Source organism: Neomonachus schauinslandi, chromosome 11 (genome assembly GCF_002201575.2).
Source record: "Neomonachus schauinslandi chromosome 11, ASM220157v2, whole genome shotgun sequence".
Taxonomy (NCBI): domain Eukaryota; kingdom Metazoa; phylum Chordata; class Mammalia; order Carnivora; family Phocidae; genus Neomonachus; species Neomonachus schauinslandi.
The window spans coordinates 102,347,361-102,616,269 of record NC_058413.1 but is presented as its reverse complement, the minus strand read 5'-3'; the positions used below and the strand labels follow the sequence as shown (position 1 = coordinate 102,616,269).

General features: G+C 40.9%; 3 protein-coding genes and 1 non-coding gene across 11 annotated transcripts in view; 2 read left to right on the top strand and 2 right to left on the bottom strand.

The window, feature by feature from the left end:
* Window positions 1-25,430: 25,430 nt before the first annotated feature.
* SIK2 (salt inducible kinase 2) lies at window positions 25,431-150,102 on the top strand. Of its 4 annotated transcripts, XR_006540927.1 has the most exons (16): window positions 25,431-25,706; window positions 44,672-44,788; window positions 47,684-47,747; window positions 109,957-110,118; window positions 123,902-124,026; window positions 124,476-124,599; window positions 125,952-126,172; window positions 127,619-127,771; window positions 134,320-134,484; window positions 142,868-143,096; window positions 143,579-143,863; window positions 144,009-144,172; window positions 144,884-144,994; window positions 145,685-145,776; window positions 148,502-148,638; window positions 149,723-150,102. XR_006540927.1 is itself a non-coding variant. In XM_021696264.2 (15 exons), exons 1-15 carry the CDS (start codon window positions 25,572-25,574, stop codon window positions 147,060-147,062), a joined length of 2,745 nt encoding a protein of 914 aa, XP_021551939.1. In that variant the 5' UTR covers window positions 25,431-25,571; the 3' UTR covers window positions 147,063-150,102. The 4 variants fall into 4 exon arrangements, 3 of the variants coding, with proteins under 3 accessions (XP_021551939.1, XP_044775192.1, XP_044775191.1); XM_021696264.2 differs by having other exon boundaries at window positions 146,465-150,102; XM_044919257.1 differs by lacking the exon at window positions 149,723-150,102 and having other exon boundaries at window positions 148,502-149,253.
* PPP2R1B (protein phosphatase 2 scaffold subunit Abeta) lies at window positions 149,655-181,965 on the bottom strand. 4 transcript variants are annotated; one of them, XM_021696266.2, is made up of 18 exons: window positions 181,835-181,965; window positions 180,921-181,011; window positions 179,999-180,099; window positions 176,480-176,712; window positions 176,009-176,156; window positions 171,824-171,979; window positions 171,502-171,616; window positions 171,037-171,107; window positions 170,552-170,686; window positions 169,873-170,046; window positions 167,122-167,182; window positions 163,181-163,335; window positions 162,447-162,589; window positions 161,977-162,068; window positions 157,600-157,721; window positions 150,502-150,575; window positions 150,015-150,018; window positions 149,655-149,820 (listed from the first exon to the last, which is right to left on the bottom strand). In XM_021696266.2, exons 1-18 carry the CDS (start codon window positions 181,946-181,948, stop codon window positions 149,728-149,730), a joined length of 2,082 nt encoding a protein of 693 aa, XP_021551941.1. In that variant the 5' UTR covers window positions 181,949-181,965; the 3' UTR covers window positions 149,655-149,727. The 4 variants fall into 4 exon arrangements, with proteins under 4 accessions (XP_021551941.1, XP_044775193.1, XP_044775194.1 ...); XM_044919258.1 differs by lacking the exons at window positions 150,015-150,018; window positions 150,502-150,575; XM_021696265.2 differs by lacking the exons at window positions 149,655-149,820; window positions 150,015-150,018; window positions 150,502-150,575; window positions 157,600-157,721 and adding an exon at window positions 159,030-161,579.
* Window positions 181,966-189,135: 7,170 nt separating this feature from the next.
* Window positions 189,136-189,241, top strand: LOC123326277. Its single transcript, XR_006540982.1, has one exon. It is a non-coding gene; the product is annotated as a U6 spliceosomal RNA (small nuclear RNA).
* A 6,924-nt stretch (window positions 189,242-196,165) lies between these two features.
* The window catches only part of ALG9 (ALG9 alpha-1,2-mannosyltransferase), an 86,143-nt gene continuing 13,399 nt past the window's right edge, over window positions 196,166-268,909 (bottom strand). The window contains exons 5-16 of one of the 2 annotated variants that reach the window (XM_021696248.1): window positions 266,133-266,221; window positions 264,135-264,270; window positions 259,993-260,080; window positions 259,710-259,815; window positions 251,909-252,031; window positions 248,527-248,681; window positions 246,050-246,179; window positions 245,063-245,210; window positions 243,537-243,666; window positions 216,924-217,054; window positions 197,281-197,399; window positions 196,166-196,996 (exon numbers count right to left, since the gene is read on the bottom strand). In XM_021696248.1, coding sequence (XP_021551923.1) covers window positions 196,959-196,996; window positions 197,281-197,399; window positions 216,924-217,054; window positions 243,537-243,666; window positions 245,063-245,210; window positions 246,050-246,179; window positions 248,527-248,681; window positions 251,909-252,031; window positions 259,710-259,815; window positions 259,993-260,080; window positions 264,135-264,270; window positions 266,133-266,221 — 1,393 coding nt within the window. In that variant the 3' untranslated portion in view covers window positions 196,166-196,958. Of the gene's footprint in view, window positions 196,997-197,162; window positions 197,400-216,923; window positions 217,055-243,536; window positions 243,667-245,062; window positions 245,211-246,049; window positions 246,180-248,526; window positions 248,682-251,908; window positions 252,032-259,709; window positions 259,816-259,992; window positions 260,081-264,134; window positions 264,271-266,132; window positions 266,222-268,909 lie in introns of those variants that run through there. The other variant, XM_044919869.1, reaches the window with a different exon arrangement.

Below are 268,909 nucleotides of genomic sequence, written 5' to 3'. Positions count from 1 at the left end.
AAAAAAAAAACAGAAAAAGAAAAGATCTTTTGTCTTTTTCTCATTTCCCCTTCTCTTCCCTTTTTATTCCCTTCTCCACATTTTATGTATATGTGTCATATTTCACATCTTTTTATTCCTGTTTTTCTTATGTCTAATTATGGTTGTTTCTTTTCCAATTAAAGAAATCCCTTTGACATTTCTTGTAAGGCTGGTTTAGTAGTGATAAACTCCTTTATTTTTTATTTGTCTGGGACACTCTTATCTTTCCTTCAAATTGGAATGATAACCTTGCTAAGTAGAGTATTCTTGGGTTGTAGGTGTTTTCTTTTCAGCACTTAGAATATATCATGATGCTCCTTTCTGGCTTGTAAAGTTTCTGCTGACAAATCAGCTGATAGCCTTATAGGTTTTCCCTTGTAGGTAACTTTTTGTTTCTCTCTTGCTGCTTTTAAGACTCTCTTTATCTTTAATCTTTGACATTTTTATTCTATGCCATGGGTGTGGACCTCCTTGGGCTTATCTTGTTGGGAACTCTCTGTGCTTCTTGGACTTGGATGTCTATTTCCCTCCCTAGGTTAGGGAAGTTTTCAGTTACTTATTTCTTCAAATGAGTTTCTACACCTTTCTTCTTCTCAGACCCCTATGATGCAAATGTTTGCTTGCTTGGTGCTGTCCAAGAGATCTCTTAATCTCTCCTCATTTTTAAAAACCTTGCTGTTCAGCCATGTGCTTTCCATTACCATTACCCTCTTTTCCAGATCACTGATACATTCTTCTGCATCTGCTAGTCTAGTGTTGATTCCCTCTGCTAGTTTTTAGTTCAGTTACTGTATTCTTCAACTCTGATTCTTTTTAATATTTTCTATTTCTTTATTGAAGCTTTCATTGGGTTCTCCTCTCTTTTCTCCAGCCCAGTGAATCTCTTTAGGATCATTACTTGAAATTTTTTATCAGGTATATTACTTATCTCTGTTTCACTTCTTTCTCTGACATTTTTCTTGTTCTTTCTTCTGGAGCATATTCCTCTGTCTCCCCATCTTGCTTGACTTTGTTTCTATGGATTAGGCAAACTGGTTACTTCTTCAAAACTTGAAAGAGTGGTCTTGTGTATTATGTCCCCTATGCACACTGTTTGTGCTTGGTAGCCCAGTACACTTTTCATCTAATTGTACTGGGGCAACAAGATTGTTTCTACTGTAAATTAAAGTGCATTTTCAGCTATCATAGATTTATATCTCCCATCCCCCAAATTGTGATATACTATAGAGTACCAGAGTAAACCTCCCAACAGAGGAAGAGGGATTTCACTGAGACACAGGAGGACACCTGCTGACCGTGAGAATCATAAGGTCTTCATCCCCTCAAGAGGCTCACACAGAGGCCACATGACCCCCTAGAGGGCGCAGGATTGCGAGGCCCCAGATGTGGTTTTGAGTCACTTGATCACTTGCTTGTAAAGGTGTTAGTTCTTATTATCAGAGGCAGCCTCCGGCTGGTTGGAAAGTTGGATTTCATAACCTGTACCTTCCTTCTTCCTCTCAGTTCATGAATTTCAGCCATTTCCCTTTGACCCTAAAGAAGCCACAAAAGAAAAGGGGCCAGAGAAGCTTGGTGGTAATTTGTCTTCTTCCTACAAGCTCTAAAAGCTGATTTTATGAGCCTGAGATCAGTAGGTAGGATGAAGGCTGAGGAACTTCACCTAAACCTACGCCACGGCATTCTCACCCTTTCACGCCCGGCCCTACACGACAAGACAAGGAACAAGAGTCTTAAATAAAGAGTTGGCATAGGCAGCCCTGCACATGATCCTGTTGGGCAGATCACTCTGCTCAAACCCCCTCTTCCCTAGACCCAGAAGACTCCACCACATTGGGTAGGCTGGAAAGCTACCGGCAGTTTGGGGGATCTGGAGCTGCCTTTTTCATGTGGATGATAAAGAGAACATAGGAGGGACTATTACCTGCAAGAGTGGTCCCCAAATGCCCAATAGCCAGGTCCTCGCCACAGCTTGCCTCCAGGGTAGACCCCACTCTCGGGTTGGATTAGAATTTAAAAGAAATCACAGATGTGGGGACCTTGTTCCATTGCTGATATGAACAAAACAACCAGAAAAGACACCTTGAGACAATTGGAAAAATTTTAACATGGATTGGACATTAGATAAAATTAAAGATTTACTTGTGTTTTATTAGAAGTGAAAATGGCCAGTGTGTAACATCTAGCACTACTTAAAGAGATGGGGCCCTCAAGTTTCATCAATCTAGGGGTGCCTGGGTAGCTCAGTTGGTTAAACGTCTGACTCTTGATTTTGGCTGAGGTCATGATCTCAGGGTTGTGAGGTCAAGCCCTGCATCAGGCTCCATGCTAGGCATGGACCCTGCTTAAGATTCTCTCTCTCCCTCTCCCCTTCTCCCCCTACCAACCCCCAACATACACTCAAGCTCGCTCTCTCTCTCTCAAAAAAAAAAAAAAAAATTTGTCAATCTATTCCTAATGGTAGTTCCATCCATTCTGCACAGATGCATGCATCCGCAATCATAGACTAGAACCACAGAATCATGTAACATAACCTCCAGTTCTGATGCCAGGATTACAAAGCAATCTTAATAAGCATAAATAAGCTTCTCACACAGATCTGTTGATGGGAAGAGAAATATTTAGGTCATGGGCATTCTGGTCTGCATGATATTTCCTTAAGATTATCAAGATACTAGTCTGGTTTATGTGTAAGACCACCATGATTTGATTCCTGTGGCTCTATCTCCAGACTGATTCCAGTCCACTCTGACACCTGAAGGATCAGGTTTCTAGATCTGCAAATAAACGACACCAGTTTTTTTCTATCCCAACACTTTTCTTTTTATTAGTTTAAGGGTAGAATTTAGTGATTCGTCAGTTGCATATAACACCCAGTGCTTATTACATCAAGTCATCCCAACACTTCTTCGTGTATTCATTGTTCCACACCTTCTATCCCACTCTACTTTTTCTGGCTAGCTCAAATTTGTCCTTTATAACTACAGTTTGCAGATTATTCTCTCCACAAAGCCTTCTCTAACCTCTGTATTTATCAGCACCTTGTTCAATGCCTGGCCCATCATTTGTCTTCATTATTAGGCTGAAAGTACCTTGAGATCACAATATTTATCAGAATCATTTTTACATCTTTCCAAAGTGCCAAGAACAACGACTTGGACACAGATCAATAAATACTCGTTTAATACATTAATGACAAAATGTAGCAAGTGTATTCTTTCTTTCTGTATTTCAAGGGAAAATATAATAAATAATCATGGTACCAAAGCCAAACAAATCCAAAGGAACCTCCAGGAAACTAAAACGTGCTAATGTGCCAAGAGGTTTTACAAAGTAAGTCCATATGGGATTTTTAAAAACAACACAAGTGTTGTAGGACTTTATTGTGAATTAGATCTGCCAATATCAGTGTTGAAGAAGCCAATCCTGAAGCCAAATACCAGCTTTTGTTTCCCAAACACTGATTAAAACAAATAGTTTTCAGTTGCCATAGCTTTTGGATCAACAGATCTTCCTTGACTTACGATGGGATTACATCCCGATAAGTTTATCATAAATGGAAAATATTGTGAGTGGAAAATGCATTTAATACACCTAATCTACCGAACGTCCTAGCTTAGCCTAGCCTACCTTAGATGTGCTCAGAACATATACATCCGCCTCCAGTTGAGCAGAGTCATCTAACACAAAGCCAGTTATATAATAAAATGTTGATTGTCTCATGTAATTGAATACCGAAACTGACAAAGAGAATGGTTGTATGGATGCAGAGTGGTTGTCAGTATATCTATTATTTACCTCATGATTGTGTGGCTGATTGGGAGCTACACAGCAACACGAAAGAGGATTGTACAACATAGGGGGCCTGGGAAAAGATCGCAAATTCAAAATTGAAAGTACACCTCACTTTTGCATCATTGTAAAGTCGAAAAATTACAAGTTGAGCCATCATCATAAGTCAAAGACCATATATATTTTTTACATGCACACTGAATATAGCAAGTAATATGGAAATTCTGGCTTCCTTCATTATCTGAAATTAAGGAACCTAACATCACTAGTGAGGCCAGAAAACCCACAGCTTCACAACCACAGAAGATAACTTTTCCTTGGTTCTATGTAGCCAACTCCAGTACCATCCTTGTGGTGGTTTATCATCTCCAATAGCCAATGCTTTAAAACGGAACACAGCCTCAAAGTAGCCTTCAAGTATGGACACTAGTTAAAACAAGATTAAACCCTGTATTGTTACATGAAAGCACCAATAGTATTTTTGACACTGTATGTAGCCCCGATATAACCTAATTTTTTCTTACGGAAATTTAAGAGTATGTACAAAATTTAGACGAGTGAAAAAAGGACCTGAAGTACCTTTCACCCAGCTTCAACAGTGACCAATTGTGAAAGGAGAACTCAGACACAAAACCATTAAGAATGTTTACTTTAACTATTTTGCAAGGGAGCTCCTACTTCAGGACAATTGAGTTCTCCAAAGAACACAACAAGAAGCCTTTAGAAAAAAAGTGAGAACCTGCCAAGATTACAGTTTGCTCCTCAAATGATTATCCTATTGCAGGGGTGGTTATTTACAACAAATAATTATCCAGTCCAAAATATCAGTAGTACTGAGATTGAGAAATTGTGTTTTAGGGCCATGCCCAGATAATGACTCAGCTGAGAGCCAACAGCTGCTGGTGTCCTCAGCGTGGGGGCGTGGAATGAGGACATTCTCCTGAAAGGAGGATCTGGGTGGCATACACAGTATCCACTCTGTGCCTTGATTACTTTTAAAGAAAACTAATACTTAGAGACCTTAGTCTGGGTGTTAGGAGTGCTCACTGCTCCTCGTTTGGTCTCTTTTCTAGGCCTTTTCAGGGGGCAGAGCTAGGAAATACTTTTTAAATCTACATTTATATGATACTTCCAGTTCAAAATCCCAAACTATGGTATAACCCTTACATTTTGAGAAGCTTGGAAACCCATTGATCCTAACAGAGTTCGTGAAAGCTATCTGATTAGGCCTTTTTTGAATCTCATTAAGTTTACACTTTGGGTCGGGGGGTTACAAAAATGAAGGAGAACTTTGCAGGTAGGTGTTCAAAAATAATCCAGAACATTAGAATGAGAAGGAACTTTAGAGATTATCTGGTGACCAAAACACTCATTTGCAAATGAACAAGGGGCCTAGCAAAGTTGATTGAACTTGATCCAAATTTCATAACTACTTAGTGCCCTAGGCAGAACGAGGACCAAGCCGCCTATCCCCTAACATTGTTTGTTTTCTGACCCGCCTCCCTACCATCACCACTCTCTCTCACTGAGAAAATAGAGCAGGGGGGAACAGAAAGAAGGATGGCACTCACTTGGGAGTTCGCAGTGCCTCAGTGGAACTGTGAACTCGGAGTGCAGATCTGCATGAGGAAAGCACTGCTTACCCTCCTAAAACATTTGTTTCATTTTTTTTTCCAAAGCACAATGGTTGTGCTGTGCCTTCCATGTTCTCTCCTTCACTTTGGCCAATGGCCAAGCAGTGACACACTAGGTTGGCCAAGGTTGGGCCATCTCAGCAAAACTAAAGAGTTCAATTAGCCAACCTGCTCAGGAAGAGAATTAATGATTGAGTCTCATTAGTACCACATACAAAAATAACCAAGCTGGCTACACTGGATAATGCTTCACTCCTCTTCAAATGAAGGATTTTTAAAGGGTTCTATCAATCCCTTCCTACACCTACTAAGCCAGTCCAAGTCAGATGTTTATTATTTCTCTTGGTGGTTCTTAAACTTTTCCAGAGAAGTCCTGGGAGAGAAGAGTGCCAGCTATATACACACACACACAGAGGCACTCGTGTGTAAATGCACAGCCCTGGGAAAGTGACCCAACACACTCTTTAGGAAATAACACTTCTCTAAAGTCTTGTTTATCTTAAATATTTGTTTAAATCTCATACCTACTCTGTTTTTCATATATAAATAAAAGCTTAAAAGAGAAAACTTGTATTCCAGAAGATACAGTGTGTTTAACAAAGACTTTGAGAAGTCTACCTCCCCCACCCCCACCTTCCCCTCCCCCCACCCCAATCATGGCACATCTTCTATCCCCGTTTAAGAAGCTCTAGTTGAGAAACTGCTTATACAATAGATTTTTCTGCTCTGGAGTAGAATTCCTACTTTTAAAGGTAGTTTAATATTTTTAAAATTTGCATTTTATCTACTCAACCAATATTTATAGACTACTGTATTTGCTTTTATTTTAACAAAATCATGAAGCTGTGATAATGAAGATATTCATATAATTTTATTTTATCAGCAATAAAGACCTAGGTGTATTCAAACTGTATAAAATGTTACTATATTTTCATCAAAAATGCAAACTAAAGTAAATGTAAAACTTAAAAATGTTTTTTCATATATTGTCAGACAACTCACGTCTCTTCTAAAATGTTCACAAAGCATCTATTGAAATTAAAAGGAAAGCTAATATAGATAGCAGATAATACAATGTCAACACTTTAAACTTTTTCAATTTAATTTTTGAAAAGTTAATGTTAAATGGCTCATAAAAATAAGACAATTCCTCATTCAAAGTGTATTGTCCTTGTGGTTGCCAATGCAAAGAATTAGTGAATTGGTATCATGTTTCATAAATGTCATAGTTAGACCTTCATACACACAATTTAAGAGGGATATGAATTATTTAACATTGCAAAACATTGCTCAGCCCCCAAGTGCAACAGTTGTGAAACCACCCTAAATTTGTGAGCACGAAAGAAGTAAAACTATGCTCAGCACTCTCGGAGAACAATAATTGGATGTGGAAAAGTCTCTTCATTCTTGTTCAAGGAGATTTAAAGACTTGATTAACTTGCCTTTCCTCTTAACTAAACACTTCCATCATGCAAATGTCTGCCTAAACAGTAGTTGTTAGCCAAGTGGATATGTAGGCTTCTGGCCACGCTATGTCAATGCAGAATGCTCCTTCGTAGCTTGTGAATGTGCGGTCAGTCAGAAATGCCCAGTGTATGGATGCATCATGGAGTAGAAAGAGTGCATGGACATGTCCCCCTCTACTCTGCTCTGGAGAGAACGCATAGTGAGAAGAGGACCTAAAGACAAAAAGTTTATTTACAAAGTGCTTTCCCATACGTTACCTACCTATTCAGTGAAGTTAGCATGTAGAACAGTTAGGATTATTACTACTTTACAAATGAGGAAACTGAGGCACAAACTACATTGAAGTAACTCTCCAATGATTACCTAGCTACAGTTTGGTGGGGCGATACCAGAACCCAGGACTCCTGGCTCCCTACCCACAGAACCTTGCTGCCTCATGACCAGCTTCTTGACTCTCAGAGTCGCTTCTATATTTATGGCAGGATTTTGTGATAAGATACTACATGAGTTGAAAAGAATAAAAGAACCATGTGTTTTGCCCTCTTAAGTGTCTAAGGATTTGGAGGTTCAGGGGTGGAGAGAAAGGAAGTCTTTTTAATAGATGTTTTCTGAACTTGACTGCTGAACTTCAGCATCTTGGAAACAACATACCTAAAATGTTTCTGATCAAACAGAGATTATGGGCACAACAGTAAAATCACTGTATTTAGTCTCCTGGGGTGTAGGCAGCCTCTTCTTTCATCCTTTTGATTTGGATTTCCTTGGGCTACTGGATGGGATATTTTCTGTTGTTACGTGGCAATTTAAGACGGGTACCTAAGTAGCATAATTGTTATTTACCGCGTGGTATGCACTATTTGGAAGTTGGAGGCTGAGCCTGACAGAAAATTAAATGTGATTTCTGCCCTCAGAGGTCTTCATTTTACTCTGACGAATAGATTTGCCATGTAAACACAGGAAAGAGGGGAGAACACCAACTTCAGGGGGAAATGGGGTAGAGATACACCCAACAAGACAGACCACTAAGAGAGGAACTAATAAATTTGATGATGAGTTGAAGAAAGCTAATAGATTCTTTTAGCCATAAAGCAAAGGCCGCAGAGGCTGCCTCTCAAGCTGACCCCCACACCTCTGATATTCTTCCCCCAAAGTATCTTTACAGGTTATGTGACAGCTGCTCACAAAGAGGTTTTTGGTGACATTCTGTCTCCTTCACACACACACACACACACACACACACACACAATGTACTCTCTCTTTCTCACTGTCAACTCTGCCCTCAAAAGCAAAAAAAAAAAAAAAAAAATCCCAGGGCACTAGAAAAATTATCAAATCTTTTGATAACTATCAAATTTAGTCTTGGATGGATGTCTACTTAGGAAGGTATTTACAACAAAATATGACTGACCAGTAGAGGGGGCATGAGCTTCACATTTGGTGTCCCTTAAAGAAATAAGAAACCAGAAAGAAGAATGAGGTCACAAAGAAGAGTAAATTAGGATAGAGCAAATTCACAGCCACCAAAAACGTTTTGTGAACATTCCTTATCTTTGCGTTCTTGCGTGGGCATATGACAATGTGCATACCAGAGGAATGAACCCAACAGTGCATGACCTTTCTTACTTGAGCTCTTCTGCATTCAAATTCGTATTACTCGATGATATGATAGGTGACTTCATTTTAACGCAGTTTTTCCATTATGACACAGATGTGCACATTCCTCAGCTTGCCGTGGCACCCTTGGTGTGGCAAAATACTTCAGAGTTAGGTGACCTTTTACCCTCACATATCTAGAGATTGTTATCCTCAGCAGAACAACTGCTCTTGGTTGATTCCGTAGTGAGTAAACTGGTTTCAGTGACAGGGAGCCTTATCCCGTCAGTGACTCAGGGCTAGGAGTCTTCAAAATCTGGATTCCACCCTATGCTCACCTGGTGGCCTGGAGCAAATGATGTTAGCTCGCTAAGATTTGGTTCATTTGTAAAAAGAAGATTATAATAGAAATCAAAACTAGGATTGTTGTGGGATTAATTATAACATAATAAACCAAAACATGGGGGTGGAGGAGTTGGTATTATCCTTGCCTTTCCACTCAACTGCATGGATTTGGATTATCTTTGATTCATGACACACTGATTATTGGCCTAAGCATGGCCCTCTTTTGTTTATATGTGCTATGTACTTATTTGTGTGTTTATTATTAATATAAGTACTTGTGAACCAGCCACCCAATATAAGAATTAGAACATTAACAATCCTTCACACCCACCTTTGGGCTTCTCCCCAATCTATTCTTCTACTGCCCCTTGAATCTTGCAATTATTATTATAACTTACTTTTGAAATTACAGCTCTATCACACATTTGTATTCCTAAAGATTTTTCCATTTTCTTTTGTTTTTTAACATGATTAAAAGGGTGTTAAATTCTATAAAATCTTTGGGAACTTCCTTTTTTTAAAAAAATTGCATTGCTCAGATTATTCATATTTTTGTTTATAGCAATTTATTTGGATATATAATATGCCATTTATTTATCCATTTCCTATCAATAAATATTTGGGTTGTTTCAAGTATTTGTCTTACTAAATGTTCCCAGTGCTGCTGGGGATGTTTTTAACATCACTTATGATACATAGAGTTTTTCTTGGGTGTATACTTAGAAGTAGAATTGCTAAGTTACAGCATATGGAACGGTTCAATGTTTAGATAATGACAAACTTCCCAAAGTGGTCATAGCCATTTACACTCTTGTGAGTTTATATAAGACACCCTGTCAGTTCACATTTGCTGTAATAATTGGCATTGTCATACTCCCTAATTTGCCTCGTACTGAATGAGTGAGTCTAAATTGGTATCTCATTGTGGTTTTAATTTGCCTTCCCCAATCAATAAAGTTGACCATCTCATAATGATTTCATTGACCATATGTGTTGTCGCCTCTGAAATTCCTGTTTATATTTCTTGGCCATTTTCTGTTGGCTTGTCGTTTCCTTATTTTTTTTTTTAAGATTTTATTTATTTATTTATTTATTTGACAGAGAGAGAGAGAGACAGCTAGAGAGGGAACACAAGCAGGGCGAGTGGGAGAGGGAGAAGCAGGCTTCCCGCCGAGCAGGGAGCCCGATGCGGGGCTCGATCCCAGGACCCTGGGATCATGACCTGAGCCGAAGGCAGACGCTTAACGACTGAGCCACCCAGGCGCCCCTTGTCGTTTCCTTATTGAAGAAACCTTTAAAAATTCTTCCTATTGATCTTTTGTTGGCCAATTAGGTTGCAAAAAGTTTCTTCCAATTGGTACCTTCTCTTTTTGTAAGAGTCTTTTGATGTTCAGATCTTAATTTTAATATAGTCAGATTTATTGATCTTCTACAGTTAAAGGCTTTTTTCTTTTTTTAAATTTAAAGTCAATTAACCTATAATATATTATTGGTTTCTGAGGTAGAGGTCAGTGATTCATCAGTCTTAAATAATACCCAGGGCTCATTACATCATGTTCAGTTAAAGGCTTTTTTGCGTGTCTTTAATAAATGCTTCTCTACTCCAAAGCTAAGAAGATATTTACCTGTATTTTCTAATAAATTTGTAAAATTTTACTTTTAATATTCAAGTCCTTAATTTATCTGGACTTCATTTTTCACATAAGATATGAGGTAGGGATCAATATCCGTGTTATATAGATGATCATTTTTATACAAATCCATTTATTGGGTAGTCACTCTATTCCCTATTGATTTGCATGCTACATCTATCATATAATAAAGTTCCATAAATGTATGGCTCTGTTTCTGAGCTTTTCATCTGCCCAAAGGTTTATTTTTCTACTTTTGAACAAATACCATACTATGTTTATACTGTAGCTTCAAATTAAATCCTGTTATCTAGTAAAGCAAATCTTTCCTCCCTACTCTTGTTCTTTAGAAATGTCTGGACTTCTTGGCCCTTGACTCTTCCACATAAATTTTAGAATAAGCAACCAAGTTCCATTAAAATCCTATTGAAATTTTTGTTGGGATTGTAGTAAGCCTATAAACCAATATGAGAATTGAAATATTTACAATCTTAAAGTTTTTTCCATTAACGAAATAAGAAATACCCTAGGATTTCACTTCATTTATTTAGAACTTCTTTCTTTAGGGAATCTCAATAGTTTTACATTTTCTTCATGGAAGTCCTACACATGTTTTTAAAAACTTTTATCTGACCTTTTAAAATATGTCATAAATGGTGTCTTTTGTTACATTTTATGGTTATTTTGGCATACAGGAATTAACTGACTGCTAAATTCTCCTTATTTCTACCTGCCCCAGGAGTCCTAGATTTTCTCTGAAGCAATCGTGCCATCAGCAAATAATGACTATTCTATTTCCTCCTTTCCAATTCTTACGCCTCTACCTTCTTTTTCTTGCCTTACTACACCAGCTAAAACTGTTGATACGGGGTCAAACAGAAGTGATGATACAGGGCACCCTGGTCTCATTCCTGATTTTAAATTGAATGCTGCTATTGTTCACCATTAAGTATAATGTTTGCCATAATGTAATTATCTTTCATCAGGTTAAGCAAATTCTTGACTTGCTAAGAATTTTTATCATGAATTTATACTCAATTTCTATGAAATATTTCTCCATATCTTTTATTTTTTTTAAAGATTTATTTATTCATTTGAGAGAAAGAGGAAGATCATGAGCTGGGAGAGGGGCAGAGAGAGGGAGAAGCAGACCCCCCACTGAGCAGGGAGCCCGATGCAGGACTTGATCCCAGGACCCTGGAATCATGACCTGAGCCGAAGGCAGATGCTTAACTGACTGAGCCACTCAGGTGCCCCTCTCTGTATCTTTTTAAATGATTGTGTTATTTTTGTCCTTGAAGCTCTTAATGTTATGAATTACATGTACATATACTTATCTATTTGCATACTTCAGAAAACTGTACATGACATATCTTACTTTGTATACTCTGTTGGGACTTAGTTTGCAAATATTTATTTAGGATTTCTACATTGAGTCCCAAGCAAATAATCTGTAATTTTCCCCTCTTATACTCTCCTTGTCTTGTTTGGGGATCGAGATTACATGGTCTCACGTGATGTAATGAGCACTGGGTGTTATATGCAACTGATGAATTACTGAACTCTATATCTGAAACTAATGATGTACTATATGTTGGCTAATAGAATTTAAAAAAAAAAAAGATTACACGGCCTCATAAATGAGTTAGGGAATATCCCTCTTTTTCTATTCTCTGTTACACTTTGTAATAATTTTTAGTATGTTTTGTGAAAGTTTAGTAGAATTTGCCTACAAAACCAATGGTCTTGGGAACCCGGGTGGCTCAGTCGGATAAGCAGCTGCCTTTGGCTCAGGTCATGATCTCAGGGTCCTGGGATCAAGTCCCACTTTGGGAGCCTGCTTCTCTCTCTGCCTGCCGCTCCCCCTGCTTGTGAGCTCTCTCTCTCTCTCTCCCCCTCTCTCTCTGTCAAATAAATAAATAAAATCTTACCAAAAAACCCACTGGTCTCAATGTTTTATTTGTGAGATGATTTTTAAATTGCCTTAATGTCTTTAATAGTTGTAGCACTCTTAAGGACTTCTATTTCTTCTTAATTCAATTGGTAAATTACAGTTTTCTAGAAATCTGTCCATCTATTTCAAATGTGTTTATGTAGTGTGGAGATATTATGAACAACAAAATGGACAACTTTGCCCTCAATTTCATTTATGTTTCAGACTCTTAAAGTTTTAAAGTTGTGATTAAAAGGTGGCAAAGGAATACTAGTTTTTGAGTTACTTTTTTTCTTTGATCACTCTTGCCATGGGCTTGTCTTATTTTACTAGTTTTTTCAAAAAACCAACTTTTGGTTCTATTGATCTTCTGTATTGTATTTTTGTTTTCTATTTCATTAATTCTGGCTATTGTTCTCTCATCTCCTATCTACTTCCTTTAAATTTATTGTTTTACTTATTTTATCTTTAAAGTGTTTAGCTTAAAGACACCACGTCTTGATATTGTGTAGAATTTAAGTCTAGGTTATTATAAACAAACTTTCTTGTTCTCTTTTCTGTCTTTGCTAATTTTTGAAAGACAGCACCAAATTGTATTCAGGTATTTGATTATCTTCATACACCTCTAGCTGCATCTCTTAAATTTGCTTTCGTACTTGAGCACTTTTACCCATAATGTTTTCAATACGGGTCTTTGTGTAACAAAACTTTTGAGGTTTTATATGCCTGAAAATATTTTTATTATGCCAAAACATTTAAATGACAATTTGACTGGATATAAATTTAGGCTCAAAGCTCTTTTATTTTTTTTCAGTACTTAAAAAATATTGCCATTGTTGGGACACCTGGGTGGCTCAGTCAATCGTGGGGTCCTGGGATCAAGCCCCATGTCAGGCTTTTTTTCCCCATCATTTCCTAGTTTCATAATTTTCCTCTACAGTTCCTCCAAGATTGATCTTGGGGTCAGCATCCATCCCATAGTAATTTCTGTCTTGGCTATCAGGCTGCCTGCTCAGCAGGGAGTCTGCTTCTCCCTCTGCCCTCCCCCACCCCAAATAAATAAAATCTTTAAAAAAAATAAAAAATAAAAATATTACCATTGTCTTCTTGTCACTCTTGTAAAGTCTGAGATCCTGATGATTCTTATTCTTTTATAGTTGATCTGCTCTCTCTCTCTCTAGAAACTTTTAGAATTTTATCTTTGCCTGTAAAAACTTTTATTTTATTATAATATTCCTAAGGTTAGTTTCTCCTTATCACTCTTGTTTGGTACTGCATAAATATGAGGTCCTGCAACTTTAATTCTGGGAAATTTGTTTTCATTTCTTCAAATATTTCTTCTCCACTTTTATTTTTCTCTCCTTGAAAGAGGACTTCAGCTACCGCCATTTTGACCTCAAACTTTCTAATTCAGTAAGTTCTTCTTTCCAGCTTATCTCTTGACTTAGGCAAAACACCCTGCAGGCAGAGCACCCCCTGATGGAAACTGGAACTGCTCCCTCAAGCAACAAGGACTGCCCCGAGCCAGCAGGACCCTGCCCATGGCTGACCCCAAGACAATGATCCACTTGACTTTTGCTGCCCACCTGTATACACCCACCAACTTTTGTCCCACGTTTTCCTTAGGTAAACCTAGAAGTATTTTCAGCACTTCAGAAACCGTCTTTGAGACGTCAGTCCGCTGTCTTCCTGGTGTTGGCCTCACTGAAATAAATTCCTTTCTTATTTCACCACCTTTGGATTTTTGTCAGTGGAGAATGACCAAACCTGGTCTGTTTGGGACCCCTAGAGCCAGGTACTCTTGTACCCCTGCATCCTACAACACTCCTCTTATCTGTAAGTTGAAGTTTGCATTGCAATTCAGTCTTCTTTATCTCTTGACTTTTGTTTTATATATTCTTTTTCTTCTTCCCTGCTTCCTCCTAGAAGAGCTCCTTAATCTGATCTTCCAGCTCACTAATTTGTTTTTCAGCCATGTCTATTCTATCTCAACTGTAATTTCTGCTATTACATATTTTTCATGCCTGGTATTTCCTCTTGACTTCAATGATTTTCTTACCAATTATTTATTGTGTTTATTTTATATTTGTTAAACATTGGATTTGATGTATTTGCTTCTAGTGGCATCTTTAATGCAGGCTGTTGTTTTCTTTTGAAATTGTGCTCCTAATGTGTCATTACTTTGGCCTGTGAGCATATATTTCTCTGATGGTATCAGCTATTCTGCCTGAGCATTTGGTGTGGGAAAAGACCAAAGGGCAAATCCCAGTCTGTGTCAACATCCAGTGAGATTAAGGAGGGGAGAAGAGATGGCCCTAAGGTGGAGAGCTCCAAACACCAGAGTACCATAATTAATTGCTCTGACTGGCCATCAGGCAACTCTTGAGGTCAGGGTCCTACCTTCAGGCCCACTCCACCCTCACCCCTCAAGGAGAAGCAGTCTTAAGAGGAGGTACTCTTAGGAGCGCCTGGGTGGCTCAGTCGGTTAAGCCGCTGCCTTCGGCTCAGCTCATGATCCCAGGGTCCTGGGATTGAGCCCTGCATCGGGCTCCTTTCTCAGCAGAGAGCCTCCTTCTCCCTCTCCCTCTGCCTGCCTCTCTGCCTACTTGTTCTCTCTCTCTCTCTGTCAAATAAATGAATAAAATCTTTAAAAAAAAAAAAAAGAGGAGGTACTCTTAGATTATAATTCACCAGCCCTAGGGGCTAGAGGGAGTTGTGGTAGATTGTTCAGTAAATGCTCAAGGACAGTCAACCCCCACCACTTTTCCACACTCTGGCTTCTGGTTCCGAGGCCACTTACACCAGCAGTCTGAGCCTCTGCTGCTAATTCCACAGAAGTGTTTCAGGATTTCTTTTCCTTTAGTGCCCGAGGCTCTTGGTCACGCTGCTTCCAAGAATGAAGAGGTAGACCAGGCAAAGTTTATTGGGCAGCAATAGCAAAGTTTACTGGGCAATAGTACAAAGCACCCGAAGAGGGAGGGGACCCGAGGGTTGCCATTGGAGTTTCTAAGTCTAGGGCATTTTATGAGATTGTTGGAGAGCTATTTTAATTTGATTATCCTCCATGCGCCTGTCACCCAATCAGGTTTTTGTCTACACACTAATCTACCTATCAGGTAGTTGTTCACGTGGGAAAGGGTGGAGGGCTCCTTTCAGGATGGATTTAAAATAACAGGCTGGGGTCTTTTTCCTTTTAAAGGTAGTTTCCTCTTAGGACAGAGACCCCTTGCCCCTGCCTGCCTTTCTTCAGACTATCCTCCGTTAGAAGGGTCCTGCCCCAGGCTTCAGTTGTACATACAGATACACACATACTAGTGCACACACATGCAAGTGCATACACACACACACACACACACACACCATGCTTCCCTGTGCCTGGGGACTTTTTCTGGTTTTTTTTCCCCCATCATTTCCTAGTTTCATGATGATTTTCCTCTACAGTTCCTCCAAGATTGATCTTGGGGTCAGCATCCATCCCATAGTAATTTCTATCTTGGCTAATTTGGAGCTTTACATAGGTTTGTACTAGACAAATTATGAAACAAGTATCCTTTGGGACGTTAGCTGCACTAGGACCGCCCAAGATTCAAAATCCCTGTTACAATGCTTACTTACCTGAACTTCTCATCCCCATGATCAGACAAAGGTCTCTGTGCTATTCCTTGCCTTCTTCACATTCCATTAATTGTTGCTTCCCTATGCAAATACCTAATTAACCCAATCATGAAGTTAATGGAAAAAATTTCAAATAGCCGAGAGGAAGGCCTAGAGACTTTCTCTTCAGGTGAGCAAAGTGCATTTTAATAGTGGTTTTCAGAATGCTTTTGCATTTGCTTTGTTTAATCCAAAGGAATAAGGCTTTACCCAGAAGGGAAGTAGCAGGCTGCTGGAAGAGACATTATAGGCAAATGTGATTTTTTTTTTTTTTAGCTTTCAAACTTCACTGTGTAGAATCACACAGCCATATAATAATTCCGATTAATGCTTATAAGCTAACAATTGTTGTAAGTCCATTTGTATCATTTCAAGTCTAATGGGTCAAAATCTACTTCATGATTTAGGATACATAGGATTTCATGTAATACAGTCCTAACATACACAGTCAGCCTATCTCTCTAATTTCCTTTGTAACTCTTCAGTTGTGACACTTTCAGCTTCTTCCCACCTCAAGATACAAATCTTTTCACTTTCATTGGTAAAGCTCTCCCTACATCTCATCCCCTGGCTAACTCCTACTGATTTTTCAGATCTTACCTTAAATGCCACTTCCTTAGGGAAACTTCTTGACCCCTACACTCCCAGACTAGACCAGGACCTCATGGTATGCAATCCCATAGCAGGCAGTACTTTTCTTTTGGAGCATTTACTGTAATTGCAATTAACCAGTGAAATCGGTGGGGAAGAGGGAAATTGGTATAACATACTGGGAAACAGGAAAGAAAGCATTTGTGTTCATTTTTTTTTTTTGAGCAAATAAATATCAGAGGCTTATTATGTTCCAGGTATTGTGGTAAGTAACTGGGAATACAGTGGGGAAAGAGGCAGACCATTCCTCTTCGCTTTAATCTCTCATTCTTGAGGATCTTCCCTGGATCTTATCATCACCTAAAATAATATCTAACTCAAATATGCTAGCAGAGACATGACTCCTCAAGATCTTTCATGCCTTCACTCTTATTTATGCTCCACAAACTCTTGAGTCCTCCAGGGACACCTGGGTGACTCAATTGGTTAAGTGCCTGCCTTCAGCTTAGGTCATGATCCCAGGGTCCTGGGATTGAGTCCTACATTGGGCTACTTGGGCTACTTGCTCAGCAGGGAGCCTGCTTCTCCCTCTGCCTGCAGCTCCCCCTGCTTGTGCGCTCGCTGGCTCTCTCTCGCTCGCTCTCTCTCTCTCTCTGGCAAATAAATTTAAAAAAATCTTTAAAATACAAGCAAACAAACAAACTCTTGAGCCCTTCACTTTCCCATCAGTCTCGCACCCCTTCTTATCCTCCTGTATTCTCTCCAGACTGCATGGTACTTGTAATCAGTAATTTTCTTGCCTAATCCTCAACTCCCTTGCCCCTTTGACATCCAGCAATCTCCAGCCCTGTATCAATCTGACATCCAGGCTACCAAACATTGTCGGAAAAGTCCCATAACCATGTGGATTGGTATTCCTACCAATTCATGGTTTTCCCACCTCACTTTCGACCTTCTTGGAGCTTCCTATTGCTATGTGTCCTCCCTCATTCTTAGCAGGTTTTTCACACCTCCACAACTCATCTCAAGCTTTCATTCCTCTACTCTCACACTCTGTGGATGATCTGCTTCCTACTTCACAGAGGAAACGGATGCCAAGGGCAAAGTTCCTGCACTGCAAACTACCCACTTACCTGCAGACAAAGGGCCCTTGCTTCCTTCCCCACCCACACCTGAGTAAAAGAGGCCTCCTACCTCCTCACTGAAGAGTCCCTTGTGTTCTGGATTTCTTTGCCCTTTATCGATGATCTCTCATCACCTTTACTTCAATCTCTCTCTCTTCTGACTCTTTCCAAAAATTCTCAAGTCTCTACCAATTAAAAAACAAAAACAAAAAGCAACTTCTCTTGATTTTATGTCCTCATCTACTTTCATTCCTTCACATACAAGTTTTTTTTAAAAGAAATGGTCTATTCACTTTTCTTCACCACTTCCCACTCAAGCTTGGCTTCTGCCCTCAGCACTGAAATCCTGTGCAAAAATCATCAGTTATTTCTTCATGACTCAATTCGATTAATTCTTTCCATCTTTATCTTGCTTGACATCTTTTTAGTGATTGAAAGTATCACCTCAGGACGCCTGGGTGGCTCAGTCGATTAAGCGGCTGCCTTCGGCCCAGGTCATGATCCCAGGGTCCTGGGATCGAGTCCCACATCGGGCTCCTTGCTCAGCAGGGAGTCTGCTTCTCCCTCTCTCTCCCTCTGCTTGTGCTCTCTCTGTCAAATAAATAAAATCTTTAAAAAAAAAAGTATCACCTCCTTTTTGAAATTCTTCTCCTTTAAGCTCTTTTTTCTCTAGATTCTAAAGGTATTTTTCCACTTTCTATCCATTCTCATTTTATTTCTCTGGCCTCTCCTTGTCAGGGAGGGGATGCTTCTCTTTTTTTTCCCGCTCCTGTGAGTGCTGAACAAATAAGATTCTGTCTTTTCCTTCATTCTTTTATTTGGAAGGCATGGGCTTGGGGGAAGGGATAGATTTTTTTTTTTTTTTGGCTTGTTTTTGTATTTCATCTTTAGACTAGTGATCTAAGCAAATAAATCTATTCCTCAGTCTTGGAAACTTAAAATATATGCAAATTTAAAAATTTTTGTGGTTAACATAAGAAACATAAGAAACTTAAGTTCAACAAACACTTAAACAATCCAAAGAGATCTGATAAAACTAGGTCATTAACGTGGAAGAAGAAGAGAGAGCCCTTCATGACCTGGTCTCCTGTCTTTCCATTTTGTCCATGGACACTCTCATCACTAAGGCTCAAAGTTCACAATTGATGGCAGTTATCTGAGCACATCATGCCTCTTCATACCTTCAGGACCATTGCTCATGATATTTCTTCTTCAGATGCTCATCTAAACTTTTCCCACCTGGCCAAGTCTTACTAACCTTTACAACTCTGCTCAAGTTTCATCTCTTGGAAGCCTTTCCAGCAAAACTGAAACTGAGCTAAACGCCTCTCCTTTGAGCTCTCCGTGCAAACCTCTTCTCTTGGTTTTCACCACGTTAATGGTGTTTATGGGTCTACTCTCCTCACAATAATCTTCTGAAGTAGCCCTGCTTTTAGCACTATTTAACAGATGACACACTGAGGCAGAGAAAGGTTAAGCAACTTTCCTAAGGTCAACGGCTAGTAAGTAGTAGAGCCACAATTCGCACTCAAGCACTCAGATTTTAGAGCTCCCACTCTAAAGCATAAAATTCCCAAGGGCAGGGACTGTGCCTTATTCATGTTTGCATCCCCAGTGTCTACTACGGTGCCTAGCACATGAATGCAATAAATGTCAAAGTAAACTGCATTTGTGGAATCCCTTGCCTTCAAAGAAGTTCACACCCTAGTGGGGTTAGAGAAGAATAGTAAAATACTCCAATAATAGAAAAGAATGAAATAAATGGAAAGTAACTGAGAATTGAGTAGCTTATACTTTGAAACATTGGTATTAGAATGTTGAGGACCCTCTTTAGAATCTTATCCCAGCAGCACAGACATAGAATTTTCCTGGGGGCATCTGGGTGGCTCAGGCAGTTGAGTGTCCGACTATTGATTTGGGCTCAGGTCATGATCTCAGGGTCGTGGGACCCAGCCTTGCATCAGGTTCTGCACTCAGCGGGCAGTCTGCTTGAGATTCTCTCCCCCCTCCCCGCCCCAACCCTGCTCGCACTCTCTCTTTCTTTCGGTCTCTAAAATAAATATAAATCTTAAAAAAAAAAAAAAGAAAAAAGAATCTTCCTGGAATTCATGGTTGTATGAAAAACCAAATCCAATGGATGTTGACCAATAAATTGTTGGAAGTCAAACTGGAAGATGTCAAGTGACAAGCCCTAAAACTCTGGCCCAGGTTTTGCCCTGTTTACCAGTTTACCATACCAGTCATGAACCTACTGTGATCCACACATTTGTACTAGGAATGGTGATACAAAGACTAATTACCACAATAAAGATATAAAAGGCATGCTGGTAGAACCGGCCAATGGCTCCTCGAACAAAGATTAGGTAATATGATAGATGGCAGAGTGAAGCATCAAAATGATTCTATTATCTGAAACAATGGGCAAAATGAATAAGATGACATTTTAACTATCAGAATTTCCATTTGTATTTTTAAAAAACCAATAGCCCAGGGAAATGTTAAGAATAATTGTTATTTTAAAAGACCCAGAGGTTTTAGTTGGCCTTGATCTTAACTCTGGGCTGTAGCTCCTAAAAAGAAAACTAGCACAATCTTTGGCTGAATTAGTATGAGTAGAGTGTCTGGATCAAAGGAGAGATGGGCCAGTATTCCACACTGCTTAGACTACCCCTGGGCTACTGTGGTTCAGTTTGGGGAAAAATATTTGAAGAGATATTGACAAGCCAGAGTCCAGAGAGGCACAAGAAGAAAAGGTAGAGAGCTAGAAACATAATTACCTAGATAGTGAATTTGGGAATGTTTTGCCTGGACAATAGAAAAAAAACATGATAATAGTTGTGTGTCTGTAATGTCTTACAGCAGAGAAAAGAACTAAAACGGGACAGAAGTCAGAAAGAAGCAGCTTTGAAGCCAATATGGGGTGTATTTTCTACTGAAATGAACTGTTTCACATAGATTACATGTGAGACGTGTAATGAAGCATGAAGCATGAAGCAGGAAACCACGGCTTGATGCCATCTGTCAAGTGTCTAGAGATTTCTGTATCAGATGGGAAGATGGACTCCTATGATACTCTCTGAGATCCCTTTCAAATCAGGATCCTAAGCAAATCTGTCATCTGGGAGGAGATACAAAAATCTTTGAAATTAATTTCAAAGTTTAGAGAGAATCACATGTTCTTCACATAGAGGAGATCCATTGTAGCTAAAACTGAACTTGAAAAATTGAAACCTAAGACCTGGCTACACATCCTTTAAAAGAGCCAAAGAAAGTTTTGCTTAAATAATCAATCCTCTAGCTTTATTTCCATAGTAGTTTCTTAAACATAGTGGTACCCACGTGTTCATTAACCTGACAGATTGATGCATATTTCAGGAATACCTGTGTTTTATACCCATGAGAAGCTCTTGTAATTGGCATAGGTCAGTGATTTGGATTTTCTCATGTACTTTCTATCTTGTGTAATATAAAAAGCAAAGTATTCATTGTAGCTTTGTAACCTCTTTTTTCTAAGCAAAGTCATCCAATAAAGATTCCACCAGTTTTCAGTTTTGAACTAAATCTAAATTCAGTCTGAGCCTACTGGTATGTTGACTTTTATTCAGTCCTAAAAGGATAAAACAGTAAAAATGCAGATGTTGTTCACGGTCAAGGAAACATGGTACATATCTTGTTTTTCAGGTTCATGGGCTATCAGCTTCAGCAAAATATGTATAGCACTGTGATCCATGAAGGTTTTCTCCCTTCTCATTTCAAATCACTCTTTAATTAACTCTTTGCTAACTCCTCTCCTCATTCCACATTTTTATTCTAAGTTCAGTATGTCATAGAATTAATTCTTATCTCAGCTTCTCACCATCTCTTTTAATTCTTTATATACATACACGCTTTTGGCTTTTGACATGTTATCTTAACACTTTTTAATCACCTCAATGGCAAATACAGTGGACTCAACAGCATTAGCTGGGCATATTGCATTTTAAAGGTCAAGCAAATAGGAAATCTGGTATCCAGAGTACTCGACCTCATTGATACTAAAACTAGAGATGAAGAAGATGAGAATTGTATGAAGCTTCTCTGATCTTCTCTTTCTCCCTTTTATATTATTTTTCCTGATGTGTGGTGGTGGTTATGGTATGTGTGTTTATGTGTCTAGGGGAAAAAAAAGAGGAAAGAAGAGGGGAAAGTGGGAGAGAGAAGGAGGGGAGGAAAATGAGAGTTGGATAATAATTGCTATAATGTATATGGTTATCATTTAATTGGAACAAAAGCACATAAGAGACACACAGGGTTAAAATTGCAGAGGGAAAAGTTGATCTCTTGGACTGAGGGAATCGAGCTGCATCAGAGTGTCCAAGCTTGCAATATTTAGTCCGCATACATTTCTCCAGCTTCTAGTTACAGCTCCTGGTAATTTTCAGTGGTGCACCTGCTGCATTTCCAAGGGGGCAAGATTTGTTTTTGGCACAACTCCTCCTACTTCTCCCCTATCTCGGCTTCTCTTTCTCTGACCTCCAGACACTCAGCATCCTCACACTGATCTCTGTTTACCAAAAACCTGTTGGTACTCCCTACCATCTCTTTCTCCTCTTTCCAGCCCCAAATGAAGTCTTAATCCCAGACTGTGCAAGGAGGTAGTTGGCCTGGTTATCTGATTAAAAAATCAGATAGAAAAGAGTCTTAATTTCTGTTCAAAAGGTGTACTCTAAAGAGGAGTTGTTGGCTTCAGTTGGGTCTCTATTTGCATTTTCTGGTTCTTGAGTAAGCAGCCTTTCATCAAATTCCCAAATTTCCACCCCCAGAGCACTTAAAACACATTAACCTAACTGGCAAAATGTATATGGGAACTCTTTTTGAGTTAGGGTATATATGTGGGCTTCCGGCTAGTTAGAAAAACCCTCATACTACTCTCATCAATCCAGAAATCTCACTGGTCTCACCCTCCTCACTTTTGCAGACAACATAATTCACAGTAGAATAAGGTATTGCTTGGGGAAAGTGCAGGATAGAAGCACAGTGAGCAGGTGGAGAGCCCAAGAACAAGCTAATCTTACACAAAAAGTATTAAATTAATAAAACGTATACATATACACATTAATTTTCATTAAAAAAATTAAAACAGGTTGCAAGAACAATGAAATATCTACCATATACCCTTTATCTAGTTTTATCAGTTAAACATTTTGCCACATTATCTATCTTTTCTAAGCCATTTGAGAGTAAATTACATATATCAAAAACTTTCATCCTTAAATACTTCAGTCTGTATCTCTTAATACGGCTGTGCTTTTTCAAAACCACAGTTATGAAATTCAAGAGGCTTAACATGTAAATAAAAATAAAATATTCATCTAATATACAATCCATATTCAAATTTCAACAATTGTCCTGAAAACATTCCTTTATAGCACTTTTCTCCCAATCCAGGATTACATGTTGCATTTAGTGACATGTCTCTTTAATTCCTTAAATCCACAACAGGTTTTCAGCCTTTTCTTTATCATTCATGACACTGACCTTTTTTAAAAAGAGTATGGGCTGGTGGATGAGTAGGGTATTTCTCAGTTTGCATTTTTCTGATTGTTTCTTTGTGATTAGATTCAGAATACGGATTTTTTTTTTAAGATTTTATTTATTTATTTGAGAGAGAGAATGAGAGAGAGCACATGAGAGGGGGGAGGGTCAGAGGGAGAAGCAGACTCCCCGCCGAGCAGGGAGCCCAATGCGGGACTCGATCCAGGGACTCCAGGATCATGACCTGAGCCGAAGGCAGTCGCTTAACCAGCTGAGCCACCCAGGCGCCCCAGAATACGGATTTTTTGACTGGGATACTATGTAAGAGATACCGTATCCTTCTCAGTATCTCACGTCAGAAGATACATCATATCATTTTATCCCATAACTGGTGACATTAACTTTGATCATTTGGTTAGGGTGGTGTCTGTCAGATTTCTCCACTGTAAAGGGGCCATTTTTACCACTCTGTAATGAATAAGAAATCTGAGGATACTGTGAGAGTATGTAAACATCCTGTCTCAGTGATTTTAACATCTATTTTGATTTTAAGATCTATTGATAGATAATTCCCTATCTACATCAATTATTACCATAATGGTTGCAAAATGGTGATTTCTTAGCTTCGCCATTTCCTCCAGTGTCTTTTTTTTTTTTTAAAGATTATATTTATTTATTTGACAGAGAGACACAGCGAGAGGGGACACAAGCAGGGGGAGTGGGAGAGGGAGAAGCAGGCTTCCCGCGGAGCAGGGACCCCGATGTGGGGCTCGATCCCAGGACCCTGAGATCATGACCTGAGCCGAAGGCAGACGCTTAACGACTGAGCCACCCAGGCGCCCCTCCTCCAGTGTCTTAGTTGTCAAGAAGAGTTATTTCTCCTCTCCGGCCTTTGTATTTATTTATTTAATATTTTAAGAATAAATATGCACTTGCGTATTCTTTTTTGAAGTTCATTGTGTTATAATCCATCTTAGTCATTATTCACTGGTGATGCTCAAAGTGTCCCAGTTTTGGTAAACGGAGGTAGCTTCAAGCTGGTTCCCGTTTCCTGTTGACTCGTTCTCCATCACTCTGAAAATCTTGCTTTCTGGCACAAGATCTTCATGGGCATTTTATACTTTCCCTCTTTCTCCCTTTGAATCATCCATTTCTCCAGAGTCTGGTTCCTTTCAGTAGAGATTGGCATTTAGAAAGCAAGACGTGGAGGCATGTAATATATTTCAAAATATAAAAATAACGCTGTTCCTGTTTCCTTGGGCCACTACATGGAAGACTGGTGTGTGTGGATTTGCAATCCTAACTCTACCCTCACCTGCATGACTCTGGCAATTCCCTTCATTCCTTGGGGTTTGATTCATCATCTGAAAAGAAATTAGATAAGGTAAGTATTTCTTAACCTCTTTCAGGGTCACCAACACGTTTGCGAATCTGATAAAAGCTACAGTCCCATCTCTCCAGAGACAATCTCAAAGAAGGAAAAATTCGCATACATTTTAGGGGGGGTTGAGGCTTTGAAGCCCATGTGGGGCTCCAAATCCCTGGATTAAGTGATCTCTAGTGTCTCTTCAAGCGCTGACATTCTGTGAGTCTGCAAGCGACCGTGCTACTGTCAGAATGATTCCTCAGAGACATCAAAATGCGGAGGGATTTATATAGAAACAGATGAGAAAGGGATGCGAAGAAAGGAGCCTGCGAGCAATGCGTTGCTCAACCACAGCTCTTTGCAGGTGCCAAATTTGCCGGCGCACTGCAGTCTCAGGTGAGAGGTTTTGGCGGGAAGGCCCCCAGGTAGGCGGAGAACGCTGTTGCGGGGCAAGGAGACGGCAGAGCCGGTCCAGGTCGCTGCACCCCTCCGTTCCGCCCACCAGGGCTCGCTCTTGCCCTTCGGCTGGGGGGCCGAGGCACTGGGCGGGCCAGGAGGTGACCCCGCCCCTATCCGCCGCAAGGCGGCGGAGAACCAGGGGCGCCTGAGTCCGGAAAGAACGCGCCGTCCAGGCCCCGCCCGTCTTCCCTCGCTCCCTCCCTCCCTCCCTCCCTACCGCCGACGTCGGCGGTGCTCCGGTCGCCATGGTGACCAATCGAGGCCCGGTCCCGCCCCCGCCTCCCTGCCCCGGCCCCCTGACGTCGGCGCACGTCAGCGGCGGCGCGCGCCTGGCTGGGCCCAGCCGAGCGGGAGGGACCGAGCGAGCGGAGCGGCGTCGCCGGAGCCAAGCCGCGCCGCCGGCCCGCCAGCCCGCGCTCCAGTCCGCCGTGTCTAGCAGCGGGGCCCAGCATGGTCATGGCGGATGGCCCGAAGCACTTGCAGCGCGGGCCGGTCCGGGTGGGGTTCTACGACATCGAGGGCACGCTGGGCAAGGGTAACTTCGCTGTGGTGAAGCTGGGGCGGCACCGGATCACCAAGACGGAGGTGCGGCCCGGGGCTCGGCGGGAGCGTCCGAGGCGAGGGGTCCGGGAGAGAGGAGCTGTTGGCCGGGAGGGGCGGCTGCGACCGGGTTGGGGGGGTTGCTGAGTCTAGCGGAGAGGCTGGGTCTCTGGCTGAGGCGAGGGGCCTGGGACTGTGAGGACCCGGGAGGTGCAGGGGGGTCGGTGAGCGCCGAAGGGCTCGGGGCCCGGTCACCTCGACCCGAGTGTCGTCCAGCTGGAAACCCGACCGGCCCGAGCTTTGCCTTCTCTACGCCACCCCCGGTGGCCGCACGGAATTTCTCCCAGAGCCTCCCACCCGGGCCGTGACCTGATCTGTGGCCTCCGCTCCAGAGCCCAAGTTCCGCGTCTTCCCTGCTCTGAGCTGGGGGTGGGGTGGGAGGGGAAGTCTGGGTGCTCCCGGGCTGCGCGAGGAGGGACGTCGCCAGCCCCGGGGAAGGGGCCGCCTGCGCTCGGACTCCAGGGACAGGGCATCGCGCGGCCCCCGGGACCGCGGCGCCCCTCCCTGGCTCCGCGGGGAAGGGGCCCCCGTGGCCGGGAATGCCCGGACGGCCATTGTCCATCTTCTCTCCCCCCTTTTGCCAGACAGCGTCTCTGATTTGGTGTCAGGCTAGCTTGATCTCGTGCCTGAGGCATTTCCATCTAATACTCCAGACAATAGAACTGGTTAAAATGGTCATCTCTGCGCTTGCACAGTTGGGGGCTCGGTCTCGCTTCGCCCAGGTTGTCCCTTGACCAGGTGTGCGTTCTGGTGGCGAGTGCGCGTTCCTTAAGCCACCGCTAATTCTGCCTCTCTACTCCGAAAGCCCTCAACTGCTTCCTGGCCGTGAATCCAGCCAGCATCCCCCACTCCACTGCACATTCTGATGCACCGTACATATTTTCTCCCAAGTCTCTCTTCTTACCTAACCCGCCCCCCTTCCTTTCACTGCCTCAAGCTGCTCTCCTCAGGGTCTCTATTTTAAGACGTGCAAATTAAATACTTCAGAAAAACAGTAGAAACAAAACCATTCTTTAGAATAAACCCTTGTGTTTTTGACGTACTCTACCCTGCCTGATTGTAGTTGTTCTGGAGTTTCGTCCTTTTTCAGGTTTTTCTTTCCCTCAGTTTTCATCCTACTCAGTTGATTTCCCCCTTATTAGTGCGAATGTGCTAGAGTTTGAATATGCAGTAACGTAGGAATGGATTTTCAGAATGGCTGTGTGAGGTGAAGGACATTTGAAAACTTGAGTGATTTTTGTTGCTGCTGTTCTTGGAAGTTTTGCTTAATGTGAAGGAATCCATTTCCACAAAGTAGGGGCATATGTCATTGTGTCATCTTTACTTTTTGTCCTCCCCTACTAAAGGTGAGGCATTCCAAATCTGACTTATTTTATAGCATCAGGACCAAGGTCACAAATTTTCTCTCACAAATTTACCATTGTTAGCAATTATACTAAGTTTGTAATGATAAATAATGTGACTATAGTGAGATTACTTAATCTTGATCCCAGCATTTCTAAAAATGAAGAAATTGATTCCATTCCTCTAAAGAACCATGGACTACTGCCATGCTATTTCCCCATAAACTACATAGAAGAAGGCATTTTTAATGTGTATTTTTATATGAGTCCTTGCTTAATGACTGTAAAAATCAAACAAATTATGCATTAAAGAAAGCTTCTTGCAGAACTTCTGAACGTTTTTACGTGGTTGAATTTCAAACCCATTAGTTCATAATTTTTTTTCTCATCAGCTTTTATCATTATTGGCCATAAGGTTTAATTAATTCAGCTGTTACTTATTAGGCCAAATTTAGATACTAGGGTATCTATTTAAGAACTGTTTAAGTGAGCTGGTAATGAGCGACACTTTCTCTTGAAGTTGACAGTTCAAACCGTGTCCCTTTTAAACTGATATATCTGGTAGAGCTAGGGGGCACTGTGGAGTAGTACCGTGGTTTAGCCATCAGATACTGAGATCAATGCATTTGTAATTGAAGACACAGGTCGGATCATGAAAATACCACTCAGATCCTAGTATACATGTGTAAAATGATTTAATTGAAAAGCTAAATTTCTAGTCCGTAGAACCCATCTCCCTTTGCCTTTCCAAAGAAGGTGTCTTTAACATATAAAAAGAAATAATGTGAATTTAAGATGGGTGAGTATCCCTGGTAATTTGGTGTGAGTGGAAATTTTAAAGTTGAGAGGAATGAGGGAAATAGGGTAATTAATGAAGAGAAAAGTTCTTGTAGATCTGAAGTTTTGCAAAGTTGCTCTGTGAATTTTTGTGGTAATTTGCATTAAGAATTGTTTAGCAACAGCACCTATAAAATTTTCTTAAAGTATACTATTAATAAGGATTTTTAAAGCAGTGTTTATTATCTTCATTCATTGGGTAAATATTTCTGTCTTCAATAAATACAACTATCTCAAATACTGTAAATAAGATGGCTGGTGGAAACCTTAAAGTTTTATTTAACATTATTTTAGGTTCTCATTGCTGAACGTACTACAGTATTACAGTGAGAACAATTAAACTGGTATAAAGAGCAGTATCAGCTAAATATCATGATTATACTTCTTAGAGAAATTTCTTCAATATGGTTTAACGTCAATGTAAGTTTGTGTTTTAGAACTTAAGAGGTCTTTTTTCCCAAGTTTGAACCCAAGGTAAATTTTAGGGCTTAGTTGAAACATCTCTGTGGTAAACAATTGGACCCTGTTAATTTTACTTGGCTCTTCTCTGTCCCTTGTTCTGAATCACTGAAGAATGATGTATTTTCTACAGAGATGGGAGATCCAAGACTGTTTGCCTTTTAGGAAAAGAAAAATCAGTACACAAAGAGATCTTCATTTTGGTCTAATCTATCAAATAGCTTAACATTGTTTAAGAAGTATAATTACATCATCATCTGAAGCTGTATTCTCATGTTAGATCTCTATGTAAATTTTGCACACAAAAGGGAAGGCAGGTGGTGGTAGAATCCAGCTTCCTAATATAATACTTCAGAAAAGCTTCGTAGTGTTGGTTTGTGGTTTATGAATTAGAGTAGCTAATTTTATAAAATTAGCACAATGGGAAAAGAATAATAGCATTTAGACTGTTAAACTATTTTAGGCAATAGTGGTTGCTAGTTTGCTATGCTCTGAGTGTCCTTGAGTAGTGTTTTATTTTATCAAATCTGTGCTAGCAAAGAATTTTTCTTTCTAATTGTATGGCTAATTTTTTTGTTGGTTTTTGTCTGTTGAATAAAATTCCAAAGAAGTCATTTGTACCCTTAAGTTGTTTTTGTTTTCTATTAAAGAGTCTTACTATAGAAAATATAAAGAAGAATATAGTGCACAAAAAGTACATGTGCTATTCCTCCACCAATGGGAGTAAATCATTCTCATGGCATATTTCCCTCTAGTCTTTTTTTATTATTATTTATTTTCCATAGATGAGATCACATGCTGTATACACTTACATAAATTACATCCTCTTTTCCACTTATTGTATAGCATATTTTGCTTATTATATATAAGTTTATAAAACGTTTTTAATAGCTGCATAGTGTTCTACCTTGTAGATGAATTCTATCTTATTGAACAATTTTATTATTGAACATTTCCAGTTTTCACTTATAGTAAATAATTTGCAGTGAATAATATTTGTGTATGTAACTCTTTGCGTTTTTTTCCAGGGGAGGGGCAGGAAGAGGGAGTGGGATTTGGAGGTAAATTCCTGGAAAGGAAGTTATTAAGTGAGAAGATACTATTGTCACATTAAGGAATAATATATATTATCAAATTGATCATGTTTATATTGAAAAATTTTGAAGTATAGATAAATGAAAAAAATTACCCATAATATCACCACCCCAGGATAACCATTAGTTATTTTCAGATCTTTTCTGTGACAGATAATTGTATTTTCCTCAATACCATACCTCATATAGTGCTTAAAGAGCATATAAATGTGTGGTCCATAGAATCTTAAAGCTGTTTCACAGAGGTTCTGAAAATTACTTTATTAAAAGGGCATGTTGGTGTTGGGCTACTTCGTTATCCTTAAGAGAACCTGGAATGCAAAATTGATAGCAAGGACATTCTGAAGACTGCTTTTGTTCACTGAAAAGCTTTCTGTGTGCATTTTGGGGTTTTTAGGTTTAGGCATAATTCTTTACTACCTTAATGTAGGTATTTTTTAAAACTTTCCAAATAGTTAAAGTATCAAAATTGCATATTTAGAACGAGGATACAAAAAGAATATCATATTCTGATTAGTGTTTCTTGAAGAGAACTTACTTTTTTTTTTTTTAAGATTTTATTTATTCATTTGACAGAGAGAGACACAGCGAGAGAGGGAACACAAGCAGGGGGAGTGGGAGAGGGAGAAGCAGGCCTCCCGCTGAGCAGGGAGCCTGATGTGGGGCTCGATCCCAGAACCCTGGGATCATGACCCGAGCTGAAGGCAGACGCTTAACGACTGAGCCACCCAGGCGCCCCGAGAACTTATTTCTTTAATACATTTGAATTTTATATTTTGCTTTCAAGCTTTAGGACTCCTCTCAGTAGTCTTGTATTCATCTTGTGCTCTGAAATAGTCCATATTTCAAGAAGCAGCTGTACTATGTACAACAGAAGGACTGGTTATCAGATAACTTAATCACTATCATTTGTATCTGGGCCTATGTATGGTCTTTATAGTGTGTTGAAATGAAACTATATTTGTCATGGAATATATGTGCTATATTAGAAACTGTTCTCTAGTTTCTTGGCACCCCAGACAAATAATATTTGACAAATTATTCTGCTAAATATTGCTCAAAGTGATCTGTTCTTTTTGAGTGGTTGGGGACAAACATCCAAAATAAAAGTTGTGTAAATTTTTATATTCTGTAGAAATTTTTAACTTTAACAGAGTTTAATGCGTTCTGATTTTGATTCCACTGGGAAATTCTCTCTCAGTATCTGGCAATTAAGAAAACATTTATTTGGAAATAACTGAAACTGGCCTCCATTCCTGGATTCATATGATGACATTTGACTTATGGGCCACTGCTGATGGTAGAGTCAGTTTCCTTGGAGCCAAATGGATTCCAGAAATTCACTAAGATACCATTCTTTCCTATTTAGTGTACCTAGCACCTCTTCTGTCTTCTACCTCCATATTTTTTGAAAAAAGTTTTTAATGTATTTATATGCCTTTATTCAGAACATTTATGGAGATTGCTTTCCCACCCTTCAAGGAAAAATAGCGAGAAATCCCTCTATCCAGTTTGAGATTATTAGAAGAATGAAAGACAGTTACATTCGGGGATTTCATCAGAAGCTCCTCATTTAGAAAACATTTTAAAAATACTTTAAATAGTTAAAGTGATAAATCTTGGATGAATTAGACTGAAAAATGCTAAAATTTGTTTTAAGTTTTTCTCTAAGATAAACATAGTATTTGTTTTTTTCCCAATTACAAAAGTATGCATGTTCATTGTAGATATTGTTGAAAAAGTCAAGAAAATAAACGTTCTTAATGCCACCATTCAGACCAAGAGATCACCACTATTAATATTTGATTCATATCCTCTTCATTATTCACATATATTTTATATGTTAGTAATGAAAATTGATGTCATCTATGTTTTTTTATTTAATGTGTTAACATTTCCCCAAGGTAAAGTTTAAAGCATCGTTAAATAGCGTTCTTACATATGATTGTATTTTATTTCATCAATTTCCTATTACTGAACATTTAGACTGTTTCTCTCTTTGCTGTTTCTCTAAGGTCATGTTTCAGAGGGCATTCCTATATATATATATATAGATATATAGATATATCTTTGTGCGCTTAACTGATTATTCCCTCAGGGTAATCCCATGGCAGTGAAATTCTTGGGTCAAGAAATATGTCCTTACATCTACATCTTATGGCATGAGATGCCAAATTATCCTCTAGAAAAGTCACACCTGTTAATTTTCACCAGGAAGAAAGCATTTGCCAGGACTATTATTTTTTAAATCTTTCCCAGTTGATAGAGAATAATATTTTTTTATTTTAATTAACATTTCTGATTTAACATTTTTCCTTTGAGTGCCTGGTTTTATAAGATGGACTATTTGTTATTTCTTTTGTGAATTGTTTTTTGTCCTTTGGACCATTTTTTGTTTTTTGGGGGTTTTTTTTGTTTGTTTTAAGATTTTATTTATTTGAGAGAGAGGGAGCACGATCCAGGGGAGGGCCAGAGAAGCAGACTCCCCACCGAGCAGGGAGCCTAATGCAGGACTCGATCCCAGGACTCTGGGATCATGACCTGAGCCGAAAGCAACCACTTAACAGACTGAGCCACCCAGGCACCCTTGGCCCATTTTTAAAATTGAGTTGTCATTTTTGATGATTTGTTTAAATAATTTTTAAGTTGGAGAATATTTTTTAATCGTTTCTTTTATAGTCTTAATCCTTGGTTCAATTTCTGTGGATCTAAAAATGTAATGGCATTTACCTTTTCTCCAGTCTGTTTTCCTTATTCACCATTGGAAAAGAGAAATTAAATCTTCATGAGGATTTATTGCATTATATAAATTCCTACCTTTTTAAAAGTCAGTTTTAGGGTGCCTGGGTGGCTCAGTCAATTAAGTGTCCACCTCTTGACTTTAGCTCAGGTCATGATCTCAGGGTCCTGAGTTCCATCTTGAGTTGGTCTCTATGCTCAGCAGGGAGTGGGCTGAAGATTCTCTTTCCCTCCCCCTCTGCTTCTCCTCTCCCTCGCTTGTGCTCTCTTTGTCTCTCTCTCACTCAGGTAAATAAATAAAATCTTTTTAAAAAATAAAAAATAAAAGTCAATTTTAATCTGGAAAAAAATTGTTTATTTATACTTAAAAGATAACTAGAGAACTCCATGTTTTACTTTTGACTTTTACTGCTTTCAGAAACCCTTTCTTTGTAGGACCACTCAGTCACATTGACTTGTTGGTCAAATGTTCTGATTCCACCCATGATTTGATGTATGAGCTTGTAAAGTACATTTAATGTTTAATCTTGAAGATCTAATTGTATGGTAAGAATAATGCTCTTTGGTACTTCAGAGTGGTAAATAGCGCTGAAGCAGATATTACCTGAGACAGCAAGCATATGTTAATCCCTTCTGATTTGTTACTAGAAGTACTGCTCTTGTGTAACTTCCTTATAAAGTCCCCCAAGCTACTTTTATAGTGTGGTTTCTTTAAGTGCATGAGATGAATATTTCTTTAATGAGAAGTGAAAAGCAATTTTTGTTAAAGACAGGATAACATTACCATTAAATTGCATTTTGAAAAGTGAAAAAAAAATCTTTCATCCATCAGCTTAACACTATTTCATTTCTGCTCATACATTTAATCCCTTGTCTTCTGTACAGATTTGTATTTATATGTTCTTTTGTATGTATTATTTTTTACTTTGTTGGAAACATTTCTCTGTATGTAGTCTTCATTAATATACATTTTAGCAAATAATATAGCCATTTTATAGAGAATTTAGAAAATGAAAATGACTAAAATTTCACAGATGGAAAAGTTAGCATATTTGATAAATATAATAACTTCATTTCATTTTTTGTTTTTCCTATTAGAAAAGTAATCCATGTTCACTGAAGAAAAATTGCACAGAAAAGTATAAAGCAGAAAAATAGTCCACAATTTTTTTCACCCACTAATAACATTTTTGTCATAGTTATATCTAGTTTTTCCTCGTCTTTTTCTATACATACCTTGTGTTGAGACTGCGCTCAAATACTGATTTTTTAATTTAATATTATAGTCTAAGCAATCCTTTATATTAAGAAAAACTATTTAATAGCTGTATAACCATAACATAAGCTTACTGTAATTCACATAATTATTTCCCACTTACTGTTTCTATTTTTATATTACAAATAATATTCACTGAATATATTTACAAATAAGTCTTTACCATCGTTTCAGGTTATTTCCTTCAAATAATTTCTCAGAAGTGGAATCCTTAGGCTAAATGGGATGGGTGATTTTTTTCTTTATTGAAGTATAATTAACATACAGTGTTCTATTACTTTAAGGTGTACGACATATTATTCAACAATTGCTATACACTACTATACATTACTCAGTGCTCATCACAATAAGTGTACTCTATTTAATTTTTTTGAGTATAGTTGATACACAATTCTACATTATTTTCAAGTGTACAACTTAGTGAATTGGCAAGTTTATACATTATGCTACATTTACCATAAGTATAGCCATCATCTGCCTGTTATATTGTCCCATTATGTTGCTATTACTGTATCATTGACTGTATTTGTTATACTGTGCCTTTTATTCCTGTGACTTATTCCATAGCTGGAAGCCTGTATCTCCCTCTCCCTTCACCCATTTTGCCCAATGCCCCACCTTCTTCTTCTCTGGCAACCATCAATTTGTTCTCTGTATTTACAGGTCTGATTCTGCTTTTTGTTGTTTATTCATTTGTTTTTATGTATTTTTTTCAGATTCCACTTATGAATGGAGTCATATATTTGTCTTTCTCAGTTTGACTTATTTCCCTTAGCATAGTATCATCCTCTAGGTCCAACCAAGTCTGAAATGGCATGATCTCATCCTTTTTTATGGCTGCATAATATTCCAGCGTGTGTGTGTCTGTGTGTGTGTGTGTCTGTGTACTGATGGACATTTAGGTTGCTTCCATATTTTGGCTATTGTAAATAATGCTGTAATAAACATATGGCTGCATATATGTTTTTTTCAAATTAGTGTTTTTATTTTCTTTGGGTAAATACCCATTAGTGAAATTAATGGATCATATAGTATTTCTATTTTTAATTTTTGAGGAACCTCTGTACTGTTTTCCACAGTGGCCTTGCCAATTTATATTCCCACCAACAGTGCATGAAGGTCTCTTTCTCTCCAGATCCTCACCAACACTTGTTATTTGTCTTTTTGATTTTACCTCTTCCAGCTAGTGTAAGGTGATAACTCATTGTGATTTTGATTTGCATTTCCCTAATGTTGAGTGATGTTGAGCATCTTTTCATGTGTCTGTTGGCCATCTGGATGTCATCTTTGGAAGAATGTCTATTCAAGTCCTCTGCCCATTTTTTAATTGTTTTTTTTGTTGTTGTTGAGTTGTAGGAGTTTTTTAAATATATTTTGGATTTTACCCCCTTAACAGATACATCATGTGCAAATATCTTCTCCCATTCAGTAGTTGTCTATTTGGTTTTACTGTTGATTTCCTTTGCTGTGCAAAAGTTTTTATTTGGTTTAGTACTAATAGTTTATTTTTGCTTTTGTTTCCCTTGCCAAAGGAGAACTATCTAGAAAAATGTTGCTATGGCCAATTTCAGAGAAATTACTGCCTGTGCCCTCTTCTGGTTTTTTATGGTTTCAGGTCTCACATTTAGGTCTTTCATCCATTTTGAGGGGTTTTTTGGGGGGTGTGTATGGTGTTAGAAAGTGATCCAGTTTCAGTCTTTTGCACGTAGCTGTCCAGTTTTCCCAGCATTTGTTGAAAAGACTGTCTTTTCACCATTGTATATTCTTGCCTCCTTTGTTGTAGAGTAGTTGACCTTAAGCATGGGTTTATTTCTAGGCTCTCTGTTAAGTTCTGTTGATCTGTGTGTCTGTTTTTGTGCCAGTACCATACTGTTTTGATTACTACAGCTTTTGTAGTATATCTTGAAATTGGGGTTGTGATACCTCCAATTCTGTTTTTCTTTTTCAAGATTGCTTTGACTATTGTGTAAGATTGATGAATCACTGACCTGTACCCCTGAAACAAAGAATACATTATATGTTAATAAAAATTGAAAAAAAAAGAGTGCTTTGACTTTTTGGGGTCTTATATGGTTCTATACAAATTATAGTCTTTTTTGTTTTAGTTCTGTGAAAAATATTACTGGTATTTTGATAGGGATAGCACTAAATCTGTAGATTGCTTTGGGTAGTGTAGTGTAGACATTTTAACAACATTGATTCTTCAATCTGTGAGCATGGAATATCTTTCCATTTGTTTATATTGTCTTCAGTTTTTCATGGGTGTTTTATAGTTTTGGGAGTACAGGTCTTTCACCTCCATGGTTAAGTTTATTCCTAGGTAGCTTATTCTTTTTGATACAGTTGCAAGTGGGATTGTTTTCCTAATTTCTGCTTCTATTTCATTATTAGTGTATAGAAATGCATTAGATTTCTGCATATTAATTTCATATCCTATGACTTTACTGAACTTTACTGAATTTTTTTAGTGAAGTCTTTAAAGTTTTCTGTATAATGTATGTCATGTACAAATAGTAAAGTTTTACTTCTTACCAATTTGGATGCCTTTTATTTTGTGTCTGATTGCTGTGGCTAGGACTTCCAGTACTGTGTTGAATAAAAGTGGTGAGAGTGGACATGCTTGTCCTGTTCCTGATCTTAGAAGAAGAGCTCCTGGTTTTTCATCATTGGGTATGATGTTAGCTGTGGGTTTGTCATATATGGCCTTTAATATGTTGAAGTAGTTCTCTCTAAACCTGTTTTGTTGCGAGTTTTTATCATGAATGGATGTTATACTTTGCCAGATGCTTTTTCTGCATCTATTGAGATGATGATATGGTTTTTACCCATTCTCTTGTTAATGTAATGTATCATGTTGATTGATGAATATTGAACCACCTTTGCATCCCTAGAATAAATCCCAGTTAATTATGGTGAATAATTTTTTAATGTATTGTTTAATTTGATTTGCTCATATTTCATTGAATATTTTTACATCTGTGTTCAGCAGAGATACTGGCCTGTAGTTTTTGTAGGCTGTTTTTTCGTTTGTTTTGTTTTGTTTTGTTTTGTAGTGTCTTTATCTGGTATTGGTATCAGGGTAATGCTGCCTCTTAGAATGAATTTGGAAGTTTTCCTTCCTATTCTATTTTTTTGGAATAGTTTGAGAAATAATAGGTATTAACTCTTTACATGTTTGGTAGAATTTACCTGTGAAGCCATCTGGTCCTGGACTTTTGTTTGTTGGGAGTCTTGTTTTTTGTTTTTTGTTTTTTTTACTGATTGAATTTCATTGCTAGTAATCAGTCTATTAAACATTCTCTTTCTTCTTGATTCAGTTTTGGAAGGTTATATGTTTCTAGGAATTTATCCATTTCTTCTAGATTATCTAATTTGTTGGCAAAAAACTTTTTATAATAATCTCTTATAATTCTTTGTATTTCTCTGGTGATGGTTGTTATTTCTCCTCCTTCAATTCTGGTTTTATTTATTTGAGCTGTCTCTCTCACCGTTTTTTTTCTTAAGTCTGGCTAAGGGTTTATCAGTTTTGTTGATCTTTTCAAAGAACCAGCTCCTGGTTTCATTTATCCTTTCTATTGTTTTTATAGTCCTTGTTTCATTTATTTATGCTCTAATCTTTATTATTATTATTATTACTTTGGCTTTGGGCTTTGTGTCTTTTCTAGCTCCTTTAGGTATAAGGTTAGGTTGTTTGAGATTTTTCTTGCCTCTTGAGGTAGGCCTGTATTGCTATAATCTTCCCTCTTAGGACAGCTTTTCCTGCGTCTGAAAGATTTCAGACCATTGTGTTTTCATTTTCATTTGTCTCCATGTATTTTTTGATTTCCTCTTTGATGTGTTGTTGGACCCATTTATTGTTATCAGTAGCAATTTATTTAGCCTCCATGTATTTGTGTTCTTTCCAGATTTTTTCTTGTGTGTGATTTCTAGTTTCATACCAATGTGGTTGGAAAAGATGCATGATATGATTTCAGTCTTTTTTAATTTGTTGAGACTTATTTTGTGGCTCAACATGTGATCTATTCTGGAGAATGTTCCATGTGAAATTGAAAAAAAAAATGTGTATTCCACTGTTTTTAGATGACATGTTCTGAATGTATCTGTTAGATCCATCTGGTCCAATGTGTCATTTAAAGCCGCTGTTTCCTTGTTGAATTTCTGTTTGGATAATCTATCCATTGATGTGTGTCTTAAAGTCTCTTACTATTATTGTGTTACTATTGATTTCTTTATGTCTGTTAATAATTGCTTTATGTATTTGGCTGCTGCCATATTTGATGCATAAATATTTACTATTGTATCTTATTGTTGGATTGTTCCCTTTATGATTATGTAGTGTCCTTCTTTGTCTGTTAATCTGTATTGTAAAGTCTGTTTTGTCCAATGTAAGTATTGCTACCCCAGCTTTCTTTTTGCTTCTCTTTGCATGTTAAATGTTTTTTCCATCCCTTCACTTTCAATCTGAATGTGTTTTTAGGTCCGAAGGGAGTCTCTGGTAAGCAGCATATAGATGGGTCTTGCTTTTTTATCCTTTCAGTCACCCTGTGCCTTTTGATTGGGGTAATAGTCTGTTTACATTTAAAGTAAATGTAATATGTGGCACATAATAATAAATATTATTTATGTGGCACATAAATAATATGTGCCACTTCGGGGCTAGTCTGTAAAAACCTCTTGTGAGGGCTCCTCTAAGTTTCCTTCTCCTGTCAGGCTGGAAAAGTAGTAAAACGTCCTTAAACCTCATTAATACCTCCCATTAATACATTTAAAGTAATTATCAATAGGTAGGTACTTATTGCCCTTTGTTACTTGTTTTACAGTTGTTTTTCTTAGTTCTCTGTTCCTTTCTTCTTGCCTTGCTTTCTTCCCTGTGGTTTCTTTAGTATTATGCTTGGATTCCTTTCTCATTATATTTTATGTATCTGTTATAGGTTTTTGATTTATGGTTACCATCAGATTCATATATAACATCTTATGCATATAGCAGTCTATATTAAGTTGATGGTTGCTTAACTTTGAACCCATTCTAAAAGCACTAAATTTTTACTCTCTACCCACCCCACACACATTTTATGTATGTGATGGCCTACTTTACATCCTTCTATTTTGTGAATCCCTTGACTGATTTTTCTGCCAGTCTTTGGGTTGTTTTCAGAGTTAGTTGCACTGATGTGGCTGTTATCATGGTGTATACATGGGACAAGGTAAGCTCAGGATACTTCTACTCTACCATCTTCCCAGAACTCCCTCAGGATGGATGACTATTTTTTAGCCTAATTTTTTTTTGAGATTTTTATTTTTAAATAATTTCTACACCCAATGTGGGGCTCAAACTCACAATCCCGAGATCAAGAGTCACATGCTTTACCGACCTGAGTCAACCGGGGCCCCGGGATGGATGATTTTTAAGGTTCTTGATAAAAATTGCCAAAATACCTTTCACAAAAATTATAACCTATTTTATAGTCATACCAGCAATATATAAAAGTGGCCATCTTGTTGAACCTTAGCCCACAAGGGTGTTTATCTTTTACTCTTTGTAAATATAAGAGGAAAGGGTATTTCTTGATAAATCTACATAATATTATATTAGATATTTTATTATTTTTAATTCACTTTTTCCTATTTCTGAGGGTGAATATTCACTGTTGCTACTTTTACACGAGATTTAGTTTGGTAGCAGTCATTCTAGTTTATGTTTGGCCTCCAAAGTTGTATAGGAAACCTTCCTTTTATCCCCTAGCTGAAGGAATATAAATTTTTCTGTCTCTACATAAACTAACTAAAGGTTTTGTTTTTTTTTTTAAAGATACTGCATGCATATGTAGGAATTGGAGAGTTGAATAATTCAGACGAATAACAGAGAGAAAGGAATCCTTCAATTTTCAGAGTCCCTTGCTTGACTTTGTTGTGACCATGCAGATCTTGTCCTTAGTACTGTGTTCATAACTAAGGAGAAAAGGGATGCAGAGAGTAAACTCCCAGAAATCTAAGTTCATAGTTACCTTTAAAATGTTGGAACACAAACCTTTTGTATGTTGGAACTCTCATACACATCAGGAAAATCCCCCAGTGCAGATTTTTCTCGCTGATAAAATTTGTTTTCCAAAATGTGTTCTCTTTGTTCTCACAGATCTATTAACTTCCTTGAAGGTAGGAATCAGATCTTGTTCATTTTTGTATCCTGAGCATAATTCCGGGCACACAACAGGTGCTCAGCAAGGCTCTTTGAAAAAGTAGGAAGATTGAACTTGGAGTTTGAAGGCCTGCGGTTTTTCCCATTAATTCACTTGAGCTGTAGGACCTTTTGTAGATTATGTAACATCTTTGGAACCTCAGTTTCATCAACTCATGGATGCTCTGCTTGTTCCATTTACTTCACAAAGTTGAGAAATAAATGAGATAAAATATGTTAAAGTATCTTGGGAAATTAAAAAGTACTGTGCAGTTGTGAAAGTCATCATCATCATTATATTTCTGGGATGTACTTCGTAATGAGTCCCATTGTTAAGAAATTACCTGGAAGAATATGCCAGAGACTGCTAGCCGAACACCAAAAATCCATTGTTTCCTCTTCTTCCTGGACCTATCACTGGACTGTCTCTGGGCTTCTCTTGCATTTAGATATGGTTATGTGACTGAGTTTTAACTAATGGAGTGAACAGAAATAATATGTGCCACTTCGGGGCTAGTCTGTAAAAACCTCTTGTGAGGGCTCCTCTAAGTTTCCTTCTCCTGTCAGGCTGGAAAAGTAGTAAAACGTCCTTAAACCTCATATGCCTGCATGGAGGCATCTTCACCCATCCCATTCTGCTACATGAGCAAAAAATAAACTTCTGTTTTATTTGAATCACTATACATTTTGTGGTCTGCTTGTTCATAGCAGTTAGACAAGCCCTATTTTTTTTCTAAGCTTTAACAATTTATTTTTTATTCTTTTTTTATTATTTTCAGAAGTAGAATTTAGTGATTCATTAGTTGCATAGAACACCCAGTGCTTCTTACATCAAGAGCCCTCCCTCCTTAATGCCATCACCACTTATCCCTTCCCCCCACCCATCTCCCCTCCAGCAACCCTGTTTCCTAGAGTTCAGTGTCTCTTACAGTTTGCCTCTCTCAGTTTTCATCTTATTTTTCCTTCCCTTCCCCTATGCTTATCTGTTTTATTTCTTAAATTCCACATATCAGTGAAATCATATGGTATTTGTCTTTCTCTGACTGACTTATTTCACTTAACCTAATACCTTCTAGTTCTATCCATATTGTTGGAAATGGCAAGATTTCATTCTTTTTGATGGCTGAGTAATATTCCTGTGTGTGTGTGTGTGTGTGTGTGTGTGTGTGTGTGTGTGTGTGTACCCCCACCGCATCTTTAGCCATTCATCTGTTGATGGACATCTGGGCTCTTTTCTTAGTTTGGCTGTTGTGGACATTGCTGCTATAAACATTGGGGTATAGCTGCCCCTTCAAATCACTATGTTTGTATCCTTTGGATAAATACCTAGTAGTGCAAATGCTGGGTCATAAGGTAGCTCTATTTGTAACTTTTTGAGGAACCTCCGTACGGTTTTCCAGAGTGGCTGCACCAGTGTAAGAGGGTTCCCCTTTCTCTACATCCTTGCCAACAACATCTGTTGTTTCCTGAGTTGTTAATTTTAGCCATTTTGACAGGTGTGAGGTGGTATCTCATGATGGTTTTGATTTGTATTTCCCTGATGCCAAGTGATGTTGAGCATTTTTTCATGTGTCTCTTGGCCTATTTATATGTCTTTGGAGAAATGGCTGTTCGTGTCTTCTGCCCATTTCTTGCCTGGATTTTTTGTTCTTTAGGTGTTGAGTTTGATAGATTACAGATTTTGGACTAACCCTTTATCTGATAAGACATTTGCAAATATCTTCTCCCATTCCGTAGGTTGCCTGTTAGTTTTGTTGATGGTTTCCTTGCTGTGCAAAAGCTTTTTATCTTGATGAAGTCCCAATAGTTCATTTTTTGCTTTTGTTTCCCTTGCCTTTGGAGACATGTCTAGCAAGAAATTGCCGCGGCCGAGGTCAAAAAGGTTGCTGCCTGTGTTCTTCTCTAGGATTTCATGGATTCCTGTCTCACATTTAGGTCTTTCATCCATTTTGAATTTATTTTTGTGTGTGGTGTAAGAAAGTGGTCCAGTTTCATTCTCCTGCATGTACTGTCCAGTTTTCCCAGCACCATTTCTTGAAAAGACTGTTTTTTCCATTGGATATTCTTTCCTGCTTTGTCGAAGATTAGTTGATCAGAGAATTGAGGGTCCATTTCTGGGCTCTCTATTCTGTTCCATTGGTCTATGTGTCTGTTTGTGCCAGTACCATACTGTCTTGATGATGACAGCTTTGTAATACAGTTTGAAGTCCGAAATTGTGATGCTTCTAGCTTTGGTTTTCTTTTTCAACGTTACTTTGGCTATTCGGGGTCTTTTCTCATTCCATACAAATTTTAGGATTGTTTGCTCCAGCTCTGTGAAAAATGTTAATGGTATTTTGATGAACATGGATGCAAAAATTCTCACCAAGATACTAGCTAATAGGATCCAACAGTACACTAAAAGGATTATTCACGACCAAGTGGGATTTATTCCTGGGCTGCAAGGGTGGTTCCACATCTGCAAATCAGGCAATGTGATACATCCACATTAATAAAAGCCCTAACTATTAAAAGGAGCATGCTAACACATGCTCTGCTTTTTATTTAGTGCTTTACTTTTTCATAATCCTTACAAGCCTTACAAGCAAGGGATAACAGGGTAAAGATATAAGTAGGTACACATGTGGTTCATATATTTATAAGATAAAACTGAAGAGAATTCGATTTTGTCATTTGAGAATTTTTTGGTTGAGAAAAGTTGAATAATGAGATTTATGAGTTACTAAGGTTTATTTAGATAATTTATGTATTTTTCAGTTTTTCATTGTTTGAGGCCAGGGTTTTAAAAAAGAGTATGAGGTATCTCTTGGTAATACCTTGCTTTAATTGGAATTTAGTGTCTAAAGTTTTTCTTTAACATTATAGTGTTAAAGATATGATAATCAAGATATTCTTTTTATTAACAGGTTCTGACCCATTTCATTATAAAAGGGTTTTTTTTGGTGAGGGGGATATCTAGACATGCTCCAGCAATTGGAGGGCAAGATATTTTCTTCAAAATAAGCATGTCTGTGAAACTCCATATTACCTTCCTAAGGAATATTGGGGAAATTAAAGTATACACTTATCCTTTTATCTGGTAGCTTTTACCTAAAGTAACTAATAAACTATATCATAAAATTGAGGAGGAGGGGGTTGCTTTAAATCTGTTTAAATTTAGGGATGCCTGGGTGGCTCAGTTGGTTAAGCAGCTGCCTTTGGCTCAGGTCATGATCCCAGGATCCTGGGTTTGAGTCCCACATCGGGCTCCCTGCTCAGCAGGGAGCCTACTTCTCCCTCTGCCTGCCACTCCTCCTGCTTGTGCTCTCTCTCTCTCTCTCTGACAAATAAATAAAATCTTTTTAAAAAATGTATTTAAATTTAAATAAATATTGGGGTGGTCCAATAATGTCCTTAATATCAAGTACAATATTGATTAGTGTCCTTATCTAGCAAAGTTTAGCACCCTTTACTTTCTAGGATATTTTGATTATGGAAATAATACACCACCAAACATAATGAAAATATCACAAAACCTATGCACTTTACTGTCTAGAGAAGGAACTACCCCCCTTTCTTCTTAGGTAGTAAATTTAATTTTATGCATTATATTTAGTAATCTGATTTCCCCTGGGAACTTGAGTTCTTCTCTGGGTTACAATTAATTCAAATCAGGAAATAAGCTGTGGATAACAAATTAGAAATAGATATTGGTAAGAAATAAACCTTATAGTAGAGCTTTAAGAGGTAACAGCAAAGGACAAAGCAGCCATAGGAAAGAAGAAAAAACTATATAAACAGGAGCCTGAAGAAATTAAGTGAATTGACAAGCTGAGTCCTATATCCTTGGATACCTTTTAGAAGTATTGAACTATTATATATAGCACATACAATAATTGGTAATAATTATCTTGAAACAACATAAAACTGAGTTATGTTCAGAATACTTTTTGGTAGACTGTGAAGTACATTTTAGAGTTTCTTCAGAACTTGTTATAATCAAGTTTGAGTGGTTCCCAGTGATCTGAAAATTTTAGTTAAATCAGAAAGACTTATTTCCTAACCAAATAGCTACAGTTTCTAAAAAAATAAGTTCTTTTTTGATTGCATAGAAAAAGCTACATGATTCTTAACTACCTAGTTATTCACCTTCAAATGCAGTTCCTTCAAATTGTTAACCTTGGAGTGGTTTGGGTTCCTATCTAGTTATGATAGGAAGAGGCCACATTCTTAAAAATCAGATTCTTTTAAGGAGGTCAAAAGCTAGTGTAGTTACTAACAGATGAGTTTTTGCACTTTGATTTTTAAAATAAAGTTTAGGGGCACCTGGGTGACTCAGTCGATTAAGCGTCTCCCTTTGGCTCAGGTCATGATCCCAGGGTTCTGGGATTGAGCCCCACGTTGGGCTCCCTGCTCAGCGGGGATCGTGCTTCTCCCTCTCCCTTTGCCCCTCCTCCCATTTGTGTGTGCGTGCTCGCTCTCAATAAATAAGTAAATTAAAACTTTTAAAAAATAAAGTTTAATCCAGCTGGTATCTTTCATATAAATAGATTTTAACACTTTATATTTAGCCTCCCTACCTCCCCCAGAAAGCTATATGTATATTCTTTGGAATCTATCACTTGCTTTTCTAGAAAAGCTGTATTTCAGTACAGCAGAACCTGCCTTCTACTTGGCTGATCATTTATTTACAGGTACTTTGCAACAGGCTGATAACTGGTTGAAGCTGATGAGCTTTTATTTCTTCAGTTTATAAGTGGAGTAAAACATTACAGTTATATTAAAAGAGAAATAATGTTTTATTAAAGTAACTCTGCAGGGTTCTTCTTAGCACAATGAAGATAACTCCTAAACAAAATCACCACAGTGCGTCACGTGGTAGATGTTTAAGAAATAACTTGTTGAATGAATGAGCATTGAATTTCAAGTATTTTTGTTGTCCTAGGAACTTACAGGCAAAGTATCAGGTGCCCTATATTCAAAAGATTCTTAACTGGAAAATGTTAACCATCATATACTAATTGTATTTATTTGTGTCCGGAACACAGGTGGCGATAAAAATAATAGATAAATCTCAGCTGGATGCAGTGAACCTTGAGAAAATCTACCGAGAAGTACAAATAATGAAAATGTTAGACCACCCTCACATCATCAAACTTTATCAGGTAGGATGTAACCTTATTCCTCTCCATGCTTCTCACATCCTGTTTTCTCTTTTGTATCATCTTTCTCTTTTATGTTTTTTTAGTCCATAAAAAAAGGAATAATTATATGGGTTTTATTAAACTGAGTACCCATTTTCTATATTTAAGTAAAAATTAGGAAATAAAAAACTAGTAGCTTAATTTTAAGTTATCTCTCACACTGTAAGTTATTTAATTAAAAAGTTTGTAGTTGTGTATTTATGATACTCAACCCTGTTGACTTTCAGTGGTGGCACCATAAATGAGGATATGGCAGTTTTGCTTAATTAAAAAAATACACTGTTAATGTTTTATGAAATACAAAGGTTAAAATAGTATATTACTTAGTGGCATACTTGGTAATACTTAGAGCCAAACCTTATATTTTGTTTGGGTTATTTTGTCAGATAAAGGAGTCATTTTTTAAAAAAATTAACTTTACTGAGATATAATTTTTATAAAATAAATTGTACCCATTTCAAGTGTAAACTATATTTTTTAAAAGGAAGATATTCTCTGGGGTGCCTGGGTAGCTCAGTCGGTTAAGTGTCTGACTCTTGGTTTCAGCTCAGGTCTTGATCTTCGGGGTTGTGGGATCCAGCTCCGTGGCCAGCTCAGTGCAGAGTCTGCTTGGGATTCTCTCGCCCTCTCCCTTTACCCCTCCCCCCACCCACACATGCGCGCTCTCTCTCTCTCTAAAATAAATAAATAAACCTTAAAAAAAAAGATCTCTCATCTTAAGGAGTGAGATGGTCTTATTCTGTGGGTCTCTAAGATATGTGCTACATTTAAATGTGTTTAAAATAACTATCAGTTATTTTAACAGTTCCAAAGGATAGCAATTGCTGTCCTTTGGCATACACTTTTGTATTTTTTGTATAGTTTTTTTTTTGTATAGTTCAAAAAAAAAAAGATCTCTGATTTTTAAAGAGTAATTCATATTGAGGAATGATAATGTAATATGAAACTTTTTTAACACTTCTATTCATTAATATGTAGAATTTTTATATTAGAAAACTATTTTTTTAGAGGGGAGGAGGGTGAGAGAGAGAGAGAAGGTGGGGGGAGAGGGAGAGAGAGAATCTTAAGCAGGCTCCATGCCCAGCACCAATCATGACCTGAGCCAAAATCAAGAGTCCAGCACTGAGCCACCCAAGCACCCCTATTGGAAAACTATTTTTAAACTAAAATGTTACAGTATGCTAGCCTATGACTTTAATCTCCATAGTGTGATGCGTACACCCAGTGGTATGCTGGACTCGGCCTGTACTGGCTTGTAAGAACTGATTGTTAAATTTTCAGATGTTTTGCAAACCACCTAATAACATGTTAGTAGCTCAAAATCAGCTATGGTGGGAGTATTTACACCATCGAAAGCTGTTTACAAGTTAGGGCCTTTTTTTTTTTTCCCCACAGAGAGCTATTACTAGCACACTGCTATGTGCACTCACATGGGTTAGCACAAGTGTCTCTTGGGCATAATAAGAAAATATTAGAACTTCTATGCTTATTTTTTATATCTACTTGTGTGCATTCTATAAAGTATATAATGTGTTTATACAGTGACATGAGTATGTAATTTGTGCTGCTTCTATTCACATAAACATATGCATGTTTGTGTATATATACATGTACATGAATGTGTAATACACATTTGGCTAAACCACTTGTTATTGATAGAGATTTGCAATTAAAAAGGTGTGGAGACCATTGGAGACCATTAGTATTACCGTCAGAGTGAGAGACCACGGTGTGCCACTCAAAACAGTTCTAAAACTGCAGAAGGCTTCTTTGGTGATATTTGTATCAGAGTATTTCTCCTTTTAAGCTTTTTTTTCTTTTCCCTAAAGAGGATACTTATAAGAAACTATCCACATCCTTAGAAGTCTGATGAACCATAAGCCAAACTAAGATTAAAACTACCAGGATTCACAGAATTCCATCTTTATTTGAGCTAAATAAGCAGTTAAATTGACTTACTATTTATCTTATTTAGACTCCAGTTGTACGTAGTTCTTAGTTTTCTGGCCTGATTGGGAATAGTCCTAAACCGACATGTTAGGGCAAAATCAATTTCCAGCCTTTTAGTAGATAATGGTTGAATTTTCATTGTTATCATGTGCCAGTACATAAAAGGATGGTGTTACAGAGAATCTAAAATTCACTCATTTTGTACTTATAAATTCATTTTCTTTTGGTTCAGTATAGGTTGAAATATCCCATTTGTGACACTGACGTGCTTCCTTTCCGAACCTAGAAAAACAAATAAAAATGTATAGCAGTGGAGTTATGAAGAAGCTTTTGAATAGTGATTTCAAAATAACAGTAGTTTGTAACAGTATCACAGTACAGTAGGAGGAATATCCTGTTGTGCCAGATGATCCAGGCTACAGGCCTGATAAACCGAGCTTTATTTTATTTATCTCTATTATTCTTAATCAAAGTCTACCTATAGCACAGGGCTAGAAAAGTCCGTGAGAAGGTGGTAAAAAGTTGATCTTCAAAATTCCTGTTACCTGTATTCGTATTTTCTTAACTTGAATGTACATAACAATCACATTTTTGTTAAAATAGAAATTCTATGTCAGTAGGTCCGGGGTGGGGCCTGAGATTCTGCATTTCTAACATTTGCCCGCGCAGTGCTGCCGCTGCTGCCGGTCCATGGACCACGCTTGGAAAAGTGAGCATCTAGATTTCTCACAAATCATTAGCAGAAGGATATTGTCATTCTTGTAAACTTAGCCACCTTCTGAATTATTCATAAATTTGATACTTTTATTAGTAGCTTTATTTAGTAACTCCATAGAATGTTGAGTTTCAGTAGAATAGAATTGCAATCCTTTCCTGTCAGACTAATATGGAATTTTTTATCAATAGGTAATGGAGACCAAAAATATGTTATACCTTGTGACAGAATATGCCAAAAATGGAGAAATTTTTGGTAAGTATTTCACTATTCTTTAAATTTGTTTTTAATTTGAAAATGTCACTAATCTTCATGAATGGAGTATTTCCTATTGACTTTCCTGCTTGTTTAAGAGTTGGCAACTTGAACTAGAACTTTTTAAGCATGAGAATATAATAAAATATTCAGTGAAACAAAGATAAGGAATATAATTTATTCTCTTGTATTCATGATGTTTATGTATTAAAGCTATTGCTTAATTCCCTCATCTGTGTGAGACAGATGGGAGAATTACAGACAGGAAAAAACTTGCAGTCATATTGCAAGGGGGATTTTCTTTCCTTTTATCTTCATTTTTTACCTTTCCTTCCAGGGGAAACATCAGTCGACAAATACTTACTGAGTTCCCAGGCATTGCTGTAGGTTTAGAGGATGTAATGATGACCTGAATAACCTGTTCCCTGCTGCCGTTGTGGCTCATACAGTTTAGTAAGCTACTGACCGTAGCTGTGCGACCCCGGGCAAGTCCCTGCAGCCCTCTGGGACCTAGTTCCTTTATCTCTAATAAGGAAAGATTTTGATTAATTGGTTTCTGTGATCCATTCTAACCCTTAAAAATATTACAAATATTTTGTTCTAGTTTTCATCTCTTTTATTTTTATTCTTGTAGAGCCAGAACACTAGGTAGTCTAACACTTTTGGTTTTTAACCTGCACATTTAAATCCCGAATGGTTTTAAAACAGCCTTAGTGAGGAATTATCCATATACAGTAAAGTGCACATATTTAATGTGTACAACGTAATACATTTTCACACACACACACGCAGACACACATGAAACCATTACCACAGTCAAGATATCCATAATTTCCAGAAGTTCCTTTGTGCCCCTTTTTATCTCTCTTGCCCCACCTCAGGACCGAGCAACTACTGATCTGTTTTCTGTCACTGTAGATGAGTTTGTGTCTTGTGGAGTTTTATATAAATATGGTCATACAGTATATAATTATTTAATGATTTATCCATTTTGTTGTATCAACATACCATCTTTTTTCACTAAGTAGTTTTATTGTAAATAGCTTTCTATTATATGAGTATACCCCAGTTTATCCATTCATGTGTTAATAGATAATTGGGATGGTTTCGGTTTTTGGCTATTACACATGAATTGCTCTGAACACTCACGTACAGGTCTTTAACTTACAGTCTACCTTCAAGTAATTGTTCACCACTTCACATATAGCATGAGTCTTAAAATAATATACCATTATTTTGCCCCTCCTGGCCTTTATGTTCTTGTCATACATTTTACTTATGCCTATTTAATAAAATACAAAATACAGTGTTGTTACTTTTGTTTAAAAAGTCAAAGAGAGTTCGAAATTTTTTTAAATCTTACATATTTATTAGTGGAATATCATTGCCGCATCCCTGTATGTAGATGCACATTGGATTTTCTTTGGCATTTCTTGTAAATCAGGTCTGTTGGTGATGAAATCTTTCAGCTTTTGTGTGTCTCAAATCTTTGTTTTTGAGAGATATTTGTACTGGGTATATAATTCTAATGTGGGTTTTTTTCTTTCAGTACTTTAAAGATGTTGCTCCACTGTATTCCCATTTGCATTATTTCTGACAAGAAACCTGCTGTCATCTTTTTCTTTATTCCTCTGTATGTAATTTGGCTCAATTCTGTGGCTGCTTTTATAGTTTTCTGTTTATTACTGGTTTCAACAACTTGGTTATGATATGCCTTTCTGTGGTTTTCTTCATGATTCTGTTCTTACTGGATCTGTGAATGTACAGCTTCCATCAAATCCAGAAAATTCTCAGCCATTATTTTCTTGACCAATTTTTCTGGCCCACCCCTCTCTCCTCTTCTTTAGAGACTCCAATTACACATATATTAGGCTGTTTGAAATTGTTCTACAGCTCACTGATATTTTTTTCCATTTTAAAAAATTCCTTTGTCTCCCTGTATTTCATTTTGGATAGTTGCTATTTGTAGGTCTTCAAGTCCTAGCATCTTCTGCAATGTCCAGTTTGCCATTAATCTCATCCAGTGTACTTCTCAGTCTCAGACATTGCAGATTTCTGCTCTGTAAACTTGATTAAGGCTTTTTTTTTTTCTTTTCTAGATCTACTATGTCTTTAGTTAGGTTTTTAAACATCTGGAATACAGTTTTAATAACTTGTAATGTCCACATGTCCTCATACTGGTATAGCACTGTCAGTGCTGAATCAGTTTTGAACTGTTCATGTTTCTACCCAGTTTTGGTCAGATTTTCCTGCTTCTTTTTTTTTTTTTAAAGATTTTATTTATTTATTTATTTATTTATTTATTTTTTAAAGATTTTATTTTTTTTTTTGACAGAGAGAGACATAGCGAGAGCAGGAACACAAGCAGGGGGAGTGGGAGAGGGAGAAGCAGGCTTCCCGCCGAGCAGGGAGCCCGATGTGGGACTCGATCCCAGGGCCCTGGGATCATGACCTGAGCCGAAGGCAGACGCTTAACGACTGAGCCACCCAGGCGCCCCAGATTTTATTTATTTGAGAGAGAGAGAACAAGAGAGAGCACATGAGAAGGGGGAGGGTCAGACGGAGAAGCAGACTCCCTGCCGAGCAGGGAGCCCGATGCGGGACTCGATCCAGGGACTCCAGGATCATGACCTGAGCCGAAGGCAGTCGCTCAACCAACTGAGCCACCCAGGCGTCCCTTCCTGCTTCTTTATATGCCTGCTAATCTTTGAGTGGATGTCAGACATTGTTAGTTTTACCTTAGTGGTTGCCACATATTTTTGTATTCCTGTACCTCCTCTTCAGCTTTGATCTGGGACATAGTTAAGTTACTTGGAAACAGTGTATATCATTTAAGTCTTCTTTTTATGATTGGAGCAGTGCTCAGTCTAGGTATCATTATTTCCCACTTTAGAGTACTCTACCCAATGCCCCCATGAAATTGGGGCTTTTTTATTTAGCCTGGTCAGTAGGAATAGGCAGTGATCCTGGTACCAGGCACTGTTTATTCTAATCCTTGTAGATGGTTCTTTTTCTGGCCTCGGATAGTTTTCTCACATACACGTGCCAGTCAGTACTCCCCTGGATGCTCAGGGGGGACCCTCACAGATCAAAGCTTTGCGCTGTGTGTACCTCTCTCTTCTTTGCTTGTTCTCCCTAGACTCTCAGCTCTGATTCCTCAACTCAGGGACTCTGCTGGGCTCTGCCTATGTCTCCCTTCCATATCCTGTGGCCTACACCCTTCTCTCAAGGTATTAGTTGAGGGTATTCATGGGTCTCACCTCATTTATTTCCTGCCTCTCAGGGATCACTCTTCTTTTTTGCCTGATGTTCAGTGTGCTATAAACCAATGTCTCATATATTTTTGTCTTTTATTTATTGTGGGGATGGTTTTGGGAGGGTAAACGCAGTCCCTGTTACTCTATCTTGGTTGAAAGCAGAAGTCTCCAATCCTATCAAAATTATCTTTAATTTTGGGGTGCCTGGTGGCTTAGTCGGTTGGGCATCTGCCTTCAGCTCAGGTCATGGTCCCAGGGTCCTGGGATCGAGCTCCGCATCAGGCTCTCTGCATGGCGGGGAGCCTGCTTCTCCCTCTCCCTCTGCCTGCCACTCTGCCTACTTGTGCTCTCTCTGTGTGTCAAATAAATAAATAAAATATTTTTTAAAAATTATCTTTAATTTTAGCTGTTTTAAAAGAAAGATTTGGGGATGTCTGGGTGGCTTAGTTGGTTAAGCATCTGCCTTCAGCTCAGGTCATGATTCCAGGGTTCTGGGATCAAGTTCCACATCAGGCTCCTTGCTCAGTGCGAAACCTGCTTCTCCCTCTGCCTGTCCCTCCCCCCACTTGTGTGTGCGTGCTCGCTCTCTCTCTCTGACAAATAAATAAACAAAAATCTTTTTAAAATTTTAAAAAAATATGTATACTTCTGTAGTTTGGAGAAATGTATTATTTAAAGTTGAATTCTAAATAAATAGTTCTGATTTAATCATTTCTAATTGTCTCTCTGGAAAGATACCTTGCCTTTTTTTACCTTTTTTTTCTTCTTTATGCCACTGCTTATTGAGCTTATTTCAATTCTTAAGATACTTGTTTAGAAGCTTCTTTTTTTTTTTTTTTAAGATTTTATTTATTTGACAGAGAGAGACACAGCGAGAGAGGGAACACAAGCAGGGGGAGTGGGAGAGGGGGAAGCAGGCTTCCCGCCGAGCAGGGAGCCCGATGCGGGGCTCGATCCCAGGACCCTGGGATCATGACCTGAGCCGAAGGCAGACACTTAACGACTGAGCCACCCAGGCGCCCCTGTTTAGAAGCTTCTTAACTGATGCTGCAGTGGAATAGTATGGGCTGAAGCCAAGCAAATCTGGCCTACCATGCTGGCTGTACCATATTACTTGTTGCATTGCTTGGGGCAAGTTTCTTCCTTTCCTTTTCTTCTCTTTCTTTTCCTTTCTCCTTTTTTCTGTCGTCTGTTCTTTTCCTTTTTCTCTCTTTCCTGTTCTTTCTTACATTTGCTTGTTCATTCAATTTAGTCAGGTTTTCAAGAAATCTTTATTGAAAACGAATGTGTTACATACTGTTCCATATGATAGGAATTGCACAATGAAGAAAACAGACAAAAATCCCTGTTATGAATCTTACATTTTGGTGTGGGCAGAGAGACCATAAAGAAATTAAGTGAATTATATAGTATATTAGATGGTATTATAGAATTATATAGTATATTAGATTATATTAGTTAAGTGTTACGGAAATAGAACAAGAAAGGGAGGGGTTGGGGAGTAGGTAAGTTGATTGCAACGTTAAATAGAGCAGTCAGGGAAGGCTGCGCTGACATTTGAGCAGAGTGGAAAACACAGATAGATATGGGAGAAGGAGGGTCATCCAGGGAGAGGGAAAACTAAATGCAAGGGTCCTGAGGCAGCAGTGTGCTTGGTATATTCAAGGAATAGCAGGGAGGCCAGTATGGCTGGAGAGAGGCAAGCAAGAGGGAAGAGCAAGAGTGAGCAGGGAAGAATAGTAGATGACGTCAGAAAGGCAAATGGCAAGCAGGAGTGGGGCAGATTTGGGGACTTTGTAGGCCATTGTAAGGACTTTGGCTCTTACCTGGAATAAAATAAAGGAACCGTTTAGAGGGGTTTGAGCAAAGAAGTGATCGCATCTAATTTGACGTTTTAAAAGCACCACTCTGGCTGCTGTGTTGAGACTAGATTGTAGTGAGCGAGGTGGAAACAGAGACTAGGTAGGAGACTGTTCCAGTAGTCCTAGTGAGAGATGATGATGGCTCAGCAGGGTAGTAGCAATGCACATAGTGCTACGTGGTCAGACTCACAATATGTTGTCAAAGAAGAACCAGTAGAGGGTGCCTGGGTGGCTCAGTTGTTAAGCATCTGACTCTTGATTTCTGCTCAGGTCTTGATCTCAGGGTCATGAGATCAAGCCCTGCATAGGGCTCCATGCTGGGCGTAGAGCCTGCTTAAGATTCTCTTTCTTCCTCTGCCCACCCAACCCCCCACTCCCCCACCCCGCTCACATTCACTCTCTCAAAAAAAGAAAAAGAAGAATCAGTAGGATTTCTTGATAGATGGAGACCATCTTCGGAGTAAGTATGATTGGGGAAAAGACCAATGTCCTATCCCTAAGGCACTCAGACATTAAAAGCTTGAGAAAATAGGAGGAGCCAGCAAAGGAGACAAGAGAATGCAGTGTCCTGGTAACCAAGTGAGCAAAGTGTTCTCAGGAGGGTGGTGTGAATGAACATCTATGTCAAATGGATAGACCAAGAAAGATGAAGAATGACAGTTGACCATTGTATTTGGCAGTTGGTAAGAGCAGTGTTGGTGGAGTGAGTGGGTCAAAAGCTACATAGAAGAGTTTTAACAGCAAATAAGAGAAGAAAAATGGAGAGGCAGAATAGACCACCCTTATAAGGATTTCTGCTGCAAAAAGGGAGACTAGAAATAGAGAAGTTAGTTGAGAAGAGCAGTGCCGTCAAGAGCTTAAGTCTTTACCCAATGGAATATTTTTAAAGCTTGAAGCTATAGTTTCATGAGTAATCTAGAAATGGCTATTACTTGTGAGATGTAATTTCTGTGAAAATGGAATATTCTAAATTTTCTTTCTTGCCAAGATTTTTGATGTTAAAGGTTTGGATCACATTGTTTTATAGAAATTGAAATATAATTTTGGGATTTTTAAATGTATGTAGTTTATTTTTAACATAAAATATCTAGGGTGAATATGGAAGTTAAGACAGAATAAACTGTAGATTCAGGTAGGTACAAGCAAAGAACAGTCTGGTAGCCAGCCCGTTTCTGACATGAAGCCCAGGAGGAAGTAAAACAGAAGTGAAAAAATGCAGTCCATGGAACATTAATCAAGTAGGGAGAAGTATGTATAAGATTTTAAGTGAATCTGAGCCAAAAATGTTTTAAGTCAATTGGAGGGTTAGATGAAAAAGAACCACATAAACAGCATTGAACTATGTATTAAGAACTGTACATTAAAATTTACCTTTTATGTTTATAACCTTGGAATTACTCTTTATTACACTTTACAAGTATTCCTTTAGTGCCTACTTTGTGTCCGAGAGGGTTGTGTTCCTTTTTTTTTTTTAAAACCTTAGTTTCATATTTAGTTGGCCAGCAAAGCATACCCTGTGTTCTTGAAAAAGTGACTTGAAATTAAATCCTTCTGTTTCCACAGTCATCACCCTGATCTAGGTTTTCATCACTTCATGTCTCAATTATGAAGACTGCATGTTTTACCACTCCCTATTTCTTTTCCAAGCAAGTACATTTCTGATATAATTCCCATTTAATCTTCTCCAGATATTATTTTTTATTATATTACTACCGTGTTCAGTAATCTTTACCTCCCATTGCTTTTTGGATAAAATCCAAACTCTTCCATTTGAAAATATGGTAGCTCCACTAAGTAAATGGATGTGCCCAACTATTCCTTCCATAAGTCTATGGATTATTCTTAGGTATGGACAACCAAACTGCACATTATGCTATCCACTTAGTAATCAAGCTTTCTTCTTTCTTTTTTCTTTTCTTTTTTTTTTTTTTCCTGTCTCTCTTGGTCTGTATTTTTCTTTTCCAAGTTTTTATTTTTAAAAAAGTTAAAAATATACCAATGTAGGAAGTCAAATAATTCTGCAAGGTTTGTTAGAAACAAGAGCAGTTTCCCATGCTCCTCCCCACCCGCATTTCCCTTCCTCAGAGGCAACCACTTTCACTTCTCTTAGCTGATTAGATTTACCTCCTTTTCCCTAAGTAAAATGTTTATATTGCTGCTGCTGGCTTTTTCATTTTAGGCATAATCTTTTGAATACTTCTTGATTCTTTCCCTAGTCCTACATGTAAGAAGTATATCTTTTTTTTTTTTTTTTTTTTTAATTTATTTGAGAGCAAGAGAGTGAGAGCATGAGCCAGCAGGCGGGAGCCCCGGTAGAGAAGCAGAGGGAGAGGGAGAAGTAGACTCCCTGCCGCAGGGAGCCCGATAATGGGGCTCCACGTGGGGTTCAATCCCCAGACTCCAGAATTATGACCTGAGCTAAAGGCAGACGCTGAGCCACCCAGGTGCCCCTTTAAGAGATGTGTGTTAAGACAGGTATATAAAGACCAGTTGTGAGAGACCTTGAGTGTTTGGATGAAGGGTTTGGATTATTTCTTGGAATGGGCATCTGAGAACCAGAAGGTGGTGATGTGTTTAAGGACTTTTTTAGGAAGATAAATCTAGCAGGGATGTGGTAGTTTGAATTAGAGGAGAAGGAAAGAGGCCATTTAATAGACTGTTTTAATTGTCTAGAGGTAGGAGGCTAAATGCCTAGATTAAGATGTTATTTGTTGGAGTCATGAGAAAAGATTTTAAGTAAAAGTCATTTCTAATTCTAAAAATAACAAGTAATATTCATTGAGCATTCCCTTTTTATTGTGTACTATTTAAAGTACTTTATATGATTTATTTGTTTAAACCTCACAAAAGCCTTAGAAGTTAGGCACTGAAAGATTCAGTAAATACCTATTACCCAAAGTCACACAGCCAATAAGTGGCAGAGTCTGAATTTGAACCTTGCAATCCCAGAGCCCGTTTGTTAATAATTTACTCTACCACTTCTCAAGAGTTCTTACTGTCAAGAGGAAAATGTCGAGAGTTAGGATTTAAAGCAAACATGATGAAAGAGTATTTGTGATGTGGTTGACAGCAATAGAGAGTTCTGGTTCCCAACTAGAAAAATACAAATTAGATTTTAAATGTGGTGTTGGAGATAACAGCAGAACATTTAGTTTGATACGACCTGTTGGCAGTTGAAGATATGAAAGCAGAGACCACTCAAAAGAGAACTTAAATTCATTAATAAAAAAAGCACCACCCAGTTTAACAATGGGCAAAATACTGGAACCAGACACTTCACTAAAGGAGATATATAAATGGCCAAATAAACGCATGAAAAGTATTCATCGGTGTTAGTCAACAGAGAAATACAAACTAAAAACTACAACAGGTAACATTACATATCAACTAGAATGGTTAAAATTTAAAAGGCTGATGATACTAAATGCTAATGAGGATATGAGCTAGTGTTCTTACACATTGCTGGTGGGAGTGTAACATGGTGTAGCCATTTCAGAGAACTATTTCTCAGCTTCTTACCAAGTTAAATGTACATCCACCTATTACCCAGCAATTCAGTGCCTAGGTATTTACCTAAGGAAAGTGGAAACAAATATCCGTAAAACCACTTGTATAGGAAACAGCTTCATCACAGGCAGGAACAACCCAAATGTCCATCAACAGGAGAACGTATCCAAAACGAACTGTGGTATAGCAATAGAAGGGAAGACAACACAGCAGGAGAAAGGAATGAACTACTTACACATGAACGTGAACAAATCTTGCACACATTATGCCCAGTGAAAGAAGCTAGACACAAAAGAGAATATACCATATAGATATATTTACATGAAGTTCTAGAAGAGGCAGTGCAAATACATGGTAATAGAAATTGGGAAGTGGTTGTCTCTTTTCACTCTTTCTGGGGTGGGGGAGAATTGACTGGTTGCAAGAGAGAACTATCTTGGGTGATGGGAAATGTTTAGTATTATTATTTTGAGTGGTGGTTATAGAGAGTATACAATTATCAGATCTCATCTAAGTAACCACCTAAGAATTTGCATTTTATTATATGAAAATTAAACCTCAATAAATCCTTTTCTGTAAAAAAAAATTAGTAAAAGTATAGAGTTGAGAATTACCTGCGTAGAAGTGATGAGTAAAGCTGTAATTAATAATGAAATCTCAGAGAGAAGAAGGCTAAGAAGTGAGTTTATGCCTTCTTTAGAAGTGGAGAAGTGCAACTGGTGGAGTAGAATCTTGGGAAGTCAGGACAGTTTCTGTCCTGATTAGACAAAGGGGAGACAGCTTGGAGTGAGGGGGATGTGTATTTGGTCACCAACAGATCACCACTGACTTTGAAGAGAATACTTTTCAACAAACTGGGAGATAAAGCCAGATTTCAAGAACTTTAAATAGACACATGGATAGTGAGGACAGGAAGAATGGTATTATAAAAGTATTTTTGAGGTTTTCAAGGTGGAAGGAAGGAGAGAAGGAAAGAATTGAGGGATAATTAGGGTCTATAGAATTCAGTATTGTCAAGGTTTTGTTTTTGGTGGTGGTCTTGGTGTTTAAGGAAGCTGGAAAAGAAAAGAATATAGGCAGCAAACGAGATGGTTGGTGAAACAGGTCCCAGAGTAGACGAAATACTGGGGATCAAAAGCACAGAGGGAATGGTTAGCTTAGAAGAGAGGAATTCCTCCTTCTCTGAGAAGGTAGTGCGTAGGTGCAGTCCCAGTGAGAATTAGAGCTGGTGCTGAGGACGTGGCTGAGGATATAGCTTTGGGGTAAAATAGAAGCAAGATGAGTTTGTTACTAGAGATTTAATTCATTATGTAATGTAGCAGATGAGACATCAGGGAAAGAGCAGTACGTTAGGTACTGCAGTGCGGGGAAAGGTTTAGAGCAGCTGGTGGTGCTCCTGTGATAGTCAAGGGATGAATAAAAGCATCAGTAATTAGCAGTGAGGGAGTTCACAGTAGACTCACAGTCATCCGTGCTTTCCATCCCAGGAGGAGAAAAAGTAGGACAATAAGAATGACCCAGGTTGGGGACTGGAACAATAGAAGGTCAAATGCATGTAGGATTTGCTGTGGCCAGAGAGGTCAGAGTTGAAATCGCTGACCAGGAGATCCAAGTTCAGGAGGGAGATAAGGGAAGCAACAAAGGGGTCTCATGATCTGAGAAAATAAGACAGCGGAGCAACTGAAGGTTATGAAGAGGGTGAAGTTCTTTCGGGAAAAAAAACGTTCATAGACAAAAACCAAACTTCTAACCTTGAGCCAGTACATAACTTCCCAGCAGCTTGCCACTTTCCCGTTCTCTTCTGCTCCTGGCACTGGTTGCCCTGACTGTGCCCTGCTAATTCAGGAAAGGCCTTAGGTCTTTGCACTCTCCTCATCTGCTGCTTCTTTGCACAGAGAGAGGTTTCCTGTGCCATCTGGTTTTCTTGCTCCATCTGACAAGGTTTACACCCAAAGAGTGATTTAGGTCGTATGCTGGGAATGCATCTACAGTGCATGATTCATGCATTATGAGGTTTTGGTGTTTATGCCCTTTATTTTTGTTTGGTTAATTGCACCTCATTTTATAAACAGTTGAAATAGCTTTAAAGAATACTAGAAAAACAGTAATTCTAAAATATAAATAAGAATAAAGAACTGAATCAGAAAATGTGTGCAAGAGTAGAAAATACTCATGGGAGGTGGGAGGACACAGCAGGCAATAGGGCCTAAGAACTTCAGATTTGGCTCTAAGCATTCTAGCTCTCAGGGTGAAAAAGAGATACAGTCATTTACAGAATTTTGCCTAAGAGAAAGAAAGATATCTATTCCTCAAAGCAAAACTTTTCTTGGTAATAAATTTTTCCTTTGGGGTTTCTTATAAGAGATACGATGTAAGCCATCTTTTTAAAACAAAAATTCTGTTGAAACTGTTAAAACTTTACAGGGGCTTCCATTGTTTTTGGAATAAAATCCAGGATTCTTATCAAGGCCAACAAGCATGATTACACTCCACATACCCTGTCTTTAAAAACAATAAAGATGATCATTTCTTGAACACTTACCTGTGCTAGACATTGTGCTAAGTCCTATACACGTACTGTAGTCATTTTGTCCTTTCAAAAACCTTACAAGATAGGGACTTACTAATATCTCCATTTTACAGTAGAGGAAACGGAGTTTAGCAGTTTTCCCAAGTCACAGAGCAAGCAAATGACACAAGCGAAGCCCCAAGCCGTATCTGACTTGAGAGCCTGAGCTTTTAACAGCTCCACTGTACTTAAGTGTCTTTGAGCTTAAGCTTCTTCTGTCCTCGTGACTTTGCACATTACTCTTTCTTCTGCCTGAGGGATTCTCTGCCCTCCCTTTATCCCCTTAAGCATGTCAATTAATTGAATTGAATTGAATTATGATAGTAGATACCAGTAAATTTAATGTTGTCATTAAAACTCAAAAACCAGGCAAAGCAGGTAATGGTTTTGTCCGCTTAGGTGGATATAACTATTCTTTTTTATCTTTCATGAAAATTGGAAGCATTTGAGCCCCTGTCTTCAGTACTTTGGACTTCTTACCAAATCTCATAACATAAAACTCATAACTAGGCTGATTTCCACATTGGTTCTCAAAATAGAAATGTGTAAATTTCCAGATCTGTGCTCATGTTGATCTAGAGCCTTAGAAAGCCCTTTGTTCTTTACATATTCAAATCTTGCTTTTTACAAGGGCCTAGCTAAAGTTCCATTTCTTCAGTCTTTCTCAATTTTGTCTACATTGGTTTTCTTTTGAGACCATTATAGTTCTTTTTCCTATACAACTCACTTTAGACTTTACATGCTGCTGTAAAATATTATTAAAAATCATTATTATTTAAAGTCTTCATGTGTATCTTTTTATCTCTTTTAGTTTATAAGCTGCTGAGGATTTAGCACCAAATAGGGCATTTTATAAAATACCTGTTGAATGAATGTTGAATGTAATAGTCTAGTTTGGCCTTTTTTACCTTGTTCACTCAGGGAAGCCAACCCAAGAACACCGCCAGGTTAAGCAGAGGTGCTTCTTTGTTCAGTTTTTGAAAGGAGTTTTCTGTTGGTTTACTCTTCAGGAGATAAACATGAATGAGGAAATACTAACTGAATCAAGGGAGAAAATTGGCTTCCTCTAGTGTACTGAGCAGTTTTTGAGTACTTACTGATAGTTACCACCCTGCAGTTACATTCTTTCTTACAACTCCCACACCTCCCTAAAATAACTTTTTCTAAGAATAATGGTAAATAAGTGCATATACATTTAATCTGAGTCATTTTTGTTATCCAATTCGTATGTAGCAGTTGGTGCTCATCTCTGACGGATACTGTTTTCTTGACCTGATAGCATGGCCTATGTAATGGTAATTGAATTTGCCAAAAAAGAGCCTTGGGTTATTTATTAAAAGATTTTTTACTCTAAAAATTTTCCTTTGGAATCAATAGGTGTGATTAATGAAGGTTATTCAAGATTCCTACATTCTTTAGAACTATTTCTCATATTTGTCTGTGTGGTCACATGCAGTAAATGGTGCAAAAATCCTAGGGTGGTCACCTCGTCAGACAATTTGGGCACTGTTCAAACAATTAAACCGGTAGTCAGCAGATTCCGGCCTGGTAATTAAATTACCCAGGGCCTTTGTTTTCAGATTTCTGCTCCTTGATATGCTTGCTGTGTCTTTCCAGGCCAAGCATGTGCCTGAGGTTTATTGATTCATTTCCTGTCTTTCCCTTTCAGTGGTAACCTATTAGAATGCTGGCTGGGGTGATAGAAAAGGGGCTTTGTTTTAGGCAGAATACCTTTAGACACTTGGCTGCTCAGAGAACCTGAGGGACAATTTTTGTGGCCTTTGGTTACTATCTTAACAGCATGAAGGCCATGTTAGAAAAGTCATTCATTTGCCTTTCTTTGGGAGTTTAAATAAGCTTTGGAGGTTTTACTCACTTTATAACACCAGTATGACTCTTAAGTTTTAGTTATTAGCCTGCGTTCCAGTGGCAGTGCTGCTTAACTCTGCCATCACTTCTGCCATTTCTTCTGTCGTGGCTTTATTTTGGATAATTTCTCATAACTTCTCACTTAAATTACTTCAGCAGCCTCACGTCTCTTTGTCTCAAGATTTGTCTTTCTCTTAACCCATCTTCCCATGTTGCCATCAGAATGATCTCTCTAAAATGCAGATCTGATCCTTGTAGTTTTCTGCTTAAAATATTTCTGTGGCTCCCCAGTGCCTTCAGCATAAATTCAAAAGTGAGTACAGAATTGGTACAGTGTTGCGGCCCCACCTACCTTTCCAGGCAGATCCCCATCCTCTGTTTTAGGAGCTTCACTAGGTGAACATAATCTACCGTGCGGATATACAGGTGAATGTTGCTTTCACATATGTGAGGATGGTAGATGTCAACGTAGAAAGAGATTACGTTGGTGTATTCTTCAGAAGGGGTATGCAAATATTGAATCATGCAGGTAAAATGATACTGTTCTTGGGTATAAAATTTAGGATCTGTCCTTTTGAATATTTGTTAGACACATGTAATGTAGTTACCTTTAAAGAGGTCAGATCTAATTGATTATTTGTAAATCTTTCTAGCTGACTTTTAAGGGAAACTGGTAACTACTACATGAAAGAGCCAGTGTGATTCATGATTCAAAAAGTTGTCCTTGCTCTCCCCCTCATCTCTGTTTAAATTGGGTCAGACTTTTAATGTCTGTTTGCTAGTCCTAGATGTAATTTTTAGTATAAACATCCTGGAGCGAGCCATATAGCATTTCTGAACCTCATTGTCTTTTGAAAATGAGGGAGTTTGTATAAGTGTATTAAGTACCATGTGCTGGATACTGTGAACAGTGCCGGGGATTTACAAGAAAAAAAGGAGTGACTCGGCCACTGCACTGGAAGAGTTCACAGCAGATTGTCCAGGTCTACAAAGCCAATGTCTGTAAATCTCAGGAAACAAAGTTTAGTTTCTGAACATTTGATGAATGAAATGGATTTGTCAGAGATGATTAAATAAATTGTTTTTAGACTTCTTATGTTTGGAAATATAAGCATAACTGGCCTTAATTGAATAGACAAGTTTCTGAAAAGCAGTCCAGTTTTCCTCTTAACTTCTATTTTAATTTCAGCTATCTCCTGCTGATTACTGGCAGCCTGCCTTTAGTTATGGTTCAAAGCTGCCATTCTGTGCTGTGAGCAGCGAGCTTCTCCCATGTCTGGCAGCTGCAGCTAGGCTACAGAGATGGGAGAGAGAGAAGCATCAGCTATTCTGATCTTGGCCATAACCATACCCAGCTGAATTCTATTAATGTGAGGCTTTTGGCAGTCTGTGTTTTCTGTTTCTTTCAGGATGAATTTCTATTAAGTAAATCATTCTATTAAGGAATTTCAATAAGACGGAATTAATTCAGAGAAAGCTACTTCTTTGTTTGTGAAAGGGGAGAACCAGAGGTAGATTTTATCTGCTAATTAAGGTGGTAAGAGAGATTTCCTACTTGGAATAAAATGGGAAAACCATAGTCCACATAGGGAATGGCTTTTTCTTTCCCTTTTGGGGAATACTCCTTCTGCTTTTAGAAAGAGGTCTCTGAGTGAGACCTCTGAGACCTTGTATTTCTGAAAATGCCTGCATTTTATCCTCATACACAAATAGCCTCAATGTGATTGCTCCATCGTCTACTTCTGTAAAAAAAAAAAAGTTTATTTCTATCAAAGCAATACATTGTTTATTGAGGGTCATTTGTATAGCAGACAGTTTAAGGTGCTCAGACCACGTCAGTAAACATACAGTCCCTGCCCTCTTGGAGTTTATATTTAGTGAGAGTATTTCAGGTTGGGGAGATTAAAACAAAAGGTACTGTCAGTGTTTTAGAGAAGGTGAGGAAGATAGGAAAGCCAGGATGGGGGTGAAGAGGAGTTCTTTTTTAAAGGATGGTTAAAGAAAGCCTCTTTGATACATATTTGAGCAGAAACCTGAAAAAAGGGATGTATTGGAGTAAATTTTTCAAGACCTATGTCTTGAGATCTAGCATATCTACCATAATACTCAATAGTTTGTCTTGGAATAGAATTTTAGGTTGGAGATAATCATGACATTGTTCCATTGTCTTGTAGTTCCCAGGATTGCTTTGAAAAAGCTTAAAGTGATCTGAATCCTGATTCTTTGTTGTGAATTACTGTTTTCTGTCTGTGAGCTTGTAAGATCTTCTCTTTGTCTCCAGTGTTCTGAAGTTTCACAGTGATGTTTCTTGGTATGGGTCTGTTTTGCTTCATGATGCTGGGCTATTATTGGTGGGCCCTTTCAATCTAGAAACTCATATCCTTTGGTTCCAGGAAATTGCCTTGAATTACTTAGCTGATGGTTTCCTTCCCTAATTTTCTCTGTCATCTTTTTCATGAATGCCTGTTATTCAGATACTGACTCTCCTGGGCCAGCCCTCTAATTTATTTTCTTTATCTTTCTTTCCTTCTTCCTTTCTTTCTTTCATCCTTCCTTCCTTCCTTTCTTCCTTCCTTCCTTCCTTCCTTCCTTCTTTCCCTCTTCTTTTCCATGTCTTTATTTTTTTGCTCTGTTTTCTGGGAGATTTCATAAACTTTTTATTCCAACTGTTCTTTTGCTGTCATATTTTTAATATCTAGGAGTTTATTTTGTCCCCTCATTGTTCCTTTTAAAATAACACCCATTTTTTATTTGATGATTCTACAATGTCTTAGCTCCCTGAGAACAACAATAATTTCATTATATTTTCTTTATATTATCTCTCTCTTTTTTAAAGATTTTATTTATTAGAGAGAGAGAGAGAGAGCATGAGTGGAGGGGAGGGGCAGAGGGAGAGGGAGAAGCAGACTCTCCACTGAGCAGGGAGCCCCAACATGGGGCTCGATCCCAGGACCCTGCGATCAGGACCTGAATCAAAGACAGACGCCCAACTGACTGAGCCACCCAGGGGCCCTATATAGTCTTCTTTTTTTCCCTCCAAGTTGATTTTTTTTTTTTTTCTGTTCGTATGTATGTTTTGATGTATATGTTTTATGTTAGTTTCTTTAGATGTTTACCAGACATATTTGGTTGTGAATTCCTAGTTAACAGTGAGGAACGAAGAGACTGACAGGAAACTAAGCCAATGGGTGGGATTTGTCAGCTGAGTTTTACTGTAGGAGTGGTCTGATTGTGTTCTTTTATTGGAGAGTCCCAATTTTTCTATCTTTATTCTTGAATTGTTAGAGTTCCAAGAGAATATTCTAGCAGTCTTCTACCCAGAAGTTAAAGGCCTGAGTGCCGTAGTTTTGGCCTCGGATGTAAGGAAGACTGAGGATGTCCATATCCAGTATGCATATATTTACTTAATCCCTCCGTTTCTAGAGAGAGAAACAAACAGTTCTGTAGAAAGAGACTAAGCCTCCTCAAGAGACTAAGCCTCTAGATTTCTACTGGAGTAGAAGTCAGGGCACTCATCCAGTTACATAGAAGGAGAGGTGAGATACGAAGATTGAATTGCTTCTTAAACTGGGGCACCGGGGTGGCTCGGTCAGTTAAGCATCCGACTCTTGGTTTCAGCTCAGGTCGTGATCTTGCAGTCATGGAATTGAGCCTAGAGTTGGGCTCTGCACGCAATGCAGAGTATGCTTCAGATTCTCTCTCCCTCTCCCTCCAACTCACGCTCTATCTCTCTCTCTCAAATAAATAAAATCTTAAAAAAAAAAAAGCACCTTCAACTGATCACCCTTATTTTACCTTCACTAACACCAACTTTCAGTTGTACCATCAGTTCCAAAGTCCTTGGTGGGTTCTGGGTAAACCATACTGATTCAAAGTGTTTTCCATTGCTGAGGCTTCAGGTTTCTCAAGTTGGTTGAGGTTTGTATTTCAACAGTTAGATTTTTTTTTTTTTTTTTTTTGGTTTCCAAGTTCTCTAATTGAATTTGTTCTTTTTCCCATTTCCTGTTTTTCTTAGATGTGCTGTATTCCCTTATTTTTGGGAAGATATTAAACATATATATTTATCTCTAGATACTTTTTTGTCATCACTATATTTTCCTTTAAATATTTGAATATCAGTATAATAACTTTTATGTTATTGTCTGGTAATTCCATCATTTCTGAATCTGTTTCTATTGTCTGTTTTTCTCCTGGTTTATAGGTTACATTTTCCTGCTTCTTGGTATGTCTAATACTTTTTTTTTTTATTGGATGCTGGACATTGTGAACTTTAGACTGTCATGTCTGGATCTGTTTTCCTTTCAAGAGTGTTGAGCTTTGGTAGACAGTTACTTACAGTTGTTTGATCCTTTCAAGTTTTGTTAAGTTTGGCATGAGACTATAACATTTACGCTAGAGATAGGTTAGCCTCACTGCTAAGGTATGATCCTTCTAAGATCTCTACCGAATGCTTTGAATGATCAGTGAGAACTCTCCACTTTGGCTGGTGGAAATTTGAATAATTCTCAGCCCATTCTGAGCTCTGGAAGCCATTCAGCTACAGCAGCCCAGTCATTCTTTGCCCAGCCTTGTAGGATTGTATCCTGTGCACATGTCTTAGTATGTACAAAAGACTTGACTCCCCACACAGATCTGTAAGCTTTTTTTCCTGCATAGTTCCCTTCTCTCCAGAACTTTGCCACGCATCTTCCAGAAATCTCAGTCTTCTAATTCCAGTTCCTTCTCCTCTACTCAGCAATTCAGCTGTACTCTGCATGGGATCTCTGTCCCTGCTGTAAAGTCCAGAATGTGTCTCCAGACAGAAGGCCAGATCATAGGCCTCGCCTCATTAGTTTCCCCTCACTCAAGATCACAGTCCTGTGTTGCCTATTGTGCAGTGCTGAACTATTTTGGCCAGTTTTCTAGTTGTTTTAAATGAAGGGTACATCTGGTTCCTGTTACTACATTATGGCTAGAAGCGGAAGTCAACATACTTATTTTAAAATCCTATTCTGATTGTATTTTAACTCTTTCTTTGTGTATGTTCTTCATTTGTTGAGCCTGTGTTCTATCGTAAATGAGATTTACATTCCTCGAGAGTTTGCTCATTCTGTGATTGGATAAGCATTTTTATAATTGAAATTCCTTGTTAGACTTTCTCCTGCCTCTGTTAATGCATCCTACTTGGGAAGAGGACTAAGACCTGCCATTGGAGTTTTCACTTGATTTTCAGTGAAAATAAAGGAGCAAGTAGAAAATATTTCTGAGCTAGATATCCTGGGGGCTGATCTGGGGATGAATGCTTCCCTTTTTTCTAGATGTCACCAGCCAGCCAGGACACTGCCCTGTCTCTTTAAGATCTTGTACACATTACTCCCTCCTGGGGTCATATACCCTCTGTCATTGCCCAGAGGTGTTGTGCAGGGGATGAACGTGGGCTGATTTGACTTGGCTGTACCCACGGTAGTATTCCATCTAATAACACTGTTGATTTTCCCTTGGCCCTTTTCTGTTCCTGAATTCGACCTTTGGGCATGGAACACTGGTAGCTCTGTTGCCCTTCTTTGTGTTTCTGTTACCCCTTAAGATCCATGTTGATCTCAGCCTGTGATTTTCCTCTTTAATTTGATTTAGTCTGTTGTACATCACAGAATTAGTCCCAGTGTCTAGCTCTTCAATTCCTTTTGTCTTGTGTGACCGCTAATTAACTTTCTGTCTTTTCCAGGATTTGATGTAGGAAGGGAAAACCAGCCAGTTCTCAGTCTGCCATCTTGAAATAGGCAGAATAATCTCTTTGACCCTGTCTATGTTCAACCATTTTATAATAGGTTTGCTTTTCAAATATCAGGGTTTTTTTTTTTTTAATAAATATCTAGCCTTACCATTGGCAAACAGTAGATTGTATATTGCTTCTTTATCCCATTGTGGGCCATTTATTTGGCTCTTCAAGAAATAATTATTGGGTTTCTTCTCTAGGTATTTGAGGGTGAGGGTGTACTCCCTAAAGGGAGAATTAAAGATACAACTATGGTATAATATGGTATTTGGTAAGTGCTATTAGAAAGTACAAGAAAAGTTCTGTAGAAAGTCAGAAAACAATAGGCAATCATTAACGAGCAGAGATAATATTTGCAGAGTGTAGAGTTACAAACTTACTGCAGTATAGCATCTGGTAAAGGTCACCAGTGATCTAATGGCCAGATCTACTTCTTTTTAGTCCTCATTCTTTGTCTTCACTGCAGCAACTTGACACTTAGAAAGCACTCTTTTTTTCTTGGAAATTTCCTCCTGTGATACATTTCTCTTCCTGCTTTTAAGACTTGTATATCTCTCTCATTTTCCTGTCCCCTAAGAGAAAGAGTTCTGTGCATTTGCCCACGGTGAGCACCTATAATCCAAAAGCTTTACTGCCTTTAGGAAGATGATTCTCAAATCTTTGACCTGAGCCTTTACATTAGCCTGAACTCCAGATTCTTACTTTCTGCCTTGATATCTGGAAAATAAATTACAAAGCTGAGCTCATTACCTTCTTCTCCTCTAAATAAGCTCTTCTTGTGTCCAGAGTTCTGTCACCAGTTGACCATGCTTATTGCCACTGAATATCTTCAACTTCTCCTTCTTCATGTTTGCCTAGTCTTACAGATTTTTTCTTGGAAATATTTCTCATTTCTGGTCTTCATATCTTCTTTAGTTCCTCATCAGTTCACTTGGGCCTCATGATTAGCATTCCAAGTGCTCTCTTGCCTCCGGTATTTCCCTTATCAATCTATCCTGTGCACAGTTGCCAATTTAATCTAAAACTAATTCATTCACATTTTCATGTTTTGTCTGCTGTAAAGTACCATTATCAGCTTATGTATGTTTCTCCTTCTCTACTCTGATTTTCTCGAGAGCAGGATCTATATCTCATTCATTTTCTCTATCCTCATTACCCATTAGAGTGTCTGGCACATAATAGGCACTCGGTAGTTGAGTGACTAAGACTTGCTTTGTTTTTAAGATATATTATATTTTAAAATGTAGAGTAGTCAGGCAGTCATTACAAATGTGTGAGTGGATTTTATTTTTCAGTAACAACTTTTTGATAGTGGACTAATAATTTTTGAATACTGATTTTATTGATTGACCAAAAGTAAACAAGTACCTTGTGAACCCCCCCAAAAAACCCTATCAGCATTATAGTAAGGCATATATCTAAGACATATATGTCAGCTACAGTGTCAAACAGATATAGAAAATACTATTTTCCCAAAAGGAACTGAGAAAAAAGGAAACATTTTTCCTAACATATTGGCCACATGGCATGTTTCTCATTTTCTAAATGACTGCTGTCAGCATTTGACTTGCTGAGAGCAGTATTATTATCATTGATTTCAGAAAATTCAAATTTGTTTGGAATGAGAAAAGCTCTGCTACACATTCACCTCTTAGTTTATTTCCAAACTTCTATCCTAAGTGTACAATATGTCTGAAGAAGGGGACAGTGAAAAGACTCAGAAACTGTCACAAGAAGATTTTGCTTTTCTACGTAGCATGAGGAATTTGACTTACGTATCTAACACTGCTTTATTGACTAACACACTTAAAAACTTTCTGAACCTCTAGTTTAATTAGAGTACAGATAGCATGGTTATAGAAAATTAGAAATTCATAAAGCTTGTTTTCATTTTTTGTTCCTATCTAGTCATTCATTTACATGGTTTTCCTTTTTTTAAATTGAAGTGTAATTTATGTACAAAAGTGCACAATCTTAAGTTTATAGCTTGATGAACTTGATGAAATTTCTGCATATGTGTCCTCTTAGGTAGCTATCTCCTAAGAATAGACAGAGAACATTTCCATCACTCTAGAAAGTTTCCTTGTAGTCAGAATCCCCACAAGAGTTACCATTAGTCTTACCTCTGTCACCAGAGATTAGTTTTGCCTGTTTTTGAATTTCAGATAAATAGAATAATATTCTTTTGTGTCCACTTTTTTTACTCAACCTTATGTCTGTGAGATTCGTCCATGTTACTGTATGTATCAGTAGTTCCTTTTCTTTCATTGATATTATATATTTTTAAGTTTACCTTTTATGTTTGACAAAAGTAATGTATTTATTGAAGAAATTTTGGAAAATATGTAAAAGGTAGGGGTGAAGGTGGGGAGAAGGGAGAAAAAGACCCTTTGGTGCCCCAAGACAAATATCTCTAAGTTTTGATTTGTTTCTTTCCACTTTTATTCTTTGTATATATACATAGTTTTCTGTGGTTGGACTCATGATCATACCTAAGTAATTATATACCCATTTTTAATTACATAATATATTTTTGGAGTCACTGAGCAATTCATCCTTCTGCTTAGCCCTGCTGAAATTACTAATGGGCTGGAATTTTCATTTATTCATTTAGTAGTTCAACAAATACTTGTTCAGCCCCTGTTGTATGTCAAGCACTGTTCCAGTCACTGTTGTACATGCTAGGACTAGAGCCGGGGATAAGACAGGCAAAATCCCTGCTCTAATGGAGGTGATAGTCTACAGTGTGGGAAGATGCACGTTAAAAAAGTAAAAGTAAACAAGGAATATTCAGGTAGCAATAAGTGCTATAAAGGGAATGCATGGATATGGAGCTAAAGGAATTCTCATATACTGTTGGTAGTATGTAAAATATTAAATAAATTCAAAAATAAGTATACCCTGTGACCTAGAAATTTCACTCTATTTCATGTACAGTACACTAGGATGCACCTAAAAGAATGTTCACAGCAGTATTTTTTTAACTTTTTTTCTTTTTAAGATTTTACTTATTCATTTGAGAGAGAGAAAGAGAGAGAGCACGCAAAAGCAGGGGGAGTGGGAGAAGCAGACTCCCTGCTGAGTTGGGAGCCTGACGTGGGGCTCGATCCCAGAACCTAGAGAACAAGACCTGAGCCAAAGGCAGATGCTTGACCATGTGAGCCACCCAGGCGCTCCAGCAGTATTATTTTTAATAGTCCCAAACTAGAAACAGCAAAATGTCCACCAACAGTAGAATGGATAAATACATTGTGATATATTCATACAATAGAATACTATTCAGTAATAAAAAAACAATGTACTACACTCTATGAATGACTCTTAAAAATGTGTTACTGAGGGAAAGAAAACACAAAGAAGAACACATTCTATTTCAATAAAACCCCCAAATATATAAAAACTAAGCTATATTGTTTGGGGATACATACTTAGTACAATTACGCTCTAAAAAAAAAAGAAAAAGAAGAAGTGATTACCCTAACAGGATAGAGTTATCTTTAAGAAGAGGGAGGAAGTTGTGATTTTTCAGGGGAAAGCGGGAGAGGTGCATCTGGGATGCTGGAAATATTCTAATGTTATTTCTTGATCTTAGTGGTGATTATATGGGTGATTATAATAAACTGCATGTTTATGTTTTAGGGACTTCTGCATTTGTGTTTTATATTTCAAACAAAGCAGTGGGATGATAGCATAAGTATAGTTTGTGTGTGTGTGTTATTTGACAGCTTTACTGAGGTACAGTTGACATACTGTAAGCTTCCTCATATTCCTTTGTAGTCCTTCCCTTTCACCTGTCCCTCCTCATCCCCTCACCCCCAGGCAACCACTGATTCACCATCACTATAGATTAGCCTCTAGAATTCTAGAATTATGTATAAATGGAATTATATATATATATAGTATGTACTTTCATTTTTGTCTGGTTGCTTTCAGTCAGCATAATTATTTTGAGATTCATCTGTAGTGTTGCATATATCAGTAATTCATTCCTTTTAATGCTGAGTTGTATTCCCTTGTTTGGATATACCGCAGTTTGTTTACCTGTTCACCTGTTGATGGATGTTTGGTTTGTTTCCAATTTCTGGCTGTTACAATTAAAATTGCCATAAACAGTAATGTACAAATCTGTGTATAGATATATACTTACTTTTCTCTTGGTTGAATACTTAGGAACGAAATGGCTGGATCATATGATAGGTGTATATTTAACTTTCTAAGAAATACCCTTTTGTACCCACTCCACCACCCCCTCCCCCTTAGCTCAAGAAAATATTTTAGGCCAATAAATATATTTCTGTAAAATTATTTTAAGTCACTATGTAGTAATCCATCAATTAAACTAATGTGTTTAACCAGTTCTTTGCAGATGAGCATTTAGATCTTTTCTATCATTATAAATAACATTACCATGAATGTCCTTAAAACTAAATCTTTGAACATGTTTTTAATTCTTTAAGATAAATGACTAGAAGTGAAATTTCTTGGCCAAACATTCAAGCTTTTGTTACAGATTGCCTTCTAGACATATGATAACTTAAATCTTCATCAGTCAGATTTTTTCACTTGATAACTAAATTTATGTCAGATACAATTAGTCAAAAACTATATGTTAGATAGTCAAAATATTCCTTTTGTGTAATGAAGCATTTTTATTCTACTTTCTTTGGGATTATAGGTGAAAATAAGTCTAGAGTCATAAAAAGTGTTTTTTTCTATTTGTATCATATAGTAAATGAAATTTCTCTTTCTGAATCAAATGTAGCTATGAAAGAATTGTCCTTAGAATTAGAGAATCAGTAAAGTTGAGATAAATTAAGAGATGAGAAAAATAAATTGCAAAATACTATGTATGGTATGATTGCATTTAGGTTTTCAAGTAATTACTATTCAATAGCTCTTACTAGTTAAAGCAGTTTATATATATAATACATGGTTTATATTGATATGACATCTTTATATGACAAATACACAAACAGTGTTTATATTTCATTATAGATGCATATTTTCATAGAGAGGGAAAAGTTTAGAAAATCTAAATTGAGCTGTCCAGTTGTGTCTGAGGGGTGGGATTATAAGGGGGCTTTCGTTTGTACTTTGTGTGTTTCTGTGTTTGAAGTTTTTTCACAGTAAGTATGCACAGCTTTTACTATTGGAGAAAATAAGTATATTTTCATTTGGAAAAATATGAGATAGCTCTGCAGTTTGAGTTCAGAAGACATTTTAGAGTGTAGATCTTTTGGAGAAAGCCCAACTAGACGGGAGGCTGTGACAAGTATATCCTATTGCTGGAATATATGTGTTGTTTACCAATTATAATCTTCCTGTCAGTGTTTGTGTTCTTGAATTGGTAGTCAGCACAATGAATACTTTTTACTCTTCCCTAAATTGTCAGGCTACACATATTGTGTAATTGATATGTTATGTAGCTTGTCAGTTCCAGGGTTCTAGGCCTATTATATTTCAGCATACTGCAGCTGGTTAGGGTAGCGTCACATAGTTGCATTCTTTTTTGTGCGCATTTGTCTCTCCATCTGTGAGTACAGCATTTTGTTGATCCTTGCACATACTCCATTATCTGTCTATACTGACTTTGAATCTGCTAATCATATACCATGCACTTTAGCTGGTGACCACTGTGGTCTAAAATAATATATTGTCATTGCAAGTACGTAGCGAATTATTTTTTCCCAGATCAGTTAACATCTACCAAGATAACCACAGGTAACCGAGTGGATGTATTTGAATACTCGCAGTTTATAGTATTATAGTGGAAAATACACTTGGGGCACCTGGGTGGCTCAGTTGGTTGGGCGACTGCCTTGGGCTCAGGTCGTGATCCTAGAGTCCCGGGATCGAGTCCCGCGTCGGGCTTCCTGCTCAGCGGGGAGTCTGCTTCTGCCTCTGACCCTCTCTCCTCTTGTGTTCTCTCTCTCAATCTCTCTCTCTCAGATAAATAAATACAATCTTTAAAAAAAAAAGAAAATACACTTAACTAGATATCAGGAGACTCATGTAATTATCCTGGCTCCATTTATGTACTTGAGAAGTTGTATCATCTGCTATATCATCTACTAATGGCTTGCTGAGGTAACCTAATAAGGAATGACCGTACACATTCATTCAGGAGGATTAGGCAATATAATGAATGTGAGTGTATTTTATAAATGACAAAGGACAATGCAGTTGTGGTTGTGACATCTACATCTACTTTTGTTGCGAGTCCTTGTGATGGCACAGGAGGTGGTAGTGGTGTCGTGGTGGGAGCACAGAAGGCAGATAGTTGTAGTACTTCTTTTAACATCACTTTTTCATAGCTAAGAAGATCTTTCTCTAGAATAGCTCTTTCATTTAAAAAAAAATTATTCTAGGAACACTCAGAAATCTTTGCACATCCAGAAGTTGATCTAGGGAATGAAGAGGCAGAAAAATATAATTTAGTGCTTTATTAATAAGCACTAATTCAAGACATATGCAAATACAGTATTTTCTCAACACTAACTATAAACAGTTCATTAGTCTTTTTTTTTTTTTTAAAGATTTTATTTATTTATTTGACAGAGAGAGAGACATAGCGAGAGAGGGCACACAAGCAGGGGGAGTGGGAGAGGGAGAAGCAGGGGAACCCGATGCGGGGCTCGATCCCAGGACCCTGGGATCATGACCTGAGCCAAAGGCAGACGCTTAACGACTGAGCCACCCAGGCGCCCCACAGTTCATTAGTCTTGAAAGCTTTATTGCTTGACTGTAGATCCTTTCCCCATAAAACATTGGATTAGATTTACATACCTTATATCAATATGCTAATCAGCTATCTCTTAATATCCTTAATTTAGATATATTTTAAATCTTAATGTTAGCAATGAATTATCGTTTTCTTTGGCTTTTCTGAGCAACCAAATTTCAACTCATGATTTGGTTAAACTATCTCTGTTTTGAACTTTCTGAACAAGTAGAAGAAAATCTCTGATCTTTGTAGAAACACATGACTATAAGTAGTTATATATCCTACTTGCTGTTCTTTAAGACCTTGAGAGAATTTTGAATTCAGTAAGAAAAGCTCTTATGAGGAGCGCCTGGGTGGCTCAGGCGTTAGGCATCTGCCTTCAGCTCGGGTCATGATCCCAGGGTCCTGGGATCAAGCCCTGCATCGGGCTCCCTGCTCTGCAGGGAGCTTGCTTCTCCCTTTCCTTCTGCCCATGCTGTGTTCCCTCTCTCACTGTGTCTCTCTCTGTCAAATAAATACATAAAATCTTAAAAAAAAAAAAAAAAGAAAGAAAGAAAGAAAAGCTCTTATGAAATAGCATTCCCCTAAAAAGCAGAAATGGTTCTTGCTTATCTTTTTCAAAATATTTGTTGTATACCTGTTATAAAAATTATAATAATAAAATGCTCTAGTAGAGTTCTAATATCTTTAGCATAATTATTAGTTTGGGGAAAGTCAAGACTAGGCATCTATATCTAAAAATATTATAACCATTTTGTTGATCTTCTTAAATAATGATTTTCAACCTCTTCCATTTTTTTCTATTCAGACCTCCAGTGATTCAAACATCAAAATACAAATTATTATTATAGTTATTGTAATTGACCATGTTGCTTATTTTTCCCTAGGTTATTTTATATTTAAAATTGGACAAATTCTTTTCATAAAATTATATAAGTTAAATGGAAGTAAAAAAAAAAAATAAGCTGAAAGCAAAGTTGTATTCAATAGAGCTGAAACTAGAGTGAGCTCTACTTTTATGTTTACCTAATAATATAGCTGGTCAGTGGTAGTGTCAGTCTTCTGGAAATAGTACTGTTCCATTATGAGTTTCAGCATAGAAGAAAAATTGTGTTTTCTGTCTTGATTTTATATGTAAAAATTGACTTTTACTGCTTTTAGTGGATCTCTTTTGGGGGTTTTTTAAATTTTTTTTTTAACATATAGTGTATTATTAGTTTCAGAGGTAGAGTTCAGTGATTCATCAATTGCATATAACATCCAGTGCTCATTACATCACGTGCCCTCTTTAATGTTCATTACCCAGTTACCCCATCCCCCCCACCTACCTCCTCTCCTGCAACCCTCAGTTTGTTTCCTATGGTTACGAGTCTCTTATGATTTTATCTTGTTTCATTTTTCTCTCCCTTCCCCTATGATCCTCTATTTTATTTCTTAAATTTCACATATGATTGAGATCATATGATAATTATCTGATTGACTTATTTTGTTTATCATACTACCCTCTAGTTCCATCCACATTGTTGGAAATGGCAAGATTTCATTTTTTTTTTTTTTGATGACTGAGTAGTATTCCTGTGTGTGTGTGTACCACATCTTTTTTTTTTTTTTTTTAAGATTTTTATTTATTTATTTGAGAGAGAGAGCATGAGCAGGGGGAAGAGACAGAGGGAGAGGGAGAAACAGACTCCCTGTTGAGCAGGGAGCCCGATGCTGGACTCGATCCCAAGACCCTGAGATCATGACCTGAGCCAAAGGCAGACGCTTAACCGACTGAGCCACCCAGGCGTCCCTATACCACATCCTCTTTATCTACTCCTCTGTCGATGGACATCTGGGCTCTTTCCATAGTTGGGCTATTGTGGACATTGCTGCTATAAACATTGGGGTGCAGGTGCCCCTTCGGATCACTACATTTGTATCTTTGGTGGACCTCTTTTGTTAAGAACACTTCTGAGTTCAGGCTAGATTTACAATATTGTTAAGTAAACTAAAGCTACATATTCTTTATTGAAACACCTAATATTTCACATACCATGTGCAAGGAAGATTGGTCTTTAATTCACTGAAGTAAAATTAAATAAAGGTAATTTAAATTTGAGTTATACATGTAGAGATCTGTAGGAATTAGATAGACTTTAACTGAGTTCTAAGGGAAAACTTGCTTGTTTTTAGTTTTAGATTTAAAAAATCCATTTAGGGGCAACCTGGGTGTCTCAGTAGGTGAAGTGTCTGCCTTTGGCTTGGGTCATGATGCCAGGGTCCTGGGATCAAGCCCCTTATCGGGCTCCCTGCTCAGCTGGAAATCTGCTTCTCCCTCTCGGTCTGCCCTCCCCAATCATGTGCTCGCTCGCTCTCTCTCTCTCTGTGCTCTCTCTCAAATAAATATTTAAAAAAAATAAAAATTAGAAATGCATTTAAAAATAATAAACATAAATAAATTTAAAATATTTCTTTTTAGCCTAGTTGATGTATATAAAGGAAACCATTCACTGTATATTCAGTCATTCAGCAGATAGCCATTAAACACCTATAATATGACAGATACTTTAGTTTGATTAATTTGCTTCAGTATAATAAGTTGTGATTTTGGCTGTGTCAGTGGCAAATATGTTACTCTGGCTAGGATGACTTGGCAGGCTCTGTAGCTTGCTTTTCATGGACTGATACTTTTATTATTTATTTATTTATTTATTTTTAGTATAGTTGACACACAATGTTACATTAGTCTTAGATGTACATGTTAGTCTGTGCTCACCACCAACATAGCCACCATCTGTCATTGTACAATGCTATTACAATATCATGGACTGTATTTCTTATGCTGTACCTTTTATTACCATGATTTATTCATTCCATAACTGGAAGCCTGTATCTCCCACTCCCTTTCACCCATTTTGCCCATCTCCCACCCTTGTCCCCCCTGGCACCCATCAGTTTGTTCTCTGTGTTTATAGGTCTGATTATGCTTTTCGTTTGTTTATTCATTTGGGGTTTTTTTTACACTCCACAGATGAGTGAAATCATATAGTATTTGTCTTTCTCAGTCTGACTTATTTCACTTAGCATTATACCTTCTAGGTCCATCCATGTTGCTGCAAATGGCACAGTCTCATCCTTTTTGATGGCTGCATAATATTGCAATGTATTGCAATATTATTAGTGTTTTGGGTGTGTGTGTGTACCGCATCTTCTTTATCCATTCATCTTATTGATGGACACTTAGGTTGCTTCCATGTCTATTGTAATTAATGGTACAATAAATACACGGGTGTATAGATCTTTTCAAATTAACATCTCCATTTTCTTTAGGTAAACACCCAATAGTGGAATTACTGGATCACATGGTAACTCTATTTTTAATTTTTTGAAGAACCTCCGTATTATTTTCCACAGTGCCTATCCCAGTTTACATTGCTGGTTGTGCACAAGGGTTTCTTTTTCTCCATATGCTCACCAATACTCGTTATTCATTATTTTTAATTTTAGTCATTCTCACAGGTGTAAGAGGATATCTCATTGTGGTTTTGATTTGCATTTCCCTGATGATGAGTGATGTTGAGCAATTTTTCATGTCTATTGGCCATTGGATGTCTTCCTTGGAAGAGTATCTATTCAGGTCCTCTGCCTACTTTTTAATTGGATTGTTTGGTTTTCGGGTATTGAGTTGTATGAGTTTTTTAAAATATATTTTGGATAGTAACTCCTTATCAGATCTATCATTTGCAAATATTTTCTCCCATTCAGTAGGTTGCCTTTGTGTTTTTTTGTTGGTTTCCTTTGCTGGCAAAAGCTTTTTATTTGGTGTAGTCCCAATAGTTTATTTTTGCTTTTGTTTCCTTTGCCAAAGGAGGCATATCTAGAAGGATGTTGCTACAGCCAATGTCAGAGAAATTACTGCCTGTGCTCTCTTTTAGGATTTTTATGGTTTCAGGTCTCACATATAGGTCTTTAATTCATTCTGAGTTTATTTTTGTGTATGGTGTTAGAAAGTGGTCCAGTTTGATTCTTTTGTATGTAGCTGTCCAATTATCCCAGAACCATTTGTTGAAGAGGCTGTTTTTCCCCCATTGTATGTTCTTGCCTTCTTTGTCGTATGTTAATTGACCATTTAAGCATCATTCTATCTCTGGGCTCTCTATTCTGTTCTGTTGATCTATGTGTCTGTTTTTGTGCCAGTACCATACTGTTTTGATTACTACAGCTTTGTAGTATATTTTGAAATCTGGAATTATGATACCTCCAGCTTTGTTCTTCTTTCTCAAGTTTGCTTTGGCTATTCAGGGTCTTTTTTAGTTCCATACAAATTTTAGGATTATTTGTTCTAGTTCTGTGAAAAATGCTGTTGGTATTTCAATAGGGACTGTATTGAATCTGTAGATTACTTTGGATAGTATGGACATTTTAACAATATTTTTCCAATCCATGAACATGGAGTATCATTCCATTTGTTTGTGCCATCTTCAATTTCTTTCATTACTGCTTTGTAGCTTTCAGAGTACAGATCTTTCATCTCTTTGGTTAAGTTTATTCCTGGGTATTTTATTCCTTTTGATGCAATTGTAAATGGTGTTGTTTTCTTAATTTCTCTTTCTGCTACTTCATTATTAGTGTACAGAAACACTACCAATTTCTGGGTATTAATTTTGCATACTGCAGCTTTACTGACTTCATTTATTCTAGCAGCTTTTTGGTGGAGCATTTAGGATTTTCTACGTGTGGTATCATGTTATCTGCAATAGTGACAGTTTAACTTCTTTACCAGTATAGGTACCTCTAATTCTTTTTCTCATTTGACTGCTGTGGCTAGGATTTCCAGTACTATGTTAAATAAAAGTGGTGAGAGTGGACATGCTTGTCCTTTTCCTGATTTTAGAGGAAATGCTCTGTTTTTCACCATGGAGTATGATATTAGTTCTGGCTTTTTTATATATGTCCTTTATTATGTTGAGGTATGTGGACTGATAATTTTAATGGAAATAATTTGCCACTCCAAAAGCATTACATAAATGCTACATAAGACTAATTATTAGCTATACCAAGAAGCCAATATCGGCTTTTTATGCAAATACGTACCCCATATAACTTTATGATTGAAGATGATGCATAGGTACTTCTAAGATCTTATCTAGATACTTTCTTTAAAAATCTGTCAATTTTAAGTCAAACAGAGAAAGACATGTATCATATGATCTCACTGATATGAGGAATTCTTAATCTCAGGAAACAAACTGAGGGTTGCTGGAGTGGGGAGTGGGGTGGGAGGGATGGGGTGACTGGGTGATAGACACTGGGGAGGGTATGTGCTCTGGTAAGTGCTGTGAATTGTGCAAGACTGTTGAATCTCAGATCTGTACCTCTGAAACAAATAATGCAATATATGTTAAGAAAAAAAAAGAAGAAGAAGGTAGCGGGAGGGGAAGAATGAAGCGGGGGAAATCGGAGGGGTAGACGAACCATGAGAGACGATGGACTCTGAAAAACAAACAGGGTTCTAGAGGGGAGGGGGGTGGGAGGATGGGTTAGCCTGGTGGTGGGTATTGAGGAGGGCACATTCTGCATGGAGCACTGGGTGTTATGCACAAACAATGAATCATGGAACACTTCATCTAAAACTAATGATGTAATGTATGGGGATTAACATAAGAATAAAAAAAAATCTGTCAATTTTATTTAGTATATATGGAGAAACATACAGTAATAAAAGTGGTAAATATATATGTACATGTGCATATACATTGTTTTTTACGTATATAAAACAATGTGTGTATTTATACATATATAAAGCAATGTAATCAAATCCTGAGGTAACACAGAAAACATATAATCTTAAATTTTGTCATCGGAGACACTAAATCTATGGGAAATTGGTGGCTAGGGAGCTATGGCCAAAGTTAATCATTTCTGACTTTTTAACATCTTTACAGTCAGTGGGTCACTCATATGTTGGGAAGATGTGGGAAGGAACGAATCAAAGAAATTGGTAGACCACCAAAATCAAATCTCCTAGTTTGCGGTTTTGCCAAGAATCCTGGTGATAAACAGTATGTCATGAATATCATCTTGGGACTGTGTGCTGCCTTTGGCTCACTGTTCCACTTTTACACAAGTTATCGTGAAAAATACAAACCACTTAGATGTGAATGAGAGTAATTTGAATTTGTGTAACAGGGCATCCAACTAATACAAGTGCTTGGAGAGAGAGAACCAGCCAGATTCAGATGTCCTTGATTAGAAAGTTAATTTCTAAATTATTGGTAATCTAATAACAATAACATTTATTGAATAATTACCATGTCCCAGGCCCTCTGCTACCTGTCTTGTATGTCCTGTCCCATTTAAACCTCACATGGGTGGATATGTTATCATTATCCCCATATAGAAGAGGAAAGGATGACTCAGTGGCAAAATAAATTTGCCCATGGTAACATAGTTAATAAATGAAAAGGACAGCATTCAAACTCAAATGAGTCTTGACTAAAAAACCCATGCTCTTATTTATGTTTTATAGACCACAGACATCAAAATTATATTAGGTAGCTATATAAAAAGATCTCTAGGTCCCATACCAGACCTGCTGAATCAGATTTCTTGGGTATAGGATCCAAAGCTCAGCATTTTTAGCAAGCTTCCCAGTGTGATTGTTATGAACACTAATGTGTGAGAACCACTGACTATACTATGTTGCTACATAGTTTAAATATGTAAAGATAAATAGTAAGGAATGATGGATAGGTGGAAGAATATTCTTGATATTAGAAATGATAGGAAATCCTGGCAGTGTGAGTAAATTCCCTATGGAGAAGCAATATTTGTAATATTGAGAAACGTGGGTTGTAATATAGAGGACTTGGAGGACTTTGAAGTCTAAATTAAGGATTAGGACAGTGCTTTAGAAAAGAAGGAAGCTCCAAGTAGATTTAGGAGTTGGGTGCTAACTTTTCCTGTTCCATTAACACTTTGCTCACATCTGTATCATAATACTGAAACATTTTATCTTCATTCTTTCATTAAACTGTGTTCTTGAGACTAGATATTCTATTTTACTCATGTTGTGTCCCCATCTCTTAGCCCAGTCTCTAGTATGTAGAGATCCTTAATAAATGTCAAATTATCTCACTTTTTTCTTTTAAAACTCTTAGAAGGCTCAAACTGAGCGGGAGTCCTTTTTGGGCCAATTTTTAGCAATTTGAGAGCCTTGAGCATCACATTCCTATCTAGACCCACGGATCCAAGGAGGAGCTTCAAGCTGTGACTTGACTTCCATGAACCAATCATTGAACTTCATTTTAACCCAACATTGAATCTTGAGTCTTTCCAGATGCCCCAACAAGAAAATTTCCAGGAAGATACAGCAGTCTCTCTTTCCTCCTGCTTAGCAATACTGGTAGAGGGCTCAGTAACTTGAACATCAGCCCTGGGACCAGCTACCCTTTCCCTCCACCAAAAGCAGGACAGACAGGAGACCAACCAACTATAAAGGTAATAGGAAGAGACATTGTTATTTCTATTTTGAAAAGACAGTTTAGTTGGAGATCCTTCAGTCATAGTATACATTATAAAAATAAATTCAGACTTCATTTTGAATCTTGTCATTTCTGGAATCATTCAGGGAACCATAGAGTAAGAAAAGCAGCCTCTCAGTTTTCCTCTTCGGCTCAGAAATGCTCAGTAACTTAACCCTCAGCCCTAGTACCATCTCTCCTTTGTCCTGGAAGAATTGTTCCAACAGCAGGAGAAAAAAGAAAATCCAACAAGAAGGGTATTGGGAAAGAGAATTGGCATTTTCAGAGAAGAGGCTCCTAACACTGGTTTAATGGAAGCTTGTCCTCCTCACAGGATGGAGATCAGATTGGACACAGACATGAATGTGCATATTGCCTTGCACAGAAGCTTTCTAAGAACTTAAAACAGTGAGAAATGGTCAGTTGTAGCAACAGGATACAGATTTATATCAAAGAATCGTATCAGAAAATAGATTTGATCCAGTTTCAACGCTGGTACCAGAATGTTCCACTAGTAATTTTAGGATCACTGTGGAGCAAGCTGGGAGGTTTCTTTGATATAAGTTGTCTTTTTTCGTTCTCAGATCTGTCTTTTCTTCCAAGTTATCTACAATGTGTAAGTCATCTATATAGATTAAACGCCATTCTGATTTCACTTTGCTTTATTCCATTTTTTTGGTTAGCCATTCTTTGGCACCTGTATGTTTTAGAATTCTAAAGTTAATTATAAGTTGGGATCCATGGTTAAAAATTTGAAACAAACAAAAAAAAAACTGTGGGGAAAACAAATACAGAAATTGTTTAGGGTAAAACATGATTGTGATAAAGCTTATGTCAGTAAATATCTGCCCCATAACAATGATTTTATTTTTCCCTGTTAAAGGAATTTCTGCTTTGTTATTTCAGTGTTTTCCAGTACAAAATAAACATGTTTAAAGAGGAGGAAAAGCTCTTAGAAGCTGTAATGATAGGATGAATTTTTATGGAAAAAAAAAAGGAAAGAAGAAACTTAGATGTCAGGGTTGGAGTAGCTGGTTTCCTTTTCTTTGATAAACATTTTATTCATTTGTTGAAATATCTGATTGTTGTATGATCTCCTATGCTGCAGGTTCTTACTGTCTGCAATAGAGAAGGCTCCAAGATTTGAGTCATTATTATTCAAACAGTATTTGGCCATTGTCAGCTTATTTAATCAAAATAGGTACTAACCACATGCCTCTTTTTCTTTACTTATGTCTTGACTGAGTTGTTTGATTTTGTCATTTAGTACCCTGTTTATAGTTTTATCTATATAAAAACTCAGTTATAAGTTACTTCAAATAAAAGGTAAATTCTTTAATATTATGCTATGTTTAATCAGCATAGAGGAACTTCTTTATGCATTGTTTTACAATTCTAAGACAGGCATCTTGAGTAGGTTTTAAATTAGTTCGCCACACCTAAATGCGAGTGAGAACTGTACATTTTTCTGCTTGTCATCAACTGCCTCTTCTCCTCAGTCTTAAACCATGTTTCACTAACCATGTCCATCTGTAGTGTCTTATTAAGAATCTGTACACCCATCAGCTTCACACTTTTAGAGGAGTAAAGTACAAAAACCTCATGGAGAATATAACTTTATGCTTTACATGAGGGGAAATATTTCTCCCCAGGTAAGGCCTGTTTTTTTGTGTTTTTGGTTTTTTTTCCACTAAAGATGCAGACCCTTTAGAAGATAATTATGAGTATGAAATCTGATTCCAGAATACAAATTCCTTTGAGAGAAAATTTAATTAGAATATTTAAAACATTCTGCAGTGCAGCAAACTATTTGATAGATTTATCAGTGGATCCTTCATATATGTATAAAGTGTATACACACACACACAAAGACACACACACACACCCCACACAATGAAAGATACATGAAGCACAGGGGATCTTTAAAGATTTTTTTACTTAAATATTTAAATTAAAATTTTTTTTCTTGCTTTGGTCACTTTATCTGCTAGTAGCATCTGACACCTTCTTTATATAGGTCAGGGGAATCAGCAATTTCTTCATTTTTATTTTTTATATTAACTATTGCTTAAAGTCCACGTGGGCAATCTGCTGCTGACACTTTTGGCTGTGTATACAGGGGCTTTTGAGGACAGTGATGATTGATAGTGGTAATAGATGTTACTGAAAGAATAGTGGCCTGAGAATCCTCTCTTGACTCCCTTGTGCTAGGTAGGTCAGGCAGAAGTCACTTCTCTGTGGTCCCGTAATAGCCTCTGCATATCTCTCAATGCTGTACTTGCCATTTTATAATTACATGCTTCTAGGTCTGTCTCTCCTACTAGATTAAACTCCTTGGGGGCAACAAATGTTTCTTGTTTATGCTTGTATTTCTGGTACCTGGTAGAGTCCTAAGCCCTAAGCATATTGTAAACACCCTATAAATGTTTATTAAGGAATTGAGAGAATTTACTCTCTAACATTGATGATTACTGTTTTGAACTAAAATTGTGCTTTTATGGACCAAGATAGCCAAAAACATATTTATATTGCTTTTAACTATTTCTCCGTTATTAATAGTTTTAGTTTTTCATTTATTAGAGAATGTGTTATTTTCCATTTTACTAAGAATAGTTATTGACCTGAATGTATCCATACATTCCATATACACTGCGGACAGTGTTGTTCAGTGTATCCAGTGCTGATGGGCGTTAACATAAGGACACTGTGTCCTAGTCATCATGGGATTTCAGGCTAGTTTGTTGCACATTCTCTATGTGTACAACTCACCAGTTTCTAGCATGCCACCCCATGAGGACAACTGGAATGGTACTTGTCATCATCCTTTATCTCTTCTTAGAGAAACTCGTTAATGGAAAGGGATGAGGACAAGTTGTTCATAAGCAGAGTAACCCACTCAATTTGTTTCTGAAATCCATTTGTTAACCTTTTGAAATGTCTGACCTGAAATTTTGTTTTGCAGTACGCCTCGCACATAGTATATGATCTTTACTTTTAGTGATTCTGGCATCCCAAATAAAATAAAATAATCATGTTGTGAAACTCTAACTTGAGTTGCTAGTAAGCTAGTGGCCCAGTTCAATTCCCATTCAATTTTCTTGCTTAACTTTTCTCAGAAACTTCTGTTCCTCCCTCCATGTAGTGGCACAATTTTGATTGTTTTTACACTCTAAACTAGATGGTTAGCTAACTCAAATTCCCCTTGAGAGAGAAGAAGAAACCCTTTAAAAGGCCTTTCCTATTATTTTAACCTAAAGATAGAAAAGGAAACGTCAGTGTTCCTTTTGTTCTCTAAGAGCCTAAGAATAAATTTATACAAATATTTATTGAACATCTCTTACTTAAAAGTCACTGTTCTTAGTGCTGTGGACTACAAATTGAATAAGATGTGATTTTCTGCTTTCAATTCTATTGGAATAAATGAGACCTGTTCATGTAACCATGACAGACCTTAAAGAGCAAGGCAGGATTTTTGAATGAGATGGCATTTGAGTTGGAATTCAAGAACTATTGAAAGAATTTCTACCTGACTGACACCTTTGGATAGCATTTGGATTGCTGCTGCCCTTGCTGATAAAATCCCATTTTGGCTGCATTCTGTCTTTCTGTTTTGGACAAGTATTGCTGACTTGTTAGTCCTTAAGGTGATTTTGCATGTATCTACTCTGATCCATTTATATGCTGATTTTAGTAATTGGAATATGCTGCTATTTCTAAAAATCTACTACTCTTTTGTACTGCCTACTAAGTTGGAAGAGAACTTAGAGTTGGGGGAGCTGAGCTTCAGATGAAGTAACAGCATGAGCTAAAGTACAGAGTTAGAAAATTATGAGGTGTATGTGGAGAACAAAGCAGTTCAGGCTGACTGGAGCAAATTGTGGGGGAAGGTGGGTAGTAAGGAGATGGTAGTACAAAAAGATAGTAAGGGCACAAAAAATGGGTTAGAACTGTGTATCGTGGAGTTTCTGTATATTAACTAGGCTAAGGAGTAATATGAGCTAAATTAATGCCATAAACATGGAAGAGCTATTGAGAATTTTTAAATAGAGGAATGAAGTAGAGTTCCCCTTTAGAAAGATTAATTTGTATTGGGATCGGGAGATCGCACAACCATAGTGATTATCTTGATAAGTTTTGCAGTAACCCAGGTGGAAATGTAATCGGGGCTAATATGGGGTAATATCAGCAAAATTCACTTGAGGGGGGTGAGTGGAGGAAAGAGGCACCAGATGGGAGAGGTTGCAGAGCAGAAACATCAAGCCCTTACATTCTTTTTCAAAAGCTTAATTATTCTAATGAAAGGTAAAAATGTGTCATGAAAGGATTTGAAAATCTAATGCTAGAACTGGACACCTTTTTGCCATGTATAGAACATCTTTTTTTAATTTAAATTCAATTAATTAACATATAGTGTATTATTAGTTTCAGAGATAGAATTTAGTGATTCATCGCAGTGCCCTTTACATCACGGGCCCTCCTTAATGCCCATCACCCAGTTACCCCATCCCGCCACCCACCTCCCTCCATCAACCCTCAATTTGTTTCCTGTAGTTAAGAGTCTCTTATGGTTTGTCTCCCTCTCTGATTTCATATTACTTTTTTTCCCTCCCTTCCTCTATGATCCTTTGCTTTGTTTCTTAAATTCCACATATGCGTGAAATCATATATTTGTCTTTCTCCGATTGACTCATTTTGCTTAGTATAATAATACCCTCTAGCTCTATTCACGTCATTGCAAATGATAAGATTTCATTTTTTTGGTGGCTGAGTAATATTCCACTGTGTGTGTGTGTGTATACACACCACATCTTTTTTATCCATTCTGTATAGAACATCTTTGATGCATGATTTATTCTCTCTTAGGGGCCAGTTTGTTTGATACTGGTGACGTGATCATTTTGTTCACTTGCTATTTACTTGTACAATCTTGTTAAGTTTTACTATCATTGCAGCCATTCTTTCATCCTTCATCTGTTATTTTTGGCCCCTTTTACTTTGCAGTTTTAGTCTATTTCAACTTTCCCCTTTCCATCTACCCTCACATGTCCTAAGACAGGGCTCGTTAAGTAGCAGAGAACATACTCAAACCTAACTCTAGTGAGGGGAAATACAGTGTAAGGTTACAGAGCTGTTTCATAGTAACTTATGGTAAGAAAAGCTTAAGTAAGCAGCATGGGAACTAGAAATCTAAAAGACTGTCTTTTTCTTAAAGGAGCTGTCTTGTTCTTTCTTCTTGCTACACATGTTTGTATCCCTGTTCTCTCTATCCTAGCTGGCTTCCTCTGTTTTTTTCCTTTTTATAATGGCTCGTACGAGTTCCCTGTTTTAATAGATTCTCTCAGTTCAGTTCCTCACAACTAACTGGCAGCTTCCCTCTCTGCTTCTCAGGCCTAATATCCCAAGAGAGGGAATCTGATTCATTCAGCTCACTCAATCCAAGTCACAGTATCCGTCCTGATCCAGCAATCTTTCAGCTACAAATAGTAAAAGCCTGACCCAAATTGGCTAAAAAATGAAGAAATGTATTATTGCCTACAACAGGAAATTCAGAGGAAGGGCGGCTTTAAGAGTTGGTAGATTGGAGACTCAACAGTGTCATAAAGAACCTTTCACCACTTTGCCATCCTCAGGATTAGCTTTATCCTTAGTAAAATGCTACACCCATTCCAGGCACCACAGCTAGATACAACAACATCCAGAGAAAAGAGTGGACATTTCTTCCTGTGGCTTTTTCTTAGGAGTGAGAAAATTTTTTCTAAAATCTCTTTTGGAAGTGAGCAGCGTTCCCTCATATTTCATTGGCCAGATTTGCAATTAGAAATTTGTTTGCATTAATAATCTCTGTTGGTAAGAAAGAGAAGCCACCAGAATATACCATTCCTAAACCAGTGACTGGCAAGGGGGAGTAGGATTATCCAGAGACTAATCAGGCCCATCTCTGGACTTGGGATGGAAGTCCTTTTCCCCCATCTCTGGAATTGGTATGGAAGCCTTATATCTGGAGGGTAGAAAGGAATGGCAGTAAGAACAAGAGAAGTCCTTCTGTTCAGAGGTGTATGTCTGTTTACATTGATGTATAAGCTCTTCCTTTAAAATGAAAATTACTCTGGGAATTTATCTGAAGAAAATTAGAGTTGTGTCAGGATGCAAGTTTACTACGATTATCTTTGGGTCAAGTATGTACCCCTTTCCCACTTAAGTTAGGACCTGGAGAGGGAGGTATACACATAGTCTAAGACAAAGCCACTTTGTACTTTGAGTGAAGACTGTCCCAAAAGGGCATGGGCAGGCAGATATTCTGAAATGTATCTGGTGTATACCTCTTTTGGATCCATTTTCTGAATTCTTGTAGACACAGTCCTTCCTCAGACCTTTTCAGTAAGTAATACATTGATTTCAGTGAAACAATTCTTACTACTGTCAGAAAAAAATATTGAGGGGTGCCTGGATGGCTCAGTCATTAAGTGTCTGCCTTCGGCTCAGGTCATGATCCCAGGGTCCTGGGATGGAGCACCGCATCGGGCTCCCTGCTCAGTGGGAAGCCTGCTTCTCCTTCTGACCCTCTCTATCAATCAATCAATCAATCAATCAATAATCAATCTTTTAAAAAAAATAAAATTAGAGTTTTTCTTCTTTAATCTGCTTATAGTGTTTGAGCTAGTTCTGCATAATCTTGTCCTTTTCATTGTTTTTCTATGAAACTGTTTTTGAAAGACTTTCAAAGTTTCTCAGGGAAATCATGTCTTTTTACTATTTTTCACCACGGGAAGATGTTGGGAGGCATAAACTGGTACTGGGCAGACTGGAGTGTGGGAGAGATGAGGTAAGATCCCAGATGTTCTTTTGGGATTACTTCTAACAGTAGAGAATGGGATAGCAATTATAAACTGCCTTTTGTTTCCCTGCTCATGATGGTCTAACTGCTTTGAGTGATTCTGATGAGCACAGTTGGAATAGGGGAATTCTTATTGCTTACTCATTATCTTATCTTACTCTTATCTTTCCCTTTTTCCTCCTTGGCTTGGGGCTTCAGAGTGCTCTCTAGGAGGGAAGATACAGTCTTAGGAATTTACACATTTGAAATATTCTTCTAGTTTCTGGTCTAGCATGTAAGGAGCTTGGAAGTTGTCACTCCACCCTAAAAACAAGTAAAAAGCTGAACAAACTAAAAAATCAACAATGCTTCTTTGATTCATCAAAGAAGTGAAGTCACAGGGCAAACCACTACCCTCAAAATTAGAGAGACAGACAAATGCAGAGAATCACATCTTACCAGAGCAGAAGCCCACAAGCAGAAAACTCTGCAGGAACCAGCCTGGGGTAGAAAAACCTGAATGATGAATTGCTAGAAGCTCAGTGTGGACAAGTCTGAGAGTTAACAAACTTATGGGGCAGGGGGGATGGAGAGCGCATTTTTGGGAGTTTTCCCTCCAGGAGCTCTATCAGGTTCTTACAGTGAGTATCAGAAAAACGTCTCCTTCTGCTCCTGGTGGAAGACGGAAAAAGTAACCATTTCGTAACATGTTAGAATATTCTGTTCTTCTTAACAGGCCTGCCCTCAAGAGAAAAACTATTTTACAAACTGTAACCTGCTGGGATTTTATAGAACCTAACCAACCTGGGGGGAGAGAAACACCCAACTCTAGCCCACTCTAGCCATTGTGTCCCACCTAAGGTGGAGGTTGGGGGAGGACCAAGAAGTACTTAGGAAAAGACTGAGACCTAATCCTACAACTATAGAATGTTTCTCTTTCCACCCATACCTCACCACCCACCACTATTGGCTGTTTTCTCCAGTTCTTTTACGGGGTAAGTGGAGTTCACCACTATTTACCAGACTACCTTTTACCCAGTACATCAAGTCCAGCTTTCAACAAAAAATTACAAGGCGTACGAAAAGGCAGAAAATCACAGTTTGAAGAGACATAGCAAGTGTCAGAACCAGACTCAAATATGGCAGAGATGTTGGGATTATCAAACTGGGAATTTAAAACTACTATGATATACTAAGGAATGTAATGGAAAAGAAGACGACATGCAAGAAGAGATGAGTAATAGGGCGCCTGGGTGGCTCAGTTGGTTAAGCGACTGCCTTCGGCCCAGGTCATGATCCTGGAGTCCCGGGATCGAGTCCCGCATCGGGCTCCCTGCTCGGCAGGGAGTCTGCTTCTCCCTCTGACCCTCCCCCCTCTCATGTGTGCTCTCTCTCTCTCTCTCAAATAAATGAATAAAATCTTTAAAAAAAAAAAAAGAAGAGATGAGTAATAGAAGCAGAAAGATGGAAATTCTGAGAATCAAAAAGAAATGCTGGGGGGAGGGGAAGAAATGCTAGAGATCAAAAACACTGTAACGGAAATCAAGAATGTATTTGAACTCATTAGACTGCATATGGCTAAGGAAAGAACCTCTGAGCTTGAGGATATATCAGTAGAAATTTCCAAAACTGAAAAACAGAGTTTTTCAACATGCAGAAATTGTGACAACTACAAATGTGTAATGGGGAAAGAGCAAGAGAGAGAAAGGAGCAGAAGCAATATTTGAAACAATAATAACTGAGAATTTCCCCCTAGACACCAAACCACAGATCCAGGAAACTCCTAGAACACCAAGCAGGGTAAATATCAAAACAACTATGCGTGGACATACTGTATTCAAACTGCAGAAAATCAAAGATAAAGAAAAAATCTTGAAAGAACCCCGGGGAGGGAGGGGGAACACCTTTTACCTATAGAGAGGAGCAACGATAAGAATTATAACAGCTTTTCCTCAGAAACCAAGCAAGCAAGAAGAGAGTAGAGTGAAGTATTTAAAGTGTTGAGAGAGGGCTCCTGGGTGGCTCAGTTGGTTAAGCGACTGCCTTCAGCTCAGGTCATGATCCTGGAGTCCCAGAATCAAGTGCTCAGCAGGGAGTCTGCTTCTCCCTCTGACCCTGCCCCCCTCACGCTCTCTCTTAGTCTCTTTCTCTCAAATAAATAAATAATATCTTTAAAAAAATAAGTGTTGAGAGAAATACATTTCTTCAGTTGCATTGGCTCTAATCTAACCAAACAGACTACAGTTAAATTAAATCTGACCCTTCACCCACAATCCATTGAACCACGTTTCTAAAATAGTGGACTTGGGAAAATGGTTGAAACAAGGAAGAAAGGACTAGATCCAGATACTGTAGGAATGTCATGTACTACCAGTGATGCTTTGAGGCAAGCATACATCAGGGATAGGATGAAATGATCAAAGTAAGGCCAAAGTGAGTGTGAGACTTAGAATCAATATTTAGAAATGGCAGAGGACCACTATACCTGTAGTCCTGTTTCTCCTGGATTTTGGTTTTCCAAGTGCTGCTCTCTAAGTTATTAGACCACCATGAAGAGTCAGAACCTTGGAGAGTTCCAAACAGAGCTGGGCAGAAACTTTAAAATGTCAATGTAACTACCTCAAGGGCATGAAGTAGACAGGACGAAGGCTCTTACAGTAGATGAAGCAACCTTCTTGTTTGCTTTCTATTAAAATCTCCAAGACTTGAAAGGTTGGCCTCTGCCTCCCTACAACTTCATGGAGTCTGGGTGGGGCTAGGGATTCCAGTCCACCTTGTGGAACAAGTGCAAAGCCATCCTAGTTGCAGTGGGATTTTTGTTAAATTCTGATGTTAGGGTGACGTAGGGGTTCCTTTCAGACACTTGTGTTTTCTCCTAAGGATATGGTATTGCTTCTCTATGTTATGTTCTGATCTAATATAAAGTTAATTGAACTCTTTGGTGGGGTTGGGAGGGTGGATTTGACTAAAAGTTGTTTTCTGGTAGGTACTTCTGTTTGTAACTGAAAGATAAAGAAGATGCTCTGCATTTTAGAGGTAGTTTATTAAAGCCAAAGTAGTTTCAGGCTATTGCCAGCTACAAAACACTTTTGCAATATAAATTCAGTCTGATTAGCCCCCTCTAATTTCAGTAATCTGGTTTGTTTTGTTTATTGTTTTTGGGCCCTGAAAACATCCAAACACATATTTTCATTGTTTTTCTCTTTCTCTTCAGTTTTAGGGCGTGTTCATGGTTTTCACATCAGATTAATGCCTTTTTTTTTTTTTTTTTAAGTAGACTCCACTTCCAACATGGGCCTTGAACCCACAACCCCGAGATCAAGACTTGCATCCTCTGCTGACTGAGCCAGCCAGGCGCCCCAAGATTAATACTTTCTGATGTTTCAATTAAAGCTTCACCTGTTTAAAAAAATTTTCTGTTTTAACCAATCCACATTTATGATGCCATATTAGGCTAAAAATGGAACTTGAATGTGAATTTCAGGAAACACAGAACTAGTAAATCCTGGGGGTAATAATAGCAAAGGGCAGAAAATGATATGAAAATCGAACTTATTGCAGAGAAGAGTTATCACAGATTTACACTCTACTACAGGTCCAAGATATATTCATTATCTTTTTCTACTACTGGAGGAGAGGAGAGATAGAGCAAAATTCCTAAATAGCTGATTTGCAATGCCATAGATGAGTATAGTCTCTAAAAGTGTGTGATGACAGAGGGCATGAGGATTTCATGAGCATTCGAATCAGATTTTGGGGATAAGAAAAGTTAGATTTAGTATGGATAACAATAATAAGTATTAGTGAGAAAGATACAGGATTGTACCAGAGGTTTGTGCCTCCTTTAGGAGGCATCCCTTAAAACACTTATTAATTTATTAATGGTTGGTTACTTAATAAAAGAGTGTTACCTTTTTAAACGATGAGGTTGACCCAGTTTGTGGTTGTGAACAGAGTGGACTGACTGAACTTAGAGTTCACACTACATAAATTAAAACACTAATTTCAAGAAAGTCTCCAAGTGGAGACTAGACACTATGGCTAGAGACTTATGACACAATGGAGGAGAGCCAGATGTCAAAGATGACTGTGAGGGAGGGGCACCTGGGTGGCTCAGGTGATTAAGTGTGCAACGCTTGATTTCGGCTCAGGTCATGATCTCAGGGTCGTGAAATCGAACCTGGTGTCAGGCTCTGCACTGGGCTTGGAGCTTGCTTAAGATTCTCTCTCTTCCCTCTCCCTCTCTTTCTGCCCCTCCCCCCACTCTAAAAAAAAAAAAAGGTGGCTATGAGGAAAATATTGGTGCCATTAATAGGAATGAGGAAGTTAACAGGAAAGCAGTAAGTAATGAGTTCCATTTGGAGCATGTTGAATATAAAGGATTGGGGTGATATCCAGTTGGAAATACTTACTGAATGGTTGGAAATTTTATTTATTCAACATATATTTATCAAACCCTGGAGATGTCCTTTTTTTTTTTTTTTAACATTTGATGAGATTGAGAGTAGTACAGGTTTTTTCCCTGATCCCCTAAGCCCAATGATGTGTGTATAGCTCCAGATGGATTTTCTTAAGGAAATATTTTAAACCAATTACATAAGATGTAATAATTGGCGTTTTTTTTTTTTTTTTTTTTTTTTTTTTTAACCACCTCTGTGTTACATCTTATAGTAATCACAAATTGATGGTTTCCAAACTCAGAGACTGTTTTTGGTGTTGTTTTTAAAAAAAAAAAAAAGGTAATTCTCTCTGTGAGTGTACTTAGAAAACAATGAATTGTGTGATTTCAATGGGTAAATTGTATGTTGTGCTAATTATATCTCAATAAAGCTGTTAAAAAAAATTATTCTTCGGGGCGCCTGGGTGGCTCAGTTGGTTGAGCGACTGCCTTCGGCTCAGGTCATGATCCTGGAGTCCCGGGATCGAGTCCCGCATCGGGCTCCCTGCTCGGCGAGGAGCCTGCTTCTCTCTCTGACCCTCCCCCCTCTCATGTACTCTCTCTCATTCTCGCTCTCTCAAATAAATAAATAAAATCTTTAAAAAAAAAAAAAAAAAAATTATTCTTCACTGCACACATTTCCAAGTAGATGTTAAGATTACAAGGGAAAGACCGTAGTTCTATATCACTGGTAAAACTTGTGACATACAAATAAAGTACATTGGATCTAAGGAAAAGAGAGAATAGATACCACTTAATTTTTAGAAAGAAGTTTCAGGCTAGTTTTTAGAATATAGAAAATACAGGGCGCCTGGGTGGCTCAGTTGGTTAAGCAACTGCCTTCGGCTCAGGTCATGATCCTGGAGTCCCTGGATCGAGTCCCGCATCGGGCTCCCTGCTCAGCAGGGGGTCTGCTTCTCCCTCTGACCCTCCCCCCCTCTCATGTGCTCTCTCTCATTCTCTCTCTCTCTCAAATAAAAAAAAAAATCTTTAAAAAAAAAAGTGATTAGAATATAGAAAATACAGGTTTTGTTTTTGTTTTGTTTTGTTTTTTTCTTTAATCAACATTGAGCACTTGTCCTACCCAGCCAGAAGAGTCAGGAAATGCTTCTTTAAGGAGATGATACTCTGAGCTGAATCTTTTTTTTTTTTTTTTTTTTTTTAAAGATTTTATTTATTTATTCATGAGAGACAGAGAGAGAGACAGAGGCAGAGGGAGAAGCAGGCTCCCCGCGGAGCAGGGAGCCCGATGCGGGACTCGATCCCGGGACTCCAGGATCATGACCTGAGCCGAAGGCAGTCGCTTAACCAACTGAGCCACCCAGGCGCCCCCTCTGAGCTGAATCTTGAGGGATGGGTAGGACTTAGTAAAGTGAGGAGGGTAGAGATACCCAGAGGGAACAGTCTATGCAGCCCGTGTGGGGAACTGCCCTCAGTTTGGAATTAGAAGGGATGGGGGGAGGTATGAGGAAGAGAGAGAAAGATTCCTCCATGTAAATACATGAAGATTAATCATATTTTTAACAGTTTTATAGTATTCTATACTATGATTTTTATGCTGTACATTACTTAACCATTCCTCTGTTAATGGATGTTTAGATTATTACTTGGTTTTGTCTATTTCAAGTAATGTTGCATTGAACATACTTGTACCTTTGTCCTTGCAAACTTGGGAATGTAATTCTGTGTCAGAGGTCAGGCCTTGATTTTAATAGTCAGGATTAACAAATTTGAGTACTTTAGGACTGAGCTATGATTAGTCACATTTCATTATATTGTATAATTTTTGAGTCAACGGCTTTGATTAAATCAAAGACACTTGCAGTTTCAGTTCTTTTAGGGCCTTATTTGGACATGGTAAGGAGTTTGAATCATATGGGAAGCCATTGGTGGATTCTGGGCAGAGGACTGACATGATATATAAAAATGTTTCTAAATATCATTCTGTCTGCTGTGTTAAGAATAGACGATAAGGAGGCAAGGATAGAAGTAGGAGAAGCTGTTGTATATAGTTCAGGCAGGGGATAATGGTGGCTTCAACTAGAGGGGGGATGATGGAGGTGAAGAAAAATGGTGGGGTTCTAGGCATGTGTTGAAGTTAGAGTTGACAGGATTTGCTGATAGGTTGGATATGGAGAGTCTCAGGATTAACTCTAAAATTAGAGTGGCCTTTTCCTGGATTGAGAAGATTGGGAAGGTGCAGGTTTAGGAGAGATGATCAGGAATTCCCTTGGGGCATGTTATGTTTTTGAAATGCATATTAAGGTCCACATGGAGTTGGTGAGTATGCAGATGAGGCTAAGGATCAGGGTGGACCGTATTTTATTAATCAATGAATGAATGAATCATTGAAAGGTAAATCAGGAAGGAAATGTAGAAAACAAAAGTTTTAAAGAGAATTATAGTTAAACTCCTTTATTATGACCCACATACATGGTCCTTTTCTCTCCACTTCCCAGTAGGTCTCCTCTTGACTGGAATAGATCTAAACTGGTAAGAGTTTGGAGAGATGCAGGTGAAAATACATTTGTGTATATATATTTATTTCTCTCAAAATCTACTTGTATCTAAGACATGACGTGTCTCAGAAAATTAGTTGATACTAAAAATTCTGTAGAGATATTCTAGCTTTATGGAATTGCTTTGTTTCATCAAAATGATTATAAAGAAAACCTGTTCATTTTGACTTCCATATAAAATTAAAAGTGTTTTCCCACACACAAAAAATTTCATAGACCACAGACTACATTTCCAAATCCTTCTTCACATTATTAGTTCCCAAAGTATCTTCTCTACCTTTTATCTGTATCTTATGGGGATGCCCATATTTGATAAGGCCTCATTCTACTCATGGCACACACTGCAGCCTAGTTGTCATAGTTTAAAATGCGTGAATTAAGCCTATAATGATAGCCTATAATTTCATCCACATGATGAAATTTTCTTTAGGAGACATAAAGCCAGAAACTCACTGCATGTGAGTGATAAATCCATGCTGGCACTTATTGCTTAATCCTGTTGATTTCAAAGGACAAATCTCAATGGCTTTTTCCGACTTGTTTGGTTAACAGACATCCTTATTTATAGAAAAGCTTAATAGTCCACAAATATTTGAATAGTACAGAAGGTATTCTATTTGAACTGTTGGTAATACTGGAGCGTGATGAACTTTAAATTAAAAATGGGGCAAGCTCAGAATTTCCCCAAGTCTTTACCTTTAGCTTCTCTTGGAGTTACACAGCTGTAAAAGGCCCTAATATTATTAGATATGTTAAACTCCAATAAGATATTCTTCGACTACACCTAGGATGTTCAGTAAACCTTAGAGTAGCAGTTTTTTAAGTCCACAAATTTATAAAGGAATCTATTTATTTTTTATTGTTAACATTCTTGTAATAATTGACCAGTGATTGGATTTAGCAGTTATTAACAAATTCCTAGAAAACAAAATTGGTTTACAATTAAATTCTTTTTTCCTTCTGCTCAAAGAGGAAGGAAAATATAGACAACAAACAATGCCTATGAGGGATGCAAGGACTTTTAATGTCTTTCGGTTTTGGGAGCCATGTTCTACCTTTGGTGGATTTGGAGCTTTGAAAGAAAGATGCAGATACTTTCTAAACTCTGTAGATCAGACCACTAGTAGTTTAAACTCTGACTTTAACAAAATTTAGAGATTAGTGAGAAGTGTACCAAATTGTATCTTAGAGTGTTTTATTTTAAATGTGTGTGTCAGCAGTACATGGTAATAATATGTTTGGTATTCCTAAGAGTAATGATTAAAAAACCCATTCTAATTGTTTACCTGGTTTAACCATGCCTGTAACCCAAAACTAGCCACTTAACCACCTGGAGACATCATTAAATGTAGGAGTTGAATCTGCAAACCCAGCTCTATGAAGTCATGTCCATTGTCGAATATTAATCTTTCAAAGATCACAAGAAGAAAACTTTGCTCAAGACTATACCTGTTCTGTTATTCAGGTTCATCACCACTATGTTCTTAGAACCAGAAGGTTCCATAAGCATTTACAGTTTCTTTTTCTGTTGTTAAAAAGAGGTTTTTAGTTTATTAATTTAGCTGCATGATTAGAGGCCTTACTGTCCATTCTTTCATTTGTGTTTCTGTCATTCTGAGTACTCTTGTTTTGGCACGATACTACTAACTTTATGAGGTGTCAGATATTGTTTTCTAAAACTACCAGAGGCAGAGGTCCAGGCTCTCCTCCTTGTGACAGGTCCTTGAATACTGCTCAAACTAGAACCATTTATCTTTGAACTTTCCTATGGGCTTCTTGGATTTGTCTGTTTTCCTCTGGCTTCTAGCAGTCATTTTCCACTTAAGATTCTGTCCTTTCTGCCATGCTGCCGAATGACTAGTGGTTTCAGAGCTGCTGCTCCAACACATCTAACTTCTCTCCAGTCCTAAAATAAGGGCCCTAAGGGGGAACTATACACTTAAAAATGGTTAAGATGGTAACTTTATGTTGTGTGTATTTTACCTCAATAAATTTTTTAAATAAATAAACCAAGGGGAAATTTGAAGTGACATCCAGTGGTATCCACTTAAGTATTAATACTAAATTAAAAAGCAACTTTAGAAGTTATATTAAGTATGTTAAGTTATATTAGGTATATTTAGAAACTGAAGCCTAGAAAGATTAAGTGATTTGCATAAGAGCTGAGAATAGAGCCGTGTTTTCAACATTAGTCCATGTCTTTCTAGAGCTGTGTTCTTTGATTACTCCCTTGACTTACGAGTTAGCCATAGTTAACCCCTGTGTCACTTCTACCTTCCTTGGAACTGAATCGTAGTTTGTTCTTCAGAAGGATGCTTAACCAGTTTTGTCCCCCTTTCACAGAAGGGAACCTTGGAATTGGGGGCAGTGGGTAAGCCTAGGTGCCAATAATGGGTAAACTGGCTTAGAAAAAAGTGATCGAGTGACCTCCATCTGAGAGGAAACCAGACCAGTCTTTTTACGTCATCTACATAATGGAGATAATAATTAATAGAATTTATGTGAGCAGTTCCCAACTAGTTGTTCTTCGTTGCCGATCAGATTAGTTTTGATACCTAAAGATGTCATCCAGGTGTGTAAAAAAATTGTTAATACAAGTGTATGTTTAATAAAGGACACAAAATACCACATAAATTGGCAAAAATGTTCAAAAGATTTCTTTGTGCAAGTGTACTTCATATTCTAGCTGAGTAAGCCTCTCTTTTCTCGTACTGGAAATTTCATCAGTCATATTTCTGCTGGGATGATGTTGCACAACAACTCCACAATTCAGTGATCTACATCAACAAGTATTTTTACTTTTTAAGTAAACTCCACATTACACATAGGGCTCAAGAGTCGCATGCTGTACCATCTAGGCCAGCCAGGTATCCCAACAAATTTTTTTTATCTGTGGGACTACTGGGGTGGCTCTAATTCAGGCTGTAGGTTGGGTTTAGATCTGCTCCACATGTCTCTCATTCTGGGGCATGCTCTTGTCATGGGAGACGGTAGAAACACGAGAGGTCAAGTCAAACCCACTCACATTCCCCAGGATCAAGAATGAAAGCAGTAGGGCAGGGATATACATCAGCTCTTCTACTGGGAGGCATTGCAGAGTCACAGGGCAGAGGGTATGGATATGTAAGCTTGTTGCAGGGAGAGAGTGAAGAAATGGGAACAGGAATCTACCACAGAAACATTTCAACCTTGTAATGTTAGTTTGTTACCGAATTATAACTGAATTAATTTCTGTGTAGTTGAACAGATAGCTGGGGTCTTGGGTTTTTTTTCCAACTTGCCCTTCCCTTTCACTGTTAATCTTTCTCCCCAGTAACAAGTGACTTAACATGTCATTATTTCTTACGGGGTGGGATCCCAAGAAACATAAATCATAGTCAAGCCATTGGCTAATACACTAAGGAGCTTGGCTTTTTCTGAACTTACTTACACGGGAAACTTGATTGGCTCTTTAATTAACTTTATTGCAAGAACTTCATTGACAAAATTCTTACTTAGTACAGCTTAATCTACGCTTTTGAGTTCTCTGTGCCCATTTCTTTTTTTTAGCTTCTTGCCTTTTTTATTTTTATTTTTTTGTAATTGGTTGAGTACAGTTGACAATGTTACATTAGTTTCAGGTGTACAATATAATGATTCAACATCTATAAATTAGGCTGTGCTCACCACGAGTGTAGCTACCATCTGTCACCGTGCAATGACCACTGACTACATTCCCTATGCTATGCCCTTTATTCCTGTGACTTACTCCTTCCACAACTGGAAGCCTGTATCCCCCAGTCCCCTTCACCCATTTTACTCATCCCCCAACCCCCTCTCCATCTGTGCCCATTTCTGAATGAACCAATTCAGCCTGGCTTCATTGTTTTCCACTGTCATTCACCTGAAGAACTTAATGGAAATATATATATATCTGCCCTTTGATTTATGAGTGAATGATGGCAATGTCTTAGATCTCAAATATTTGCTAAAAATGTATATTTAGAGTACATATGTAGAGAAACCAAAATACTAAAATTAACAGATTTGCTTCCTTCATCATCAGCATCTTATTCTCCAAGTTTGGCATTTGAATCCTGATTCCTAAAAATTAGATGGTTTGGTAAATGATGATCTGTTCTTTGGACTGTATTTCTTTCCTTCTTAAATAATTACATATCAAAATAGCTATCTGGATGTATTTATCTGTGTAAAGAATGTGTTAGAAGTGTGACCAGATTGCATTTATAAATATTATTATAACACTAGCATAAATTGAGTAAATAGCACACATCAGTAGTTCAGCTTAGAGTGACTCATTTATCAGTCCAGTCATACTCATTACTCCGAAATAATTCACAACAGACTTTGAGGTCCTGTAGAGATGATAAAAATAGGTGGGATGAAAATACCTATTTAGGGAATTGTCTGGGATGTTGAATGCCATCAGATGACATCATCATCTGATAGTATTAAATATGACTCTAGGCACTTTTCTAGGCTATTCAGTTGACATAATTTTTTTAATTACTGCCTAAAAAACAGTTCTGGGACAGTTAATGAAATGTTACTGCATATATTGAAATCAGTAAGAGAACCTAGCTGTTGTTCTGAAATGATAAGAAGAGTTTATGAAGTTTCAGACAGTATCTCATTTTATGTCTGTAAGCCAGTATTGCCTCATGACATCTTTCTATTATTGTCTTGAAGGGCTGATTAAAGTTTTTATTATTTAACCTTAGTTTCTTATATATATCATGAATTTGTTTGCATTAGGGACTGAATTTTATTTCCTTGTGGCTTGTACAGCAGCTCTCAATCAGGGCCATTCCCGTAATGTTGCTTAATTTTTTTGTTTGAATTTTTGTTCAATGGAACTTATAGCTTATTAACATAGAGTTCACAGTTTCAGATTATTTTTAAGTGCTTTTGAAATGTAGATTAGATCAGGTCTCTCACCTAGTGAAAACCATTCAGTGGTTTCCCAGTATTTTAAACTACAGACTCCCTCCTAAGGCTTCTCAGTTCTTGCTGAGTTTGACTTCACTTCCGTTTCATCATAGGCCCTCCCCTCTTCTTTGCTCTTTGTGCTTTAGCCTCCTTGATGTCCTTTGGCTTCATGGATGTGCTACAGCTGTTCCTGGAATGCTTTTCTCCCCATTTGAAATAATACCTTCTCATAAAGGCCTCTCCAGATTGCGGTTTTTGGTTCACTTTCTGTATATGTGTATAGATCTTTAAACACACACACACACACACACACACACACACACACCCCTCAGCTATGAGTCAGAATAAAATTAATTAGAAAAGACTAATGAGCACAGTAGCATACAACTACCTGGACCCTCAATTGTACTGATGTTCTTCAGGTCAATATCAGCACAACGCTTTCTCCCTCATGGAATCAAATTAAGGAAGAATGTTAAAAATTTAAGTTTAAAGTGTAAAAGACATCCTTTTATTCATTCATTCAACAAATAGTTGAGTGATTTTTTTGTGTCAGCCACTATGTCCAACCCTTTGTCGTCATGAAACTTCTATTTGGGTGGAGGAGACAACATAAAACTTATAATTACACAGTATAATAAATGTAAGGGAAATAGGGTGATCAGCTGGAAAGTATCTGGGGGAGGCCACTTTAGACAGGCTTGTCTGACTCCAGAACTTATTTCTGCTATATTTTAAAATCTCCCTAGGTCCAAAGAAATCAGAAATGTATTTATTTGTCTTATTAAAAGATATGAAAAAAATTTTAAGTCTTCTGTTTGATATCCATTCCTATCACCAGTATTGCAACCTATTGACTTCTTTGTGGGGGTTATAAATAATTTTAGAAAAGTGTGATATATTTGCTTTTGTTGCCAAAAACTTTAAAACTTTATGTAACTAAAAACTCATCTTCTCAGAAGACTGTGGGTTGCTTCAGTATTTCCACTAGGCTTGAAGAACTGATTCAGAATCTAAGAGATGCAAATAGTCTAATGTAGGGAAATTGCTGAAAGCACAATTAAATTGCCAAAGTATATACCACATGCAACAATTTCCTTTTTGTCAAACACACAATTTGAAATGATTGTATATTTATAAAAACAAACAGAAAAAAGCAAAATCTATAAAAGATTAACAATCTATAGTTTCATGTTCCAGTCATAAGTTGTCTCCAGGTTAAAAGTTTAATGTAATTTAATATTATAAGTAATGTCATAATATTTAAAATTAAGATAGCCCATGTCATCCTAATTCAAAACAGATCATATACCTAATCCATTTTCTATTAGTGGTCACAGTGTAAGGTGGTACACATATTAATGTGCTAAAAACCTTTTCAGGTTTTTATTTAATGTGCATTCCTTTCTTGTTATATTTTATCTAAGAGTGATCAGTTAGAACCAACACAACCTAAGTTGACAGAGATCAGAGTCCTGATCTCTGGTAAGACAGAGTTTCATTTTACAGTGACATTTTGTACCGGTAGAAGGAAAGAGATGTTAAATTTGAGTAAAGATTTGAAAATGGGGATTGAAAATAATGGGTCTTCAAAATATTTTGAAGAAAACAAAAGAACCAATTCCCATTGCCTTATTGGATCCTCAGGGTTCATAGTGGTCATATTCCTAAAAACACAATTTCTCTTCAAATTTGGTAATTAAATGTGAATTCTTCACAGATTTATGAGTTAGAGACCTCTGACCAGGATTTAATTGTCTGAAATGGGTTGTTTCTTTTAAGGCTAATTAAGCAAAGGGCGCCTGGGTGGCTCAGTTGGTTAAGCGACTGCCTTCGGCTCAGGTCATGATCCCGGAGTCCTGGGATCGAGCCCCGCATCGGGCTCCCTGCTCGGCGGGGAGTCTGCTTCTCCCTCTGACCCTCCCCCCTCTCATGTGCTCTCTCTCATTCTCGCTCTCAAATAAATAAATAAATCTTTAAAAAAAAAAAAGGCTAATTAAGCAAAAAAATATTAAATTGATAATCAGCCTTTTTACTTCCAAATTTCAAATTGGTGAAATTACAAATTAAGTCCTTTTAATATAACATTAAAATTTAATTGCATTTCTTTTTAATCTTTTGGGCTATTAACTCAGCTCCATCTTTAAGGGGTGTTAATAATTTCTGACTAAAGAATTTTAAGCTTAAAATTGAAAGATTTAAAGATTCTAACATCCCCAAAACTTATGGAAATGCAACTAGTTGGGTTTCTTCACTTTGATAAGATGCTGGGAAAGCTGCCTCTTATCCTTGGGGGAAGAGATGGAATGCCACTCTGGTGGTGGTGGTGGTGGTGGTTACAGTGACTTAGAAGGTGGTAATGAAGTTCATAAAAAGAAAGATGAGCTCAGTCTTGATATCACTGCAGCAATAGAAAGAAAATCTGCGTAGGTACACAGTTGAGTAATTGTTGAAACGTCAAATGTGCCTGGCTAATCTGGAGGTTATTTTTATAAAAATTCTGATCGATGAATGAAATCCCCCAAGGCAGAGTTCTGAACCTTGATTAAACCTAAGATTTTATAGACCTCCCCCCTTGAAATTGCATACAAAGTTTTATGTGTGTTTTTGTATGTAAGTGTAATTTTTATTAGCTTCCCAATAGGATCTGTGACCAAAAGGTCCCAGGCCAGAGTGTTAAAACAGATCTTTGCTGGAGTAACTAAAGAGGCACCCTGAGACTGGCACTAAGTGAGAAGAGTATGAAAGGGAACTAACATTATCCAGCTAAGAATGAAGCAGATCAGAGGTGATCCACAAGAAAGTGATAGGTTAGATCAATTCTGTGAGGAAAGGTGTATAGAAAAAGAAAGGCAAAGGGCCAGAATTAGACTGTAGTAGTTTTATGTGGTTAAAAGAGAAAGGTCAATTCAATAGGGAGAGATCTCTATTTTGGAAGCCAATTAAGTATAAAATATAATTGAAAGGTCATAAAAGATGAGAACTGAGGAAAGGTAATTGGCTTCAGCCTAGAGAAGTTGCTTGTGACTTTAAAGCAATGTCAGTGGAATGTGAAACATAAAAATCATATCATAAGGGGGCACCTGGGTGGCTCAGTCAGTTAAGCGTCTGCCTTCGGCTCAGGTCATGATCCCAGGTTCCTGGGATCGAGCCCCGCATCGGGCTCCCTGCTCAGTGGGGAGCCTGCTTCTCCCTCTCCCTCTCCCCCTGCTCATATGCTCACTCTCTCTCTTTCTCTCTCTCTCTCTCAAATAAATGAAATCTTAAAAAAAAAAAAAAAAATAAGGGGCTTTTGGGTAGTTAGTAGTTGGGAAAGGAAAGTAGCCTGAGTCAACCCCTGATAATATAATAACAACAATAGTAGCAGTCATAGTGAAATAATAGCAGCTAACATTATTGAGCATTTGTATATGTCAGGCACCACGAAGAGGGTTTTTTCTTTTTTTAAATTGCTTTTTCCATTTAACCTTCACATAACCTTGTGAAGTGTTCTGTTGTTATTCTATTTATCATCATCATCATCATCATCATCCCCATTTTTGGATTAGCAAATGGAGGTTGGTGTGGGGGGGGCAGTTATGTAATGTGCTCAAGGTCACATGGTCAGCAAGTGTGAAGACAGAATTTGAACCCAAGCAGCCCGACTTCTGAGCCTTCATTCTTAACCCCGCCTGGGTGGCGCAGTTGGTTAAGTGTCTGCCTTCGGCTCAGGTCATGATCCCAGGGTCCTGGGATCGAGCCCCACATCAGGCTCCCTGCTCAGCAGGGATCGTGCTTCTCCCTCTCCCGCTTCCCCTGCTTGTGTTCTCTCTCTCTCTCTATCAAATAAATAAATAACATCTTAAAAAAATAAATAAAAAAAACCCGTACTATTAAATACTAGAAGTATCCGCAATGATGTAAAAGGAATATGGAAGACTTCTGTGTACTGCTATAAAATGAAACCGAAAAAGGATAAATGTTTTTGTATAAGAAGTGGGGAGAATACAATTATATATACATAATTATATATATCAAATGAAGCAAAGGGTAAACAAAAATTAATAAAAAGTTACCTGTAGGCAGAGGAAGGGAGCAGGGATAAAAAGGAAGACTTCTTGGATTATATCTTGTTGCATAGTTTTAATTTTGGTGTCATTTTAAACATCAGGTAAGTGTTTTACATATTCACAAAATAGGCTTACACAAGAGAAATATACCACAAAGAGATAGCTTTTCAAATAACTTTAGAACAATAGAATTTGGACTTTACATTCTTTATTTTTTTGCACTGTGTGTTCTTAGGATGGTGTAATCTCAAGATTAAAAAGAACTCCAAAGAAATTTTAACTTTTAAACTTCATCCAGTAATTTTATTGTTAGTGATATTAGTATAGCTATTTTGACATTATTTCATGTATATTATAGGATAAAACAAGTAATTTGTGTTAATGTTAAGAATGAGGATCTTCTATGTAAGAGAAAAAGAAATACACATGTAAAAATCAAAGAAAAGTAATTCCTATAATGGTACATTTGAAATGGAGTGAAGTCATTACTTTTTTTTTCTTAGCTCTGTCTCTGAAAAGTCTTAGAAGTAATACCAATCCTGCCATAAAAAACACCCTAAGCACCCAGATACCATTCCCCGGTGAAGAGAACCAAGACTTCTTGGAGAAGTGACTGATTCCAAGTTTGGGGCAGGAAGTATTCAAGTTATGCATGAGACAAATTTATTATGCCAGAAAGCAACAAAGGCATTGAATATTTCTGGATTTAAAAAACAAAAACCTATAAAGGGGCTCTCACTGGTCAAAGATGGATTTGAGCATCAAAAAGAATAATGACTAATTGAAATAAATTGAGTATATAAGAATCCATGCACCCATTATGATACTTAAGAGAATCCTAAAATAGAAGAAAAACAAAAACAAACATACAAATCTTAATAGTTATCACTGGAGGTAGGCAGTGTACCAACCCCTTACTCTGAAAATTGGTTTAAATTAAGGAAGAAGAATTAAGCACTTATCCTTCCTGACCTATTTTAGTTATAGTTCAGGATACTAACTAAATAGCCCTAATTGACAACAGAAGAATTTCATCTAATAGATGTGGCAGGAATAAAATAATTAGAAAGTCACAGTTTTGCAACCCCTAATGAAGTAACTGGTTCAGGTTCAACCACCAGTGAATACTAAAATTAGTGCTTTGGTTCTCCCAAGTACAGCCCCTGTTCCAGTGTCTTAAGCATCACCTGGTTACTTATAAAAAATACATAAATTCTTGGGCCTTTCCAGCACGTGCTGTGTCAGAGACTCTAGAGGTAGGTCCCAGCAATCTGTTTTAACAAGGCCTCTAAGGGTTCTGATGTACACTAGAGCTTAAGAACCGTGTTAGGAAAAAGAGAGATGAGAATGTTTAATTGAAGGATCAAGCTATCACCCCCATGGCTCAGTGACCAACCTTAGCACTCCTAGAAGCGGAAGAACCAGATGTTGTAGTCCTCCAAGTAGATGCACCTATGACATATTCTTGCCACCCTCCAAAAAAATTAAACTTGCATCTATTCTATTCTTTATACTTGAATTCCAAATTATTGGAAATACAGGAGATAAGAGAATAAGTTAAAGCAAGATCATGAGGAAGTAAAAGACAAATCCAGAATGTAGGATGACTGACCTAGTCTCTTCAGCAAGTCAGTAGCATAGGAAAAGGGGAGGGAGGAAGACTGTTCCAGAAGAAAAGGATTCCAAAGACAAAATAAGCAAATACAGAATGTACATCTTGGGGCACGTGGGTGGCTCCGTCGGTTAAATGTCCGACTCTTGGTTTCAGCTCAGGTCTTCATCTCAGGGTTGTGAGGTCGAGCCCCACATCAGGCTCCGTGCTGGGCGTGGAGCCTGCTTGATATTCTCTCTACCCCTCCCCCTCCCCAGCTCTCTCTCTTTAAAAAAAAAAAAAAAAAAGTACATCTTATTTGGATCCTGATTCCAGTAAGCCAACTGAGGAGACTTGAATTCAGACTGTGAGTTAGATGATATTAAGGAATTGTTAATTTTGTTAGGCGTGGTGATGGTATTATGGTTATGTAAGAAAATTTTTTTTTTTTTTAAGATACACAGAAAAGTATTTAGGGTGAAACAAAGTGATGCGAGCATTTGCTTTAGGTTACTACAGAAGAAAAAAAAAAAGATATATGAACTATGACAAAATGTTGACAGCTCTTAAATCTGGGAGATTCATTATACTATTTTTTCTACTCATGTATATTTGAAATTTTCATAATAAAAAAATAGAAAAATTTAAAAGATACCTACAAAAATTTTTATCAGGATATATTTATTCCTGTGCTAGGCTTTATCATGGTGTACTGCAATTGCCTATTTACTTGTCTATACCAGTATTTCTCAAATTATCAGTATTGAAAGACCAATTTTTTAATTGTCCAATTTGTCACAGACCGTGATTTTTGTAAAATACAAAAAAAATCAATTACTGTAAAAGCAAAGTGAGGAAAGGACATACAAAATATAACCTTAAAAAGTTTTCTTATTAAAGTCAACAAAATTACATTTCACTTATCAGAACAAATTTAAACATAGGATAAAGCAGTTTTTTAATTGTACCGATCAAAAATACGCATACAGGCCATTAGTATGGAAAATTGCTGTTACACTCAAGTTTGTTCTGTAACCATAATTAAGTTTTTCTTTCTTTTTTTTTTTTTTTTAAAGATTTTATTTATTTGATAGAGAGAGACACAGCGAGAGAGGGAACACAAGCAGGGGGAGTGGGAGAGGGAGAAGCAGGCTTCCCACCAAGTAGGGAGCCCGATGCGGGGCTCGATCCCAGGACCCCGGGATCATGACCTGAGCCGAAGGCAGACGCCCAACCGACTAAGCCACCCAGGCGCCCCCATAATTAAGTTTTTCATGCGAAACATGAATATGCTTTTTGCATGTTACCTTGAGGACCTTGTGTATTAACTTGAGCGTGGATTGAGAACAGTGCCCCTCACAGAGGATGAGGAAGTATACCTAAACCAATGTGATTTCGGCCACAGGTTTTTACCTCAGTTACTTCTGTTACTGATTTCTCAGCAGATGGTACAGTTTTCAGGGATGCCCACACTGCAGAAAACATACAGAATGAGGAAGGGAGGAGTGAACATACCAACCTCTTGAAGCAGGCAGTCTTAATCTCTGGAACATGGATGTTGTCCTTTTTCTCACAGTGTGTTATATATTTATTGTTATGCGATTCTAGCTTTACATGGTAATTTTAGGTTCAGGCTTACCATTCCTCCCCCCCCCCCCCCCCCCCCACCCTTTCCTCCCCGCCCCCAAAGCTTTTCATCCCCCCTGGCTAGGGTGGTATTAATTTGGACTGATCGCTTCAAAAACGTCTGTACTCTAGATTCTCTTGCGCTTCCTAGGACTCATTTTGTAGGTGACAGTTTGTTGTTGTTCTTTCCCCCATATACTTACATTTGTTCACATTGGATCTGTTAGGTTTCTCTATGTTGCCAGAATCACAAAAATTTTTCCAATTAACTCACATTGATTCAGCATTTTCTTTCTTTTCTTTTCTTTTTTTATAGAGATTTTATTTGTGTAGAGAGAGAGCACAAGCAGGGGTAACGGCAGGCAGAGGAGGAAGCTGGCTTCCCGCTGAGCAAAGAGCCTGATGTGGGACACTATCCCAGGGTCCTGGGACCATGCATGACCTGAGCCAAAGGCAGATGCTTAACTGACTGAGCCACCCAGGTGTCCCTGACTCAGCATTTTCAACAGAAAGAAATTTTGTCTCTCTGAAGAGTCATTTATTTGTCTATGAAAAAATTGTCTCTTTAGAGCTACAGCTTAAGTGGCATTTGGTGTGGAATTTCTGCAAAGATAACACTAGTAACTAGCCAAAAGATAATCCTGTACAGAACACGTTGCATTTCCCTCAGTAAGTTATATTTGCCCACGGGGCCAACCCTTTGTTATAGATTTCCCCGTTCATCCAGTATAGAAATGAGGCTCTGGTTTACTCTTATGAACAGATAGTACATAGTTTACTTGGTAGTTAACTTAGACATAGTCACTCTGATGACAGGTTGGACATTCTGACTGAAAAGTCTATATATTTTTAAATTTTTATTTTTTTTCCCCGGTAGAATTCTGAATGGCTATTATGTGTGCTCTGTAAAGGCAAAAGGAAAATGTGGGGAGCTGATCATCTCAATTTGTGATTATAGCAGATGAAGAAACATATACAAAATGTCTGCTTACATTTTTTTTATTTGAGTATAATTTACACACAATGTTACGTTAGTTTCAAGTGTACAACTTGGTGGTTTGACAAGTTCATACATTATGCTGTGTTCTGCACAAGTGTGGCTACTGTCTGCCCCATTACATCACTATTACAGTATCGTTGACTGTATTCCTTATGCTCTGCTGTTTATTCCTGTGACTTACTCACTTCAGCCTGTAGCTCCCTCTCCCCTTCACCCATTTGGCCCAACCCCACACCCTCATCTGCCGTCTGTTCTCTGTATTTATAGGTCTGATTTTGCCTTTTTTGTTTTGTTTTCCTATAGCTGATGTCAGAGAAATTACTGCCTGTGCTCACTTCTAGGATTTTATGTTTTAGACACATTTAGGTCTGTCTGCTTACATTTAAAGCCTCTAACATCTAATATTCTATATTTTATAATGGTTGATGATACCATCCATGACCAGACCTTAATCAGCTAAGTATTTAATAAAAACTGTGCCTCTGATGTTTTGTACATAGTACTAAAGCAGTGTGGGGAGTACCAAAGAAAATAATATGGCCCCTATCTTCAGAAAGCTTAAGTGAAGGTATCTTATTTTCTAACACACAGTGTGTTAGAATTAAGGCTGTGTGTGTGTGTGTGTGTGTGTGTACACCCAAACACATACGCACTTTGAGATATTTATGCGATATATGCAGGTAACTACAGTGTGAGCCAATGTGTTGTCAGTGATAAGGAGTTCAGAGTATAGAGATTAGTTCTACTTGAAGTGACGAGGAACTGTTTAAGGGCAAGGTGGCATTTAAGCAGGGTTTGAAAGGATAGGATTTCAGCCCGAGTCTAGTAAAGAAGCTTGATACGGTTTTTTAAAGTTTATTAACTTGAGCGTGGATTGAGAACAGTGCCCCTCCATGGTTAGAGTGAAGTAACCATTCACTTACCAGTTGTATGAATTCAGCCAGATTACGTAACCCCTCTGATCTTCAGCTTCCTCATCTATAAAATGAAAATTAGAATAATAGTTATCATAGAGGGTTTTTAGGAAGATTAAGAGGAATACAGTGATACAAACATGCTTTATAAACTGTAAACTGCTGTACAAATGTTAATTTTATAATAAATATTGAGGATGTCCTGAGCCAAAGCCATGGACTCTAAATATCAGTAAACCACATAGCCTAGAGCAGAAAATATATGGAGATGGCTGAATATTCATTCACCCATACAATTCCTAAGTTGGGAAAATAATCTTAAATTTTTGAAAAGCCTTTCAAGATTTCTGCTGACCCTTCCCCCTCAAAAGATCGTTTCAGAGGCCTTTTAGATGTTCAGGCGAAACTTGAATGAGCTATAATGTTTTGTTTTATTGAGTTCATATAAACATATGCAGAACTAATTTTCAGATAAACTGCTTTAGCAGAGATTATAACATTATACAAAGGTAGCTAATGTATCTTGCAAAGTATATTTGCTTAGAGAACATGGCTATCATGTTTGATTTAGAGAACAAGTCTTGGGTAAATCATAAGTGCTCCACCAAACAAAACAGAGTGTGAATTATTTAAGCTACTTCCAGGGACCACTGAATCTTATGTTACAGGTGGCTTCTATAATAACTGCAGGAAATGATTGCTTAAAAGAAAGACACCTTTTTGTCTGATGAGATGTCAGAAAAGGGATTCATGGGGTTTTTGTTTTTGTTTTTGTTTTACATAAATTTTGTTTTTTAAATATGGTTAGGAAAAATGTTCAGCAAACTTGTAAACAGAACAGAGAGAGTGCTTAGACATAAAAAAGCATTGTGAATTATACTGTGAATATTATGCCACTTGCTGTTCTCTGGTCTTGGGCTCTCTCCATTTATCTGGACTCCAGTGAAATATGATTGGAATTACTTTTCTCAAGGCAGGGAACTTGGAAAACAGCATGTTACTTGAACACTCACTCCTATTCATTTAAAAAGCTTTTGAATAGGTGAAGGGGATTAAAGTACACTTATCTTGATGAGCACTGAGTAATATATGGAATTGTTGAATCACTGTATTGTACACCTGAAACTAATATAGCACTGTATATAAACTACACTGGAATTACAATAAGATAAATAAAAAGATAACTTTTTGAGGAGAAAAAATTCTACCTACTAATAGTGGGGATTTTTTGTTGGTTGGTTGGTTTTGGTGAATAATCCTAAATTCTCTCCTTTTTTACAGACTACCTTGCTAATCATGGCCGGTTAAATGAGTCTGAGGCCAGGCGCAAATTCTGGCAAATCCTGTCCGCTGTTGATTATTGTCATGGTCGGAAGATCGTGCACCGTGATCTCAAGGCTGAAAATCTCCTGCTGGATAGCAACATGAACATCAAGCTAGCAGGTAGCTGGGACGCAGCTGGCTCTAACATGACCAGACACGAGCCACTGTCCTTGGTGTGTGTGCAGGCAGAGGTTCAGGAACATTTCTACCAGTGACATCGGGCTTTCTTAAAGTGTGTTTTACTCATAGTTCTAAGTGTAATGACGAGTAAGAGAAATTGGTTTATTGCTAATGTACACGGTGGCAGGACTGGGGTCTGATTTGTGGCCAGGTCCCTTGCGCCCTGCTGGAGGAGGTCCGTTTGTCTGGGTGTGTGTGAGGTAGGGGACTGGGAGCCGGACCAGAGGAGCAGTAAAGGATCACGCTGGTGCTCTGCCTGCCCTCCTGGTTATGGGTGATTGTACAGAGAGGTCACAGCCGGAGAAAAGACAGTGATAGAAGTCTAATGCCTGGCTCTGATACAATCAGGTTTTGAGTTATAACATGGAGGTTGAGGGTACAGAGATTATTTTGCTAGTTTTTCTCCTACAGTTTTCACAATTGTAAAAGGTTTTGTATTTTATAGTCCAAGTTTCTTTATCCATATGGTCAAGAATTCAATAAATATTTATGCGTCAGGTACTGTGCCATGCTAGGTATACTGATTCTGAAAGTCTAGTGGGGAGATAAAAATAATTAAAATACAATATGTTGCCCAAAAATGTATGTACGAACTGCAGTAGGAATCTAGGTGAAGGAATAGCGCTCTACCTGGAGGCTTCACAGAGAGGGAACTATTTGAACTTAGGCTTGAGGGATGAGTTAGAAGCTTGCCAGGAAGATAAACGGAAGTAGGATATTGCACACAGGCAAACTATGTAAATACCACAGGTATAAGGGAAAGAGATTGAGATTGGTGTGGTGGGGAACTGTAGCTCAGTATTAGTGAAATGTGAAATCTGTAGGCACAGGGAATCGACACAGGAGGAACAGGTAGGCAAAGAGCAGAATATGAAGGGCCTTGAACACCATGAAAAAGATTTCAGAGTTTATTCTGTTGGAAATAGGGAGTGCAACCTATTGAAAATTGTAGGGTGGGATGGAAGTGAAGGTGGGACTGGGCTACTATGATTAGATTTGCATGTTGGAAGGAGGTTTCTATCTGGCAGCAGGGTGAAGATGGGTAGGAGGCGTGGGTAAGACTGAAGGCAAGAAGATTAATAAGGAATCTAAGGCAGTAGTCCAGTTAAGAAAATGTGGGTCTGGGCTAGAGTAGCAGCCACAGAGGTTGTAGGTGTGGAAGGGAGATTCATTTCAGTTAGGGTATTGAAGAAGATAAGGGGCTTGAAGCAAAAGTTTAGCAAAGTTGCAAGTGGTGGTGTTTTGTTCTAGGATTGTTAAAGAGGAACAGAGGGACATCCAGATGAGAGGAGCTGACCAAGAAATTATTTGCTGACTCGGGGCACCTGGGTGGCTCAGTCGGTTGGGCGACTGCCTTCGGCTCAGGTCATGATCCTGGAGTCCCGGGATCGAGTCCCGCATCGGGCTCCCTGCTCGGCGGGGAGTCTGCTTGGTCCTCTGACCCTATCCCCTTTCATGTGTTCTCTCTCTCTCAAATAAATAAATAAAATCTTTAAAAAAAAAAAATTATTTGCTGACTAGCTAGGTTGGATACTCATTGGACTCCTAAGCTTAGGGACAAAACAACGGCCTTGGTTTGCTGTATTGCAGTATAAAATAGAAGATAAAAGCATCTAATTTGTGCATGTAACTGGTTTATTTCTATGCCATTTCCCATTAGTTTTTGCCTTGGGCATTTGAGGGAAAGCAAATAATTAATTTTTACTTACTTTATTTTAACTTTTACTTTAATGTTGATAATTAATTTTAAATGCCAATGTTACATATGGTTCAGGGAGGTAATGGATTTTCCATTCTGCAGGCTATGACTTTTTTTTTCTAATGGGATTGCCTGAATAAGACAGTTTTTTAAGTTAATCTGTTTCATTCCCATTATATATATAAAGATTTGTATTGATTTGTCTTTTCTGTTTTGAAAGTGCAATCCACAGTATTGGTGTTTCCATAGTTTCTTATGTGTGTTCACTTCTCCCATTTGTGGTTTTGTTTTTTGTTTTGTTTTTTCTCTTCTTCTTTTGGCCCTTCTATTGGTCTCATTCATCTCACTCCTGTTTGCCATTCTTCAGGAGTGCACTTCCCTGGGACTTTTTTTTACTTTTTGGAAGCATCTGCTGCCCTCAAATTGTTGTCTTCAGAGAAGGCTCTTGTTTTTTTGAAGTCCTTAACTCTGTAGAAAGAAAGAGGAAACCCCTGCTTCACCTTCATATTCCTTTATCACTAAAACAAAAAATTCACAAAAACATACTTCCAAGGAATTCTGGGAGTCTTTTTAGGCAGAGAAGGGTTAGCAGTGTGAGTCATATGCTATAGAAATTACAGAGTGCTTTGTCACTAACATCTCAAAAGAAAATGTCAAAGTAGAACACCAAAGAAACTTGCAAACAAAATATACAGAATATTCCTTTAAGGTTATAACCAAGTTTTGCCTGGCTATAATACGTCTCTTATAATTTTGGCATATAATATAGGTAGATCAACTCAGTATTTCTAATGTCATTATGTGGTATTCACAGCTAGGTCTCTTTGACCTCAGGAAGTAAAGATTCTGAGTTTTCAAGCATTATTGGTAAGTTTTTCCTCAAGGGTTACTCACTAACTGAATTTTGGGTTTTATCATTCAGTATTCATCCATCGAGTCTCATTGATTCCATTACCTCACAAGTGGAGACATGCACGCGCACACACACACGCAGTATATCTTAGCACTCAAATATCCTCTTGTCCACGTTTTTCTGTCATCCTCACCACCATTTACCCCAAATTTTAGTAAATGTTTATGAAGCATCTACTATGCTCCTAGGCTAAGTCCTGGAGATTGAAGTATTTCAAGATGAAAACGATAACAATGCAAAAAAGTTCAACTCTGCTCTCACCTGGAGGAGTTAACCCAAAACCAGAGCTTTAACTAAATATAATACAAGAAGATAATTGGGAAGGCCATGAGGCTAGGAGAAAGACTAACTCTTCCTGGAAGAACCAGGGAAATGATTAGCTAAGACTTGATTAAGAAGGGGACAGAAGGAGAGAAAAGCAAAGGGGGTATGAGGTAGGGATGGTGGATCCAAGCAGGTGTCAGCATATGCAAAGGCAGGTAGGCCAGAGAACTCAGATTGTGTAGGGAAGCTGTGGACCAGAGCTAGTGGGATCTAAGTGCCAGTGACCAAGGATAGGGAAGGAGCCTGGACAGGTAGGCAGAGCTACGTCATGAAGAATTTCACATCAGAAGTTTATATGTGTTTCTCTGTGCTTAAAGAATTTCTCCAGAATGTTTATTTTTATCCATAGATTTTATAACTTTTTTATAGTCCTGCTTTCCTTTAAAAACATCATCTTCTGATCTCTGAGGAATCTTCTTGAATTTTAAAGAATTCCAGTGCATGTAGGAAAGTTGGGACTCCATGGAAAGATTGCAAGAACTCAGAATAAAAGGCAGAATTATTCCCTCAAATTATACTTTGCTTGTTCTCCTTATGAAGATCTCTTTTAATTGCTAAATGGGCTGAATAAATGAACTATTTTAGCTATCTTGTATGTTGAAATTGAAGAGAAAGTGCAAACCAAAACTAGGTGTAAATTACAATATTTTGTAATTTACAAAAAAGAAAATGGGGTAGAGGTGTAAAATGTGGTTTATTTTAATAAGTACAGAAACATGGCTTTGAAATCATTTTCTAATTGATGCTCCTCCTATGGATAAAGACTTCAGACACTGATGAGCCATGGATCCCTCCATACCCATGTGTGTTCATTGCCTCAATTATGACACCTCCGGCCTTTGCAGAATACGAGGCAGAATGCAAGGAAATACTGGTTTTCATTAATTGTAGTAGTTGTGGTAATATTTCCTCCTATTTTGGCTATGACTGTTCAGGCATCAAGTTGAAAATAAATAGATGAAGGACTTTCAGTTTTATTCTTCACCTTTCCTAATCTGAAATGTTTATAATAAATACTTAGATAAAGATAAAAATGTATGAACTAGTTGGAGGAAGTTTTCAGAAAATATCACCATTCAAACAAGGCTTCTACGTAAAGAATGTGGAGTGTGATAGCAGACAGTATTGGTGGAGACTCTGGCTGTGCCCCTTAGTGGCTGTGTGACCTTGGGCTGATTATTTACACTCACTGAGCCTCTGTTTCCATATGTATGAAACAGATTAATCTGTTTCTCAGGAATATTGCAGGGATTCATGATAATGTTAGAGACAGGGGGCTAGTAGGTAAGAGTATGGTCTCTAGAACCAGGCTACCTGGCTTTGAATCGTGGTTATGCCACTTACTAGATGGGTGACCTTGGACACATTACCTAACGTCTCTGTCCTCCGTTTCCTTATCTGTGAAGAGGGAATGATTGAAGTTCATATCTCACAGCGGTTACTAGTTAATATTTGCAAAGTACTTAGAACAGTGCCTGGCACATAGTTAATGCTATTTAAGTGTTTGTTAAATAAATTGTTGATTAAAGTTCCTGGCACCATGTAAACACTCAGTAAAAGGTAGCTATTCTTTGTATTCAGTATAAAATTGATTCCATGTGAGAACAAGTCCTGAAAATTCTGATAACCATATAACCCCCCTCACCATGTTTTTTTTTTTTAATTACCAAGGCCTTAAAGCCTTAAAATATCAAAGGAATAAGACAAGTTTATCATTTATATTCTAAATTGTCTGTACTTGATATGATTTTTTTTTTCTAAGAGGGACCTTAAACATAGTGATGTGTAATAGCCTGATAGATCTGACCTGTGCATCACAAGTCACTTGTCTTTGGCCCAAGAGGGATGCTTCCTTTCTGAATTGACCCATGACCTCCGAGTAACCCATCATCTCTCATTATTGTTTCTAACAATCTTCCTGTTCACAAGAAGACCTTGAGACAGGGTTTCTGTACATATAATTCCAGCTTTATGCCCTGGAACCAAAAAAAGGCTAGGGGAGGCTGAGATAGGTAGTAAAATATTTATTAGAAGTCTTCTATTTGCTATCCTCCTGCCACTGGTATTATGTAAAAAGAGTTCTGCGTCAGCAAGCACAGTGAGACCTCCTCTTTATCCTTCAAGCCCACTGAGCACCAGGAACACATTAAGCCTGGGCTATGGAAGACGGCTCAGAGGGTTTTGTTGAGTTTTGTTTTGTTTTGTTTTGTTTTTCCCCTCTTCTTCTCCCTCCCCGCTCTCCACCCTATTTGGGGCTAAGGAAGACCATTTATTTGCTCCTTAGCTCACTGAACTCCCTCACTGCACAAATTGATGCCTCACACTGGTCAGCAGGATCACATTTCATCTCAGCTGTGGTGACCATTCCCGTTGCCCTCCTGTCAGGTAGAGAGGGCATCACTGACGTTTGGAAGGAAGCTGTGCAGCTGGCGGGCAGCAGAGCACACGGTGACGTCAGTGCCGGCCGACCCCTGTGCTGCTGGTGTCATGTGTCAGCTTCATCTCCATCGCTGTCCTGCCCTCGTTTGTCAGCTTTCACTCCGATTGTCTTCTCTGCTCCTGTTATAATAATTACAGAAGAGGTGTATCTCTCCAGCGAGCCTGGGTATCTGAATTCTACTGGTAATTTTAGAAACGAGGATAAAATTAACCCTAAAGCCATCTGCTGCTCTGTAGGAGAATGTTTTTAATTATAAATTAGACATCATAACACACTGCTGGAGATTTGAAATTGCCTCGGTGTGGTGTTGCTTCTTAGAAGTCGTGTACTTTTCCTTAGCTCAAAGACTGGTTTTCAGTGTTTTGTTTTTTCCCTTTTCAGAAAAAGTTAGTTTACCTAATGACTTCTTCTATTTAGTCTTTAGGTCATTTAAATAAAAATCCTGAAAGTAGTAATTATAATCATTTTGCAACAATAACAGTGACAGACTGTTGAACATCTTCTGTATGTTTCTCACAACCTTTGTTTTGTTCTCTGTTTCCTGGCTAGTTGAAGAGAGGTCTGGGGACCAGCAGCATGAGCATCACTTTGGAGCTTATTAGAAATGCAGAGTATCAAGCCCAACCCTAGACCTGCTGAATCAGAATCTGCATTTTAACACATTGTCCAGGTGGTTTGTATGACTGCTCATGTTTGATCTATTTCATTCCAGCAAGCACAACGGAATTCTTTTGTGCTTGGTTCCCATCAGACAGTAATCATCAGGATCAGCTTATTTACTCTGTGTAAGGTCCTGTTATTCCTAAAACATTGGCCCTTTGTTAATGATATTTGGGCGCAGATAACTTAGATAATTTAGTGATGACAGTAATAATAATTGGCATCTGTTACCAGTAAGATAAAGGTCAATCAGTCACTTTCAAAATAAGCAGACAATAATAGCAGCTCTAGTACTGTTTTCAAATATATCCATAGTCTGTTACTGGTTAGTTAGATAAGAGGTAATTAGAGGACTCACCTTTTGAGGCCAAGTTCATGTTCATGAGAGTCCGTCAACAGTAATTGAATCAGTTCTGTGGTTAAACAATCTACTCCAAACCCTCTCTTCTGTAGACATTTTAAGCCCCACAGAAACCAGGTGAGAGAATATGGATATATTAGGAAATCTCAAAACCACTGTTAAGAGTAAAACCCCTGGAGAATGTGCCTTCGTGTTAGGGCTGTGGGCACGAGTCATCTCACATGAAAGGACAAGATGTCTATTCAACACATTGTGCATTCTTAAAGAGAATATGGATTCCTAAAATGAATGTAGGTATATATTTCTGACATTTACTTTGTAGACAGTTATTTCCATTCGCTTATGAAGGATGCTGTTGACATAGCATCTAATAGTGTAGAGAAGAGAAAGCCCTCACTTGCCAAGTTCTGCTGGCGGAGGGATAAATTAGAAAACCTCTCCTCTCTACTAATGTAAAAGATTTTTCCTGGGTTTATGACAGCCTTACCTCCAACTTTGGGTTGGATTAAACTTCTCTGGCTGGTGACATTCTTGGAACATCTGTGATATAGTAAAAAACAAACAACAACAAAAAAAACCACTTGGCTTGCAGTTTAAAAAACCTGTATTTGAATACTGACTAAGCCACTCATAGCTGGTGATACTTGGGCAAGTCATTTAACCACTCTGAACTTCAGTTTCCTTTGTTTGTAAGACAAGGACAGTCACATCTCACAGGGCTGTCATCACAATTAAACGAAATAATATATTAAAAAAATACCAAGTATGTAATGCCTGATCCAGTGTAGGCATGACATAAATGTTTTTTTGGATTTGATTATAACTCCTAAACCATGTTGAAGGACGAGTTGTCATTTGTTTCTAAAACTTCTTATGATTTCATATTAAACTTTCTTAAAATTAAGTTAAGAGATTCTTTGAGAAAGCTGTTTTTTTCCTACTGTGTTTAAGAATGTTGAAAATCATGATTGATCTGACAAACTCAAGGTATGTTATGAGGGCGAGTTCGCTTACTCCCCACACAAATGACAAATTACTGCAGAGGAAAGAAACTTTTTATATCTTCAGAATTTTGTCAGAGTTGCTCAATCTTGTATGAATAAAAATAGTATCAAAATAACACTAGACTGAACCCTGGATTGGAGTGAGAAGTATCAATATGAATTCATGGGTTTTTAAAAATACATATACATATAGAAAGGTACAAGAATAAATATGGGGGGGGGTGTATACATGTATTTTAGCATTCGGACATATATTTCCAGCTCTCTCTGCTGACAGGGCCTAGGAGCAGTGACATCCAGCTGCAGTGAGTACATCTAGGTCCTAGTCTTGGTTTCTAAATACCATTCTTCTGTAAAAGGAACCTGGGTTCCTTGGAAAAGTGGTTGATTCCAGAGCTGGGGCAGGGAAAATAGAAAATGAGCCTGGAACTTCTTTTGGTGCCAGATATAAGGAAATATTTAAAATGAAATTTTAAAAAGATGAGGGCATGTTGAAAGGATACAGAAGCCAACCTGAATTAGCTTCTCATGGCCAAAGCTAGAACTATTTGAGCATCAAAATAAATAACAATAGTACTGAGTTTATTCAAAGAATAAAATGCTCATGACGAATACAATGACAATATGATAAATAAATGATTTAATGAATAAATGAAAGGGGAAGATTAAAGAAGAATTGTAATTAAGTGTAGAAGACATGGGGAAAATGAACGCTCACCATTAGAACACTACAGTAATGGTTGCTGCAATCAAGATCTACCAATGAATGCTATAGTGATAGGTGGAAAATTTGAGAAACAGGATCTTTATAGTTTCAATGTATCTTCTCTAATATATTTATTAATTATAAAAGGGAAAATAGTAACTTTACAATGGGGAAAGCCAGCAGAAAGCACCTTAATCAAGAGATCAGAGTTACCCCCTCCCCAGTAATTAGACATAGCCCCATGCATCTCCTGATACAGTGCACTGAGAAGAGCTCCTCACCTCTTGATGTTCCCCCAAAAAATCCATAATCTTAATCCAGTCATGAGAAAACACAAGGCAAAACCAGACTGAGGGACAGTCTACAAAATATGTGACCTGTACTGTTCATTGTAAGGGAAGACCCAAGAACGGTTCCAAGTTGGAGAAGCCGAAGGAGGCATGACCACTAAATGCACTGTAGAATCCTGAACTGAGAGGGCACATTTGTGAAAAACTGGTGTCTTAATAAGGTCCGTGGTTTAGTTAATAGTACTGAGTCATTGTTACTTTCTTAGTTTTGATAATTTTACTAATATAGTTATAAAAAATGTTAGCATTAGGGGAAGTTGGGTGAAGGGCATAGGGAATTCTCCTTACTATATTGTTGCTACTCTTCTGGAAATCTAAAATTATTTCAGAATTGAAAGTTAAATAATACCGTAGTGAATCCAACATTACATGGCGTTAAGTTTTTTGGCGGAAAACAGGACACAAAATGTCCGAGGGACGTAGCAGCCATCATTTTAGGTATTAACTTGCAGGTCAGAGGTAGAGAATACATGAAGCTGGTGGACCAGTGTTTCATTTCCATCAAGACCAGGCCGGATCAAAGGGGACTGCCCAAGTTACTCTTTTCCTAATGGTTTCCAAAAGTCAGATGATAATGTGGGGTCTTATGTTATCCTCTGTCATTGGGAGGCTCTCTTCTGTGTTTGCACAGTGGTTAACACATGTACTCATTCAAATGTTGAAGGGAGGGAGGGAGGAAGGAAGGAATTTGGTTGGTGTGATGAACACTAACCCACTGCATTTGAATAAAAGGCAATAAACAAATCCTGCCCAGCTATGCCATTTCTGTATGGCATCGCTCTTGCTCGCCCCTCATGCACTCTTAGATGCTGTTAAGCAGAAAGCTGCAGACTGAATAAAGCAAATTAGCCAGGTTCCTATGAAGAAATAAAAGGGCTTTTTAAAATTTTATTTTATTATGTTAGGTTAATCACCATACATTACATCATTAGTTTTTGATGTAGTGTTCCATGATTCATTGTTTGTGCATAACACCCAGTGCTCCATGCAGAATGTGCCCTCCTCAATACCCACCACCAGGCTAACGCATCCTCCCACCCCCCTCCCCGCTAGAACCCTCAGTTTGGTTTTCAGAGTCCATAGTCTCTCATGGTTCGTCTCCCTCTCCGATTTCCCTCCCTTCATTTTTTTTTTTAAGTGCCTTTCCATTGCCACTTCTTAAACCTGACAATTATTAACTTGTTCAAAAATATTTAGCTGCATATCACGGTGCCAGGGAAGGACGTAAAGGTGGTGGCTAACAGGGGGGCTCTGTAGTCACACGTGGTTTCTGTTCCAGGTCTTCAGTCTTTACCAAGGTATTTAACTTTCTACCCTCACTTTCTCCTAAAATAAAGATACCTCATAGGGTTTTTAAGAAGAAATCCTCTTTAGAGACCTTAGATCAGCTTCTGGCCCATAGTAAGCACTTACAAAAGAGAAGATGACAACATAGTCATTCAGCAAACCTTTATTGAATAACTACTGTCTACAGCCCGCATGCTGAGTGCTGGGAGTACAGATATGTATCATTTCTCCCTTCCCTTCTCAAGAAATTTAGTCTGTTGCGGGAAATAGATAAATAAAACAGTAAGAATAATTGCTCTTTTCCTCTTGGGTTGCTTACTCAGTATGTTTCAATAGCATGCCTAAAGCATTATATAATATCTACTTATAAGTCTACTTGTCTACAGATACCCATTCGTTGTAACTTATAATAACTTGATGAAGTGTAGATATTGTCCCCATCTTGCAAATGAGGAAACCAAAGCTCTAAGAAGTAATTTGCCCAAGGTCACACATTTGCCCAAGCTAAGTGGACAACCGAGGATTTGATCCTCATCTACCGTCATGACTCCAAAGTCTTCCTTAACCCACCTCATATGATTACAAATACAATGTTTAAATGCTTTGACAAGGTTATAGAAGACATCTGGGGATGCCTGGGTGGCTCAGTCAGTTAAGCGTCTCTCAGTCTCTGCTCAGGTCTTGATCTCAGGGTCATGGAGTTCAGGCCCCACGTTGGGCTCCACACTGGATGTGGAGCCTACTTAAAAATAATAATAATAATAATAATAATAATAAAGGCATCTGCATATATGCTACTGTAATAGCTTTAGTGAACCCAGTTGTCTTTTGGCATTTCTTTTAATGTTTCCACTGGCTCATGTTTTATTTTCTTCATTTCCCGACAGGAAACAGAAGTAAGTATCTGCTTAATCCCACTCTCCTTATGAGTTAACAGACATTTTCTTTGCCCTAGTTGTGTAAAGCCACAATTGAGACTGGGCTACCATAGGCACAGCTGTGCTTTCCTAGCTCTTGCTCTCTTCTTGCCTATGAGGCATACCAGTGAGAGCCTCCGTAGTAAGGAGGCCAGGCCACCAGGCCCCATCACTCCTTTGAGATGACACTTTCCACCGGAGTCCAGGGAAGGGCAGATTGTAGGATTTCTGTAATGGCTCTTCAGACATTAAAACTTTACAGTGTTATTTGGAGGGTATCCTCAACTTGCATGAGCTAAAACTCATCCTGTGATTATGGTTTAAATAGAGCAATTACTGGACCTATTTCAGGATCTCCAAACACACATCCTAGAGCTTCTGGTGCTTCTCTATGTAAGTGAAATTAACATTTTCCTCTTCAAATGTTATTTGAACATATAGTCCTTGACTCATTTGAGAGTATAGTTTTTCTAAAAAATTAGAAATGTGCATCAATAAGGACATATGGGTTATGATGTCATAGGAGTGGTTAGTCATGGAGGTGGACTTGAGAAGATAAAACCTCTCCTTTCCTTTTGGAAAGCAGAGTGTAGGACTGAGCTGTGGTCCCATTATGAAGGGAGAGGTTCTCATTGCCTCCTACTCCTGGATGCCAGGACCAGAGCATGGTGGTGTTCCACCAGGTGTAGATAGTGTCTGAGGCTCTTCCCCACGTGCACCCTCATTTGTCTTCTGAACCCTCAGGGTTCTCTACACTTTTCTGCCCTTCCTGTACACTTTCTCAGAACCTTTTTCTCTGAAAGGTAATAGTTGATAATGATGGCTTCACAAAAGCAGGGAGCTGACATTTGACATCTATGTTCCAGGCACTTTACATGTTTAACCTCATTTAAGCCTCACAGCATCCTGTCTGGGTAGGTGGATTATTACTACATTTATAGATATAAAAACTTAGATTCGGGGAAGTTAAATAATCTACAAAGGCGACCTGAAGCTAGAAAAGTGGGAAAAGTGGAACTCCGCTCTAGTTCTCCCTAACTTGAGAGTTTGTACTCTGCCGTAGGGCTGTGGTGCTGGGGATGGTGACTCCTCTTCCTGTCACTACTGCTTGCCGCCAGTGGGTGTGTCCGGGAGCTAGGAGAATGCTTCACCTACAGTGTACTGTGTGCCGTAGTCTCAGGGTGTGACTAGAGTGTGAGTTTATGTTAACTCACTGATCCTCACAACTTGGGGACTACAGATAGGGAAACCAAGGCTCACAGAGACTGATACAAAGTCACATAGCCAGTGAGTCTGGCACTGGCAACTCGATCCAGTCCTCTTAGAACACCTTTTATTTTATTGTTTAAAGATGTATTTATTTTAGAGAGAGAGAGCACAAGCAGGTGGGGCAAAGGGAGAGAGAGAGAGAGAATCTCAAGCAGATTCCTCGCTGAGCACTGATCCCTATGCAGGGCCTAATCTCAGGACCCTGAGATCGTGACCTGAGCTGAAATCGAGAGTTGGGCATTCAACCAACTGTGCCACCCAGGTGCCCCTTAGGACACCTTTTGAAGCTCGCCATCCATGCAGCACTGTATACTAGCTGGGAGTAGAGCCAGTTTACTAAGGAGTGTCCTGTCAGCAGTGTTTATAACAGAAGACAGTATTCGTATAACTTACAAAATAATAGGAATTTGTTTCCTCAGTAAGAGTAGAGCTTGGCAAAAGGGTACAAGCTTGCATTTATACCAAAACTCACTGAAATTTGTCTTCTGTAGTTTTCATGCTTAGTGAAAGCATCTGAGGACAGTGTTTCCAAAGAGCCTGCTGTCTCTCAAAGCTGTAGAATCGGTATGACTAATGTCATAAAAGGAAGGCCATTAACTGTAGAGAGGTATAATGCCCCTGCACTCCATAAATGAGTGAATAAGTGACACTGGTGACAGGTGGCTTGTGGCTGGCGGGCCAGAGAGCCAACACCTGTTAGTGAGCTAATCAGACACACATCTGCCTAAGTCAGAGTGTGTAGGCCAATGCTTAGAGAATTGTTACCTACGAAACACTATACTCAGTTGCCTTAAAGGTTATATATCCTGCTACTCTGGGTAATGGCTGCAAGAGCAGCCAGTCACTCAGTTGGGTTTCGGTAAATAGCCTAAAACTTTACTCATTTGTTTCTTTCTTTATAGACTATAAAAGACAAAGAGCTCTTGGGGTGCCTGGCTGGCTTAGTCGGTAAAGCAGTGTGGCTCTGGATCTCGGGATCATGAGTTCAAACCCCATGTTGGGCATAGAGCTTACTGAAAAAAGAAATTTTTTTTAATTAAAAAAAAAAAAAAAGACGGAGAGCTCTTAATCATGGAGTAATTGAAATTCTAAGATTTTCAAATTCAAGTAGGTTGTCTACACCAATGGACTTAAAAATACATGATTCTAGGGGTGCCTGGGTGGCTCAGTCATTAAGCGTCTGCCTCCGGCTCAGGTCACGATCCCGGGGGGCTGGGGTCGAGCCCCGCATCGGGCTCCCCGCTCAGCGGGAAGCCTGTTTCTCCCTCTCCAGCTCCCCCTGCTTGTGTTCCCTCTCTCGCTGTGTCTCTCTCTGTCAAATAAATAAATAAGGGGCGCCCAGGTGGGTCAGTCGTTAAGTGTCTGCCTTCGGCTCGGGTCACGATCCCAGGGTCCTGGGATCAAGCTCCACGTCGGGCTCCCTGCCCGGTGGGAAGCCTGCTTCTCCCTCTCCCACTCCCCCTGCTTGTGTTCCCTCTCTCGCTGTGTCTCTCTCTGTCAAACAAATAAATAAAATCTTTAAAGAAAAAAAAAAAAACATGATTCTAAAGTCTTTTTCCAACCTCTCACTCATTCTCTTTGAGAAGAAAACTTGATTTATTTATACATCCATTCAACAAATATTTATGGAATACTTGATATTTTCTAGACCTTGTGCTCAGTGCCGCGGACACAGCACAAGACAGATGCCGTAGCAGTGCTGTTGTTGATACGGCATATTGTAAAATTTACTACAAGAAATTCAGTATAGTTGAGAGCATAGATGAAAGTAACATTTATTTCCATTCCAATAGATTTCGGCTTTGGAAATTTCTTTAAAAGTGGTGAACTGCTGGCAACATGGTGTGGCAGCCCCCCTTATGCAGCCCCAGAAGTCTTCGAAGGGCAGCAGTATGAAGGACCACAGCTGGATATTTGGGTATTTCTTTGCTTTGCTGTGTTAAATGCATCTCTAACGGTAATAACTAGTACTTTGGCCCGTCTTTGAAGCTCTTGGTACCTAACACATAGGTAGTAGTTCATACTTCCCCTGTCCACTGGACTAATTAGAGCATTTTTGAATTAAGTTCTAGGAAAGAACGTCTAGGGACAGATGTTATTACTTTACTATCGGCCATAACTTAACGTTAAGTAGTAATCAAAATGATTAAATTCAGATCTTTGAGTATTTATTATACGATATTTTATTACAGTAGTCCGAGTTTTAGTTTTGCTTTGTTTTGTGTTGTTTTGAAATTCTGAGAAAATAGTAAATCCAAACAGGAATTTTTCAGCCCGTATGATTTCAAGGGCCCTGGGGATGTTTAGGAAAACAAAGAGTGTTTAAAGTCCTCAGTGGAAAAGTGACTGCCTTGTTTTCTTCCCTAGAGCATGGGAGTTGTTCTTTATGTCCTTGTCTGTGGAGCTCTGCCTTTTGATGGACCGACTCTTCCAATTTTGAGGCAGAGAGTTTTAGAAGGAAGATTCCGGATTCCGTATTTCATGTCAGAAGGTAACCCGTTTGTCTTATACTCGTGCTTTACAGAATTTGTGCTCCGAATGAAATGCTTCGGCAAAGGCTTCCCTGTTCTAAGAGCTTGGGTGCCAAACAAAGTGATTGAGTCACTTGAAAAGCTATAGAAGTAAGCAGCCCCCTCCATGTAGGTGAGAGAAGCTGTAGCCTTCCTACTTGTAACTGAAAACGGAAAGCTTTCCAGGTTAAGAACAGCAAGTCTTCACATCTACTCTGGGTCTATAAATGTCCCCAGTTTATTTTAGACTTAGAGAAGCACTTTGTAGATAGATTCACAACCATTTTACTCTATGAAATAGATTTTCCTGTATCTTTCGGTGAGAAGTTGCAAAATTACATTTTTTAATTGAATTAAAAACTGGCAAAGCTGTTGGACTAAGATGCAGAGCCCGACTTGGATTAGCTTGTTACGTACAACCAGTTGGGTTGTTGCTCAGCTACGTTTCCTCCTCAGGTTTTGGTGGTCATCCTTAACTCTTTCGTTCCTAGTCATGGTAGAAATAAAGCTCTAGTAGTTAAGAGTATAGACCTTGGAGCCCGGCTGCCTGGTTTTAATCTCGAGTCCACCAGTTACCGGCAGTCTGCCCTTGACAAGTTACGTCCCCTCTCTGTGCTTCTGTGTCCTCAGGCTACAACATGGGAAGCACAGTGGCTCCTGGTAAGGGCGCTGGGAAGATGAATGGAAGTAATCTGTGTAAAGCAGCTTGCATGGTGCCTGGCACATAGCAGAGGGTATGAGGCTAGCTTCTGTGGGGTGGTAGAGAGCATGGTGTCCGCTCTGAGAATAAGTGGGTGCCCGAGTCACAGCAGTGCAGTTTTTGTAATATAATCAGAAGTAACTAGTGCTTCATGTGTGTTTTTCTCAGCTGCACTGACGGGAGAAGAGCAACAGTCCTCTGGAGCCCTCTTACCTCACGCACATAGCCTCTAGTGTGTCAGCCTCAGAAGTGACTGGGGCTCCATGTGTGTGCTCATTCTAGGAGAAGGCTTGCTTTTGTCTTAGCACAATCTAAGTCTGTGTCTAGATCTTTTCACTTGAGAAATTCAATAGAAAGGTTCATTTAGCACAAAATTGGACAGACCTACACTCTCCTGATTTTCTTAAGTATTCATTCTCAGTGGTGGTTACTTTTGTGTCAACGTTCACCGTGGTAACCTGATGAGTACAACTGGCTTTCATGTGTTCATTTATTCATTTGACCTTCTGCTTTCCAGTGGGCATTGTGGAGGATACAGAGATTAACGCCATTGTGCAGAGTCACATGAGTCAAGCCAGTACCCTGAAGTGCAAGGTGATTTACATGACTTTTGTAACATTGTGTTTTCCATAGATTGTGAGCACCTTATTCGAAGGATGTTGGTCCTAGACCCGTCCAAACGGCTAACAATAGCTCAAATCAAGGAGCATAAATGGATGCTTGTAGAAGTTCCTGTACAGAGACCTGTTCTCTATCCACAAGGGCAAGAAAATGAGCCATCCATTGGGGAATTTAATGAACAGGTTCTGCGATTGATGCACAGCCTTGGAATAGATCAGCAGAAAACCATCGAGGTAAAGTGATCAGAGATTTGACTGATGGTCTTCCATCACAGCCACCCCCAACACCTACAGGCACATTGTTCAGTTTTCCCTGAGGATTACAGTCAGACTCCTTCATGTTTGCTTTTTTATTCAATACATAAATTCCTCCCTTTGCCCCATCTGCCAAAAAATTCCAGAGGTGGAGTTTATATAGGATGGGGAAAAGACAAAGATGGAAACTTAACACATACAAAGTAGAAAATTTCTTCTAAGGTGAAACATGAAGTTTTATCTGGGTCATAAGCTAGTTTATATGGAATATGAATGTACAGCTAGGGAACAAGGCTGAGGGCCGATCAGGAAACAGGAAAGCCAGTGGGGTGTAGGCCGTGAGCTGGGGAAGCCGAGAAGGCAGACACAGGTGGATTCCAGATTTGGAAGTACTCTCGGTCGTAGAACTGAGGGTCGTGAGCCTGGGAAATTCCTCCTCTCTTTTATTTCTGTCCATTAGTAGTTAGTATATTCCTAGAAGAAACACATTTTCCTTACCTCCACAACAGTAAAAAACCAACAGTGCTCTTACAGAGGAGGCATAACAAGAAAGAGTACAAAATGCCTCTTGTGAACTTACAGTGCTCCAAACCGTGCTGCCGAGAGCCAAGTCAGACTCCCTCCTGCTCTGCTTGTCCCGCGCTCAGCGGCGTGTTTCTGTCCTCGGCCACAAAGCAGATCTAGAACGGCAGCTGGGAGGGCAGCCCGATGGGCCTTTGATTTCTGCCATGCCTGCTCTGCACCCAAGGCGCTCTGCACAGCACCTGTGCAGATGGTTAGGCCGAATTAGAAGCCAGAAGAGCAGTTGTTCCTCTCTTCCGCTAGTACCCTCGGAAAGCTGGCCGGCGAGGGATGCGAAAAATTGGGAAGCAACTTTATTTTCAAGGCTTCAAGAGGGTGGGACTGCAAAAACAAGAGGAAAAAATTACCTAAGAACGGAGACACAGTGTCTCTCAATCCAGCCTCCAAATGTTACTCTCAAGCCCAAAATAATCTCCAGAAATTTCCCCAAAGACTTTAATCATTCATTTCAGAGTTTGCAGCAGTTTGGACTTGTGCCGAAGTTGTGGAATTAGAGCCCGTGGGACCAGGTTGTAACGGACCTTACACCATAGTCACAACTAGGAGATGGGACCGTGTGGTAGCCCTGGGGACATGAGACAGCAGCGGCATTCTTCCTGCACACAGAAAAGCAGGTGGAGCCTGTTACTGTAAACGGGCCAGTCCCTCAGGGGCATCAGCCTTCGTGTAATCAGTACTAGAAACTTGGAACTGTCTGTTCTTCTGAATTCTGGAACAGCTTTTGTTCTAGACACTCCTTGGTCGTAACTCTGTCATGATTTCTTCCCTCCTTTTTCAGAAAGATGTAGATCACTGGACTGGTTTTTATGCTTCTCTGCCTTCAGCACTTGTTTTCTCTTTCAGTCTTTGCAGAACAAGAGCTATAACCACTTTGCTGCCATTTATTACTTGTTGGTGGAGCGCCTAAAATCACATCGGAGCAGTTTTCCCGTGGAGCAGAGACTCGATGCCCGCCAGCGGCGGCCTAGCACCGTGGCTGAACAAACAGTTGCCAAGGTAACACCGCATTAGCCAGTGGTCTTATCTTGCAGGTGCCTGTTCACATGTTTGACACATTTTTCATCTTGTAGTACAATAGAGGGTTAGGATCTCATCCTCTACACGCGGTTCTTCTGTAAAGTTTCTGCCCGTCACTTCCTAGATTCTCAAATGTTTTAGCATCTTCTTATTTTTTTTTTTTTTAAGATTTTATTTATTTATTTTACAGAGAGAGTGGGAGACAGAGCATGAGCAGGGGTGAGGAGGAGGCAGAGGGAGAGGGAGAAGCAGACTCTCCGTTGAGCAGGGAGCCCGATGTGGGGCTCAATCCCAAGACCCTGGGATCATGACCTGAACTGAAGGCTGGCACTTAACCAACTGAGCCACCCAGGCACCACTGCATTTTCCTATTTCTAAGGATTAATTTTATTTCAGTTTTTTTTCTTTAAGAGTTTTCTCATTTTTTAATCATTGATTTATGGTGGGAATTAATGTCACTAGCCTATACACTCGATTCCATTTAACAAATTTTTACTGCAGATTTACCATATGCAAGCTTCTGTTATTAGGCATGATAGGGGGTGGGATACATAAAACCCAGACATGGCCCTCAGAGACATGACAGTGTAAAAACAAAGTAAGACATCATCGTAAATAACCATCATTCAAAATAGAGAAAGATAAATCTGGGAGAAGAACCACGGGCAAAGGGGAGAGCGATACATCTGCCTAGGAAAGGCTTTGTGGGAGGGTTAGCATTTCCGACAGAGCTCAGATCTTCAGGGATGTGTGGGCCTTTGCCAGGGAGAGGCAGGGTTGAAGGCATTGTATGTAGGCAGCAGAAGCGCTGAGTGGGCAAGTGTAGGGAACTGAACTGAAGCGCACAGGGAAATGAAAAAGTTGGCGTGGTAAGTTGAAGCGATGCTGTGAAGGGCTTCGAAAGCCAAAGGAGAGAGTTTACTTACGATTCAGGAAATACTGAGGAACAACTAGAGACGGAAGCAGGAGAGTGATAAAATCACATCCAGGCTTTACTAATCTGTGACATCGGGAAGGGTAGATTGGACAGGGAAGAGAACTTGGGGGAAAGCAGTGAGGAGCTGAGAAATACTGGAGGCTTGAACTAACACGGTGCTGGTGGGAACAGAAGGGAGGGGATGAGCGCAGGATTATCTCGGGTGGACTCTGGATGGACTCAGTGGTGGTTAATGCAGGTGCTCTGGAGCAAACCCCAGGTTCAGCCCTTTCCTGCTGCCTGTCCTTCAAAAAATTACCTTAGGTCTTTCTGTGCCTCAGTTTCCCAAACTATAAAATGAGGAAAATTAGAGACTGTTCTGATGTTTGAATTAGTTGATAATTGTGCAGCACTTCGAATGTGCCCTATACATGTTCATTCTATAAAGTAAGAAGGAAATATTAGGGAGCAAGGGACAACAGTGCCTTAGAGGTCACTCTGTTCTCGAGCCCGAAGCAGGGAGGGTAAGTGATGGCACTGACTTGGTTGCTTGAAACGAAGAATAGATCTGGATGCCAGGACAGAGACTGAGGCTGACGGAAGTTGGGAAATCATCTGCAGAAAGGTTGAGAACGAGGCATGGTTCATGCATACAGTCTATTAGGATTTCCATCTACTTCTGTGAGTGCTTTACTTGTTCCAAGGGCAAGGAAGAGCTGAGAAGTTCTGACTTTGTATTTCTTGTTTGGCAGTTTACAAAATTTATAGGATTTACTAGAGTTTTGCATTGGCTTCTATAGAACATTGTGGGGGGGAACCAACAAAATTAACATCTTGATTTTAGTAGGCAAATGGTATACACTGTTATACACACTTTAATATAAAAATAATGTGAATATTGATACTAATATGAGTAATGCATAGCTAAAATTCCAGATTAGAGTATCTCTGAGCAGTTGGAATCCTTCAACGTTGAATGGTATTGCTTTCAAGAGAGGAGGGGCATAAAATGAGAATTCCTCAATCGGAGTAGTAAAAGTGAGATGTAGAGTTACCCCTTCCCTCTGGAAAATGCTGCCCGGCAGAAGGACAGGAAACAGGAAAGCCCCTAGTGCTGTACAGGCTTTCCCTCCCAAGTCTCTTTATTCTTGTTCGTATTAGACAAGCGAGGGCATGGGTTACCTAAATGATCGACCCTGGGCACATGCATATTATTATTGCACATGATTGCCTTTCTTATCTAAGCTTGAAGCAGATTCCCTAGGAGAGCTCAAATTATGTTTAATTTGGCTGAGAGTTCGGATGTATAACATGGCTTCTTATGTTTGATCATTTTTTTTTATTACCAAGCACCACATGAATTCTTTTCATTTTACGCATTGGCCTAAGTTGTCACAGAAAGCTACTTACTGGGACTTAAACATGTATCTAATTCAAGTGGAAGTCTTCAGTGTCCATTCACAGACTTGTTTAGAGTGCCTTCCGGGTGCTAAGGTAACAGGCACTAGGGCTGAAGAAGATGCTCCCTTCCCTGTGAGATTTCACATTCTCATGTTTTGTTGAACTTGTTAAAAATAGATCTCTCTGCACTTAGTTTCAGTAGAGCCTTCTCTCTTTAATTCTTTGTTCTGCTGTTGGCTTAAAGAAGTGGCAGATCACGTGTTAGCTGGTATAACAATAGGAATTTGGGGAAGCAAACTAATCCCATGCAAAGGTCACATGAGCTGTGGAATCACATGGACCTTGGGTTCCATACGGAGCTGAGTGACTGGCAAGCCAGCCTTTCTCAGCTCCAGTGTCTTTAAATATAAAATGGATAATCAGTATCTACTTCGTGAGTTTGCTACAAAGATAAAATTAGGTAACTTACACCAGCGGCTCAGTTCAGCAAGCAGAGCACTTCTGTGCCGGGCTCAGTCCCTGCCGCCGTGGTGACAGAGGTCCCCAGCAAATAGTCCCTGCCCCTAAAGAATGTATGGTATAGTGAGAAAGTACCCATTATCACTACTTAGAAAACAGTGAGAATCCTATCTCAGAATGACTTAGAGTACTTATATTTGCCATATACTATGCAAGAAATGTTCCCTCTAGTTGACTATAGACAACTGTTTAGAAGAAATTCATGTCATGCCTTCTCTCATGAATCCTAACTGCTAGTCCTTCTGCTCCAAGTTTCTATCAACTGTAATCGTAGACAAGAGTGAAACACTCATCCACTTCTTCTTTAATCACTGATTAGAGGTTGCCCTGTACAGCTATTAGAAAAAGCATTGTAGGGTGCCTGGGTGGCTCAGTCGTTAAGCGTCTGCCTTCGGCTCAGGTCATGATCCCAGAGTCCTGGGATCGAGCCCCACATCGGGCCCCCTGCTTGGCCAGGAGCCTGCTTCTCCCTCTCCCGCTCCCCCTGCTTGTGTTCCCTCTCTAGCTGTCTCTCTCTGTGTCAAATAAATAAATAATCTTTAAAAAAAGAAAAAGCATTGTATAGTTGGCCCCAGGGTACCACAGACTGGGGGACTTAAATAAAAGGTTATTTTCTCTCAGTTCTGGAGGCTGAAAGTTCAAGGTCAAGGTGCCAGCAAGATTAACTTCTAGTGAGAACTCTCAGCTGCCTACTCAGTGGGCCCTCACACAGCCTTTCCTCTGCACGTGCAGATAGAGAGAGAGATGTCTGGTGTCTCACCCTCATCTTAGAGGGAAACGAGTTCTGTCAGATTGGGAGCCCACCCTTATGACTTTATATAACCTTAATTACCTCCTGAAAGGCTCTCTGTTTAAATACAGTTGCACTGGGCCTTAGGGCTTTAACATACAGATTGGGGGGTGGAGGGGAGACACACAATTCTGTCCATAACCAGCATATTCCTATTGGAGCAGTAAAGATTTTCCCATAGGAGAAAACATTATTTTCATTGTAATGGTTATTCTAAAAAGCACAAAATCAGAAGAGATTCAAGACAATAAATACATGGTCTAAAAGTCATTACAATTGGGGCGCCTGGGTGGCTCAGTCATTAAGCATCTGCCTTCCGCTCAGGTCATGATCCCAGGGTCCTGGAATCGAGCCCCGCATCAAGCTCCTTGCTCAGTGGGAAGCCTGCTTCCTCTCCCACCCCACCCCCCGCTTGTGTTCCCTCCCTCGCTGTCTCTCTGTCTAATTAATTAATTAATTAATTAATTAAAAACCATTACAATTAATTGGACATGAGCATTGTCTATTGCCACTCTTAAAGAAACTGGTAAAGTCTGCTTCCTTCTGTGTATTAAAATAACATATTCTTTAGTCCACTCTATAGTGCCGAGCATGCCATTTGAATATTTTCACCCAACCTTGTTCCAAAAAGACTTCTTTAATCCCTTCAGTGATTGCAAAAATCCAAAAAAAAAAAAAAAAAAAAAACCACCATCCTATTTCCTATGAAGTGGTTGTCACAATAAAATATGTTCCTCCTCTCACCATACCAAGCTCACAGTAAGTTGTTGCTGTAGTCCAGGTTGGACGTGAAATTTGTCAAGGAAAATGTGTTACGCTTGGTCTGGCATAGCGTGATCCTGCCATTTAGAAAGTCACAGCTAATAAGAGGCAGAGACTGAGAAGGAACAGCACACCCTAGTTATCATGTTAGTACTTCATTTCCAGTGCAATATCTTTAAATAATGCTTTGCCCTAATAATTTAAATTATTTCGCACACAAGGAGCAGCCTAATAAATTTAGGAAACCAGAAATTAAAGTTCAGCTTTATCCTTTGATTGAAAAGCTGATGATAAGGGTAAAAAGAATGCATGAAATATACCCTATTAGGAAGTTTACATTTTACATTGTGGCATGAGGACTTAAAAAATTAATCTAAATGACTAATGCTTGAAAGGAAAAAAAAGTTGTTTAGTCTCAAAAGTGGCCCAGGAAATAAGTGTGAGGAATGATGATCTAAGAAAAGCCTTTTCTTTATCATGCTCAGGATCGTTTGTAGTGTACTTTTTTTCTGTTTTTACCATCCATATGATACCAACACTTGGCTATTGCTACTTTATTCATTATCTCACGCAGCATATCTAATGATGTTAATGTTGGAATGTACCAAACATAAAGTATATTCTAAATATATTCAAAGTATATTCAAATATAAGGTATATTTCTAACACACCCCGTATCGTCAAAGACCATCAACCTAAAATTTTAGCAGAACCATTAGATAATATCTGAGAACAAAACTGCATTTGCACACTAATTCCTGTATTAGATCCCTGTGGTCTTTTCATGACTTTACAAGGAAGGAGAAGGGCAGAATTAACATTACTGAGTGAAGGACCTTTCATGTTACCTTTTGTAATCCTAACTTCACTGTGTAATAGGCATTGTGCCCTTGTCTAGGTAAAGAAAATAGGACTCAGAGAGGTTAGGTAGTTCACAGTGAGGGATGGAGCCAGGAATCACACCCAGGTCTCTGGAGGAGAGAAGGTAAAATCATACCAATATCGTTCCTTTTTGTTTGAACTTAAAACTCACCATCTTATGTCCCTCCAAGTGATTATAGCAGGGAAAAAATAGGCCATTCCTTTGCCTTTTAGACACTAGTATGTTCCTTCAAATGTTTGGCAATGTCCATTATGTTCAAAAGACATCTGATGGGAGGGAAGGATTATCCAATAGTTTCATCTTTAAAATCGAATCCTTGCCAGTTGTCCTAAAGAAAGATTCTCTGTTATATGATTTTTTTATTATATTTTTAAAGATTTATTTGAGAGAGAGAATGGGAGTGGAGGGAGGGGCAGAGGGGAAGCAGACTCCACACTGAGCACGGAGCCTGACTTGGGGCTCCATCCCGTGACCCTGAGATCATGACCTGAGCCAAAATCAATAGTCAGATGCTCAACCGACTGAGCCACCCAGGCACCCCTATATGATTTTTTAAAAGAGGAGTTTGTAATGTTTGTTTACTTAGCATTCTTAACAAACAAGACATGAAAATGGGCTGAAAACCATCTGGAGCTTTCTACAGTAGGTTGACTTCAGGAACATAAGTTGCTCAGCAATAAGCATCTCGCTTTCCACTGGGCCAACAGGCTGTGTTCAGTTTCTGCACCTCCTTGGAGGACACTCCTGTCACCTCCAAGTAGCTGCCACCTCTCTTGTCTTTCTCTGCACATGTACCCTTGTCAAGAAATACACACCATCTCACCCCACCAGAAAAACAAAGTGCAGTACACTTTGTGTTCTAGGTAAGTTGTGTGTGTGTACCCCGGTTCAGTTCTGAGCTCTGAAGACACAGGAACTTTTTTATTCTTTATATCTTTACATGGTGACATATTTAAGGATATAGACAATATATGTTTGTTGAATTAAAAAACAGAGCATTCTTAGGTTCTTTACAGAGACCAGCTTTCTTGTTGTCTGTGTGAAAGTTAGGCACCTCATCGTGGAACAGGAATGAAACTGAGACTGCTTCACATCAGTACCCATACCATACACATATTTTATCAAATTTTTTCTGGGGTTCCAACAAATAAAACTTATTCTTTAATTGTACCAGGAAGAGTTATTTTATCCCAACAATTTTGTATACTTGTATAGAAAGTGTTAATGTTCCCAAACTGTTCTTGCCATATTTTCAGGCACAGACGGTGGGGCTCCCAATGACCGTGCACTCACCGAACATGAGGCTGATGCGGTCCGCTCTCCTCCCTCAGGCGTCCAATATAGAGGCCTTTTCATTCCCAGCGTCTGGCTGCCCGGCGGAAGCAGCGTTTATGGAAGAAGAGTGTGTCGACACGCCGAAGGTACGGACGTGTTTGGAAGACCCTGAGTGTGCTGGTTGGCCAGGTGCTCACTTTGGTCCTCAAGTGTTGTACTTTGGCTTTGTTGACCTTTGTCATTTCCTCAAGTCACTCAAGAGTGACCTGTTTTTGTGCAGAAGACCTGAGAGAAATATCCAGGCTAAACTTGGCTCTCATCGTCATCTTATCATTATGGCTGTTGCGTAACTCGTCAGACCTTATACATACTTTCCAAAATCCTTCTTTCCTTTCCCTCTTCAAGTTTCTAGATCCCTCATAGGTGTGGGATTTAAAAAAAAAAAAAATTGTAATTCTGAAAACAAAAATGGAATTTTTGTGCTGAGTTGGGCTTTGTATGTTATTGTTGCCTCTTTTCTGCGCGTGTGCTGCAGCTATGAAGTGATAGGCCGCCTTTTTTGGTTCAATTTTTTAAAGATTTTATTAACCTGAGAGGGAGAGAGAGCACGCACAAGCAGGGGGAGGGGCAGAAGGAGAAGCAGGCTCCCCGCTGAGCAGGGAGCCCGGAATCATGACCTGAGCCGAAGGCACACGACTGAGCACCCAGGCGTCCCAGTTCAGTGTTTTGGTTTTGGTTTGGTTTGGTTTTTTGTCCAGTTTGAGTATACATAAAGGAGATAAGTTTATCCTTGTGTACTGCATGAAGTTGGCTTCTAATACATAGAAGATGACCGCTTCTCTCATTTAAGGGATGCTTATTAATCCATGTTTTATCTACTTAGCGTCAAGCGGTGTCCAGAGGCTCGTATTAATGGGCAGACTTTGGAGTGTGTTCAGAATAGACTCTCTTCTTCACCAGCTGTGTGAACTTGGGTGAGGTGAATAACTGCTTTGAACCTCTGTGTTCTGTAAAATGAGGACACCCAACTCTATGAGACTCGGGAGGATTAATTGAGATAATGTGTGTGAGGTTCTCGGCATTGTAAACACTCATTATTGGTTTCCTGTCTTTTTAGCCTCTTTAGGTAATAAAAGGATAACTCAGACATGAATTTTGCCTCAAGTTTATAGTCTAGCAGAGGAGACGTGATGGATAACTAAAGACAATGTGCCAGGTGATGAATAAATTGATAAATATCAGTCCCTTAAAGAAATATAAATCAAAGTGCTGCAAGCCTGGAAGGAAGCAGGGGAAGTTGCTTTTAGCTGGTTTGATCAGGAAGGTCTGGGTTAACTGTCAGAGTTGGGAATTGAGGGGTGGATGGCATTTTGGTGGAGGGAAAAGTCTGAGCAAGCAAACGTCAGGGAAGCTTAGGTCCATCTAAGAGCAGTAGCTCAGTGTGTGTATGAGGAAAAGGGCAGATGAAGGGGAGTTGGATGAAGTAAAGATAAATAGCTTCGCTTTGAATGGCAAGCCCAAGAATGTAGGCTTTGTCTCTGGGCTGCGGTCCTCAGCAGAGGAATGTATTCCAGTATCATCAAGAGAGGGTTTCACAGGGACTTCTTCAGTATAGTAGGAAACAAGTGAAGGTTTTTGGTTAAGGAAGCCCTCAAATCCATGATGTGCTTCAGAAATTAGCCTGGAAGGTCCACAGCCTGCATTGGATGGGGACGGGCACAGTGGAAGCTTAGAGCAGTGTGTCCAGAGGGGAGATGACGAGGGCCTGCACTAGGTTAGCAATCGGGAAACTGCAGAGGAGGGGATGATATAAATGAGATTGTGCAGCTAGAATTGATAGAATATTAGGGTCCAGAGAAACAAAGTCCAAACTCATACCAGTATTTTAAGCCTAGATGACTGGGAGGGTAAGTGAAACAGGGAGCTCTGGAGGTAGAGCTGATTCAGAGGTTAGGTAATGTGTTTAGCTAAACCGTAGTCAAGGCAGCTTGAGGCCAGGCTGCACGAGCAGGTGTTAGGCTGAGTTGCTGATGGCGAGGAGTTTGTGTCCATGGTCCTGAGGACGAGGCCATTTCCTGTGGACAGTCCGTTTTCTCTGCCTGTGGTTGCCTATAGGTGGTTCAGTCACCTCATCGACTTATACATTCTCACCTAGAAATTTAGCTATAAATTGGGACAACATAATTCATTTATTTTTAGGATCTAATTCCTTTGAAAAAATTAAAATGCATTCTGCCCAAACCTTATCTGTGAGGGCATCAGGCCTAAAACACAGATTGGGTACTGTCTGCTGTATTATATAGGGCAAGCTATTTTTAAAGCTTGTGATTGTTATCGTAACCAGGAAACAGACAGGAAATGAATGATTTTGTGAAAGATAAAGGCAGTAGCTAGATGGGGCATTTGCATTTGTAGGTAGAGCAGGGCCGCGCTGGACCCGGCCACCCACACTGGCACTCGGCCAGGCCACGCACATCCACTGGGCTTAGCTGTGGACCGTTTCATTCCGTCAATAAATGCACGTGCACTAAGCTATCAGAGCTACAGCTCCATTGTTCATGTCGCTTCACTCGCATTTACCGGGACAACCCCGTTTTGTCTTCTAAAAGATGCTTCCTAAATGAATGCGTTGTTCATTCATTTCTACTCCCAGTTGGTGGTAGGTATTGTCCATCAGAGATTTTGCCTCTCCTTTTCTCCCAGAAGTCTTAAAACGGTCAGTAAAATCCCTTAGGGAGTCTGCATTGAAACATTGGTTTGGGGTTCCTCCAAAACTACCACCTTTCTGAGACAGTCACCCAACTCTGAGCGGAACTAAGACCCCCAAGTGACAGACCATGTGGGGGGCAGGTGCACAAACCCTGTAGGGACAATCTTTCTCTCTTAAGGGTTTCTTTGAGAATAAGCAGTTTCTTTCCAGTTTTATTGAGAAATAATTGGCATGCATCATTGTGTAAGTTTAAGGTGTACAGTATGATGGTTTGATTTACATACATTGTGAAATGAGTACCACAGTAGGTTCAGCTAATATCCGTCTTCTCGTATAGATACAATAAGAAGAAAAGAAAAAAGAAAATTTCCTTTTGATGAGAACTCTTAGGATTTACTGTCTTAAAGCTGCCCCATCATATAGCATTCAGAGCTATAGTCCTCATGTCATACGTCCTATCACCGGTCCCATCACCGGTCCTTACTTATCTCTAGAAGTTTGTGCCTTTTGACCACCTTCCTCCAACTCCCCCCCCCGCCCTCCGCCTCCGGTGACCCCAAGTCTGATCTGTTTCTGTGAGCATGGTTCTGTTCTTCGGGTTTTTTCAGTTCCACATCTAAGTGAGATCATACAGTATTGTCTTGCCCTGACTTATTTACCTACCGTAATGCCTGCAAGATCCATCCCTGTTGTTGCAGTGGGAGGGTTGGCAGGGTTTTCGTGGCTGAATAATACTCCATTATGTGTATATAGCATGACTTGTTTATCCATTCATCTGTTTGTGGACACCTAGGTTTTTCCATGTCTTGGCTGTGGTGAATAGTGCTGCTGTGAGCACAGCCGTGCAGATACCTTTCTGAGTTAGTGTCTTCATTTCCTTTGGATATAGGAATAATGCATTTTATACACACACACACACGTTTTAGTCACTTTTAACATTGTATTAGAAATTATAGGGGCGCCTGGGTGGCTCAGATGGTTAGGCGTCTGCCTTCGGCTCGGGTCATGGTCCCAGGGTCCTGGGATCGAGCCCCGCGTCGGGCTCCCTGCTCGGCGGGGAGCCTGCTTCTCCCTCTCGCACTCCCCCTGCTTGTGCTCTCTTGCTCTCTCTGTCAAATAAATAAATAAAATCTTTAAAAATATATATATATAATAAAAGGGTTTCCCAGGCTCCTTCATAGCTGGGTAGCTGAGCTGGGAAAATAAAAGTGTCCCAGGTCTGTTTCCTCTTAAATAAGAGTAGGTCTGAAAAGGAGATACCTCTAAGGCTTTGTAAAAGGGAGACGATTAACACTTACTTCTGACTTTGAATGTTTAATTTATAATTTAAAAAATAAAACCAGTCAGAATCACACGTGGTAAATTCAGAGAGGGATAAAGAAAAAAATTATTCATAATCCCACTACCCAAAGATAGGCATATTTTGGCATGTTTCCTAAAAGTGAGATTATAGACGGGTGGGTAGGTGAGTGTAGGGTGGCTCAGTCAGTAGGCAGACTTGTTAAAACAAAATTATATTCTATTATATGTAATATTGTATCTTGCTTTTACATAATATAACATCATGAGCATTTTTCCCCTATCATGAAATCTGAAAGCATAAGTTAACAGCCTAATATATTGTATTAGATGTACCCTTATTTAATTACTTTTTTTGGACATCAGGTACTTTAATTTTTTGGCATCCTTAAATGTGCTTCAAGTGAATGTCCTTGTGTCTAAATCTTTGACTATACCTCTGATTAATTCCTTAGGATAAATTTCTAGAACTGGGGGGCGCCTGGGTGGCTCAGTTGGTTAAGCGACTGCCTTCGGCTCAGGTCATGATCCTGGAGTCCCGGGATCGAGTCCCGCATCGGGCTCCCTGCTCGGCGGGGAGTCTGCTTCTCCCTCTGACCCTCCTCCCTCTCATACTCTCTGTCTCTCATTCTCTCTCTCTCAAATAAATAAATAAAATCTTTAAAAAAAAAAAAAAATTTCTAGAACTGGGATATCCAGGTCTTTCTTCCTCACCTGGTTATCTGTTTCTTTTAATTTTCCTCAAGGTGGTAAAAAATGTTTTAAAAGAAAATGGCATCATTTTATTCTCCTGCCTTTAAAATTTTTGTTGTTATAAAGCATTCTCTTTGGGCAAGAAATAATAGAGATATGATATGTTAGTTAATCCTCGCAAACAACCCCTGGACACATGAGGGAAATTGAGCTTTCCAGAAGTGGAACAGCTCGCTGAGAAGTGCTGGAGCTGAGGTTTGAGCCTGCACTTCCTCAGTACGTGCCCAGCTTGCCAGGCACTGAGGATACAAATGAAGTAAGACACATTTGTAGCCTCCAAGCTCACTGGCTGATATGCGCACTGGCTTACTGTCTTAGTCTGCTCAGGCCACCACTAACAAAATACCATAAGCTGGGGGGTTAAGCAACAGAAATACATTTTCTCACAGTTCTGGAGCTAAAAATTGAAGATCGAGATGAGGGTTCTGACCAGTTTTGTTTCTGGTGAAGACACTCTTCCTGGCTTGTAGAGGACTACCTTCTCTCTCCCTCCTCCCGTGGCTTCTCCTCTGTGCTCACATGGGGAGGGAGAGCGAGCGCGAGCAAGAACACACACGTGGGAGCTTCTTGATATCTTTTCTTATAAGGACACTGATCATCCCAGGTCGGGGCCCCAGCCTCGTGATCCTAGTTTTAACTACTCCTCCTTAGAGGCTGTGTCTCGAGATACAGTCACCCTGCGGATTAGGGTTTCCATATATGAATCTGGTGGTGGAGGAGGTGTGGGGTGAGAGATGGGGGTCGAGACACACACATTCAATCCATAACAGTCTACCAGTCTTTTGTGCTAGAATCTTGTATTTTGTGGTAGACTCGGGTGTTAATCAACTAACAGCAGAGTTTCTCAGAGTTTGACTTCATGTGTATTGCCTATTGGAGTGAGGTCTCTTACTAGAAGTGATTGAGGGGCACCTGGGTGGCTCAGTCGGTTGAGTGTCCAACTCCTGATTCCAGCTCAGGTCATGCTCTCAGGGTCATGAGATCAAGCCCCGCGTTGGGCTCTGTGCTCAGCAGGGAGTCTTCTTGGGATTCTCTCTCTCTCTCTCTGCCTACCCCACCCCCCACCCCACGCTCACACTCTCTCTTAAAAAAAAACGATCAGTTGAGCTTTAAGGAAAGACAATAACAATGTATTGTAAAATGCCCATTACACCCATGTATCTTGAAGTCCTGTAATTTACAGTCAGCCTAGATTATTTTCTAGAACAAAAGATCTTATTTCTAGGAGCTTAGGTCACATAGGTAGATCAGCCTGATATTTCAGTCACAAAATCCTAGGGCTGAATTTGTTCTATCAAGACCCTGGATAAATTGGCAGGCAAGGGTGGCATGACTATCACCTATTTCAGGAAATGAACTCACAGCTGAAGGTGTTCACACCTATTAACTATGTATGAGTGGGGGCCCCCCACAGTGCTTTCTGATTTAATCATCATCAAACAGCATCTGAAAAACCAAAACCAGATCATTGTTTCCCAGGATGAAATTGAATTCAGCAGACGTTTTTAAATGAAAGACATCATTCCTGTTACAGTCTAGAGGAGGAGATAATTTACAAGCAGAGAATTTAAGAAAAGAATGTAAATTTAGGGGGACTGCAAGGTCTTTTGAGTACTCCAAAAAAGATGACTATTGTCTATTAAGAAAAAAATAACCTGGTTGTAAGGCTATACTGTAAGAAGTATCTAATAAAATTTTGTCAGGCTATAGAAGTGTAAAGATGCAGGGCGCCTGGGTGGCTCAGTCACTGTTAAGTGTCTGCCTTCGGCTCAGGTCGTGATCCCGGGGTCCTGGGATTAAGTCCTGTATCGGACTCCCTACTCAATGGGGAGCATGCTTCTCCCTCTCCCTCTGCCACTCCCTCTGCTTGTGCTCTCTCCCTCTCTCTCAAATAAATAAATAACATCTTAAAAAAGTGTGAAGATGCTTAGTATATATTTACTCAATACCAGTCTTCTTTCTGTCACTTTATTCATTTCTAAATCATCCTTGGGGGGGGGGCACGTGGGTTGTTTCCGTCGTCGTTAGGCGTCTGCCTTCAGCTCGGGTCATGGTTCCGGGGTTCCAGGGTCCTGGGATCGAGCCCCGCATCAGCTCCCTGCTCAGCGGAGAGTCTGCTTCTCCCTCTCCCTTTCCCCCTGGTTGTGTTCCCTCTCTCACTGTCTCTCTCTCTCTCTCTGTGTCAAATAAATAAAATCTTCTAACAATCACTCACTCACTCATCCTTGGCTATTCTTAGAAAACTGTATTAGTAGATAGTTAAGGAACCTACAGGTGTGAAGCTAAGTTCCCCGAGAGCCATTCTTTCCTACAACTGCTGAGTGTCCAGACAGGGGACACCTACCTAGGGAAGGGCCAAGGGGAACATGAGAGTCACTGGCCAGATTTCAGAATTTTGGTTTCTGGTGCCATATGGGGAAGATTGGTCTTGGTGTAGGAAGAAAGCATTTGCCACTCTTCCTGTTAAATGTGCACTTGTCACTTTAAAACCCTGTCATGCGTTAGCCACCTTATCCAAGTGGTGGCTGCAGCTCCAGAACAGTTTTTATGGACTAACCATCCCCTCCCCCAAGCAAACAAAGCCCTGAGTCACCCACAGTCTCCCTCTCCAAATAAAGGGCCTTGCAATGCCTTCAGATCGGTTGCCATTAGAGGAAAGTTTTTCCTGTGCCTGGCACTGGGGTGCCCCACGTCACCTCTCACATACATGAGCTTCTCGTGCTTCCAAAGGAAAGAACAGCTCTACCCAGTGTGTTCCAAGTGAGAGCACCACGGCGATCCCTGCATCCTATGACTGGCTGGCCCTGAGCAGCTGTTCCTAGGAGAAAACGGATTGAGTTCCACAGGAGAATAGTTACGGTAATGAAGTAAACGATTGCCTCCTCGCTGGGGCTCTTACCAGCCAGGAGAACTCGAAGCCACAGTGCCCCTTTGTCTGCTGGTTCTGCCTGCAGTAGGTGGTTCCTTTGGCAGAGAAGGGCAGAGTTCTCGCTCGCTCGGGAGCTGTGCTGAGCTCACCCTGTGGGATGGGAGCTATAGATACTGTGTGTATTGCTGGAGGAGAGAATTCAGTGCACTGGTGCTCATTAACCTCTGCTGGAATTTTGGGGCTGTGAGTCATTTGTTGTTCTATAATGGAAGACTTTGGCTGTTGGCCATTTCAATTTTTTTTCACTCCCTTTTGCGGTATCAGTCTGTCTTTAAAGAATTCTTTTTTCCATTCCCCAGGCACAGAGAACCAATTAAAGACTAAATCAAATGGGCAGGTACTTAAATTATGAACAAAGTATGTCTAGAACCTTCCAGAATGTTTTGTGGTTGAAAATTAGAAGAATGCTAGTGGCTACTCTTTTTTCTTAGCTATGAGCCATGCAGGTTTTTTGTTTTTTTATCTCATCCTCCCCCTCATCATTTCCCTTACTTAAGTAATAATTAATAATTACTTAAGTAATAATAACTGGTAGGCCTCAAGCTCATAGATCCCTGTTCATCTGGAAACCACTAAAAAATTGTTTATTGTACTAATGATGACTCAGACGTGGGAGGCAGTGCCGGTGTGGGTCATGCAGGGCTTCTGTCTCTGCGAGCTGCAGTGGACTTGCCTTAACTTCTAATCTGCATGTTGTCACTAGTAACAAATATGCACATTTTTAATATTTTACTTAATTTCTAGTTTGCCACAAGTCTTGACATTTTTTCCTGTGTGGGTTTTTTTTAACGTCTCAGCAGAACAGCAGCTGACAGTTTCCTCTCTCACTGACGTTCAGGTAAACGGCTGTCTGCTGGACCCCGTGCCCCCTGTCCTGGTGAGGAAGGGGTGCCAGTCGCTGCCCAGCAACATGATGGAGACCTCCATCGATGAGGGGCTGGAGGCGGAGGGAGAGGCCGAGGAAGACCCCAGTCAGGCCTTCGATGCGTTCCAAGCCACACGCAGTGGGCAGAGGCGGCACACTCTCTCAGAAGTGACCAATCAGCTGGTCGTGGTGCCTGCTTCAGGTAGGAGACCCAGTAAGCCCCAGATTGAGTCTTCACAGCACAGACCCCTGCCCCAGTCTCCAAGAAGTAGTCGTGCCGCCACTTCTTAGAATGCCACCTACGTCTTACTCCTTTACGGACCACGTTCAGCAAGCTATAGGATTAGGTCTGCTCAGCAGCCACCAAAGATTAAAATGAAATAGCTCTGAGCCGGCTCCCCCACCTGCCAAGATCCATCTGAAGTGCCGTGTGATCCACCAAGAACTCTGGCTGCTTTGGAGTGGCAGATTTCTTACGGGCACAGTTTACCCCACTAGATTTACTCGAAGCTGATTAAATTGACATGTAAAACGTTTCTGGAAAGGTGTTTTGGTTGAAGATTGGAGATTAAGGAGGTCGTAGCTGTGCAAACTCAGGCTCAGTATGCTGTGTAGCCCACATTGTTTGCTGCTGGTCTTAATCTCTTTTGGTTTTTTTGGTTTGGTTTTTTCTTTCTCTTAAAGGGAAAATTTTCTCCATGAGTGACAACCCCTCCCTTGACAGTGTGGACTCTGAGTATGATATGGGGTCTGTTCAGAGGGACCTGAACTTTCTGGAGGACAACCCTTCCCTTAAGGACCTCATGTTAGCCAATCAGCCCTCCCCACGCATGACGTCTCCCTTCATCAGCCTGAGACCTGCCAACCCAGCCATGCAGGCTTTGAGCTCCCAGAAGCGAGAGGCCCACAACAGGTCGCCAGTGAGCTTCAGAGAGGGCCGCAGGGCGTCGGACACCTCCCTCACCCAAGGTGACTGGCCACTCTCTCTCGTGGCTCGAAAAACTCTCCTGTTGTAGGGCCTGAGGGGGGTTGTGGCCATGTTGGTTTCACACCTCTGGTCACTGAAAGGCCTTGTGTTTTATTTAAACTGTTTGGTCATTGTTCTCTGCTTCAGGAATTGTGGCATTTAGACAACATCTTCAGAATCTGGCCAGAACCAAAGGAATCCTAGAGCTGAACAAAGTACAGCTACTGTATGAACAGATAGGACCAGAGGCAGACCCTGATTCGTCACCCGCTGCTCCTCAGCTCCAGGACCTCGCTGGCAGTTGCCCTCAGGTTGGTGCTCCGGGCCCTCCCACAGGGCCTCCGTGAGTATGAGGCATGACGTTGTCCTGAAGGGGTGTCATGTCACTTCGAGGACTGACTGGAGTCCCAGAGCAAACAGGTCATTTTGGAGAGCTCACAGCCTGGAAGCTTTCCTTGTCGCTGCCACCTGCCACTGACAGGTTAGACCCATCCACACTGCTCCCAGGTGATTAGTACCATAAGGGGGTGGAGACGCTCTCAAGCTATGGTTGGTTCATAGGGCAGATTTTACATGAGTGACTTCTTTATAATGTCATTGAACTCCCCTCCCCCCAGCACACACACAAATTAAAAATAGTAACATAAATGCAAAGCTTATTGCCATTAGTTTTGATGTGATAGCACTTGATTACATATTATAAGTGGATTAGTTATGCTAAAAATGACCCCAAAATATTGCTCTTTATCCAAGACATTTTATTTTGAGCCTATTTCAGTGCATCAGGGATATCCTAGCATTTGACGCCCACATGAAGGTCATGGCCTCCTTTGCTGCAGTGCTGACTAGGTAATCGTTCACTGCAAAGTAACTCTCAGCCTACTAGTTACGTGAAAAGCTTTGAGTGTTAGGTCTTACAGAGTTGGAGTTCCTCTTGGACATTTGCCAAGGTGCTTGAACAAAGAATTGAAACTTTCTGCCACATGGAGAATTGAAAATGTTTTCACCCCCTTGCTCTTCAGGAGGAGGTTTCTCAGCCGCAGCAACCGGTCCCCGCTGTGCCCAGCAGTGTGCGTCCTCAGCTCTCCCCACGCCAGAGCCTAGAAGCCCAGTATCTACAGCATAGACTCCAGGTGGGACCCTTCCCCTTGTTACTCCAGCTCACGGGGCTTGTCTAGAATTTGCTTTTCTACATAGCAGAAACCTGTTTTGCTTGGTAATTTTTTAGGGTAGCTGCTTTTTTCCCTATAAGCAGGTAGCTTTGACTCTGGATTTGTAGTTTCTAAAAACTTGTTCAGACTTAGCCTTATGCTTATGTTGGCAGTGGAACAGGATTTATCCTCAGGTCCCAGGAAAGGAGAATGCCACCGGTAGGAAGGAGAAACCCGGTTTCTATGCCTCTAATGTTATGCCTATTAGTTAATAATAAATAAAATGGAAATCTCAAGCCAACAAATTTTAATATCAGCTTTCTACATTAATGCCTGAAAATCTTTAAAAATGATACACATCATTCAGTGGGCGCTGTGGCCTTTGCCGTCAAGATTTAACTCCACTCTTTCTCATTGTGTTTCATCGTTCTGAGCCTCGTAGTTCTAGAGGACTCTGAGAGATGGAAAAACGGACGCTGGTCCAAGTTGGGTCAGCGCAGGCCCGCTAATCCAGTGCTGTTGGGGCTCAGGGAGCGGGGGTCCACGCCCTCACCCTGCACAGATTCGGGAGGACACAGTTGGCCTCGTCCTCCAGGCAAACAGGACAGTCCAGTGACCGCATCCTAGATGACATCATATTGTCATGCTCATATTCTTTTTCTACTCTTCCAGAAGCCCAGCCTTCTCTCAAAAGCCCAGAACACCTGTCAGCTTTATTGTAAAGAACCACCACGGAGCCTCGAACAGCAGCTGCAGGAACACAGGTGAGAGAGGGTCCCTTTCTTTGTTGAAGACTTCAGGACGCTGGATGTGTTGTCCTTCTCCCCCGCCACCCCAAACTCCTGGCATTTGCTTCTACTGCAACACAGGTTTCAAGACATGATCACTGAGCAGATAGTCCAGTGTCCTCGGGAGATGGGCCTGGCAGGATATGGCAGGCCTGCGTGTGCTTTTTCTTTCCCTTCTAGTGTTTCCCTTTGGGTCATGAATAGACCTAAGCTTTCAGAGTCCGTGACCTACAGCAGTCTAAGTGGGTTCTACTGCAGAGAGGGCCTCCGTCATCTCTTGCAGTAATTCGTGTTCTCACACCTCACTAGGAGAAGCAGCTTGGCCAATGTAGAATTACCCTAAGCCACCCCCAGAGGCCAGGCATTACCCCACTTTAAAACACTCTAGATGGGAAATCAGCCTCTCACTTCATAGGGAGAAAAACTCGGTCTTAGAGAAAATGAATTAGTGTTCAGTGTGGCACTGAGGGATCCGTCAGAATTGGGGGACAAATGTCAGGGCTACGAAACCAGACACAGCTGGTTCCTACCCCCGTTTTTTGGGGGGGGGGTTGTTTTTTGTTTTCTGCGGAAAAGAGAAGTGGGAGGACTGATCCTGGATTTATATAAAATTGCCATCACTGAGGAAGATTTGAAATTCTTTCTTTTGCTATTGCCAATTTAGACTCCAACAGAAGCGACTCTTTCTCCAGAAACAGTCTCAGCTGCAGGCGTACTTTAATCAGATGCAGATAGCAGAGAGCTCGTACCCGCCGCCGAGTCAGCAGCTGCCCCTGCCCCGCCAGGAGACAGCCACGCCGTCCCCGCAGCCCCCGCCTTTCAGCCTGCCCCAGCCCCTGAGCCCCGTCCTGGAGCCCGCTTCCGAGCAAATGCAGTACAGCCCCTTCCTCAGCCAGTACCAGGAGATGCGGCTGCAGCCCCTGCCCTCTGCGCCCCATCCCCGGGCTCCTCCACCGCCCCCGCCGCCGCCCCCTGCGCAACAGGCAGGAGCCGCCCCAACCCCCTTACCGTTCTCCTATCAGACTTGCGAGCTGTCAGGGGCTGCCTCCCCGGAGCCAGACTACCCCCCTCCCTGCCAGTACCCCATGGATGGAGCCCCGCAGAGCAGCCTAGCAGCACAGGACTGTCCCCGGAGCTCAGGACTGCAGGAGGCCCCCTCCAGCTACGACCCTCTAGCCCTCTCAGAGTTCCCCGGACTCTTCGATTGTGAGATGCTGGAGGCTGTGGACCCACAGCACAGTGGCTACGTCCTGGTAAATTAACCTCAGCACAGGAAGTGAGGCGGGTCGAGTGAAGGAAGAATGTCTGTTTCTATTTTTATTCCAGCCTTTTAAATTTAAAGCTTATTTTCCTGCCCTCTCCCAACTGGAGAAAAAGTTAAGTTGCCCAACTGGAATCAGAGGGCCTGGCCAGGCACATGTCGCTTTCTCCTGGCTCTGTCCCACCACCGTCCTCTGGGGCAAGTGCCGGAGTGTAGTGGTAGCTGAGGCTCATGCCCTTACATCAAGTGGAGCCAGCTCTCATGGGAGGACTGACAGATGTTTTTGTAAGAAGACATGCAGCCCTAGGTTTTCTGTAGAACGACGCTAATTCGTTATCGAGGGAAACCTTGGTGGAAGCAGGAAAAACTGTGCCATTAGATGTGGGCAGAACAACACAACACTAGATTTTTCACTGAAGCCAAGCAACAGCACGTTCTGTTAGGCAAGTCAAGAATATGTAATGGACTTTGATGCACAGGAAGTAAAGGAAAAGTTGTGCTTGGTCACGGAGTCCTGAGTTTGAAGCTGCAGGTTGTCCCCGAGACCACTGCAACGAAGTGGAACGTGAGCTTTGTTTCGGGGGTCACGAAGCCACAGCTGGCACTGACCCCTGAGACGGGCAGTGGTCCCCACCTGGGAGCAGTGGCACCCCTTTTCCGAAGGTTCCCGGGGTGCAGAGTGGACTCGGGGCTCCAGCGCTGTCACCTGTGGAACCACGAGACCCAGCGCAGCAGAGGCAGGGGGCGGGGGGGGGGGGCGATGAGCCACGAGGAGCCCTCGGGGGCAGCAGCTCTGGGCCCAGGGAAGACGGGCTGTCCCTGCTCAGTCTTTGGTGTAGACTGCTGGTCTGGGGCGGTTGGTCTCCAGAGGACCTAGCGTCTCTTTTAAAATGGAATAACTCCTTTGACTCTACACTCTATGTTGCTGGTAGTTTATTGAGCTTTGTAAATTTGGACAGTTTCATATAGGGCTTAGGAACTTCAAGGACAAGAAACATGAACTTTGATCTCCCATGTGAAGTGGTAGTGCTGTGCCTTTTTCCCCCCAGATCATGCTTTAATTCTTTCTTTTCTGTAGAAACCAACAGTTTTCCATTTATGTCAATGCTAAATCCAAAGTTACTTCGGAGTTTGTTTTCCACCGTGTGGGAATCGCATTCTTAATTTCCTTAAAAGTTCTGACTTGTAACGAAACGTTCAAGTATTACAGCAATATTTAAAACCACAAATGTGTTAACCATCTAGCAGATCATCTGCCAGACACGTTCTATGACTAGTGAAAACGTAACCTTAACCCTTCCAATTCTCTCATCAGAGTAAAAGCTAGATGCACCAGCTAGTTAACCGTATACCTAGAAGTAACAACCTGTCGCTTGGACAGCAACATCCCAATGTTACAACCCAGTGTTATTGACAAAGACTGTCATTTCTGTCCTGTAGAATGGCTTGTCCTATCAGCAGATGAATGCGCTAAGCACAAAGCATCACAAAGCACAAAGAAGAGAGACACTACACTGATGCTGCATCTAGAAACACCTTTAAGTTGCCTTTCCTCGTTGTAGTGGGTGTCCAGGCAGGTGAGAAGCGTGCCCCAGCCCCTCCCAGCGTGGGTGATGTGAGCAGTCCTTGTGCGGGCTCTGCTGGGGTGAAGCGTCCAGGCGTTAGCAAGAGAGGGTGCCCGTGGAGGACTGTCGTTTTTGTGATGTAACAACTCATGAAAATCCAGTAGGAATGAATTCTGTTCCTTCTGTGGATTGTTTATTCCTCCTCATGCTTAGGATTGATGATTTCATGAAATAGAGAACATCATGTAAGCGATCCTTTCATTAAGATCTCTAATCTGTTTTCAGTCTTTGCAAAATAAGCCAGTTATGAAATAGGGCTTGATTTGTTTAGACTAAAGGATACTTTTCCAAACTATAGTACAGAGGCGCTGTCATGTTTATGAAATTAAAATGCCTTCCAGCCTGAAACTGGGGCAGCAGGAGTGGCACTCACAGACTGACACCGAGGCCTGCCCCCCTCTCCCGCCCCAGCCAGGAGCCCCAAGCCTGGGAACCCTCGGAGCGGTGCGGCCGACTGCAGGCAGGCCCAGCGCATGGCGGCAGGAGAGGCTGCTGGTGCTTGGAGGGCCTAGAGCTGCACGCGGGGAAGCTCCCCGCAGGGGCCCGGTGTGGGGCCCTGCTGCCGAGCATGAGCCGCCCTCCGGACCTGTGGCATAAGCTCTTTGCTTTTCTCCTTTCAAGCAGAAATCAATAAATTCCGTAACGATCCGTCCTTACTGAAATGTCAGCTGGTGAGAGGAGCCTGGTGACGGTCTGTCAAGTGTGCTCCCAGCCCCGTGGGATCGCCTCCATGGCTCTGTGCCCTGACCGGCGCCCTCCGGCCACTTCTGAGTGGCTTCCCCACACACTAAAACAACACTAAGACGGCTTCGTACCGCTCTTTTTATGAGAGGCTACTTTGAAATAAGGACTTTCTTTCCCGGTTGTTTCACGTTAGCGTGTCTACACTACTGTATAGTAATCATTCGCTTTATTATCTTGTAAACCAGGCTCCTCTGAAGAGACTTGGGGGAGATGAACGGGAGGTAAAAATTTCATTCGGCAAAAAGTGCAATATGTGTGGTACTTTATTTTTTATGTTCTTTTTTTAATCCAGGGGTATTAGTCTCCGCTTTGGGAAAAATGCACTAGTTCTGCAATTTCCAGTTGGGCAAGTGTGTCTCTAGTATTTCCATGCAACTGATGTGCTGGTCCCTGTAAGGCAAGTAGAGCGCGTTACCACGAGAGACGGGGTGTGTTCGCTTGTGAAGTCCCCGGGGAGCCGCACTGACCAGCCGCCCCCCGCCCTTATCCACTTAAAGACAGCCGTCTGCGGCCCGTGGGGGAGGACGAGGACAGGGCGCTAAAGGACGCTGTTCTGATAGGAACCAAACCCCTTCCCTTCAAACTTTGCTCCCAGGAAGGAGAAAGTCGACTCCGCCTCTTGCTCAGAAATAAAGACCTGCCAGGCGCTTAAGCTGTTTCCGGAGTCCCTCGGGTGCCACTGGTCTGCCCCACATCTGAGAAGGAGGGCCTGTGCCGTTGGGGGGGGAGCGGGCCCCCCTCCTTCCTGCCAACTACGGGCCTCTCCCCCCGCTCCCCCCAGCTCTGCCCCCAAAGAGGCACCCAAGAGGGGAGAACGCCTGGAGTCGGCAAGAAGGGGGGATGCTCTGCTAGGCAGCGCCAGGTGGCTCGGGGCTGCGGGCCTGCACGCGGGGCTCTGGGTTACGTTCAAAAGCCTCTGTCAACAGTTCCACCTAAGCACCCTTTCAGTTTAAAGGAAATTCATCCTCCAGCTCTCTGCCACATTCCTCCTCCTCTAGAGACAATACGGAGGGTGCTCAGACAGCTCTGGCCCCGGGGAGCCGTTGTGGGATCCCTGTGCGGGGGGCTTACCTTGGCCGCGTCTGTAACCGGGCCGCCTCTACTGCCTCCTCAGAGACCGCCCGAGCCGCTCGCTCTCTGTGTGCCTAGACATCAAAGGGACAAACTGGAGAACAGGTAGTAAGTTGGAGTCATTGCATAGGCAGGGGTCTTTGATCGCTGTGCTGCTTCTGGAAACTTTAACAACTTATCTTCAGAGTGGTGTGTGGAAGATAAGAGCAGTTATCTGCCTCTGTTTCAAAACTGGACAAAGATTCTTTAAATGTGTCCCCTCTGACAGGTTCAGTGGTGTGGGCCTGCCTGCCCGGTGGCCCCCCCCCCAGGGGGGGGGGGGGGGCCCTGTCCCCAGGGGCCCCCCCCCGGGGGCCCTGGGAGGGGGGCGGGGGGGGGGGGGGGGGGGGCGTTTCAGCTCCCGCCCCGCGTCAGCCTGCCTGGCTGCAAGGAGCAACAGCTCGTATTTGTACATTAATTCACCAAACATTTCACAAGGAATCTAAGCCTCATGACGATTCTGTGGAATGAGCGGGACACATCCAGTCCTCACTGCTTCCAGCTGAGGACACCAAAGCTCACGGGAGTTTCGGTGAGCCGGCGGAGGGGTGAGCCGGCGGAGGGCAGAGCCCGTGCGGGAGGAGCTGGGGCGGCTCGGGGGTTCCTGGCTCCTCCTTGGGCGCTCTCTCCCCTCACTAGCATCTGACTCTGTTCACGAGCCAGCAGCTATATCAACAAAGCCCCCAGCCTAAGTAAGCACGGGTGGCTGGGACTCTGTCCCCACAACCATAGTCTCCCCTTGGCAGCTGCCTGGCTTTGGGGGAGGAAGAGGTGCCCCCCAGGCGGCACGGTGCAGGAACCGGCTCAAGAGACACAGACCGCACAGACCGCCCTCCTTGCAGGGTTAGGTACAGAAGGATAGGCCCACACACAGGTCTAGTTTCTCCCAGTGACACAACATAGTAATTTCCTAGAGGAGCCTATGGGGGCAGGGCACACCCCTCCTTGACTGCAACGGGGCCGACCTGCAGGGCTTTGGCTCGGTGCCGTAGGCCCACAGACCCAGCCCCACGAAAGGAGGCCCTGGGAGAAGAATCAGGAAGGAGCCTGGCCTGCAGGAGGGGTGTAACATTTCTCTCCAGTCAAGGTCCATCAAATATGAGTGCCGATTGGACACTTCTAGAGATAAAACAATTCACATACTTGGATTGAATACTATGTCTTCTCAGAGGCGAAGTGGGTGGGTACAGGGGCACTATAAAAATCGAAGTACAAAAGAACATCCCGGAAAAATAGGACCCCTGGCTGGAATTCTCTGTTCCTCGAGCAAGTAGAGTGAACTCAGACCCGCCTCTGGCTGTTGGGGGGGGCTCTCCGGTTCAAGGTCTGCTCAGTCAGTCAAGGAAATCCAAGCGGCCAAGCCTTCCCACTGCTGATGGTGAAAGAAACCTGCCTCCACCAAAATCTCTGGAGGGAAAAGCAGAAGAAAAGGTTTGCTTCTCTTTGGGGACTGTAATTTAAGAAATAAAAGTGATTGAGATATTTGCACTTTGTAGAAAGGGCAAGATTATTTGCTTATTTCTGAAAGGAGGAGGGTGGTCTTTACTGGATATTTGGTTTGTGAAAGTTACTTTTGATAAAAATCTGATTGTAGTTATTTTTTTCCGTGTGGTTTTTAATTACTAAGAAAAGGTGAGTTTGATAGCTTTGGTATTTTGAGCCAATAATAGCTCCAATTGAAAACAAAATCAAAATGGACCCTGTCCCTCAATGTTAGAAAATTACCTGAAATGCAGTTTAATAAATGATCTTTGTTACCAAATGGTAATTTACATGGGGCAGTGTTCTGCAAGGAAAATGTACTGTTTTTATGTTTCCAACCTAAAACTGAATTAAAATAAAAACAACTTGTTTTCTAAGAGCCTGGGTGCTATGAATGTCAGACAGAGGAGACCGGGCCTTTACCTCATCAGGTCGTGAGTGCAATCCTTACAGTATGGAAGGTGGCTGTGTTCCCTGAGCCCTGGTGCTCATTTCAGGCTACAAAAAGGACAGTGGATAATATGTTCTCATTGACGTCAGCAGGGTAAACGATACCTTGCTCAGAAATCGCCTGAGTGCATGTTAGGCACTGCACAAGCCTGCACGCGGACGAGGCGCGGGCCGGGCACTGCCTGCTGCTGTGTCCTCAGGGACCTAGTCCGCCCGGTTAAGGCCTCCGGAGCAGGAAGAGGGGCTCCCCAAGTTCAAGCCAGCTACAGAGCAAGGGGTGGAACTGGGAGCCAGCAAGACACTGCTCCTTATTCACAATGGCACATCCCGAGGGCCTGCGGAAGGCCTCGACCCTCCCCCAGCGCGCACACACGGCGGCCCCCTCCCGGGGCCAGGCACCTGCTCGGCGCCCTCGGGCTGGAGAACCCAGGAGGCGTGAGAGGCCACTCTCAGACGTTCGGACTTGTCCTACTGCCAGACCCTGAGGGGAAGGGCAGTGTGAAACCCTGCTTTCTGGCCGCGAGGTCAACGGAGATCTGGTTCCACTCAGACCATTCCGGTTGAGCTGATGCTATAGGACCCAGACCGCTCCCAGACAGGGATCGTCTGCTGGCGCAGGGGGTGGTCAAGGGCAGGAATGAGCAGAGCCCTCAGCACTGACCTGCGCTGCCCAGCACCACACACAGGTGCTCAGTCCTGCCCCCAAAAGCCTGGGACCCGCTGGGTGACCCAAGAACTGAGTTTCAACTGCCTCTTTTTTTAAGGAAAGCACTCAATTTCAGTAATGATGTTTTACGGACTTTTCCCTTTCCCACCAAATTTCTCCATTTTTGTGTTGCCAAAAACAACCCCAGGGTACAGGCCAGAATGCCAGACCTGCCAGAAGAGCCTGGCCAAAGCTAGCCAGTCGGGCCCCTGACCTACATTCCCTAGCACATCCTTTCTGTGGCCTTTGTGAGCCAGAGGTTTGGCCCAGGGAGAGGAGGAGGGGGCCACGGAGAGCTGAGCCCCAGACTCCAGGCCTCTGCCGGGCCAAGCAGGGCCCTAAACTTGCCCCCACTTCCAGAGGGACACGGTGTCTCCAGCCAACTCCCCAGCTGGCCTCTGTTGCTGCCGGTCCAGGCGCAGTAGGCCCCGCACCCCAAGTCTCTGCTCCTGGCTACCTGCTCCTTCTCGAAGGGAGAATCCACTCACCCTTCCCATCAGGGAGGCTTTGAGAGTTTGACTCAGTCTCTCCTGACTCCCCAAAGACAAGGAGGGAATAATGGGGCCTGAGATGCTGAGAAGGGGCCAGACTGAGAACGGTGACCCTCAGAAGTCAGTCCGTTACCATGCCAGGGCCACCCGCGTAACTGGGAGAGGGGCACAGCTGAATGGAGAAGAGCCCCCAAGGCCTCTCCCAGAAGCACGCCAGGCAGAGGACCCTGAGCTCACAGCCTCCGTTGATTCTTCAGTGGGAGGCCCAAGAACTGCCCTCTAGTCACCAGAGAAACCCAAATGTTTAGCAGGATCCCTGCGCCAGCAGAGGGCCAAAGGGCAAGCAGGTAGCTGGAGGAGGCCCCAGGGATGCAAGGGCCTGGCCAGGAGAACGGGGTCCAGCTTCCCCCAGCCCGCTGCGCCCCCCCGCCCCCCCCCCCCACCGCCCGGAGCAGCCACCCAGGCCTGAAAGGTCCTCCAGGCAGAGTGGGGCCTACCCATTCCCTTCCAGGGACAGCGGGGGGGTGGGGGGGCAGTAAGGCCCCTCTGACCCGTTCTGGGCCTGGCACCCCTCCCAGCCCTGCCACGAACCGGAGCACATCCCAGCAAAGGCTCATTGTCCCCAGTGCTAACTTGGGGGCACACCCCAGCTGACAGCTCCCCTCGACGGCTCGTCACAATCTCAGCTCTGCCTGCCTTGCTTTCACTTAACTCCTGACCCCACCGCTGGACTCAGACCACAGCTGTGTGACCCTGATGGGATCTCCACAGAGTTAAGGCCGGCTGCCCTATCCCGAGCACCTACCACAGGCTGAGGACCCCGAACTCTGCCCTGGCTTCCTTCATTCTCAGTCTTGAGTTCTGGGCAGCGCCAGCCACGGGTACCACCAACGGCAGAGCATCCACGAGAAGCCACGTCCCACCCAGAAGGCGGCTTGTGTCACCAACCTCCACCTTTCCGGTCACGCGCCTGGGCAAAGGGTTGGAGGGCCTGGGGATCTTTCTCGGTCCCCAAAGCCCCACAGTGGAGACGGTGCCAAGAGGAGGCCAGAGCCCAAGGGCACGGCTCCAACTGGCCTCCCTGGGCTCCGGTCCCTGCTGTCTGTCCTCAGCACTCAGGCCTCTTGCAGCCTTTCTGGGCCTCTTCCCTCCAGGTACCCAGAGCCAAGCTCCTCAAATGGCCCCCGAGGCCCCCCAACTGACTCTCAGCAGCGGGGAGGGAGTGGCGGGGGGCAAGGATGGGCAAGGAAGCTGGCCCCGGAGCTGTGGGGCTTGGGGGGGGGGGGGCGCGCTAGCGGGAACTGCCTGTCACCGCAAGCGCCGTGTGAGAGCACGAGGACAGATGCCAGAGGCAGAGGCCGGAGAGCCTAGGGGCCCAAAGGACTCGGAGTTTGGGGAAAATAAGGAAAACTGGAAAGAACAAAAAGAAACAAGGACGGAAGCAGCCACGGGCGCAGAAAGGAGAGGCGACTCGGCGCAGGCCGGTGTCTGCGCAGGACGGACGGCCCGACAGAAGGGAGCGGAGGAAGAGGGACCATTCGGGACATCAGCGCCTGCAACCATTGTTTATGGATGCTTCACTTGATTTTAGTCTCCAAACCTGGGCTCGTGTGGAGACTGAATGTCCCTCACAGCTGCTCCTTCCTGCAATAACAAGACTGACATCACTGTTGTCAGGGAAATGGTGTTTTGATTAAAATCATGTGACAGCCACTTTGTGATTCAACAAACAAATCCTCTGTTAACCCTCGCCTGACAGAGGCCTGTGGGCAGCTCCGGCATCAGAGGGCCACCGCAGCCCGGCAGACCGTCCGGGAGGGCGGCCTCGCCCGCTGCAGTGACCCGGGGGTCGGGCAGGGCGCACGGAGGCAGCCACTGCTCCCCAGCAGGTCCTGCAGGGGTGGGGGTGGGGGGCAGGCGGCCTCGTGGGCACAGACTGCTCTGCAGGCTCCCGGGGCTCTCGCCTCGGGGCTGTTCTCTCCCGGACCGAGCGGCGGGCCCAAGCCCCGGGTGCCCGACGGCTCCTGCGGGGCCCCAACACTGACCGGTCCAGGCCTGCTGTCAGCCCTTCGGCCCGATGGGCCAGTGTGCACGGACAGCGCGTGCGGGGTTAAGAATGGTTTCTGGTTTGCAGTGGAGGACTTCCTGGCTCGCTCACTTGGCTGCCGGCCCCTGACACGCAGGGCTCTGCCTGGCAACGCTCCATTCCCTCCCATCTCACCCTCGGGGCATTTTCCTTCGGTGAGACAGGCAGGCAAGGCTCCCTGAGTCACGGGGCAGGGGGGTTTTCCGGGTAAAATGATCTGCAGCCTCAGAGGCCTAGCACGGCCGGGAGACCCCCAAGTAGAAGAGGACTGGCGAGGGGAGGTTCACAACCACCTGAAAAATGGAGCTCCCAGCGCCCGCCGTCCGGGGAAGTGAAGATGAGGGTGATGCTGCCAAGTGCGTGACAAGTGTCTGCCCGTGGTTAGCAAGCCCAAGGCCGGAGGACTGGCCGTTAGTACTGTCTGCACCGCTCGCAGCCGTCCCGGGGCGGCCCGCGGAGCCCAGCAAGTCCGCCACGGACGGGTCACCTCAACCGTCCCGTGCTCAGGTCAGAGGCAGACGGCGCACTTAATGACACGGCCAGCTGACCCTGAATTTGCAGGAAAACACACCTTTCTTCCCAGGCAAGGGTGTGGTTTAGGCCTAAAAACACGTAACTCCTACTCATGCTCCTCCGGTGAAGGTATCTCCCCAAAGGCCACGTCGTGTGAAACCCAAAGGGCTGGCGGCTCAGGCCTGGGTCGAGGCCCAGAGGCCACCGTGAGCAGCTGTGAGCAACCTTGCCACCCAACGCTTCCCGCGGCGGTGGCCCACACCGGACTCGCTGGCGGCTCAGGCCTTGGGATGAGAGAGCGCAGCCCCACTGGGCGGAAGAACATTCTCAGATGAAAGACTGCAGTTTGGGGCCTGGACAACAGGAAAAAGTTCTCATGGCCTCGGTTTACATAAATTGAAGGAAAAGCCACGAAGCTTTAGCAGGCAAGCTTTTCAGTGTTAGAATCTTCACCAAGCAGACCCACTCGAGCAGGTACGAGAATGCCAGCGTCGGCCAAGTCCACAAAATGCAGCCTGACATCCACACGAGGCAGCTGAGGGCCTGGGCGCTGCTCTTCTGGATGTAGCGGACGCTGACGCGACACGGGCCTGAGCTCCGTGGGGCCATCACATGCAGATTTTTCCCGTAAATGCAGTACTATGAACGTGTTTCTCTTCCTTATGACTTTCTTAATCATGCTCTTCTCTCGAGCTGACTTCATTGTAAGAACACAATACAGAATACACGTGCCACACAAAATACGTGTTCCATCGACTGTTCATGTTGTCGGGAAGGCCGCTAGTCAACAAGCTAGCAGTACTTAAGTTTGGGGGAGTCCGAAGTTCTATGTGGGTGTTCAACTGTGCGGGGGCGGGAGGGTGGCCAATGCCCCAACCCCTGTGTTGTTCAAGAGTCAACTGTAGCTGTAAGCCACAGAGCCACAGACCACCGTCCTAATGGCCGCAGGGCCGTGGCCGGCACCAGCTTCAATGAACCAACAATTACTCTCAAGTTCGAACCCTCTGCACACCTTCTCCAGAGGGGCATCAAATGGGGCCTCAGACCATTACACGGTGTAAGTGACAGAAATGGTTTTGTCCTTGAACGGACAGGGCTACCTGGGCGGAGTTGTAGCAAGTGAGAACGGTCTGTAGTCTCTGAAGTAAGTGCAAACGACCTGTTCCTATAGGTGACCCCTCACCAACCGCCCCCGTCCCCGCGTGACCTTGCCGTCGCCCACAGAGGTACCGCTCCCGGGCCTCGCCTGCCGGAGCACCACGCCCCAGGGACCACTCTCCACCCACGCCGCAGCCCGAGACGGGGAGGACCCAGGCGTCAGCGGCACTCACCTTCCCGGTGTCCTCTCCAGGCCCTCTGGGTCGCAGGAAGTGGTTCTTGTCAGCCCCCCGAGCGCTGGGCTCCTCACTGGCCTTCGCAGAACAATCTAGCTTCCTCAGCCTTTGGGCCACCGCTGGAGATAGACAGCAGTACAGTAACGTCCCCCGACCAGCGCGCGGCCCCCTCCCGAGCCCACCTGCGCTTCCCAGCCAGGACGCCCCCGCTGCTCCGGTCCCGCCATGGGGGAGCACAGGAACCTACAAGCACGTGGGTCCTGGGTAGAGAAAGCTGGCTCACCCCAGAACCTTCCTGAAGGTGCCCTTCCCTCAAGTGCCATGGAAAGTGCCACGGCCCTGGGCCTTCCGGGGCCAGCAGGGTGCTCCCCATCTCGGTCACTGCCTGCCTGCAGAGCCCCAACCGGGCGGGAAAGACCCGGCTCCTTCCAGCACTGGTAACACCAGTTTCAGAGAACTCTGGAGAAAGAAACGACCTGGCTTTTCTACCCAATGAGTAATTAAACTCTTCATTCTCCAGATTTCCATCTCAACTGAACATTATGTAACTTTCTGGCAACAGCAGGTTCGCGGAGGCAAGTGGCAAACAGTGAAACCACTGCAGATACGAGGACTGGAGACACGTGAGTGACCAGGAAAGAGGGGCAAGGACACGGATGGAGGCAGGGATGCAAATCAGAGGGAGACCATCACGGAGCCGCAGACCACCGTCACTTAGTCCCTAAAGTGAGGACACCGCTCCCTCCCCGTCCAGGTGTCTAAGCAGAGGAGAGAAGAGGCTCCAAGAGAAGAGCACCGGGAGGAAAATCATGTGTCAGAGCGATTTAAAAGGCAGGACAAAAGCACCCAGCGAGTTTGGCTGCCCCGCCCTCCATCCCTGGGGCGGGGATGCAGTCAGTGTGGTTTCTGCAAGAAAGCACCAGATCTTCAACTCCTTGGCAACACAGTGACTAATCCACACAACCGCACCAAGAAAGCATTGCTGTAGCTTTTCGACTGGCTTGGGAAGGACACGTCGGTTTCCCCTGAAGGCCTATGCAAGGAACTCGGATGCTTGGATAAGACGGCTCAAAGGTCCGGCGGCCGGGCTGAGTCAGGACAGGCTGTCCAGCAAAGACCCCCGGGGCCTTGCATCCCAGGGGCCAAGCTGTGGCATTTCCGTGAGCTGAGGGCCATTACTTCAACAAGCCCTCATTAAAAACCACACGTTAACCTGTTTGTTCTTAGGAAACAGGACACATCTTCAGGTTCCTATCTTCTCGGCAGCACAGAGAAAAGAGATCTGGTCTTGGTCTCTTAAACCTGGGACAGGTCAACCGCACACAAAACGTAGAAACACTAAGGTGAATTCCATGGTTGAGGAGACACCTTTATTGGGGCCAGCTTGCTACATATGTCTCTGCTTCACTTTCCTCATGGACCAACGGACACCGATGGCAGGGGATGAAAACCCATGGCAAAATGTACATCCCAGGTCATCGTGCAAACCCCAACGGAACCGTGGCTGGAGCGGGGAGCCTCGGGAAGGACGACCCAAAGCTTGTTTAGGAGTCGCAAAATCCTTCCGTTTTGCTAGTGGGAGGATGAGCTGTAGTGTGGTACCTGCGATGACTTGTTCCTCGCACGCAACACATCAAAGGACAGATTTTAGAGATTCATTAAACACATTTTTATTGAGCACCTATTATGTACACCAGACACTGATCTAGGTGCTGGCAATACAGAAGACAGAACAGACAAAAATCCCTGCCCTTATGGAGCTCCTGGAGTGGACACGCTAGTGAAACCAAGATGGGAAAACCGATCCATGGTTAATATGACCGGCATGAACCAAAGAACAATTCCCCTTAGTAACAAAAGGGATTCCCCATTGCTTAAAACAGAAAGTCGATGAACTCCCTAAGGGGTCACCCAGAAATACAGAGCCTGCTTAGCTCCCAGACCCATGCCTGAGAAAGCCAGGGCTCCTGTCTCCCCTTTATCACTGTCTTAAAGGGATAGGCCAACACTCAGGGCTCCCCAGGGAGTACATCTGAAGTCCAAAAGACATTTAAAAGTCCATCCCAAAGCCAATGGCATTTCCAACCAAAGAGTTAAGCAACAGTTGTGCAAGTCTGTTTCAAGAATCAAGACATCGATCTCTCAAACATACAATTCACTGAAGGGGAACATAACCTGGAGATAATAAGAAACAAAAAGAACCACAAAACTAAAATTAAAATGTTTACAGAACAGTTTAAGATCTTAAAACAAGAATGTAGGGAAGTTTTTTTTGCGTAGGAATACATTTAATCCTTGGCCCAAAAAGTAATAAAATAGACATTTCCTGTAAGGTAGGCTGGTAGTTTTAAATGCAGGCAGAATACCATCTGATTTAAAAGGCTCTGTTTCTCTAAGGTAAGACAAACCTGGAAGCATCTGGTCAAACTTGGTTTTATGTAATGATTTCACATACAAAGGTGTACAGCAGTCTGCGGAACTTCACCAAACAGAACAGGGCTCACTGGGCTCACCAAATGAAAGAACCAATTCAAAAACCAAAATGGAAACAAGGAAACCACACAGCAACATACAAGGAGCAAAAAATAAGCTACAATAAAACCTCATTAATTAAAATTCCTTAGGACAAGGCGAGTCTGATTAGGTGAAAAATATAACTAAATCTAAAAGAAAAAATATAGTCTCCATATATACGTACATATATTTTTCAGAGATAAAGAGTGAAATGAGTACATCCAAAAACAGGTATGGCCTACAACGATCCCCATGGAAGGTATTTTAATAAAACGGAAGAGTGATCAGCAACGGGCATGTCAACTGGAAAAGGGTGCTTTTTAAAATTACTTCAGTAGTACAGATACAACAGGCTTCCTGACATACTATTAACTGGCTTCAGCAAACCCTTCAGCTTAACTCACTCTCTTAAATTCCAGGAGGAATTAATGAGGTTTTCTCGTAGAAGCAGAACCACAAACATGGCAAGTGCGGAGCATCCGGCATCACCCATCCCGAGACGTCAGTGCCAAAGCCACGGCACGGACGACCCGACGGCAAGAGGCGGGAAGCAGAGCCGGGTCAAGAGCAGGAACTCCTCACAATCCTCCATCAGCGGTTTCTCTACTCACCCAAAACATGGCATGGCAATGGTACAGTGAAGCAGTCAAACGACTGCTTATCAGGAGGCACAACATGTTACGTTTCTCGGGGGCAGAGGCAGGGAGCCAAGTGCTTGTGAATGCAGCCACAGTGCTGAGCCATCGGCATGCGGGTGGGGCTCAACACGTGAGCGGCGAGATGCCTGTGCTCCAGGTTTCCGAATGACATGATTGCAGTGCAAATCAAGCAAATAAAAATCAAAACAACCAATACATGAACCCTGAGCTTCCACACTCCCCTTTCATGAGAGACGCCGATTCAGACCATCATTATCCGGGAAAATGTGGCTTTCTGTATAGTTACATCTCCACGTGTCTCCCAGATAGAGGGTGTAATTATAAAGGAAGTTATTCTAAACCATGTACATTTAACTTTGGAATGATGGAGACACACACAGATATACGTAAACATCAAGAGAATCACTCCACTCCCTGTCTGGGTCCAAACCCATCCAGGCTCGGTTGGGAATAGTAAGCGGCCAGGGCCTGATTCAACAGTGAGATGCAGGAGCCCACCTGGTGCCAGATAAATCAGCAGGAGACAATCAAGACATGACTGTACCGAGTGTCAGGAACTGGTCACAAACAGTAAGAATGCTTTCCCAAAAAAGACGACGAGTAAAAAACAATCCCATTTCATCTTTAGAAAGAATCAAGTCACTGAAATTTGATCTCTTGGAAGCGGCTGCCATCTGCTTGGATGAGGTCTTGAAGGTTTTCCATTTTTTCTCCACCCAGTTTAAGAACACATTGACTAGAAATCTGTGATAAGAATTTAGTAAAGTCTTTTCCCTCCTGTTCCTCATTATGCCAACGCAAGCACTGGAAAATTCCAAACAAAATCAAGTTAATGGTACAGAAAGTTCATGAACTGTCTATGTGAATGTTAAGTATGACAACAATGATGTGAAAGCATGAGACTGTGGGCTTCTCACTTTGGTCAGTTTCTCTGCCCTGCCAGGCTCATCGAGTTAATCTTTAAAAACTGAAATCCAAACGACAAACTGTCCTTACCCGTGAGAATCCGAATCCTACCCAGCCCTAGACCTGGGACTCACAAAATGGCCTGATCCATGGTGGGCCAGGAAGGTTCTACCCACAGAGGGGCATGGCGTCCCAGCAGCCCACCGACCCCGCTCCCACACACACACATCGCCCGCCCGCTTCAACTCACTCACACCCCGCTAACCAGGGCAAGACAGAAAACAGACAAACCCACCACTTATCGCTTCCTGTGCGAAGTATTTGACATCCATGTCCTCGTCTTGACCTAACTTCTGCAGCACTGGCTTCACTTCCTCCTGCAGAGCACTAAAATCCAACAGGATTATCTGTGAGAGGCAGTCCTCTGGGCCAGATAAATGCTTCAGGATATACATGTTCTACAGTAATTTGTCAAGTTTAAAATTAAAAAAAATTGTAAATGCTTAGAATATATACCTGACCAGCACCAAATAATTTCTAAACCCTCCAGAGAATGAGCTTCAGACAACGATCTACACGTATACAGAACTTCGACACAAAACGGCAGCCACACCCCCAGAAATGGTTGTCAAATTACTGCTTCCTTTATACAAACCTTACTGTGGGTCAAGTGAAAACCACTGAACTTAGGTTATGCTCTTACTCCCCACTACAAGGTAAACATTTAAATCTCCTTCTTAAACAAGACTAATACTGAAATCTTACTCAGTATCTAGAATTGGTCCAATTTTCTGAAGAGATTTCGCCACATTGAAACGGACATTCGCTACTTGGTCTCCTGCCATTTTCAATACGATGGGCAGCATCTGCTTAGTGGTGATTTCCTGACCACAGGCTTCAGATAGCACCTTGAAAAAGAATTAAGATGGTACATTTAAAACACTTTTAGGTTTTGTTTTTTTAAAAGGTTTCTTAGAATGCACGCGCAAGAGCACACATGGGGGGAGGGGCAGAGGGAAAGAGAGAATCTCAAGCAGATTCTGCACTGAGCCCGGAGCCTGATTCAAGGCTCGATCCCACGACCTCAAGGATCATGACCTGAGCCGAAATCAAAAGTCAGACATTTAACCGACTGAACCACCCAGGTGCCCCTAAAACACTTTCGTGTTTTTAAATATCCCCAAATCCAAAAAGACAAACGAATATTTAAAAAGAAAGAAACTGACCAGCAGGAAAATGTTTCTGAGCATCTGAATGAGGGATACGAGGATCGGGCATTCAAAGGATCTCAGAATTAAACCAGAATTCACCACTGACTTGATTACAGATTTTAACATGAATTTAAAAACTGACATTTTCTCTCATCAACTAACTGTCCAAATTAATCAGTATAAGAAACAGATTCCAAACAGAACACACTATATTCTGAATTCAGAAATACAGCCCCAAATAACCGCTTTAGCGCCTAAGCTTAGCAGTAACAGCCGTATGATACTTACATTAATGCAGAATAAAGTGGTCATTCTGTGCAAGTAATTCGGATCATTTGCCATTACCAGCACTTTGGGAACGATGGTGTTTTGGGCCCACTCTGTACCAAACTTCTGAACGAGTTTCATGAGGTTGTTGGTGGCAGCTTCCCGGATGGCATACACTGGCAGAAGAGATGAAGGGCACACTGTCATGCTGCTCACATCAGAAGCATAACCCAGTTTACTGACCTCCTCATCGAAGGGGGGCCAAGAACAAAACTCTCCCAACACTCCAAATTTACTATTACACAATGGTCAACATGCTCAGATAGGACTCATAATACAATGATTTGGTCTGGTTATAGTTGAAGAATGTATAATATGTCCAAGAAAAAGGAGCTAAGGAGCTCATGACAGGCATCATTAATTAACTAACACATACTGAGTGCCTACTATGTGCTAGGTGTTAGAGAAAGAATACCGAAGAGACTTCCCCACACTCTATCAGAGAAGTGAAAGCTGCCGGCCTCCCAGAAGTCACATGGGGTAAGACTGGTCAGCACGATCCATGAAATCGTGTAGCAAAGATCGTGAGGGCTGGAGGAGTTTAGAGAAGAGAGAAAAGGGAGGTCCAGCCAGGAAGCTTCAGGAAAGAGAGGCCTGGCACTGGACCTCGGAGATTAAGGAGGATTTGTGTAAGTGGAGAAAAGAGGGGAGGAATTCCTGGAAAGGGCAGAAACCAACGAAGCCGGAGGACACAAAGGGGAAAAACTGCAGGGTGCGAGACCTCGAGGTCGGACAGTTGGTGCACTCGGAACACAGAGCACCTTGGGAGCTAAATTTAGATTTTGTAAGAAAAACGATGAGCTTTTAAAGCAAAGTTGTGACCTGATGACCAATGTGGTATTTAAGGAATATAATTCCAGCAGCAGCAACCACAGCAGAGGAGAGAAAGCCAGCAGGGAGGTCATGCAGAGGCCACTGTGGTCACCTCCGTGACAGCAACTAAAAACCTCAGAGCGACTTGCCTCTTTTCCCTTGAAAGATTTATATGTTGAGACAACATGTCAAATGTATTCTGTGAATAAATGTGTGTGCTTAACGTCTAGTAACTCCCTGTAAGATCATTTATCAAGGACAGCCTAAATCTAGATAATAAAAGCCTGAGCTACTACCTTCTCAACAGCTCACTGCACAGCACCAAACAAAGTCAGGCCGGTGTAGCTTCATTTCACAGATCCCATAAAACTCACAACTGGGGCTCAGATAACAAATCCAGGGCAGTGGGTACCGACTCCTTACTCTACTTCTCTCTCCAGGTAGGCCCAACCCTCCTGGGGAACAGGGGAGGCAAGACTAGCTATCCAAGCCGCAGCCCCAATCCTGGACAATTTACATAAGGCTTCCAGACAGGGAATGTCCAACTCTCCCCAGTCCACAGATCCTTCTCGGCAATGCCATTGCTAAGAACAGGAAAGACCGCGTAGCCAAGGAACTATATAATTTATTACCAATACGAAACCTGACCAACGTCTGTGGGAGAAGCCGCCAGTCAGTGACAGCCAGAAGCATTCTCCGCGGAGCGAGCTCAAGTCAACCGTTTGACCCATAACACTAACTCCCTCCCTTCACAGTCATGGTCTTTGTCTTGGGCACAAACCCCTCCCAACTCCTCCCACTAAGGTGGAGCTCGCTAAAGAAACTGTGTCTTGTCTAACTCTGCTTTTTAATTTGCTAGAGATTTTTCTCCTCTTAATGCCATTACCATAGGAAGGGCTCTCACAGCCAGAGTAACCAGAGACCGCGCACACGCTCGGCCTTGACCCAGACCTCAGCTGTACTCAACTGTACTTGGCTCGATGCCTACTATGCTCTTGGCTCCTCTCAATTTTGTGCCAAAAGAATGCAAACCATTCCAGAGCTCTGCCTGTTTTCTCTCCTTGTTTTGTCTCTCTCCCTCTTTCCCTCTCCCCTCAAGGTCTGTTGGACTTGCAAGGTTCCTCTGAATGCCTAACACACTCTATATGCTCACTCCGATACTTTATCCTTTCTCCTGTAAGAAATAAATTCCCCTTCTAAATTCCTCCCTCTGATCAATACTGTCCACTCAAGCTCAGGAAAAGAGGGGACACTTTCTTCCTTATACTACTCCAGATTTTTCACAATACTCTTTTAGTAGTTTAGTAACCAGGAAAAACGTTTCAAAAATGTAACTGATCAGTGATCACTACACAGTAGTTATCTACAATGCAAAACAAAACCAACAAAAAACCCATGTGACTAATTAAGTGCAGGACAATTTCAGAGCTGACATGTCATCGATTCAAAGAATGCTTGCAATACCAGTTTAGTATGCTAGCTGCTGCAGAGACAGGAACAATGGTCTCTCTTACAATCCCAAATTGGAGGAAAGAGATCTGCCAAGTGAGGAAGGAGTAACTGACTTGTACAGACAGCAATCTTACAGAGAATGGGTGTGAGGAATTTAATTCTTTGTGGAACACTAAGACTTTAAAAGTGCCTCAGAATTTATCTAAAATGCAAGCTTTCAAAAAAAGTATATAGAATGACCCGCTGGGATGTGTCCTTCCCACTAACAATAAATATGTATCAGAAATAATATAAACATTATTTTCCTAAAAGGAAAGGAAGTTTTATGATTTACCATACTTAAGTTTCATTTAAAAAGAAAAAAATTGGACATAAAAAGATAACTTTAAAGGACAAGAGTCTTCACATCTAGTTTTAAAACACTGAAATCACCTGCATATATATGTTTTTGCAAGATTTGCACATTTCTTTCACACCCTCCTCTTCACTGTCTTAACCATATAATCTTCCACATGATCCAAACATGCCCTTAACGAAACCACCTCCATGTACAAGCAGACACGAGTATCCCACTCCTCCCAGATACCCAGGCATGAGCGTCACAGGTGAACAGAGATGCACTCAGCACATCGAGTCTATGTGAGATACTGTGGAACTGAAACAGGATGCCTAGCAGATGCAACACAATATGGAACCAAAGCCCACATGGGACATTGTAAGCCCCCAGGGACCCCCTGTGAACAGATGCCTGGACATGGGGCCTGGTGGTGAATCTCACTGGTCCAGAAGGCACCCCCACCCCCCCACCCATCGCTGCCTGGCAGACCAGAGAAGATACATGGACCTGAGACCTTGGCAAAAAAATCAACTGCTAACAAGTTAACAGGTAAGGTGGTTTTAGAGAAAACATCCATTGCCTTGTCTATCTTGATAAGCAACTTTCAGTAACAGTCTGTAGCACTGGAAGAAAAGGATTCTGTGACTGTTGAATTATGTTATAAATAGAAAGAGAAAATAGGTTATTTTCAAACCTATTTTCTAAAACAGCTGTTCCACCTGAGCCTGCCTGAGCTCGAGGCACTGGCAGGCACCAGGGTACAGTAAGCCTGCCTTTCACCAAAACCAGGAATCTGGGCCCCCGCTGTCCTCAGCCATGGCTGGCGTCTCCCACCCCTACACTCCTTTACTGCGCCACTGTATACCTCCTTCTCTAAGTCACCTCAAAGAAGCCAAGTAGCCACTTCCCCCTGGGCCTTTCATCAGATTCCAATCCTTATCCTATACTGGCTAAAGACTCCAATGCCATGGTCGAGCAGAAGACCTTGGGATAAGGAAGGAGTGTATGTATAAAAAAAGACAATCTGAAAATAACAGAAGGGCTAAGAAAACAGGGCAGAGACTGTTTAATGAAGAAAATAAGATTTAAGATTAAAAAAAATGGTAGAAAACAGCCATGTCAAACTTGTGTTCAAAGGAAGCTAAGTGGACTTTAATCAAAGCCTTTCTTTATCCCTACACGTTGGTAGACAAAATGTCTGGTCAGATTAGGATTCCTTTCTAAAAAGGAAATATATGAACAAAGGGGATGTGCGTAAAAACATGGGCCTTCCATAATAATCTGTGTTTAACTTACTCACCATGGTCCACAAGCCAGGCCATACATAAAGAATTCAGTTTTTCGTCAAAGAACTCCATACCCTATAGATACAGAAGATTCCATTAATACGTATCTCCAAAGTTCAGAAATCAAGGTGGTCTATTTAAATTACATCAAAATGACATGAAAGCTAAAAAAAAAACATGTTTCCAAATAAGCCGAATGCATGAACTCGCCAGAAAAGAAATGCATGGAATTTGATTTACAAACTGGAAGCCTATTTTATTAGACAGCAATCATAAACAAAAGCCTAAGTGAGATGGCCCAAGCCCCGCTAAGTGGGAGAGAAGAGCGTGGCCAGGAGCCAGATTCAACAGTCCAGACGAGCTGGAAGAATGCACCGTGGACGGTTTGCCAAGCAGTATCTAGATTATTTGTAAAAATGGGTTAACCCAGGAAAATACCTGTCAATAGTAATAGTTCTCAATTTTTTTTCCCTTTTTGGTTAATGTAATAAATCCTTAAGGATGAAGAAACTGACACCAAGAAACAGACCCCAATTAAAGAAAGAATGTCTGGGATGACGGGAGAAAGCAGAGGAGGGCGAATAAAGCAGGCCCATGACTCCAGGTGCAGCACCCCAGCGCAGAGTCACGGGGGAACCACCCCGGCCCTCCCCGTTCTGCTCTTCCCGACAGACGGCCAGCTGGGCACAGGCGGACTCACACACCCGCCTCTGTAGGACTCAGCCAGCACGCGGGACAGAGCTGGCATATCCAGTGCCTCCTCTGGGGGATCTACATGTTCCACAGTTTTTTTACTTCTTTGGATGCTAAGAAGTTATTGACCAGTGAGTGTATATTTTAAATAAAGAGATATAATACCAAGGGTCAGTGCTCTGAAAATAGTGACTTAATGAAACAGCTTTATAATAACAGATTATGAATAGGTTTTAGCATACAGTTAGATTACCATGTCAGCCTTCAAAGATTTCCTTTTCATTTCAGGTCATGGATTTTTCTGGAGTCTTAATTTTTATTTCCCAAGTTTTGTGGCTTAACTTTACATTTACTCACCACGGCTCACTTGCCAGGCTATACATAAAGAGTTGAAAGAATTTTATAAAATAACTACCTGATATAAAAATCTATACAGATAAGAAGAAAAATAAGAATAAAATATAACAAGATATATATAATAATAATAAAATACTAACAAGATGTTGAAGATATTGAACAAAATATTCATGACGAATGCATGTCATCCCCTGCCAGACAGGTATGAGTCAGCCAAAATCACCCCTGCCCTGCTTCCATACTCCTCACCACAACAACCTCTGCCAACTTCCCGGGTCAGAGGGGAGCAGAGGCTAAAAGAAATGACACGAGAACTGCCCCTCCCTTCTGGACAGTTGTTTCCGTTTTTAGCAAACCAGTGAGGTGCTGCTGCTTTCCACCCTGGAGAGGAAGATGCAGGACAGTCACCCATGAAGCAGAGAGGGTGACCTTCAGCACTTGGGAGTGACAGAGGACAAACAAATGACAAGATGGCTTCACCTGACCCTATTAGCTACTCACGGATACCTCTGGCATCGTTTTGAATGAGACACTTCAAATTTTATAAAACATAATGCCACCAACACGCACAGGGCGCACTTCATACACTAAATATGCCAAAATAGGCAACAAATCCAGTGGTCCCAGAAAAAAAAATTAATCCCACATGCTGTGATCTGAAAGTACTGGAAGGAGGGTGAGAGAGGACACACGTTGCAGAATATTAGCTGTAAACTGACAAAGTGTAGGAGCTTTCTCAAAAAATATTCAGGTATTCGTTCCTTCGACATTCAACAAATGTTACGTGCCTAATTCCTGCCAGGTTCCGGCCAGCACTGCCCCCAAAGAGATCCCTTGTCTTTCTCCCCAGTGAGGCATCCCCGGCTCGTGCTATCAACAGCATAAGCATCTACGAAACCTAACACAATCTAGGGCACTTAATAAAAGAGAAAGGAAAGGATGTGGCTGTAACACCCAGCACCGAAATTTTATTTTATTTTTTTATTTTTTTATTTTTTTTTAAAGATTTTATTTATTTGACAGAGAGAGAGACAGCGAGAGCAGGAACACAAGCAGGGGGAGTGGGAGAGGGAGAAGCAGGCTTCCCGCCGAGCAGGGAGCCCGATGCGGGACTCGATCCCGGGACCCCGGGATCATGACCTGAGCCGAAGGCAGACGCTTAACGACTGAGCCACCCAGGCGCCCCAGCACCGAAATTTTAATTAATATGATGATCAGTTAGAGTAAAACTAACCATGAAACTGAAAACAGTAACACATAATATGATAATGTGCTCTCTGGCCTCCAGACTACCTACTCCTTTCCTGTGATGAAGCCTCAACTCCCTTTGATCAGAATGTAGGAAAAGTGGTCATCAGGGACATTTTGCACAGAATACAGGCAAACAGCTGCCCTGAGCAAAAATCAAAGTTCTTTTCTCAGTTCAAGATTCCTTCCGACAGAGACACTATATATCACACTGTGTTATATATTTATCAAGAAAATAATTATATTCTATTATGGCTTTGCTTTTAGGTAGTGATAAGGAGAAATGTGTTTCTATAATACCCTTTTGTTAGAAGTTAATGCACTAATGAAAATAAAAACCACCCTACAGGCAACTAGGTCCGACCATACGTTCATGCATCTAAATGAACAGAATCCTCTGAGCTCCGCGGGCCTCCTGTGTGCACTACCTGAGGCCCCCCTTCACCTCGTGGGGCGCACGCACTCACCAGCTGGCCGGCCAGCAGTGGCATATACTCAATGATGGCCAGCCGGACCCTCCACTTGGCATCTTCAGCCAGCTCCACTATGGCAGGAAGGAGAGACTGAGAGAGCTGACGGATCCCAATCACTTCATTTACACAGTCCAAGTTAGAGATGATATTCAAACGAACTTCTGGACACTGTAAATACACAAGTCCCAAAAGAACACATATAAGAACCAAGTTCTCTGCCCGATATTCTCCTACTGTCATGTTGAGGTAAAAACTGCCTTGAGGCTTAATGTAATAATACATGGAAAGCATTTATGGTCATGTCTGACAGACAGTATTACTCAATAAACGTTAGCCATCATTGCGATTCTGATACTAGCATATTCAAATTTAAATTTACAACATTTAAAACAAAGCCACATTAGCTTTAAAGAGAAGACACCAGTGCGTATCAGAATGGATCAGGCAGGGAGGACACAGAGACATTTTCAGGTCTGCATCAATGGCTCCTTGTGCTCATTTTCTGCAGAACTTGTAACTCCATACCCAAACACAGGAATTGTCACTGGTTTAAAATAAGCTACCTTTTTTTATCCCTTCATCCCGGCTTGAGTTCTATTTTCGTGAAATCCCAAACCAAAACCAAACCAAATCACTGACTATCAAAGGCAATAGAATTTTTAGCCAGACTCACCTCATCCTTTAACTGAGCTAAAAAAAGAGGTAGAAGATGTTCAATGGTATTCTCTTTGCCCAAAATGGTAGATAATCCCATAATTACAGAAGCTAGAGCCGATTTGACGTGTTGATTTGTATCAGATACTAATTCCTAAAATAAAATCAAAATTAAAAGCCTTTCTTTTTGGCAAGACAACACAAACTTCCATACCATCGCCCAAGGAATTTAAAGAGACAGCACTATTTCAATATTGATTAGATGATCAATTTCCTCAAGCCATCTATTATAGAAACCTATGCACCAAAGAGCATTTTACAATAACAAACACTAATAAGTAACAAATAACAGTGTCATATTAATGTGACTGTCCCAATCATCCCCTATCCACCCTTAAACTTGAAGAGCTTTAAGGTAAAACAAAGAAACAAAAAAACTGAGGTAAAGTTTACCTTATAACATACAGGGCAAGGTGAAACAAAAAATAACCTAATTAGGTTTACCTTTATAAAGGGCAGAATTTGATTCATAATTATGGTCTCTCTACCTTCAGCGGGCAAGTTCTCACAAAGTTCTGAAAAAGAGAAAGAGAAAAAACGACTAATGCTTACATACAGCCATTTACAAGCAGCCAGGTTTATCAACAGTTGCAACTTAAATCATGTTTAAGCAAATAAGCTCCAAGAGAGGAGAACAGCTTATTCTAAATGTACTTTTCATCAGTCTATATGCTATATACACCAACCCAACCTGCAAAGGCATCTTTTTTACAAAAACAAGATAAAACGGCTATATGGTTTTAAATATAAAGGGAGTAGCCTTGTCCAACAATGTGACATTCCTACACAATGAAATCGCCTTATTGAAAAACATATCTCACAACAAAAACCATACAAAATTCGCTGACATTTAAAAAAAATGCACCAAAATGAATGATATATCCTGCAACATAAACTGAACTCCTTAACCTTTTACTTTGTGGGCAGCAGCTGCTCGGACTTCAGCTTCACAGTCTTTAAGTAGGTTCTGAAAGGCGGGGATGAGGTCATTTAGGGTGATTTTAGGACCCACAGCTTTCTGGAGCTATAAAAAAATTTGTACAGGTTTTAATGTATACCAACAACTTGATTAACATGAACAAAACAAAACAGCGTAACCTCCAAGTATGTTTTTGCTACAAGCACTTCCAATTCAGAAGAATTAATTCAGAAACTTTTGGTACACAGCAAATCCGTGGGTTTGGAGTTTTTTTCTCTTAGTACTTTAAAAATGTCAGTACAATAGTTTTACCTCTGAAAACTTGTCAGCTACCATATAGCGAACCCTCCAGGATTTATCTTCTGCCGCTTGCCGAAGTGTAGGCATCACCAAAGCCTCGAGGTCCTCCTGAGACAGTAACTGGGCAATGCTAACACAAGCTTCTACAGCCAGGAGACGCACTGAATCCTAAAGGAACAAGCTTCTGTTAGACAAGATTTATGGAGAGCCACAAGGTGGTACAGTATGTGTGGTGTGGGGCAGTGCTGTGGGTGTTATTCAAAAGAAAAAAAAAAAAAAACTACTATATAGAGCTTCATGTCTTTAGGTCTTAAAACATACTTTGCCTAGAATGACCTATCAAAGCCATAAAAGTAGAAACGACCTTGTTCTAGAGTCAACAGTAAAGTAATGCCCTCAGCCAGAATGCAGAGTTTTTATTAAGGAAAATGAAATGAAAATGTAAAAATTAAATGAAAAAAAGAGAACATGTGAATGATGTCTTCAAGGCCTTCCTGTAATAAGTTGTTATGGGATAAAAAAAAAAATGAAAACTGTACTTGAACAAACTGTTTAACAGATCACAACAAAAACGGGAAGGGAAACAGGAAGCTCAGTTGTCCAAATACTCGGTTTGGGGCGGCAGTGATAGGAGGCATGAGATGACTTGGAAAGAAATACAAAGAAAAACAAAATAGCAATTTAAAAAAAACAAAAACAAAAAAACCCCACTGGATTTGAATGTTGAGAATCAGGGACAGAATAACTGTGAGGTAGCCAAGCCAAGAAAAATGCAGCAAAAAAACTGAGAAACGTATGAGATTAATGAACTCAACTTCCCGAATGTAAATTGCCAAGTGTCAACGTGATACCCATGTGTCCTTTGAGCAAGTAGAAATACACAATTAGACAAATCAATGAGAAATTAGGAATTGAGATTATAGTTTTAGGAATTATAAATATGTAAGTGGAAACTAAAAATACGTAAACATAAGCACCCAGGAGGGAGAGACCAAAAATGTGAATAGTGTGTGTGCATATGACATATTTTATATATATTACACATACATACACGAGAGAGAGACAAGTGACTCCAACTTTTCAAAATATTACAAATTTTAAAAGTTGTTGGTCAATAATAATTTACTATATGCCCAGAATGCTCACTCCTCTATCCAAATGAACAAGCCAAAAAAAAAAGGGCAGAACTAGGTTCTTAGTAGTGCCTATACAAATATTTTTGGAATCCCAAAACAATGCTAAATCAAGGGACTACTATCATCTATGGAAATATACACCAATAAATACTTGTTAATCAATTACTCATCCCCCCTATACCTGCTCCTCCATCTCAGCAAGACACCACCACCCAGCCAGTTTGGGCTCAAATCAAAAATCAAGGTCTCCTTGACTGCTCCTCCCTCAACCCATCCAATCCCATCATAGTCCTAATGATGCTGCCTCTAAACTTGTCTCTAGATTCTCTCCACCTTCACTGTACCACTTTTGTTCACCATTGTGTCTTGCCTGAATTACTGCAAAAGTCTCCTAACTGGTCTTGCTATTTCTAATCTCGCCCCTGCCCTTTATAATTCGGCTCTCACCCAGATGCCAGAATGTTCTTTTTAAAATGTGAATTACATCAAGTCACACCACCCCTGCTTAAAATCTACGTGTATTCTCACTGCACCTAGAATAAGAAATCCAAACTCCATACCCTGACTTACAGGGCCCCTGCCTATCTTCTCCAACCTCATAGCCCACCAGAGTCCCTATCATCCACCATGTTCCAATGCTAGGTGTTCTCTCCTCCTGGAATCCTCTTTTCCTGGAGTTCTGGCACTCCAGGAAAGGGTATGGCTGGCATTTTTCTTCTGTGTCTCAGTTTATATCACCTCCTCGGGAGTCCTTCTCTAACTAACCAGTCTAGATGAATGCCCTATAATCACTTCCTATTACGTCACCCTACTTTATTTTCATCATAGTGTTTATCATTAATGCTTATTGATCTGTTAATATTATCTGTTTTCCTTCATCAAAACGTACACTCCATGACAGAAGGGCCTTTGTATGCCTTTTTAACGCTGGAGCCCAGCACCAGAACGGTGCCTCAGATGTAGCAGGTAGTCAATATGTTTTCAATGAATTAGTAAGCCAAGAACAGCAATTCTATCAGTGGTCGGACAGAATATACATACACACATTTTACAACTAAGCACTTAATATTTTTTCTAATATAACACTAGAAATTATATGCCTCTTAACAAAAAATATAATCCCACATATGAAGTGGTCTTACTACCCCAAAAATATCAAATCTAAATCTCATTAAGCCTCTAGATCAGGGATGGGGCAATAATTGGCCAAATCCAGGACTACAGCTACTTTATGTAAATAAAGTTATACTGGAACACCACCGTGCCCATTAGTTTACACATTATAGTGCTTTTATGCTGCAAGAGCAGAGTTGAGTAGTTACAACAGAAACCGGCTCACAAAGCCAAAAATATTCACTATCCGGCCCTTTACAGAAAAAGTTTGCAAACCCTCCTCCCCGACACTAGATTCAACTATCAATCTGCGAGAAATAGAGGACAAAGGAAAATGTTAAATTATACCATGGGAAGCATAATCAACAAAATCCTAAATGAGGACTCTAAACCCATCTGTCCAATGTGGTAACTACCCACCTATGGCTTCGGAGTACATGAAATGTGGCTAGTGTCACATGTTCAAATGATCATTATTTTGGACATACGGGGTTAAATAAATTATTAAGATTAATTTCCCTTTTACTTTTTAAAATGTGACTACTAGAAAACTTAAATTAACTTACATTCTATTTGTTAAACAGTGCTGTTTTAAACTATAATGTTGAAGTAATAAATGTACAGACAAGTTAAGAGGTGGTTACCACGAAAGTCAAGATAAAGTGTTATCTGAAGCAGGCAGGGAGCAGGTGTGTTTGAGACGGAACATGTGGTAGCCTCCTAGGGTAGTGGCTGTCAAAGTTCTGTTTGCTAATAAGATGACATTACCTTATTCATGGGGCTGTATTTTTGTGCTCTTTTCTGTATGCAATTTTAATAACATTTTTAAATTATTTTGAAAGTAAGATTTACCATCTTTCAATCTAGGATCTGAAAATGACACTCATCAATATGTGTCTGCTGCTCTTGGTCCTATACATGTGAAGTGCTTCTAGGATAGACAGTAGGCAAATTAAAACCCCAAAAGGATTCTTCTAGAGTCCAGAAACTGTGGGGGCGGATCCTCTGAACCATAAAGAGAGGCAGTACACCCTGGCTGCGAAGGCTGTGCACTCTGGAGCCAAACTGCCTAGATTCCCACCCCATCTCTACCACTGCTGACTATGCAACCCTGAAAAAGTTACTTCAATTTTCTGTGTCTGTTTCCTAATACGTAAAATGGCGTATCTACCTCATGGGGCTGTTATGAGGACCGAAGTACTTCTTAATGTAAAGCTCTTAAGACAGGCTGAGAAAAATTTCATATTTAATGTAGTGCTCCTTATTGTTATTATTTCTACCCCAAAAAGACATAGATCCTTGGATTTAGAATTGCTATTATGCAAAGTCACCCTATACATTCATCCAGAGGATATAGAAGGTCAAACAGCCTTCTCAACACATGCTATGCTTGTTTATCTGAAAGTCAAAAATTCCAGGCAACATTACTCCCCTCACGACTGGCTGCAATGCACAAAAGTATGTTACCCCTTAACATAGCTTTGGTCTTCCCTTCTAACATGGCTCCCATTTCCTCTTTTTTTTTTTTAAGATTTTATTCATTTATTTGACAGAGAGAGAGAGAGCGCGCGCGCACAAGCAGGAGGAGTGGCAGGCAGAGGGAGAAGCAGGCTCCCTGCTGAGCAGGGATTCCCAATGTGGGGCTCAAACCCAGGACCCCAGGATCACGACCTGAGCCCAAGGCAGCTGCTTAACCAACTGAGCCATCCAGGCACCCTCCCATTTCCTCTTTGACTCTTCTTTTAACCACTGCTAATGTAAGAAAAAATCATGGTCTGGTTAAGAAAGAAATATAAGGACACTGAGATGGGTCATATTAAACTTTATCCAGCCCAGACTTAAGTATCAATTTGGCAAAAAGGATCCTAACATGAGAACCAAAACTCCCCTTAAAACGTTAGAGGAAAGGAGCATATCCACGTACCTTAAATACTAAAGGTTAACTTACCTGTTCATCTGAAGCTAGATTAGTGAACAGTGGAACAATTTCACTTTTCACACTGTCTAATTCCAAAACTTTTGCAAATTCGCCCAGTTTGGAAGCGGCAGCACGTCGTACCATTGGAGTGTCATCTGAGCACAAAGAACGGAAGTGCCTGGAGCAAATAAAATAATGAAGGCATTTCCTGTCAAATACCATTAATTAAACACCCCCAACACCCCCAACACACACACACACACACACACACACACAGAGCCATTTTAGAGGTTTTCTCTCACAAACATCAGTGATTAGCCTTTTACTCGTGGAAGTCAAATATAAAACCACTAGTATATTCAACTGAATGATAAAAAAGTCATATTACCACTTTCTCCTATCCTGCTATCAGCCACTCACAGGTAACAGGGTATTACTGTGTAAATTGTCAGCTATGAGTTCCCAATAATTCCAAATAACTAAAAAAACACCATATCTTACTGTCTAATTTCTGCTTTGACAGCATTTGAAGCTCTGGGATAGCAAACGCTGAACAAACCACACGCAGATGTGCGAGAAGTGAACCAGTCCCCACTCGCCAGGCGCTTCACCAGAGGTACAAAATGAGCTTCCAGAGCAACGGGAGTATGCTCCTGGGAGATCTGCCTCAGGGACTCCACAGCCTTGTCTCGAACCACGGTCTCTTCCACAGTCGCCAGACTTTCCAAAGGAGGCTAAAAAGACCAAAAAGGAAAATCAGAGAAGAAAACTTAGGGAATCAGGTTAGCTACAGATTATCACCTTTTAAAGTGACTGAAGGGAGGTGGTACATGTAACCAGAATGTTAGCTACAGCACACCAAATGGTTACTTTCAGTTCACACGGTGATAACATATGGCGTGTCCAACCTGAAGACACGACTCCTGTAGGACAGCCAAGATCTCATGTCCCAGATGGCAATTCCCAGATGGTGTCTACAAATGACACAGTGGAGACTTGACACAATATTAATATTACTGCGAGCTGAAAGACTAGGTTTAAGAGGTATGTAGCCAAATTCAGATAAGATGATGTTTATTTCCTCAAGAGTAAGTGCAAAAACATGAGCAACACTGGGCACCACAATTACATGATGACATCTCATCAGGCCACGGAGCCCACACAGGCTTTGGAGTATTATTCTACCATTCCTGGAAATGCAAGCAACCCTTGTCTCCTAGCTCCACACCATCAACTTATCTAACATATGAAAGGCTGAGTACAGAATCTCTTTTTTCAGAATACATCCGAAATCTTATGAGCCAGACACAGAGCAGGAGTCCCTGACAGAACAACGAAGAGTACAGACATGGTAGGAATCCTTGTTTGTAGCTTCAGAAATAGAAGAGACCAAAAAGGTTGGTCTGGACCAGGAGAAGTAAGTGAACATGACACAGCCCAGTGAAAAGTGCACAAGGGCTGGTTCTCTGAACCTCTGTGTTTCTGGGTGTGCATTTGAGTTAGGTATATTCAGCATATGCCATGACCTGCAAATGTTAAAAGACAAAATCCACATACAGAACTGACCAAGGGAGTGAAACAGAATTATGAGTCAACCTAATAATGAGTCTACCTAATAATACATTTCAAAAATTGTTTGATACACACAGAAATAGAAAGTACTCAGCTTTCCTAAGAGGTATTTCAGAAGCCCTTTGAAAAGATACCACTTTCTTACTTGCTTGCTAATGAGTCTCATGATCTACCCTTGCCTTCTCTGAGCTGCTCTCGTATAGTATCACTGGCTGGTCTCCATCACCACTGTAAAATAAGGCCAAGCTCCTGAGAATCAATTAGGAGTTGTCTCTGGATTTGAACTCTGCCTACTTCTCCAGGCCCTCTCCCTACGGCCCCAGCCACCACTCCAATGGACTCCGGCTCAACACACCAGCAAGGCAAGCTGTTTCACACTTCCGAACCCCGGAATCAGTGGATGATTACTGTTGTATTACAGCACTGAGGACAGAGAAAAAACAAGGCAGACAGGTTCCTTGTTCTAGTGGACTTTATATTCGAGTGGAGGAAGACAACCAATCAAGAAAACAATCATATGGTGAGGAGCAGTCTGTGAAAAAATAGAATAGGATGATGTGGTAAGGGGTGACGAGGAGGCAATTTCAGGTTGGGTGATCAGAGAGGCCTCTCTGAGAAGATGCACTGAAGCTGATATCTGAATGACAAGGAACCAGCCGCCAGAAGCCCAAAGAACCTTAGGGGGAATACCTAGGGCAATAATCCTAAGGCAATAATAAGCTTGGTTTATTCAAAGAACAAAGACCACTGTAAATAAAATGAGGTTAACAAGAGGGAACACGGCATGAGATAAATTCATAGAGATAGCTTGTCCCTCAGTTTACAAAACCTAAAGTAGGAATTTGGATTTTCTAAGAGCCGAGGCAGGAAGTGATCCATTTGCTGGGTGAAGAGTGAACTAGAGGGAGAGGGTGAGAGGCAAGAGTGGAAAGCACCTGGTTAGCATGTTACTGCAGTAATCTCGAGGAAAGATTGTGAGGTCTGGGAAGACAAAAGGAAAGAGGAGCTAGGTAGTAGTGGGGAGGAAGGAAAGCGAACTGATTTGGAATGTACACAGAATCTACAGGAATTACTAATGCACTGAATGTGGAAAATGACGGGAAGAGGATGCAAGAATGTCTTCTAGGTTTTGGCTTATCCAAGTGCGTAGACAGTGATGCCATTTACTGAGATGGGACCACTAAATGAGAGGCATACTTTAGGGAGAAAATTGAGTTGTTTCAGGCATGTTAAATTTGAAATGCCTATTTGACATCCAAGTGGAAAAATCATAGGCAGATATGAAAAGAGATGTAAGCAGGTATTTATATCCATGGAAAAGTCAGAGGTAGAAATAGAAATCACAAACTAGCATCATATAGACAGTTTTTAGGCCATGAAGCATACATCTCTATCTTGTCCAACTGGTGAATTCCTAATCATCCTTCAAAACCTAGTATAGACATCACCCCCAAAGAGGCTTTCTCTCATCACCCTTAGTCAATCTCTTTCTCCTTTCTACTACTTAGGTACCTTGTATGTGCTTCTATTTTTCCATCTAACACTGTACAGTAACTACCTGTTGACACAGAAGGGCAGAGACCTCATTCCATTCACACCTGTCTCCTTTAACATTAACACTAGAACTTCAGTGCCTGATACATACAGTAGGCTCTCAGTAAATGTCACCCAAATTGAACTGAACTCATCAAATCCACAAAGTCAGTCAGAAGCACACCATAGGCTTATGATCAAAGATAAAAAGCTAATAAACATTTCCAAGGAGGCTGACTGGTTCAGTCTGTAGAGCATGCAGTTTTGTTTTTTTTTTTTCTTAGATTTTACTTATTTGAGAGAGAGAGAGAGCGCGCGCGCACGAGCGGGGGGTTGGGGGTGGAGACGGAAAAGCAGGCTCCCCACCAAGCAGGGAGCCCAACTCGGGGCTCGATCGCAGGACCCTAGGATCATGACCTGAGCCAAAGGCAGACACTTAACCGACTGAGCCACCCAGGCATCCCAGAGCATGTGGTTCTTGATCCGTGGTTGTGAGTTCGAGCCCCATGCTGGGTGTACAGATTACTTAAATAAATACTTAAAAAAAAAGGGGGGGGGGCAGCTAATAAACATTTCCAAAATCATGACACTGCTAGATGAGAAATAAGATCTCCAATTTTGTCGGGGGGGGGGGGGGGGGGGGGGGGGGGGGGGAGAGAACCCATAAAAACAATCAAAGCTTTTTTCTCCCAACCTCTAAACTAACAAGTAGTCCACAGAGGCAGAAAAGAAAAAAGGAAGTTCTTATGCTCATAGTGAGAAAAATAAAGTGCCTACATTATTTGTTTTCCCAACAGCCAACACTGTGACTATCCATAAAAAAAATCTGCATTAAAAATGCTGTAGTGTTCCTATCACTGATGTGTCATTTATACTGGAAAAGTTCTGGAAGGACGGTAGGCAGAATATACTTACCAGCAAACAGTGGGCAAAGTCAGGACCTCCCACCAGGCCAGTGAAATTTCCCAGTTGCTCAGCAAGAGCTAACAGTACCTCATCTTCATCGTAAATTGTATCTGGAAATGACAATAACCCAGTACTCATCAACAAGGATAGCTGGCCCAGAGCGGGATACTCACATAAAACTAGGAATGGACTCCATATTTAACTAGATAGTCCTGTCACAATCTTTTTTTTTTTTTTTTTTAAAGATTTTATTTATTTATTTATTTGAGAGAGAGAGAGAGAGAGTGAGAGAGAGAGCGCAAGAGGGGGTAGGGTTAGAGGGAGAAGCAGACTCCCTGCCGAGCAGGGAGCCCGATGTGGGACTCGATCCCGGGACTCCAGGATCATGACCTGAGCCAAAGGCAGTCGCTTAACCAACTGAGCCACCCAGGCGCCCGTCCTGTCACAATCTTAACAGCATTCTGGATCTGTCTTACATGAATTAGAAATTGACAATCCTGTATCAGTTATTTTCCCATTAGCTAAATAGTTAATGTTTTAATAAAAGTCTGGCCACAACATTACACTATGCCCGGTCTTGTTTCTTTTGCACAGAAAGCATCAGGCTCAGTTTAGTACTTAATAGCATGAGTAACAAATATCTAAAAAAGAGTCCAAGTTTTGAAAGCCACTGGAAAATAGCAATGGCCATGCTTTTCTTTTTTTTTTTTTTAAAGATTTTATTTATTTATTTGACAGAGAAAGACACTGCGAGAGAGGGAACACAAACGGGGAGTGGGACAGGGAGAAGCAGACTCCCTGCCGAGCAGGGAGCCCGATGCGGGACTCGATCCCGGGACTCAAGGATCATGACCTGAGCCGAAGGCAGTCGCTTAACCAACTGAGCCACCCAGGCGCCCCATGCTTTTCTTTAAACAAAAAATTCACATACCTGTAAGGAATGGCAGCAGTTCTGTTCGCGTCCTTTCTACTCCAAGTGCTAGAGCAATTGTTGATAACTTCTTAATACTGTTGAGGCGGAGCTTTAAAAAAAAAAGAAAGAAAGAAAGAAAAGAAAGTGGACAGAATGAAGTAAACAATTGTGATTTAGACCAAAAGACAAAAGTTGCGAACAGGTGAGATAATGACATTGAGTGACAAGGAGGAAAACCTTCAATTTAGATTTTATTCTATGAGGAACCTCAGGAGTAGTGGGAACACAGCTTCATTTTAGCCAAAGGAAGGTTTCTTAAGAGCAACACTCAAAGGGCCCATTAGAAAAAGGAAAAAGAATACCACATCCAGGAAGTGAGACAAGTTCAAAATGAGAACACTTTGGCAGCGGTGAAGCAGGTGAAATGGTTGAATACAACCCCTGGCTTTCCAAAGAAAAGTTACACCAGAGCTGATACACCGACTTCTCTAGGTTAATAAGCCACCCCACTCTGTACCCAACAAGCCAGGCGGGTTTCCAAGCCGAGAGGACGGCGTTCATCCACCCGCAGCCCGCTCCAGCCTCCTCGGGCCCGCGCCGCCCTCCTCCCGGCCCAGGACTGGACGCACGTTCCCTCCCTTCCCAGCACCGCCCGGAAGGGGCGCCCCGGCGGGAAGCCGCTGCTCCCACAACCGCCGGGACCGGGTGGGACGCCGCAGGCGCTGGGAGGAGGAGTGCTGGAGAGGCCCTGGGGAAGGTCTGGTCGAGCCAGCGCAGGTCCCCATGAGTCTTCATCCTCCTCCCCATCAAATCTGTGCTCCAAGTCGGGCTGTTCCAGTCCCCTGGCCTCCCCCACCGCGGAGCCGGCCTTCCTCCTTCCCCACCACACGCCCGGCCAAACCCGCCTCCACTCGCCGGCCCGATTCTAGTACCTGCACGTCCTCGTTGCGGAGCTCGTCAATTAAAACCGCAATCGGGTATAGCGAATCGTCTCCATCTCCTCCCGCTGCCCCCGGGCCGGTCCCGGGCCCCGCTGCGCCCGCCATGTTCTTTCTCCTCCGGCTGGTCGCCGCCTCCCGCCCCGCGCCCAGGCCCCGCCCCGCGCCCAGGCCCCGCCCCGCGTCCAGGCCCCGCCCCGCGCCCAGGCCGGCGGAACTAAGGCCCGCACTCCCACTCCGCGGAGGCGGGGGAGCAGAGTCCCTGCCGGGGTGGTGGAGGTCCCCGCGTGGACTCCGTTGCGGGAGCTGTACGTTTAAACTCCAGAAGAAGGGTGGGCTGAGAAAGCGAACGGAGCCCCCGCATCCTTTACACAGCCAAAAGCAACAGGGGCAGGAATTCATTCTGCTTATGGTGGGCTGAAGGGGTCAGGGACCTACCTGAGTGATGCGAGCTGTGCTCCTAGGACTCAGGCACACCACAGAGGAGGCCCCAGGCCAGGAGGAAAACAGACTTAGCGCCTCCCCCGACTTCATCCTGGCCCTAAGCCACCGGGTCTCCAGCCCTAATTTCCCCTGCTAGCCTCAAGCTTCCACAGAACCCCTCCACCTCTTCCTCTGGCCTGTGAGCCAGAATTGTATCTGGCCCCTGCTCCGTCAGACAAATACCGCGGGCGGTGAGAGGAAAGGAACACTGCTGTCCAAGCTCCCCAGTCAATATTTTTTCCGCTTTTTCCATGCAAGCTGTTAAAAACATGCTGCTCTCTTGTTTTTGTGTTTCTTTTCAGCTTGGTACTGGAATGGTGCCTTCTGTTGTTTTTTCTTCCTCCCTCTTTTAGGTCTTTAGCATGCTAGAAGTACAACAATCAAGCAAAACTAGGACAAGCTTTAATCCTTCCAAATTGGGTGGAGTGGCTACTTTGCTTGTACAAGAAAGGCTAAACTGGCCTCCCTAGAACTCCCAAGAGTCCTCAGAGGCACCAGTAGAAGGAGGTGAGGGTGCTGGAGTTTCTTACAAAACTTGATGGAAAGTTTTCCTTTACCCTTCTGCAGGCAGCACAGAACCACCAGAATGTCCCCTCTCTTTTGTTCGTTTTGGACTATAAGCAGCTTAGAGTGATAAACTACATATGGTGAATATGGTGATCGTAAGCTCCGAAATGGTAACTGCAGGTCTGATTAATAAAAACATAAAATTATTAATGAACGTAATTTAGGAGACTTTAAAAAAAAAAAAAAACCACGTTCGTCAGAATAAACACAGTAGATAGAGCCTTTGATAGGAGTGAAAGTTTGGGGACCAATGGACTTGAACAGTAGCTCTCAAATTAGGTCTGTGGATGTATTCTGTAGGGCTTCGGTTTGGTTTTCATCTTGGTAATAATTTTTAGATTTATATAAGCATATTCTGTACTATTTGGATGACCACTTTATAACCAGCATTGCTGCCCTATTTCAATACTTAGGTTTGCATGTGCGTTCCCATGCTGCTTTTACCCTTCTAGAATAAGAAAAGATCGGAGGTAGATTTAAAATGAAAATGGTGTTTTCATGCCCAAAATGAAAGCCAATTGACACCATGGAAATGCACTGTCACAGCATTTCCAGCAGACGAGTGAGAAAACAGGTATTACAGGTCACTTGGCAGCACAGGCACATTCACCTCAAAAGCAGCTGAGCCTTCCCAGGCACCTGAGTCAATACAAGGGATAACTCAGGCTCCTGGGTACTTGATTTGTAGATCTCTTTTGGGTTGTTAGTGTATAAGAACTATAAATAAAAGAACACGATATTCCTACTTTATATTTGCAAGTTTAAGTAACATTGTAATAAAAATAATTTAAGTTGGGGGCACCTGGGGCACCATTCCAGCAACTGCCTTCAGCTCAGGTCATGATCCCAGGGTCCTGGGATCAAGGAAGAGGTACTGGTTCTAGGGAGGCCAGTTTAGCCTTTCTTGCGCCTGGCTCCCTGCTCAGTGGGGAGCCTGCTTCTTCTCCCTCTCCTCCCCCGCTCATTCTCTCTCTCTCTCTCAAATAAATAAAAAATCTTTAAAAAAATAAGTTGCCTGAGGGTTTTCACAATTTTTTTTTTCCCTTTAGAAATGGATCCAAATACCACTCAAGGTTGAAAAACAGAGGGCTAAGAGGTTTTTGGATTTTGTACTTTACCAGTTAGAAGATCAGAGGGGGTTCCTATTGGCATGGAGAGGAGAAATCTGTTCCCTTATACTTGATGTAAAAAGCCTTCAGAAATGGTGGAGGAAGTAAGCAGAGAGAGAAGCACATTAAGTCAGTTCCAAGCATATCATCATCTACATGTTGCTCAAGCTTAGATGAGCCTCATTCTGAACAAAAATTAGCACACTGGTTAATGCTAAGCTATTTTGTTTAAAACTCAGATATGCTTTCCTTACCCAAGCACAATGAATTGGATACCTAAGGAATAACTATGATAAAATATGAAATCACAAGCTGAAAAAAATGGGTGCCAAAAAATTGCCTGGTTTGAGAGTCATCAATTCTAGACTTCAATTCCCACCTCTGTCTCTGACTATGACCTACCTCTTCCTATGCCTCAATCCCACCTCCCACCCCCTCACCCCCAATAAAACAGAGTTAACCACCTCTGGGTCCCTCTCTAGTTACTGTGATGATGTGAGAACAGAACAGGTAGTAAACATGGAGATGCTAATAAATCCTTCAATAAAGAAACTAATTAAAACAGACTACAGCAGAAAGAGGCTATTTCAAAAACTGGGCCAAATGGAAACTGGAACAAAATCTAAGTCTTTGGAGGAGTGTGGTCCACAGACTATCTGAATCACCTAAGATACATGTTAAAAAAAAAATGCATATTCCTGTCTTGCACCCCAGATCCACTGAATCAGAACCCCTGAGAGTAGGGCGGGGCATTTTACTGTGTACCCCTGGTGATTCTAATGTACACTGATATTTCAAAGTCACTGATTTAAAAACATCTGTAAAAATCATTTCCAGGTCAACAAGCAGCTGCTCAGGAAGAGTCTGAAAAGAGTCTCTGGAGGCCGCTTCTTGTCCAGAAAAAGCAAATGACAGCAAAAACTGATTATTGATAAGCAATTCTGTCCCTATTGGTTATGGTTTTTGCCAGATTAAACTGATCCCTCTTTTGCTGGCCTCCTGGAATGCAGCTAAGCAAGACAAATACAGTACTGTGGCTCCAAGCTGATGCCGCATCCTTTCCTCTCTATTGCTCCTCTGGTCTCCTCCCCAAGACCCCCCCCCACACACACACACACACAAAACTAATGACCAGGGAGCGCCAGAAGCAGCAGCTGAGATTCGACTGGGGGTTTAAAGCAACACTCCGGAAACAGTGTGACATTCTCAGCACAAAAGCCCTGAGTTCTGACACCCACATGCAGTTCACGCATCTAGTGAATCAAGGGAAGACAGGCTCAGACTTGCCCCGTTCCTGTCACACAAAGCATGGAGAATATGGAGAAGCACAAGCAGATGGGATCAACAGACATCAATGCTTGTGCTTGTAACAGCTCCCAGCGTCCCAGCAGAAAAGGGTCAGTCCTGAGGAAGTCTGAAGGACATCATGGTCATGCTCTCTAACCTCCTGCCTCATTGATTCAGCTCGCCTCTTCCTCACCATCCACCGGGCTTTACAAAATCAATGCTCGTTCAAGCTGATCTGCTTCAGAGCCACCCCCCTGGAAGAGAAGGCCAAGTGCAAGAGAGACACGTATGCAGGTGGTTCTCACAAGGCAGACCCCCAAGTGTCATCCCATTGAAAAGGCAGTCAAGAAATGGTAGATGGAAAAAAAAAATTTTTTTAATTTAAAAAAAAATAACAAAGTGATAGACGGTCCAGTTCACGCACAGGAAACCTGAGGTACATGCAGGCATTTTCCAAGTATCTTCATTTAGCAAGATGACCCTGGTAAACTGATACCCAGGTCTGTACTTAATTCATTGCAAAGCAGTAATTATCACCATTGCATTAATGATATTTTGAATTTATATACATATATTTTTAAAGGTTTTATTTATTTATTTGACAGAGACACAGCAAAGAGGGAATGCAAGTAGGGGGAGTGGGAGAGAGAGAAGCAGACTCCCCGCCGAGCAGGGAGCCCGATGTGGGGCTCAATCCCAGGACCCTGGGATCATGACCTGAGCCGAAGGCAGACGCTTAACGACTGAGCCACCCAGGCGCCCCGAATTTATATTTATACAAAGACTGTCTTAATCCTGTGGAACTCAAATATTTTCACCTCAAAATTTTAATTGCATTTTTATGGCTGCGAATACTTGACAAAGAAGAGGCTTTGCCTAGAGTCACACAATGAATCACAATGAATGAAGAAGCTGTGAAACACATAATCCTGGATTATTACCTCTCCTGGCTTCATCCTCTACCTCCATGCCACAGTTTATCACTACATATAAAAAAAAAAAAAAAAAAAGGTGTTGGATTTCCAGAGCAAAACTTCTCTCGAATTCTTGAGAAGAGCAAATCAAAGACATTGGACAGCCAGTTCTGATTCAGGGCAGTATACAGAATGGCTAAAATGGGGGCATCTGCATGGCTCAATCAGCTAGGCATCTGACTCTTGACCTCAGCTCAGGTCTTGATCTCAGGGTCATGAGTTCGAGCCCTACACTGGAGTATACAGTGGAGTCAGGATGACCTAGATTGACATCCCAGCCCTGCCAATTATTAGTCTGTGTGACTGTGAACAAATAACTTACCCTCTCAGAATCCTGGTTTCTGCATCTATAGCGTAGAGCTGTAAAGCTTACCTCATGTGGTTGTTAAGATCAAATAATGCATACAGAGTGCTTCGATTAGTACCTGACAAGAGTAAACCATCAAATATTAGCCATTAATAGTTATCTACTGAGGAAGTAGAAGCAGGAAAGAAAACATTCCAATCAACTGAGCTTTGGCAACAGAGGACCAGTATGGAAAGATGAAAGGAATACATGACTTAGAGAAGACCTAACTCAAGGTCTTCCAGAAGGTTTTCTCATTGGCAAAAAAATAGGGGCAAATCTTAGCTGAGGTCTCTCGGGGTTCTTGTGAGGAATAAGATCCATAACGGGAAGTACTTTGTAAAGGAAAAGCATTACGCAAATGCTAGAGTTTACTGAGCACCAAGTGCTCACTGAACTGTTGCCCACAGCAAACAAAAGAAGAGAGCATCTGGAGACCGAGGCTGAAGGTGGGCAGGCCCCCAATTCCCTAAGAACAGCAGCCAGAATGAATACTTCCTCTAACGTCAAGGGCATATTTAAGCTACAACAGACCTGGAGATCAAACAGGCATGGCGACCTTTCTCAAAAGTCTTAGGCATTTGAGTTCTATTATGGGCTCCGACATTCTTAGGACAGACCCCTGGTTATCTTGTCAGGTGCCGTACACAGCTCAACGAAAACCCTTTGTTACAAAGCAAACAAAAACAAACCCCCTTTGTTACAGTGTTAAATGCAAAAGCAAGGTACAATTAAAATTCTGAGGTGAAAAATAACAATAAAAATGTTATTGAAGTTGTGGGGGGTAACTTAAGCTGAAAATGCTCGGAAATATTAGATTGCTCCTAAACAGGTAGTATTAAATTATTTTAAGATTAAAAAAGAGAAAGTGCCAGAACAGTATACATAGTATCTTACCACTTGTTAAAGAAGACACACATGCTTATGTAAGCATTAAAAAAAAAAGTTCTAGAACACACGTGAATTACATTGGTTGGTTATGGGAAGATAACAGGGTACCTGGGGGAACAGGATGGAAGGGAGAGTTTTCCATGTTCAATATCTCCATCTGACCTTTGGTTTTTTACTATATGCTATATTGCAGATTTTACATGAATTTCACCCATTTTTCTGTCTTTTATGTTTCAGGCCCCAATCTGGGATACCAATATCCAGGATATTTACGCTTTTTTAATCCTGAGCCATGAAAATTCTTAAATATCCAAACACACAGAGCTTTTGGCTCTTGGTTAGTTACCCCATTATAGACTAGACTCTGCCTCTCCCTGGCTGGTCTTCCTCATGGCATCCATAAATCTGGATAATAGCCCACTCCTGCCAGTTACTCCCTATCTAGCCCCGGTATGTCCACAGAGTCCAGATTTCCTTCTTTCTTATTTTTATAAGCCTTTATCACCTGTCTTACACTAGACCCAGCCAACATAAGTAGTGGCTTTCAGTAGGCAGGCACACTGTCTCCAGGTTCCAACTAGACAGAGGTCTGATTTAGCAAAAACACAGATTACTTAAAATATTCCTTGTCCCCTGAAGATGGTATTTTCCCCCACTGTTTTTCCTGATCTGCCCAGCAGAACTATTAGGAAAAAGATCAGAAGAGTAAGAAAGAACCAATACCAAAGCCCCCTGGATATGCTACTCACATCACAGCAGAAATTCAACTGGGACTGTAATCAGAAACCGGAATTTCCACTGACTTCTAGGACTTCAGGAAATCAGCTCCCTTTCTGATCTAGCTGTGTGATTAAAATTAGCTGGGCCACACAGTGTTCTAAAAAAGCCCCTAGAAAGACTCTGTTATCTGTACACTCTTACTAAGACAACCTCCAGGCTGTGGTTCCTGGAGGCAGATTAAGAAGGTAGTAAAAAGACTGAAACGACTTTGACTAGGTCATGTTCTTATCTCTGCCTGTCTAATCATTCCAGATACCTCAACATAATATCCAAAAAAGGAGCTCAAGGACTGTGGACTCCAAAGAGGTCTTGAAATAGGGAGTATGAAGTCATAGTTAAGAGAGAGGATCTGGAGTCAGACTGCCTGCGTTTGAATCCCAGGTCTGCAACTTCCTAGCTAGGTGATCTTGGGCAAGACATGTAATATCTTTTTTTTAAAGATTTTATTTATTTGACAGAGACAGCGAGAGCAGGAACACAAGCAGGGGGAGTGGGAGAGGGAGAAGCAGGCTTCCCGCTGAGCAGGGAGCCCGATGTGGGACCCGATCCCAGGACTCTGGGATCATGACCTGAGCCGAAGGCAGCCGCTTAACGACTGAGCCACCCAGGCGCCCCAAGACATGTAATATCTCTTGGCATTAGTTTATGAAGAGGATAATAACAGTTATCAAACTCATAACGTTGTTGTAAGGATTATATGAGAGAAAAGGAACTTGAAACATTCCTGCAGGCTTAAATGCTTAATAGATGTTAGTGATTATTCATATTATTTCTCTGCAGAGCAAATCTGACAATCCAGAGGGTGTAAGAAAGGAAAAAACAAAACAAAAACAAAAAAAAACCCAAACCCAAACCTCCATGCTTGCTTCGATACCACCTATACTAAAATTGGAATGATACAGAGAAGATTACCATGGCCTCTCACAAAAATGACCCTCAAATTCATGAAGCATTCCATAACTTAAAAAATAAAAGGCAAAAAGAAACCAAGAATACATTCTCCGTATAGTTTTAAGATTGAGTTCAAAAGAGGGTATCTATCAGGTTTCACACAGATAAAGAAGAAAATCTATATCAAATTGCTGAACTTGTCTGGTCCTCAAGGCCTGTCTGTGGGTACCCTACACTTTTAAATGTAAATGTTCAGCAAATGTTTGCTTTTCATCCCATGCCCTGTACAGGAGAAGCAATCAGAGGGTTGTTTTTTTTTTATTTTGTTATGTTAATCACCACACATTACATCATTAGTTTTTGACGTAGTGTTCCATGATTCATTGTTTGCGTATAACACTCAGTGCTCCATGCAGAACGTGCCGTCTTTAATACCCATCACCAGGCTAACCCTAGGCTGCTATTTTACAGGGGCACGAAGCGCTGCTAAGTGCTAGTACTTTCCTTTGAGCTACTGTGCTGGAGGTAATGTGTTGGCATCTGATGGAGGGGAGCACCCTGCCCATTCACATATCCTTTGGGTTGCCTCTGACAAAATCAGTGAGCAGAGGTAAAAAGATGTGTGTGTAGGATGCGGTTTACTCATGTCTGAAACCCTGACGATGGGCAAACAGTGGATAATTACACCTGAAAGTAGCTCCCCCACCCCCACCAAATACATGCCTTTTATTACCTATGAATACCATCAACGCCATGTTAAAGAGAACTGAAATTAACTGAAAAGAACTGACCTGTGAATCATTTCCCAACCAGGGAATCACTGTTGTGATGGGTGATCCACCCCCCGTTAATCATGGGCATGGTTTTCTCCAGGAAATTTTTGCAATTACAGCAATGTAGGGATACAGATTCTAAAGAAATGTAGCTCTGATATTTCCATTTACACTGAATTTTATACACCCAAGAATACAGCAAATACTGAAACAGATTAGCTTCCTGGAAGAAAAGGAGCTGTGAAGTTTTCAGTGAGAATGGGCTGCCCTCTGCTGGGCACTTAGAGAAGTCTCCATGAGGGCACTGCGGGCAGGGCTGCCTCAACAAGTTTTCAGAAACAGTAATACTTGGAAGTAAAACAAAAACAAGACCAAAAAAAAAAAAAAACCCACAAAAAACCATGGCAACAAACTTAAACTTTGGTGTTATTTTTTAAAATATCTCCAGTAATCACAACAAACTTAAACTTTGGTGTTATTTTTTAAAATATCTCCAGTAATCACAGACTGTGAAAACACAATTATAGAAAAGGCCCAAGGGAAGGGGATACTTAAAAAAAAAATGCCTAAGATTCTTTTATAAATGTGGCACCGTAAAACCAGCCTCTTTTGCTACAGAACTCCACAAATATTTCACTGGCAAGAAAAAAAAAAAAATGAGAATATATTCTCGGAAATACCAGGGAGGCTGAGAGACGTTTTGTTAATAGAGGCAAGAAAGAAGCAAGGCCATCTGCTGAATGACCCACAGCGTTTTCTCGTTGGTTGAGTGGGCACATTTCAGGTCATTTCTCTCAAAATGAGATTAACCTTTGCTCTCAAGTCTGTGTGTGCGCGGGGGGGGGGGAAAGGACAGCAGTAGCTCGAAAGAGGCTCTGGCCTAGGCCGGCGGCACAGCCACAAAGGGGAGGTCTCCACTGCACATGTCCCAGAGTGAAGTATATGTAAGAGCTACGAGGTAGACTCACCCAGCAAGTCCTGCGCAGGGCTCACTACCCACCTACACGTGTTTCATTCCGCTCAGGAAAGCCCCAGGCTCTTATCTGAGCAGGCCGAGCGGTGCTGATTGGTAAGGTTTGAACTTGAAGGCCAGGCAGCCTTCCTCAAACACTCTCCTCCCAATCAATCAATAAAATGGCACTTGAATGGCTCTGAAATCGCCAAAATGGGTCATTTCTCTTTTCCAGATGTGTTACCATTCCAATGTCCTGAGAGGGTCAGTGGGAAGAGAGCTACAGTAAATTATTAACATCCATTAGTGTACATCAGTATCATATTAGTTGTTTCCCAGAAAGCAGGGCCCAAAGAGAATGGGTAATAAGGGCAGGTAAGATTTGAGAGTCAGTAAAAAAAAAAAAAAAAAAAAAAAAAAAAAAAGGGGGGGGGGGGGGGGCAATGCAAGAGGTGTGGATGGAAGCCTCAGTGCATAGCCAGGGATTGTAACTGGAAAAGAACACCAAACATTTTGCCTACTCAGTTATCTTGGATCTCTGGCATGATTGTTGGACTTCCAACCTCTAATATCAATAGCAGTGGATAGAAAATCACAAAAAAATTTGTTGTTGTTGTTGTTTTAATGATGCCAGGGCCCATGTGTGGCCACTAACTCAGAATTCCTTGGGGGGCTCAAGCAGATAGTGGCAATTTTGTAAAGGGTCCCCAGGCGAGTCTCTCACGCAGCTCTGGCTGAGAATCACCGCTCTATGGGTCACATCCTCTCCAGCACTGAGGGTGATGCTGCTGAAGCAGCTAGCAAACAGACCAACGAGCGCGCCCTTCTCATTTGGCAATTTGAGATTTAAGAGTTAAAATGGCAAATACAGGACAATTGCACCTGTTGCCAAACACAGTTCCGCGGGCCAATGAAGGTCAAAGAGAACCCTCCTACGGTAGGTAATGGCTGGAACCTGTGGTTTTAAGTCTGTGAAAAACCCTGGTCAGAATTCATTTTAGCTCACGCATTGGAACCACTGAGAGTCAACTGTTCATACTTTCATCTCCAGGTATGTAATCACACAACAAACAGCCCAGGAACTAGAAGCAAAAAACAAGAACAAACAAAAAACGCTGCCACTCTGAAGTATTTTATGAAGACACCTAAGGGTCACTTGAAGCAATTTTTTTGAATGCTCCCACTCAAGTAAAACGATATTTAATCCGACTCTTAATCTCATCATGAGCTATTTATGCGAAAAAGGTACATTAGGAATCCCCGGTCTGCATCGCTACAATTCTACTTCATACCCCTATCTAAATATGCCTCGTTTTATCAAATCCATTACTTATGATTCATTTCAGTGTCAGGTCTCTGTTGAACTCTACAGCTGATGAAAGCCAAAACAGCCTTCCGTTTTAAAAAATCACCTGCTAGCTTGGTATTATTGAATTTGAATGTATCCCTTACAAAGCCATCCTGCAGTTAGACCTTTTTCCTAGCAGGGCTGTTAGGAATGGAGCGCTTCTTCATACCAGGAGGGGAGGCACCATCTCCCCCAAACTCATTCAGAATGTCTCCTGAGCTAAGTCTGACCCTCCAAAATCAAATAGTAATAGATATAGTCAATAAAGGTTCCAAATCTCTTTTTAGAAGGTACTCTGGGGAATCTGCCTTAGTGTGAAAGTCTGTGTACCTCAGAAGAATTCTGAAAATACGCACAATATTGAGCCACACTCACACCTTCCAAACTGCCCTTGGAGTACCAGAGGACTTACAACTTGCTATGTTTTCAAAAATCTGCCAAACTGAAAGCAAAAGCTGTATATTGGTTGCAGGTTTCTTTTTACTTCTCTTTCTTCATTGTCAACAAACACGTACACTACCAAAATGTTCGGGGAACACACACAAGCATGACATAGGCTTTGCCACAGATGTACCAGCAATGTTCTTGAAAGGCAGGTTTACAAGGGTTCCAAGTCAAGGTCCCCGGCCATTAGGAAAGACACTAGGTCCTCATGAGGGGTCAGGAAAGGAAGTAATCCTGAAGTCCAGAACGGCTTCATAGATGAGACACAGACTCAAGCTGGCCTTAAAATTCAGAGTGAACAGAGTGAAGGATGACATTCTAGACAGAGAAAAATAAATTAAGACTGTGGACCTCTCCCTCCTGGAATTATATTAATAAAGCACCCTTCTCTGAAATGACTTGAAAGAAATAAAACAAACCAAGTTTCGTGGGCATTTTGGGTCCTACGGAAAGAAAACTGATAACCAATCATATAAAACCAGATAACTACTAAGAGTTATTGGCTATAGGTACGAGGTATGGGAATGATGTCAGGAATTCATTCACAAAAAACTTTTACTGCTCCTGACAACCCTCAACAAAGGGGGAAATTACCTAAATGTTAAATATTACCAGATCCATGCTTCTATGAATGTTAAGACTGTCATAGTCCAGAGATTTTTCATCCAAAAACCTAAGGTGGGTCCGGAAAGTATCACTTTCTAGGCACAACACTGACACGTTGAGTAACCCTTCCAATGCTTGGTTTTTCCACAAGTACAGTAACACTAACCCTCACGGGCTTTCACAAACAAAGGCTTCTTCCTAGAGTTTTCAGAATAAACCATCCAGGCTATTTGGCCTGGGGTAGGCAGGTCTATGCACTGAAGGGTCAGAGTGGGGGAGATGGGAGGAGGTGATCAATCCCCACCAAAGATTTAAAACCTAGATGCAAAAGAGAAAATATCACCCTAAGAACAGGAAAATCAAATTGCCAAGATTTATTTAACTTTTTATTTTACAGAAAATACATGTATGTAATATAAACACTGACAGGGAGATAGTACAGGGGTCAGGAAGACAAATGAATTGGACAAGACTCTGGCTTCAACACCGCACTGCTTCCTGATTTCATGTGCAGCACAAATTACATGGTCATATATACTGGGAAAATGCAAGGCAACATTCATCTAGATTTACCAAAACACCAGAGGGCCTCTGAAATCCAACAATGCCATACGGAAGCCTGGTCTGTTGCTAAAGAACAAAGCTGAGCACATGTCCATCTATCCATTTACTCAAGGCATTTCATGTAGTAACTTAAGAATGAATTAACACATGAGCTTTAATAGGCTGTGGAGGCAAGGATGAAATTGTGCCTCTTTTCCCTCTTCAGAGAAAATAACTTAATTAAAAGCATAGCTGCCCGACACTGGATAGATGACAGCATAATCACAGTGAAGTATTTCAGTAAATCCCATGAAATGCAACACACAATAAAGGATTGCCATGGTGCTTTGCCCTAACAGTCATTCCAGATCTAATGCTATAAAATCACATGAGTTTTTAAGGCTCTTTCCCAGAACTCCGAACCAGGAAAAATGACCCAAATAAATGGTTGAGATCAAGAGCCACCTTGATTTAAAACAATCTGTTTCTAAACTTGAATTCAATAATAAAGAGTAGGGGTTCCCATTTTCTAGGATTATCCCAAGAGATTAAAGTGACTGGTCTTTCATCAAAGTGTACCAGGTGATAGGCACACTTTGATAATAGATGCCTAATACAGTGTCTGGTTCAGTAATGGGGCTCAGTGTCTTATGATCTGGGGTTCAGATAAGGCTGCTTAAGATCTAGAGATTAGGGGGGCACCTGTCTGGCTCAAGTCAGAAAAACATGTGACTCTTGATCTCAGGGTTGTGATTTGAGACCCACACAAGAGATTATTAAAACATAAATAAACTTTAGAGATCAGCAAGCCCTGAAACTGCCAAGTACACCCACTCCCTCGCTCAGCTCCGTAATCAAAGGTTCTTACAAATAATCTGTAGTCCTTCATTCTTCAATACTCAACAACATGTGGAGAAACAAGTGCCTCAGAGACTTCATCCTTATGGGAAGCAGAGCTTATGGTAGCTCATGCCAAACACCGGTTCTCTAGAAGAGAGATGTTTGTGTGACCGGGTGTTTTTGAAACTCTTTTTCCCAGGCACAGCTAGCCTCCCTGTATTGCCGAGATGGAGATTTTTTCCTAAAGGTGGTTATATAACATCACATGAGAAATACTCATTTTCACACACACACAAAAAAAATTCACCTTTATATCCCTTATCCATAGCATTTGGCACAATGTTCTGCAATCTATTGTGCTCTCACTAAAGATGAACCTAGAACAGAGGAAACCAAAACCAGGTCTTAAAAGGGATAGGAACGGATATTCCCAAGGAATCCCTGGATCAACTGTGACCTTTTTGTGCTCTATTACAGTAAGTTCTTACTCAGAAGGCTTTTTTTTTTTTTTTAACATGCAAGATGATAAAATAGACCCGCACCATATCACGCAGATTAGGAAAAGAGCTACTCACCCTGGACCTCTGTAATGGAACTCATTTACCTCTTCAAAAAGTAGAGGGCTTTAGCCATTGTGCAAGACAGAACACTGTTCCTGCAGGTAGGACAAGATCTTTCACCAAAAATTCTCTACCCTGTAGTCAGACCACAGGTGCCAATATTTGGCTTGGAAAGCAGGCCAAGTACTGAGGGTTAAATGCCAGAAACCTTTAAAGCAGCAAGTGGGACCCTGGCTTATCTTCACTCTCCAGTTACTGTTCTAAACTGTCTAGACTGAGTTCCTCTCCAGCACTTCAACCCCAGAAATTCCATTAGAGGGATCCCGAAGAGGAGACCCGTCATGTGGGAACGAGCCATTTCCTCCCCTATGACTTCTCTTCTCCTCTCTTGGGATCAGTTCCTGTTGGAGAAAGCCCTTCTCTTTGAAAAATGAAAGATGAAACCTCTGAAAATAGCTTCATCCTATTTGCAGATTCTAGACACAATTACCTTGAGGGAAATAAGGCACCTAAAATAGGACCCCAGATGGCCTATGTGGGAACGCAACTGACAGGAGATCCTGTGGGGCTGCAAAGGAGCAGGGCTTCCAAACATGAGCACGACTTTCCTGCCACAGGCTGGGCTGCATGGTGGGCTGCTGCTGTGATGGTCTGACAGGCACAGTGGAGGCTCTGAAGAACTCAAAGCAATACAGACAAAAGTCTTCCTTAAAATAGAAAGTTACACTATCAAGCGGGTCTCTGGCCAACACCATCATTCTTCCAAGTAATGTCTTCAGAGTCAAGAGAGGAAGTATGGAAGCACTAGGGGAGCAGTGAGGGGTCCCAGGTTCCAGTCCTCACTCTGTTACTAGCTGGTCACATGACCTTGGGCACGCCACTTGACCCTCCCCAACCCACCCCCACCCCGAAGTCATCATCTGTAAAATGGGGATAAAACCACTTGCCTTGTCTACCTCTCGTCGTGACGTGAGGACCAAATGAGATAATGTGAAAGTGCTTTGTAAACTGTGGGACACTGTATGTAAAGTAATAGTATATACTTACTACATTTTAATTAGGTCCTTATCATTGCCTATTTGACTAGAAGTGCCCCATGCAGAATGTGCTTTGCAATAGATAGACTCAAAAATAGGTGCTATAAATATACACTGGCCTTTTCCACTAGGGTTTTTAAAGAATAAAGGGAAATTCTTAATTTCCTCAGAAATGGCCTCAGAATACATTACTTAAAAATGTGAGGTCATCCAAACCTACCAAGTGATAGAATTAATTTTCTCCAAATATGTCGTGTACAATTACGTCTGGTCTGTTGATACCTTTATACAGAGAAGTCTTAAATTCAAGAAACAGCATGCTAAAACTTAAAACATAATTACAGTTTGTTGTAAAGGAAATAAAATGAAAATAAGAGGCATCCTATATAATGAAATTAGGTTCCAGTTCCTCAAATGGTTGCCTTTTTCCTGAGATATCTCCAGGACAGGGTCCTAGTCCTGTGAAGTGCTTTAGAGAAGCTTAGCCTTGCACGAGGTGAAAAGGACATGTAGGTTGGCAATTAGGCTGTGCTCATTTTCAGCACTAGGATTTGAACAAGGTCTGCTAGGAGCTGCCAAACAGCTTTGGTGGAGAAGCCCATATGGCCCAAAAGAGGCTTGCTAGTTCTCAGATGCCAGGCCAGAGTATGGAGAGCAGTTTAACGCAGCCATCCAGTTCAGGGATTTTCAATTCTTCCTGTAAGGTGGTTCTGCTCTTCTCCGCTCTAGTAAATAATTGAACAGAAGAAAAACAGTAAGATGTAGAGCAACATATCTACCAGACTTTAGGGCCTTTTTCTGCCCAGCTGCAAGTTTACATGCAGAACAGAGACCCAGGCAAGACATGAATGGGAATGACTCTGACCAGCCCAAAGCACCCAGATTCCAGCATCCGTGTGAGACAGCCTTTATTACAAATGTTACAAATGAGGAGTTGGAGGGAGTCCTGTCAGTGCAATCACTAGTTAACAGGATGGTCGTCCTTTGGGGCCACAGGCGTGTTGCTAACCTCCACTTTTCTTCCTGATTTGCTTTGCTTTCCGGGGTTTGAGGATGGTATAGTTTGCATATGCTGTATACTGATCTGACAGGAAGGGGACATAGAATGCCCGCAGCAACCTTGAAGATCTGAAAAACAAAGAAAAAAGAAAAAGACAAGACAGAATTTTATCATTGGAGAGAATTTACTAAAAGTGTTGAAAATGATGAAAGGAAGTTACTTAAGTGTGGTGGCGAGGATCATATTCTATGTATGTAGCACAGAAAAATGTGTCCTTTAACTACTAGATCAAGAAAACAGATTTAATCAAACCAAGTACCTTGTTACCAACACCGAAAAGATGGTGTCCCTCGTAAGCCACAGTGTTTCCTTCAGAATAGCTCTAGACCTTCACTTTGCATAGAATATGCCATAGAAAAGTTCCAGGTCAATCAAACCACTGCTATTACTGGAAAATTTTTTTTTTTAATTTTATTATGTTATGTTAGTCACCATACAGTACATCATCAGTTTTTGATGTAGTGATCCACGATCCATTGTTTTCGTATAACACCAGTGCTCCATGCAGTACGTGCCCTCCTTAATACCCATCACCGGGCTAACCAATCCCCCCTCCCCCCTCCCCCCTCCCCTCTAGAACCCTGTTTGTTTCTCAGGTCCATAGTCTCTCACGGTTCATCTCTCCCTCCGATTCCCCCCCCATTTTTCCCTTCCTTCTCCTAGTGTCCTCCATGCTTACTGGAATAAATTCTTTTTTTTTTTTTTTTTAAAGATTTTATTTATTTATTTGAGAGAGAGAGAACACATGAGAGGGGATAGGGTCAGAGGACGAAGCAGACTCCCTGCCGAGCAGGGAGCCTGATGCGGGACTCGATCCCGGGTCTCCGGGATCATGACCTGAGCCGAAGGCAGTCGCTTAACCAATTGAGCCACCCAGGCGCCCTGGAATAAATTCTTAACACCCAGGTGGTTTCTGTATCCAAGAGCCTGTAGAGATACCAGACGCTCCAATGATCCTGATGCCCGTTCTAAGTGTCCTAGGAGAGGCAAAGAAAACTATGTGCTGGGCTTCCTGAGCAGTGTTCTGGCAATGCCTAAATCAGAGAGAGAGAGAGTATACACAAGCTCATGTCCCCGGCGGGTGATAATATCCCCACTTGTTACTAAAATACACAAACGGCGGAAAACCTGAATTTCTCATGACTTTCTGAAGAATGTGAAAAGTGCCTCACAGGTACTGAGCACTCGGTATTGGACAAGCACTGGAAAAAGTGCTCACACTTTTAAAGATATTATTTAATTCACCCAATAACCCCATGAGCAAAGTGCTGTTATTATCCCTACTTTATAGATGGGCAACCGAGGCTGACGCAGACAAAGTCACTTGCTCAGGGTCACACAGTGAAGCGATCGCACCTCATTCAAATCCAGATTTGATTCCAGGTTCTGCACTGGGTCACCTGTGCTCTTGATCTGCACCATGGTTTATGCTGCATCCCAGACACCAGCTAACCAAATTCATCACTTCCTAGAAAATGTGGCAGCGAGAGTCTGGTATTCTGTATGAAGTCTTATTCCTTGACTATGCTTTCTGAGTCTGAAAATCCAAAGTTGGCCCAGTTACTGCCACCCTCAGTGAGGGAGCTGAAGAGTGTTCTGCTGCCAGTCCTCTTCCAGACTCTAAACTTGTAAATGTCATGTCAACATGGCATCTGTACTGGCAGCCTCCCCCTGGCTTTGGCAGGCTCCCGCAGTGCCTGCACACAATGATATCGTGCTTGGCATACACACCTCTTAGATTCTCCCCAAATGGGACGCTGGCAGTGCTCTGTGCTCAACAGAGACGCACTTTACTTCAACAGCTAACAGCTCGAGGGCTCTGATAGAAAAGAGGCTTAGAAGAGACACACGAGATAAAGCAGGCCTGCTAACAAAATGAACAGGAGGAGGAAGCACCCACCTCAGTCGAAAAGAAGTTAGTTTATCCTTTCTGTCCACGCTGCACAGAGAAGGGGAAGGTCAGAACAGAGAACGGTAAGCCGCAGCAAACTCCTGCAAGCCTCAGTGGAGTAAAGAGAGGCTAAGACTAATTGTCATTTCCATTCCAGTGGACTCTGCGATCAAAGCCTCACTAACATGGTCAGCTCAGCCCTTCAGGCAGCTCCAGTAGAATATTAGGTCTGCTGGGCCCAATCTGAGTTTTTCACTTTCTTTTTTTGAACAATTCCTTACTATTTGGGAAGACTGTTATTTCATAGTTTTATTTTAGAGTCTTCCTAAGAACAAAGAGAAATTCTACTTATTTTTTAAAATAGAATAAAACTCATTCTCTCTTGTAATTACCACATGGATCCACTGCCACCTTTTATAAATTTAAGTTATACTACAGGATCTTAGTGGTTTTATTTTTTTCCTGTATCTCGGATTAATTACAACTATATTTTTTTAAAAAACTAAAATAAGACAAAGGAAAATGATGAAATCACCAAAAAAGATGATGCAAAAGTAATCACTATTGTATTTTATCTGCAATTTTCTAATTGCATTGCCCAAATTATTGTATCGTCTTCCAATAAGGTATAAAAGACCTGAGACACTATCTTTGCAGTCGGCTTTTAGCTTTCATTGCACACAGCTGAGAATCCAGGATTTTTAAATTTTCTGCCCATAATGACAATGAGAAAAAACGGACAGAGAGAGAGATTTCACAATTATTAGATCCGAAGATGAGTGTACAGAGACAAAGAGCAGCACCCCTAGCAAGGATGGTAACACTGATCCGAAATGAAAGTTCAGACCAGGAGTCTAGAGATGACTGCATGCCCCACGGTATACATGGATGAATCTTCTCAAACTCAAGAATTAATGAGTGGGCAATGTATTTCTCAGAACAAAAAAGGAAATAAGGTATTTTGATTCAGTTAGTCATTCCACAGGGAGGACTTCATCATTCAATGTTTTGCAGCAAGAACCTACACCTTCCTGTTACGCTTAAAAAGGGTGTATGACCATATGCTTTCATCTTTAATGATGTCTGTGGGCCAAATTTTATTTGATACAGTTCATAAGTGGACAAATGCTGAAGGCAGGTTAGTACACAAAGGTGACTAGAAACATATATATGGGAAAGAAATTTAAAAATTCAATGGATCTATCATTTTAGTTGGTATCAAAGAATGAAAATGTCTGAATTGTGGAGCCAAGAAGATACAGTCTCTTCAACAAAATTATGAGCCATTAAAGGTTTCAAAAAATTCTAGTTTTTCATTTTGATGATGCAAGTGCTTAGAACAACCAGAAGTGGTAAGCTAGAACCTACTGGAGATATATTTAAAGTTTGGAACCAGTATTTTCAAGATGGCTATATTCCAGGTCCATGCATGACAGCTGCATTCCAGAGGTGTCCATTTCAGGTGTCTACGTATCTATGTACATCTATTCCAAACCAGGAGAATATGGAAGATTCAGGGTTACTACACTTAAATTATTACGATTTCAAATGAAGGTTTTTGTTTTTGTTTTACTATCCTCTTATTTTTATAAGTTATTTATAAAATAACTAAAAAATGTAAAAAAAACAAAGTGTCTATTGGGCAAGACAGTAAATGGTAATGGGCTATTTTTCCTGGTATGTTGATAGATCATGCCCAGAAACTCCAGAAGAGATCTCGGGCCATACAGGGGTCATCATCAAAAATACCGATTGCCCTGAAATGGAAGAAGGGCCACTATGCATTACTGTTGAAGGCAAAGGTGGGCTGAGACAAAGATAAAAAGATAAAGGAGACTGGGACAAAATACGTGCAATACATAGGAAAGGATTAGTAGCGAGAACATATGAAGTATTTCTGCAATCAAGAGGACAAATGGGGGCGCCTGGGTGGCTCAGTTGGTTAAGCGACTGCCTTCGGCTCGGGTCATGATCCTGGAGTCCCGGGATCGAGTCCCGCATCGGGCTCCCTGCTCGGCGGGGAGTCTGCTTCTCCCTCTGACCTTTCTGTCTCTCATTCTCTCACTCAAATAAATAAATAAAATCTTTAAAAAAAAAAAAAAAGAGGACAAATGACTCTGTAGGGAAAAATGTTAAAGAACATGAACAGAGAAAAGAAACATAAATGGCCAATACTGGTGATCTAGTTGGGAGATACAGATACATAACCACGATGCAGCATCCACTAAATACTAAAAGCTGATACCAAAGTTCAAAGTGATAATATACACATCAAGAAGAGAGGACAAACACTGAGGGTTGCATAGGTGTAGAAAAAGCGTTTACTGTATCTCATTTCATTTTCTGCATCCAACATTCCAAGATACACTCAACAGAAAGGCAGCATGCTCATTCATAACCAAGTCTACAGGATCTTGGGTTAAATGCTCTGTCCACTCAGCACCAGCCAGAAAAATGGCTTGAATAAAATCCAAACTCTTTCTCATGGTCTACAAAGCCCTAGGAGATCTAGCCCTCACTTCCTTGTCCCACCTCCCCTTGCTCATTGTCCTCCTGCCCACTCCACTCCCCCACCAGCCTCCTCACAGTCCTTCCCTCCCTATAGCCTCTGCATGCTTTCCCTCCTCTCCCTGGAACACGCTTCCACCCTGTTTTTCTCATAACTGAGTCTGACTCATCTTAGAGGCCACCTTGGAGAGGTCTTGTGACACCCTAGGAAAGCCCAGGTTTCCATTTCTAACACAGTTAATCTCTCTCGGGGCACCTTGTGTGTTTCTTACACTTTGCACAATTTACATTTATTTGTTGATTAACTCATTTATTGTCTGTCCCCCACACACCGCCCCCAGATATCTGGGATCAAGTCTGTTTTATTTACCAATAGCACAGTGTCTGGCACATAGTACATGCTGAAAAACAGATGTTGGATGGATGGATGGATGAATGGAAGGCAGGGAGAGAGCAAAGGTGAAAGAAGGATGCTGAAGAGAGTGAGGCAGGGATTTTATACAAATGATATCTGAGTTTAGCTCAATTCAGTTCTTCCACCAGTGACTGAGCACCATATCAAGCAATGGTTTAAGTGCCAGAAAAACAGTGGTGGACAGAAGATTCCTACTCTCAAAGGGGAATTCGAAGTCCCATTGATGGGTGGTTTGTAATAACCATCTTGCTAAGGACAAGCATAGGTATGACTTGGATACATCGAGAGATCCATGAAGCATCCTGATTCTGCCATGCTTCCTCAGGACACAATCACAAGAAATTCAGCATCAAATTCTATTATTATGTGTTCAGGAAGCAATCAGTCATTTCTAGTTAAGCCTGAACACAAAACTATATAAAAGGTGGGGACTCTATATAAGGAGAAGCTAAGAAGAATTTATTTACCATCAGAGCTTGGTATTGGAAAAAAACCTTATTAGAAGGTGAATCTCCTTTTCTCTTGGAGATTCTGCTTGTCGTCTTTAAGAGCATTATCTACCTTTAACATCTAAAGCCACTAATGTCTTCTAAAAGAAAAGTGAGCAAACCGTCAATATACACACCTTTGTATGTGTATATTGATTTTGATTTTTTTAAATCCAAAAAACAAGTTGGATCCAAAAAAAAAGTTGAATTCTCCACTTCTAACACTATAGCTGCTATTCTAAATTGATTTCTTTACCATCAACAGCTTTAACATGTTAAGCACAACTGGGGCCCTTTAAATTGTTTTATTGTTGCTGGAAAAAGGGAAATCAAATTGGTTATTTGCCTTTAGTGACAGAAAAGAGCAGTTGAGCACTGGAGTAACATAGACCTGGAAACACTCACAGACCTGGAAATAAATATCAGACTGAAACACAAATTAGAACAAAATTAATGTCTATCAAAGCTCATACAAAAATGTCTGTAATAACGTGAAATGGCAAAGTATTGCCCTAGGGAAGCACAGGAAGCATAATTTAGGGAGACGCAAAATATCTGTCTCCATCATGGAAGCTGACTTCCCCTTCCAATGAGAAAGTCACTTAAGCAATTCAAGGATGAAATCCACGTTGACAAAGCAATTGCCTGAACAGCATAATTAGCCGACAGCTCAGAATGTTTTCTAATTCAATTACCAGCCCTATTGATCAGGGCTGGGGAGCGATCTGCTGCAGAGATTTCAATCTGCCCTTGCTGACTTGGATGGAAGACCACCCGTCAGAACCTGAGGTCACTGGGCCAATTTTTCACATTAAAAAGACAACATCCAGGGGCACCTGGGTGGCTCAGTGGTTTAAGCATCTGTCTTCTCCAACTCAGGTCATGATCCCGGGGTCCTGGGATGGAGCCCAGCTGGGAGGGCTCCCTGCTCAGCGGAGAGTCTGCTTCTCCCTCCCCTGCTCCCCCTGCTTGTGTGTGTGCTCTCTCTCCCTTCCTCCATCAAATAAATAAAATTTTAAAAAATAAAATAAAAAGAAATAAAAACACTGTAGTCTTCAGGTTTTCTCATTTTTATCTATCCATTCATCTGAACATTAATATCCCTGTGAACCTCTAGTCTAAACCCATTGCCAGTTCTTTCTAAAGTTGGTTTCCTGGGGCGCCTGGGTGGCTCAGTCGTTAAGCGGCTGCCTTCGGCTCAGGTCACGATCCCTGGGATTGAGTCCCTGCATCAGGCTCCTTGCTCAGCGGGGAGCCTGCTTCTCCCTCTGCCTGACACTCCCCCTGCTTGTGCTATCAAATAAATAAAATCTTTAAAAAGAATAAATAAAGCTGGCTTCCTCTCTTTTTGTCTCTCTCACTCTCTTGCACTTAATTTGTATTCCAGTGACAGATTGTCCATAACCCTCAGCACAGAACTGGCCTTTCACAGATCTTCAGTTCGGAGGAGGATCTCAGAATCCCCTCATGCCTTAATCTTAGCCATCCTCAACCTACAGTCCCATATCAAGCAACTTAAGAACTGCTCAAAAAGCTGGTACGCATCCAAACTGTGACTGTGCTTTAAGATTCTTTAACAGGAAATGGGGTGAGGGACACTAATGTAAGTAGTGCAGAGGTGACATTTATATCTTTTCCCAATTGGAGAGAAGGACACAGGAGTTACGTGCTCTGTTATATAGCCCACTAGAATGTCAGTCTCTTGAAGAAAGAACTTTGTCTAACTGCCGTATCTCCAGTTTTTAGGATGGTACCACAGAAAGTGCTCAATAAATATTCTTCTGTGAAAGAAGGAATGACTACCTGACTCTTGGAGCACCTAGTTTTACCTCCCTTGCCTCTGGCAGCATTCATCTTCTAGAAGGAAAGGAATTATAAAAAATAATATGAAGCTCTTGTTTCTCTTCACTTCCCAAGCAACTCAATCCTAAAGACATCCATCAGACGGGTCCAAGCAAAGCAGAAGTCTACAGTGTGTGGGGGAGAGAAGGGGTCCCACGTTACAGCACAAGTAACAGGTGGAGGGCACCCATAGTAGCAAAGAAAATATTAATGCAGGAGGTCACATAACCTCTCCAGGTTTCAGTTCACATAAACTGTGCTGAATCATCGTTACCTACGTGACCAGAATGACAATTTCCAGCAGGGATGTCCAATAGACCCTTGACATTCAATGAATAAATTCCCAGTTTTGACTATTTGGTAGCAAGCTCCAAAGATGCATGTAATGATCTGGAAGTTCACTGAGGCACTAACTGTAATCACAGCACTACAAGACTGGTGTACAGACTGAATCATTTAACTGATCCGTGGCCCTGGTCAATCACCTGACATAACATCATAACCTCTTGCCAGTCACCGTTAGCCAAAATTCAAAATGAGGGAATGGAGAAAGAACTGGTATTAGGCAACTGGCCATTTTCTGACCTTCAGTCCCACCACAGTGCTAGGAAGACGCTCTTCACTAGTCTCTTTTCCATCTGATGGCTACTAAGATATGAAGGTGTTATATGCTCCAGCCACCATTCCTGTGAAGAAGCCACTAAACCGTGTTCAAAACGGTGTCTGTCTCTGCTCTTTGGACCCTTATTTGAGCCATTTCTATGTGACAAATAGTAAGTAATACTGGAAATCACATCTGGTAGACGATTCTCACAAGATTTACAGAGAGGAAATAAACAGTGAATATACTTTAAAATAAGATTTTTATCTTTTTTTTTTTTTTAGCTAAAAAAACAATTTGTGATTTCTCTCAAATGTGTGGTTCACTGATGGGTTTTGTTTCATCTGATGTTGGCTAGAATCTTCACAATGGCCACACTCCCGTGGCTGGACTGAGAGCTCAGCTAGTGCAAAGGGCCTTTAGGCCTCCTCCATGTGGGCCCTCCTTTCTCCTTAAAGCCACAGTGTCTGGATCCTAAGAAGGAGCATTCCAAGAGACAGGAAACAGAAGCCCATCCATCAGCCACTCAACAATCTTTATCTTACTGAATAAGGGCATCAGAAGCTTCTAAAGAAATCCTTATTTCACCTTTTTTACTTTGGCATAAATCCAGTTTTAAGAATGTGAAATAATGGGGTCCTGGGTGGCTCAGTCAAACATCTGCCTTCAGCTCAGGTCATAATCTCGGGGTCCTGGGATCAAGCCCCACGTCAGGCTCCCTGCTCAGTGGGCAGCCTGCTTCTCCCTCTGCATGCCGCTCCCCCTGCTTGTGTGCACTCTCTGTCTCTGTCAAATAAAATCTTTAAAATAAAATGATCTTTTTTAAAAAAAAAAGAACGTAAAATAACCACAAAACAAGAAAACTACAGGCCGATATGACTAATGAACACAGATGTAAAATCCTCAACAAAATATTAGCAAACCGCATACAATAATACATTAAAAGATCATCCACCATGATCACATGGGATTTATTCCAGGGATGCAAAGATGGTTCAATATTCACAAATCTGTCAGTGAGATAGAGCACATCACCAAAATGAAGAAAAATCATATGACCATCTCTCTAGATGCTTAAAAAGCATTTGACAACATTCAAAATCCATTCATGATGAAAACTACCCAATAAGTGGGTTTGCCAGGAACATACTGTGACACAATAAAGGTCACATATGAAAACCCCACAGTGCGGTGGACGCCTGTGTAGGGCTGTTGCTCAGCAGGCCCGGCCTGGCTTTGGGCCCAGGGCCTCAGAGCCAGGGACTCTGCCCCTGTGCCGGCCTGGCCGCTGCCAGCAATCCCGGTATACCGCGGCACCTGCTGCAGAAAGATGTGGTGGGTATATATACCACGGAATATTACTCAGCCATAAAAATGAATCTTGCCATTTGCAACAACATGGATGGAACTAGAGAGTATAATGCTAAGTGAAATAAGTCAGTCAGACAAAGACAAATACTGCATGATTTCATTCATATGTGGAAGTTAAGAAACAAATGAACAAAGGAAGAGAGAGAGCGAGCGAGAACCCAAAAAACAGACTCTCAACTATACAGAACAAATTGATGATTACGGGGGGTGGGGGGGGGGTGGATGAAACAGGTGAAGGGGATTAAGAGCACTTATCATGATGAGCACTGAGTCATGTACAGAATTACTGAATCATATTGTGTACCTGAAAGTAATTTAACACTATGTTAACTACACTGGAATTAAAATGTAAAAAATTTTTTTAAAAGATGTGGTATACATACACAACGAAATATATTATGCAGCCAAAAAAAGGGATGAGACTGTGTCATTTGAGACAAATACCATATGACTTCATTCATATGTGTAATCTGAAAAATAAAACAAATGAACAAAAAGTAGAATCAGACCTATAAATATAAAGAACAAAGTGAGGGATGCCAGAGGGGAGGTGGGTAGGGGATGGGCAAAATGAGTGCAGGGGGGGAGATACAGGATTCCAGTTATGTAGGAATAGGTCATGGGAATAAAAGGCACAGCATAAGGAATACTGTCAATCATACTGTAACAGTAATGTACGGTGGCAGATGGCAGCTACGCTGTGGTCAAAGCAGCATAATGTATAAACTTGTGGAAACACTGTTGTACACCTGAAACTAATATAACATTGTGTGTCAACTATACTCAAAAAAAAAAAAAGAACATGAAATACATCAAATAATTGGTAACTATTTTCTGAGACCTTAGTATGTGCTAGGTGTTGCAGAGATTCAAAAAGAGCTGTGGTTTCTAACTCTCAAGGAGCTTAGAAATAAAGACCTCTGATGATGCTGGCCACTTGGTCTAAGCTAACTAACAGCAGGGGCAGTCCCAAAAGACTGTACACACTCTTCAAACCTGAGAGTCTCTGTAGCATGGACTTGGAGCACAGATGGTCTGTACATAGTCTCTTTCTAGAGATCTAATTTCAAAACAACGGGAAGCACACTCTCTGAGTTTCAGAAAAACAAAAGGTTTGTTCTTCTTAAAATGTCAGCAGATCTCATTGATTAAGCAGTTGAAGACTGCAATGAGCAAAATGCCAATGTGTTTTGAAGCCAAATCTAGCCTGGGGTAGCTCTGCCAGATGAAAGGTCTCAGCAAAGTACTGGGAGAAGATTTTAAAAAGCGGGGGGGGGAGGGCAGAGGAAGGCCAAGAACTGATAAAGAAACAGAAAGTAGTGAGAATAATGAGCTGTAAAGAATTACGGAAGTTCATGGGGTGCCTGGGTGGCTCAGTCGTTAAGTGTCTGCCTTCGGCTCAGGTCATGATCCCAGGGTCCTGGGATCGAGCCCCACATCAGCTCCCTGCTCAGTGGGGAGCCTGCTTCTCCCTCTCCTGCTCCCCCCCTGCTTGTGCTGTCAAATAAATAAAATCTTAAAAAAAAAAAAAAAAAAGAATTACGAAAGTTCAGAAACTCTGGGGTGCCTGGGTGGCTCAGTCAGTTGGGCGTCTGCCTTCGGCTTGGGTCATGATCTCAGGGTTCTGGGATCGAGCCCTGAGTCGGGCTCCCTGCTCAGCAGGGAGTCTGTTTCTCTCTCTGCCCCTCTGACTGCTTGTGCTTGCTTTCTCTCTCAAATAAATAAAGTCTTTAAAAAAAAAAAAAAGTTCAGACACTCTGATCTCTTCTTCCTTACAATTTATCAGTATTCTTGGCAGAGATGAAGGAGCTGGAGGTACCACCATGATTGATGTGTAGGGAAAAGACAAGAGCATTTCAATTACTGATTAGGAGGGAGAACTAATTCTACCCAAAGGACGTGAACACCAGCTGAAGCATGTCAAACTGTTGGCTTGCAACCAAATACTGCCATAGGGTGTAGTCTCCCTTTCCACCTGGGTAGCAAAAAGCCACAGATGAACAGCCTGCTGGACTATTTTGTGCACCATATGTCTCTTCTGCTAGAAATCTCCTTTTAAAAAGTAAAATTTCAAAAATTATCCAATTTGGACGAAGAATGGCATCAAAAGAGCTGTGATGGTTTTAAAACACGTCCATAATTCTTTGACATTCCTCCTGTCAATAAGGAAAGTCTAATTCCTCTCGCCTTGAACATGGGTTATTCGAGTGGCTTGCTTTCAGTGAACAGAATGAGATAAGAGTGAGACACTGTATGAATTCCAAGGCTTGGTCATAAAAAAAAACTTTATAGCTTCTGAGATACTACTCTTGGAAGCTGGCCACCAGGCTGTGAGGAAGCATAGGCCATGTGGTGAAGCCACGTGTAGGTGTTCTGGCCACAGCCAGCATCAACTGCTAGACATGTGAGAAAGCCTTTGCAGTGCCTCTAGTCCCAACCACCATCTGACGGCCAATGCATGAAGAACTCTGAGCAGCTGAAGAACTGTCTGGCTGAGCCCAATCAACCTCCAGAACCATGAGAGAAAACAAATAATTGTTATTCTTTTATATTGCTAAGTTTGGGATGATTTGTTATACCACAATAACCAGAACAAAAGGTTCCAACTAATTTGCCCTTTACAGCAATTCTCTATGATCTTCTTCTCTTCCAGAAATAAACAATCCTGCTTATGCTGGGGTTAGGGGCTGGGGACACAATGGCTGCCATCAACCAGACTACCACACAGGACCAAAATGAATACAAGTGCCACAGACTCTTTAGGCCTCACAGCTGCTGGATTCACTTCTTCTTGGAGGCTGAAAGAAGACTCATGGTCTCGGTAAAAAAAAATCTCCACGGCAGGTAAAGCTCAGTGACCACCGAGAATCCTGTGTTGGGCACTGAAAGAACACCAGGGACAGGTGCTGTCAGCACAGTCCTGATGTTGCTGCTGTCGAGGCCCTCTGACTGGAGAGGGTCCCTCTCCTACAATGCCAGCGGAAAGTGTGAACTTTTAATCCCTTGCTTGCATCTACTCTTCACCTGTAACTATAAACTTGCAGGGCTTTGAAATCCTGCCCAAATTATCTCAAGCCCCATCAGGCAAGCCTAAAATTCAGTTAGAGGAGGCTAATATGTCCAAAATAAGGAAGAAGGAAATCTCACAATCCAAAAACCAAAGGTGAAAGCAAAGCTAGCCAGACAAAAGGGACCTACACCGAGGGAGGAAAGCGTGGGCAGAGAGCGGCCGCGTGAAGCAGGGGCAGGGCCTCCCAACTTGATTCCGAAGCTACAAACAGGCCCTGGTGCTCAGGAGGCCAATGGAACCTGGAAAGGCATTTCCCACCAGACTCCTACAGCCACACATTCTCACCACACTTCGGAAGGAACCCACCGCTGAGCAGGCAATTGATTGCAACACTCTCTCTCCACTCCTCTCTGGGAAACCTCCGAGTAGGCATTACATCCACCCACGTGTCAAGCTATTTTATACAAGCAGCAATTATATCATGCTTCAAAGAAAGAAAAAAAATCCTCTCTTATTTTAGAAAGTATGTAATATGAGATGGCCATAGAGTAACAAATGTGTCTGGTTTAAAAAGTGATATTGCTAACTAGTTTAGACCCCATATCCCAGGAGTCAGAGAAAGCTTTATACAATTAACCAGACACAGACGTGGCAAACCCAGGGAGAGGAAGGCATGGCTTTGGCGCCAGCTGTATGAAGGGGAGACCAGAAGATGGTAAGATCTTCTGCCTGGGTCCTGTCTCAGACTAGTGGGTTCCGGTTCTCTAGGCCTCTCATAATGCAGAGAAGCCGCCTATGGGAAAAGAATGAAAGGACTTCTGGGTTGCCATTCACCCAAATGGGCTAACGACAGTTAGCCCTATTTATGGAGTCATGCTCCACTAGCCCAACAGTAAAGGCCTTGCTTGTCTTCCAACAATTTCAACAGAAAACAAGCTTCTTCCCGTATTCACAGATATTCAGAATTGCTAAATTTGTACCAGTCATAATTACTAATAAAGATTATTATTGTTCTAATAACCTTTAGGCTGCTTTCCCCTGGAGCTGAGTCTGCACTGAGTAGGATATTTTTACGTGCCAGTACGGTCTTCAAACTATCCAGGTTGCTTCCCTTTCAGATGGCTGAGAGCCAACCGAGGCTACAATACCAAGGAATGTCAGCAAATTAAATCAAATAAGTAAGCTATGGGCAAATCCACACATCAACATGGACTGCAGAGCAAAGGAACAATCCATACTCCATTCCTCCGTCCTGCTTTTTTGGGCAAGCCCCTGTATTCTGGTCACACTGAAGCAGGGTGACCACACATCTTGATTTGCCCAGGGCAGGGTTCCTTTTATTTTCAAAAGCACTTTGATTTGGATGATCTCTTACAGATCACTCCCACCTAAAAGCCAATCTAAGCCAGTGGAAGAGGTAAATTACATTTTTCTTGACTAATCCCTCAGGCACCTCAAAGGACTTCTTTTTGTTTCCACTTGTGCTCATGATTTCTTCTCCTTGAATTATCTATGCGATTCTGCCCTCTCTACCACCGGTACAAATCCTCCTTTCCCTCCACGCCTCAGCTCAGAAGCCATGTCCTTTGGGAAGCTTCTCAGTATACCCTGACCGCCACAGATCTCTCCTCTCTTGGAAGTTCTAGCACACAAGCTGGCACCTCCTATGGGCTTACTATTATTTTCAAGTCATTTTTTGCATGTGTAACTATACAAGTTGTAAGTTATTTAAGGGCAAAATCTGTGTCTAGTTACTTCCTTTACATCCCTTAAAAAATCCAGCTCTGTGACAAGGACATAGTATCTTCTGATTTTCAAACCTGCCTAAGCAGCTGGCTCTGAGATCTAAGACTCCAGGTGCCTCCTACTGCTGGCTTCCTTCTCTCACAGCACCCCGTACTTTTCCTTTAAAGCACCTAACGCAGATTGTAATTATATATTGATTTGTATGCTTATTTGTTTAATGCCAAGGTCCAAGAGGATAAGGAATTTGTGTGTATTATTCATCACTATATACCTAAGATCTATTGGAGTGCCTGGCAGTGTTCAAAAAAAGTATCTGCTGATTGGATGAGTGTCAGATGGATAGATGGGCAGAGATGGATAATGGAATAAAGAAAAAATCATCTCTCAAAGTGAACCCTCCAAGTTTTAGGGCCCAAAACATTTGAGAAACTAATTGGCTTCCATTTCTAAAAGATCATGTCACAGGCTTATTAAAACCTCCTCCTTTCCTCAAGAGGACCTAGAGAGGAATTAGGCCTGCAGTCCCATCCAGTCTAGGGTCAAAGACATTGGTGACCATCTCGTGCAGATGGTACCACATTTCTCCCTGTTACATAAATTGCTGAAGTACAAAAGCCATGGTCTCAAAAGTCAGAGGAAATGTAACAGCCCCAGTGAACAGGCTGGGAAGCAATCCAGGATCAAGCTCCCAAGAGCATTCTGTGCACCACCTCAGAGTGGTAGCTCTGAGGTGCACAGCCCCTCACAGTAGAGTCCAGCTTAATTGTCCCAAGTCCACAACATGAAATGTCACCGTACTGACAGTTATAAACTGCTGTGGCAAGACTGGGCTGTGGACCCCCACTGTTTTTGCAGTGACATCAATATATACTAGGAAATGCTGAGGAAGAGAAAGAAAATCAGCATAATTTTGGAACCCTAGGCTGCCTGCTAATTAATTGAAAAGCCTGACATTTATACAATGCTTTAGAATTTAAAAACACCTTTATATTTCCACTCTCATTTAATCCTTACAACATGCCCATGAAGAAGATAAAATATTATCATCTCTGTTCTAGCATGGAAATCTGGAATCAGAGAGGAACAACCAGCAAGTCACATCTTCTGACCCCTTGCTCTCTTCTCTGTACACCTTCACGTGAACTGTACCTTTCCAGTTCTTAAACCAGACTCTTTTCTTTCTCAGCATATGGTCATGAAAAGCATGCCAATTTATGGGAAACCAGTAAAATTTACGGGACGTGAAAAACCTCTGAAGGCATTCTCCACTAACCTCCCTCCCGCCGCTGCACTAGAGGTGTGCGGAGTGGAGGAGGGGAAATGAAGCAGCAGCAGGGACGGACAAGACAAACAGGGCATACGATGAGGTAAGTTTAGGGTCCGTCGCTCCAGCAAGTTCTGCTCAAACCTGCAAAAGCTTCTGCTCAGGGACCAGCCCTGCTACAGAAAGCAATCCACAACACTTTTGATACAGCAAAGGAGAATGTTAAATACGTAGATACAGGCCACTGTGAAAGTCGTGGGGTTCCGGGTAAATTTTGGCCTGATCTTCCTGACACCCTGCATCTCGTGAGTCTATCCCTCCTCTGCAGTTGAGTTCACTCCCTCGCTGCCTCTCACCTAGCCAACCAGAATCGTCTCCTAACTTGTTTCTATGCTTCCAACTTTCCCTCCTTCCAGTCCACCTCCTACACAATCACCAATGCAATCCTCAGATGTCACTCCTCTTGGCATCTTCCTTGGCCTCTCCCACCTAGCCTTTTTGGAATTGCCCCATCTCTCCTATGCTTGGATAGCGCCTCCCCAAGGTGGGGTTTCTCCCCAGGTTTACCATAAACTCCCCTAGGCAGCAGTCTTGTCTGCACACAGAGTAAAGTCTTAAATGTAAAAGATATTCAGTAAATGTTGATCAAATTGAGCCCATTATGCTTTATTTCTGGCCTGAACATCTAGCTTGTTAGGGAAGCAGAAGGCTCAGTGGGCAACAGCAAGCAGCATCTCTGGAAATGATGGCTGGGACTGAACACTGAGGAGCCACCACACTTGTATGGCTGTCCAAGGTTCTCCAGCCACCCTCTGCTCACCACAAGGCAGGTGGGAAGGTGACCAACACCTTCCGCTCTTTCTTCAAGAGATTTCAAATCCTCACACGGGAACTATACGAGCATACTTTTTTGCCTTGTCCCAAAGGCTCTCCGTTTATGTGCACCAGCTGCGGTTCTAGGAGGCCACCAAAAGGGGAAATGGGTAGATGGGTGGCCCTTCTCATTTCAACCCTTCAAAACTGAAGGGGAAAAAAAGTCACCTGAAAATTACCCCTTGCCCCATTTGCTATTAACAGAGTTCATTTTGTAGCCAATGTACTGCTGGTCAGTATTTGTGAACCATTCAGTTTCCCTTTGCTAACAGGAAGGTTGCTCGGGATCTGCTGTCCTCTCAGAACTGGAGATCTTCCCAGGGCCAGATCTCATGTTGTCACAGTTTTCTCAATCAAAATAGAAGGCCCAATAGCGACCTAGCCCAAGTACTACATCAAATAACAATAACTAAGAACATGTATGATGCAGAGAGCTTCACAACATCACTGCTGCTTCTCCCTCCAGCTCGGTCCTATTACTGGCCCAATCTGACCATGTATGAATATCAATCCACCATCCCACCACCTCTCATGGCCCTCCACTCCCTCAGCGCCCCCGCCCCTCCTCACCCAACTTACGGCCACGACCACTCTCTGCCATAAACTCAACTCCCTTACCCCCTTCATGCTTTGTTGAACTTTTTGGCCTAAACCCAACCCTGCACACAAAAATGGGTGCATAAATGTGCACAGCATTATTCACAATAGCCAAAAAGTAAAACTAACCCAAGTATCCATCAACTGGGGAAGAGGTAAACAAAATGCTTATATCCATATAATGGAATAGTATTCAACAACAAACACCGACTGATACATGCTATAACATGAATGAATCTCCAAAACATGCAAAGTGAACGAAACCAGATACAGAACCTCACATATTATATAATTCCATTTATATACATTCAACTTGGTAAATTTACTAAAAATTATTGAATTGTATACTTAAAATGGGTGGATTTTACGGTATGTAAATTATACTTCTACAAATTTGTTTTAAAAAATTTAAAAACAACAACTCTGGTTAAATTCACCTGTTCTGTGATTCAGCACCAGGGCTATCTCTACAGCTGGAGAAGAAAAAAGCAACCACACTGGCCCCACTTAAAGCTCATGTGGGTTCTTGATCCTGTCTTCTAATCATACTGTATTTCTCGAGCTCCCTTTGTCTCCTTCTCTCCTCAATTATTTCCCTCTCCTCAAATCTCCAACATCTCATCCCCATATAGTCCCTTCTCATCTGATAATCCTACTTCCTGCTTCACCGAGAAAACAGAGGCCATCAGAGGAGAACTTCCAGACTCCTATTATCACACCAGCCTGCTGCCAGTTCCTACTCTGCTCTATCTAGCAGGTATGTGTGGCTATTTAAATTAAGATTAAATAAAATTAAAAATTCAGTTCCTCATGCAGAGTAGTCACATTTCAAATGCTTAATAGCTACATGCAGCTTGTGGCTCCTATATTGGACAGTGTAGATACAGAACCTCTTCATCACTGCAGAGAGAGGATCTATCTACTGCCCACCTATCCAAAACATCTCCTCTACTTACAGGTATGTTTCCTCTCACCCACCTCAAGGGCACTGCTCCAGCAATTCCTTCCTTTCTCCTACATGATCAATTTTCAGCTAAGAGATCACTTCCATCAGCATACAAACGTGATTGTTATTGAAATAGATAATAGATAATGGCATTCTCAACAGAAACAAGAAATAACGAATATGTGACATGATAAAGGTGTTAGCTGATGCAACTATCATAATCATACGGCAGTACATGAATGTATCAAACCAACATGTGTACACTTTAAACTTACAAAACGTACACGGTAATTTTAAAAAAAAAAAGATAATGGTAATGATTGCACAACACTGTAAATATAATTAATGCCACTGAACTGTACACTTAAAATAGTTAAAATGGCAATTCTTTTTTTTTTTTTTTTTAAAGATTTAATTTATTTGACAGAGAGAGAGAGCGCACAAGCAGGGGGAGCAGGAGAGAGAGAAGCAGACTCTCCACCGAGCACGGAGCCCAACATGGGGCTCAATCCCAGGACCCTGGGATCACGACCCAAGCCGAAGGCAGACGCTTAACCGACTGAACCACCCAGGCGCCCCTAAAATGGCAAATTCTGTGTTTATATATATATAAATATATATACACACACACATACGTGTATACTGTATATATACTATCACAATTTTAAAAAGATTTAAAGGATAAAATCTTCTCTCATCATCACTTTCCCTACAGTACCCACTACCAGCGACGGCCGTTTCTTTGCTTCCCTTCAGAGCAGAACTCTTCAGAAGACTTCTCTATGTTCACCATCTCCAATTCTGCTTTTGCTCTCATCCCCCTCATCTCTCAAGTCACCATGCCCCTACCACTCCACCAAAATTGCTTTTATTGGCTGCCTAACCCAATTGGACTTTATTTTTTATGGACAACTTTATTCAACTTTATCAGCAGCTTCTGAGCACTCCCTCCTCCTAAAAACATCTTCTTCCCTGTTTCTGAGTCCCAGACCTGCCTCTTAGGACCTGGTCCTCTACCTTTTGCTTTCTGTCTGGACTCTGCCCACCAGGCATCCCTGGACCTCTACCCACAAATCACCTGACTCTTCCAACTCAACCCCATTACTCCTTCACCTGAATGTCCTAACTCCTCTCTTGTCATCAGTTCTTAGGCCCTTCTGAAGAGCCAGACAAGCCCTGGTCTCTTTGGTCCCTCTATTTAAGATCGAGTAAGGCCTGTTCCTTCCTTGACTGAAGCTTGATCCTAAAAATAATGGATATGCGGGCGCCTGGGTGGCTCAGTCGTTAAGCGTCTGCCTTCAGCTCCGGTCATGATCCCGGGGTCCTGGGATCGAGTCCCACGTTGGGCTCCCTGCTCAGCAGGAAGCCTGCTTCTGCCTCTCCCACTCCCCCTGCTTGTGTTCCCTCTCTCGCTGTCTCTCTCTGTTGAAAAATAAAATCTTTAAAAAAAATAATAATAATGGATATGAACTTCTAGCTCTTTAAAGGACATAGTCAATCTTCCTAACAGTGTTATAATACTCTCAGTAAGACAACTGAAGTTGATTGCCAAAAGTAATCCATGTCACACATTTATTTGCATTGTCTTCAGTGGATCTGTTTTAGTTACATTCTTTTATTTGGATGATACCCGAATAAACTTTGCATTCAGTGCCTAGAAAAAGAGAGCACTCTTTTTTTTTTTTTAAGATTTTATTTATTTATTTGAGAGAGAGAGAGAGAGCACATGAGACGGGGGGAGGGTCAGAGGGAGAAGCAGACTCCCTGCCGAGCAGGGAGCCCGATGCGGGACTCGATCCAGGGACTCCAGGACCATGACCTGAGCCGAAGGCAGTCGCCCAACCAACTGAGCCACCCAGGCGCCCAAGAGAGCACTCTTTTAGATTTCTCAGGAAACTGGACAAGAATAGAAGATGTGTTTGGGCCCAAATAAAAATAAAAGGAAATGATGGCTATTACAGTCAGCCCAGGACTGGAAGTTATTCAATCAAGATTCTAATTTTCACCCTTACTAGTCCTAGTACATCTCTAGCCACATACCTAGAAGCATCAAGGAATGGTCTGTAGGCCAAGCTGATCCATTCTTCTCTATTTGATGAATATTTCGGCTCCCGGGGTGTTTCTCTCATGGTGTCCAAATCCACTAAATAATGGCATTTACTGATGTCAATCTGCAATGGAGAAAGGCCAACCCTTCATTAGTAACTGCAAAGGTCTTTTCAGGATAAGGAACATCAATTACAATCCTAAAAATTCCCACAGGGTTTCAGAAACACAAACCTCCAAGTCCTTGGACAGTATTACCTGTGCTCTTTCCCTTCAGGTAAGAGTGCTGGGTTCTGGGGAATTATTCAGGCTCCTGGTTGCAGGGGTGAGACATGCACCCACCTAGCCAAATATATATGTAAGCTTTGGGAGTTCTGACCCTAGTTTGGGTATTGGGTTCCTCTGGCCTCAAAGACACTTCTGAAGCTAGCATGAGTCCACAACCTACTGAAAAAAACACTCTTCTTCTACTATCATTCCCTTCCAATCTACCACTTATCTCAGAGATTAAAAGGCCATCACCTAAACACATGCTAATGTGTGAGGAAGCCCCATCTCTGCGGACAGAGCCATGTGAGGTCACCCTACACCTCAGAAGTGGTACAGCACTATCACGGATCATCATCTCTTTCAACAGTTCAAGAGAAATGACAGAGACATGGGAACTGCCATTGCAGCAAAAGATCAGTAAAACTGAGATATCAGAACTGTGAGAGTGGAGAAGGTTACAAAAAATACGTAGCAACTATTAGCAAAACTGTAGTCATCCAGTTGCTTACAACATGGACACATCACAGCACCATAGCTAATTATAAGAGAATATTAATACATTTCATTTAAACCTATATCAGTACTGTGCTTCTCACAAAATTGATTAATTCAATGGAACATGCTACAAAATCTGAAGGCTGCCACTGCTGTTAAATAGTTCCTTTCCAACTAAAAAAATGTATAGTCCTAACCAAAATCACAAGTATATGACAGAGCCAGATCTGGACCCAAGTCAGTGTGACTTCAAAAGTCATATCAAGGGCGCCTGGGTGGCTCAGTTGGTTAGGCGACTGCCTTCGGCTCAGGTCATGATCCTGGAGTCCCGGGATCGAGTCCCATATCGGGCTCCCTGCTCAGCAGGGAGTCTGCTTCTCCCTCTGACCCTCCTCCCTCTCATGCTCTCTGTCTCTCATTCTCTCTCTTGCAAATAAATAAAATCTTTAAAAAAAAAGTCATATCAAGACTGGACAAATGACTGAATCAGAGGGAAAGTGCTCTCAGGAGCTCAACTAAATGTTTTTTACAAATTAAAACCAATATAGAGTCCTCTTAGAATGCCAGGTATCAGTCAAGATACAGGCCATTGGAAACATGAATAGATCTACAGCAAATCTCGTATTAATGGTAAAGGGTTGAAAGCTTTTCCCCTGGGATCAGGAATCAGTCAAGACTTATCACTACTCTATTGAACACTGTACTAGAGATTCCAGTCACCAGGGTAAGGTATACCAGAGAAAGAAATGAAAGAAGAAATGGAAAGAGATAATAAAACTCATTCATCACAATGATATGATTGGTATATATAAAATCTGGTTGCCTAATAAATTCTCGGAATTCAGAGAGTTTATCAAACTTTAGATTTATAGGATGTAAAAATCAATGTCATATATTCCTATAGAACAATAGAAAATATAGAAAATGTTTTTAAATTATGTATTTTCAAATTATATTATAAAAATATAATTCACGAGAATTTGAAAATGTATGCCTTGGAATAAATCTAACAAAGATATGGGAAAGTCCTCTATAAAAATTACGGAATTTTATTGACAAATGTCTGCCAACTGATCAATTTATAATGTGGTATATTCATATAATTAAAATGTGGTAAATACATGCAATGAAATATTATTCAATCTTAAAAAGGATACATTGCATAACATGGATGAACCTTGAAAACATGATGCCAAGTGAAAGAAGCCAGCCACAAAAGACCACATGTGATGTGACTCCATTTATATGAAATGTCCAGAACAGAGAGATCCATTGAGACAGAAAGCAGATTAGTGGTTGCTAAGGACTGGGGAAGGGACTGCTTAATGGGTATGGGGTTTTCCTGGGGTGAGGGGTGGGGGGAGGATGAAAATGTTCTGAAATTAGATGGTGGTTATGGCCTCACAACAGTATGAATGTACTAAACACCACTGAATAGTGCACTTTAAAATCATTGCTTACCCTAAGATCCAGCAACTCCATTTCTAGGTATGTACCCAAAAGAATTGAAAGCAGGGACTCAAAACAGGTATTTAATCCCAATGTTCACAGTGGCATTATTCACAATAGACAAAAGGTAAAAATAACCCCAAAGTCCATCATGGAAGAATGGATTAAAAAACTATCTAATGAGTACCAACTTTCAGTCTGAGATTATTAAAAAGGTCTAGAGATAGAGTGGAGGTGATTATATAACACTGGGAATATGTTTAATGCCACTGAATTGTATCCTCAAAATGGTTAAAGTGGTAAATTTTATCACAATAAAAATTTGTTGAAATGATGAATTTTAATCTCAAAAAAATTTTTGACAATATAGTATTAAATGGAGAGATAAACCTTATTCCTAATCAATCACTGTTATAAAGATGTAAAGCCTAAATAAGTTGATCAATATAGTAAATGCAATCTCAAAAATCCCATCAGATTTTTTTGATGAAACTTGATAAACTAATTCCAAAATGTATATGGAAATGTACAAGGACAAGGACAGCCAAAGTACCATTAGGAAAGAAAAGCAAGGTGGTGGGCTTACTTGCTATAAATTTAGAGTAATTAAGACAAGAGGTGTTGAGTGTAGAAATAGACTGAGAGACTAATGAAGGGAACAGAACCTAGAATGGATGCAGGCAACATGGACCCTGATTTATGACAGAGTGACACCTCAGGTCAGTGGGAAAAGGATGGGCTCTTCATTGACTGGTGCTGAAACAACTGGGTATCCACTGAGGGTAAAATTAGACCTCAACCTCACTCCACTCACAAAAACCAACTTCAGATGGATTACAGAACTAAATGAAAAAGGCAAAATTACAAAGCTCTTGGAAGATAACATTGGAGAAGATCTTCAAGATCTTACAGAAGTCTTTTTAGACAAGACACAAAAAGTATTAACTACAAAAAAAAAAAGGATAAATTTGACTACATTAAAATATCTATTCATCAAAGACACCCTTATGAGAGCGAAGAGACGAGCCACAGAATGGCAGAAGAAATATGTAACACATTTAACCATCAAGGATTCATATCTAAAATATATAAATAATACCTTCTAGTCCGCAAGAAAAAGACAGACCACCCAATAGAAAAATGGGCAAATGACTTTAACAGGTACTTCATAAGAAGAAATCTAAATGGCCAAAAACAAATGAACAAGTGTTCAACCTCATTAGTAATCAAGGAAATGCAAACAAAATCACAATGAAAACTTATAATACCAAGTGTTGGCCAGAATGTAGAGCAACTCTATTCATTGCTGAGAGGAGATTAGATTGGTACAAGATTTTTAGAAAATTATTTCACACAATCTACAAAAATTGAACATATAACATTTGCTATGATCCAACATTTGTACCCCCAGGTTTTAGACTGAACCATATGAAATAATTAATATTTCACTATTTAATCCACAAAATTGGTAATTTCACTGTGGTGCAAGCTAATATATATCCCAGAAATACACGTGCCAAAAGACAATTCAAGAATGTTCAATGCTTTACCTGCAGTTGGCCCAGACTGGAAACAAGCAAACATCCATCAACGGTAAAATGATACACTGTGGTATAGTCATTCACACAAGGATATACTATACAGTAACAAAAGAGAACAAACTACGGCTATCTGCAACAACATATGCGATTATTACTAACAAAGTGTTGAGGGAAAAGATCAAGACCCCCCCCAAAAAAATACAGTATGATTCCATGTATATGAAAGTTCTAAAACAGTCAAAACTAATTTAAATTGTTTAGGAATGCATATAAAAGCGGTAAATCTAAAGAGAAAAGCAGGTAAATTACCATAAAAAGTCAGGTGAGTTCCCCTGAAGAAGGGAGTAGGTAGTGATCAAAAGGAGTTGCTGCGGGAGTTCTGGTTGGGAGCAATGCTCTAGTATTTGACCTTGGTGATGCTTACACAGGTACCTGGCTCTAATATTGTTGATTACTGTACACCTGCGTTTTGTGCACATTTAAGCTTATGGGTTATACACAACTGAAGGTTTAAAAAAAGTACCTTTAAGAACAACTTGTTCATTTCTAGCCTGCAGTAAACTCTGTCCTTCCCCCTCACCTCTAACTCACAGTACTGTTCCCATTCTCTCCTCGCATTATTTATATGTAAAAGAGTCTCACATCTGTCTCTACATATGGGCTATTCCTCCAGGGGAGAGAAGGCACACTGGGAATTGACGTCAGACCCAATTCCATTCCACATAACTCCAAAAATGATTCTTCGCATAAACACTTCAGGAAGCAGACTTTCTGGTCTCAACACCCACTCTGTAGCTCCCAAGGATTTTAAAAACATGAAACAAGTTTTTAAAAGCTTTGCAAGCACCATGCCTCTGTAGTCAAATAGAAGCAGCCAGGGGCAGAGACTCCCACGGTCTCATGCCAAGACCTCCTTCGGTTAGGTGGCCTCCATATGACATTTCAATACTTGACCTCTGCCTGGCCTTTTGTGGCCAGGCATACCACAGGTCTGATTATCTAGATTTGGTTCTGGATACACAGTCTCCCAAAAATCTGGGTAGTAACTAATACCCAACTAAACCAGTTAGCTTTTGGCTCCATTCATCACACTATCCATATGCAAATTCCATTTAAAGTTTTTAGAAAGATACCATAGCAAAATCATATTAATTGAGTTAACAGTCCATTAAAAAATATGTAACCTCTTCATCCTTTTTGGGAAGCAGGTGCTGAATTTTTTTTTTTTTCCAGGAAGCAGTTAATGAACAACTAAAACACACAAGGACAAAGGCACCCAGCAGAAAATGGTTAGGTATGACCAAGGGCAGGTTTTTTTTTTTTTTTTTTTTTCTTTTTTTGGTTAAGATTTTACTTACTTATTTGAGAGAGAGAGCATGCACAAGCTGGGAGGAGAGGCAGGAGAGCGAGAAACAGACTCCCGTTGAGCAGGGAGCCCAAAGCAGGGCTCAATCCCAGGACCCTGGGATCATGACCTGAGCTGAAGGCAGACACTTAACCGACTGAGCCACCCAGGCGCCCCAAGGGCAGGTTCTTTTTTAGAGAAGAAATAAGATATTTAGAGAAAAGGAGCCCCAACAATCAACAAAATAAAAAGGCAACTTATGGACTGGAAAAAAAAATACTTGCAAACCATGTAACTGATAAGGAGTTAACACCCAAAACATACTAGGAACTCATACAACTCAACAGCAAAAAACCAAATTATCTGATTTTAAATGGGCCAAAGACCTGAATAGACACTTTTCCAAAGAAGATATATGAATGGCCAACAGGTACATGAAAAGGTGCTCAATGTCACCAATCATTAGGGAAATGCAAATCAAACCATAATGAGATACCACCCCACCTCACATCTGTTATAATGGCTATTATCAAAAAGACAAGCGATAAGTATTGGCCAGGATGTGGAGAAAAAAGAATCCTTGTGTACTGTTAGTGGGAATGTAAATTGGTACAGCCATTATGGAAAACAGTAAGGAGGTTCCTCAAAAACTTAAAAAGAGAATTACCATATGATCCAGCAATCCCACTTTTGAGTATATATCTGAAGGAAATGATGTCACTATCTTGACGAGACATCTACACTCCCATGTTCATCACAGCATTATTCACAATAGCTAAGACATGGAAACAACCTAAGTGTCCGTCAATGGATGAAATGTGATATGTATGTAACACACGCGCGCACACACACACACACACACACGGATACTATTCAGCCATAAAAAGAAGGAAACCCTGCTATGTGTGACAACATGGATTAATCTTGAGGGCATTATGCTAAGTGAAGTAAGTTCAACAGAGAAAGACAAATAGTATATGATCTCTCTTAATGTGGAATCTAAAAAAGTTGAACTCACAGAAACAGATGTAATGGTGGTTACCAGGGGCTGGGGGAAGTGGAGAGAGGTTAAAGGGTACAAATTTCAGTTACAGGATGACTAAGTTCAGAGGATCTCAAGTACAGCATAATAACATCATTAACAATATGGTGTTGTAGGGGCACCTGGGTGGCTCAGTCGGTTAAGCGTCCAACTCTTGATTTCGGCTCAGGCTTGTGAGATCGAGCCCTGTGTTGGGCTCCACACTCAGCAGGGAGTCTGCTTGAGATTTTCTCCCTCTCCCCCCACCCCACCAGGCTCACTCTCTCTCAAAAAAAAAAAAAAAGCCAAAACAGTGTTGTACATTTGAAACCTAAGAGAGATCTTAAATGTTCTCAACATTAAAAAAAAAAAAAAGGGTAACTTCTTGTTATGTGAGGTGATAGATGCGTTAACTCACCCAACTGTGGTAATCACTGTATAATATACACATTCATCAAATCACCATGCTGTATACCTTAAACTTACACAATGTTATGTGTCAATTTTATCTTGGTAAAGCTAGAAAAAAAATTTATTTAAACAATTGGAAGAGGAACTCTTCTGTCAAGAGGCCTAGATTCAGGTCTGGGCTCCACCACAAACTAGATGGGTGACCCATACTGATTTATGTTTTTTATACTTCAATTTCTTCTGTAAAATAAGAATAATACCATTTACCTCAGAGAGTTATAATGAGGATTAAATGAGAGGATTCATTTGAATAAAACCTGTAAACTATAAAGGACTACACAAATCGCTGTAACATTAGAAGGAATCCTTGACTAAGTCCATGAAATGTGAGAACTTGACTGACAGGAAAGAACCCTGAAGCATTAGGGCCCATTAAAATGAATTGTTCTTGTTTTCAATTGAGATCAGTGTTTACTGTCAATTCAAGCTATGCCCAACATGTAGGACAAGAGGGTTACAATATTAACTACTCACAGTTCTCCATCAGCAATGAATTAGCAGCATCCACTAAATGACACTAAAATGAATCTTCTGGGCATCATTAAAGCCTTTATTAAGTACCTATTTGGTGAATTCTAAACTAGAGTATACAAAATTCTTGTGGACAGGTCCCCATTACTAAACTTAAAATTGAGGTCAGGAAATGACATTAGCACATATAAAATACAAAGAGTAAGTATTATAAGAACAATCAGTTCAGAGAGGAAGAAATCACTGGGGGCTGCTGTGGTTGAAAAAATTTCCTGGAGATGGTGGTAAAAGAAAGAACAGAGTAAAAAGGCAGAAATGAGCATGGTTTAAGGGGAAACAGGAGAAATATCTGCTTGTCCCAAGAGGTGTGTGCTGAGAAAAGCGAAGAGAGAATCTGAGGGCTGATAATGGAGAACCCAAATTAAGAGAATCTGGATTCTGTGTATCAGGAATCTACTCTAGGGGGCGCCTGGGTGGCTCAGTTGGTGGGCGACTGCCTTCGGCTCAGGTAGCGATCCTCGAGTCCAGGGATCCAGTCCTGGGATCGAGTCCCGCATCGGGCTCCCTGCTCAGCAGGGAGCCTGCTTCTCCCTCTGACGCTTCCCCCTCTCATGTGCTCTCTCTCTCTCTCTCATTCTTTCTTTCTCAAATAAATAATCTTAAAAAAAAAAAGGAATCTACTCTAGGCTTTTCAGCCAAAAAATGGGTCTCAGAAAAAGACGCATGCTGGCTCTGCGGGTTGGGGGGGCGGGGCACATGGTAGTACCGGAGGGAAAGCCTGGAAACAAGCACTCCCCTCACTAAGGAATGTCCAGCTGTGTGTGAAGGCACCCTGAAGTTCTGTGCAGGGGGAAAGAGGGAAGAAACGGTAAGTCTCAGGCCTATTTCAGAGGAAATCAGTGATACCAAGGCTTCTAACCCAGTGAACGGGAGAAAGGAGGGGGCCGCAAATGAAGAATCAGTTTGGGTGAGATTGAGAAAAGATGCTATCTTGCATTTCACACCAAGGGACTGAAAGAAGGTCCCCATGATTGGGACACCGAGATTTAATGGCTGTTTTCTATTCCTACTGCCTGCAACACTTCCTACTCCCACCTCATAAATCCCCCATTGTCTTTCAGATCCCAGACAAAAATTATTTCCTTAGGACAGGTCCCCAAATTGTGTGCTCTCATAGCAACCACTACTTCTCCATTAAATCACTCCACAATTCGGGGCGCCTGGGTGACTCAGTCGGTTGGGCAACTGACTTTTGATTTCGGCTCAGGTCATGATCTTGGGGTCATGGGATTGAGCCCTGAATTGGGCTCTGTGTTCAGCGGGGAGTCTCCTAGGGATCCGCTCCCTCTCTGCTCCTCCCCCACTTGCACCCTCTCTCTCTCTAAAATAAAATCTTGAGGAAAAAAAAACACTCCATAATCATAATCTGCGAATTAATTAGGAAGTTAGTAAATTTTCTGGAAGCTGGAGCTGTGTCTACCTCATTCCTTCATGCATTCCAAAACCAAGCCTGGTACAAAGTGCACAGGAGGTGCCAAGACATATTGAACGAATGTGCACAAGAGTACATGAAAAAAGTTGAAACTAAGAGGAGGGAGAAAAAGGTGAAAGGGTAGGAAAGAGGACAGAAGAGAGGAGCAGAAGTGTGGGAGGACGCCCACCGTACTGAGCCCAAGGAGGACGTGAAGAAGCAAGGGATGGAAAAAGTCATTAGAGAGGTTGTAGGAGAAGAATCAAAGGAGTACAGTTTTGAAACTCAGGGAGAGTGCATTTCAAAAGCCACAGAAAGGCTACAAGGAGACTTCAAGACAGAAAAGTTAACAACAGGGGTGAGTTCCCCAGTTGTAGCCAAGAACACACTCATCACAGTGTAGAATGCCTGTGTGGGGACAAGGAAAGAACTCACAGCCCAGCCTCCTTTTCTCAGTGACCTTCCCCGCTGTCTATCCCACTGCCTGAGCCAAGCCCCACAAGTCCTAAGACAGGAAGGATGTGAACTTGCATTCAGGCATCTATCAGCTGGAAATGACAATGACGCACATAGCTTTAAAAATAGAGATCTCTGGCAAGGGCCAATGCGCAGTTCAGGAACATCACAGAGAAACCATCTCCATGGTTAAGAGATCTCATTTCTCAAATGTCACTGAAAATTCTCTGGTAAACAAATGCAGTAAAGAATCCTCTAAGACTTTAAGGGGATAATGTGAAAGATACATCAAAATCAGTTTGTCCTGTAACCTCCAAGTCAAGTGGGAGGACTGAAGTTGAGAAAACGGTTCACTTTGCCCATAACTAAGTCAAGTCTGCTCATAAACTGAGGCTATCAAGCAGCAACAATGGCTGACATATGTTATGATTTTAATGTTTCTAAGCAGTATGCAGGATGTCTTTCTTTCCAAAAAATGTAATAAATTTTGATTACATTTTCTCATATCCCCCTGTAAGCAACACTAGTGAGGCCCAGGACTTCTAGGTTGAGCCTTCTAAGCTCTGTGGAGGCAGAAACTGAGTCAGGCTTGACCAGCACGGTGCCCGCTGGTGCCTGTCCAGTACCTGGCACTCAACAGGCAGTCCAAAAGTAATTGTCGAAGGAAAGAATGAACACCAACTGCACCAGAAGGCTGGACAACTTCAAACACCAAGTGTTAATAAAAACTAAGACTAGCTGTCTTTAAGTGCCAAGAATTTTTTTCTCTTAGCTTCTAGCCCCAGGAGGGCAATCTATCTCCTCTAAAATGTCATACAACGAAGATTAAATCACATTGTAATAAATCTACTAAAAAATCTCTAGTTAGCAAAATGAGTTCAAGCTCCAGTAAACTATTAATTTTGAGCAAGGCTAGACAATTCACCGTAACATATTTGACTTATTTGGTTATTTTATGGAATGAAAAATTAAAGTATGGAAGTTGCCTAGAGAAATCAAGTTCAATAATTATTCCTGGATCCCACTACTGTGATGAGAATGCACAACGCCCTCCAGGTCTGTGAGCATACTCCTGCTCCTGGGAATGGAGTACAGAACCCAACAAGCACGAAACAACAACAACAACAACAAATCACATTTAAAAGCAAACCAGGGGCGCCTGGGTGGCTCAGCCTTTAAGCACGGCCTTCAGCTCAGGTCATGGTCCCAGGGTCCTGGGATTGAGCCCCGCATCGGGCTCCCTGCTCCACAGGAAGCCTGCTTCCCCCCTCCCACTCCTCCTGCTTGTGTTCCCTCTCTCGCTGTGTCTCTGTCAAATAAATTAAAAAAATCTTTAAAAAAAAAAGCAAACCAAATCCAAATGGATATTCCTTGTTTTTCAACTCACAGACAAGATGTTGGAATTAAGTTCAGTTCTGCAAGTTTGCTATAATTTCTGAGAATCTATCCTTTAACTCATTTTAGCCACAATTTTTTATTATTAAACACAATTATAAACAGAAATCCTATTGTGTCTGTGTGTGTGTATCCTACTATATTTGAACGTACATTGTATCAGCAAGCAGCCATAGTGTTTGAAACAGCAAACTCTCCTAAATGACACCAGCAGAAAAGTAGAATAATGCTCTGAACATCCTGCCCCCAGCCAAGCACTCTTCTTAAGTCGATCTAGTATCACCTTTTGCGTCAAAAAAATGGGACCCCAAATACTCCGTCTCTACCTCTAACTCTAGCTCTATCACTTAGGGAAGTCACTTAACTCAGTCTCAGAGGTTTTACCAGGTCTCCAAAGGATTTGGACTGAAACCATGGAAATCTCTCTCAATGCTAAGGAAAGATCATTGCAGAGAAAATAATTTCATCACACGTGTAAACACACTGCACAATGCTGATTCTACTCTTCTCAAAACTACTGCTGCTCATCATTAGAAACATTTTCATACCGAAAGACATCCCTGCACTGGAGGTAACAAACACACAGGATCTGCTTTTTACATTGTCAAGATTTCGGCAATCAGAAAGTCAGTCTTCTCACACTGAGCATAACTGAAGATACATATTTGTCAGGAATGGCAAAGGCAAAGTAAGATCATTCGGTTCTCTGAATTTGCTGATGTCAAGGAGCTATTTCAAGCCAAGATATTATCGTTGTTCTGACATTGTTAAATATGGAAAGGGTTAGGGAAATTCTGTGGGCCTGCATACTTGAAAAATGTTTAATTTTTAAAGGGCTTCTTTTATTCTAAGTGCTTTGTCAATATAAAACATGTGATTTGTTAATAGGTCGCATGTCTTACCTAAGTGCCTCGAGTTACCACACAGATCCTCCCTGAAGGTAATGATGGCACATACAGAAAACTCAGGACAGTTGTTTTTCTTCTCACAGCTCATGTTAGACAGCACTAATCAACTGCGGCCCTCTCGCACGGAGCCTAGACGCAATGTCCTCAGCTTTTTAAACCGGGGCTCCGGTAAGCCACTACCAATTGATCCAAAGAGTCAAATGAAGGGAAATCATTTGCCTTCTTTATTCAATCAGTACATGGGGGTGAACACCCAGGATGGTGGTAATGCTGGTCAGTGAAGCCCAACCCACATAACACGTAGCTCTCAACAATGTATCTCCAGAGAAACAAACCTGTTCTTTTATACAATATCCATTATTTAGAAAACTAAGAAATCGGGCGCCTGGGTGGCTCAGATGGTTAAGCATCTGCCTTCGGCTCAGGTCATGATCCCAGGGTCCTGGGATCGAGTCCCACATCGGGCTCCCTGCTCCTTGGGAGCCTGCTTCTCCCTCTACCTCTCTCTCTCTCTCTCTTTCTCCCATGAATAAATAAATAAAATCTTTAAAAAAAAAAAGAAAAGAAAACTAAGAAATCATTGGAAATTGCTTATTTCTTTTTTACAACAAATTCAAGGTTTCTTTTATAAATTTGACTTTTAAAATATCAGCTTATATAAAATATTTTAAGAACACATCTATAATAAAGAATAAAATCATAACACTGTATGTTAACTATACTGGAAATAAAATAAAAAGAATGCAATCACTGGTGTTTATGACTAAAGTCACTATCACTACCATCATTAAGGGAAGTCTATTAACACAGCAAAAGGAACATAGTCCATGATACTGTCATAGCATCATATGGGGACAGATGGCAGCTCCACTTGTGGTAAGCACAGTATAATGTATAATGAACTTGTCAATTCACTCTGTTGTACACCTGAAACTAATATAACATTGTGTGCCAACTATACTAAAAAAAAATTTTTAATTAGAATGCACTGGAAGAGAATAGAAAGTATAAGAATGCATTTCACTTAGTAAAAAGCATTATTTGTGACACTTTCACCCCCACTTGTGTGTGTGTGTGTGTACACGTGTGCACACATTCATGCTGAGCTGTGATATAGAAGGTATTTCTCATTCTGTATTGGAGATAAAGAAATTTGAAAGCCACCCTTAAAAAAAAAAAAGCCTATTAAATACCAAATTAGGAAACAAAAGAAAAATAAATCACACATTTTACAGAGAATTTCTACTTTACAGTTAAGTTGAGCCATGTATACAAAAAGTCATATACCATCTTTGTATATTTTCATTTTTTCTTTAAAATTTATATTGTTGAGATGCCTGGGTGGCTCAGTCGGTTAAGCATCTGCCTTCAGCTCAGGTCACAATCCCAGGGTCCTGGGATGGAGATCCACATCAGGCTCCCTGCTTAGCAGGGAGTCTCCTCCCTCTGGCTGCCGCTCCCCTGACTTGTGCTCTCTCTCCCTCCCTCCCTCTCTCTCTGACAAATAAAATCTTTAAAAAAATAAAGCTTATATTTCATAATTTTGAAAAGAACCAGAGGAAGACAAACATACAAATACCTGCACTTTAGGAGCTTACTACTTGAGATGGACAATACCAAATAAATAAACTTTAAATGGCAGCCAGCCAACAGAATAAAGCAATTATGCCAAAGTATAAATAAAAAGGAAGAGGAAATTAATTTTAGTCATCTGGAGTTGGCAAAACATGCTCACAAAATTTTCTGCTATTATAATTCTCTGTTTAATCAGCCAATTGACATTATTATCAGTTCCTGGAATGTATTTCATGACCCAAGAAGAGAGAATGATTTTATGAACTCAAACTTTCCACAGTCATTTTCATCACCCTTTAAAAGGGTGTTACTTCAATAGATGAAACTCTACCCAGCCTAATATTTGCATCAACCTATAAAATTATAGTACTAGTTCCCTACTTGAAATGTTGGGAAAAGGTAGGTAGGGGAAATAGACTGGGGCCCGTGACCAATTTTCTGGAGATTCTTATGTTGGGTTTTAATGGGTGACTTTGCTAGCTTATTTGAACTTCTGTGAATTCCCAAAACACTCTCATATTGAAGTGTTAAGAGCAAAATATATTCAGGAGAAGAAGTTATCTATGTACTATTTCTTCTACTAACATATATAATTGGGTTGATTGTAGGTGTTAAGAGTAAGTGGATTTTGGGGCACCTGGGCGGCTCAGTCAGTTGAGTGTCTGCCTTTGGCTCAGGTCATGATCTCAGGGTCATGGGATAGAGCACTGTGTCTGGCTCAGCAGGAAGTCTGCTTCTCAATCCCCTTCTGCTCCTCATCCCCGGCTTGTGCTCTCTCTCTCTCCCCCAAATAAATAAAATCTTAAAAAAGAGTAAATGGATTTTTTTAAAAGTCAATGTTTTAAAGGTAAATAGACAGTGCATAACTATTTGGGCAATTGGGCAAGGTAAATGGCCATGGGGAAATTGTGTCACAACAACAAAAAGAAGTCTCAGTAGCTCTCCTTTGCTCAAAATCTGCAAGAAACTCCCACAGAAAACAAGCTCTGTAGCCTGGAAAGTGGCTTGAAGAGAAGTAGTAGAAAAGAGCATTACGGGAACAGCAAACTACCTTTGTGAAGACTCACAGGCATAAGCAACCAGGCACAGAGGCTATGTGACAGGAGCCAGGGTATGGCTCCCAGGCTCTGAACTAGAGCCATCCTATAAATGACCCTGACTGGAGACTTGAGAAGTGTCCATGTGAAAACAGACGTAACACAGGTAAAAGAAAAGAATTCCATCTTCCTAGAATGTATCAAATTGATAGGGAACTGGCTAAGACATGAGTCTGCCAAGCAGTGAGCCCTGCCAATTCATATTAGAAACAAAGGACAGAAGAAGGCGAGGCTGTATGTCAAGTGACTCCGAGATCACAGGTGGGATACTCAAAGTTTTTGAAGCAAAGAGATATTTTCCATTTCTTGTCAGGTTAAAAGTTGGCACTTGAGAAGCAAAAGATAAAGGGCAGCACACAGCAGAATATAAGCAATGGAGTCAAATCATAAGACTGTTGAAAAAAATTTTTTTAAATCATAAGACTTTTTCTGGATTACAGCTTATAGATCAATGAGCTCCTGGCAAGGGTCAGAATGCAGCTCACCAAGACCAGAGTGAATGTGCTTCTTAGAAAAACTTCCAACTAAATTAAGAGATTTTTAAGCTGAAATCTGAAAGGGGAGTGAAAAAAAATCCAGATAAAAATCATAAAATCAGACACTCTAGTCCAAAAGATTTAATATTTTAAAAAACTACACAGAAGGAATAAATAAATAATTTTCAGGAAAAACAAAGAAGAGGCTTAGAAATAAAAACCTATGGTCTCAAATATCAATAAAGCATTTAATCCAGGTTAAAAGAAGATGGCAAATAAAAAGCAAGAGCAGGTACTTTCCTGTATTCCTTCTGCTAAGTCCAGCTAAAAGCCCTGACCCTATGTATGAAACAAACCTAAGACAATTCCAAAGGGCAGAGAAAAGAAGGCAGGCCAGCTAGCAACCTCAGGATGGCAGGAACAATACTTTTATACAATAGCCACTCTACTCTAGCAGCAATAATTAATTTTATGTGTCAACTTAGCTAGGCCACAATACCCAGATATTTGGTCAAACACCAGACTAGATGCTGCTGTGAAGGCATTTTTTAGAGTACATTAACATTTAAATCAGCAAACTCTGAGTAAAGCAATTACCCTTCATAATGTGGGTAGGCCTTATCCAATCAGTTGAAAACCTTAAGAGCAAAAGAGAGAGGTCCCCTCAAGGAAGAGAGAATTCTGCCTCCAGAATTCTGGATGTTTGTTCAGACTCAAGCTACATCGATTCTTCCCTGGGTCCTCAGCCTGCCAACCTACCTTGCAGATTTCAGACTTACCGGCCCCCACAATTGTGTCAGTCAATTTCTTAAATGAAATTGCACACACACACACACACACACACACACACACACACTATTGGTCTGTTTCTCTGGAGAACCCTAAAACACTAGCCAAACACCACCCAAAAGAGTGTCATTCCATCTCTATCTCTGACAATAAATCTCCAGTGGAGATTTGGCAAATAATCTTCAGGCTGCAAAGAAGGGCCCCCCCTCCTCCTGGCTGTATGGGATCAGAGAAGACTGAGTAGTAGGGAACCAGGACTTACAACCCTGCTGGGTAGTAATGAGTCTCTTCTCTCCACCACCTACCCTGTGGCATCAGAGGAAACAACACAGGAGCCTAGACTTCCACGCTACCAAACGGTCTCAAGGCAGCCCTGCTCCACATGCTGAGGTGGGGTCAGAGAAGGCCTAGCAGAGTCAGGACTTTCACTACTGTCCAATGGTAACACGCCCCATGGTGTCAGTGGAGGCCATGTGGGGAACAGGAACGAGGTGCCCCTGCCCTCAGTCAAGGTGATATCAGTAGAGGTCTAGTAGTGACCCTGAACTTCCCAATGCCACACAGCAGTAACACCCACCCCTACCTACCCCCAGGTATCCATGGAGACCAAGAAGGGAACCTGGACTTCTAACTCCATCTGGCAGTGACAAGGCAAACTCCTTTTCCTCCACCAGCGTTAGGTCAGAGGAGGTCAGCTAAAACAGAAGACTTAAAGAAGATCCAGTGTCTCAGAATACCCAAAATGTCCTGGTTTCAACGAAAACTCACTCATCACAGAAACAAACAGGAAGATCTCAACTCACATGACAAATGACAACAGATGCCAAAACAGAGATAATAAAGTTATCAGAATTATCTAACAAAGATCCAAAAGCAGCCATGATAAAAATGCTTCTATCAGCAATTACAAACATGCTTGAAACAAAACAAAGTCTCAGCAAAGAAACAGAAGAAGAACCAAATGGATATCAGAGAGGGAAAGGACAAAAACTGAAATAAACAGCTCAGCAGATGTGCTCAACAGCAGAGTGGAGGAATCAGAGGAAAGAATCAGTGAACTGGAAAAGAGTAATAAAATTACACAGTCTGGATAAGAGAAAGAAAAAGGACAGGAAAATAAAGAGCTCCAGGGACCTGTGGAACTCTCACAAAAGCTCTCTAACCTTCATGTTGCCGAGTCCCAGAAGGAGAGGAGAAAGAGGGCAGGGCCGAAAGAGTACAAGAAGCAAAGATGGCTGAAAGCTCCCCAAATCTGGCAAGACACTTAAAATTATTGAATCAAGAAGCTGACCGAATCCCAAACAGGATAAACTCAAAGAAATTCATTCTATGACACATAATCCAACTTCTGAAAAATAAAGACAAAGAAAAAATCTTGAAAGCAGCCAGAGAAAAAACGACACCTTGCCTACAGAGGAAAAACAAGTAGAAGGACAGCAGATTTCTCATAAGAAACCATGGAGGCCAGAGAAAAGGGCACAATTTTGTTCAAGTAGTGAAAAAACAGAACTGTCAACCCACAATGCCATATCCAGAGGAAAAACATTCTTTACCCTGAAAGGATGGCACAAATTCTAAAGTAGAAAGTTAATAATAAAAGAAGGAACAGTGGAACATTAGGAAGAAAAGATAACAGAAGAATAAGTATATGGATAAAACCACTACATTTTCCTTCTCAAGTTTTCTAAATTATCATTTAAAGGTTGAGGCAAAGATTTTTAACACTTTCTGATGTGGTTCTCAATATTAATAACAAGAGAAATATTTAAGACAATTATATTATAAACAGAGGAGGATAAAGGGACCTAAAGAGAGGTAAGATTTCTTTTTTTTTTTTTTTGAAGATTTTATTTATTTATTTGAGAGAGAGAATGAGATAGAGAGAGCATGAGAGTGGGGAGGGTCAGAGGGAGAAGCAGACTCCCCGCTGAGCAGGAAGCCCGATGGGGGACTCGATCCCGGGACTCCAGGATCATGACCTGAGCCGAAGGCAGTTGCTTAACCAACTGAGCCACCCAGGCGCCCGAGAGGTAAGATTTCTAACACCTCACTTGAACAGGTACAGCCAATCTAGAAAATCATTTGGCAGTTTCTGAAAAACTGAAACATTTACGTACCATATGATCCAGCAATCACATTCCTGGGCATTTATCCCAGAGAAATGAACATGTGTATCCACAGAAAAACCTGTACACAAAGATTCACAATGACTTTGTCAGAGCCAAAAACTGGCAACGACCAAAATGCCTTGTAACAGGTGAACAAACTACACTACGTCTATACCATGGAACACAACTCAGAAACTAAAACGAACAAACTGATGCACACAACTTGGATGGATCTCAAGGGCATTATATGCAGAGGGAAAAAGGCAACCTTAAAGGTTACACACTATATTGATTCTATTTATATAAAATTCTCAAGATAGCAAAATTATAGAGACGGAGGACAAAGTAACAACTGCCAGGGGTCAGGGATGGTGAAGGTGGCATGAAACTACAGGAGTGGTAGAAAGAAGACTTCTGTGCAGGTGGAATAGTTCTGTACCTTGGTCCCACAGTGGATACCTGAATCTATATACAGGTAACAAAATGGCACAGAATCATACTAATGCCAATTTCCTGGTTTGGGAATTATACTCCAGTTATGGTGGGGAAACTGGATGAAGTGTACGTGCACCCTTCTCTGTATGACCTTTGTAATTCCTGGGAATCTAAGTATTTAACAAAAAAGTTTATTAAATGAAAAAAAAAAAGAAAGCAATAAAGAGCCTCGAGATTTGGTGGGATGGTATATGTGACTGGAACTGGTTAACCTGTGTCCGTAATAGAAGGGTGTATCTTTCTCAAAACAAACTCAAATAATATATAAGGCAAAAATAAACAAAACCTTCCCAAAAATCCTTCATCATGAGAGGAGAAATGGAAAGGACTGAACACAGAGTGATGAGACTTGAAGAATAGAGATAACACTAATCAAAAAAAGGTATCAATACTGTTTTCTAAAAAACAAACTGCTAACCAGTCTTACAGTAAATGCTATGATATTAAGGCAGTAACATGAACGTTTTTCGTGGATTGGCATCTTGATAGGTAACACAAACCTATTTGTTCTGTTCCTTATTAAAGGCAGGCAGAGATAGCTATAGAAATCAGGGGTTCGGGGATTTTCTCCTTAAAACAAGAGGCAGCAGGAGAGTGAAGCGTTTCTTTCGGTCTGGGACCTGTTAATGAAGACTGACAAGGCTCGTCAGCTAATATCTATGCCGTGCTGGGCCCTGCCAGCAATACAACGATGGGAAGGACACGGTGCCTGTCCTCTGGAGCTTGTAACCTAGCACCCTAAGAGGACTACACCTAGATCTTGAGGAATGATAGTGCTTAAGTCCTAATTAGTCTAAATGTCTATTATTATCATCAGGGTTTGGTTAGGCCTCTCTTGAATTCAAGATGACTAAATGAAAGGCGATGTTAAGTATTTTAGTTTAAAACTTCTTTAAGATTTTATTTATTGGGGCACCTGGGTGGCTCTGTCATTAAGCATCTGGGACTTAGGATCCCAAGACTGGGATCATGACCTGAGCCGAAGGCAGACGCTTAACGACTGAGCCACCCAGGAGCCCCAGTTTAAAACTTTTTAAATCATCCTCTGTGTATACGCCCTATGTTCAATATGGTGGAGGTTTCAAAGAGTAAGGACAAAGACATGAACCCTTGCCCTTAAATATATAATTTAGCAGAGAACACAGAACAAAGATTTGGTATCTCTAGCCCCTATTAGGGCTCTTTTTTAAAAATGATGAAAGTACAAGGGCACCTGGGTGGCTCAGTTGGTTAAGCGTCTGCCTTTGGCTCAGATCATGATCCCGGGGTCCTGAGATCAAGCCCCGAGTCGGGCTCCCTGCTTGTTGGGAGCCTGCTTCTTCCTCTCCCTCTGCCTGCCGCTCCCCCTGCTTGTGTTCTGTCTCGCTCTCTCTCAAAATCTTTTTTTAAAAAATGATGAAAGTATAGCATGACTTACTATAAAAATATTTTTTAAAGGAAATTTAGCTTTTTTTGTTAAAGACTTTGAGAGCGAGCTAGCTAGCGAGACAGCGAGCAAGAGAGATAGCGAGAGACAGAGAGATAGCGAGAGATAGCGAGATAGCAAGAGAGAGAGAGAGAGATAGCGAGAGATAGCGAGAGAGAGAGAGAGAGATAGCGAGAGATAGTGAGAGAGAGAGAGAGAGAGAGAGAAGCAGTTTCCCTGCAAGCAGGGAGCCCGATGTGGGGCTCAGTCCCAGGACCCTGAGATCATGATCTGAGCCGAAGGCAGACACCCAATCAACTGAGCCACCCAGGCACCCTATAAAAATATTTTTAAATGCATTAAAAAAAAAATTCCCTATAATCCCACCACCCAAATTACCATCCACCTGTTAGTTTATGTCCCAGAGCTTCTTTTCTACAGATATAGATTTTTCCTTACAAAATCTGGATCATATTATATATATAGACTATTTTAGTGTGACTATTTTTAGTTTTTGATTTGAGTTTTCTCAGTTGAAACCCTGGTAACACCAAGTGACTACTGCCCCTTGGGTCTAAGAGCTAGAATCAAAAAGAATAGTTTCTTCTCTCAATTTTGCCAATATCTCAAAATGCAAAATCTGAGCCCATGCTCCATAACATCATCTACAGTTCAAAAACCAAGAGACTGGATTTAAATCTGCCTTAAAGTGTAACCAAAAAGCTCATTTTTTTGTTTCTTCAGATTTAATCATTCTTTCTTGCATCAAAAATAACAAAATTGTAGGGTGACATTAACACATGATCGTGAAACAAAAATGTGTTTCATTTCATTAGTCACAGGCTACATATCAACCAGCTGTTGAAGCTAAAAATATGCCTTAGTTTAAAATTTTGTAAAATACAAGCATTTAAGACTCATTTTGAAAGAAATGTGACTTCTTTCAGTTTCTAAGAACCCACTAAAAGCTTTGGAGAAGAACAAATCAGCACCTCTAAAGCAGAAGGAAAAAAAGGTATGGGGGGTGGAATTCAAACTAATTTATTGATAATCAATAGAACATTGTTTACATCTTCTCAATAAATGTATGTTAAGGACAAAAATTTAATACCACCTCAGACAAAGAAAAATACATATTCTCAAAGAAAAGGCCTGAGACAGAGATCAAGACATCATTAATAAAAAGTGTACATTTTGTTGAGGTGGTTTGAGCTCAGGGGAGTTGGGCAGGAATAAATATTCCTCGCTCTGCTTTCTCAGCTGGAGTGGAGATTTTGCAGGGGTGGGGCCCGTGGCCATGTATCTCCAACTCCCCAATGTCAGCATCACTCAGGCTGACTACACAGCACAGTGTGCCCCTAACATATACTCCGCTCCTATGGGACAGAGGCAGCACACAGACTGCCATCTCTGGTCATTAGGTCCCATGGCCCAGGAGTCACATCTCAAGATTTGCCACCATTAAATATTTGATTAGAAAACAGGTAATGAGGGGCGCCTGGGTGGCTCAGTCGTTAAGCGTCTGCCTTCGGCTCAGGTCATGATCCCAGGGTCCTTGCTCAGTGGGGAGCCCGCTTCTCCCTCTGCCTGCCACTCCCCCTACTTGTGCTCTAACAAATAAATAAAATCTTTAAAAAAAAAAAAAAGATTTTAGGGGCGCCTGGGTGGCTCAGTCGTTAAGCATCTGCCTTCGGCTCAGGTCATGATCCCAGGGTCCTGGGATCGAGCCCCGCATCGGGCTCCCTGCTCGGCGGGAAGCCTGCTTCTCCGTCTCCCACTCCCCCTGCTTGTGTTCCCTCTCTCGCTGTGTCTCTCTCCGTCAAATAAATAAAAAATCTTAAAAAAGAAAACAGGTAATGGGATATCCTGAAATTGCAACTGGATTTCAGATGTAGTCACAGCAAATTAGAAGCAGATGCAAAACTACTTCAATGGCCTTGGAAACTCACAAAGTCATTTAAGGAAAAAAATACATACTTCATTCAGTTCCCGAAAGGAATTACAGGTGCTTCTAACACCCAGCCCAGTGCTCTTGCCATCATTTTACCAGGCATCAATATTCTATGATTTCTTTTTTTTTTTTTTTTTAAATAGGAGCACTGAGGCCTAGGAGAATACACCTGATAGGGAAAGACTTCCAAGTATTTTTCTGGCTTTTCTTCTTTTACATAAACTCCACTTACATTAAGTAGTTGTCACCCAGAGGCACAGACTGTTTTATAGTTTTTTCATCTCCCATACTTGCTAAACATGTATTTGTCAATTGAAACCCTACATTCTTGAGTAAAAATGTACTGCACTATAAAAATGTGAACTCACAGGTAAAAATTTTTGGTCATTCAACCACTAAAGATCATGGAAAGTTCACTTTTCTAAATGTCAACATAATGGATACCAGAGAATTAATTTTAAAGAAGCATTACGAACAGCCTTCACTTAAATTCTTAGCGATTCCAATCTTATCCCACTGCACGTATTATAGCAATTTGAACCTTCTTCTGCTTCAATATTAGCCTGATAACAATTAGCAAGGATTATCTATAGGACAACTTATGTTCTGCTGCAGTAAGGACTTCTAATAAGGAGGAGGAGGAAGGATAAGATAAAGAGGACAGAAAGAATGAAAGGGGGTGAGGACCCTAATTATTTCTATAAACATAAACACAACAATTGCCACTTAAAATACCTGGCATTTATATATGTATACCCGAGCTGAGAAATGTAAAGTAACTTCTTTAAAAATTAATGCTCAGCTATTGTCTATTCAACCTTATTACATCAAAGAATGATTAACCATGAACACACACATACACTCAAGGGATATGCCATATGGTATAAACTATAAGTGGCTTTGGAAGTAAGAGGAGGTGTGAAAAGAATATTGGGGAATCCTGAAACCAAGCTTCTCATACTAGGACTAACCTTTGTCAGGTTACAACCCCTCTGAGCCTCCATTTCTTCACCCATAAAATGAAGAAATCATGGACTCTGTGGTATCTTAAATTCCCTTCCAAATTCATAATTCTTCCCACTGATTAAATGGGAAAAGCAAGGACTTAAGAACAAGTACTTAAGTCAAAACTTAAGTTTTGACTGAATATACAGTCAATTCTGTTGTAACACTTGTTTTGAAAATGCAAATTTGTTCCCACACAACGGATATAGCGTAATTCAATTTCTGCTTTTGCTCGTGTCATTCAATCCACGAGAAACCCGCGGTGAAGCAGGCAAACTGCACTCGGCTGAGTTGTCAGAGAAGGAATACACCAAGTGCATGTGCACGCACTCCGTGGTCTCGCCATGTCCGCAGCACACGCCGTGCTCCGAGCCACACCGACCGCTCTGGCAGGAGGACTTTCTGACCTACTGCAGATAAGCCTTCCAGCACCTCTGCTTCAGGTCTGTTTCAAGGTAAACTCCCCCATTACTCTAGTACCTACGTACTTTCAGCCACTCAACATATGTGAAACTGTGCGACCATTTTTATAGGCTCATATCTTCTTTTATGTGTCACTGACAACGTTTTTGAGTACTGTGTCCCTAATCCCATTTTTCCCATAAGCCTTGTGGTTTTTTGTTTTTGTTTTTCAATGGAACAGAACGGAGAGCCCAGAAATGGACCCTCAACTCTACGGTCAACTAATCTTCGACAAAGCAGGAAAGAATGTCCAATGGAAAAAAGACAGTCTCTTCAACAAATGGTGTTGGGAAAATTGGACAGCCACATGCAGAAGAATGAAACTGGACCATTTCCTTACACCACACACAAAAATAAACTCAAAATGGTTGAAAGACCTAAATGTGAAACAGGAGCCTCGTGGTTTTTTACCACACAATGATTTTTAGCAACTTTATATCAAGTTAGAGCAGAACTGACTGTATCACTGTTTGGGGAAAAGTCATCAGTGAACACTTCCATTTTTTCAAAGAGAACAGATGGACAAGCTTCCTCCAAGTCTGTTTACGCATTAAGTTAAAATCAGAGAAAAGTCTGAGATCCCTCCTGAACAGGTGTTTGTTACTTCTGTAGCTCCCACATCAGGTATCAGATTTGGAGTCAGAAGGAGATCATTCACCTTGAAATAGCCAATGAAAAACTGGATTTGTCAATTAATGAAGAGGAGACACTGAATGTATCTTCTAAATTCACACCTTGATTTTGGCAGGAAATCTGGCATGCACCCGTTCAATAATGAGATGTTCAAAAGCTACTCATGAAAGACTGAATGAAAGAATAGGGAGCAAAATAAAAATATTTCTGCAAATGGTTCCAACAGTGCCATAGAAACCACAGAGCATTTACAAACACTCTTAATTCTTGATCGACTCAGACGTCAAGGAGGAGAGTGAAGTAAAGGAAGTCCTGCATGTATCCTCATTTCCACGCAGACCAGAAAGAGGAGACAGACCTCACCACTGAGCACTGAAGCCGAAGGTTGGCTAAAACCCGTCTCTCAGAGCCAGTGGGCTGATAAAAGCACTGTGCATCCCACATGCTGAGCAAAGACAGGGAACATCATGACTTGGCCTTCTCAAAAGAACCAGGACTGATACCGGGAGGAACGAGCACTGACGTAGTCTAGCATGTACTCCTACACACCAGGCCAAGTTATTATCACAGCCACAATCCTGGCACTGTTTCTTAAAAACTACATTAAAATTTTTTTTAATAATTGACATTTTTGTTAACATACCTATCTACACATATGCAAGGGAAACAAGTAAAAGACAAAAAGACCAAAATGGTAAACATAGTTTAAAATTCGGGTAATAAGATTATAGATGACTTTTTTATTGATAGCTTTCATTATTTTATACAATGAATTTATATGTTTTTATCATCAGAAGAAAACCAACTGACTGAAAGAAATGAATCCCTGATCATCATTCACGTTGAATTCACAGCAACTGTCAAATGTCTCCTTTACTTTCCAAAGGGTGAAAGGTGAGCAGCCTGGATTTGGAAGACACTTGTCCTTCCAGGCAGGAAACGTCAGAAAGAGCTTTGCAGGAAAACTCTCAAACACAGGAAGGTGGACGAGCACAACGGTGGACACTACACACTCAGATACATCAGACTTTGTTTTGAATCAGCATTTTGGTGACTCTTACAGGTATTCCGAAAAATCTTTGCTTTTGGGTAAAGCTAACAGAGACACTGAACTAAATTTAACAGTGTCTGCTAGCAGAGAATATGGGAATATGATCTAACCAAAGACAACCAGTGACCAAAGCCTGAGAAATGTGCAAAAGGCCACTGTAAGATTTTATAGCCAGCTTTCTCTCAAGATCGCTGTGCGAATGATGAGGAACGTTCATTTCCCCACTCAGAAAACACATGCAGGCTAACTACCAGACACACAGCACTATCCCAGATGCTTCAGTGAATACAGAAGAAACGGGGTGCAGGCATTCTCTCCACAGCATTCACAGGCTGATGAGGAGACACAGGACATACATATCAGAAATACGTAAATAACGTAAGACAAAAATGAATGGCCAAATGAGCGGTAAAGTATTTCAGGCATTTAAAGGAGCACAGCTCACTACGGGCTTAAGTAGGTGGGAAAGGCTACAGACAGGAAAAGAGTTTTGATGGCAGATGGAGGGAGGCCAAGGTAGTCTAGGCCCAGTCACCAAGATAAGCAAAGTCACTGGGATGGAAAAGGCAATGATGGGTGTGGGCGGACAAAAATCAGGATGGAAAACAAGAAAAGGAAGGAAGGAGAGAGAGATTCAGGCAGATGATAAATCCTCTTAAGGGTCCCTTTACCTCCAATCCCTCTGATATACCATTATCAGATTAAGAACATTTGTGGGAAAATCTATGTACCACACTATGCTAAATAAGACAGAATATCTAAGCTCATTATAATCTTCCAAATGGGTGCCATTATTCCATTTTACAGATAGAAACAAATTAAATAGAGAAGTTAACTAATTTGCCCAAGGTCACCAAAGTAAGCAAGAGAAGTAGGATTTGAATTCAGGCCTACTTGACTCCAAAGTCCATCCTCCTTCTTAAACATCACTCTGAACCTGTGCCGCCCCCGCTTCCATTATAGTGCACGTGCCCAACCTTCTGACTCTCCATGTCCTCATGGTGATCCCCATCAAGGCCTGCTGTCAGGAGAGTATCTGCAGCTAAAACAAAAATGACCAAAAACACTTTACCCCATCCTGGGGTATTTTCAACGCTCCAGGAATCAGACGCTTAAGTTAGGAAAAAAAAAACTCTGATATAACCCCTTGATGGAATACAGATCTTACCTTCTCAGGGGGCCAGGCCAAATATGTACCTGACAATGGCCATTTCCATAGCTTATAGCTTAAACTCCCACAGTAAGACTCTCCCTCATCAGCCCAAGGGTCTCCACCTGGGAGACAAAAGGCCATGTGCGGCTGCAGGAGCCCTTCACAATACCACGAGTCCCGGTCATTTCATATAGGAAGTATATGGGAAAACCTACCCAAAATGTGTTTGACATCTAAACCATCAAATGTTTCTTTAAAAGACAGGTTGCCAAAAAAAAGTGCTTTCTAATAATTCTACAAAATACTCTTCTCCTGTCTCCGGGAACCAGGAACATTATCTTTATTGCATTCACCTTTTCTACAAAGATTTTACAAATATCAAATGGCGCAAGTGTCATCTTTCAAAGGAACTGAAAAAAAACCACATGGGATCCTGGAGTACATAAAAATGAGTGGGTGAAAGAGCATGACCCTGACAGAGATTGCACCATGCGCTCACCAGGAAAATAGCCTTCACTCACTGACGTCCATTTGCTAAAACCAGAATACACTGATAATTAGGTCAAAGGTCTACTGAGAACTTGAAAGTTCCCCACCAAATATTTTAATGAGCCAGGGAATGATAAGAGTTTCAGAATGTGTTTCAAAATGATTCGAATTCAACATAAGAAAATTTCCAGACCGGCTCAGAAAATACATTGAACTATGTGTTTCACAGAAAATAAAAGGAAATTCTAAAAGTGCTACTATTCTTTCTTTTTTTTTTCTTTTTTTTTTTTAAAGATTTTATTCATTTGACAGAGAGAGACACAGCGAGAGAGGGAACACGAGCAGGGGGAGTGGGAGAGGGAGAAGCAGGCTCCCCACTGAGCAGGGAGCCCGATGTGGGACTCGATCTCAGGACCCTGGGATCATGACCCGAGCCGAAGGCAGACGCTTAACGACTGAGCCACCCAGGTGCCCCGCTACTATTCTTTCTCAACAAAAGCTGTTACATCTCTTACCCTAAAGAAATCACTTTCTAAGAAATTCCCATTTAATCAAAGCTCCAACGTGTATGCCAACAGATTTTAGGGTAGAACTTTCAAGTGGTGAAAGAAACTGTCGCCCTTACGTATCTGGATGGCTCCTCCAGGTTCTGGTCATTCACGTCAGTAGGAACAATTCGAGTGGCCAGCGGTCCCTCCGCAAAAGGTTTTGGTAACTGACCCCTGAACTCTGATGGAATGAATTGAAGCTGCCAACTGTCAGAAACACAAATAAGGAAGAGTAAGAAAAACACAGGGGGCCCATATTGCTAAATGTACTTGAAATAAGCCAAAAAAAAATAATAATTTCATGTGAAAAACATCTCGCTTGGAGAAAAAAGTATTTCTGCTAAAAGCTGCGCCAGGGGGCATAGAGGCAAAGGTCATGATTCAGTCCAACATCGCTGAGAAATTCTCAGTGACAGGTCTCTCAACCCACTCCACCAACTCCTAGCAGTAAAATTTGCAACCAAATAGTCCTTCCCCCAAACAACCAGAGAAGCATCCCAGTTTATCACCAATAACCACATGAGAGAGGCCCTGACCAAAGCAAAGCAAATTCATCAGGAAGGAAAAGAGTGAAATGCAAGAACACACTGTGGGAGAAGTACTTTGTCCCTGAGTAATTCTCACAAGTATCTTTAGTTGTGAAACTATTGCAAAGGTAAAAGGCAAAGGCTAACGTTAGTTAATACTTCAAAAAAAAAAAACAAACCACCCTGCATTTTAATTTAATGATTAATGACCGGTACACGATCTTCCTTCAGCACGAGATACCCCCACCAGCTAAGCTGCTGAAGCCAATCCCCAAATGGAACAACACGACTCATCTTAACCCGACTTCCCTTTTCCCTAAATAGGACCTTCTCCGTCCGAATCAAGCAAACACAAGGAACTCCTGAGCCTACGCTATCATCCAACAGAGAGCATGAAGGCAAGTGGTACACTTACCTTAACCAGAGCTTTCCCCAGCGTCCACATGCTGGTAAAGAACTTTCACTATCATTGGATGACAAACATTTCTTCTCTAAAAACACTCATAATTATAGCTAGAGTTTCTAGACCACTTTTGGAAGTGGATTAATATCAGATGATTATTGAAATTTACATATGAATCCTCAGGAAGAGCCACTAGCAGGAGCCTGGGGCCCCAGGGGTTTTTAGAAGTCCCCGCAGTTACAGGGAGCATGGGGTGCATGGCCAGACACAGCCACCAGTCCACTGAACACCACTGTGGTTGCACAGTGCAGATCTCACAGCTCTGATGTGGTCAATTATCCAACAACTTTTTGTGAAAATCCGAACATGAAAGAAAAATTAAGGAGACACTATCATAGAATTGCTATTTTTACTCCTTGATTTAAAACTCTGGGAATTAGGGAGCGTCTGGATGGCTCAGTCGTTAAGCATCTGCCTTCGGCTCAGGTCATGATCCCAGGGCCCTGGGATCGAGCCCCGCATCGGGCTCCCTGCTCGGCGGGAAGCCTGCTTCTCCCTCTCCCCCTGCTTGTGCTCCCTCTCTCGCTGCCTCTCTGTCAAATAAATATTTTAAAAATAAATAAATAATAATAAACATAAAAAATAAAACTCTAGGAATTAAAGGAAAACTTACTTATCAGGCAGAAGGAAGCTACTGGGAAAGCGATACCATTCCTTTCCTACACAGACATTCACAGGCCTGCCTTCTGGGACAGTGTGGATGGTTGGGTCCGTGGCAATTCGGTAAAATTCTGGATACAAATCAAGGGGCCCGTGATACCCTGGAAGGAAGAGAGGTTTGTGAAAGCCAAAGATGAGTAAGATGAGAGGCTGACAATGAATCATAATGCACGTGAACGTCGCCCTGTAACTCGTGTGTAACTGAAGAGTGTGAAGGTCCCCAGCACATGAAGCCTGCCCCACTGATACACAGTGTCTCTCCAGTGAGCAAGATGATCACAGCAGAGACCCTGTTCTACCAAACAGCATTTGCTTTCTTGCCCTTCTCTACACCCTTCTGCCTTTTTAACTTCTTTCTTTGAGCACATTTTAATCTTCTGGATCCAAATAATAATTACAGGAAGAATATAATCATGGGAATTAAGCCCCAAATTTGCTTCCTATGTTCAACGCTTCCTTAATTCATCCTTCAAAATGAAAAAGCATCCTTTAAAAAACCAACAACAACAAAAAAAACCAAGAATAGAAAAAAAAAAATTTTTTTTTAAAGATTTTATTTATTTATTTGAGAGAGAGAATGAGACAGAGAGAGAGAGCATGAGATGGGGGAGGGTCAGAGGGAGAAGCAGACTCCCTGCTGAGCAGGGAGCCTGATGTGGGACTCGATCCCGGGACTCCAGGCAGTCGCTTAACCAACTGAGCCACCCAGGCGCCCAGAAAAAAAATTTTATAGTCAGTCAGAAATTCCCTGTAGAATTCTCAGTCTTCTCTTTCATTTTAAGGAAGAGAAGTCACATTCCTGTCACAATATTAAGTCCACGGGGTCTCTTTACAGCAGTCCTCCTCCCAGCTGAAGTTGAACTGTGTTAATCACATATCCATCAAAACCCAAGGTGAAGTGCCTCGTGAGTCTGGGGCAAGACATTCTCTGTGCACCTACCTTTGAACAGTGCCACAGAGCGAGAAAAGGACAAGAGCCCAAACAGGACGAGCATTCCCGATGCCAGCCAGTTCGACGTCACCGTGTAATGCTCCAGGCGGTATCGCTGAAACACGAAGTGGTAACATTTCTAGAAGGAAAGAAAACTGTATTGAAAAAAAAAAAAAAAAAAAACTTGCAGAATATACATAATATAATCAGAAAACATCATAACAACACCAAGAGGGAAGAAGCAGCAGAAGAGAGTCTATTAAGGGTCTGAGCATTTGCAAACACTTAAGTGAGGTACCCGCTCCAAGTTCTAAGATGAAAACAAATTCCGTTAAGACTATCTACAGGTCAGCCCAACCAGAGGAATTCTCACCAGCTTCATAGGAAAAATATTTGGAAACCTCTCTAGTGCTTAAGGTCCTAATAATTTATTTTTTTTTTAATATTTAAACAAAAGTGCTGGTGTGCCTGGCTGGCTCAGTCGGTGGAGCATGCGACTCTTGATCTCAGGGTTGTGAGTACAAGCCCCGTGTTGGGCGTGGACCCTACTTAAAAAAAAGAGTGTTCTTAATAAATAGATTAAATAAACAAAAGTGCTTTTTGGCAGTTTGCTTTGATATATGAAGTATCTCTATTTTGATGTAACAAGTGTTCATCTTTACTTTTCTCGCTGAGAAGTTTTCATCAGTTTTAGTATCAACAGAATGTCTCATGACCAAACAAGAAAAAAGAATTCCTCTCACAGAGCATCAGGAAAATGCGGTTAATTATCTGCTAAACTACTTTACAAACCAGAGGATTATTATTACAATATATACATACATACATGAATTCTACAATCTTTGAGCACGTTCCCATTAGATTTATTTTCTTTTTTCCTTCTTAGACTAGACCTAAACTTTGGGGAAGTAAAATTTTGCAAATATTTACTTGTTAGTGCCATAAATGTGTTTAAACTCCTTCAGATTTGGGGGAATCTGTCCTAGGGAAACAATCCAAACACCTAAAGAAAGATATTCATCCTAGCATTGTTTATAATACGGAAATAAGCATCCTAAACCTACCATAAATTATGTATCTAATCATTCTATGTAACAAAGTCAGTATATTACATACATTACATAATGTTTTTATACCAAATTTAGAACATACTCCTATTCAAAAGATGGGTATAGATATGACAACCCTGAAAATGATCTACTGTAGTTATATTAAAAGGGATGTAAAATTATATGTACATTGAGATTACAACCCTAATAAACTTTGGTATGTGATAGGTAAAAATGCTGTAAGGAAGGTGGTTTTGTTAGGATAGTAGGACTAATTTATAAAGTAGTAAAAGTGGGGTGCCTGGGTGGCACAGTTGATTGAGTGTCTGACTTGGTTTTGGCTCAGGTCGTGATGTCAGAGTCGTGGAATTGAGCCTCATATCAGGCTCCACGCTCAGCAAGGAGTCTGCTTGGGTTTCTCTCTCCCTCTGCTCCCCTCCCCCCCCACGCCCACATGCTCTTACTCTCGCGCATGCTCTCTCAAATAAATCTTTTTTAAAAAGTAGTAAATGAAAAATTATGTGCAGTAAAGTTCAATTACTTTTATAATTTAAAATTTTTTCTTAAACTACCATCCTAACATGGATGAGTATTAAAAACATAATGCTGAATGAAAGAAGCCAGTCACAGAAGACCACGTACTTTAGCACTCCATTTACATGGAATGCCTAGAATGGGCAAATCTACAGAGACAGAAAATAGTAGTTGCTTATGGCTGGGGAGATATGAAGAGGGGGGTGGTGATAACAGCTAAGGGGTACAGGGCTTTTGAGGTGGTAATATTCTAAAGTTCACTGTGGTGTTGGTTACACATATGTGTGAATATACTAGAAACCATTTAATTTTTTACACTTTTTAAATGGATGAATTATATCTCTAAACTGTCACCCTAATTACTCTTTACTGCCAGTTGCAAATGGTAGCAGAGGTCAAAAAAGAGCCTGGAGGCTTCTGAGGCCAGAGACAGAAAGATATTCAAGATTAGTTCTGACAAGGAATTGACCTGGACAGGTTTTAAGACAGGATTACAAAGTGTCCCACATTGCTAAATGCCTGATGTTATTCCAAACACTTGAGCAAGTTTTAATCTGATCTCGGAGTTGAAGAGCAAACATTCCAGTAGCTCTGCTGTGATGCCACCATCCTGTGGTAGGCCTATACAATGACTTAATAAAACTCCTTTAACATCAAGTGGATTCTTGTTGGCAACAGAAAGAAATTAACACACAAATTAACAGTGCAAATATGTAACCAGCTTAAGAGTATGATCAACAGCCAAGCAATCAATACATAAAGCTTTAATAATATGATCTGTATCAAGTTTAACGCATGGATAAAATATCTTGGGGGAAGCATTCTGTAATTTGCCTTTAAGCTTTATGACCAGTTTAGAAAGTGAAATGGAACGAAGAAGATATGCGTTTCCCTGAAACTCACCTGAAGTGCAGAGAGGGCCACAGCGCCACAGAGACATATAAGTGGATATACAGGGAAAAGAAATCTCTCCTCTTTGTGAGGCTGGATGAAGAAAATTATAAACCAAATATACATTGGAGCCAAGGTAAGCCAATATGGGTGGCCTAAATTCTGAACTGTAAGACACAGAAAAATATCCACCTTTCACCATATTAGAACGAAACAACATTTTTAGTTTCAATGTTCTCTTGATCTCAAACAGGAATACGCCCTACGGCACCCCATAAAATGTTTCAGCTCTTGTAGTCACACTTTCTCTGATGCAGTAAAGGGGTTAAGTAGAAAGAGGTGTATACTCCTGACATCCCCCAAGAGAGCCAATATCTAACAGGAGGCACAATACTGGATTTGGCTAGAACACAAATGAAAGTCAAGCAAATGGGTTAACAGAGCTTAATAATTTCTACACTGAAGAAAAAAGTCTTCGCTCCCCAGTGAGTCCTGCCACTAAGATTGAAGGTTCCTGAGATTAACCAAAAGCGTAACATAAACTCCTTTCTTGGGTTTTAATTCCCATGTTCTGTTTAATACATTAATCTCCTTTCTTATATACCAATCAGTCTGTTCAAATAGCTATAGATCAAAGGAAAGAAAAAGCTGGATTCTCAAACCCATCACTGGCTTTCGTCAAGCCACAAAAGAGTTTGTTTCAAAGCAAATATAAAAACACTCTTAAAGGAAATTCACTGATGATGTTTTCTCTCTTCTTTTACAATAGGCAGCCACTCTGAATCCCAAAATTGGAACCCAAATATACTTGAAGCATGTTAAAGAATTAAAGGAATTTAATGAACGCTAAGACCCAAGCACCTGCTGGAAAGTTCCCAAGATTAGGTACATGAACACTAAGTGATAAACCTGCAACCCACCAGGAAGGCACCCCCTACTGTGCTTCTATTAGTCATAATCAGCAGTGCCTAGAAATCACTGGCAAGGGTAGATAGACAGCGCCCCCTGGTGTTCATTATGTCTACAATGAGCAAGTTTAGAGGAAAAACTCTGGATTGCCACCAAGATCCATCTTGGTATTCCTAAATTATCTGGATTTTTGTAGAAACTCCTCAGGGATGAAAATTCTGGAACTGAAATACCAAGCTTATCCTTTAAACTTTCTACTCTAAGATTTTACCATGAGATTTTAGGCTATAATTTAGGATTTATACCTTCCCAGGAAGTTTTTTAGGTTGGAGTTTTCTAAATTATAAGAAAATGAAATCTTTTTCTCTTCTGTATCTTAAAAGGCTAACAAATACATTTTTTTTAAACAAATACATTTTAAAATATGGCCTGGGGCACCTGGCTGGCTCAGTCAGAAGAGCATGGGACTCCTGATCTTGGGGTCGTGAGTTAAAGTCTCACATTAAGGGTAGAGATTACTAAATATTTAAACATTAAAAAAATAAAATATGACCTAAAATTCTGAATGTCCTCCATAAAATGTACAAAATCAGAACTACAGTTGTACTACCCGATGGAATAACAGGCAATTTCTTTCCTGATTCTTTATATTTTTGTTTTTTTCCTTTAAGAGTATTTTTTCTATTATAAAATACACAGAAAGTATAAAAAAAAAACAGCATTCATTTTCTTACTAGGTGGACATGTGTGTAAATTACATTTTAAACCAAAATTGGATTCATACTGTAGAGAACAGCTTAATACGCTGTTTTTATACTTACATCACAAGCATTTCCAAATTCTCCACAAGCATAAATTATTTTTTTTTTTTTTAAAGATTTTATTTATTTATTTGAGAGAGAGAGAATGAGAGACAGAGAGCATGAGAGGGAGGAGGGTCAGAGGGAGAAGCAGACTCCCCGCCAAGCAGAGAGCCCGATGCGGGACTCGATCCCAGGACCCCAGGATCATGACCTGAGCCAAAGGCAGTCGCCTAACCAACTGAGCCACCCAGGCGCCCAAGCATAAATTATTTTTATAGTTTAAAAAAAGTTACTCTTCGGGCGCCTGGGTGGCTCAATTGGTTAAGCGACTGCTTTCAGCTCAGGTCATGATCCTGGAGTCCCTGGATCGAGTCCCGCATCGGGCTCCCTGCTCGGCAGGGAGCCTGCTTCTCCCTCTGACCCTCCCCCCTCTCATGTGCTCTCTCTCTCTCATTCTCTCTGTCTCAAATAAATAAATAAAGTCTTAAAAAAAAAAAAAGTTACTTTTCAAAAAAAGATAAAGTGATCCTTAGGAAATACAAGGAATGGAGAAATAAGTTAACACCTCCAGGTAACAAACAGCTGAATCCAAATGTGGGACACTTTGCAGGATGAATGACCTGATTTCTTTAGAAATCTTCAGGAGGAAAAAAGAAGGGGGGGGGAACCTCATAAAAAGCTTAAGAAACTTAACACCAAATTCAGGATATGACCCCTTTTAGATCCTCTTTAAAAAAAAAAAAACCTAACTATAAAAAGCTATTTTTCAGACAATGTAGGAAACCTGAATACCAACTGGGTATTAGATATTAAGGAATTACTGTTGATTTTGTTAGGACAATGGCATTATGGTCATGTTAAAACAAAAGTGACTGAAAACTGCTTTCATATTCGAATAGTATAACACAGTGCACTCTTTATAAACCATTAATAGTAGAAGAGCAGAATGAGGGGTGGGATGGAGAGATCATATGGCATCCAAATCAGACTGAAAAGTCTGAAATTGAATCTCTTTCCAAAGCTCATATGAATTTCTGCTCAAATCTGTCTTCCATAAAAGAAACATGGGCACTAGATACCCAACTCCGTGACAACTTGAGAAAACACTGGCCGTGCACTAGAATCAAAGCAAGCAAAATAACTGACAAACCAAACCTTCCATGGTAAGGCAAACACAGAAGCAAAACGGAACAAAGAGAAGCAAATGTTTCTTAGGAAGTCCAAAGCTTCTCTCACTTCAGTATCAGATTTGAGGGAAATCCCTGTATGGTTTAGTTTTCAAATTTTTGGTTGAAGTAATTCCCCTAAGAACGTTTACCTCTATTACTTATTATCTTAAGCCATCTTCCATGTTAACATGCACTTCTTTAAAAAACACAAGACTCAAATACGCTGATCTCCTGAGATTCGGTTAACTATTTTTGCCTCCCTGGGTGGTTCTGTAGGCTATACTGATTTCCTCACTTGAAAGGATATAAAGTTCCTCCTTTTGTCAGTTTAACTTGCAATTATTAGCCAAATCTTCACATAAATTTACAAATACAGGTTGAAAATTCACTAAGCCAACCATTTCCATAGGGAAAAAATGGAGAACAGAAGTAGGAGAATCATTTTCACTTCTTGGTATACATTGTTACTTGCTCTTTCCTCCCCAAAAACCTATCATCCCTTACACTACTCACCATGAAATCTCTGCAATAGGTATTCCATGAGAGAAGTCAGTGGTAAGACCAGGAGAGCCAAAGCAAAGGCTACATTAAAATTAAGAAATCCATTAATCAAATAGAAATACCAGGGTTCCGTACCTGAGGGAAACAAACAGATAAGAAATCATTAGTGGATGCCTTCAACATCTTTACAATGCTTGACTCAAAATGTTCTTTGTTCAAGTAATGTCAATAGTCCAATGTCTCAAGTTACTGAGTCCACAAGGGGAACTCAGTTCCTGAAGCTCAGCCACACAGGGAAAGCATAAGAGCCGAAGATGGGAAGAGAATAGGATTGGTCACTTCTCCAGAACAACCAAATAATTTAAATAGCTTGGTGGTGATACTGGATTTATAATAAGCAATTTATATTTGGTCTTCATCCCCATTCCTGGCAAAGAGCTCCTAAAACCCTTGGAATTTCCTAATCGATAAGAGTGATAAGGGTGTCTTCTGTTAATTATGAGATTTGGGGAAAGCCCCAAGGTAGCCTAAGGATGGGGACTGATGGCCAGGGAAACCAACCATGGGACTGAGGGGTTAGAATTTTCAGTTCCACCTTGATGACCTCCGAGGAGAGAGGGGCTGGCAGTAGAGTTCAATCACCAATGGCCAATGATTTCACCAATCTGCCTATGTAATGAAGCCTCCACACAAACCCAAAAGGACAGGCTTCGGAGAACTCCGGGTTGATGAACACACAGAATTGCGAGGAGTGTGGTGCTCCTGGAAGGAACAGGAGTTCTGAGCTCCAGCCCACAAAGCTTGCCCTATGCATTTCTTCCATCTGGCTATTCACTTGTATCCTTTATAATATCCTCCCTAATACGCTGGTAAATTTAGGTAAATTTTTCTCTAAGTTCTCTGAGCCACTCTAGCAAATTAACTGAACCCCAAGAGGGGGCTGTTGGAACTTCCCATCTACAGGTGGTGGGTCAGAAGTGACCATCTGTGGACTTGGGATTGGTCTCTGGAGTGTGTGTGGCAGGGGGAGGAGGGGGCAAGTCTTGCAGGACTGAGCTATTCAGGCCTTTCCCCGTTTTATTCTCACTTGTTTGACCCACTCACATTCTAGGATCTTTCCCTTTGATATGCTTAACCACTGTTCTATAGTCATGTATACAGGGAACCCTGCATTTGGTAAAAAGCAGTAAGTTGTTTTCCTTAGGGAAATAATGTTCACAGACCCAGATCCTGCTTAGAAGTTTTGAGGACTCAGAATGAAACAAAATGACTGAAAACACAAGCCTTATTCACGCAAGTTTTGATTCTTTAACGCGAAATCCTTAAGCCCAAATGATGAGAACCAGCCCTCCTCTGCACATTTAGCAGGTTTTTCATCTGCTCTTTCCCGTGTGATTACTTCAATCAGGCAGTGAATGACACACGCGGGTTTTAATCACTGTGTTGACACCCGCCTTGCACCACAGCAATTTCCTGCAATCAGCATTGCTTAAAAGGGTAATCAGAAGGCAGAGAACTAGTCAGAAAAGCCTGACATTTTGCAGCTTGCACAGCAAAGTAAGATTAGAAACCAAACCCGTAATGCTAGAAACATTTAGGGGAGAAGAGGGAGGGGGTACCCTAAGGAAAGACTCAACTTCAACTGTGTGTCACCTTTTGGGAAAGCTCACTCCTTTCTGTCTAAGCACAGTGATGGTGACCATGAACAGAGGTCCTGTCCCAGGCCAAGTTCATTAGAGACATATTTATACCCAGTATTCTTTACAAATCACCTTTTGGCTTCAGAAAACTGAAGATTTTCATACAGAAATACGTATCTTCTCTGGATTTTAATTAGTATTTAACAACACATTTCCTAAGTTGAGTCTTTTAGGAATCCAGTTTCCAGAAAGGTAGTTTTGTGGTTTTTTGTTGTCTTTTTTTTAAGTAGGCTCCACGCCCAGCAAGAAACCTGACGCAGGGCTCGATCTCACAACCCTGAGATCAAGACCTGAGCCGAGATCAAGAGTCGAACACTTAACTGAGCCACGCAGGTGCCCCAAGAAAGGTAGTTTTTTGTATCGTCTCCTGACCACCAATGTGGTGGCAGCAATATCAACTTTGACCTGCCTTTTTCCTAAACAAATTTTGGAAATCTGAGCCTGAGAAGAAAAACCAGAGTGACTAGGAGAAATGATGTCACCTTTCACATCATCTTTTACAGATGCTAATAAGCATCAAGAGGGGGAAAAAAAAAAAAAAAGCCTCTTTCTCTTTGATCCTTACAAATACATATTGTTTTTTCAGAGAAGCACTTTATTTCCAGCAAATATTTGTCTCTACCACAACTTATTATACCCTCCTACTAGGGCTATCTTTTTACCTAGGTATACTGTACTCTGAGATTCTGAATCAAAAGTATTAAGTTGGTAAACTCAACTATGTTTATCTGTTAGGAATTCATAGATCAAGTTCACAGTTAGGCTATGAACATTTCATAATCGACTGTTACTTCCTGGAAGAACTGGGTAAAAATTGGAGGATAAGCCAAGACTGGGGAAGGTTCAAGAGGCAACAGTCTTAAAAACAAGGGCAAAAAGGGACAAAAATAGTGAATTCTGCAGCCAGTGTCCTCCCTTACTTGATGAGACACCTGCCTTAAAAGAGAAAAGAGGAAAAACTTTCATCTCTTTCCAGGGAGATACTTGATGCTATTTCTCGGAAAGTATCAAAGCTGAACTATGCAGAAAAAAATGCGTCAGGATGACAAGCTACGCATTTAACTGGTGCAAAGTGTGCAGTGAAAGAAAGCTGGAAGCAGGGTGTCTGCGGGGAATGACTCACCCATCTCCCTCTTTAGGGAAAGTGCTTCAATTCCTTCCATTCAAATGAGCTGAAGGGAACCTTCAGAGAGGTTAGAAGAAGGGATAATGTTTACTGTTCCCCAGACTGAATGAAAGGAAACCATTTTATAGACCTATAATTTTAAAGAACTGCCAAGAACTAAATTATAGTAAATCCTCTTATAAATGTCAAATTTGCAACACCAAGAGCAAAAAGACACCAAGGTTCACCAAAAACGATTAGCAAAAGAATGAAAGCTCTAGAACAGCTCTGGCTGACAGTCAACTCTCAAGAGACTCACTGGGGCTGCATTCTCTGCTACAGCAAGAATGGAAAACTTTGAGCCTTTTAATAAGGGCCATTCACGTTTGCCTTCCGAAATGTCCTGTGCAGCAATCTGACAGAGGTGGATAAAAACACAGAAACAGGCAGGGATCGTGTCCTAAGTTGTGAAGTGGCATCCTTGAGCAGATTCAATGTCATTTCTGAGGGAAGAGCATTTCTCATACCTGTCCTCCCACGCCTTCCCCAGGCCTGTGTACTCCTCCTCAGAGAGCACATTCTTCACTCACCACACAAAAATACTTATCAACCTCAACATCTACGAAACTTGAAATGTTACAAGGGTAAGAGCAAAATCAGTGCCATGACCAGTCACTTTCTTTCTTGCAACACGAAATTTCACTTCTTGATCTTTGACACCAAAGGGATGTTTTGCCTACGACTTTGCAATTTTATGTCTACACTAAATTTCCTAAATACAAGTATTCTTTACCTCGTCCAAATATTCCTTCTTTCTTTGACAAGGGTGGCACAATGCTCCTCCCATTTGAAAGAGAGCCTGCCAGTTGCATGGCATCGTGCCACTGAAGCTCTCCAGAGGCTCCTGAGCATCCTCCAAACCTAAGTGTATGGGACCTTCAAAGGTACAGGTACTTCCTGCCCCTTCTTTAGATCAAATCTTATCTTCTACTATCTCCAACTCATGCTCTGTTTCTGCAAGCTTATTCTCCTGTACAGTCTCAATTGCCAAACTCCAGGGTTTTCCTGAGGTTGCTCTAGTTGGAAAGAACACAGGCTTTGGAGTCAGACAGCCCTGGGCTCTTATCCCACTTCTGCCACTTATTAATTATGTGTAAGCTCACCATCCCCACCTTGGTTTCCACAGCTGCAAGTAAGAATAAATAACGCCGATCTCACAGACTTTTTGTGAGGGGAAGAAGACAGCTGTGTAAAATTTTTAGTATATAACAGGCATTTTTTTTTTTAAACAGAAACTATTGTAATTAATAGTTGTGAAAATGTACTCCTTTTCTTTCTCCTGGCTTCCAAAGAGTCAGCTCAGATCTGGACTGTGTCATTAATAAACGCTCTCTGGCCAAGAAAGTATTGAATGGTCCCTTTGAAAACCAGGAACAACAGAGTAAATATTTATATTATAATCACAATGGAGAGACTGAATTTATCTTGCTCATGCCTGTGCAGTTTCTACCTAAAATAAGCTAACACTGTAAAACTACTTTAACTTTTTAAAAAAAGAATCCAATGTTCAATCTTTTTTTTTTGTCTCAACAGTACCTACAATGGACATTGTAGTTGTCTGAAATACACTCTTTTAGCATCTACTCACTAAACTTTTACTCTTCCTTCCAGGCTCAGCTCAAGGACCACCACCTCTAAGAAGTCTTCTTGCTACCACCAGATGGACTTGCTCCTAGGATTCCCCATCTTTCTACTGTAGCACATAATACACTGGACTATAATTATCTATTCCTGTCACTGCAGCCTTATTGCACAGCAAATTCTTTCAGGACACAAATACTCAAAGGCAATTTATTCAATGTTTCTTTAGCTGAAATCCAGTTATCTATCTGTTCAAGAAGTATTACAGGCTTATATATAAGAAACAGCACTAACAGATAGTGCTGTTTTCTGTTTCTGTAGGCAGAAACTATCAACACAATGCATTTGTAATTTTCAGATAAGAAACGTGCCTACCCATAGCTAATGAAGCACTTGGAGCAGGAAAGTCTTACAAAATAGTCAAAATAATGCTAATTAGTGCCAAACATGGAGGCAAAGTTAAAGATCTGGAGTTTCCTTGACAAAAGATACGCTGTCTCACTGTTTGACATCGGCACCAAAGCATTTATTAAAAAGTCAGTCTTTGGTATTTACTGAATGGACTCACCCATTATAAGTTAGCTGACAATCATAAAGTACTCTGCTTTAAAAAGTACTTTTACCATGTGCTATGGTGAGCGCTGTGAATTATGTACAACTGATGAATCACAGACCTGTACCTCTGAAACAAGTAGTACATTATATGTTAATTAAAAAATAAAATAAAAAATTTTTAAAAAGTACTTTTACCTCTATTATTTTTATTTGGTATCCAAAAAATCCCACTCTAACACACCACAACAGGTCTAACCAAAATAGCTGCAGGACAGAAGAGTGATCAAGGCATAATATAATCTGATGGGTACTACCAAATTTGTTCACCCATCTATTCATCATGACAAATCTTTATTGGAGGACCTAGAATACACAAACAACACTTACTTCTAAGATGGAAGAAGTATCTTCTCTGCAGAAGGAGTTAATTACTCTTTAAAAGAATGGAAATCAACCCCACCCCAAAATTGTCAAATTCAAAGATGATCTAAAAGCACAAAAATTCTACCATCAAGGAACAACCCCCTCAAGTCTGACTGACTATAGCACTGCATCAGTCCCGTTGACGCCCAGTAAGACAATGCATTCTGCTCCAACAGAGCTTTTTCCATCACTAGGAAAGTGATCAGTTCCTGTACATTCAAAATAGCAAAATCTGCACTGAAGTCACCCCAGGTTCATCAAAGCAGGCAGAACAGAGCTCCGGGCACTCCTCCCAGGCAAGCACTGGCCAAAATGAATGGCAGATGCCAACATCCAAGGAAAAGACTGGCCACTTCTCTGCTGGATCCCAAAACAAAGATCCCCCACCCAGCCACTGTTAAACCAGAAACATAAACAAGAATTTATTCTTTCTTTTCTACTCTCCTGGCCAACCTGTAAATTACTAGATTTATAAGCCTCATCTATCTCAGCAACTGCTTTCATATAGTATCAAAGTTTTATAAATAAGCAATCAAAACGTCATTATGTAATAACCTGTTTAAAAGGTAATGCCAGTTTCCCAAAATTAAATTGAAATTAACGTAATTTATTCACCCATATATAATGGATATTATGTTTCCAATAGATTCCAGTAAATCAATTTCTAATGTGCAATCTGGGTCTAAGAGGGGAGTCTTCCTGCTATTGACTTGTAGAACCAAAAAAAATTTTACAAGGCAACTAAAACAACGGGCAATTAAAAACCTACAAACTCTCTCTAGCTAAAGGGAGACATCTAGAGGCAAAAGCTTAAAATTGCAGCTTTTTCTCACATCCTTGGGGATCTTGGAGTCAGTCCTCAAGGGGTCTTTTATTTCTTTTTTATTATGTTCAGTTAACCAAAATATAGTACATCATTAGTTTTTGATGTAATGTTCAATGATTCATTAGTTGTGTATAACATCTTTTAAAATTCCTTCACTTAGGGAGCTCCTGGCTGACTCAGTCAGAGGAGTGTGTGACTCCTGATGTTGGGGTTGTGAGGTGGACCCCCATGTGGAGTACAGAGATTACTTAAACTTTAAAAAGAATTAAAATTCCTTCACTTAGCAATTATTCTCTAAACAAGGCAGTTTGTGAATTCAAGTCACTGAACAAAACATGATTTTGACCTATTACCTACTGCCCTCTAAAATGACAATATTCCACAAATCCCAACAGGCCCAGTTAAATCTCACTCATATGCTTACTTTAAATCTCCTCATCCAATCTGTTGGTTCTGTTGGCAAAGTAGCAAAGAAAAGTGATGGGCATGGCTTAAACTGATAAGACATAGACATCTTAACCTGCTTCACAGTAGAGCCCCAAGATGATCACAAACACAAAATGCTTCAAGACCTTCAGAAAATTAATGCAAAAGAAACTACATTTATTTTAATGAAAAAGCAATCTCATAAAATGGCAGATCTGACCAGGAAGATCTCTAGGTCATCCCTCTATAACTGTCACTAACTCAAATGCCCCAGGGGGCCAAATAAAACAGGCTCAGGGCTAGCTGAGGATAAGACGTTGGGGGGGGGGGGGGAGGAGGAGAATGCCTTCCCCAGACTAAAGGCATCCCACTTTTTTCCTCTCAACCCTAAACTGGCCAAACTACCCCCCTCTCATGCTGACTCTACCATTTGCTCTGCTTTGTCTACACATTTTCCAAACTTTCTCTCCTAATGCCTGATACCGAATGCAAATTTTAAAAAGAACAAGTAATACCAAATGTGTCCATGTCCAGAAAACCTCTGAAAGAATATACTCCAAGCTCTTAACAACAGCCATCTGGAGATAATAGAATTGTGAGTGTTTCTATTTTCCTATTTCTGTTGTCATATTGGTTTTCTAATGAGAACAGAAAAAAGTAACTTTTAATTTAAAAAAGTAGCATGAAGAGCCATGGCATGCTGAGAATGACAGCAAGACTAACAGAAATCACATTAATCAAAGGGTGCCTGGGTGGCTCAGTCGGTTAAGCGTCCAACTCTCAGTTTCAGCTCAGGTCATGATCTCAGGGTCTTGAGATCAAGCCCCGCATTGGGCTCTGCGCTCAGCGAGAAGTCTGCTGAGGTTTTTCTCTCCCTCTCCTCCTGCCCCTCCCCACACTCATCTGTGCGCTCTCTCTCTCAAATAAATCTTGAAAGGACGGAAGCACATTAATCAAGAAGAAATATTTACTGGCTACTTACCATCACTGTGCTATATGCAAATGTCATTTACTTTTAATTAAGATTACCAGCAAAGAAATGCTGTATTTGAGGAAATGAAGCAACTGAGCTGAAATTTCAAAGCTCCGGCAAATGAAGCTATCTCCTACTCTTCCCCAGACTCCCTAAGGCCTTACCATAAAGATCAGGTCCATGAGGAGTAAAGACATTGTACAAGACGATGTTCAGTGGTGCAACAACCAGCCTCCCATAGTAGTAGCTGTCAATGACCACCACAGGCACCTAAGACAGAGCAGAAAATAGATACCAATTGCAGGGTTTTGTTCTGGAAACATTCTCCCAATGCTAACAGAATAAACTTCAAAATGAAAAACAGAATGAATTCCTCATATTCTCTTTCCTACATCAACATGCTTTCATTACAACTTTAAAACAAAACAAAGAAAAAATAAAACTCACCAGAAAGAGTATTAGGGCCACCAGAAACCAATGAAAGAAACTCTTCCACCGGTGTTTCACGACCAGCAAATCAAAGGCAATGGGTAAGCTATTTAACAGAGAAACAAAACAGGGAATTAAACACTTAGAATATAGACTCAAACAAGTCAGATTCACACATACCTCATGCTGAACAGGGGGGAAAAAACGTCTCTAGCAGTTAATAGTGAGGAAAGAAATCTGATATAGGAGAGGATGTCTTCTCAACAATATACTGCCCACGAGAGTACTTTGCACCCCATAATACACAAGAAATATTAATACTGAACTTATGGAAAGAGCTCTATTTTATACATATTTATGTGTAACAGACATTCAAAATATATGAATTTTAAGTGAATGTGCCCTGTGGCCCTACACCCACCCGGCCAAATGAATACTCATCTCTTCCATGATTTATAAAGATTTTAATAAAATTATAAACTTTGATATGTCAGTTCTGATATATTTCCTTCCAGCACCATTTGCTCTTCTCCCTTTCACTTAAATTCTTCAAGCAAGTGGTGTATGTATGTTGCCTTCACTACTTTGTCCTGAAGGCCTGGCTTCAAGTTCGTGAGACGGATGTAAGGTCAACAGGAACCTCCTCTCGGCCAGACCCAGTAACTCTTCACGAGCTTCACCTCCTTTGGTCTTTCTGCAGCACTTGACACAAAGCATCTCTTCCTTCCTCTTTAGGCTTGCTGGCTCCTGTTCTTTCCTGGCCTCTTCCCAAGTGCTCCTTTCTAGATGTCTTTTTTGTGCCCTACCATGGTCCTAGGTGCCAGAAGCAAACTTCTACTCTTCTTTCTCTACACTCATTTTCTCAGTAGGTACTCCCTCTCTTGCATGAACAATCACCTCCATATCCATGGCCTCCAAATCTAGAACACTAGTCAGAATCCTTACCCATGCTCCAGTCACAAGGAGTTCCCTCCCCACACCAATCTGTTTCTACAGAACTTACCCAAATGTCCACTACAGGCTCTGCTCTCGACTCCTCTGCAGAACAACCTCTGCAGAACCAATTTCTCCTGCCTCTGAATTCACATGGCATTACCATCTCTGTCGTTTATTTAGCAATGCCATGTGCTATCACAAGGTATTTCTTCTGTGATATGAACTTCCACATTCTATTATCTAAATTTTGCATTAACATTTGTGTTTTCATTTTTTTCTGCCCAACTAGTTATATTTCCATGGCATCTCTACTTCTCCTTTGGTAAGTAATCATACTTTTAGTTACTTGTTCAATGTCTGTTTTTCCTACTAAAATGTAAGCTCCAGAAGAGCAAGAACCCTAACTTTCTTCTTTAACAAAGTATCAGCAGCACCTAAGACAAAATATTCAATAAATGATGGTAAACTGCGAACTGACAGCAATCCTGAAATCCCTTATCTCGGCTAAAGGCAGACCAATCAAAACGTGCCACCCAGAAGTATTTGAAGAACTCACAAAGTTCAATGTCAATGGTGCAGAGTAAAAGGAACAGAGGAACTGACAAAAACGGTTGGAGAGGTAAAAAGGAGGGAAGATCAGGACTTTGTGGGTCATGTTAGAATCTGGACACCACAGAGCAGGGGGTGGCAAGCTTTTTATTTAAAGGACCTAACAGTATGTATTTTAGGCTTTACAGGCCATATATGGTCTCTGTTGCATATTCTGTGTGTGTCTGTCAGTAGTGAGTGTGTGTTGTTAACAACCCTTTATAATGTGACAACTTCTTAGTTCTTGGGCTATACAAGAGATGACCAGCTAGACTGGGCCCACAGGTCACAGGTTACCAGCCTCTGTGACAGAGAAATGGGGAAGCTATTATAGAGTTTAAAACAAAACAGGGAGTGGTATAATCATATTTGCATTTTAGGACGGTAACTCTATAGTTTGATTGTGGAGAGCAGATTTACAGAGATCAAGCCTAGAGATGGGAAGATCATTTAGGAGGCTATATGGTAAACCAGAAGCAGAGGTGAAGAAGAGCAGTCAGATTCAAGATATTCAGGAGGTACAATAAATACGACATAGGAAAGAGAAAAGAGTCACAGAAATTTTGAGGTTCCTGGTTCAGCACTGAGTAGATGGTGGTACCATTTATTGAGTTAGAAACATAGGTAAAAGAACAGATATGGAGAGAAGATAATGACCTCGGTTTTGTAAATGTTTAGCTATAGAAAAGGAGATATCTAATAGGCAACCAGGAATATATGAGACAACTGGACCAGATTTAAGATATGAGAATCATCAAGATGGTTGAAAGATAGGAGAAAAGATAGAAGACGGCCTCACACAAAATCTTTAATATTTTGATGATATGCAAAATAGAAGACTGGAGGTGGGGAAAACAGCCTTTAAAACACAATTAAGAAAATTTAGAATACCTATCCTCTAGAATACCTTTAACTCTCCTTCTAAAAATTTACCCCACAAATTTCCATGAATGTATAGACATATGTACAAAAATGTTCACTGAATCACTACATCATAGCAAAAAACTGAAAACTACGTATCTACCAATAAGGCAATGGCTAAATTATGGTCAGATAATAGAATGCTATGTAATCCACACAAAGAACGATCTAAGTCTACATACATAGAAGAGATATATAGTTACAGGATTATTCTAAGAATTTACGGTATGTATGCACATGTGTGTATTTACACACGTAAGGACAATTTCTGGAAAGATATGTACAAAAGTATTAGCGACCACCTCTGAAGATTAGACTAGGGGAAAAGAGAATTAAGAATTCTTTTTACCTCATACAAACTGGAACTTTTTTAATAATAAAAATATACTACTACAGTTGACTTTTGAACAACATGGGTTTAAACTGTGTGGGTCCACATATATATGGGGTTTAATAAATATAGTACAGTACTGTAAATATATTTCTCTTCTTTATTTTCATAGTAACATTTTCTTCTCTCTAGCTTACTTTATTATAAGAATATATAATACATGCAACATACAAAATACACGTTAATTAAGTTATCGGTAAGGCTTCTGTCAACAATAGGCTATTGTAAAGTTTCTGGGGAGTCAAAAGTGACATTCAGGTTTTCAACAGTGCAAGGGGTCAGCGCCCCTGACCTTGTTAGGGTCAACTGTACTGTAATAACCTTAACATCCAAGTGCGGTATTTTTCTAAATTACTAGCAGTGCAGGTAAGAAGTGAAGGCAGCACAGACTAGAGCAGAGGTGGTGGGAACAAGGAATACAAGAGGAGTGAGAAATACTATGAGCCTTGAGGAAAAAAGCTGCTGAGGCAAGAACTGAAGACTGCAGGGAAAGTCCGGTTTCAGGCCTGGTGAGTGGGAAATGCACAGCACAGAGTGGTGCGGTGTGGAAAACACATCAGCGGCAGGCTCAAGGCGGCCTGGGTCCAAAAGCAAACAATTTTTTTTTTAAGACTTTATTTATTTAGAGAGAGAGAGAGAGAGAGAGCAGGGAGAGGGACAAGGGAGAGAGTATCTCAAGCAGAGTCTACGCTGAGCACAGAATCCAAAGCGGGGCTTGATCTCACAACCCTGAAATCACGACCTGAGCCAAAATCAAGTGTCAGTGCTTAACCAACTGAGCCACCCAGGTGCCCCAGCAAACATAATCTTAAAAGCAAATTACCCTTTGGACCCTATTTTCTCATTTATAAAGCACTAATGACTGGGGCACCCAGATGGCTCAGTCGGTTAAGCGACTGACCCCCGATTTTGGCTCAGGTAGTGATCCAAGGTCCCGGGATCAAGCCCAGTGCAGAGTCTGCTTGGCCCTCTTCCTCTGCTCCTCCCCCAACTCATGCGCATGCTCTCTCTCAAATAAAATATTTAAAAAATAAAAAATAAAAAAATAAAGCACTAATGATTGTATTTCTCCTGCAAAGCTGTTGTAAGGCTTTAGGAGTAAAGTTTCTAAGGGGTTTAGCAGCAGCTAACATACAACAAAGACTTAATAGTTACTGTTCTTATTAGAATTAATCAACAATATGCACCAAGAGAAATATTCTTCCATTTCCCATAATCTCTCTAAGTCCAATTCATTCCTGGAACTTTAGGTCATAACCAGAGAACAAGGAGATTTACTATGTGCCCAGGGATACAAGGAAGATGAACTGTGTTAGTCCCTTACCCAAGAGCGGCACTGAATGGCCAGCCTAAGATAGCCCCAGCGGCTACTCCAAGCACAGCAACGGAAGTCTTGTCCATATACCAGCCAGTCATGGCTACCAACGTTGTATACATACAGAAGCTGCTAGGAAGGAATGCTGCAAGAGTAAAGAAATGGGGAACACAGACGGAGGGGGGGAGGGACAAGAGTTTGAGGTTTATTAGGTGTTATTAAAAATTTACCCACATTGCACGATGTCAATAACCAGGAACATATTTTGAGGAATATATTAGAATTGTACAGTAAAGTGATACTCCTTAAAAAAAAAAAAAAATGAAGTTCAATAATTTTTCTTATTTTCTCAGTCTTGTTTTTTTAAGGTACCAACACACGCCTAGTTATACAATGCCAAGCACGCCATTCCTCTCCTGGTCGGTACCCCAAATCCAAAACTTAGAGAATTCCAGGTTATATTTCCAGGCAGGGAATATGCTGCAAGAAACTTAGAACCATTGCTGACTATTTCTGAAGCAGTTTATCTTCTGATAGGCTTCTGAGACTGTCCTGTCACTAACCATTACCCCCTAGGAATTCTGGGAAGCCTTCTCAAGGGCCACATATTGGATGGCAACCCTGCTTTGCATCCTGCATCGACGGACATAGATAGTTTGGCCTGTAGCCGTCCCCTAGTTACTTCCATTTAGCACTACTTTGTTGTAGTAAACAGCAGAGGAGCTGAGTACTTTCAGGGTCTCTGCGGTCTCTGCAACAGTAACATTTGATCAGCGTTTCTAACAATTTTACACAAAAACGCAGATCTGCCTCTCCAGACTGTATAGGCCTGCTTCACCTACCACTAGGGAAGAAACATCAGCATGAGGCAAGGACCACAAATAGGCCGTATGATCTCCCAAACTCAGTAAAGGGTTTACAGGCTGTGTATCAAAGGATCCCTTGAACTTCTCTGTGCCTTTTCATTCTCAGCTGAGATGACAAAGCTAAAGGTACTCCTGAGTATCTCCCTCTCCTAAGAATCAACTTTAGGAGTAGCAAAGTAACCAAACATGAGGTACAAGCTTCACAGATAAATGCTAAATAATATTGATGCTATTTGAAGTTGTCATTTCCAGCTGCCAATGCAGAGGACAAAGGAGCAGAGGAATCGGAGGTCTTTGCCGGCCTGGGGGGGGAGAGCACACTCTCACTGAGGACAATGACTCTCATAAGATGTCTCTGCACAATCACATAGATTTTGACACAGTCAACGAAGTTCAATATACACCTTTGTGCTGAACACTATTTTTATGTGTATTTCGTGTGTATACTAGATTCTGGTACACACAAACAGAAATTAGAATTGAGATTATTTTATCTAGTAGCTTAATTTTTCCAGAAAAGTGGAAACAGGCTACCTTTTGGCAGCAGGCCACCATGGCTCAGAGAATAGAAATATTCAATGGCAGCCCAACTTGCAAGCCACCACTCTAAGGTTATAGTCTAATTCTCTTTAAGTGTACTGTTTAAAAAAAAAAAAAAACCCAACAGAGGATACATACCTTTACAGAATACATTGCAAATAATGGGCAGAAAGCAGAACCATGAACACAGGTTTTTAGACACAAACAAGAGCAAGATAACGAAATTATTTCTCTTCCCCTAACAGCAAGGAAAGGCAGAGGGTGCTGGTGTTTTTCAGCCTTATGGTAATAAAAATATATATATACAATAATGTAATAGAAAGCAACATGAAATAGAGAGCTCTGCCATTTATGAGTTGACTCCCAGTAAGTCATTTCACTTTTCTCAATTTCCGTATCCTCATCTGCAAAAATGAGAAAATGTTTCTTACCCCTAACACAAAATTGCTGTAAGGGTTTATGAAGATCATGTAGGTAACAGTGCTCTGCTAATTACTGATATGCTATCCAAACATAACCTATGCCTACACAAGTTCTCCCTTTCAATGCAACTATGAAAGTTCAGTGCACCTGTTATGCCCTCACCTGCCCTTTTACTTACCTGATGAGGAGCAAAACATGCCAGTGCTAAGAACCAAGAAGGCTAGCATCATTCGACTCACATGCAGCCCAAACTTCTTGCACACAGCCCTAGGAGAAAGGCAAAGACCATCAGCATAGCCAATCTTAAGGACAGACATTTCAAATCAAAGGAAAAACACATGCCTGCATCGCAGAGAACACTGAAGATCTAAAGTCAAACACAGAGCTGCCTGGACAGGTTAGCAATTTTGTGTGCAAAACAAACCCAAATATTCTTACTCTTTAAGCAGAAGAGAAGCTCTCTGCCTAGGAGGAAATGTAGCTTTTCCATCCTAAGATCATGTATACTAATCAAGAGGAAAACAGCATGATGTAGTGGAAGAGTACCGCCTCAGATTCAGATGGGCACAGGTTCAAATTTGGGCTCCGCCACTTACGAGCAGCGGTACCCTGGTCTGGTGACAAAATCCCTCTGTCAGATTCCTCACCTGTCAAGTGAGGATAATGAGAATGCCTACTTTGTCAGACTCCTGTGAGGACAAAGCATGGAAAAGCGCTCAGAAGAGTGCCTGGAACAGAGTTGCTCGATAAATGATAGTTATCAGACAAAATGGACACACAAAGCATTAATAAGCAGTTGTCTAAGGCCACGTTTCTCAACCCCGAGCAATTACACACTTCCTTTACCTCCTTCTTGGAGGTTTTTAACCCCGTAAACATTCTTAGGAATGACTACCGCTTCATTTAGTCCACATTTGTGCAGATATACCCCTGTGTTAACTGTCTCCAGGCTCCAGTTCCTTAAGTGCATCTCAGAGCTGCTTTCTGAAATAATTTTGCTTCTTCCTAAGTATATCCTTTGTAAGTTCCTTTAGTGAGGATCTGTTAATGGCAAATTCCCCCCTTTTGTTTGCTTTTGTTTTTGGTCTGAAAATCCTTACTAAGCCCTTGGTCTTAAAAGATGACTTAGCTGAGTACACAATTTAGGATGACAATCGTTTTCTCTGAGCACTTTGAAGATTTTTTTATCTCCTGGCTTTTGAGAAGGCTTCTGTTGATTTAACTAACATTCCTTTGTAGGTAATTCTATTAGTTCTGTCAACTTTTAAGATCCTCTTTGCCCTTGGTGTTCTACGTGGTTTCACTAATTCCTTATTAATTTAGCTCAGGATATGTTAGGCTCCCTGAATCTATGAATTAGCATCTTTTTTTTTCATCAATTATGGAAATTCTTAACTATTACTTCCCGCAATACTGCCTCTCCCCATTCTATCATCTCCTAGAATCTGACTGAATCTGTCAACACATGTTTAACATCTTTATATTTCCCTTACATTTCCCTCATATTTCCCTTTTGTCACTCTGTACTTCATTCTGACTTGAGATCAATCTTCTAGTTTGCATCTTAGTGTCTAGCTGTTCAAATTAACCACTGCATTTTTTTTTTTTAAGTTTATTTGAGATAGAGTGTGAGAGAGAGCAGAAGTGGGGGGTGGGGAGGTAAGGGAAGGTGGGGACAGAAGGAGAGGGAGAAGCAGACTCCCCGTTGAGCAGGGAACCCAAAGTGGGGCTCCATCCCAGGACCCTGGGATCATGACCTGAACCCAAGGCAGACGCTTAACCAACTGAGCTACGCAGGCACCTCTAACCACTGCATTTTAAGCATCAATTCCACTACTTTCATTTCTAGTTCTATTTAGTTCTTTCTCAGATCTGCTGGGTTATCTTCATAGTCTCATTCCTTTTTTCCTTTTATCTTCTTTATTGTATTGTGGTAAGAACAGGTAATCGGGGGTCTATCTTCTTAACAGATATTTAAGCATACCATACAGGACTGTTAACATTCCACACAATGTTGTGCAGTAGCTCTCTAGAACTTACTCATCTAGCACAACTGAAAATTTAGACCCATTGATTAGCAACTTCCCATTTCCCCCTCCGCCCAGCCCCTGGCAACCACCAACCTATGCTTTGCTTTCATGAGTTTGACTTTTTTTTTTTTTAAAGATTTATTTATTTGACAGAGACACAGCGAGAGAGGAAACACAAGCAGGGGGAGAGGGAGAGGGAGAAGCAGGCTTCCCGCTGAGCAGGGAGCCCGATGCGGGGCTCAATCCCACCACCCTGGGATCATGACCTGAGCCGAAGGCAGACACTTAACGACTGAGCCACCCAGGTGCCCTGAGTTTGACTATTTTAGAATCCCATAAGTAGAATCATGCAGTGTTTGTCCATCTATATAACTGGTTAGCTTACTTAGCACAACATCCTCAAGGTTCATGCATGTTGCCACACACTGCAGGATTTCCTTCTTTTTCAAGATTGAATATTCCATTCTATGTATATATATCACATTTTCCCCCATTTATCGGTCAAAGGACACTTAACTTGTTTCCAATCTTGGCTATTGTGAATAATACTACAAAGAACATTAAAGTGCAGATACCTCTTCAAGATCCTGTTTCAAAATGGTGTTGGGAAAATTGGACAGTCACATGCAGAAGAATGAAACTGGACCATTTCCTTACACCACACACAAAAATAGACTCAAAATGGATCAAAGACCTAAATGTGAGACAGGAATCCATCAAAATCCTAGAAGAGAACACAGGCAGCAACTTCTTCGACCTCAGCTGCAGCAACTTCTTCCTAGAAACATCGCCAAAGGCAAGGGAAGCAACTATTGGGACTTCATCAAGATAAAAAGCTTCTACACAGCAAAGGAAACAGTCAACAAAACCAAAAGACAACTGACAGAATGGCAGAAGATATTTGCAAATGACATATCAGATAAAG

Coding starts and splice junctions, on each gene's coding strand:
- PPP2R1B (XM_021696266.2), bottom strand. CDS start 181,948: ATGGCGGGCGCAGCGGGGCCCGGGACCGGCCCGGGGGCAGCGGGAGGA. Junction 163,336..167,121: donor GGCCTGGCTTGTGGACCATG/GTGAGTAAGTTA, acceptor CTCTTCTGCCAG/TGTATGCCATCCGGGAAGCT. Junction 162,069..162,446: donor GGACCAATTCTAGATACTGA/GTAAGATTTCAG, acceptor GTTGGATTTTAG/TGCTCTGCAGGAGGAAGTGA.
- SIK2 (XM_021696264.2), top strand. CDS start 25,572: ATGGTCATGGCGGATGGCCCGAAGCACTTGCAGCGCGGGCCGGTCCGG. Junction 44,789..47,683: donor ACATCATCAAACTTTATCAG/GTAGGATGTAAC, acceptor TTTTATCAATAG/GTAATGGAGACCAAAAATAT. Junction 144,173..144,883: donor TCGCTGGCAGTTGCCCTCAG/GTTGGTGCTCCG, acceptor CTTGCTCTTCAG/GAGGAGGTTTCTCAGCCGCA.